At 36.2% G+C, this 283,623-nt stretch overlaps 10 protein-coding genes and 2 long non-coding RNA genes across 13 annotated transcripts; 4 read left to right on the plus strand and 8 right to left on the minus strand.

Annotated features, from left to right (window-relative positions):
* The first annotated feature begins 12,074 nt into the window (after positions 1–12,074).
* Positions 12,075–104,489, plus strand: LOC132551992 (transient receptor potential cation channel subfamily M member 3-like). Its single transcript, XM_060216138.1, is given in 25 exon segments — positions 12,075–12,080; positions 12,517–12,596; positions 13,084–13,249; positions 17,862–18,078; positions 21,821–21,949; positions 23,974–24,141; positions 45,717–45,900; positions 52,872–52,995; positions 55,164–55,233; positions 56,330–56,430; positions 70,937–71,071; positions 80,155–80,205; positions 80,511–80,642; positions 83,540–83,716; positions 84,344–84,441; positions 84,910–85,138; positions 85,676–85,874; positions 85,940–86,217; positions 86,943–87,071; positions 98,569–98,817; positions 99,065–99,239; positions 100,171–100,297; positions 101,344–101,534; positions 102,177–102,309; positions 103,067–104,489. Coding segments are annotated over 25 exon segments (4,971 nt in total).
* Positions 91,906–93,012, minus strand: LOC132551972 (thyrotropin-releasing hormone receptor-like). The gene has a single exon (XM_060216118.1). It carries the CDS (start codon positions 93,010–93,012, stop codon positions 91,906–91,908), a length of 1,107 nt encoding a protein of 368 aa, XP_060072101.1.
* Positions 104,490–106,150: 1,661 nt separating the features above from the next.
* On the plus strand, positions 106,151–113,343 carry LOC132552030 (uncharacterized). Its single transcript, XR_009554315.1, has 2 exons — positions 106,151–110,914; positions 111,002–113,343. It is a non-coding gene; the product is annotated as an uncharacterized LOC132552030 (long non-coding RNA).
* A 178-nt stretch (positions 113,344–113,521) lies between these two features.
* On the minus strand, positions 113,522–169,952 carry LOC132551981 (anoctamin-8-like). Of its 2 annotated transcripts, XM_060216126.1 has the most exons (14): positions 169,792–169,952; positions 144,530–144,779; positions 142,840–143,075; positions 130,568–130,684; positions 129,932–130,059; positions 128,819–128,980; positions 128,255–128,543; positions 122,744–122,799; positions 122,079–122,153; positions 121,355–121,660; positions 119,536–119,865; positions 119,194–119,304; positions 118,119–118,149; positions 116,271–116,350 (listed from the first exon to the last, which is right to left on the minus strand). In XM_060216126.1, exons 1-13 carry the CDS (start codon positions 169,865–169,867, stop codon positions 118,135–118,137), a joined length of 2,151 nt encoding a protein of 716 aa, XP_060072109.1. In that variant the 5' UTR covers positions 169,868–169,952; the 3' UTR covers positions 116,271–116,350; positions 118,119–118,134. The 2 variants fall into 2 exon arrangements, with proteins under 2 accessions (XP_060072108.1, XP_060072109.1); XM_060216125.1 differs by lacking the exon at positions 118,119–118,149 and having other exon boundaries at positions 113,522–116,350.
* A 5,873-nt stretch (positions 169,953–175,825) lies between these two features.
* Positions 175,826–180,915, plus strand: LOC132552018 (nucleoside diphosphate-linked moiety X motif 17-like). The gene is made up of 7 exons (XM_060216163.1): positions 175,826–175,906; positions 177,736–177,864; positions 178,190–178,373; positions 178,784–178,809; positions 179,092–179,193; positions 179,492–179,736; positions 180,678–180,915. The coding sequence occupies exons 1-7, from the start codon at positions 175,826–175,828 to the stop codon at positions 180,829–180,831; spliced, it is 921 nt and encodes a 306-aa protein (XP_060072146.1). The 3' UTR covers positions 180,832–180,915.
* Positions 180,916–184,399: 3,484 nt separating this feature from the next.
* Positions 184,400–195,870, minus strand: LOC132551993 (myosin-11-like). Its single transcript, XM_060216139.1, has 11 exons — positions 195,804–195,870; positions 194,319–194,409; positions 193,769–193,874; positions 193,370–193,471; positions 191,471–191,535; positions 189,651–189,755; positions 189,318–189,514; positions 187,895–188,084; positions 186,983–187,125; positions 186,367–186,535; positions 184,400–184,503 (listed from the first exon to the last, which is right to left on the minus strand). Exons 1-11 carry the CDS (start codon positions 195,827–195,829, stop codon positions 184,435–184,437), a joined length of 1,263 nt encoding a protein of 420 aa, XP_060072122.1. The 5' UTR covers positions 195,830–195,870; the 3' UTR covers positions 184,400–184,434.
* Positions 195,871–196,179: 309 nt separating this feature from the next.
* LOC132551994 (probable ATP-dependent RNA helicase DHX34) lies at positions 196,180–225,726 on the plus strand. The gene is made up of 28 exons (XM_060216140.1): positions 196,180–196,802; positions 197,873–197,949; positions 198,692–198,826; positions 199,315–199,406; positions 200,030–200,167; positions 200,678–200,812; positions 201,141–201,195; positions 202,215–202,432; positions 202,691–202,816; positions 203,766–203,921; positions 204,609–204,716; positions 205,299–205,395; positions 205,758–205,905; positions 206,378–206,444; positions 206,767–206,874; positions 207,407–207,493; positions 208,918–208,992; positions 209,607–209,717; positions 210,151–210,306; positions 210,594–210,686; positions 211,069–211,215; positions 214,481–214,629; positions 215,394–215,504; positions 217,131–217,252; positions 219,661–219,828; positions 221,087–221,204; positions 224,297–224,448; positions 225,456–225,726. The coding sequence occupies exons 1-28, from the start codon at positions 196,180–196,182 to the stop codon at positions 225,608–225,610; spliced, it is 3,927 nt and encodes a 1,308-aa protein (XP_060072123.1). The 3' UTR covers positions 225,611–225,726.
* Positions 225,727–230,396: 4,670 nt separating this feature from the next.
* Positions 230,397–234,711, minus strand: LOC132551973 (uncharacterized). The gene is made up of 3 exons (XR_009554312.1): positions 234,637–234,711; positions 230,688–230,780; positions 230,397–230,467 (listed from the first exon to the last, which is right to left on the minus strand). It is a non-coding gene; the product is annotated as an uncharacterized LOC132551973 (long non-coding RNA).
* A 12,467-nt stretch (positions 234,712–247,178) lies between these two features.
* LOC132551995 (monocarboxylate transporter 4-like) lies at positions 247,179–255,063 on the minus strand. Its single transcript, XM_060216141.1, has 7 exons — positions 255,001–255,063; positions 254,218–254,460; positions 252,479–252,731; positions 249,358–249,729; positions 248,911–249,180; positions 248,618–248,743; positions 247,179–247,453 (listed from the first exon to the last, which is right to left on the minus strand). The coding sequence occupies exons 1-7, from the start codon at positions 255,061–255,063 to the stop codon at positions 247,179–247,181; spliced, it is 1,602 nt and encodes a 533-aa protein (XP_060072124.1).
* A 4,584-nt stretch (positions 255,064–259,647) lies between these two features.
* Positions 259,648–260,691, minus strand: LOC132551996 (microtubule-associated protein RP/EB family member 1-like). The gene has a single exon (XM_060216142.1). The coding sequence runs from the start codon at positions 260,689–260,691 to the stop codon at positions 259,648–259,650; it is 1,044 nt and encodes a 347-aa protein (XP_060072125.1).
* Positions 260,692–262,175: 1,484 nt separating this feature from the next.
* On the minus strand, positions 262,176–262,943 carry LOC132551997 (tigger transposable element-derived protein 4-like). Its single transcript, XM_060216143.1, has one exon. The coding sequence runs from the start codon at positions 262,941–262,943 to the stop codon at positions 262,176–262,178; it is 768 nt and encodes a 255-aa protein (XP_060072126.1).
* Positions 262,944–263,074: 131 nt separating this feature from the next.
* On the minus strand, positions 263,075–263,833 carry LOC132552000 (tigger transposable element-derived protein 6-like). Its single transcript, XM_060216144.1, has one exon. The coding sequence runs from the start codon at positions 263,831–263,833 to the stop codon at positions 263,075–263,077; it is 759 nt and encodes a 252-aa protein (XP_060072127.1).
* Between the last annotated feature and the right edge of the window lie 19,790 nt (positions 263,834–283,623).

The raw sequence follows: 283,623 nt of genomic DNA on the forward strand, positions 1-283,623 counted from the left end.
TACAATAATTAACACAGGTAGAATGATACAGGTAATACAATAATTAACACAGGTAGTATATTACAGGTAATACAATAATTAACACAGGTAGAATGATACAGGTAATACAATAATTAACACAGGTAGAATGATACAGGTAATACAATAATTAACACAGGTAGAATGATACAGGTAATACAATAATTAACACAGGTAGAATGATACAGGTAATACAATAATTAACACAGGTAGAATGATACAGGTAATACAATAATTAACACAGGTAGAATGATACAGGTAATACAATAATTAACACAGGTAGTATATTACAGGTATTACAATAATTAACACAGGTAGTATGTAATACAATAATTACAGGTAATACAATAATTAACACAGGTAGAATGATACAGGTAATACAATAATTAACACAGGTAGAATGATACAGGTAATACAATAATTAACACAGGTAGTATATTACAGGTAATACAATAATTAACACAGGTAGTATATTACAGGTAATACAATAATTAACACAGGTAGAATGATACAGGTAATACAATAATTAACACAGACATGATACAGGTAATACAATAATTAACACAGGTAGTATATTACAGGTAATACAATAATTAACACAGGTAGTATATTACAGGTAATACAATAATTAAACACAGGTAATACAATAATTAACACAGGTAGTAATACAATAATTAACACATAGATTACAGGTAATACAATAATTAACACAGGTAGTATATTACAGGTAATACAATAATTAACACAGGTAGTATATTACAGGTAATACAATAATTAACACAGGTAGTATATTACAGGTAATACAATAATTAACACAGGTAGAATGATACAGGTAATACAATAATTAACACAGGTAGTATATTACAGGTAATACAATAATTAACACAGGTATAATGATACAATATATTACAGGTAATACAATAATTAACACAGGTAGAATGATACCGGTAATACAATAATTAACACAGGTAGAATGATACAGGTAATACAATAATTAACACAGGTAGAATGATACAGGATACAGGTATTACAATAATTAACACAGGTAGAATGATACAGGTAATACAATAATTAACACAGGTACAGGTAATACAATAATTAACACAGGTAGAATGATACAGGTATTACAATAATTAACACAGGTAGAATGATACAGGTAATACAATAATTAACACAGGTAGAATGATACAGGTAATACAATAATTAACACAGGTAGAATGATACAGGTAATACAATAATTAACACAGGTAGTATATTACAGGTAATACAATAATTAACACAGGTAGAATGATACAGGTAATACAATAATTAACACAGGTAGAATGATACAGGTATTACAATAATTAACACAGGTAGAATGATACAGGTAATACAATAATTAACACAGGTAGAATGATACCGGTAATACAATAATTAACACAGGTAGATACAGGTAATACAATAATTAACACAGGTAGTAATACAATAATTAACACAATGATACAGGTATTACAATAATTAACACAGGTAGAATGATACAGGTAATACAATAATTAACACAGGTAGAATGATACAGGTAGTATGCAAATATGGTACCTACACCCATCTTTGTATCCCAAAAACAAAAGATTCAAAAATCCCGCCCTCCCTACGACCATGAGCCTTCACGTCATGAACATAGAGTTATTTCCCTTCCTCTTAGCCTTTATGTAGCACCCGTAGAGGGGCAGTCAGGCAGATAGGAAGAGGGGAGGAAAGGGTGGGACTCCATAAAGTTATGGTAAGTATTACCTCATGAAAATTGGTTTTACATTAAAAAACCTCAATTTCATTTCAGTAATAATTACCATAACTTTAGTATGCGAATTCGTCTTACCGTAGTGGTGACTAGCAGCCAGGCAGCCCATCTAGCACACTAAACTTAGTAGGGAGGGGGGACAGAGTGCATAGAATAAGAAGGGGCAACCTCCCCGTGACCGAGCAGGTAAACCACGTGCCGCCGAACGGAAAAGACGAGCCCCGGGGCTAACGGGGGGGCACAGCCACAGACTGCGCAACCACCAGAGGTCCCAAAGAATACAAACCTTCTGAGTGGGAAGCCAGGGATCTCAGATAAAAATCTGTAAATGTATCCCTGCCCCGCCAGAAGGCAGCAGACATGACCTCCTGAAAGGAGGACCCATTAAGAAGGGCCCAGGATGCAGCGAGGGCCCTTACCTCATGAGCCCGCACTCTCACCCTCGCCCGAGCCTGGTCATCAGAATGCTCATAAGCATACTTAATGACCTGGCATACCCACCTAGACACCGACTGGGAGGAGATGTCTCGCTGTCCCTGTTTGATAGGCAAAAATAGACGGGATCTGGAGCCCCGCCCCCCCCTGGTTTTATCGAGATAAAACCTAAGAGCCCTACAGGGACAAAGCAATCTATCCCTCTCCTCCGAGCTAGTCAAAGCCGGAATCTTGATGGGATCGGGCGAGAACCCCGGGACTTGATTCTTCGCAAGGAAGGAAGGATCAGTTAAAAGAGTAACGGCAGCGTAGCCTCTGGACCAACGAAGGCAGGAAGGAAGTGACGACAGGGCGTGCACTTCACTCCTCCTACGTCCAGAGGCCAGAGCCAAAAGGAAGACTGTCTTAAAAGTTAGAAACTTTAAAGAGGCAGACTCCATAGGCTCGTAAGGTGACCTCGTCAGGGAATCTAGCACCAAGGCTAAATTCCACTGCGGGGCCAGCTGCCGAACTCTGGGTCTATCCAAAGCGAAGCCTCTGATTAGGGCAGAAAGAGATGAGGAAGAACCTATCTCCTTCCTGCCGTAAAAAGCCAAGACACTGGCAATTGCTGTCCTATAGCCAGCAATAGTGCCAGGTGCCAGATTGCGGTCCCTAAACAGAGAGAGTAGGAAATCCGCAATCAGCTGAACAGAGGCTTCGAATGGATCAACCTCCCTGCCGACACACCAATCACAGAAGATCTTCCATCTGGACTGGTAGACGGCAGAAGAGGAAGCCCTGATAGATCGCGCGATGCGATCTGACACCTCTCGAGAAAAGCCTGCCTTGGCGAGGCTTCCAGAGATAGCCTCCACGCGTGAAGGTGGAGGATCTCTGGTCGAGAGTGTGTCGTCCTGGACCGAGGCTGACGCAGGAGATTCGGTCTGGTGGGGAGAGCCAGTGGCTCCTCCACCAGAAACGACAAGAGCTCCGGAAACCAAGGCTGCCTCGGCCACAGGGGGGCTATCAGAAGTAAGGAGCAGTGATGCTCCCTGAACTTCTGAAGCACCCTGCCCACCAGGTTGAAGGGAGGGAATGCATAAGCATGCATCCCGTCCCAGTCCAGAGAAAGGGCGTCCACAGCCCAAGCCTTCGGATCTGGGACCGGAGAGACGAAGGTTGGCAGCTGATTGTTCAGAGAAGTGGCAAACAGATCTATCAAAGGTCTGTCCCACACCTGACAAATTCCCCGGAAGACCGAGGGACACAGCTGCCATTCCGTCAACACCGGTTGGCGGCGCCTGGAGAGGGTATCCGCCAACACATTCAACCTGCCCGGAAGATGTTTGACCGTAATGGACAATTGCATCTCCTGACAGAGAAGAAGGATGCGGATGGAGAGGGCACACAGGATGTGAGACCTGGTGCCCCCTTGTCTCTCCAGATACGCGACAACTGTAGAGTTGTCGGTAGCCACACAAATCGCCTTGGACTGCAGGAATCCCCGAAAGGATTGCAGTGCCAAAAGAACTGCCCTCATCTCGAGCACGTTGATGTGCTCCGAGAGCTGATCCCCAGACCACTCCCCCGAGCGACAATGGCCGTCGAGGTAAGCTCCCCATCCTGTCATGGAAGCATCCGTGAACAGGGTCATAGAGGGGACAGGCTTGGTCAGAGGAACCCCGCGGAGAACATTCTCCCGAATGGTCCACCAGCGAGCGAACTCCCTGACCGACTGAGTGAGAGTTATCCAGGCCTCCCACTTCCTGGATGACGGAACCCAGTTGGACAGGAGGAACATCTGGAGAGGTCTGATGTGAAGTCTCCCTAGGGGGACCACATCTGCCAGGGCGTTGAGATACCCCAGAAAACTGAGGAACCAACGTACCTGGACCTGCGACCGTTCGATGAAGGACAGAGCTAGAGCCCTGGCCTTCTCGAACTTCTCCACCGGTGGTAGGGCTATGCCCAGAACCTTATCGAAACGATTCCCCAGGAAGACAAAGTCCTGAGATGGGGAAACCTCTGACTTCTCTCTGGAAGGAATGAAGCCGACTTTGAGTAAGACTTTCAGGACCAGCCTGGTATCCTTCACTAACGATTCCCTCACCCTGTGAAGCATGAGGGAGTCGTCGAAATAGATGTGGACGTCTATTCCGCGAGAGTGAAGGAATCCCACGACTACCTGCAGCAGCTTGGTGAACACCAAGGGAGCTGTCGTCAGCCCGAAGGGCATGGCCCGGAATTGGAAGACCTTGCCGTTGCACGTGAAACGGAGGAACTTCCGTGCCGACTTCTTGATGGGGATATGGAAATAGGCGTCCTTCAGATCTACTGAAGTTGCCCACATCCCTTCCCTCACGGAGGCCATGATGCCCCGTGGGGTCTCCATCTTGAAGTGAGGAGAATCTACGTGCCTGTTGAAGGCACTGAGATCTATGATCGGGCGCCACTCTCCGGACTTCTTCCGAACGAGAAACATTCGGGAGTAGAAGCCGGGAGTGATTTCCGACATAGGAATCTCCTCTACCGCGCCCTTGGCAAGCAAGGTCCTTACTTCCTCCTGGATCGCCCGAGCCTTCTCCAAATCCCCCGGAGGAGGAAAGAAGATCGGCTGGGCGGTAAGAGGCGGATCCTGAAGAAGGGGAATACCTAGACCCTCCTTGACCACCGACAACGTCCACACGTCCTCCGTAATTTCCTGCCACTGGGATAGGAAAGCGGAGAGACGCCCGCCCACAGGAAGCTCTGGCTGGGGCAGATCGAGTCCCTGCCAAAACAGAGAATCGTCCGCCCATCCGGAGCCTGAGCCTGCGGGAGAAGGACAAGAGACCTGAACGGGAGGACCGCCGTCCACCCCGCCAGACCCCTGTTCTGTCTCGGTCAAGGAGAAGAAAGAGTCAGGAACCCTTCTTCTTGCCCCCAGGAGGTTTCTTACCTTTCTTACCTTTCCCCTTATTGCCCTTGAAGTGTGGCTGCGATTTGGGTTGGGCAGACGCCTGCCCAGCCGAAAACTTAGCCCTCTTCTTGGGAGGCGCTGACCCCTGCGAGGTGCTGGCCTTCTCGGAACGAAACCTCTTCACCAAGAGTGCTGAGGCGACCGAGTCCTCCTTCATATCCTTCTGGACAGAAGGAAGAGCTCCCCCGAACAGGGTAGAGCCAGTGAAGGGGGCAGTCAATAGACGGGAAAGATAAGGTTCTTCGACTGGGCGATTCTTTAAAATAGAAAATCGCCTAGCCAACACGACATTGGCGAGCAGGGAGACCTGTAAGGCCGCCGATGCCCTCAACGCCGCGTTCAGGGCAGCTGTAAGCCTGTCCTGAATGTCGGCCTGTTCCGTCTCTGGTACCCGACCCTCAGGCAAGTCGGATACCTTGTATAGACTCACAGTCAGGAAGTCTATGTAAGACAGAACTTGGATGGAAAGGCGCAACATCCTCTCCATCCTGTGGTGTTCTCTAGCATCGAACACCACCTGGTCCACTGATTTGCCGGGCCAGGCAGCCAGCTCCCTCGACTCCAGCTTTGCTGGTTGAGGGGCCAGTTGCCCGTCATGTGTAGCGTAGTCAGCGGTAGAAGCCTCTGACAAATCGCCAACACCGAGCTGCAGACCGGCAAACCCGGGGGTGCGGGTAGATGAAGAATTCTTCTCCAGAACCCGTGCCCGGGCAGTGGCCAGAGCCGAAGACACAATGGTGCCTTCTGGCAGAGTCCGGTCAGTACGAACGGAAGCCCGAGGGGCCACCAAAGAACCTAGAAGGGTGGTGGACTCGGGCACCGACGATGCAGAAGGGGGTGGGCATACCTCCGCTCCGAGAATCCGAGAAATGTCGGCCCGTAGGGCCCTCATCCCCGAAAGAACATGCTGAGCCTCGGTTTCAGCAATCTCGGAGCCCCCTACCTCCTGGGAACCCTCCTGGTCAGAAGGGTCATCTGCCGATGACTCGGACGGATCAATCGCCGAGCACCCAGGAGACAGATGGATAACATCGTCATCCTCTGCCAAGCCCACGCCCTCAGCGTCCATCTCCTCCTCGCTAACGACCGAAGTCGCCCTGGGAGGAACAGGGGCCGCCAGAGGAGACCTCTCCGGAGAGGGGGACTCCTCTATACGGCGTTTAGACGTAGAACGTCTAACAGCCGAAGCTGTAGGCTTAGAAGCCAACCCCTGAGGACAGGAGACCGACGAGTCCGCGCGGGAGGCGGAAGTCCTAAAGGTCCGGCGAACCTTTTTAGGACCGGCCAAAACGGCCCCCGAAGTAGCAGAGCGTTGGGGGGATTCAGCACTGCTAAAACGTCTCCTAGAGGGAGAGACCATACCCCAAGGGTTCCATGAAGGAAGACCCATGGGGTTGAACCCAAACCCCTGAGGGAATGGGAACAGTCCCGCGGGCTGGGAGTGACCCCAGAACTGACCAAATTGGCCTGCCTGAGCCTGGGGCTGGACACCCTGTCCAAAGGACCAGGATGAACCTCCACTCCCACCAGGTGGAAACCCAGCCATGTACGGGCCGAGCCCGTAACAGCTGGGTAACTGTTGGTACCCATGACCATCCGCAGGTTGGTCTGGGCGGCCCGGGATTGAGTGCCCGCAGGCACCCCTACACCCCGAGCCCGGGGGAAAAGGCGACCGGAAACCGGAAGCCTGACCTGGGGCCCCAAATCCCTGGGGGAAACCCCCTGGGAAACCTTGCACCGGAAAATCTGGACTAGAGCGAAAAGCCCCAGATCCAGAGACCTGTGAGGGTAGGAACCCAGGCCCCGCACTGACACTAGGATTAGTGAACTCAGTGTCACTAATCCCCGTAGCCACTGACAACCCTGACAAAAAATCAGTGACCCCTGACCCCATACCCGAGGGTACCGGTCCGGCGTCAGGGCGGCCCCCACCAACGACGCCACCTGGCGTGCCGAGGTCCCTGAAAGACTCAGAGACCTGTGACCGGAAGTCCCTTTCCGACGGTAGCACCGCCGGCTGTCGAGAGCTACCGGCCGATTCGACCCTAGACTTCGCCGAGTCAGGGTCGGGTTGCTCCCCCCCTATACCAGGACGCGCCTGGACAGGGGGAGCCACCCCCTGCTCGAGGGCGGAGCTCAGTGTGAGAACACCCCCAGCAGTGACAACCTCACCCCTCGGCTCAGGGCCGGGGGTAGAAAACCTGGATGGCTTACCTCTCTTACCGGAAGATGAGGACGAATCCCTCTTCCGGCGAGAAGTTCGCCGACTGGGTAGGGGAGCCTTTACAGCGGACCCGGCGTGCAAACAAAGTTCGCACGGCGAGGCCTCGCTGCAAGGTCGGCATAAGGGACAGGCATCATGGGGGTCCTGCTCTCCGTAGAAGTGAGAACACCCATGTGCTGAACCACGACGCATCCCTGAATCCATAATTGTTACGAAATAAATAATCAAATAACAACAGTTATTAATACAAATAAACGTAACAAAAATAAATGGAGTGAAAAAACACAACTCCAACAAACAAATACGAACGAAAGCAAAAGCTAACGAAACGTAAAAAAGCAAAGCAAAATATACGGTCGAATAAATAATACGACCGATAAAAAGCGAAAAAACTTCACGAAAAAACCGAACAGCGCAAAACACGTAGATACGCGCTCGGTGCGTGGAGTATAGCAAAATGGCCGAACAAAGGCCGAACAAAGGCCGGCCGATTAAGGCCTAAAAGCAGGATATATTAACTAAATAAACGTCTGCAAAGACTGTTATAGTTAAGGATGGGTTTAAAGCAATAAACCGATATATAAATAATCGGCTATAAGGTAGACTTAAGCTAAAAGGAAAAGGAAGGCACTCAGCTGAATATAGCACGTCCGCCCGCTCCGGTAGCCATAAAGATAAGAGGAAGGGAAATAACTCTATGTTCATGACGTGAAGGCTCATGGTCGTAGGGAGGGCGGGATTTTTGAATCTTTTGTTTTTGGGATACAAAGATGGGTGTAGGTACCATATTTGCATACTTGATTTACATGTGGTTTTTTTGTTACAGTCGTCAAAATGAAGTGATGTTAACCACTACCCACATGAAAATAAGTGAGATTATGAGATGTTTTATTACATAGAAGATATAGAGAAAAAAAATCAGTGTTTCAAGAAAATGTGATATTAACCAGAAAGTGACATTAACCAGTATGACATTAAGTGGTTTCTACAATATCATGTGACTTATCAGCTGCATTCATTATATCTTAAGATTTGGCAAGTTATCGCTGCATAAATGAATAATTAAATTAAAAACACTTGGAACAAAAAAATAGTTTATTAGAAAGATTTTTGGAATATATATATATATATATATATAAAACCACTCAATGTAAACGGGTGTATTACATGTCTGCTTTTAGGATAACTCGGCATATAGATGTATTACATTTGTCATATGATAACTCATTGTATAGATGCATTACATTTCTCTCAGGATAATTCACTGTATTTTCTGTAGTACACACACTGCTGTTAGAATAACTCACAGTAGATGTATTACACTGCTCTAAGGATAACATGGCTTCCTTAAAGAAAATTTCCCAAACAATGAGGATAAAGACACAAGATTTTTAGAACTACTCACAGGATTGCTGTATTATTAGGTTATGGAGATGGAGATAGAAATAAAATTCTATTTAAATGTCTTTATGTGAGGATATGCTAAAATTTGTGTGTTTACATTTCCCATGATGTTTCCTGTAAAAGGGGACCCGCATATGTATCAGATATATTGGTGCCCTAGTGCAAGCAGGATGTCTGTTTGTCTATCTGTAGATCCTTCTTACCATCTGATCATTCCTTTTTTCTACTTGGTTTTTAATATGAGACTGACTCTACGAATTTTGATTTTGTGTCCTGACTTTATAAGTCCCCTGACGGCAATAATTGGTGTGCTTTAGTTTTCATTTTTCTCTGTCTGTCTGTCTATAACAAAGATTGTCAATGCTCTAGCAGCATCATTCCTTGAGGGATTCTCATCAAACTCTGCTTTCTTTTTAAGCATCAAAATATCTTGCAGTGATCAAAGGGTTTTTTGGTCAATGTCACTGTAAATAATTTTAGAAAATCGTCAGCACTCTAGCAACTACATCCCTTGAGTGGTTCTCATCAACCTTCACACACTGAGCAGCAAAATGAAATGTCCAGATTCAGGGTTGTTGGGTCATGGTCAGGGTCATTGTAACTGTCTTCAGAATATCATTGTTAATACTCAAGCAGCTTCACTTCTTGAGGAATTTTCATCATGCAATTTTTGAAAACTTCCAAAACACTTCAATATCTTGAACAAGTTAGAGTTTCAGAGTTGTTGGATCAAGATCAAGGTTATTAAATATTTTCAGGAAAGCATTATCAGCATTCTGTTGGTTTCATATCTTATTTAATGTTAATCAGACTCACAAATGTACAAATTATCACACATTGGTGATGAAATTGTATCGTGCAATTGTCATATTTATTGCCTTATTCCATTAAAAACAATTGTCAACTAGTTGCATACTTTTTGTTTTTTCCAAATTAATACCAAACAGTACTATCCTTATAAATCATTGCTGTATAATAGTTTATAATGGCCAATAGAAGAATTAGGAATACACAGTATCCTTGTTAGTATATTATGAATGGACTAAGCTTTGGTATCTTGGTGTTGTACCGTGTTTTCCTTGTTATAAGCTGCACTGGTATATAAGCAGCAGACCTAATTTTTAACTATTTTTTTTATTTGATCCACACATTAGCTGCACCAAAATATAAGTAGCACCTTTTCTTACAATGTGGTAACTGTTATGTTGACCAAAGTTTGTTGATATACGACAGAAGGCAATTTACCAAGATTGTCAGTGTAACAATCGATGTAAGTTTTCAAATGAATTATACACAGTAATCCTTTATTTTATTGATGTGTTTCAAAGAAGTAAAATAGCAATTATAAAACTCATTTGGCTTGGGAGCCTCCAAAGATTATCTCTGCACAAATGTAAGGCCTGACATTATATACGATTTACTTAATATCTCCATTCTTATGGTAAACATGCATGGCGGTCATTTAAGAATTTGACCTATATCCTGATGACCTATCAATCCCAGGATGCAACAGGCTATTGTAAACTTCCGCTATGGCTTCAGAAGCAACCAGAAAGTTCAGAAGATTTGTTGTAATTCATTTTAAAAGGTATGATTAATTAGATCCAGAAATCAGAATTTTTATTTTATTTCAATAATAAAATTATCCTGTATACAGTTGTAAATGACGGTTCTAGACGATCTGTTTTTGTCACAAACATTTTGTGGACAGATACTCGTAAAAAACTCTGTACCATCTCATACTGATGTACTGGTACGATTTTTTTGTTTTTGTCTTTCTCATTCTGGTTATTTTTTTATCCCCCACATGTAAGCCCCACTGGTATATAAAGTGCACGCTCGACCACCAAGGAAAAAAGCTGCAGCTTATAATCTGGAAAATACCCTATATCATGACTGGTCTAAACTTTGGTATCTTGGCTTTATTTACATATCATAACTTGTCTAAGCTTACGTGTTTTGGCTTCATTTGTATATTATGAATAGTCTAAGCTTTTACTTGGTGATATTCTTCACTTTTCTTGTTTGTTGTGATTAATTTTCTATAGCTTATAATTTTTTCCTGATGATGTTTGTATTTTGTTACAGGGTTACTTTGTATTTGTACTTTAAGTTTAATGGAATTTGTTTGATCTGGACTCATAATGATGCTGCTTCCTGTTGGTGTTTGTATATTGCTACAAAGCTCTGTCTCCAGTACTGTTAGTGTAATGAGATTGGTTTGGTCTTTGTCCTGTCTGTTGTGAAATGGTTTATCTTAGTTCTGTACTTTGTGTTTTTTCATGAATGGTTGGAGCCTGAATAGATAAGGTAAAATAATATGAACACTGTTTTTTTCTGTTATACCATAATTGCTTTTGGTTGAATATTCCTTTATTTCTTTATTTGAGACTAAAAAAAAGCAGGGTTGGAATGTACATTTATTTGTATATGAAGAACAATGGACAACTATTCCTGATTGGAATGATGTGTTTGGATGTTCATGAGGTAGTTTTGACCTAGTTAGAATCCTCTAGGGCACCATTCTAGCTAGATCTGTTGTGAAAAATATGCCCACAGTTCTGAAAGACTTACACCATTGTCAACCCATGATTTTTTTAAAGCATTGCCATCATAATTAAATAGAAACATATATAGATGTGTGCTGTAAGAATGATTTAAAGTTTTCCCCCTCGTAGTTGAGATAGCGTTTATTGAATTAGGACTGACAACACCTCAGAGCACCATGCGTTTGTTTATGTACAGCTGCCACTGAAGGTTAGAATAGCTATAAGTCACCTTTAGATCCAGGAGACCTCCAGTAGGTCACAAGTAGTGGTCTTCAACAAATCTATTTTATCTTCTTTTGGAGCTCAAACATTTCTCAGTTAAGTGTTTGTTCTTGCATTTACCGCTATCTCCTACCAGATTCAGAGTGACAAGTTCTTTGTGGAACTTAACAAGTTAATGTTTTACTGTTCTATGGGCTGTGTAAACTGTTCAATTTGAAATGGTAACCTTATACACTACAGCAATTGAGAGCTATGTAGACTTGTTATATTAATTTATTTTTATTTTGTAGTATCTATCATAAATAATTCTGAATTTCTAATTGCCAATAATCCACGTGTTTCCTTTATAAGGCATTTTAATGAAATTCATTCCATTCATAGATATCTCACAATTAAAGTGAGTAATGTTTGTTGCTCTCTACAGAGAGAAGCTCAAATTCAATGTATAATATTTTATCTTACTACAAGATTGGTTTACCAGACGTTTCACATAATTCATAGTACATGAGGGTATACTTGTGAACTTGACAAAAATGTATTAGCAATACATAACATCAGTGCATGTTATATAACAGACTAATAAAATGTCTTTCATACCTTTGTGTATAGTCGATTTTTAAAGGACTGTTTATGTATTGGTACAATAAATATTGGTGCCCGTGTAACAGTAAAACAGCACTGAGATGACATCAAGACATCGGCAATACATGAAGGTCTTGAGGTCAAACATTCATCTCATGATTGAAGTCTAATGTTGTGTAATCAGAATAATCAAAGTGAGGAAATTTCTATCATTATCGAAAAAATTTGATTAAAGAACCTTATTAAAGTTTTACCACATTTTGTGATCCCTCAGGAGGACGTGACCTTTGGAGGAGATCACCTTTCTTTTATATCCATATAGAATGAGATTTAAAAGTGGTTTCAATATTTTTTGTGTTGGCAGAGTCAGAGGTCATGGGTTGAGAAGACCTTTTACAAGCGAGAGTGCTGCAAATTCATCGCCAGTCTGCGTGATCCTGGCAAGTAAGTAAAGTCATGTTTGTAACTTTTGGTACTTGATCTTTACCATGTTAATATATCAATTTCCTGTTTACTTTAAGATATTACCCAAAGGTATACAGACTTACAGACCTGATAATAATTACTTCCCCTTACAGAAGCTGCATTATGTCACTAAATTGAATGAAGATACTTATCACAAGCTCACTGGGGTCAAATGTTTAAGTATTTGTATTCATTTTCAATGGAATTACGAAACAGGTTGGAATTTAGTTGTCATGTACGTTCAGTGTTTTGAAAACTTCACTGCAAGGCCTAAAAGTTGTTCAAATTTATGCAATGTCCTTCAAATCCACTCTTGCTACAAGCAATACCCTGCAGGCTTTAAGCTGTATGCTAGATATTGGATAAGGGAGTTTGCTTAGTTTGTGCTTGTCATTTGTTAAAAACAAAAATTTAGCCCAGGTGACCATTAAGGCTTATGGGCCTCATGTTCTTTTTTTGTTCACAGGTGCTGCTGTGGTCGTAACAAAGACTGGCATGACACACTTTCAAACCTCTACAGTCCCTCCCCTGTAAACGAGAAATGGCATCCCTATGGTCACACAGAGTCATATCCTACAAATGCATATGGTACTATAGAGTTCCAGGGTGCACCACATCCCAGCAAAGCACAGGTAAAATTCTAGAGGACTTGGTATGATCAGAACATTTCTGGTCTGATCATTTGGGCCATTTATAAAGCAGGTAGAACAGCCAGGACAAACCAAACAATGCTGTTTCATTGCCCTGTAATATGTCTTTTTCTGCTTCAGTATGGTTTTGTCCAGTTGTGGAAAATCAGATGTTATGTTCTACATTAAAGAAAGGCAGGTTTAGGTTTAAAATTGAAATAATGTATAAGGCTACATGTTTAAAGTTTGAGAGTAGCACATATTTGATGAATGTACTTGATTTGGCACGATCACATTTTAGATTAGTGTATTATCTTAGGGCAAGGTGTTAAAAAGCAAAAAATAAGATTATCACTAGAATATGTACATTGATTAGTTAGCCGAGGGAGGAGTGGCTATAGTTTTCCTCTCTGTCCCAGTGTGATAGCACTCAGGTGACTTCATTCCTGGAGGGATTCTCATCAAACTTCACACACTTATAAAGCATCAAAATATCTTGGAAAAGTTTGTGTTATAGAGTTGTTTGGCCAAGGTCAATGTCATTGTTACTATTTTTAGAAAACCATTGTCATTGCTTTAGCAGCTTCATGCCTAGAGGGATTTCCATCAATCTTCACACACTTATTAAGGATCAAAACATCTTTGACAACATTGAGTTTCTGGGTTGTTGGGTCAAGGTCATTTACTATAGTTAGAAAATCAATGTCAGTGCTCTAGTGGCTTCACTACTTGAGAGATTTTTCTTTTTTTGTTTAAAGTTTACACATTTAAAGCAATTTTCATGCTTTGGGCCATGGTCAACATCACCATTATGTGTTCTTTTGTTTTTGTTGTTGTTTTTTTTTTTTTTTATTTAAGAAAATTGTTAACATCACTTTAGCAGCTTCATTCCTGACTGGATTCTAATAAAACATTTCACACAAATAAATAAATATAAAACACATTGGTGATGAAATTGCATTGTCATATTGTCATACTTATTCACAGCATTGTTTCAACAATAGCAGTTATAAACCAATTGTATACTCTTTTTCCAAATTATCACCAAACAGCACCATCTTTACAAATCATTACAGTGTATATGTAATCGCTTGTGGGGACCAGAAAGGACATGCATTGCTTCAGCAATACTCAGAAGGTTGATTTTAATTAGTATACAGTTCTTGTTTCTTTCTGGTTAAGGGACAGGTGTTACTATATAAGCTGGTATAGGATTACCCTACATCAGACAGAATCATTATTACCTAGCTTACAACTGTATTGATAGGTAGCATTCTGATTTAGGAAATCGATCTTAGTGGTGGAAGTGAAGCTATGTTAAGGAGAAAGGAGTCTAACTCACATGGAGTCCTTAATTAGGAAACCATTGCATTTGTTGGGTGTTAGTTGATATTGATATAATCGCAGCCAGTGAGAAAATTTTCTAAATGAAAATTAATTCGACATTTGTCTTAGAGACAGCTTTTTCTTGTCTCATTTCTGTGTGTTTGGTCATTTTGAATAAAACACTTTGCTTTACAAGATTTCGAGGATATTTTGGTACCAATAATTTATTAGCTCATAGTGCATCGGTTATATTGTAAAAATGCTATTTGCAACACTTTTTTGGTTATGGGTGTTAAAAGAGTTATTTATCCACTTAGCTATTAGTGTTGTTGATGTTGAGTGTAATAGAGTTAGGGCACTTGTTATAAGCCTTTCCAATCAGACAGACGAGCTTAATGTCTGTGTGTTTTGATAATAGGTAGGCCGATCAGCTTAGCCAGTATGTTAGCCATCAGTCAGGATGTGTGCTATCATGTTGTACTATTGACACTTGCAATTGAGGATGACAGTTGTATGACATTGATATCAATTTATACTGCTCCAATACACACAGCTTCCCGACCGACATTCTCTCTAAAGCTTATCACTTTATTGACTAAACTGATAGTTGAGCAATATCACTCTTACTTACTGCTAGCTGTTAATGTAAATAAGTCTGCAGAGGCCAAAGTTGTTTTAAACACGTTATTCACGTAGTAGATGGGAGGAAGCCATTTCTCTACACTTATAGCCACCTACTGCCGAATTTTATGTTATGAAAAGACATCACTTGTGTGAAAGGAAATCTATGAAATCAGTTTTTCAGACCTCATCAAGTTTCCATAGACAAGTTATATCATGGGTCTTCATTCTTGCATTATAAGGTTTCTGATGAAGATTTAAAACAATGATTTCAAAGACAAACTATTATATCTCTCGGAGCTTATGTGGCATATTCAATATTCTATTAACTTTTACAACTTGTACCAAAATTTGATGGCTTTTCTGCTTTAATTAAATGGCAAACATTTATTCATGTATGTCAGAGTTCAAATAGTTTTGATATGATTGGAATTGCTGATCGGTGACTGAGTTATAGTTCCTTTAAAAAGATTTTAAAAACTCTCTGTATTTGAAGTTGATAATAACATTGCATTGACATATTGAACCTATCATACTGACATTTTACAAAAGTGATCTATTAAATATAAGCTCATCTGAAGAGCAAGTAAGGCCATGTCATGATGTGGCTTCCATCAGCTTAGCATAATTATTTTGGTTACAACACTGCCCCAATAACAGAGGAGGTACCAAAAACCAGGACTCTGGGCCAGTAGTATGCTGGTATGAAAAGGCTTTCATTGTTTTTATTTTCTTCAAATGAATGACCTTGAGTTCTACAGAACAGGGGAGTAATAAAGGCCCAATGAGCCTTTTGCTTTTCCAATCTAACACATTTCAAGGTTGTTGTCTCCAACAACATAGCTCAGTCAACTCGTCTCTGTTTTTGTTTGTTTTTGATATGTAGTTGCTCCTGTAACGAGCTACGTCAATGTTTTACATAGAATAGCATATTGTATTTGAACTCTTTTTAGCTTTGATGTCTTTTTTAATGGTTTTGAACTGCAAATGTATTTTCCTGGATGTCGAGATGGGTTCTAGATGTCCTGTGGCTGAGACACTTGTTATCCTGCATGTCCTGATGGGTTCTACTTGTGCCCTAGGTGAAACAAGTGTTCACCTGGGTGTCTAGATGGGCTCTAGATATCCCTAGGCTGAGATGCTTGTTATCCTACATGTCCTGATGGGTTCTACTTGTGCCCTAGGTGAAGCAAGTGTTCACCTGGGTGTCTAGATGGGCTCTAGATATCCCTAGGCTGAGATGCTTGTTATCCTGCATGTCCTGATGGGTTCTACTTGTGCCCTAGGTGAAGCAAGTGTTCACCTGGGTGTCTAGATGGGCTCTAGATATCCGTAGGCTGAGACGCATGTTATCGTGCATGTCCTGATGGGTTCTACTTGTGCCCTAGGTGAAGCAAGTGTTCACCTGGGTGTCTAGATGGGCTCTAGATATCCGTAGGCTGAGACGCATGTTATCGTGCATGTCCTGATGGGTTCTACTTGTGCCCTAGGTGAAGCAAGTGTTCACCTGGGTGTCTAGATGGGCTCTAGATATCCGTAGGCTGAGACGCATGTTATCCTGCATGTCCTGATGGGTTCTACTTGTGCCCTAGGTGAAGCAAGTGTTCACCTGGGTGTCTAGATTAGGCTGAGACGCATGTTATCCTGCATGTCCTGATGGGTTCTACTTGTGCCCTAGGTGAAGCAAGTGTTCACCTGGGTGTCTAGATGGGCTCTAGATATCCGTAGGCTGAGACGCATGTTATCCTGCATGTCCTGATGGGTTCTACTTGTGCCCTAGGTGAAGCAAGTGTTCACCTGGGTGTCTAGATGGGCTCTAGATATCCCTAGGCTGAGACGCATGTTATCGTGCATGTCCTGATGGGTTCTACTTGTGCCCTAGGTGAAGCAAGTGTTCACCTGGGTATCTAGATGGGCTCTAGCTGTGGTAGCACTATAAAGTTGACTATCTGAAGCAGATTTTTACATGAACATATTACAGTCTTGCACAAACATACACACTGCATAGATACTTCCTTACATATGGAGGCCTGGCATCCTGAAATGATCATAGGTATTGATAGGACATTGAACATAACAAACCGTTGATACTGCAATTGGCTTTTTGGCTTCAAAATTTCAGCATCTTTCAGCTTGTCGGTACAATTGTTCTTATCTACTTAAATGATTGTAATTATATCTTTACTTTATATAGTCACAACAAATGTATTTTAAAATGATCTTTTCAAGGTTGATTACCACAATTTGATTAATATAATTCACTTCCTACGCGTTACAGCTTTACCTGTACTAGAAATATCAGCACTGTTTTATGGTATAACCTTACAACTTTATCAGTACTTTAAATCACTTAAATTTCACGAATTTACATCTTCAGACATACTCATGAATACATGATTTCGCAAGAAATTATCTAGAAATGGCTCGAAATTCACAAATGATGAGCTGTAAGAGACATGGACTAATCAAAACACCAATATCAGTAATCAAATCAATATGGATGCCATCCAGAGTTATTTTTTTTACAAATAATGTTGGAAAATTTGAATTTTTTATTGATTTTGATCTCTTTACTGAAAAGAAATCTCACATGAGATATAATTGAGTGATTTACAGTATGCGCAGTTGAACATCTTTGATTTACCGACATCTTACACTATGTTTTCAGTATGTACGATTAAGCAGCTTCGACACCAAACCAGAGCAGGTCTTACAGCTACTGCAGAAACACTGGGCTCTCGATTTTCCAAAACTTCTTATCACTGTTCATGGCGGCATTCTCAACTTTGACCTCCAGCCAAAACTGAAGCGAGTGTTTAGGAAGGGACTTCTGAAGGCAGCTAAAACAACAGGGGCGTGGATAATTACTGGGGGAACCAATACAGGTAGCAGTCTAAAGTATTCTGATGTTCTATTGACTTTTTTATATCATGCTAGAGTTAACGAATGTCAGAACTCTGGACCTATGTAAAGTGGGGCAGATAAGTGACCCGCTCCTGGCTCGGCATTTTTGTCAAATATAGTCACAAAATAATTGTCAAAACAGATAGTGTAGAACCGTCGCTTGTTATTATATACAGGATGATTTGAAAATTGCAATAAAAATAACATTCTCGTTGATTTAATTAATCCTACCTTTTAACATGAATTACCATATTATCTTCTTGACTTTACGGGAAGACATGAGGAAAGTTTATAATTGCCTATTGAACCCTGGGATTGATATGTTATAGGGTGATAGGTATAAAGTCAGGCTCTATATATGTTAGTAGACAATCTTTGAAGCCTTCCAAGCTGAACGAGTTCAATATTTGCTATATATGTATTTTTAATGATTTCAAGTATATCAATCAATAATATAAAAGGATTATTTGTGCATAATTCATTTGCAAACTTTATTTAATGTTTAACCGTCAGTCTTGTCTGTTATATCAAGAAAATTTGGTCAACATAATAACTACATAGTGAGATAGGATGTAGCTTATATTCTGGTGCAAGTAATATGTGAATCAAATTGAAATAAAAATGATAACAGTAGACTCTCTGGCCAATATACCCATGCCACTTCTAACCCGGAAAATACAGCATATATGCCTAGTTTCTGTTCACATAGTTTTAGAAATAATGAGCCATGGTACTTTGTGATAAAAAAGGATACATAAGGTAGGGATTTATAATTCCTTAGTCTGGGTGAAAATTTGTAGACTCCCTCTCAATCAGTTGAATTCTGAAGTGAAGATTTGCAGAATTAATTCTAGAAGCAAATAAATTGCTTCTGATAAAAGAATTTTCTTCAAGGATTATATTGAAAATATCTGTAATTTAATGAAAATACCACAAGTGTAATGGAAACGCCATCATAGTGATGAAAAAACCACCATAGTGATGAAAGTGCAATTAATGTGTTAGAAACACCACCATAGTGATGAAAAAACCACCATAGTGATAGATACACCACCATAGTGATGAAAAAACCACCATAGTGATGAAAGTGCAATTAATGTGTTAGAAACACCACCATAGTGATGAAAAAACCACCATAGTGATAGAAACACCACCATAGTGATGAAAAAACCACCATAGTGATAGAAACACCACCATAGTGATAAAAACACCACCATAGTGATGAAAATGCAATTAATGTGTTAGAAACACCACCATAGTGATGAAAAAACCACCATAGTGATAGAAACACCACCATAGTGATGAAAAAACCACCATAGTGATAGAAACACCACCATAGTGATAAAAACACCACCATAGTGATGAAAATGCAATTAATGTGTTAGAAACACCACCATAGTGATGAAAAAACCACCATAGTGATAAAAACACCACCATAGTGATAAAAAAACCACCATAGTGATGAAAATGCAATTAATGTGTTAGAAACACCACCATAGTGATGAAAAAACCACCATAGTGATAGAAACACCACCATAGTGATGAAAAAACCACCATAGTGATAGAAACACCACCATAGTGATAAAAACACCACCATAGTGATGAAAATGCAATTAATGTGTTAGAAACACCACCATAGTGATGAAAAAACCACCATAGTGATAGATACACCACCATAGTGATGAAAAAACCACCATAGTGATGAAAGTGCAATTAATGTGTTAGAAACACCACCATAGTGATGAAAAAACCACCATAGTGATAGAAACACCACCATAGTGATGAAAAAACCACCATAGTGATAGAAACACCACCATAGTGATAGAAGCATCATCATTGTGATGGAAATACCACCATAGTAAAGGAAATATCACTAGTTTGATGGAACACTACTATTGTGATGAAAGTTTTTTTTTATTGCTATTTCTTGAGAAGCACTCGAAGGACCTTTCTCTAACTGCATCTATAGATACTCCTGGTTAAAGGTTGTTACCCTTTTAATTTTGCAACTGATAAAAAAAAATGGCTAATATACAACCATCTTGGATTTGGCATTTAAGATAATTATCTTATTATCATTATTGTTTAAATTTTGTAAAATTAAGAGCAAAAACAAAGGAGAGAAGAAGAAAGAGAAGATGAAACTTCTAAAGAACATATAAACATCAAACAATAGTGACATCAAGGTCCTTGTGGGATCTCTCTGTTTTTGCATTTTTGCTTCAATTTAGGATGAAAACTGTTAAATTGGGAAGGGAACTTCATGAGTAAATCGTGTATTTTGGGAAATTAGCTTAATTATAAGTTTCGTATATATTCAAAAGGTGTTGATAGAAGCATGGTTAATAAGATCAAAACACTCTCCTGTTTAGCATGTGTTGTGTTTTTAATAACCAACTTGGTTTAAAATAAACCAAGATCTCTCCTACACGTAGGTGCAATGCATAATAACCACCATTTTCCTTTGCATAATTAAGGAGTTATTGCCCTTTGTTATTTTACATACTTAAATTTTGTCTGGAACATTACATTAAAAGTGTAAGAAGCTTGATAGGAGGTATTCATGTCTTGCAGACATTTTCTACCTTATTGTAATTTTGTCCATTAATTTCCTCTTTCAGTATTGAACTGATCAACATGGTAGGTTGTATTATCATAACGTTGTCTATTTCTTCATGGCATTTAAAAAAAAATATCACTAGTGAAATGAAAATTGGGGTAGGAAAGGGAGTTGAGGCTGTGAAACTGACAAATATGGTTGTTGTATTAAATTATGTATTATATAAGAAAAAATATTAATGTGAAAGTTGTTAAATGAATTGATAATTAATGAACTGATCACATATTCTCTGCTGATGTAATCAGGTTTTACAGAATGTTTATGAGCATATAAAATAAATTCTTGTGAGTTAAAGTACTCTTTAATGATGAGATATGGAAAGCCATAATTAGTGTGTAACATATTGCTATACGTTCCTTTAATGGTGATGTATGAAAAGCCTTGACCAGGGTGTATTATATATACATGTATATATATATATATATATATATAATGTAGCTATGCGTAATGCAAACACAGTTTCCATGCATCATTTTTCAGTCTGCCAACCAAACAAGTGTTACATTTGATGTTGCAATATCAGGTTTTAATTTTTTTCTGAGGATGAATTCTTTTCTGTTTGTATAACTCCCAGTCATCCACTTACGAATCAAATATCAATGTTTCTATCATGTTTAACAGTAAAAGAAGATCGTTTGCTTGAAGGCTTCTATCAGGTCTTCAGAATTGGCTTGAGGTTTTCTCTAAGCCCTGGGGTCTGACAAATTGTTAGGTGGAGATAGGAAATTATTAGACAGTAAGGTCATGTCTGGTAGAAAGCCCACCCAATTTATTACCATTCAATAAAAAATTCTATTGAAAGTGATTTCATTGTCGATAAAATTTATTAACGAACATTGTAGACAGTGTGATTCATTGGTTGTAAACATACATGTTAACCTTGCGATGTAAGCATGGTGATTTCACTGTTTGTTTTGAATGTCAATGATTCTTATGTTAGTGTATTTATAAAACACATTGAATACCAGATGAGTTATACATGTCCATTGGGACTCTTGTTCCTCATCACTTTGATTGTAATGAGACATGTTGGATATAAAGTATAATAATGTCATTTTTTTTTTATGAGTTTACAAATATGTAGTTTTTCACCTGTGCCTTAGGTGTAACAAGACATGTTGGAGACACAATTAGTGACAGGACGACCAAGTTAAAAAATAAAGTGGTGGCCATCGGGATAGCACCCTGGGGCATTGTAGAAAACAAAGAGGACCTCATTGGCAAAGATGTAAGTTTATGTCTGTCTGGTGTTCTGCTGATCTTGCACTCCAACTTTCATACCCAAAGGGATTGTATTGCTCCTTCAGTTTGCTAATAAACATGCTTTCTGGTATGTCACCCGTCTGAAAATTTGTCCAATGTGACTCGATGTAAGTTGACAATTTTGTTCTGTAGCTGAACTATTTGTAATAGAATATTTTGTTCCCATCACAGAAAACCAGAGTTGGTGCTAGGGTTTACTCTGTACCTTCATTAATAGGTAAAGCTCTATATCTCATTGCTACATCTTTTCTCTTTGATATCATGGAACAGATGCTTAATCTAAATGACTGATGTAATGGCTGATCAAACAAATTTTTGACAAGTTGTTAGGATAAAACACTATAAAGTCGAATCTACAGTATGATACCTTATATAGCTGTATAAGCTTGCATTACTTTATCATGGTCATAAATTTGTCTTTTATATATCTACGTTATTTTATTTGATGGGCATATAGTTTTACAATTGTCCATTTGTCACTTCCTATCTTGTTCCATTCAGAGCCATGTAGTATTGTATCTTGCTAACCTTCCTACAGATTTGGTTCATACTTCATAGTAAATTGATCATAAGATCAAGTCCTACATCTTATTATATCAAGATGATCATCAGGCAGATTGTATTACCATGACATATTGTCTATTTCTTTGTGGCATTTGAGCCTTAATTATTGCCCTTATAGTCTTTTATTAAGCTCCCCAAAGGGAGAGCATATATTCGCTGTTTTGTCCATCTGCCTTAATTTTATCTGGATCATAGCAGAAAAACCATAAGAGGTATTAGCATAAAACTTCAAAGGTAGATAGATCTCGTCAAAGAGAACTGCATTGCACAATAATCATCACTATCATTTGCATAGTGTAGGAGTTATTGCCCTTTGTTATTTTTAAATTAAGAAAAGATAATTACATAATTTGAAATAATTCAATAGAGTAAATAGAGCAATGGCTCAATGGATAAAATAAAGGTACAAAAACAACTTATTGGTTTGCCAATTGAAGATTTTGAAGTCTCAGGTATGCTGTACTTTTATCCTCAAACAAAAGGACTATTCTGTTTTTTCTTGTCATTTTCCTATCTAATTTTCTGTCCCTCTCTTACAAAGTTTATCAATCATCCATGCATTTTTTTTTATTCCAGTTATACTCTATGGAAAACTTTTTACATCTTTAAAGCCTTGTTGATTTCTGAATCTTCCAGTGACTGGCAGCTCCATCTTTGTTAAACTATCCAAAGTGGCACAAGCCATTTCTTCCCATTTTTGCCATCAGGAATCTTCCTTTAACTGAAGTGTTCTATTTAGGAGACATTTATAAATAGCCCTGTCTGTTCAGCAGTTAAAATGTCACATGTGTAATATCCTTCCAAGGAAAGTTGTGTCATTTTTCCATTTATCCATCCAATTCTGGTCTAAAACAGCGCTTTCAACACTGATTAATCTGCAAACAATTCCTTTGCATTCTTTTTAATCTATTAAGCTATGGAGAGTTTGCTTGAAAATTTTCAGCTTGAAGTTTTGTAGCGAAAATCATTTGCTTTCTTTATCAACATTGGTCCATTTAATGGAATGTTTCTGGTTCTAATTGTAATTCACCACTCAAAAAGTGCATCCTCAACATTTTGATGATAACAGGTATGGATTTTTTTGCTGGTAAATGCTACATGGTCTGAACATGTGTGAAATACTTTCTGTTTTTGTAAATGGTGATGAAGAAACTAGCAGGGATTCCAAATCAGGCATCAATGTTTTATTTTTAATGATAAAGGTTTTCTTTTAACTGGTGCAGACATTTTATTCAGAAATTACTTTGTCTTGAAATTTTGTTTTGTTAGATCCAAATTCATAAGAAGAAACAAAACTGCAGATTTACTTTGTAATAATCAGAGATTTGTATCAAGCCTTTTCCAATTAAGAAAGTTTTAATTGTATATACAATATTAGCACCAGGAATTTGTAGTTTGTTAAAGTTGGTGTTGTTTCTGTTTCAGAAAGTGGTGCCATACCACTGTGTGTCATCACCTAAAACTAATTATGCAGTCCTTAACAGTAATCACTCCTACTTCCTCCTCGTTGACAATGGTACTGTGGGCAAATATGGTGGGGAGATCATCTTCAGGAAGAGGCTTGAAAAATACATAGCTCAACAAAAAATATCCATAGGTATGTACAAAATTAATCTTATTGACATTTAAGGAATGAAAGTGTGCTGAGTGTCATGATACTACAAGATTTTTGTCAAGGTTTAGAAATGGATATATTAAAGAGAAGTCTATTTTGTCTCTCAGTTGGTCATTTAATATTGTTTTATCCGTATATTTGTACTTCTGGCACACAACCTACAATTGCATCTTTAAGTTAGTAAAAAAACTTCTTCTCCAAAACTAGAAATCCTACAATCAATACTGTTCATTGATGTAAAGGCCCTTTGCTGTTTTTACAAATCAGGAAACCCATAACGCTGTCTGGTAGTCAGCCCATCCAAATCTGATTGTCGAGTCTGGGTTAATGTGTCAGCATTTCCACAGAGAAACAACTTCAAATAGATTAACAAATTTTTTAGGTGACCTGAAAGGTTAGATAGCCATAAACCATACGTAGGTGTGCTGAATCATTAGAATGGACATGACTTAGCACGGTTCATAACATAAATAAGTTTTGAATTGTGGCCTTTTTTGAGATCAAGAAAGCTAATTTAGATTGCATTTGGTTCAGTTATGTGTTTTTTGAAAGCATTGAATCTATTAAAAAGTGTTCATCAGCACAAGGCCACGTACAGTTTTGTTTTATTCTATTAATATCTGTGAAAAACAAATCCAATAAACATCATTTTGTACATTTTGTATTCTAAAGATAGAGTGATTTGAACTTGATGGCTTAGTTAAATTTACAATCTAATCAATTTCTGCAGGTAAAGGTAGTTCAAAGGTAACATAGAATTGATCATATCTCACAGTGTCTATATCTCAATAGCAGTAACCAGTGCAATCGGAGCAGAACTTAAATTAATTACACAAAAATATTGTCCAAAATATTGTAAAGATTGTTGTTTTATCTTCTTGTGTACACCGTTGTCTATCAGAAATAGTTTACCCTGGACATGTGCATGATTTTCTATTTGAAATTATTTACACTTAATGTGTCATGTTGTACAATATGAAAATTATAAATCTTACATCAAGACTAATATTTAAACAATGTCTCTTTTGTGAAATTATGGATTAAAAAATGACTTAACAAGTACAGAAGGCGAGGCTAATTTGATAATTTACAGTTATTAACACGTTACATGTTGAGTATGAGGAGATTGATTACATCTGGCTTTGGCTGAACGCATGCTATTGGTCAGAAAACAATGTTGTTTTAACAGTCTGAAAATTTCCAATCCTATCTTGTCCCCATAAAAGCAGGTGATATGTGCAGTGCTGATATGATCTTTCATGGTATCTGTACCCACCGCAGTGTCCGAAGGTACTTAATGTTAGGTTGCTTGCATTGACATTGACATGAGGAAACGGAGAACATTATTTACAGCCAAAGAGAAACTGGATGTTTGCTGGCAGCCACTTTGACATCCCAGCATCCAATATCGGGGCATGGAAGAAAAAAGAAGAATGCCTGAAGTCCCAACCCCTGACCAGAAAGGCCGAAAGAGGTGCAACACGGAGCATCCAGAGAAGGAGAGAGCTGTACAATTTTGTATGTGATTGCCGAGATGCCGGCATTGCTGTCAGTATTATAAAACTGCACCTGCAGGCAATCAATGGGATGGGCTGTCAGATTTATGAACAGACACAAGTTGAATATCTAGAGGAAAATGGCAATTGCCCAAAAACTTTCGGACGACTTTGAAGATAAACTTTTACAATTCCAAAGATCATCGAAATGAGGCAGAAATACAACAAAACTCGTCTTGAATTGGGAATACCGACAAAACACCTCTTCCTTTTGATCTACCTTCAGACACTACTATAGCCCCGACCAATAGTATAACCATGTCAATTGGAATGATGGGAGAAATGATGGGAGAAGAGAAGAATAGTTTCGCGGTGATGCTGGTGTGTATGGCTGATGGGACTAAACTTCCGCCTTACATCGTTTTCAAATGAAAGACCCTGCCCCCTGGAAACTTCCCAAAGGGTGTGATCGCACGCATCCAGGAAAAAGGATGGATGAGTGAATAAAGTATGAAAGAATAGCTGCAAACCGTATAGGGGAAGAGACCCAATACTCGCCAGAAGAACCTACTAATACTAGACTTATTCTGGTGTTGGAGAGCCCACTAGTACCACAGAACTGTGCCTGCAGGCCATGCAGATCCAGAGAGGTCATAACTTCCTACTTAGTGCTCTATGGATTTATCAGTCTACTGTTTCATTTATGCAAGTCGTAAGTACCACGGCACCTGTTAAAATTTGTAGTGCTATTGTAAACTTGTGCTTTTGTTCCTTTATGTCACTTAGATTTCCATTTTACGTTTACGTTGGTGTGTGTGTGTAATCATGCTATACAAGTTGTTTTGTGAGCGTGGTGAAGACAGAAGTTTTTTTTTATATATATATAAATGAATTGCAATAAAACATTCAAAATTTAATTTATTCTTTGTGTTTTTATCTTCATTCTATCATATATGACCGACGACTCTAAATATAACTATGTCAAGGGAGGTAATCCAATATGGCGTACAGAGAACCTCGAGAATGATAACCCCCAAGAATGGCATGTTCCTGTGAATAATATGCATCCCCTTTTTGACATGACAGTATTTGCCTAAAAAAGTATGAACTATACCTGCAAATATTCGATAAACCATCAATATATAGGTTAGATTCTTGTAGATATATCAGATACAAGCTGAATAGTTATATATCCTATTTAATTTTAAGTGTTTTGTTTACAAAGAGCCACATGTGACCAGCCTTAGTGTACGGATACACATTATATATACATTATATATGTAAACATTAAATGGAAGCCTCATTATGTCACAGCAATGAATCATTTTAAATCTCATACCGTCAGAAAGGAAATTTTATTTTCACTCTTATTTTTCATTCATTTTGTAAACAAAAAATATATGCTCAGATAAATGTGAAGTGTTGTGTTTGTTACATGGGTGACCCAGCTAGTATGGATCTGGACCTCTTATGTATGTACCCGTATACAGGTCAACTTTAGTTGCCCGAGGCACCAATAATTAGTAATAACTTCACAAATTGTATGTTTAATTCAATCCGTAATATTAGCGAACCTTTTTTTACCAAACACCACAAAATGTGAGATCCTTTTGCAAAATTGTGTGCATGATAAGTATCGTATCACACGATGTGCACATGATGTGCGTACAGTTTTTGGTGCATTTTGCGATACCACAACTGTATTAGCCTATGATAATTTCAGCTCTATTCCCAGTGATAAAGTGTTATGAATAGTTCTATTACACAAACACATTGCTTATTTATGAGACAGTTACTGGTATTAAAAACTTATTAATAAATAAAACATATGTTTTAAAAAATTGCAAAATTTTAGTCATTAATCAAATTAAACTTTAAACAGACATTATTAAAATGTTTCAAAATTTAATAATGAAAATTTACACAACATAGTTTTTAATGAAATGTTCCTGATTATCTCATTCATCACCGCAACTTAAAGGTATATGAACATTCATTTAGAGTGTCATACTTTACATCAAGTCTGATTTAAACTGTCATCTAATTCAAGTATGGAAACTACAATTTGAAGAGATGTGACAATGGTCTAGAGTATGAAAACCACAAGGGTAAAGGTCTTATGTGCTTAAACGAGAAAAACACATTTGAGTAATGTGCTTTGGTTTTACTTTTATTTGAATTTTCCTAAGAAATACTGATTTCAATTTTAAACAAGTGACACATCATGTCTAGTATGTTTTTATGAGATAAATGTTTGTTAGGTGCATTTACGTCTGGTATAACTTAAGTTTGATTTTAATATCTTGTTTCTTGGGAGGAGAAAAGGGAACACAGTGTTTTCCCTACTGAAGCTAACATGTCCAGTAGCTGATCAGCTGTTTAGGAGGGGTGCCTAGGCCAAACTGAAGCCTCTGGGCCAAAATGAATGATAGGAAAGTATACCTGGTTAAAATGCCCCATTCATGCACTTCTTTGATTATATATTTAAAAAAAAAAACAACTTTGAAGCAAAAAAACCATTTAATATTGTAGAGAAATGTTTTGTTTCCTTCTTCTGGATTGCTTTCAAATAAATACTGTAAACTTTATTTCATTTTAACTGACCACTGTGCTTATATCAGGGCACAGTTGTAAAAATGATGCTGGTCAAATTCCGGATATAACTAATGTACACAGTAGGGTTGGTTAAATTCCTTGATTTCTATTTTGTATTTGGTTATTAGAATTCTGAATCACCAAGACGCAGGCTGTACACAATAATGAATGGTGTGTTAGAGATAACGTAGTGGATGAAGACAATGGACCATATTTACAACTTTGGAGTAAATTCGTCGCTTCAATAAAATAAAACGGTGTGATTTCTGAAACAAGTGGGTCAACTGAACTGAACTCAGGTGTAGGTATCCCGGTGTCCATAGCTGTGACCTTTTAATTTTGAATTGATTCAAAAAACAAAATGGTTTTGACTATTCTTCTTCTATATATGTATTCCCCCGTAGCCCCTAGTTATGTCCTATTGATTTTGTGACTGATCAGAAGAACAAAATGGTGACAGACATCCATACTGGGTTTTTACTATTGCTTGAAAAGTACTAGAGGGATCTTTCTAAAAGTTCACATGAAAGTTCCCCTTGGTCCCTTGTTGTGTCCTTCTGATTTTAGGACAGATCAGAGAACCAAACTGGACCATAGGCTGCAGCTTTGGATTTTCACAAAAAGGTTTGCTCTTACTATTTGTTGAGAATTGAAGTACCCGATGGATCTTTTTCAAATTCCATACATATGTTACCCTTACTCTCTAGTTATGTTTTTTTTATGTTTAAATTGATAAGAAAAACAAAATGGCCAACAGGTTACCATCCTGGACTTAGTAATTAAAGATTTTTATCATTTTTTTAAAAAGAGAGATTTTTTAAAAAGAGAGATTTTCAAATTTCATATAATTAAGAGCAAAAATTGAGGAAAGAAGAGAACAAAAATATTGATTTGAAGTACAAATACAGATCAGTTTGATTACAATGGAAATCCCTCTTAGATGTCTTGTCTGTTTGAAACATCTGTTCAAATTAATGGTAGATTTTAGAAACAAAATATGAACAGTGATTACTTCATTATTGAAAATAATGCATGTAAAGTACAATTTACCCCACTTCCATAGTTCTTTGTGGCTGTTTCATCACAGCTGCATGTAACATCGAGGCCTTCACAGCAGCATTTATATCTACCACCACTAAAAGTCTATGAATACCATCATCCAACCTACTCTTTACACACGTAGAATAGTTCATGTTGTGTCTTATTGCTTTATCAATGATTCAGTATACAAGGGACTAAAAGATTTCATTTAGTTGACCTCACTTTAATGATTATGTTCTAAAAATATGATGGCAGATTCTATAGACACTACTCCCTTTGTAGACACTGTTAAACATTTTTTATTGGACTGCATTGACCTTATGTCTACTCAAGAAATTTTTTATCGTATTATTACAAGTCTAAAGACCCTTTTTGAAACCATTGAGATTAATAAAATTCTACATTATCTGAAAGATGTTGGTCTGTTTTATAGACTCTGACTTAAAATTTTAATCTTTTGTGATAATATAACCATTCAAAATTTTTAGCATTTGTCTTTTACCTTATAGTTTGTTTGATGTTATTTCCTTTTTGGATTGCTGTGTGTTTCACTGGTTGATGGCCCTAATGACCTTTTATGAGTTGACGCGCCGTTAATACTTTAATAATAATAACTCTTTGTAGACAATTCTCTTTTTCTCCTATGCTGCAGAATCTGTATTCACTATTCAGTTATCTCCCTTTCAGGATTTAGCAGTGGGTAAGTACAGTGTACCTACAATCTGCAAAAATAAAATGTATACATTTGTCCACTTATCCTACTCAAGCTTTGTGGATTTTTGTCCAATTTAAGAGGCTTCATATTATTCTGAATCCAGACTGATAAATTGCTTTCTTATCAAACAGAATGGTTGAATAGTAGTGAAAAGTACAGAAGCTAGTCGTATTGTACATTCGCATTGCTTGTTAGTAAAGCAGTGAATGCTATAAATTAAGGTTGTATGTGTATGGTGCTTCAATTTCCAAATCAAGGTCCACAATTTTACCTGTGTTTACACTATAATTCCTAACTGCATAGTGCATACTGCACAGTGAAGTACTTACTGGCAGTCATGCTGATGTCTATAGCAATACAGTATTCTTCAAGAGTTGTGATCACTAGAATGCTTTAAAAGGTAACAACTGAATCAAAAAACATTGGCATTTCAATGAGAAGGCATATGCTTAAGATTGTCTTTCAGTGTTCAAAGGCAGGATCACATTTACTCTTTATAGAAAAAAATATTCTCCCAAAATGTAGTTTGTGAAGGATTTATATCACGATACTATAGTTTACAAAATTCATGTTTGAGAACTTGGATGACTTTGTGTCCAATTCTAATGTCAAGGTCAGTATTTCTATTTATAGAAAATTATCAATCATTTCAGTGGCATCACTATAGCAACACCATTTCTAATTATTCTACAGTTTTTAAGGGATTTTGATCAAACCTTTATCATTCCAAGTTATCCTGAAATAAGTTGGTAGGTCAGCTAGGGTTTGAGGGTCACATTCACTCTTACTATTTATAGGAGTTGTAGGTTACTACTACCATTGGGGAAGAAGTGTTTGTTGGATAAATTTTGTCATGTTCCCTATCATATTATTACTATGTAGCTGGTGATATTCACAAGGAATTAAATCTTTTGATATTTGTGTTAATTAATAATGATTTCACAGTGAATCAGGATATGTGGAAATGTGTGTTAAATGCCTTCATGCATGGACACCAATTTAAAGACATGTGTACAATTGGATCCTCGTGAACAAAATACCAACCTTACAAAATAAATCAATTATTACACAGTACTGCAGGTGACACTTTGAAGTCGTATTTCATCCGACACGTTTATCAAGTAGAGAAAATATTCCATCATAAAAAAATATTGCCTGAGCTATTGATATATAAGGATCTACAGTATAATTCTCAGTATCATGACATGACCAGGATATTACCAGCACTTTTTAGAAAGAGATAAATCTAATCCAGAGATAATTTTATTACCAAATGGCAATGCATTTTCACACTGTGTGTTTATTGTAGCTTAACGTTTTGACATACATCAAATTTGTATGATAAATTTATGCATCACGTATTTTTTGCAGTGATAATAGTATAACACTAGATCAACAAGATGTTTTGTTCAGATAGTGTATTGCACTGAGACTTTGATACATTGGCTGTGGTTCTGTCACATAGATCAGCTAATATAATTATGGAGATGTGTGCTAATACCTAATAATGCCGATCTTACAAATCAAATGTGAAAATTTTCTTGGATGATGGATGGAGGCGTAGCAGATATAGGTCTGATTCAGTTCTGTCTATAAAATTATGTATGGATGTGCTTAAATGTTAATGGGCAAAGAAGATGGATTGCTACATCGGTGACAGCTAGCATTACTTGTCTCAATTGGCCATTATAACTACTGCATGCTTCAATTTGAACTTTTTTTTTTTGTAGTAAAGAAAATTTAACTGAAATTTTTTGGACATAAAATGTAGGATTGGAGCCTTAAATGTGGGGAGATTATTCCAACAACCTAAGGATGTTATGTAAGATGTTTTATGGATTCTGTATTCTTTGAGAAATGGCTTAATGTCATGTTCCATTTGTCAGCGTAAGATTTGAAAATAAGTGAAATGTGACATTAGCAGTTGACAGGGTTTTTTTTTGCTGACTTCTAAATCATGAAGTTAACTTTCTTATGTGCCAAACTGATTTGTTTCTGACAGAAATTGACGGAAAAAAATTGTGATTTGCTTTGTCTTTGAGATATCTAACCTGCTATCATGAATTATCATGAAAGATCATGTCATACTAAGTTTACAGGTGGTCAAATTCAGGCATGACACTACAGTGTCATCAGCTGATATTTTGCTGCATAATTCATTTATCCATTATTGTGTAGGCTTCATCGTAGTGCATCATCACAGTTTCTATCTCTGCAACTTAAATGTTTTCTGAAGAGCACTTTCATCAAGTGTTGCTGACAGAAATAGGTGACTGAGTAATTATAACTGTTCACCTTTGGTAATATCAGCAAAGTCATAGTGACCCCTGAAGCTTTTTGGGGCACATGCAATAATTACTATTCAATTACCTGGAAATTTGTAATATTTTGTGAAACTTTAAGTTCATATCAGTCACTTTAGCATGTAAATTTGATGATGGCGACATTCGTAATGATGACATTGACATCCGCAGTTAGGTGCCCCATGGGTCATTGTAAAAAGAAACACAATGTATTGTATAATATGTTGATTTTTTTTCTCATCATGTCTTTTGAAAAACAATCTTTTCTGCTTTGAAATGGATCCCAATATATATATGTATACCAAAGACTTGTTTTCAGGAAGTTTTGGTAGAATCTAGGAAAACTTAGTGGTATGGCACCCATATATGCCTGACAACCATTGTGATATGGTCCTATTGACAAAGAGTTGTTATTAAAAGCAATTTTAAAACTTGGATTGTGCAAGCCAATTGAAAAAAACCCAAACATATTAGACTTCCCTGGACCTATCTGGATGTTGCAGGTAAGTAAGTTGATCCTTTGTTCAGGACTTCCAAGATTTGAAACATTGGCCAGTGAGGCAGTGACAATGTTTACATACATCAAGAAAATGTGATATTAACTGGAAAGTGACATTAACAGAACAGTTAGTGGTTTCCACTCTGTCTTCTTCTGCAGTGGAAACTTCTCAGCCTCTCATTTGTTTACCATATTTATTCCAATAAACACTCCTGTCTCATAAACACCCCCACCCCACAAAACTGATCTTGTGCCAAATATCCACACATGTACCATATGAATATGAAACAGGAAAATCCAAAAACCAAAAGAACAATTAAATCTGAAAAGTGAAAAGCACGGGTCTAATTATATTTCTACACAATTAACGACAAGATTAATGTCCAGGACTGCCTTATGAACTACTTGTCCTCACTGTCATCACTTTCACTTTCACTTTCACTCTCTGTTAGCTCGATTGGATCAGGTGCATGGGCACCACCCACCAAATTTTCCAAAATATCATTTGCAGTCTGGACATCATTTTCAGTAAAGCCTTCAAATTCCTTGTATTCAGAGTATTGCTGGAAAATACCATCTTCGCTACTGTCTAATGAATTTGTAATACTGCCATTTTTGAAGGATTTCCTGATAGAGGTGGGAATAATACTGTCCCATGCTCCCTTAACCCATGGTGACATCACTGCCTTAGGATTCGCCCCTTTGTTTTTCTCCACAGGAACATTAAAACGCCATTCGAAATACAGTTCTCCAAGCTTGTCTTTGAAAGGTTTGTTCCAGGAAACGTCAGCTGGCTGGGGCTTACATGTACAACCTTCCGGAATAACACAGAGGTGGCTGTTGTACTTTTAGCTTTTTAACTTCTTCTGTTAAATTGCCCCGGAATGAGTTCCACACCAGCAGCTTGTCAGTGTTATTAACACCCCAAATTTTCTTCATGACTTTGCTCCCCCCCACCCCCACATGTATACTACAATACTGCTCGGGATGTTGCATTTGGGTAGAGGATGAGTTCCAGGCAAGTGTACTTGTGGGGCCATTTTTATGCCATCAGCATAAGCTGCTAGTGTCACGGTAATTTTTTGTTTGACATGCCCTGTACTGTAAACACAGACTTTTTTGTCCCCTTTTAATGCTAATATTGATTGACCTGGCATGTGGAACCACACAGGTGTTTTATCCATATTCACAATTAACCTATTGGATACTCCTAGAGCAGCCACATCTAGAGTACAAAATTAAAAAAAACTGTTAAAGCAACAGTCAGTCGGGGAAATGATATGTTGTGTGACATGGGTAGATCACCTAAATGATATGTTGTGTGACATGGGTAGATCACCTGAATGATATGTTGTGTGACATGGGTAGATCACCTAAATGATATTTTGTTTGACATGGGTAGATCACCTAAATGATATGTTGTGTGACATGGGTAGATCCCCTAAATGATATGTTATGTGACATGGGTAGATCCCCAAATTGATATGTTGTGTGACATGGGTAGATCACCTAAATGATATGTTGTGTCCTTTTTGGACTTTGTAAATCACTCATAGGAAGCTTTGAATGACTGGCTTCCATTTGCCTTATGCATACGTAGGGCCTCGAAGTGCAAAACTTTCGCTCTCACCTGGTTACCATTTTGTCATCTGTCGTTCAGCCATTTTATCAAGTTTTTATCAATATCTTCATATCGAACAGGTCTTCCACCTCTTTTACAAGGCTTAGATGTTTTAACAAGATTTTAAAATCTTAATTTTTTTTGACATTAGATATTTTAATGTTATATAATGACTAACAAGAGATGAGAGAAGACAAGGTCATGACGTAATTACTACATCTCTTGACAGAAGTTGACATGCTCTATCTAATTGTCATGTCATATACAAGCACAGGTCACTATGAGTACAAATGACAACAATATATATGCTAGTGCAGTTTCTTAAATCAATGCCAAAACATTTATTAATTTGTTTAACAATATTTGAAGCATTACTCAGACATGATGGCTATAGACTTTATTTTTTGTGAATTCTTTGGGCACTTTTCACCCTCTCTTTGTCCTGCCCTGAAGTTTTGACTGTCAAGAATATACCAAGTCATTGCTTTAGAAACTTCCTAACCTATCTTTGGCCTTGTAGTTTATGGCTGTCAAAATCACAGGTGATCTCAATGGGCATTTTCCAGCCTCTCTTTGGTCTGGCCTGCAATTTTTGATTTTCTAGAATGTACAAAGCAACTTCTATGGGAATGTCCTACCTTTCTTTAACCCTAGGATTTGTGGCTCATAAGAATGCACCAAGTAAATAACTGCTATTTGTACTTCACAGTCTCTATGGCTGTGTAATTTTGACTCAGAATTGATATAGTTATTTATGTGTGAAATGGCCAGTTTCTCCATAGCTTCTTGATTAGTAGCAGCAGGAAAATGACTCCAGTAGTCTAACATTGATGGGGATTTTTTTAGGTCTTGTCTTTGACTGTTTGTAGCAGACAGAAGTATACCAAACCTCTCTGGGAACTTTCAAACCTATCTTTGGTTCTGCTATTTGTGGCTGTTAAGGTCCTCACCTCTGTAGATGAATCTCATTGGCTATGTCATATGTGTCTGTGAATTACAGACCAAGCATCCACTTCAGAAACTCTAGAGAGTGTCCCTTTTATATCAAGACTGTATAGCAGGTACCCTCCAAGGAAGTGGCAGCTATACATCATTAGCTACCAGATTGAATGTTAAATGGTTCTTCTTTTGTCTGTGAAGACTAGCGATTCAGGTAAAATTCCCATGTAGAAAAGTGGGTAATATAAAAACCAAGACAGGACACCTCCAATACATGTGATGTTGGTGCTTGGCAAGTTTATAACGACTAGTCACACCACCATTATATATTGGGACGGTAAGAGATGTCTACATTGTGGTTGCAGTGAATATCTGTGACATGACCACACAGTCTATTGGTGTTACTCCTGGAGACAGACTGGTAATTGAAACTCTTGACAGCTAAATAATGAGATGCTCTAAAGTTTTGGATTAAATAGATAATGTCTTCAGTTATCTGCACGTTCTATATTGGAATGAGAGATTTGACAGAGAGATGTCCCTCTGATAGATTATGTTTACATATGAATACAATGGCATAAGTTTTTTGTATTTTTCTTCAAAGTCACTAAAGAATTAGTTTTCCTATCTCATATTCACTGTCTGGATTTCCAGAATAAGGAACTGAAGAGGGCCGTGGGATTTCTCCATCTGTCATTAATGCGTGTAGTTTTCAGAGCCAGGTTTGACATTATCCAAGAACTCTTTCCCAATTAAGGAGAGCTCTTGAAAACAATTATACTGAAGAATTCTAAATTTCATTATCTGTAAAAAATGTTAACATAATTTTTTTAGGATGTTGCATTTTGAAAACCTGTTAATATTTTTAAGTGCTTCTTAAATAGTTAACTATAAAATTGCTGAAGATGGGTTTGTGTGTTTTGCACAACTTCTCTTACCTGGTAAAGGTAAGTTGGTAATAAAATAACAAACTTTCATCTTGGAATCATTTTTTACTCAAATAAGATGTTCCTTTTCTGCATGCTATTGTGTCAAGAATTTGCAAGTGCATAGTTTTGTAAACATAAAAAGCATGGACCACCCAATTATTTACTAGTACCTATATCAAAGTGAAAACAGTCAAGCATTTGCTTTCCTAAGAAAACATGCTTACCTTTACTGAACGTAATACATCTTGCTGAAGCGAGAATATAATGTAATAAAGTTACTGTGATAGATCAGTAGAGTTTCAGACTTCGAATCTAAGGTGAATTAATTAAAAGGATGTGGTTCCGTATTCTCTACTTGGGTTGATTTGCATTTATGAGAAAGTTTGAGATCACAGGTCATATAGTGCTGTCATGGTTGTGTCTTTGACAGAGATGCTTTATCTTGTTTACTTTTGATATGCAGTGGATCTCTGGCATGCTGTTCATGGAGGTAGTCTCTTGCTACTACAAGGGGATCCCTACTACAAATTTCCCTGCCTGTTGATACAGTTATAGACCCTGGAACTAAGAATCGCAATAGTGATAAATACATAGGAAATTCTTTCTGAAGACTTAAACATGATCCTTGACATTGTAGGCTCAATTTCCATCATTGAAAGCTGACTAGAATGTAACAACCTATTGTGTTCAACTTTCGGCTGCAAAGTTAGCATGGTTACAAGTGAAGCAATCTTTCATATAAGGAGCATAGGTAGAACACAGACTTGTTAATTAATAGGTGACCAATCCAAAGCAAAATTCAACACAACAGGTCAATCAGTTACCATTCCCAATTTGCATACATATACAGAGCACCATAAGACCCACTACAACATGTTGATAACCTGGACATATTTTTCATGTGTATTCTTCCTTCTTTATTTAAGACATCAAGATTTATTTTGGTCAATCATGAAAATTATTCAAAGAATGGGAGATGCAATGTCTACTTTAAGCGTGCGGTAAGGTTTTGTGATATGCCAAAGCTAATGTATTCCACAGGGAATTCAAGAGTCTAGCTGTAAAATAGAGAGTTATCAATAGGTAAATATCAGCATGACAATGTCTTGGCGAGGTTGATGGGCTTTAATCAAAGATGTTGACTAGTTTCTGCACTTAGGCATGTTATCATCAAAACAAATTTGAAATATAAACATTACAGTATAATGTGGTGCCTAAGTAGACAACTGTGGCTAAGCTAGGCACCCCTAGACGCCTTAATATCAAAACTAGTCAACATCCCTGATTAAAGGCTATAAGCCCAGCCAGACGTTGTCATGGTCATCTTTATCATGATAAATATCATAGTCTTTTTGACACAAAAATCTTATGATACACAGGAACGCATCTCCAACTCTGAGGAAGGCTCATATTTCATTTCGTTTGTAAACTTTTTGCATTCTTCATCATCACAGTAGGATCTTCAGTATAAAACTTCCAACTTTATATCTAATGGCCGTCAATACTCAGATTGTACTTGATGAATTCTTCAGTACACTTAAATGATAGTGGCTGTATCGGGAAAAAATTTATGGTAGTAACATTATAAAAGAAGAATGATTTTCTGTATCTAAATGTGTGCATGTCCCCCGATGGATTTCCCTGTCCAGGTTTTCTACCAGTCTATGTGTTCAACGTGTTTATTTTATAATTACTGTTTTTATCCAAAGATAAAATTCTCGTGCCACTTTGAGTAGTTACATCTGTAGATACAATGTACAATCTAATTTTTCATACAATATGTATACTTTCCATATTAAATATACATATTAGGTACATAAGCTTTGATCAAGGAATAGTTGATATGTTTAGTGCAGTCATCAGGTTCAGTAAGTGTTTGACTGAGGATAACTAATCTTTGTTTAACACACCAGTAGTCAGTTATATAATGGTTAATCTATGTTTTGTATGTTAGGTGGGAATCTTTTATGTAAGACTAGGGAATATTCTTCCTGATAATTGGTTTTACATACGATGCATATCCAGAGAATTGTAAGTCTCTTTATATGGAGATTGCTTGTACTTTTCATGTATAATATTGCTGCTTTTATGGTAAAATGTACCTTATATCTAGGATATGTAAAGATATATCTGTTGATTTCTTTCTTCTGGCTCTGTATGAAACAAATTTAGAACTCTTTGGGTTGGCTTTGCGTCCTGTCCTGTCAGTATGTCAGCATGGCAACAGCTGAGAGTCCCCGTCCACCATTTGACCATGTAGAAAGAAAAAAAATCATGTGATCAGGGTTAAATTTGGGTTGTGGCTTTAATGCTATGTACCTGCGAGTTAAAATTCATCTCATAGAGAAGTCATGGTTGATTTATCTTGTTGTATACATAGGTGAAGATCGTATAAGTTAATCTGGAAAAAACTTAACAATTGTGACAAAGAAGAGAAAAATGTTTCTTTTGGTATTGTAAAAGCTTAATCAATATTGTGTGGACGACTGTGATAATCATACAAGTCGTTTGAACCTCTTGCTTTCTTCTTTCTATCTATAGTGCTCAACAATAAGTTACTGTCAATTGATAACATTTTCTTGTCACTTGATAAAGAAAAATGTCTTTTTCAGTGATGAACGAAAATGTCATTGGCAGTCGAAAAGAAAAGGTCAATATTCATGAAAAAACATTGGGATCAGCCTATTTTGAGAAAAAAGTCAATGTGTTGAGTCACACACCTTAATATAAGGCTCAAAGTTTTCTGTGGAATTGACCTCTAATGAGTTAGAGCTGCCTAATGCTAGGATGGAGATGATTCAGCTGTTCCCAATACCAATTTTCAGTTCAGTAGTCCTATTCTGTCAGCTGTCTGTCTGAAATGGATCACCTCTCCAGACAAACACAACACCATGGATTACAGAGATATCTGGAGCTTTCCTACTCCACATGGATGCTTATCCGCTATATACTTAACGTTTAATTAAACTTCTCTCCGTCATATAGCTTTATTGCTTTTGTGGCTCCTGGTCTTAGAAGTTTTAAACAATCATGTTTAAGTGATGAGAACTTGATTTGAATCTATCTAAGCTTGGAGCATCACGTTACAAACGCTGGGTTAGCTGTACTGTAAAATCAAACCACTCTTCAAGTCATGTGTAGTCGTTGTCATGGTAAAAATGTTATTGTAAATCTGTTTTTGATAAAATATTGTTAATTAGCATACCTGCAATTTCCAACAGTCATTAAGTATCAATTTCCTGGGCAAATAAAAAAGATTGGTGTAACATGCTGATATGATCAGTGTCCTAATGAAGCTTGCAAAGGTAGGCATTTATCTGTATGACAGCATAAGGTTTGTTGCAGAACAATATTTCTGTACCAAAGCACGCAACTATTGACAATATTTTAGAATTTGTTACTTTATAGACACACTGTAGAACAGAGAGCTACAAAGATTTTATGTGTCAGATGATGCAGCATTCATTACCTGTTTACAACTATTCTATACATTAACTTCTTTTGCAGACCCATAAAACTTTGGATCGCAATATATGTTTTCTTGTATGTTGTGACAAAAAATAATATCAAAGTTTGTTCAAGTTACTGACCATGATATACTTTCAAGATATCGCATGTTCATGTCAAAGACAGAATGATATAAAAACTGTATTGATGAAAAATCGATGACATTGGCTCTGACCGATATCCTTTGCCCTGATTTCTCTCAGAATTGTAGCTTAATATGTTTGTGATTCAGATGGAACATAGCGTTCTTTTACCTGTCCTGAAGGACAAGGGCTATAAATAGTAAATCGCAAAAATGTAGCATGTAAATCGGGGAAAGTAGCTTTGCACTTTGAACTCTTATTTGGCACACCAAAAAATTGCAGTAATAATGAAAAAATATTTTTGCATATTTCTTCATTTTTCGTCCATTTGCTAATTCAGTTACAGAGGGAAAATACCACTTTACATGTTTGATTACATTTCACCAATTGAACGTAGAGAAATCCAATTTATTTTGCAATCTGACGGTTTGAAATGCTTTTCAGTTAATATTTTCTGAAAATTTTCACCTAGAAATTTGCTACTAAATGGTGAGGTCAGGAGCCTGAAATAAATGTCAGGTTACAGATATTTTGCCAATTTTTCTCCTTGGACATCTTACTACAAAGGACCTTTAAACACCTGATACAGATCAAAATGGTTTCATACATTTTTATCTGTAAGTGAAATTTCCAGTGAAACACACATCCTGTTATGGAAGCTGGAGGTAGGGATTATTAGACTTTCTCTATAATTTGTACAGTTGATATAATGCTATTACCTTTGTATTTCATTGTGATTAAGGACCTAGGTCATGTGTTGTATTTATAAAGTGATTGTTTTGATGTCACCACTATTCTATAGGGAATTTTTTTATTTTTTAGTTTTTTCCTGCTCCGGCAATATTTCAATGGAAGAAGTTTTCATCATCAGATCAGATCACATCTGTAAACTGATATCACCAAAATTTGTATTTCTGATCCAAAGTAATGTAGATGCACCACTGGAAATAAAATACTATTAGGCATTTGCCTGTTCTTGATCAAATTGCAGATTGCAGAAATAAGCATTTTGTCCAATTTTGACAATAATTAACACCAAATCAGCACTATTTTACCATTTGTTATGTGAATATACCAGCAGTAATTTATGAAAATTTGATAAGCTGTCATATATTCAAAATCTTCTAGATTTGAAAAGACAGCATACACCTACATCATCTAATAGATGTGTTGTTCAGCTATACTAATAGTGGCAATAAATCTTGTAAAGTTGTCTTTAAAATGTGCACTATTTAAGTGTGTCTCCTTATATTGATAATTTCCAATTTCCAGTTTTACATAAAAGGTAGATATCACATTTCAGATTTGATGAAATATGTGATATTCCTTATTTTATTTTAAGGCAGATAAAGCACTTTCCCTGCTGTTTGATATTTGGAAAGTTTCTGTAATGATATAGATAGTCACCACTCTGAAAATGAATTCCAGTGCAATTGTGCCAAGGTTTGAGCTATTTTTTGAGTAAATTTATTGGATTGGGTTACCTACTTCTATCCGTTGTATCTCATTGTGTTGCTTCCCGTCATAATGCATCCCATTCAGAAACAATGCCATATCTTAAGAACATCTTGTCAAATTTGGTTAACTATAGTTTTCCTCTCTCTCCATACAAAATGTAGCACCAAAGTTTGTCAGTGACAAGCAGCTTCATTCCTTGTGGGATTTCCCTCTCTCTCCATACAAAATGTAACACCAAGGTTTGTCAGTGACTAGAAGCTTCATTCCTTGTGGGATTTCCCTCTCTCTCCATACAAAATGTAACACCAAAGTTTGTCAGTGACAAGCAGCTTCATTCCTTGTGGGATTTCCCTCTCTCTCCATACAAAATGTAACACCAAGGTTTGTCAGTGACTAGCAGCTTCATTCCTTGTGGGATTTCCCTCTCTCTCCATACAAAATGTAGCACCAAAGTTTGTCAGTGACTAGCAGCTTCATTCATTCCTTGTGGGTACAAAATGTACAAACACCAAAGTTTGTCAGTGACTAGCAGCTTCATTCATTCCTTGTGGGATTTCCCTCTCTCTCCATACAAAATGTAGCACCAAAGTTTGTCAGTGACTAGCAGCTTCATTCCTTGTGGGATTTCCCTCTCTCTCCATACAAAATGTAGCACCAAAGTTTGTCAGTGACTAGCAGCTTCATTCCTTGTGGGATTTCCCTCTCTCTCCATACAAAATGTAGCACCAAAGTTTGTCAGTGACTAGCAGCTTCATTCCTTGTGGGATTTCCCTCTCTCTCCATACAAAATGTAGCACCAAAGTTTGTCAGTGACTAGCAGCTTCATTCCTTGTGGGATTTCCCTCTCTCTCCATACAAAATGTAGCACCAAAGTTTGTCAGTGACTAGCAGCTTCATTCATTCCTTGTGGGATTTCCCTCTCTCTCCATACAAAATGTAGCACCAAAGTTTGTCAGTGACTAGCAGCTTCATTCATTCCTTGTGGGATTTCCCTCTCTCTCCATACAAAATGTAGCACCAAAGTTTGTCAGTGACTAGCAGCTTCATTCCTTGTGGGATTTCCCTCTCTCTCCATACAAAATGTAGCACCAAAGTTTGTCAGTGACTAGCAGCTTCATTCATTCCTTGTGGGATTTCCCTCTCTCTCCATACAAAATGTAGCACCAAAGTTTGTCAGTGACTAGCAGCTTCATTCATTCCTTGTGGGATTTCCCTCTCCCTCAATACAAAATGTAGCACCAAAGTTTGTCAGTGACTAGCAGCTTCATTCATTCCTTGTGGGATTTCCCTCTCTCTCTATACAAAATGTAACACCAAAGTTTGTCAGTGACTAGCAGCTTCATTCCTTGTGGGATTTCCCTCTCTCTACATACAAAATGTAGCACCAAAGTTTGTCAGTGACTAGCAGCTTCATTCATTCCTTGTGGGATTTCCCTCTCCCTCAATACAAAATGTAGCACCAAAGTTTGTCAGTGACTAGCAGCTTCATTCATTCCTTGTGGGATTTCCCTCTCTCTCCATACAAAATGTAACACCAAAGTTTGTCAGTGACTAGCAGCTTCATTCATTCCTTGTGGGATTTCCCTCTCCCTCAATACAAAATGTAGCACCAAAGTTTGTCAGTGACTAGCAGCTTCATTCATTCCTTGTGGGGTTTCCCTCTCTCTCCATACAAAATGTAGCACCAAAGTTTGTCAGTGACTAGCAGCTTCATTCATTCCTTGTGGGATTTCCCTCTCTCTCCATACAAAATGTAACACCAAAGTTTGTCAGTGACTAGCAGCTTCATTCATTCCTTGTGGGATTTCCCTCTCTCTCCATACAAAATGTAACACCAAAGTTTGTCAGTGACTAGCAGCTTCATTCATTCCTTGTGGGATTTCCCTCTCTCTCTATACAAAATGTAACACCACAGTTTGTCAGTGACTAGCAGCTTCATTCCTTGTGGGATTTCCCTCTCTCTCTCCATACAAAATGTAACACCAAGGTTTGTCAGTGACTAGCAGCTTCATTCCTTGTGGGATTTCCCTCTCTCTACATACAAAATGTAGCACCAAAGTTTGTCAGTGACTAGCAGCTTCATTCCTTGTGGGATTTCCCTCTCTCTCTCCATACAAAATGTAACACCAAAGTTTGTCAGTGACTAGCAGCTTCATTCCTTGTGGGATTTCCCTCTCTCTCCATACAAAATGTAGCACCAAAGTTTGTCAGTGACTAGCAGCTTCATTCCTTGTGGGATTTTGATAAAACTTCACCAAATTTCACATACTGATAAAAAATAAACGACCATCATGTAGGGCAAGTTTGAACTTTGAACTTTGGAATTTGTATCATGGTCATCATGGCTGTTGATGATTTTTCTTTAGCAATACTCAGTATGCTTGCACATAAACATTCTGGGGAAGCCAGTTTAAAACGATAAGATAATGATTGCGGTTATAGAACTGTTAAGTTGGCATTGTCTTTAAAATATTACATAATAGCAAGATACAGGAACAGGTCTAGTCTTTGAGTGTGTACACTACAATATGTGGGACAGGTCTAGTCTTTGAGTGTGTACACTACAATATGTGGGACAGGTCTAGTCTTTGAGTGTGTACACTACAATATGTGGGACAGGTCTAGTCTTTGAGTGTGTACACTATTTCCCTCTCTCAATATGTGGGACAGGTCTAGATTTCCCTCTCTCTCTTTGAGTGTGTACACTACAATATGTGGGACAGGTCTAGTCTTTGAGTGTGTACACTACAATAAGTGGAATAGGTCTAGTCTTTGAGTGTGTACGCTACAATATGTGGGGCAGGTCTAGTCTTTGAGTGTGTACACTACAATATGTGGGACAGGTCTAGTCTTTGAGTGTGTACACTACAATATGTGGGACAGGTCTAGTCTTTGAGTGTGTACATGTGGAACAGGTCTAGTCTTTGACTGTGTACATGTGGAACAGGTCTAGTTTTTGAGTGTGTACACTACAATATGTGGAACAGGTCTAGTTTTTGAGTGTGTACACTACAATATGTGGAATAGGTCTAGTCTTTGAGTGTGTACACTACAATATGTGGGGCAGGTCTAGTCTTTGAGTGTGTACAGTACACTGTATGTGGAACAAGTCTAGTCATTGAGTGTTAACTGGTGCATACATGTTTTTCCTGTCTGTAGCTATGGAGGGACTTGATGATCACATGTGTTCGTCTCTGTTGCTGTGTATGACACATCTTATGAGTGTCTTATGAATTGATATGCGTATTAAAATGTGAAATTCAGAAGTTGTTGAATGACTAGATTGATTTTGAACAGATACAAAGAGTTGCTGTTTATACTTAAAGAGAGATACAAGTTTTGGCTGTTTTCACAGAAAGAAAATTGTTTGACATTTACAATGTGTCAAATCCACAATAACTTTTTATATAATTGAAAGCTGCTGTAAGTATTATCATGCATTTGTACTATTCAGCGTCTGGATGACTTCCTAGCAGTAGTTGATGTGGTAGATATTGAATGTGTGTACTGCATGTGTATCATACTCTGGTGCATTGGCACCATCCATATTACCACTGCGTGGGGATGTGTAGGTACATGAATCAGGTGTTTGTCATCCCTCTCAGGGCCATTTTTTATGCTGTAAACTGTCTAGCTCCTGTATTTGTCATTTCTGAATAAAACACAGAAACCAATGATTCCTGAACAGTGGGTTGAGAGAGAAACAGTTGATTTCAATAGGCTTGCAATGCCACCTGGTGTCAAATGTGCAGCACCACCTGGTGTTTAGACATGGAAGCTCCACCTGGTGTCAGAAAAATTCTACCGCCACAATTTTGTCAGATTTTCTTAATGCTTCATACAATCTCATGGAACTTTGATTTTCTGAATATTTTAAAGTGAACTATAGAAGAAAGACATTTGCATCCATTCTGCTTTTGGCAGTTGATCATTGGAACCATTGTGTGATTGTCATAATGACATTTAAGTGGTTGGATGGCTTAATTTTCTTGATTGACTTTAATCCTGTGAATTCAAATGGAAACGTGGTGTGACATCTAACAAAAGTGTTTCCTAACTTTTCTTAACTGTACATTGTGAATTGACAATGAAAAATGAAATTAATGTGCCAGGATGAAATGCAGAACAAAGTGTCTTAGACATTCTTGACAGCAAATTCATACTGAGATATTGAACGCTGCTGAAAAAACTGATTTCATATTCATTTAAAGTTTTTATGTACTGTGTGTGTCAGTGATATGCCTTGAGATGAATGATTGGGCAGGCATTGTTTTCTATAGAATAAGATAAGTTGTGAGTACACAGTCCTGATGAGAATAGCAGCACCAAGATCAGGCTGTAAACTTTTATCAAAATCTTATGTATTTTCAGCAAGTGGTGTCAAGGGACGAGGTGTGCCTGTGATATGTGTCGTACTGGAGGGAGGGGCCAATACTATACGGTCTGTGCTGGAGTATGTCACTGACTCTCCCCCTGTTCCTGTTGTTGTCTGTGATGGTAGTGGACGTGCTGCAGACCTCCTGGCCTTTACACACAAATACACACTGGAGGATGGGTAAGTGTCATTTCCAACTCTTCTCTACCTGTCAAATGCAAATACAAACATGAGGATGAGTAAATGTCAACTCCACCCCTCTCTAACCTGACAAACACTATTACACACCAGGGGATAGGTAAGTATCAAATCCATATCTCCCTTACCTGACAAACACTATCACACACCAGGGGAAAGGTAAGTTTCAACTCCAACCCTCCTTTACCTGTCAAACACTATTACACACCAGGAGATAGGTAAGTTTCAAATCAATTTCTCCCTTACCTGACAAACACTGTTACACACCAGGGGATAGGTAAGTGTCAAATCCATCTCTCCCTTACCTGACAAACACTATTACACACCAGGGGATAGGTAAGTTTCAACTCCAACCCTCTCTTACCTGTCAAACACTATTACACACCAGGGGATAGGTAAGTTTCAACTTCACCCCTCCCTTTCCTGACAAACACTATTACACACCAGGAGATAGGTAAGTTTCAAATCAATTTCTCCCTTACCTGACAAACACTGTTACACACCAGGGGATAGGTAAGTGTCAAATCCATCTCTCCCTTACCTGACAAACACTATTACACACCAGGGGATAGGTAAGTTTCAACTTCACCCCTCCCTTTCCTGACAAACACTATTACACACCAGGGGATAGGTAAGTATCAAATCCATCTCTCCCTTACCTGTCAAACACTATTACACACCAGGGGATAGGTAAGTTTTAACTCCGACCCTCCTTTACCTGTCAAACACTATTACATATCAGGGGATAGGTAAGTTTCAACTTCACCCCTCCCTTACCTGACAAACACTGTTACACACCAGGGGATAGGTAAGTGTCAAATCCATCTCTCCCTTACCTGACAAACACTATTACACACCAGGGGATAGGTAAGTTTCAACTTCACCCCTCCCTTTCCTGACAAACACTATTACACACCAGGTGATAGGTAAGTATCAAATCCATCTCTCCCTTACCTGACAAACACTATTACACACCAGGGGATAGGTAAGTTTCAACTCCGACCCTCCTTTACCTGTCAAACACTATTACACACCAGGGGATAGGTAAGTTTCAACTTCACCCCTCCCTTTCCTGACAAACACTATTACACACCAGGGGATAGGTAAGTATCAAATCCATCTCTCCCTTACCTGACAAACACTGTTACACACCAGGGGATAGGTAAGTTTCATCTTCACTCCTCCCTTACCTGTCAAACACTATTACACACCAGGGGATAGGTAAGTGTCAAATCCATCTCTCCCTTACCTGACAAACACTATTACACACCAGGGGATAGGTAAGTTTCAACTTCACCCCTCCCTTTCCTGACAAACACTATTACACACCAGGGGATAGGTAAGTATCAAATCCATCTCTCCCTTACCTGTCAAACACTATTACACACCAGGGGATAGGTAAGTTTTAACTCCGACCCTCCTTTACCTGTCAAACACTATTACATATCAGGGGATAGGTAAGTTTCAACTTCACCCCTCCCTTACCTGACAAACACTGTTACACACCAGGGGATAGGTAAGTGTCATATCCATCTCTCCCTTACCTGACAAACACTATTACACACCAGGGGATAGGTAAGTTTCAACTTCACCCCTCCCTTTCCTGACAAACACTATTACACACCAGGGGATAGGTAAGTATCAAATCCATCTCTCCCTTACCTGACAAACACTATTACACACCAGGGGATAGGTAAGTTTCAACTCCGACCCTCCTTTACCTGTCAAACACTATTACACACCAGGGGATAGGTAAGTTTCAACTTCACCCCTCCCTTTCCTGACAAACACTATTACACACCAGGGGATAGGTAAGTATCAAATCCATCTCTCCCTTACCTGACAAACACTGTTACACACCAGGGGATAGGTAAGTTTCATCTTCACTCCTCCCTTACCTGTCAAACACTATTACACACCAGGGGATAGGTAAGTTTTAACTTCACTCCTCCCTTACCTGTCAAACACATTTACACATCGTAGGAAAGATAAGTGTCAAATCTACACCTCCCTACCTGTCAAACACAAATATATACTGGAGGATAGTTAAGTGTCAATTCAGCCTGTCTACTACAAAAACATACTTGTTGATAGGTAAGTGTCATCTACATACCTTCCATACCTGTCAAATACAAATACAGACTTTAAGACATGACTTCTTTTACCTTCCAAATACAATACACCCTGTAGGAAAGGTAGGTGTCAGTTCAACCTGTCAACCACAAATACATACTGGAGGATAGGTAGGTGTCAATTCAACTTGTCAAACATAGATACACAATGGAGGATAGGTAGGTGTCAGTTCAACTTGTCAAACATAGATACACAATGGAGGATAGGTAGGTGTCAGTTCAACTTGTCAAACATAGAAACATATTGGAGGATAGGTAGGTGTCAATTCAACTTGTCAAACACAAATACATACAGGAGGATAGGTTGGTGTCAATTCAACTTGTCAAACACAAATACATTCTGGAGGATAGGTAGGTGTCAATTCAACTTGTCAAACACAAATACATACTGGAGGATAGGTAGGTGTCAGTTCAACTTGTCAAACACAAATACATACTTGAGGATAGGTAGGTGTCAATTCAACTTGTCAACCACAAATACACCCTGTAGGAAAGGTAGGTGTCAGTTCAACCTGTCAACCACAAATACATACTGGAGGATAGGTAGGTGTCAATTCAACCTGTCAACCACAAATACATACTGGAGGATAGGTAGGTGTCAGTTCAACTTGTCAAACACAAATACATACTGGAGGATAGGTAGGTGTCAGTTCAACTTGTCAAACACAAATACATACTTGAGGATAGGTAGGTGTCAATTCAACTTGTCAACCACAAATACACCCTGTAGGAAAGGTAGGTGTCAGTCCAACCTGTCAACCACAAATACATACTGGAGGATAGGTAGGTGTCAATTCAACTTGTCAAACACAAATACATTCTGGAGGATAGGTAGGTGTCAATTCAACTTGTCAAACACAAATACATATTGGAGGATTGGTAGATGTCAATTCAACTTATCAATCACAAATACATACTGGAGGATAGGTAGGTGTCAATTCAACTTGTCAAACACAAATACATACAGGAGGATAGGTTGGTGTCAATTCAACTTGTCAAACACAAATACATTCTGGAGGATAGGTAGGTGTCAATTCAACTTGTCAAACACAAATACATACTGGAGGATAGGTAGATGTCAGTTCAACTTGTCAAACACAAATACATACTGGAAGATAGGTAGGTGTCAATTCAACTTGTCAAACACAAATACATTCTGGAGGATAGGTAGGTGTCAATTCAACTTGTCAAACACAAATACATATTGGAGGATAGGTAGGTGTCAATTCAACTTGTCAAACACAAATACATACTGGAGGATAGGTAGGTGTCAACTCCTCCCCTCCTTTACCTATCAAATGCAAATAACCACTGCAGGACAAGTAAATGCCATGATTAAGAAAATATCTTTTAAGTAAAAACAAGTGGTGATTTTATGTTATGTAGAGTGTCATATTTCAATTAGCTTGTGTTAAGTTAATAGTTTATTACTATGATTAATCACAATTATTGACTTAGTAAGAGAAGATGAATTATCCTTGTGTCTTGATTTCTGAATGTCCTACATAATCCACTTATACTAAAAATTATCTCTTTACTGAGCAAAACAACCCAGAAAATTATATTTTTGTGAGAAGTGACTTTTGATTTACTGTACGATTGGTAATTAAAGTGACCTTTCGGAATACAAATGTTTTATGTCACATATATCCTGTTTGTCTGCCTTGTTGGTGCCAGTTTGTCTCTGACCATGGAATAAAAGTTTGGGAAGGTGAGAATGTGTTGCTTTAGTATTACCTATGTCTGTCTTGTTGGTAAAATGTGTCAGAATTTGTCCCTAACCATTGTATAGAAGTTTGAGAAGGTGAGGATGTGCTGAGGTAGAATTACCTATCTCTGTCTGTCTTGTTGGTAAAATGTGTCAGAATTTGTCCCTAACCATTGTATAGCAGCTTGAGAAGGTGAGGATGTGCTGAGTTAGAATTACCTATCTCTGTCTGTCTTGTTGGTAAAATGTGTCAGAATTTGTCCCTAACCATTGTATAGAAGTTTGAGAAGGTGAGGATGTGCTGAGTTAGAATTACCTATGTCTGTCTTGTTGGTAAAATGTATCAGAATTTGTCTCTAACCATTGTATAGCAGCTTGAGAAGGTGAGTGTGTGCTGAGGTAGAATTACCTATGTCTGTCTTGTTGGTAAAATGTGTCAGAATTTGTCTCTAACCATTGTATAGCAGCTTGAGAAAGTGTGTGCTGAGTAGAATTACCTATGTCTGTCTTGTTGGTAAAATGTGTCAGAATTTGTCTCTAACCATTGTATAGCAGCTTGAGAAGGCGAGGATGTGCTGAGTTAGAATTACCTATCTCTGTCTGTCTTGTTGGTAAAATGTGTCAGAATTTGTCCCTAACCATTGTATAGAAGTTTGAGAAGGTGAGTGTGTGCTGAGTTAGAATTACCTATCTCTGTCTGTCTTGTTTGTAAAATGTGTCAGAATTTGTCTCTAACCATTGTATAGCAGCTTGAGAAGGTGAGGATGTGCTGAGGTAGAATTACCTATGTCTGTCTTGTTGGTAAAATGTGTCAGAATTTGTCTCTAACCATTGTGTAGAAGTTTGAGAAGGGGAGAATGTGCTGAGGTAGAATTACCTATGACTGTCTTGTTGGTAAAATGTGTCAGAATTTGTCTCTAACCATTGTATAGCAGCTTGAGAAGGTGAGGATGTGCTGAGTTAGAATTACCTATCTCTGTCTGTCTTGTTGGTAAAATGTGTCAGAATTTGTCCCTAACCATTGTATAGAAGTTTGAGAAGGTGAGGATGTGCTGAGGTAGAATTACCTATGTCTGTCTTGTTGGTAAAATGTGTCAGAATTTGTCTCTAACCATTGTATAGCAGCTTGAGAAGGCGAGGATGTGCTGAGGTAGAATTACCTATGTCTGTCTTGTTGGTAAAATGTGTCAGAATTTGTCTCTAACCATTGTATAGCAGCTTGAGAAGGCGAGGATGTGCTGAGGTAGAATTACCTATCTCTGTCTGTCTTGTTGGTAAAATGTGTCAGAATTTGTCTCTAACCATTGTATAGCAGCTTGAGAAGGTGAGGATGTGCTGAGGTAGAATTACCTATGTCTGTCTGGTTCCATCCCTATTCATTGTGATGGTATTTTTAAGTAAAATTATTTGCATCTTTAATTTCTCATGCCAAAGGCAAAGATGCTATCACAATTCCTGTCTTTTGAAAATTGTCAGTGTATTGGTGTCCTTCCTTCTTGTTGCCTTTGGTAATCTCAGCTAACTTAATTGGCAGTAGGGGCTTTCTTGTTTTTAAAAAATGATAGCTTACACTTGTAAGGGAATGTAATTTTCATGCTCTTGATAATTCAGGGAAAGATCACTAGTGATTTAGAAGTCATACAAATAAGACTTTCCTTTGGGAATCAAAAATTTGATTTCAATCATAGGACTGTTTTCTTGAGCTCGAGGGCATTTCACAGTAACCAAATCACTTCATGTTAACGAGAATAGAGTGATGTGTTGGTGCTAGGGAAAAGCCTTAAAGGGATTAAAGAGGATGATTGACATGTACATTCCTAGGATAGACAAAAGTTTAAGCAGATCTTTCTGAAACACAAGAGGCTAGGGCTGGGGTAATGAGAAAAGGATTTCAAATAATGGCCTTGAGATTTCACAAGGAATCTTTAATCCACACCTGAAAGTGCTTGGTTTACAGTGTTTAAAAACCTACTTTTCTTTCTTATGTTCATTTTACGATTGGCACAGTGTTCAATTTCCCAACTCAACACTTGTATCGATAAATTGGGTCCTGAAAATGGGACACTTAGGAACATTCATTGGCAGTTGCATTTTCAGAAACATAAGCAAGAAATCCATAAATATCAGTTTAAAATGCTTGACAGATCTTTTTATTGCCTCTGAATAAATGGGAAAAATGAAGTGCGGGCTTCCCCTAGGGACAGTGGAAGCAGAAACTGACTACCACACTTACATGGTGACAACACAAAGAGGGTTATCAAGTACTGCTTTTGCTTTGCTCTGTTTATTGCTGTGTCTTGTGAAAAATGTTCTCAATGGCATGATAGTTCACAAGTTCAGGACACGAGTTATAAATTGAAATAAAACCATTAGTAACGTTTTTTCAATTTATTGTATTACTAACTATAAATGAAACAAAGTCCCTGTTTCAAAGTATGAAGATCATGATATTTGACCAGTACTGTGCACTGAGGGAGAAGGGATTGCATTTCAGGTATGTTGGGACTTGTTCCGATGTATTATAAATGAATGATGATTACTTTGCTTTTTGTTAATTTGGAATTAACATTTAGGAGGATTGTTTGCATTTTGCCTGTTTTAACAAACAAATAGATTTTAATGTTTTAATGAAAAGAGCTACGGGAGAGATTTTGGAATTGCTGCCGATGCAATATATTAGTTTCAGTAATTCCTTGTATGACATGTTAATGGCACTTAAGCGGCATTTTAATCTGGTTGCTTTTTTTAATGTTTTCTGATGTATATTCATTGAAAGCAATATTCATACATCAAAATTATTTAGGAAATGCTGCACTGCCTGATGATGGCATGCTGTGATTTTGCAGGTTAATTTGACCAATACTTCAAGGTAATAATGTTATACGAAAGAGTTGTGTAGTTGTATTGCTTATTTCCATGTTATGATCACATATTCTAAAAACTGACAGAGATGGTTATAAGAAGTAATAATTGGTTATAACAACAACTGTTTTGTAAATTTGGAATTGTTTTGGATTACACATCCTGCATCAGCTAAGGTTGTAGTGTAATCTGTATAAACTGAAGCTTTAATGTTTTAGAGGAATAAAATCTTGTGTTTTATATCATTACAGCACAATGCCAGAGAGTTTACGAGACCAGCTCATTCTAACCATTCAGAAGACATTCCAGTATTCCCAGGAACAAGCCGAGAAGCTTTTCATTGAGCTGATGCTTTGTATAAAGAAAAAGGAGCTGGTAAGTGTCAATGGTGAATCTGTTGTTGCTTTCTGTTGAATACATCACATTGGTCTTTTCTATTGAAGTCACTACAGTTGTCTTTAAGTGTCTGAGACAGAAGTCAGTGTGCGACATTAGTGTCACAGGCAGAAGACATCAATGTTTGAGACAGAAGTGAGTGTGAGACATTAGTGTCCCAGGCAGAAGACATTGATGTTTGAGACAGAAGTGAGTGATGAGTGTCTGAGACAGAAGTGAGTGTAAGACATTAGTGTCACAAGCAGAAGACATCAATGTTTGAGACAGAAGTGAGTGTGAGACATTAGTGTCCCAGGCAGAAAACATTGATGTTTGAGACAGAAGTGAGAGTTGAATGATGAGTGTCTGAGACAGAAGCAAGTGTGAGACATTAGTGTCCCAGGCAGAAGACATTGATGTTTGAGACAGAAATGAGTATGGGACATTAGTATTTGAGACAGAAGTGAGTATGGGACATTAGTGTCTGAGACAGAAGTGAGTGTGGGACATTAGTGTCTGAGACAGAAGTGAGTATGGGACATTAGTGTCTGAGGCAGAAGTGAGTGTGGAGTGATGAATCTCAGACAGACGTGAACCATGAAAGTCCAAGTCAGAAGTACATGTTGGCTGATAAATGTTTAAGAAGTGAGTGTGAGACATGAATGTCTGAGACAGAAAAGAATGTTGAGTGATAAGTGTCTGAGATAGAAGTGAGTGATGAGTGTCCAAGGCAGAATTGAGTGACAAGTGATAAGTGTCCAAGGCAGAAGTGAGTATCCTTGACCCAAGTTTCAATGTCAAGTGTCCAAGGCAGAAGTGATACTTCATAAATATTAGACTTGTATTGCACTCTATAACAAAAGAGAGTTGTAAATTTAGGATAAATGATGTATTTTGTCATTGTATGATGACACTTCAGTTAGAATGATACAGGAGTTTTAAACTAATACCATTGTTGCTGTAATGCTTATAAGTGTAGGTATGAAACTCATAATTCTTGGATCATTTTCATTTCCTCCCCTTGACTTAGATAACTAATGTTATTACTCCAAGTAGGCTGTTCTCTCACTGAAATGATGATACAGCTGCCTTAGGGACCTCAGATGTGACTTTTCTGACAAGGTCATATATAAGAACACCTTAGATAGAATCCAGCTGACAACGTCACATATAAGAACACCTTAGATAGAATCCAGCTGACAAGGTCACATATAAGAACACCTCTTATAGAATCCAGCTGACAAGGTCACATATAAGAACACCTCTTATAGAATCCAGATGACAAGGTCAAATATAAGAACACCTTAGATAGAATCCAGATGACAATGTCACATATAAGAACACCTTAGATAGAATCCAGCTGACAATGTCACATATAAGAACACCTTAGATAGAATTCAGGTGACAAGATCAAAGTTTCCAATCGTTATATGCAGAATTACTACTGAGTAGAAACGAATCAGGTTTGCACCTTAAACATGGAAGTGTGGAAGTTTTCATGTTCCTTATAGTTTTATTAAAGTTCATTAAAAAAGTAGTCTGTATTTAGATTATGAAATAGGTGCTTAGTGATTGCAAAAAGGTATTTTAGAATGCTCCGTGAATCTCACATTTTTTCTTTGATGAAAATGTAATATATATTTATATATATTTATCAATAATACTACTGGAAATGTTGTACTGACTACATGATATTATGTCCATATTCCTTTTAACAATTGTAAAAGAATTTAGTTATTTTGCCTTTGTCCTCTATTAGAAAACTTACGAAAAGAGACTGCAAAGAAATAAATTGCAGTACTTTGATATACCTGATGTAGTCTCCTCTCTGCCAAGATGTGATCTGAATCTTTATGAGAGATAATGTAAAGAAACAATATTATGTAGGATGTTTGACAGTCGAGAAAGGTCAAGAATTAGTTGATATTAAGCAGTGAAATAAGCCATAGAATCTTGCTGTCTGCAATAAAGTGAATTTGAAAATGGATGAATGGACACATTGATTGTTAAGTGATGGAGGTGCTAAGATGTTCTAGACGTTCCAGTTTCATTTATATTCCACTAATAGAAAAAGGGGCTTAGATTCCTTGGTGATAGAAATAGATTTGCTGATGATATAAATAACGCCTAGGTTCCAGTGATGAGGACTCTTGTTTTCTGCGTTGCAGATAACTGTGTTTCGTATGGGAGAGGGAGCACAGGATATAGACCTCGCCATTCTCACTGCACTACTTAAAGGTGAGTTCTCTAGTCAGGAAGCTTTGTTGAAGGATTTAAAAACCTTTTCAGTATATAGATGTACAAAGTGAAAGAGTATGTAACTAATAAGTTATATTAATTTACTTATATTTGAAAGTCTGAATAAGATGTTTTCTGTTTTCACTCATTCACTCCTTGTTTTGTATGATGATATTTAACTGAATTCTAATATTTTGTTCTATAAGGAAAAGATGCAGTTCAATTTCTTATTTGGTTTTGGTCAGTTTTTCAAGAGTTATGGCCCTTTCATATAAAACATCTATGAACAGTTCTTCCTCATTTTACTCAGTGCTGGATGGGGCTATTGAACTGAGATTTGATTTTTGTTTGAATTTTTTGCACCTGGTTAGCTATTGATCAACTTAACCTGTTTGCCACAAACATACATTACCTAACAAATTTCGAAAGTAATTAGTCCACCTCTTAAAAACCCAGTTATACTTAAAAACTTGATACAGATGTATGTACTTATCAGTTATTGTCAAGGTCATTCATGTTCCAATAACACATCTTGTTCTTTTAATTTGCCAAATATTTCAGTTATATATCAAGATATTTTGTAATTGTCTGTGACACTTAATCGAGTTAAAATTATTTACTTTGTTTTTTAGCCCACAACCTACACATGGTGGGCAGTTTGAATTGCCTTATACCCGTGGTCCATCGTCATTGCACAATTTTTGTTTTCAATTTTTTTTGAAAAGGAATGGATGAATCTATCTCTGATCTCATAGGTAGCTTCCCCTTAGTCCCTAGTTGTGACCTTTTTATTTTAGGACTGATCAGAAAAACAAGATGGGTGACATGTGGCCATCTTGAAATAAAAAGTGAAAAAAGTGTTATTGTTGTTTCTTCAGAGGAATTTTCACATTTTACACAATTAAGAGGAAAGACAGAAGGAGGAAAAGAAGATAAAATATCCAACCTTTGAAGAACAAATAAAGATCAGTAGTGGGTGCAAAGTTTCCTTTGTAATCTCTTGATTTTATTTCCACCTATTTTACACTAGAAAGATTTCTTTCATCTGTGTTGTACCAGAAATGTTCTTGTTTGAATGTTTGTATTTTTGTTGTAGGAACAAATGCTAGCGCACCTGACCAACTGAGTCTAGCCTTAACGTGGGACAGAGTGGACATTGCCAGAAGTCACATCTTTGTTTATGGTCAGGAATGGCCTGTAAGTCTAAACAATTCATGAGATAATTTTATTGGGATAAAAAATTTTTGACTGGGTTGAACATAGTGCCAATCCAGGTTATAGTATGGTAAATGGCAGGCGGACGGGCAGGTGGGCGGGGAAAAGGGGTACCAGTTTTGTAGAATCAACTCCTCCTAGAGTTTTTGATGTAGAAGATTGAAACTTTGTAGGATGTTTATATATATGTTGAAGATCTGCACCTCCTATTATGGATTCATTCTGGACATTTTCTGGATTTTCTGGGCTGTGGAACTTAGTCATTTTCTGAAACTTTTCTAATTATCACAGTTTCTTAGAAACTACTTAAAGAATCTTTCTGAAACTCCACATTTGAATCACCTTGGGGCCCTAGATGTCCATTGTCTATGTTTTTGAACATCACCAAATCAAAAATGGCTGCAACTTCTTTCTTCAACTGCCCATCTTCTGCACCAATTCATAAAATACCACCAAACTTTCTTTCTTATAACAAATATTCAACATACTCAACAAATGAAAAACCTTTAACTGTCTTATAAATACTATATAACATTGCACTCATACCACAACCCGGCCAATTGTGGCTTTGCTTTTATTGTTAATTGCTTTTTTGAAGACATTTGATTTCAGGGGATAAAGTGTGCTCAATAAAGCTACTGAAAGTAACTGTAACCATTTGTAGACAGTGAATCAACTAGAATAAATCCCTCAGGAAAATTAATACTTTTATAGTACTCTCTATATCCTTTCTCTGCTTGACCACAATAGCTGAGTCAGTCAGTACAGCGTTGGATACCTCAGCAGGAGATTTAAAGAGTGCTCTACATTTGTTTCTTAATAATTAGACATTCAGACCATTTAGTACAGTATATTGAGACACTTAACCTCAAATTACCTTAAAAGACATATGATGGGCCATCTGTCCACTTGGACTATCATATTGAGACACTGAACCTCAAATTACCTTTTAAGACAATGACAGGCCACTGTCTACTTGGACAATCATATTGAGACACTTAACCTCAAATTACCTTTTAAGACAATGACAGGCCACTGTCCACTTGGACAATCATATTGAGACACTTAACCTCAAATTACCTTTTAAGACATATGATTGGCCACTGTCCACTTGGACAATCATATTGAGACACTGAACCTCAAATTACCTTTTAAGACATATGATGGGCCACTGTCCACTTGGACAATCATATTGAGACACTGAACCTCAAATTACCTTTTAAGACAATGACAGGCCACTGTCTACTTGGACAATCATATTGAGACACTTAACCTCAAATTACCTTTTAAGACAATGACAGGCCACTGTCCACTTGGACAATCATATTGAGACACTTAACCTCAAATTACCTTTTAAGACAATGACAGGCCACTGTCCACTTGGACAATCATATTGAGACACTTAACCTCAAATTACCTTTTAAGACATATGATCGGCCACTGTCCACTTGGACAATCATATTGAGACACTGAACCTCAAATTACCTTTTAAGACAAGTACAGGCCACTGTCCACTTGGACAATCATATTGAGACACTTAACCTCAAATTACCTTTTAAGACATATGATCGGCCACTGTCCACTTGGACTATCATATTGAGACACTGAACCTCAAATTACCTTTTAAGACAAGTACAGGCCACTGTCCACTTGGACAATCATATTGAGACACTGAACCTCAAATTACCTTTTAAGACATATGATGGGCCACCTGTCCACTTGGACAATCATATTGAGACACTTAACCTCAAATTACCTTTTAAGACATATGATCGGCCATTGTCCACTTGGACAATCATATTGAGACACTTAACCTCAAATTACCTTTTAAGACAATGACAGGCCACTGTCCACTTGGACAATCATATTGAGACACTTAACCTCAAATTACCTTTTAAGACAATGACAGGCCACTGTCTACTTGGACAATCATATTGAGACACTTAACCTCAAATTACCTTTTAAGACAATGACAGGCCACTGTCCACTTGGACAATTATATTGAGACACTTTACCTCAAATTACCTTTTAAGACAATGACAGGCCACTGTCCACTTGGACAATCATATTGAGACACTTAACCTCAAATTACCTTTTAAGACATATCATTGGCCACTGTCCACTTGGACAATCATATTGAGACACTGAACCTCAAATTACCTTTTAAGACATATGATGGGCCACCTGTCCACTTGGACAATCATATTGAGACACTTTACCTCAAATTACCTTTTAAGACAATGACAGGCCACTGTCCACTTGGACAATCATATTGAGACACTTAACCTCAAATTACCTTTTAAGACAATGACAGGCCACTGTCGACTTGGACAATCATATTGAGACACTTAACCTCAAATTACCTTTTAAGACAATGACAGGCCACTGTCCACTTGGACAATCATATTGAGACACTTAACCTCAAATTACCTTTTAAGACAATGACAGGCCACTGTCCACTTGGACAATCATATTGAGACACTTAACCTCAAATTACCTTTTAAGACAAGTACAGGCCACTGTCCACTTGGACAATCATATTGAGACACTGAACCTCAAATTACCTTTTAAGACAATGACAGGCCACTGTCCACTTGGACAATCATATTGAGACAATTAACCTCAAATTACCTTTTAAGACAATGACAGGCCACTGTCTACTTGGACAATCATATTGAGACACTGAACCTCAAATTACCTTTTAAGACAATGACAGGCCACTGTCCACTTGGACAATCATATTGAGACACTGAACCTCAAATTACCTTTTAAGACATATGATCGGCCACTGTCCACTTGGACTATCATATTGAGACACTGAACCTCAAATTACCTTTTAAGACAAGTACAGGCCACTGTCCACTTGGACAATCATATTGAGACACTGAACCTCAAATTACCTTTTAAGACATATGATGGGCCACCTGTCCACTTGGACAATCATATTGAGACACTTAACCTCAAATTACCTTTTAAGACATATGATCGGCCATTGTCCACTTGGACAATCATATTGAGACACTTAACCTCAAATTACCTTTTAAGACATATGATGGGCCACCTGTCCACTTGGACAATCATATTGAGACACTGAACCTCAAATTACCTTTTAAGACAATGACAGGCCACTGTCCACTTGGACAATCATATTGAGACACTGAACCTCAAATTACCTTTTAAGACATATGATCGGCCACTGTCCACTTGGACTATCATATTGAGACACTGAACCTCAAATTACCTTTTAAGACAAGTACAGGCCACTGTCCACTTGGACAATCATATTGAGACACTGAACCTCAAATTACCTTTTAAGACATATGATGGGCCACCTGTCCACTTGGACAATCATATTGAGACACTTAACCTCAAATTACCTTTTAAGACATATGATCGGCCATTGTCCACTTGGACAATCATATTGAGACACTTAACCTCAAATTACCTTTTAAGACATATGATGGGCCACCTGTCCACTTGGACAATCATATTGAGACACTGAACCTCAAATTACCTTTTAAGACATATGATGGCCACCTGTATATTGTTCAGTGAGGCAGTCACTAGCCACTTCAAAGAGACCCGACCTCAGAATTACCCTGACAGTGTATGGGGGCAATACACCCAGCAAATTAACCACACTTTTAAAATCCTAAAACATTTTACATGTATAATTTTAGAGAGAGAAAAAGTGAAATTTCAGATATTTTTCCAAATCCAAATTTTGAAATCAGCAAATAAGGTTGTGAACACTTGCTCCACTGAAGTCCTAGCTGCACATTACCTATAGAACCTTTTTTTCTGTATGGAATCTAGTATGGTATTGATCTTGCAGACCTGGAGGGCAGAATGATATTTGACTGTCATATTTAGCCTTTGGTCACAGATCTGACTACAAAACTGGTGACAGACTGACCACTGATTGTTGACAAGCTAAGTATCTAGATTTATGTCCTAATTAATATATCACAATTTGACAGGAAAAACAAGTTGCTGGAACAGATATAGATCCATGTACACTTAATGTGTTTCATAGGCAAAATTAAACTCTTTTCTATTAAGTAGTTTATGTTTTATTTTCCCAAATTAAAAGAGTAAAAAGTATGAATATCTTTCTATACTTCACAAAAAATAGTATCCTCCAACATGTGCCGGTAATTACATCTGTAAATTATAGGTAAAAAGAACTGACCTCAGATTTTGAAGGGACAGCCAGCTTGTATACATGTATGTATGGATGAGAATTTGTCTAGTGTCTAATTTTTTGTTTAAATATGACAATATAAAGGTTTTCATCAGCAGATGACACAAGACTGTAATAATTTCATTATTGAATTAAATATCAGAGTAATTTTGAAATGCATTCTACCCTGTAAGTTGGATTACTGTCAGCTACAATCAATATCCCTGACTTTTTGAAGAAAAAAAGACGGATACTAATTTAGATGTGTTCACATGTGTATGTCCATTCATCTGTCTGTCTTTCTGTCTGTCTGTCTGTCTGTCTGTCCTTCTGTCTGTCCATCCAGCTTTTAGTCTCACTGCAATAATAATGCTGAATTTGAATGGATTTTTGATGAAAATATTGTTTATCTTACTCTCCTGCAATCTTAGCTCAACTATACCAAATTCATTCATTGATGTTTATACCTGATTAAGTAGGTATTAAATTTCTGAATGGCCAGTTGATTTCTGGGCAATACCTTGCTAAATACGAATTTGGTTTGAAGGTGCATTTTTACTATTCTTCAGTCTGAGTTAAACAACCAGTGTTACTCTTTGATTTTATGCATTTTTGATTATGTACTTCATTTCTGATTGGCTATTTGATTTTGGTGTGATAACATTGCTAAATGTCAATGAATTTTGATCAAATTTGGTTTGAAGATGTAGGTATCTTACTATCCTTCAAGCCTTAGATATAAACTAATGAAAGTAAGGAGGTGGGGGGTGGGGGGGATATAAATTCTACAAATTTGCTTGTTAAGATTGAAATATATTAGGTAATTTACATTTGTAAATAATGATAATTGACAATAGTCATTAATCATTTGAAAACAAACTTGGCATTAATTTTTTTGTAGGAGAGAGATGAATTGGTTCTTTGATGAAAGGTTGAATAGGTAGAATGATTTCTCTGTGTATTTACTTTTACTTATTCGACTTTTTCTCAGCGATGTCGCTGTATGATTGACATTGATGTCTGGTAAGTTCAGTAACCCTGTATAGGTTGTAGACATATTACACTGTTCCCACATACATCAGTAAAACGATCCTTGACACCTCTGTCTCATATACACTCAAATAGTACATTCTGGCCATAACTGTCAATTTACATAGTGCATGCATATACTTAGAGGTGAGATCTTGGTTCAGTAGGTAGAAGTGATCTTAAGTATCAGCACTGTTGTTAAATATCCTCACTCTCACATTGAAGACAATCTAACGAGACATTTTTATATCAATATTTTGGTCTTCTGGTCATCCATCTGTGTTTGTTTCCACTCAAATAATTACACTGATGCTATCTGAGTTTACAAGTCTATTGTCTACATGGTGTAAGCTATATGTCCAGTTTGTAATAGTTTTAGGTATATTAAATAAGTGATGATATGAGCAGCCTTGAAGTATGATATCATTTGTATTCTGATATGAGTGATGTTTAGTTGTCAGCAGTGGGACAGCTTGAGACGATACACTGTCCCACAGTGCAATAATATTGTACTTAATATGTATTCGTTAGCCTGCAGCACTTCACCTCCTTTCATTACTTTTATAAGGAACAAACTCTATCTTACTATTCAGAGATGCTTCATAAAACCTTTTTTTATCTTTAATGTTAAAAAAAAAATGCTATAAAGCTTCACCATTTTTGTGATGCTGTTGGCATTATTTTCAAACTTTAAAAGATTTTTCATTATGTTTCGAGACAAGTTAAACATGACTTTAACATTTTGGTTGACCAATTTATTGAAAGATTCTATCATTATCAATCATTTTAATTTGACTGTTTTAGGAGAATATTTGATTTTGGCTAATTTCAATGATTGCAGTAGGAATTTTATCAGGTTTTAAAAGGAGGAAAATAGAATAGACTACCATATAGCAGGTTATTTTTGCAGGGGTAATATTTTTGCTATTTCACAAAATATTATTGTGATATCCTAAATTTAATCTTACAAACAAAGAGATACATAAGACAAAATCATTAAAATACAATTGAATCATGTTTAAAGACAGCTAAGAAAAAATGTTGACCTACTACCAGCTATATAATGGAATTAATTAGATTTGGTTTTAAATCAAGATCAAAATTTGAAAACTCTGCAAGTTCCAAAGGCACAAACAGAATGTTAAAATTTCATGTCTTTTCTTCTAAATTAGGATTTCTTGTCATGTGTTTCATCGTTATATTTTCATTTCAAGTTTAATTTGTTTAACAAAATCATTATGAAAATAGAAATAAAGGATATATTTTATTTTCATGTTACTTCTGCATTTTCTATTGGCCAGAAACATATGACCATTTATTACAACAACATTGCAAACCTGTTGTTTCCAGAAATGAATTCATTTGAAACATCTCACTTTCAATTTTCCTAACACCTCTTGATTTATTGGCTACAAGGTTTGTTTCTTCATCTATAAATGGAATTAAAAACTAATACAAAGGGTTACATTTGCCGATACAAAAGAAAGTGATAGCAGTTTACAGTATTTAACATATAAAAAGGATTGATGGGCAGATTTTGAAAATTTCCTCAGGATGAAATTTAGAAGTGGAGCTGGGAAATTTCTACCTTTAGGTGATGAACCATTTCCACTTTGAAATCTTTGTTTCCCTACTTTTTCTTACTTCACTAACTTCTGCTGGAAGAATCATAAATATTTTTTGTGGTTGTTGATAATATTTGAAATATAAAGTTACCATTGGAATTTTTGTTTCCATTCAGTAATTTTTTTTTTGTTTTGTGTTCTTTTGTGTAAATTTTGGTAAAATAATAAAGCAGTTGTAACATGTTGATATCTGTCAATTAATGATTTTATTGCACCTACCAAGAATAATATCAACTTGGGACTTGGTCCTGAATCAATAATGTTCTTGGTGTGATAAAGTTATGGACTGACCTCATCAAGATAGATTAACCTTATCAACATGCAATGGTGGTGTATTGCATGGCATTATGTAAATTGAAATAAATTTTGAAAGTGTGTATTCTTAAAGATTATTGTTATTGTGTAATGATTATAGAAATATGAAATATATACTCAGTATCATACTATATTAACTTCAATACATTTAATAAACAACTTTTTCTTCCTGTCCCATACACCCCAAAACATACATGTTAAAAAACAGGTGCTATGAGTTGAATATATTTGGTGCAATATTAAACTTTGTTTATAAACAGTAATTTAGGAAAGGAAGGTGTATATTGTTAAGATTATGCTGAAAGTCAGTGAAGAAGATCTTGTGTTGGATCATACTTTTCTGACGTACAAAACATACAAGATAATGATACAGTCATTTTACCAGTATGTCAGCACCATTTGTTATGTTTGACAGTCAAGGGTCAGACTAAACACTCTATTGTATCATAAAAGGGACAAGACACCTGGATAGTGGCCCTGCAGGGCATTACATGAATAACAGAGGAGCCAGAATTAGACATTACACACACAACTACATATATACACTACCAGTACAGATTTGCAGAAACATTCACTCCACAGGATCTGTACTACCAGCGCTGTTCTACTGAAGCATTCACTCAAAGGGTTCTAAGAGAAATATAAAGTAGGCAATGTCGTCGCAGCGTGACCTCAAGAGGGCAGTTTCCTTTCAGTGTGACTTTGAAGAAGAAGTTACTTCTCAGTGTGACCTTGAAGGGGAGGTAACATCCAAGTGTGACCTCGAAGGGTTAATAACCTCACAGTGTGACCTTGAAGGGAAAATAATGTCCCAGTGTGACCTTGAAGGGAAAATAATGTCCCAGTGTGATCTGGAAAGGACATTACAGTCTCAGTATGACTTTGAAGGACCATTACAGTCCCATTGTAACCTTGGAAGGACTGTTTCATTCTATTGTGACTCTGAAGGTTCATCTCAGTCCAAATGTGACCTTGAAGGGACATCAGAGACTAAATATGACCTTCATGATATATTTGAGCTCAAATATGACCTGTACAGTTTGATGGAATCTAAGTGTGACCCTGATGGAACTATCACCTCTACGCAGCCTATCAGGGACTTGTGCCTGAGGGAAGACCTGAAAGTCTGTTATTGTGATTTTTTGTGGAAAATTTGTCATTGCTTGTATGTGAATTATTGAATCTTGATTGATCTTAATCACTGTGAACATGTTGGAAAAGGTTTCCCCCTTTCCCACTTCCCTCGAATCACCTCTTTCAGCTTTCAACTTTTTTTTCCAAACTTCACTCCTTTACAGAACAAATCTGTCCTTCACCCAACTTCTAATTAAGTCCTTACTTCTATTCACAGGATCATAGAACATTCTTTTACACTACTATCAGAATTTTATTAACTGAAAGTATAGTTTGAGACGCTTGTAACATCTTGACTTTTATATTGTATTGTGCTGAGTCCTATTCCAAATTAATGTCTTATCTTGATGTACTGATCAAGTTCTACATATTGTTATATCAAGGTGGTGATTGGTTAAGGTTTAAGGATAAAAGGTCACATTTGATAACTTTTACAAGTTCTTTAAACAATGATACTTGTATCTGGGGAGTGGTAGCATTCTTGCCTTTCACACATTTTCTAGTTTTAACTATGTTTATTTATCTGACACCTATACTTCTAGATACAAGCCATTGAAATTGGTTTGTCCTGAATTGGTTAATATTGAATTTCATTAGCTTATTTGAACCAGTTAACCACCTGTCCAGCAATTGTGTTTTATAACTCATAGGTGGCCTGAAGAGTCATTTGATCTTGTTTGCTTATACTTATTTATCACACTGATTTTTTTTTTCATACACGTACACACACGTACACGCGCGCACAAACATGCATGCACGCACACACACACCATTTGTAAAACATGAAAAGTTTCTGTTGTGTCACCTTTTCCTCAAATCACTCTGGTTGTTCCAGAATGTGTAATTAAATTTGTTGACAACAAAGAATTACAACAGCCTCATTGTCAGTTAACAGTTTATAAAGAACTCTAGGAATTAGACTATTGATCTAACGAAGGAGTCTCTGGGCTATTTCTTTAATAAATGCAACTGAGTTCACATGTTCTCTAAATCATGATAACATTGTCTTTAGCATTTATATTTGGTACATAGAATTATGACAAATCTTGTCCAGATGATTGACCTCGAGTTCCCCCATTGCCACAAATTAGGTAAAAAAAAAGAATCTTGTTGTCTAAAGAATTGTTGCTTTCCTCTAAGGCAGATTGCTGTAGAAATGGCTGTATTTTATATAAATAACCTTGACTTAACATGAAGGTCATTAGTATCATGAGTTATAGAATATTGTAATCTAATAATATGCGTGGGAGAGAGATGTCTAGTTATGTAAAGTTAGTAATAAGCATAACAGATATTGAAATGTGTAAAAACATTAAGAATAAGGATACCTAAGATAGCTCAAGTAAACAACATTAAAGGTGTGGAAACTACTCTCAAATGCTTCCTTCTTATCTTAACCATAAAATCTAGTTTTAGATTTGAATTAAATGCTAAGGTTCAAGTAATGTACTTGTAACTGATGCAACTTGATAGCATTTCAATTTCTTAAGGATGCTACCTACCTGATCATGTGAGCGATATAAGGCCTAGGAAGTAATTAGAAGGAGTGTCTCCTAGTGCTGTTGTCATTACTAGTGACACAATGGTATTCATTGCTAAGCTGACTTGTTGTCATCTCCAAGGATGTGTATATTTAGAATTTTACAGTTTGATGAAAGCATAAAGAACTAGTATGTCTGCATGATTCTCGCTGGAGCTGTCATGGAGTTGTGTTTTGGGGACATGGTTGTTTCAGTGCTGTTAGTGTGATTAATATTTTGCATCTACATGAGGTGATGGATGTGATTTCCAAGACTGATTACATGTTTGGGGAAAGTTCCTGTGAGTGTTATACGTTTACCTTGGAAGAGCCTTTTCTTGACCGACTGCTGTTGCGTGGGGTACTGATTTTAGTCAGCATTAATTAGAATATCTCTACATATCTTTGAAACTAGAAGAATCAGTGTTGATAAGTATACTAATTCATAGGAGTGGTTATTTCTATTGTACTTATCTCATGTTTGTATGAATATGCAAAATACATTATTTCTAAGCAATTAGTTCATAAATTATATTTGATGACAAGTTTTAATATGGAAATGAAAGAACAAAAACAAAAAAAAGTATTTTCAACTTTTACAGTTCATTGAAGTTAAATACATGAAACTCTACAGGAGATATTTTATTGAACACTTAGCTATGAAAATGTTTCCTACTGGGATATTTATTTGTCATTTATTTTTGTCCTTCAGAATAGATGTATAAGACTTATTGCCAGCATAGGATTGTTAATCTGCTAGGTTTTCCCTATCAAAGAAGTGAACATTTATCACAACTGACGAGTTCTCTGTTTTTATTTCTCATCATTAACTAATTTTTCTTTCATGCAACTTAATATAATGCTATACAGTGGGACATGTGAAGTGCACGTGGAGACACAGTGACAACCTGTAGGATGATTAGCTTAGGTCTGCAGTGTTTAATTTTTCTAGAATATTCATTTTCTACTTAACATTACACCTAGTGTAGTTTTATGTAATATGAATATAATTATAGTTGGCAGTATCTCACAAATATGACACTGATGGTAGTTAAGGTAGGCATGGTAATTTGCAATAACTGTTATATATTTATCTTGTTTAAGGTAAATACATCATACAGAGTCATTATGTTGAGGAATGTTTACTGTATCAAAAGGTTGGTCTGAGTGACTCTGTCAGGTGTTTACTCTAATATTACTGTAGCTTTTTAATTAGTCCTTCCTACTGTAAAATAACACTTTATGTCTTTCACATGTTAATTGTGACATCAGGTCACTCCAACTTAATCTTTGTCTCAGTCATGCATATCATAACATGAGGCTATATAACCAGAGAGTTTTTGACGACCATTTTTGTTTTGTCTGAAAATAGGTCATATAAAGATATCTTTTTGAGTATTGATCCCATCTTTGTGCTATTTTAGAATTGGAGTTATTTAGGTAAGAAGGTCAAAGTTTAAGGCCAATGTTTCTAAGGATAAAAGACTTGTTTAATTATTTTCCAATTTGAGTTCACTTAAGCCAGTTCAAATAAAGCTCAATACAGTGCTTTCTCATGATTATCAAAACTCATTGTTTATCATGTCATGTATCTCTTTTTTCAATTGTTAGAAAAGTATTCTTGCGTTGTACTAAGAAGAAAAAGAATTTAATGAATTTCTCTGAAAATTCATTGATTCTGCTTTAATTCTTCGGATATCAGCTTATCATTTCGGAAATTAACACATCAGTAAAGTTGCAAGTTCAGAAATATTTGTTAACTTACGTCCATGCATGCAAATTATATTCATAAGGATGAGAATATTAGTAAAAGTTGACTGACAATGTTACATCATATTAATGTGTCGATCATGTTTGGAAAACTGTTCCTGCATATTTTTGATGAAATTAAAAAATGTCAACAATTTCTTGTTGCTATTTAGGTTTTGGAAATTAGATGCATCATGATTATTGACAGGTACAGAAAACCCATAGTTCTAAAAAATTAATGCTGCCTCCTTATCATCAGAATGTTTAGTTGAAATCATATTATAGCTGTATATGATGACAAGTAGGATTAAATTGAAATTCAAAACAGATATTTTTTAAATTTCTTTAAAGTGAACATTTGTACAATGGACACATGAAATTAATTTCAATTCAACACTCAATGTAAACAAGAGAGACAACATTAGACAAAATGGCAGCCGTACCTTGACACTTACATTATTGTCATTAACTATAATTGTCTTTCTGTATATCAAACCGATTCATTTTGATCTCGAAAAGTTGTATGATAAAAGTGACATATTGTGATCATTGATGTCAATGCCCATGGTGCAAATGTACATCTTATCAACACTCAGTTACCAAACCATGCTTGTTTAGGGTTGTCTCTCGGTCAAAGTCACTGTTACTGTAAATGAATTGTTTTATATAATGACTTGTGTGGGGTTTTTTGGGGTTTTTTTTGCCCATAGAACTGAAATTCATTCAGTATTTTCAGACAGTATTTCTTTGTCTTATAATTTGCTTTTCACATCTGATACTCAGCTATAAATGAGCCAAAGGTCAAGGTGACTTACTATGATTAGAAAATTATCATCTTCGGTATAGAGATAGTACATTTTTTAGCTCACCGTCTTCTCTTTAAATACCCATCGGTTTGTTGTCCAACCATTCTTAAGCTTTTCTTATTTCTATTTCTTGAAAAGTGCCAGATTGATCATTCACAAAGCTATTACATTACTTCCCCTTGGTTCTTAGCTGTGTATTGTTTATTATAGGCGTGATCAGAGAAACAGAATGACCATTGATCCATTGAATTTTGACATCACTTTTTCTTGAAAAGAACTTGATTGCTCTTTCTTTGATTCCTTCTGTTTACCTTAATTGCTACTTATGGAATATCCATTTTGAGGCTGATTGGAAAAACAAAATGGCCAACCAGTAACCATCATAGATTTTGATGATAAAAGGCTGTTATTGCTGGGTCCTAGATATACTGGATGAGTTATTTTTAAATTGCATATGTAGGTTTCCCTCGATTCCTAGTAGAAAGATCCAACTTATAAAGAACTAATAAAGATCATATGATGCTAGATATAGGCACCAAGATCCTAGGATCTTATTGTTTCTAGCAAAACAGTTTTTGAAAAAATTTGTGGTTAAATTTTGTGGCCAAATTTGCCTTCTCCCCTTGCTATCGTTATCAAATTTACTCAATTTTGTCTGCTTAAAGCCATTTTTCCTTTTACTATTTAAACATTTTCAAACAACTTGACAGGATGTGTTAAGGTAGACTTTACAAGTTTTATTAAGATTTGAAACTACTATAAATCACTTAGGCTTCACAAATACTTTATTTCATGAACCTACCTCTTAAGACATATTTGTGAATACATGGTTAAATTAACTCAGATCTAGAATTAATTGATTTGTGACTGATAAGCTGAGACCTGAACTCTACAAGACTCCCATATTGGTAACCAAATCAACATGAATGCAAACCAGAGTTATTTTCATACAAACAATCATGAGAGATAAGAATTCATAATTGACTCTTCCATCGTATTAATGAGAAAAATAAAACCCATGCAAAGTATTACTTCATTAAGTGGCATTTTGTTTTGATAATTACTATTACATTTCTGTGTTTTAATTCATTTAATGTACTCTTATATTCTGTGGGTGGTGATAGTGCAGTCAGTAGAGCATTAGACTTACCAACCTCAGTTTAAGATCCAAGATGTATGGTTTGATACCTGCCTGATTGGTGTGTGATTCTCAGGCAATGAGATCATCGACAGTCCTGTGCTTTGTGATGCAGTTTATACATTATGATTTCTGGTGGCTATTGGTCAAGTCTAAAGGGTCAAAGATAACACTAGACAAGTTTTGAAATAAAAAAAGTTGTTAACATGATGTCTTATGTACTTAAGACACATTTCCTCAATATTCATATCATGTTTTCATATTGTGTACACACATGATTAAAGCTTGTTGGTTATCAGTCAAGGTCATTGGATGGAAGGCCACACTGACCACTTCTGAAATAGATATATGAGAGGTTATCTAGAGGATGATTTTAGAATCTGTGCTTATTTATATTGAATCTCTTTTGTTATGTTTAGTGTGTGACAAAAAACCCCTTAAACTGAGATTCTTTAATGTCTAACTGACAGGAAATATGGATGTTTTTCCTTCATGTAACTTGCATATTGGGACGTCACTTATTTCCTGTTCAAAAAATTGGTGCAGACAAGCTGTCATACTCATGAGGTGTACAAAAGGAAAGTGGTGATGTTTATTTCAGCATGGTTAACATTTTATTTCATTTGTCTTGTCAATCTGTCAACGAAGTAAAAGCTAAAATCTAGCAATCAAAATGATAAATATCATGATTGTAATTTGCCAACAACTTCTTCAAAGCTTCAATTCTCTGGTTTGTTAAGATATTGAAGAATTACGAAAATAAGAACTTTTTTATGCTTTGAATCTAATATTTAAGGTTATTGGACAGGATGGACTGAAACCTTACTAGCACAGATCTCCCATGTTTGTAATATCACAGAAATACCCCAGAAGGGATCAGTAATTTGGGAGAAAAAATTAAGCTAATTACTAATTTCATTTCAAGAAGATTAGAATTGTAATTGATAGCTTGTTAAAGTCACATCTAAGATGCTGTGTTTATGTTTGTAGGAGGGATCACTAGAGCAAGCCATGATGGACGCCCTCATCAACGATCGTGTAGACTTTGTAAAGTTGCTATTGGAGAATGGTGTAAGCATGCAGACTTTCCTCACCATACAGAGGCTAGAGGAACTCTACAATACGGTAAGTCACACAAATGTTCCCCACTTTACAGAGGCCAGAGTAGCTCTACAATACGATAAGTCACACAAATGTTCCCCGCTTTACAGAGGCCAGAGGAACCCAATTGTATGTCACACAAATGTTCCCCGCTTTACAGAGACCAGAGGAACTCTACTGTACGTCACACAATTGTTCCTCACCTTACAGAGGCTGAAGGAACTCAACTGTAAGTCACACAGATGTTCCTCACACTACAGAGGCCAGAGGAACTCTGCTGTACGTCACACAAATGTTCCTCACCTTACAGAGACCAGAGGAACTCTACTGTATGTCACACAAATGTTCCTCACACTACAGAGGCCAGAGGAACTCTACTGTAAGTCACACAAATGTTCCTCACCTTACAGAGGCTGAAGGAACTCAACTGTAAGTCACACAGATGTTACCAACCCTGCAGAGGAAAGAGGAACTCTGCTGTACGTCACACAGATGTTACCCACCTTACAGAGATTCAGGAGGAACTCTATTGTATGTTACACAGATGTTCCCTACCTTCGGAGACTCAGGAGGAACTCTGCTGTTTGTCACACAGATGTTACCCACCTTACAGAGACTCAGGAGGAACTCTGCTGTAAGTCACACAGATGTTACCCACCTTACAGAGACTCAGGTGGAACTGCTGTTTGTCACACATGTTACCCACCTTACAGAGACTCAGGAGGAACTCTGCTGTAAGTCACACAGATGTTACCCACCTTACAGAGACTCAGGTGGAACTGCTGTTTGTCACACAGATGTTACCCACTTTACAGAGACTGGGGAAAGTCCACAGTAACTCGCACAGATTTTCTCTATTGATATCTAGACAAGTCCATGAGTGTCATCAACAATGTGGCATTGGCAGGGACTATAGTATCATCTTGATATCTTCTCAGAATATTTACAAAATCAGGGAATTAGCAGAACCCTTATGTTTTAGAGGTGTATTTCAGTGACTGGTTTATAGCATGGTAAGTTTGTCATGCCATCATGCATCACTGTTAAAAGACCAAGGGAATGCACTTGTACATTTATAAGACAGAACTGTGTATGTAAGTTGATTTATCTTGTCTTTGTGTGACCAATAACTTTGAATTTGGTCCTCATACCAGTCTCAGACACTGCTCCTGTGGAACAATCACATAAAAGTGTTGAGAATGAAATATTGCATTTGTAATGGTAATTTGATTCCAATGTTTATGTTCCTACCTGAAAGCTGCCAAGTTCTTCAGACATGAAATCAGATCTTGTATATCAATATAGTCTAATCATTTGAATACATAGATCTAAACCCCTCATCCTGTTAACTAAAGTGCATAGTTCTATTCTCTCTCACCCGCACTACATTTAGCATTACTAGCTGAATAAGCTTGGTTTGTCAGGTGCAAAATTAAACCTTAAATTCAACTACAGCAAACTGTTGTTTTGGCTGAACAGGAAGAAGACTTGAATTATTGGGATATTTATTGAAGTTACACATGCATTTGCATTGATTGAGATTCATGGCTAGTTATTTCTACATGATGATGGTTAGGCTGTGTGTGGCATCACCCTGTATAGCCCTTTACATTCTGATATACATGATGATGGTTAGGCTGTGTGTGGCATCACCCTGTATAACCCTTCACATTCTGATAACCATAATGATTATAAGGCTGTGTGTGGCATCATCCTGTATAGCCCTGAACATTCTGATATACATGATGATGGTTAGGCTGTGTGAGGCATCATCCTGTATAGCCCTGAACATTCTCATATACGTGATGATGATTAGGCTGTGTGTGGCATCATCCTGTATAGCCCTGCACATTCTGATATACATGATGATGGTTAGGCTGTGTGAGGCATCATCCTGTATAGCCCTGCACATTCTGATATACATGATGATGATTAGGCTGTGTGTGGCATCATCCTGTATAGCCCTGCACATTCTGATATACATGATGATGGTTTGGCTGTGTGTGGCATCATCCTGTATAGCCCTGCACATTCTGATATACATGATGATGATTAGGCTGTGTGTGGCATCATCCTGTATAGCCCTGATCATTCTGATTTACATAATGATGATTAGGCTGTGTGTGGCATCATCCTGTATAGCCCTGCACATTCTGATATACATGATGATGATTAGGCTGTGTGAGGCATCATCCTGTATAGCCCTGCACATTCTGATATACATGATGATGGTTAGGCTGTGTGAGGCATCATCCTGTATAGCCCTGATCATTCTGATTTACATAATGATGATTAGGCTGTGTGTGGCATCATCCTGTATAGCCCTGCACATTCTGATATACATGATGATGATTAGGCTGTGTGTGGCATTATCCTGTATAGCCCTGCACATTCTGATATACATGATGATGATTAGGCTGTGTGTGGCATTATCCTGTATAGCCCTGCACATTCTGATATACATGATGATGATTAGACTGTGTGTGGCATCATCCTCTATAGCCCTGCACATTCTGATATACATGATGATGATTAGGCTGTGTATGGCATCATCCTGTATAGCCCTTCACATTCTGATATACATCATGATGATTAGGCTGTGTGTGGCATCATCCTGTATAGCCCTTCTTATTCTGATATACATGTACATGCACATTCTGATATACATGATGATGATGATTAGGCTGTGTGTGGCATCATCCTGTATAGCCCTGCACATTCTGATATACATGATGATGATTAGGCTGTGTGAGGCATCATCCTGTATAGCCTTTCACATTCTGATATACATGATGATGGTTTGGCTGTGTGTGGCATTATCCTGTATAGCCCTGCACATTCTGATTTACATAATGATGATTAGGCTGTGTGTGGCATCATCCTGTATAGCCCTACACATTCTGATATACATGATGATGATTAGGCTGTGTGTGGCATCATCCTGTATAGCCCTGCACATTCTGATTTACATGATGATGATTAGGCTGTGTGTGGCATCATCCTGTATAGCCCTGCACATTCTGATATACATGATGATGATTAGACTGTGTGTGGCATCATCCTGTATAACCCTTCACATTCTGATATACATGATGATTATTAGGCTGTGTGTGGCATCATCCTGTATAGCCCTGCACATTCTGATATACATGATGATGGTTTGGCTGTGTGTGGCATTATCCTGTATAGCCCTGCACATTCTGATTTACATAATGATGATTAGGCTGTGTGTGTGTCCTGTATAGCCCTTCTTATTCTGATATACATGATGATGATTAGACTGTGTGTGGCATCATCCTGTATAGCCCTACACATTCTGATATACATGATGATGATTAGGCTGTGTGTGGCATCATCCTGTATAGCCCTGCACATTCTGATTTACATGATGATGATTAGGCTGTGTGTGGCATCATCCTGTATAGCCCTGCACATTCTGATATACATGATGATGATTAGGCTGTGTGTGGCATCATCCTGTATAGCCCTTCACATTCTGATATACATGATGATGATTAGACTGTGTGTGGCATCATCCTGTATAGCCCTTCACATTCTGATATACATGATGATGATTAGACTGTGTGTGGCATCATCCTGTATAGCCCAGAACATTCTGATATAAATGATGCTGATTAGGCAGTGCCGCATCATACAATAAAACCCTGCGCATTTGATTTTGGAACTGATAAAAAAAAAACCAAAATGGCCTACAGGCAGCTATCTTTGAATTTTTCAATGAAGTTTGTTATCACTTTTTCTTGAAAAGCATGAGATGGATCTCACTTGAATTTCCCCTTGGTCTCTAGTCATGGCCATGCTTTTTTGGGACTGATCAGAAAAACAAGATGGATGACAAGTGGCCATCTTTGATTTTGACTTTGAAAGTTTGTTATCACTATTCTTGAAAACTACAGCATTGTTCTTTCTCAGTGATCAGGAAGTTTGTAAGGGCTATTTCTTTGGAAGTACTGGATGGATCTTTCTTAGTGTATTTGATTTTGGATCTGATCAGAAAAAACAAAATGGCGGAAAGGTGGCCATCTTGTATTTTAACTTTGAAAGTTTGGTGGAAAAAGTTAGGTGTCTAAAACATACACACAATTTTCCTTGTTATTGATTAATAGGATTTTTCTCTAATATGAAGGTAGGCTGGAGAAATCTCTACATTAGGACGAGATTCACAACTGTCTAACTGTAGGTTTTGTTGAAGGTTAGACTGTTGGGAGGAGATTCATGACTGTCTAAGTGGAGGCTTTGCTGAGGGTTAGACTATTGGGAGGTGCTCTGCTGAGGATAACACTGCTGAGGGTCTTTGCTGAGGCTTAGACTGTTGGAAGGCTTTGCCAAGGGTTAGATTATTGGAAGGCTTTGTCGAGGGTTAGACTGTGTTTGGAGGCTTTGCTAAGGATTAGACTGTTCTGAGGAGATTCACAACTGTCTATTTACAAGAGCTTTGCATACATACGCTAAACCTTAATATTGAAAAATTTCATGGTAAGGCGTCTAAAGATTTTAATGCAATGATTGCAACATTTAGAACTTCAGGAGAAATTGAATGTCATGAAATTAACTAAAAAATTGGTTTGAACTGTTGTATTGAGATTACTAAGTCTCATTCATCAAGTCATGTTTTCTTGTACTTGTCAGAAGAAAGTACACAAAGAATACCAGGTAGGTGTCTTGCAATTATTTCTGAACAGAATTTTTTCAGATGTAATAGAAGACAACAATTTGATTAAATCACTAAAAAAAATCTTGAAGCGAAATTAAAAGAATCAATAACAGGGCTGAAAAGTTCATGCCTGTTTTGATTAAGATGGATGTAAATTTTTCTACAATTGATTTTTACATTCTGTAGATAAGCATTTAGCACTTTAGACAGAATGGTGAGAGTGTGATAAATCATAGACCTAAACTTCAAAGAAAGGAGAGATCTAAGGAAGTCACTCCGTGAAAGGATTGATAAGCTGCTCCTTTGTCTGCTGAAAAAAGTTTTCATGATGCATATGCGGAGTTTAATGGGGAAAAAAACAACAAATATATCAAAAATAGACACAATAAGCTCAGAATTTCTGTGTGGATTTCACGATTCCGCCATCTCCACATTGTAGATGTACATTAATCTATATACAATCATGGGGGAAAAACAATTAAGCCCATAAACCCCTCAAAGAATTCGTCAACACACTTTCTTGTCCTCATCACAATAGACGTAACAAAAACATAAAAGGTGATATCATATTTCATTTATCACTGATGAATTGATACAAATATATTGCTGCATAAACACTGTCCGTTAAATCACCAAAACAAATCATTATATCCATTCAGCAACACAGAATCTGTTTATCTAATAATATTTCAATCCATTGACACAGTCCAGCACAGTTTCCTGAAACAGTAATCTTTCCTTTATATCCTTAAGAAAAAATATAAGGAAAGTCTCCACAGACGCCCAATTACTTTTTTCTAGAATTTTTCATGTCCTAGCCCTGAAAGCTGCAGACATAGCTGCACCACAAACTGGATGTGCTTTGAACACAGGATCAATACCTGCATCCTTCATCACATTCTTAATCCACCTTGCTAACATAAATATAGAAACTGGGAATCCCTGTCTGAAAGAGACTAAAAGTTTTCATTTTCAAAAAGTTCAAGCTACTTATTAACAATTCGTGTGCATATTTACATAATTTTACATTGTGAAAAAGGCCTTTACGGCTTAGCTGTTTTCATCAACTCTGGAACAATAAAACTATGAATTCCAAAATTCTACATACTAGAAATTTCTAGACTCGCTTATGTCTGAGCTCTCTGGATCGTAGTTAAAGCCAGCCCAACTTCCTTGTTAATTAGAGAGATCCTATCTCTCTAAAGAAAACATCTATCCAATATGATTGAAGATGCTTGAAACATCCCAAGTTGATTTTGTAACGAGACTAGGATAAAATTGCATTAAATACACTCTCTATAAATCAAGACAACGCCACACTGTCTGTTTCAATTTTGCAGTCTAACAAAGGGGTCAACATGCATTTATAAGTATTAATGACACTATATAACTTCCCAGTATTGAAGTGATGGTGAGACAGTAAGTTACATTCTGGATAAAGGGACAATTGGAAGAAATTTTCCTTTCACTATACCAAATAATCTAGCTGTTCTATGCCAAATCATACTGTTTGGCAGATGACTGTTTCAATGACGAGAAAGCAAGCATGGCAGACTGTCACGATAAGCCCTGCTTCTGCAAGGATCTCATGATGTGCAACATGCAATGATTCTCGGGCTGTTCTTGAGAAGGTGAAAATCTCCTTAATCTGGCAGGAGCAGATCACGTTACCTCGGTAGACAAACAGGTACACCCACACCAATATCTAGCAAAGTAGGTAGCCATGCTGGATTTCTCCACAAGGGCACTACCGCTATATCCATGCTTACCATGTCCTCCCTTCTTTAGTACTGTGGCAATCAGACTGAATGGAGGATATATATACCAAGGCAAGTATTCAGTCGATAACATAGCAACGGCCAAAAACAGCATCTGGTACTAAGATACATATTCGGGGATCTTAAATTTGATCCTGCACAAAAAGATGAACATTTGGTCGAAAGAAATGATGACAAACCGGTTAAAAAATCTTGTAGTTTAACGACCACTCTCCTGAAGATTGATGATCATGATAAGTAATCAGCATCTGCATTGGAGACTCTAGGAATGTAAGAAACTGAAATGTAAATATTTCTCACAGAGCATTTAAGCCAAAGATCCTGAGCTTATTCAACTCCTTGTTACTTCCCCCTGGTAATCTTGCTGTTCACAAAAAAAATCTCATTGCCAACCAAACATCCTTTAACTCTTAAATGTTTATTTGGTGTGGCCTTTCTGACTCTGACCAGAGAGCTTTAATGATTGAAGATCTACATTTGGCACCCCATCTAGAAGTATCTGTCTCGATGAAAATGTGGTCTCCTCATGTCTGATAGGTTGACCATTCATGATCTCATCATTATCAATCCACCATTAAATTTCGACAGTAGCTTTTTCAGACTGAAAATATTGCCGTCCTAGGCCATTCTTAAGACCAAGAGTTGTCTGATTGTCCGTTAAACATTATAACCTCACTGCTGTAAAGGGATGAAGTAAACAAACTGATGAGACTTGCCAAATCTCTGATAGAAACGGAAGTCTGCCTTAGAATTCCTTGCCTTACATGCATATAGCAACCTCGAAAACTTTTCATCAGCAAGTAAAACCGTAAAAGAGTTGATATTAAATTTGTATCCGAGGTGAATGATTATATGACTTGCCTCAAAATATGATTTATCAATATTAGTTTTGAAACCGAGAGACTTAAAATTCTTTGCTAAAACCCTACATAATTATGTTTACATGCCTCCTGCTTAGTATCCTTTACTTAAGAACCATTAATATATAGTAGAAGTTGTGAATACCAAGACTTCTAACTTTGGCTGAAAATGGTTTCGGAACCTTAGTGAACACTGTAGGCACACTAGTAAATCCAAGAGACATGGCTTGAAATTCGTAAAGAAATCCTCTTCATTCAAAACTCATTGGGCTTCTTTAAATTGATGACGGGCTTAAATTTCTAATTCTTCTTTCACACAAGGAATAAGTTTGAAATAAATTCTCCATTCTAATCAAGTGTCTGAACTATTGCCGTTTTTGTCAGGGTTTCCTTCACCTCCACATCTATCCCTTCCACCTCTGCCTGACATAATGAACTAGCACCAGGAAGTTTCCACTGAACAGGGAAGCATGAAAACTCCAACCTAAGACTCTACATGGTTTCCAATAGCCATACATCATTAACGTTCTAAAAAATTCTACATGATTTTTCAATCTGTGAGACAGAAAACTTACTGTATAGGATTCTGTTCTTTTTTCTGGCCCTGGCTTGTCTGAGATTGAATGTTGATGCTGGGCTTCTGATGGCCACTTTGAATCTGTGATAAAAAAAAACACTTTGTGGATAAGCCCCTGGATGCATAGCCCCTCCCTCGTCCTCTATGACCATCAGTCCAATCTCATGCCAATTAAAGGTTTCATAATGCTCAATTTAGCTAATGTTCAAGCTGAAAATATTATTTACAATTTTTTATACAATCAAGTATATTGCATTGTGATATTTGTTACACTCTCTTCTATTTTCATATTATGCATTTATACATAAACATGCTGTTCTGTGATATTTGTTGTGAATCTCATTTGCAGCTAGACTCAAGACTGTACAATATTATTTTCATATGAGCCTTAGTTTAACAGCAGTATAATTTGCTCTTCATTTTAAACTTGTTTCATGTTTCAAATTTGTTATTAATTAATTCAACAATGATGTTATTATTTGGAAGTTTTACACACTTATTGCACCATTAACAGAGTCAGGTTGTAAAAAAGCGATATATATATATATATACATATGAGCCTAGTAAAGGGAAAATAATATAACTATTTACCAAGTCAAGATGCCTGTACTTTCACAAGCGGGAGTTTAATTTAGATAAGCTTTGAGACACTTTGAGGTCATAATCACCTCATGTGAACTTTTGACCTTTGCTAATTAGTGTAAGGTTTCCAGTTTATAGATATTTAAGCCATTGTTTTATGTATGAACATCAACTTTTGTCATAGAATTCATTCATTGACCAAAATTTATGTTCCATTGGTTATTTTGACCTCATTTGACTTTTGACCTCAGATGCTATCAGCTGATATTTCTTTTTGTGTTCTGATCAGAATTTCATGTCTAGACATGGCTACAATACTTTTACTGCAGTTTTAGTAGGATACAAAAGTATGGATGCTTCATTCTGGTCCATTTAAACCTGACATAATATTTAAAAAAAATTGTCACAAGTACAAACAGTTCAACCAAATTCTTATATAAGATTTTGGTAATAGTTTTACATTCAAGAACTGAATGTTAAATTCATTAAGTAAAATGCAAATTTGGTTTTATAATAACCTTGACATGATCTTGTCTGTTGTGAGTAGGGATGTTACAGAGGTAACCGGTGCTAAAGTGAAAGTGGAATTATCTGTTAAACTGAGCTTTGTTCCAAGTCTTTTCCTGTGATTTCAGAGACATGGTCCAAGTAACACCCTTAGGTACCTGGTGAGAGACATCAAAAAGGTAAATATCATTGGTTTTTAATTTCTTTAATTAATTTTTTTAATTTTCTTATTGTTTTCCTTTAAATATTAAAATGTCTGTTCCTGTAAATACATGGATTATTAAGTTATCTAAATTTCAATCTTTGATTACAAGTTATTTTCTTTCTTGGTTCAGAGTAATTCATTGCTAACAAAAATTTACTCTTCATTTGATATATTTGACTTGATTCTAACTTTTGAAGACCAAATGAACAAATCTGCAATTAATGTTAAGTTTATATAAAAGTTTACACAATTTGACATAAGGACTGGTTTACATTGCAGCATGTGCCCTCCAACTACCGGTACAATCTTATTGACATTGGTGCCGTCATTGAACATTTGATGGATGGGGCCTTTCGTGCATCTTACTGTCGAAAGCGGTTCCGGCAGAAATACAATGCCATCAAGCGTAATGTATGTCAAAAGAGATCAGTGTAATCACTTGTCATCATCATATCTAACATAATTACTTATCGTCATCATTTCTAACACTGTCAAAGCTAATACAAATGACTGTATATTCTTCTAAAATATATAGCAAATATTAACTGGGTGGGTATGCTTAGAAAGGGGCTAACTCTCCAAAAGGGGCTAACGGTCATGACATGTGGAGTTACAATAACCAACTTCTCATGAAAGATTTTCACAAATGGTATGAATCAACAAGATGGTGATAATAGCTTGTTGCTAGTTATCTCTTCTAAGAATAAGCTCCTCACTCCTAAGAAAGTTGAAGGGCGTGCCCGTATGTTTTTACTGATTTCAACATACATTTTAGACTTTTAAAACAGTAGTAATAAGTAGATAAATCTTTGAAGCTTTCCCCTCAGTAATAATGCTGCTTCTTTTGTAGCATCCCATTTCTTCCAAACCTGAGGACATCAATATGTTGTGTCTTAGACACTTAAAACTACAGAACGTGACTTGCCTGAGAAGTTTCTATTACATGTCACTTGTGTGGCTGTCGTTCCTGAAGTGACTGTTATGGCCTATTTGACTTTTTCTGTTTCTTTAATTCCCCAAATGTTTTAAATCAGATTAAAGAAATTAACTTAAACAACTTTTTCATCGTCCTTTCCTTAATTTCAGAATGCCTTCAAATAACAAGCCACACATGTAGACTTATAAGTATAGAGACGTTCACTCTCTGTTTGACATTGACTTGTCATAACATTGCATTAAATTAAACTCTTACGCTGTTACATCTGCCATCAACTTTGAAAGATGATGCCTGGACAGAGGCGGTCAACTGCACTTAACTCTGTGTCTACACTGGTCTAATCCTTTGACTAGAGCATTTTCTCCTGTCTCATATACCACAGGATGTGTAATAATTCACAGTCATACATCTGTCATTAGCCAGCATTAGTGTGTGTACAGTGTGCATGTGGAAATTAGCTGGAGCTGGAAATAGCTTCAAGTTTCTGAATCTCTCACTAAGAGCTCTGAAAGAAATATTCCATGCCTGATAGCCCCAAGGCTTGCTAAAATTGTTCTATATCCAGGCTAGCAAAAATTGCTGGTCATTAACCGACGAGGCTCATGGCTGATGTTTTTATTAATAATGCCATTTTGATATTTTATGAAGTTTTTTGTTTCTTAAACAGATATCTCTTTTAAAAATGCTTTTTCTTCACTTGCACTTTGAAAAACGATTAAAAGACTATTTTAACAGGGAGATGCCTAGCCATTGCTGTAGTGATAAATCTCTGCTATATCTCTGCATGCAAATGTTTGAAAAAAGAATCTGTATTCAGAAATTCTGAGTATATCATGATCATAGGAAGTAAAAAATATGAGACAATTGAGTAGAGTGCTGTAAAACTATATGCTGGAATGAATCCATCTACTGCTTTTTTAGATTTGAGATTTTTCATGCTTAGATCAAATAAAAGCTGAATGAAGTTATGTAACATCAAAACTTAATCATAACATTTATTCTGATATGAAAGACATTGAATTCTGGTAGTCTTGGAAAAGTATTTGGAAGACTAGATAGGATGAAAAATAATGTAAACATCTCTTCACACAAATCCACTTCATTGATACTTTTAATGTAATTGTTAAGATCTGTACTTCATACATTTCAGAATACTTCATTTCTTAAATTAATTTATTTTTGAATATTCTGTGGATTTTGGAACTGAAAAAAATCCTGATATAATTTCTAGGGCTTAAAAATTTACAAAAGCTTTATGTAATGAATTTAAAGGAAATGGTTTGGGGAGTGGAATGTGTGTTATAGCTCCCATTAAGAATGAAACGATTTGGAACCCAAGGGATCTTTTTTCTTTATTTACATAAATATCTTCAATTTAGACTTTCTCATGTCATAATGAAAGGCTCCTAATAGGATGTTTACAGTGGTTAACATTAAAGAAAAATAACGTTGTAAGACTGATAGACAGATGTAACTCACTTAGTATTTTGAAGACTTCACATAGGTTTTCTTAGAATAGAGTTTGTTAATTTGATGGTTACACTTCCCTGCTTGTCTTTTATACAAAGATTTATCCAGTATAAGAGAATAAAGGTTTCTATAATAGTTCATAATGAATGCTACTGGTATCTTTGTAGCCAATAACTTGACTCTTTTAGGTAAAAATCATATTTAAGATTTCAACTGTGGAGTAAATTTCTGTTATTATCACTTATTTATTTCAAAATATTTGACCAATAAGTCCATCCTACAATATACCTTATAGTAGAACCTAGTTCTCTCCGAGTCTAATCAACTGTTATAACTCTCAGAAATGTCTGAGCTTGGGTCATAAAGACTATATATAGAATTATTGTGCTATATCAAATTTTATACTGTTGCAGATTCAGTGTCATTATCAAATAGTGGAATTTGAAATTCTCCTGGGTACTGTTACATATTGTCATAAAAATGAAATACACTGGTATGGATACAATTCTAATCAAGTAACTGTAGAAAATTACCAATGATTGTGAATTACTATAACATATAATCCACTTTACAAGGAATGTATTAAATTATTGTGGTAAATCACTCGTAAATTGATCGGGGATTTTGATGAGGGCACAGCTGATACTTCGGTGACATTGTCATTTTCCTGGAATGTCTTCACGAAAGATTGCTGTCACTCACAATTTCAAGTTTCAGTATAGACCTTCTTTATACAAACTAATAGCAAGACGTCTTTTGTTGCTATTTCTGGTGGACATTTACCTTGTGTGGAAAATTGAGGCCAAACATTAGGATGCAAGACTGACACTCAGTCTACCTCCTAAGGGAGGGCTGTCAGTTTTGCCTGTATGTATGGTATAATTGTTGCTTTGTATTGCAGGGTGTAGCTGGTAACATGGGTAATCTGGTGACCACGCTGCCTATGTTCCTGGATACTAAGGAGGCTCAGGAGCTCTTTCCTTACCCCTTCCATGACCTCATGATCTGGGCTGTCCTAATGAAGCGACAGAAGATGGCACTGTTCATGTGGCAGCATGGTGAAGAGGCCATGGCCAAGGTAGTTTACTAACACAGTGCAAGGGAAATTACTGTCATACCAGTTAAGGCTTAAGGCAGAATTACACAACACAAGGGAGATAACTGTGTTTCACTGACAAAGGTTTTGAGACTGATATTGCATAACACAAGGGAGATTACTGTGTCATACTGCCAAATTAAGGTTTTAGGTACAAGATATTTGTAGTTATATAACAATTTCTAGGTGTTGCAGATTTCTTCTTAGGATTTCCTTTTTTCATCAATATTTTGTTTTATGTAGTGAATTACTGAGACATTTTATCCACCTTGCCTTGACATGTCTGATACAAATTTCATAATATTAGTAAAAGAAAAGATTAGATAATTCAACTATTAAACCCATATAATATGAACACAAAAACTGCATTACGTACTTGAGAATAAAATAATGGCAAGTCATTAAAGTTAGATCTCTTTTAACATTTTTTATGGAGTTATCCAATATAGTACGTTCTTTAAGTTTGAGTTCACAGTTAATCAGTTTAAGTGTATATGTATATATAAATAGCCGTTGACAGAAAAAGAAAATAATTGGTTTACTTATGGAATTTGATTTATACTCAACGATCACAGGTGCCCTCTTTTGACATCATGTTGTTTCGTTTAGGCTCTGATGGCCTGTAAACTATATAAAGCCATGTCACATGAGGCTGACTCTGATGATCTCGAGGTGGACATTTCCGACGAACTCAGGTCTTATGCAAAGTAAGAAGCTACAATATATTGTTTCATTTCAACCCAGCTGGTTTGCATTTCTGTGGATACCACAGAACTCAACCCATAATTATTTTATATGAAGTCTTACTTGTTCCCTTTAAGTTCCGAGCTTTGTTTGTAGCCACAATAATAGCAAAAGTTTACATACAACAAACATGTTATGTTATGTGGTATATGGAGTTTTTATCAGCCTGCAGGAAAGGTTTCTGGGTACATCTAGGAAGGAAACTAACTAGTTATCTGTAATGGTGCTAAGAAAAGTGACAATAATGATAATAATAATCGTCTTTATTTATTCTTGATTACATATTGAGCATAGAGCTCATCTTCCATATGGTCAAGACATATTAAAATGTACAGTATTTACAACCAACTATAGTGTAAACCTGCTTGAAATTTTTTCCTATTATAAGTATTAGTATTATCAGTCTTTCAAATTATTTTGACCCCTTTTAGGGAATTCCAAGTGCTTGCACTGGAGCTGCTGGAACACTGTTACAAGATCGACGACGATTACACACAGCAGCTGCTAACCTACGAACTGAAGAACTTTAGTGACCAGACATGTCTGAGCCTAGCAGTCGCAGCTAACCATCGCGAGTTTGTAGCTCACACTTGTTGTCAGATTCTGCTCAATGATATGTGGATGGGTGGACTACAGATGAGGAAGAACAGCAGCCTCAAGGTCAGTCCTTGTCCTCCAGATCAGAATTGTAATAAACATCTTTATCTTACCCAACACACCTGTATGTTTGCATATATTCTTATGTGGAACAGGTTTCTCTGATCACTTCATCATCATAGTTACATCACTCATCAAAACTGCAGAAATGGCTAGGCAAAATTTTACTGCTTCCAATTTTACAGTGTTTTTCTACTATAAATTATGATTTTTTATCTTTAAAAAGGTCAGAAAATAATAGACATTTATAGCCAGCAAATGATGTAAAGGCCTGGTCTTGATGTAAAGATGAAGTGAATCCAACATGTCAGAAGAAATATACATGTAGGAGAAAACCCTTCATTTCTTCTGAAGGGTTTGAATCAACATAATGTAGAGCTGTGTTTTAACTAAGTTAAATGAGGTCTTTATAAAACCCAACACTGGGTGAAGATGTTTAAAATTGTTTGCATTGCTCAAGGGAAATAACTCTTTTCTATGGCCCTTTGTACAGCTTGTTTGAGATTTGATAGTAATGTTAATATAATTGTAATATTACAGGTGATACTAGGTATACTGATCCCCCCTTACATCCTGGCCCTGGAATTCAAGAGTAAGGAGGAGCTACAGTTGATGCCCCAGACAATGGAGGAGCATTTGGACGAACTTGAGAACCAGGCCAGTGAGGAGGAGGGAGAACTCTCCTTCAGTGAGGACATCAACGAGGACCATGTCAATGAGGTAAGCCTAGGTTTGACCTGTCCTTCATTAAGAAGAACAACAAGGACCATGCCCCTTGTAAGAATTGAAGAAAAATGATAATAGTAGAGGATAAGTCGATGGTAAATGTTGAATGTAGATGAAAATACTTTTATGATATATAATTGGTTTATTTTCAGAATTTGTACATAGATGATGTAAATATAGAAACCAGCTTCCATTCATCCAGCCAGGGCTTCCCTCGTGAGAATGGATCCCTCCACAACGAAAGTAACCAAGAATACTCTCAATTCACAATAAAAAAGAAGAAAAGCCCATTACGACTCGGCAAGAGGATATATGAGTTTTACAATGCACCCATTACCAAATTCTGGTTTTATACTGTAAGTATTACACCCATTACCAAATTCTGGTTTTATACTGTAAGTATTACACCCATTACCAAATTCTGGTTTTATACTGTAAGTATTACACCCATTACCAAATTCTGGTTTTATACTGTGTTACAACCATTACCAAATTCTGGTTTTATACTGTAAGTATTACTGCCATTACCAAATTCTGGTTTTATACTGTAAGTATTACGCCCATTACCAAATTCTGGTTTTATACTGTAAGTATGACGCCCATTACCAAATTCTGGTTTTATACTGTAAGTATGACGCCCATTACCAAATTCTGGTTTTATACTGTAAGTATTACGCCCATTACCAAATTCTGGTTTTATACTGTAAGTATGACGCCCATTACCAAATTCTGGTTTTATACTGTAAGTATTACGCCCATTACCAAATTCTGGTTTTATACTGTAAGTATTACGCCCATTACCAAATTCTGGTTTTATACTGTAAGTATTACGCCCATTACCAAATTCTGGTTTTATACTGTAAGTATTACATGCCTTCCACAGCATTTTAAGTTCAGTGGTCAGTTTGTATATGACACATTATATGGTAATGAAAAAATCTAGGATTACTCCTCATTCAAGTTATGTCCTTGGCGTACCTCTGTACATGTTGGCATAGTAGATTCATTTATTTGAAGTTGGCTACTATAATTTATATGTCTGCAAATAGCCTGTGTTGACTTGCTATATATATATTTACAGATGGCTTATCTTGGATTCCTTATATGTTATACATATGTTGTGCTAGTGAAGACTTCGCCATATCCCCGGTGGCAGGAATATCTCGTCATGTCATATATGTTTACACTGGCCATAGAGAAAATCAGACAGGTAAGGATACAGGTCTAAGACAGTAGAGAAAATCAGACAGGTAAGGGTTCCTCTATCACACAGTAAGGAAAATCAGACTGGTAAGGTATATGTATCTTTGTTTGTGGAGATTGGGTTGGGGTTAAATCTTAACAAATTGCAAAGGTGATATGTTAAGCGATTTTTGGAGAAAGATGGGATTGGCCAATGTTATTGTTATTTTTATAGTGTCATCATGCTGAAATATCAAAATCTGAGCTTGGTTAAGGATGACACCACACCCATTCTCATCATGCTGAGAAGTGATAATTATTATATTGATGCTTCAAACCCTAATTTAGTTTTCTCCTGCAATCAATCATAAGGGTAATTAGGTGCAATTCTGTGTTCTACTTTCAGGACAGGCCTCTGGCTGCAGAGGAAATCAAATAACTCACTAGATTTTGTTTATAAAGGAATGGCATCTACCTGAAGCAGGGTTCTTATCATAACAGCTATGCATTTGCATTATGTTATTGACACCAAAAATCAATGTGTACATAAACCTTTATAAAAGTTTTAGTACAATACATGTGTGTTAGTTAAGGCCATGTTATACCAGTATCATTGTTGTGTTCATCCCTAACACTCACTCCTCACACAGGACGTGCTACTTTACCATGTAAATGTAATTGTTTATCTGTTAATGGTTTGAAATTTTATCATTTCAATCTCATGTTGATATAATGTATTATGTTATATTGATATATAGTCATACCCCTTTCATAAGCAAAAGCATTGTGTTTCCTTTCCCTGATACTTTATGTGATGTTGTTTGAATTGTGCCGACAAACAATTAAAAATGTCTTAATGTTTTATTGTATAGAGTGCAGATTCTGGGTATATGTATATAGAGATGTGGTTGTCATTTTTGCCTAACGACTACAATTGTAATGTTATCTCTCTAATTTTGAAAGAAAAACAATCTTAATGATTTCCTATTGTTTTATTTCTAAGTCACCTGAGCTGAACTTTCTGGCTGACATATTACCTTTTATTTGATATTGTCAGTTGTGTATCTTCTGTTACCTTTACACAGCTGAGCCAATTCAGCCCAAATATGGTTACAAGTATCAGTATCAGTACCTAACATAATATTTGTCAAATTTGTGGTTTCTACTCATCTGAGGCCCGCGAGGAAGGGTAGATTAGTGAAAGAAAAGGTTATTAAGTCTCCTTCTCTACTGTAAGACATATTTACTGAAAAAGGGTTGGAGCTATTATTGGGTGAGGCCAAAATAATACTATAGCAAGAAAGTTTCTGTTCATTAATAAACCATCAACTTTTTAAATAATCTATGCATTTTGAAAGTGATGAGAAATAATGCAGAGATTTTGTTTGTAAAGTTTTTGGTCAAAGTTTCTTTGATGTCCTTAACGGACACTTTTAGTACCACATGCATGTCATGGTCACCAAAGTGAGTGTGAAGACTCAGTGGGCCTGTTGCTTATAGTGCTGCCATTGTCTGATCTATGTCTATACTGACTAAAGTGTCAGTGTCTGTTTACAGAAGGGTCAGAATAGAGAGGTTTGATACAAGATTGTGTCATTGATTAGGTATACAAACTATTGTATTAATGTCTGTTTACAGAAGGGTCAGAATAGAGAGGTTTGATGTATTAGGTATACAGACTGTTGTGACTGTCTGTTTACACAAGGGTCAGAATAGAGAGGTTTGATACTAGTTTGTGACAATGATTAGGTATACAGACTATTGTGACAGTGTCTGTTTACACAAGGGTCAGAATAGAGAAGTTTGATGTATTAGGTATACAGACTATTGTATCAGAATCTGTTTACACAAGGGTCAGAATAGAGAGGTTTGATACAAGTTTGTGACATTAATTAGGTATACAAACTATTGTATTAATGTTTGTTTACACAAGGGTCAGAATAGAGAGGTTTGATGTATTAGGTATACAGACTATTGTATCAGAATCTGTTTACACAAGGGTCAGAAAAGAGAGGTTTGATGTATTAGGTATACAAACTATTGTGACAGTGTCTGTTTACACAAGGGTCAGAATAGAGAGGTTTGATGTATTAGGTATACAGACTATTGTATTAATGTCTGTTTACACAAGGGTCAGAATAGAGAGGTTTGATGTTGGTTTGTAATATTGATTAGGTATACAAACTATTGTATCAGAATCTGTTTACACAAGGGTCAGAATAGAGAGGTTTGATGTATTAGGTATACAAACTATTGTATCAATGTCTGTTTACACAAGGGTCAGAATAGAGAGGTTTGATGTATTAGGTATACAGACTTTTGTATTAATGTCTGTTTACACAAGGGTCAGAATAGAGAGGTTTGATGTATTAGGTATACAGACTATTGTATTAATGTCTGTTTACACAAGGGTCAGAATAGAGAGGTTTGATGTATTAGGTATACAAACTATTGTATCAATGTCTGTTTACACAAGGGTCAGAATAGAGAGGTTTGATGTATTAGGTATACAGACTATTGTATCAGAATCTGTTTACACAAGGGTCAGAATAGAGAGGTTTGATGTATTAGGTATACAGACTATTGTATCAGAATCTGTTTACACAAGGGTCAGAATAGAGAGGTTTGATACAAGTTTGTGACATTGATTAGGTATACAAACTATTGTATCAGAATCTGTTTACACAAGGGTCAGAATAGAGAGGTTTGATGTAGGTTTGTGACATTGATTAGGTATACAGACTATTGTGACAGTGTCTGTTTACACAAGGGTCAGAATAGAGAGGTTTGATGTATTAGGTATACAGACTGTTGTATCAATGTCTGTTTACACAAGGGTCAGAATAGAGAAGTTTGGTGTAGGTTTGTAATATTGACTAGGTATACAAACTGTTGTGTCAGTGTCTGTTTACACAAGGGTCAGAATAGAGAGGTTTGATGTATTAGGTATACAGACTATTGTGTCAGTGTCTGTTTACACAAGGGTCAGAATAGAGAGGTTTGGTGTAGGTTTGTAATATTGACTAGGTATACAAACTGTTGTGTCAGTGTCTGTTTACACAAGGGTCAGAATAGAAAGGTTTGATGTATTAGGTATACAGACTATTGTGTCAGTGTCTGTTTACACAAGGGTCAGAATAGAGAGGTTTGATGTAGGTTTATAATATTGACTAGGTATACAAACTATTGTGTCAGTGTCTTTTTACACAAGGGTCAGAATAGAGAGGTTTGATGTATTAGGTATACAAACTATTGTATCAGAATCTGTTTACACCAGGGTCAGAATAGAGAGGTTTAATGTATTAGGTATACAAACTATTGTGACAGTGTCTGTTTACACAAGGGTCAGAATAGAGAGGTTTGATGTATTAGGTATACAGACTATTGTGACAGTGTCTGTTTACACAAGGGTCAGAATAGAGAGGTTTGATGTATTAGGTATACAGACTATTGTATCAGAATCTGTTTACACAAGGGTCAGAATAGAGAGGTTTGATACAAGTTTGTGACATTGATTAGGTATACAAACTATTGTATCAGAATCTGTTTACACAAGGGTCAGAATAGAGAGGTTTGATGTAGGTTTGTGACATTGATTAGGTATACAGACTATTGTGACAGTGTCTGTTCACACAAGGGTCAGAATAGAGAGGTTTGATGTATTAGGTATACAGACTATTGTGACAGTGTCTGTTTACACAAGGGTCAGAATAGAGAGGTTTGATGTAGGTTTGTAATATTGATTAGGTATAGTGAATATCGTAGGCGTTATTTGTCAATTACACCACATTTCTATCCCATTGTTTACCTTCATCATTTTCTGCCTTTGTGTTAGTTTAATTGTCACTACACAAATCTTTATCAACAAGTTTGAGTGATGAGCGTGATATTGCTGCTATTGTACCCTTCATGAGCCATATAATCTCCTGTATGGTAATTGTGCTATAATTATCAATGACTGTTACTGATCTACTGAGGATGGGCTGATATTCTCAAGTGGTCAGCTGCAATCTATAAAACAAACCTAATGGACAAGCACCCAGATGTATCATGAGATAAGCTGAATGATTTTCAACAAGATATTCTTTATCAGTTTTATTTTTATAGAATGAAGTAATATGTCATAAAACATGGAGATGAAGACTGTTATTTCTTTATAAAAATTTTCTGGAGTATCTTTTTGAAAAATGAGTAAACTTAAATGTATAGGTATGAATAGGAAAAAATGATGGGATTACAAGAACATTACATCATACCTTCCAACTTTCCCGATTTCCCAATTCAATCAGGAGTTTCACGATTTTCACTTCCCAGCCCCATCTCCTGATTGATCAGCTAATTTTACTAAAGTAAATAGATAGCAACATTCTGATTGCACATGAATAAATTTTTACAAGCACAGGTCCTAAATACAGTGAGACACATTTTACAAAATGCAACTGCAAGTTTTGATTGTATTATTATGAACTAGGATAAAAACAAACACATATGTAAGATATTCATGTCTTTCAAGGCATACTTTTAAAATCCTTATTAATTTTGGAATAGTTTTGTTGAATATTGAATGTTAATAGGTTGATAACCATTTTGTTGAACAAAACCCTATCTATTCTTGAGGTAGAAAATTCAGCATTCAAAGTTGCATTTCTGTGTGCAGAATGGAACAATCTTGCACATATTGTGTTGAGTTACCATGCATCACCAGAGGTTGCTGCTAAGGTTTATCAAATTTTACTGGTGTCCTCTTAGGGCTAGTGTGTTGCATATTTAAAGTGATGCTTTAAGGACACAAATGAAAGTACACTGATAATGAATTGCAAATTTATTCACATACCAAAAAAAAAAGAAAGAAAAATTAAATTTCAATCAAAGGGTCCAGTTTCACGAGAGGGTGTGATCATGAGGGGCAAGGAACTTGTTGTTTCCTGACCTGACCCTACACTCACACTCGACTTGAAGGTCAGCCTTGCCTTTGGAGGGCTCTTGCCCTGTTTCCAACGACACATAAACTTGACAAATTCCATGCGGAACCGTTGGCCAGTCAGACAGTACAAAAAGAAATTAATAGAATGATTTATGTACATGAAGATGAAGCAGATCACTTTGCCGAGAACTTGGTTTCCTACCTCATCCATGTTCCCTGCTTTGCCCTTGAAGAGTCCATACATAGAGCGCGGAAGAGTGGTGACTATCCACACAAAGGATATTGCCAGTAAAGTAATGGCTAAACGGCGATGCCGATAGCGAGTGATACGGTCCTCTTTGGTCATGTTGCTGAAGATGCCTTTATTACGCACCAGTGACACGACAATGAGTGAGTTGAACACTAGTAAGATCCCAAACGGTAGGAATGAATAGAGGAGAAGATTGACCCAAGGAAACACATTACACACAAAGTTCTCATAGGCATAGGCAGCACATATAGCTTGAGATCCTTGTGGTCGTGATGGATCAAGTAGAAGTTCTGCGGTCCAAAACAGATAGACATTCACCAGTACGAATGCCAGAGCTATCATAAATGTGACAAACTTAGCACGTGAGAGGCTGCACATTCTATTGGCCCGTAGTGGAAACCAGACTGCAAGAAACCTTTCAATAGTCACGGCCACAATGAGCCATGCTGAAAAATGCAAAGAAAATTGGATTGTGAATATGAATGTCTTACATGCGGCATTGCTTATGTGGAGCAATTCAAACCCTGTGATGATTCTAATCCAGGTCTTCAGGGCACTTAGGTACAACACTACAGTGTCAGCCACAGCAAGGGCAGCCAAATAAAAAAACGTTGGGGTCTGTCGCATCTCCCGACGCATCATGATGATGAAACTGAGCACATTGCCAATAGTACCAACACAGATGATGACTGGGAAACCCCAGGTGATGAGCTGCATAGCCAGGATGTAACCCACGGTGTCCTCCACACGCCCGAATCTGAGCACGACCGACATGTTACTTCCATTCCCTTCCATTTCTGCTCAGTCTTGATGTTTTTTTGTTTTTTTTTGATAAATGTTTTCTAGAAGATTTGTCACCAAGAGTACACGTTCTTTTCCAGTTTGTGGTTTTCACGGTTTAAATGTCTACAAAGTTGATGAAAAATGATATCGGTTGAAATTTCATAAATCCTCATTTTAATAGAAACATAGCTATACTATTCCATTATCCAAGTGTCAGTGTAAATTTGAACTCTGGAATCCATTCCTGTATCTGAAAGAATGTTTGCTTTTGAAATCAATTGCACACGATTGTCATTGTAACAAAGCACTAATGGCTATATAAAAGCAGTATTGTTTGCAGGTCCATCGTCACAAACTCTTGGTTGATGCGGGGATTGTGGGGACACACCAACAGGAACCACTCATTTGATCTGAAACCAAACACAAATTGAAAGTACAGTTAAAAACCTATTGATTTTCTCCTTTGCATCTAGCACGTAATCTGGTACCTGTAAATAAAGGGATGGGTTCTCAGCAGTTACCTAGAGACATCCAGGAGAACCTTCATGGCTTAGGTGGTCACCGGAAACTGACCACTCTCACCAGATGGATGGGGCTTTCCTATACAAACATTGTACTGTTGGTAACAAGGGGCGCAAGAGAGATGGGACAAAAATGTTTCAATACCTCAGTGAGCGAGGTATTGTCACAAGGGTGCCTGTTATTCTATTGTGTAATGCATAGGGTACATAAAGGATGATTTATACTTCGAGAAATAATTAATTTCAATGTGGAACTAAATGCAAAACTTTAACATGGCACAATAAATTATGAAAAATTAAAAGTTAATTGTGTTAAAATCTTCATTGAAAACATGTACAAGATGCTTTTGCCTATATACAATCGTTAAGTAAGTTTGATGATGATATCACTTGTAGTTTAATTAAACAATTTGGAGTTTGACATCACCACCAGAGAAGTAATGCCTATCTCATCCTGGACACTAGACAAAAATCTCGATCAAGTTTGTCCTTGACTGATATTTAATTTCACATGAGTCAATGTGTTTAATTGGGCCAAGTGTCATAATATTGGGCCAGTAATATGCCAATTATTTTCACCAGCTTTCAATTCATCTGGGTGAATTGTACTATAAACCTTCAAACAAGACCTTGAACAAGGTCCAAAGTCATGACACTTGGCCCTTATCATGATGGGACAAGGAGCTATCAGGCTAAACACAGTGTCACAGGATTGTGTCGTTTCACCTGCAACATATTTCGAGAAAGGGAATATTACATCTGGTATGAACGTGAAAATACTCCGATAAACTCTTTCTACCAAGTCTTATACTTATAAGCAGCAGGACAGATCAGTAATACAGGTCCATTGGACCTCTTGCTTTTATGTCAGAATGCAGTAAAAAGCCATGAGGTACCCTTAAGTCTTGATTTCAGTACGGAATTTAAACATCAGGAACACCAGCAAATAGCAGTTACAGCTCCTATTCATAATATTAAACATACACAATGTTTACAGGAGACAGTTTATGTCATGGCTAAATGTTAATTTGCTGGAGGATATGATACCACTAATAAACACATCAATACATTTAGTAAAATCATGTTTGCTCTGTAAAATTATGTTTAAGAGATAAGAAAAAAATATATTTGTATGTCAACCTTTAAAAACTTAATTATTGCATAGTGAATTACATTTCAATTAAATTTAGCTTTCTCATTTTCTGCATTTTCAAATCAGAAGTATGATTAGATTGTAAAACTAAAAAGAATGAATACTTACATAACCCTTTTGTTTGTAGTTCAACCCAGTAGTTTCCCTGTTACACAGGTTTACTTTCTATTGGTGTATCCAAATTGTTAGTGCAGAGATTCATGTTCCATGGATATCCTGGAAGGTTGTTAGTTTTCCAGTAGGATCTACTGCTAAAATTTCCATATATGACAGAGATCTTCAGTGGTATGTAACTCTTATTAGTAAGTTCTCCACTAATATGAAATTAATTGGTAAGTTTTCCAAGAATATTTGACACTTACTGGTGTATGGAAAGTTTATCTAGTTACACATATTTAAATGATTGGCTGTTGTTATGGTAACCCTCTATGTTAATTAGTAGTTGTAATTAGTTTTCAAATAAGCAATCTGCATCAGATTTGTTATGCATACATAATGTCCACTTCCCTTTCCAACATCAGTGATATGAATATGGTATAAATAGAGTTGAGACAGTGCTCTAATCACAGACAAGCCAATACTGATCTGTATGCTTGTAGAGAAAGTGTGTGGGTTATTTGACAGTAATGTTTTCTATAGAAGAGTATTGGTTTAGGATATCATGAAGGGACTTGAAGAGCTTGGACACAGGGTTGTAATAGAGGTTTAAGGGAATCTCAGGCTCTGTAAGTTGTGGGGAGTTAGGGAGATAGAGGAAGAGTTTGAAGGGACATCATTTTCTTGAAGTTTTTGGGTTGTAGACAGGGAGGTATAGGAGGGATTTGAGGGGGTGTCAGGTTCTGTAAGTTGTAGGGTTGTAGACAGGGAGATATAGGAGGGATTTGAGGGGGTGTCAGGTTCTGTAAGTTGTAGGGTTGTAGACAGGGAGGTATAGGAGGGTAAGTTGTAGGGTTGTAGACAGGGAGGTATAGGAGGGATTTGAGGGGGTGTCAGGTTCTGTAAGTTGTAGGGTTGTAGACAGGGAGATATAGGAGGGATTTGAGGGGGTGTCAGGTTCTGTAAGTTGTAGGGTTGTAGACAGGGAGGGATTTGAGGGGGTGTCAGGTTCTGTAAGTTGTAGGGTTGTAGACAGGGAGGTATAGGAGGGTAAGTTGTAGGGTTGTAGACAGGGAGGTATAGGAGGGATTTGAGGGGGTGTCAGGTTCTGTAAGTTGTAGGATTGTAGACAGGGAGATATAGGAGGGATTTGAGGGGGTGTCAGGTTCTGTAAGTTGTAGGGTTGTAGACAGGGAGATATAGGAGGGATTTGAGGGGGTGTCAGGTTCTGTAAGTTGTAGGGTTGTAGACAGGGAGGTATAGGAGGGATTTGAGGGGGTGTCAGGTTCTGTAAGTTGTAGGGTTGTAGACAGGGAGGTATAGGAGGGATTTGAGGGGGTGTCAGGTTCTGTAAGTTGTAGGGTTGTAGACAGGGAGATATAGGAGGGATTTGAGGGGGTGTCAGGTTCTGTAAGTTGTAGGGTTGTAGACAGGGAGATATAGGAGGGATTTGAGGGGGTGTCAGGTTCTGTAAGTTGTAGGGTTGTAGACAGGGAGATAGAGGGATTTGATTTGGGGGTGTCAGGTTCTGTAAGGGGGTGTCAGGTTCTGTAAGTTGTAGGGTTGTAGACAGGGAGGTATAGGAGGGATTTGAGGGGGTGTCAGGTTCTGTAAGTTGTAGGGTTGTAGACAGGGAGGTATAGGAGGGATGTGATAGGATGTCAGGTTCTGTAAGTTGTAGGGTTGTAGACAGGGAGATATAGGAGGGATTTGAGGGGGTGTCAGGTTCTTTAAATTGTAGGGTTGTAGATAGAGAGGTATAGGAGGGATTTGAGGGGGTGTCAGGTTCTGTAAGTTGTAGGGTTGTAGACAAGGAAGTAAGTATATAGTAGTGGTTTTGAGTGAATTGTATATTCTATTATATGTTAGCTTGTAGTATTTCAGGCTTTTGAAGGATTTTGATTTTGTTCGGTTAAATTCTGGAATATTCAATATCATGTCAATACCAGTATAATGGAAAGTGGAGGGTGTTAATGACTACACAAATGTTATAGAAGAATCAATAGACTTTGTCACCATTTGGTCTTTATCTGTTAAAGTTCTCATTTTATCTAGCCTTCTATAAAGCACTTGGCAACAGGGATCTTTAAGTGACTTTTGCCATCCTCTACATTTGAGTTGTTTGAACAAACTCTTTTCCAGAGTTGTGCTCCTGGAAATTGTGTATAAAGCATGAACTGTTTCTGTATCAGTAACAGCTTAAATGTGATTGGTCTAATGTTGTAATCTATATACTGGAAATCTGTTACATTAATTTTGCTCCTGTCACTGTCATGTATACTGACTGTTGTTTAACCATTTTTTGGTTACTGTTAGTTATAAATCATGTGATTCAAAGCCTGACAGTGTCATCATAACAAATATTGATTTACACAACAAAATCCTTACTGTTCATCATAGCTTGTATAATATGTAAGAACCATCAACACATTAACCGTTCATAGAATCATCAATATGATAGCCATACATAACTTGTTCAGAACCATCAACACTATACTTGTACATGACTTGTTCAGAACCGTCAACACTATACTTGTACATGACTTGTTCAGAACCGTCAACACTATACTTGTACATGACTTGTTCAGAACCATCAACACTATACTTATACATGACTTGTTCAGAACCGTCAACACTATACTTGTACATGACTTGTTCAGAACCATCAACACTATACTTGTACATGACTTGTTCAGAACCATCAACACTATACTTGTACATGACTTGTTCAGAACCATCAACACTATACTTGTACATGACTTGTTCAGAACCATCAACACTCTACTTGTACATGACTTGTTCAGAACCATCATATACATGACTTGTTCAGAACCATCAACACTATACTTGTACATGACTTGTTCAGAACCATCAACACTATACTTGTACATGACTTGTTCAGAACCATCAACACTATACTTGTACATGACTTGTTTGTTCAGAACTATCAATACTATAACTCAGTCCATAACTTGTTCATAACCATCAATGGCATAAGAGCATGTGACTTATTCAGAACCATGAAGAAGATATCAGTACAAAATGTGTCCAGAACAAATCAACAAGATATCAGCACATTACATGTACGGAAACACCGAATCTTTATAGACATTAGAAAGCTGAGAGATTGGAAAGTAGAATAAGTATGTTTTTGAGACCCCCTACCCAATGCCAATCAAAGTTTGTCTACCTTACCAACTCATATAACAACATAATTAAATTCATTATTGGCTCTGTAAGAAGATATAGTAGATAGAGAACAAGGATATTTGCTCTGGTTAGAACCATTTCAAAATCAACCTATTGAACACAAGTTAATATAAAACAAACACCATAATGAGAAATCCAGAAACATTTTAAAATGAAGGACATTCCAATATGAGGTCCAGATGGTGATGTTTGGCAGACAATATCTTAGGAACTGTTAACTTGTATACTTGGGTCGTAAAGTGGCTGATTAAATAGCACACTCATCTTTCACCACGGCAGTTGGGTTATGAATTCCTAACCATGCAAGGTTTGTTAAGTACTGTAGTCTCCTTCCACATCAAGGTCCTATGCTCACTATGTTTGGGCTAAATGATTTTTGGAGTTGATCATGTGTTACAGGTTCATATCATATATTTGCCATTTAATAGCAAGTTTTCTAGAATGAAAATTTGCCATCCAATCATATGGTGAAAATTAGACACTTGAAGGGCTTTAACTTATTTGGTTAATGTTTGAGAGTAAAAGTTTATTTTAAATTTTCTATTGATAAAAGATTAGGAACTTAATTCATCTTTCCCCGTTGCACAGGTGATAGCCTCAGAGCCAGTGAAGATTCGTGTGAAATTACGTGTACACTTTAGTCAATTATGGAATGTGTGGGATTCTATTGGAGTAATGCTGTTTACTGTGGCCGTCCTGATGCGACACGTGCAGGATACCACCAACAACGTGCGTGTCCTGTATACTATCAACATCGTCTTCTGGTACATCCGTATTTTGGAGATCCTTTCTGTCAATAAATATCTCGGCCCCTATGTCAAGATCATTGGAAAGCTGGTAAGTCCTTCATATCTCATTGTAGGAATAGTCTTGATAAGTAGTACAACATCTGTCAAGGTCATTTGTTAGTCACATGTTATATCAGGATCATGGATATCTAAATCACTGTCCCTAGTACCAATATGCCGTCAGATTGATGGGGTATCACGGTCACGATGTCCTCTCTTCTTTCTTCTTTCATTTGACTGGTTTTGGTGTTTGATCAACCAGATGACATTGACCTTTCACACTTTGTTTGTTGTAGCTGAGGGACATGTCTTATTTCATCATCATTCTCCTGATTGTGTTGATGAGCTTTGGGATTGTGAGACAGGCCATCCACTTCCAAGATGAGGAACCGTCCTTTAAATTGGTCCGCAATATGTTCTTTTATCCCTACTGGATGATTTATGGGGAACTGTTTGCTGATGAGATTGACAGTAAGTAGAAGCTACACTAGAGGGAATAACGGGGAATACTTAGGTTGGTAATGGTAGGTAAGTAAGTCATGCCTGTTTGTACACTGAAAGTAGCAGTTTTTATTGCACAGGAATAAAAGATAAATCAATGATGTTTTAATGATGTTTTAATTCATTGCAAAGCAGACAATAATTGTTTGTTTATTACTTGAGCATGAATAGGCAAATATTATCTCTCTGAAAGCTAAACATAATGTATTTGTAGAACGGAAGGGCTACACAATGAGTGCCACACTAAACACTGTCCTACTCTAACTTACATTAATTTTTTGTGGTAGTATATAGTTGCCACTTTCATACTTTTGTGTCAGGAGCATAAGTTAAGCAAGGATCATGAAACTTGGTGTTTACATTGGTCATACCAAGACAATTTGCAGTGCATCAAAAACAAGGCCTGCAACTCCTTGATAATAGAATTATTGTCCTTTGGTAGGTAAGATAATGAAATTTGGTGGATACATTGGTCAGACTAAGACCATGCACAGTGTACAAATGTCAGAGCCCACAAACTTAATTACAGAGTTATTACCTTTTGCTAAAAGATTTGTGTCCAGATTATAATGTTGCCCATAGTTAAGCAAGAATTGTGAAACTTGGTGTATATACATTGGTCATACTAGGATGATGTGCAATGTACCAAATTTAGGCCCACTACCCTTTAATTACAGAGTTATTGCCCTTTGTAAAAGTATTCATGTCTAGAGTACAACTATGCTCAACAAACGAAATGGTGTATACATTGGTTATATGAGGATTATTTGCATTGTACAAAATTAAGGGCCCACAACTCCTTGAAAACAGAATTATTGCCCTTTGTTAAAATGTTGTGTCCAATAAAATTGCTTTTGGGGAGCATTCATTTGATGCTCTTATGTATTTTTTTTTTTTTTAGCTTGTACAGACATTGAGCGCCATCCAGAAGGCTGTACATACGGGTCATGGGTAGCACCTGCTCTGATGTGTGTCTACCTCTTGGTGGCCAATATTTTACTGGTCAATCTCCTCATTGCACGCTTCAAGTGAGTACTTCTTATTCAAGGGATGAAGTGAAAAATCATTCGTTACATGATGTGATTCTTGATCGGGATGGCCTCCTACCTAAAGCTTGGTCAGGGGTCATTTTGATTCACATTGATTCTGCAGTGTCTGTGACAGAAAAAGTCTTTGTGTATCCCTGATATGTGATCAAAAGAAGTTGATAATATTTAGATTGCACTCCTACATTGTAGAGGATTTTCTGTTGTGTTTTTCTCTAAAAGTACATTCTTTTTGATGTCTGAACCAGGTTATAGGGAGATGGGGCATAGCATATAGTGCTAATCTTGTAACCCTTAAATTGAAACCCTTCCAAGACATCATAATCCTTATTATATGTGTGACGTTTGTTTGAAGAAATGGAGTTTCTATTCTGAACTTTAAAGGATTTTCTAAAATTAGAAATAGTGATGTTGACCTTTCAACCATGAAAGTCATATTTGTTCTAGATATTATCATCTTTTATAAATGTGTGAAGTTTGATTGCAATCACTCAAGGAGTGAAGCTGCCAGAGTGCTGACAAATTTGGATGTTTCTTAAGTATGATATACTGATGGGTGGGGTCAAAAATTTTAAGATCTTCTTACCCAAATATGGTAAAATCATAATACAATGAATGACCTGGCTGACCTCCAGGGGTTAATGGGTATGGCCAAAAAGGATTACATTGACTGAAATTTCAAAAATCTTCTCATTAAAAAACTATGTTAGAATCAAATACTCATTATGGATGAAAGGGTCTCTTCTGTCCCTGTACAAATAGCATTGGTCATTTTCTCTTCTCTGTACTTCACATTCATTCCAATTTTTTCCATTTATGAGTTCACTTAGGTGAATGTTCAGGCCCCTGGATGTGTTGTTTTTATTCTGAAAATATTTCCAAATCTTTTACCTGGACACTTAAATCTGCACGCAGCGAGTAAGAATCAGAACCAATTCTATTATATGTTTTCGTGAGGTATATATAAAAACAATATGTGCTGTCAATATCTTATCTAACAACTAACTGATATAAACTTCCTTTTTCAGTGCGACTTTCATAAAAAACAATGCAAATTCAAGAGAGATCTGGAAATTCCAGCGATATCAGCTTATCATAAACTACGAACTTCGTCCAATACTTCCACCTCCATTGCTATTCTTTAGTCACATCTTTCTGGCTTTCAAGTTCATGATTCGGCGCTGCAAAGGCAAACGAGATCTGTTTGACAATGGACTAAGTAAGTCATTATGGAGGCACTTAAAGAATTTAAAGAGATAGTTTGCTTATCTCTCCTGCAATTACTCAGGGGCCTACTCATTACCTCTTGTTCAAATGGTTCAAAGTCAGGTGTTGTATATGACAATAAGCCCAATGGGGCATCTTATTATAATATTACCTCTGATTTGAAGTCATAGGTGGTAATTCATAAGACAACAAGCCCAAGAGACCACCTCATTATCTGTGGTGCAAAGTCAGGTTTTGTATAGGACAATAAGTCCAAGGGGGCCAACTCATTTCCTCTAGCTCAAATTAAGAGGTTGGGCTTTTTACAGGACAATGAAATAGCATTTATTTCTAACTCTATTGTACAGTTATATGGGTATATTACTAGATAATGAATTATTGCCTGATTAATACAATACATATAGTATCCATAGTATCATTTTCTGGATGTTTTACAAAACTTTTCAAGTCTTTAGAATATTGGACTTCTTGTATAACAGTTACTTCACATAAAAAGTTTGTTGTCTGAAGGATAATGTGATGCTTTGTTGTTTGACAGATTTATATTGAAAGTTTAGCCTTGCTATGATATTGAAGAGAGTTTGATTCAGTGTTAACATTTAAACTATGATGGACTTGTACTTTCCATTCTCAGAACTGTTCTTGTCGCTGGATGATACAGAGAAGCTACACGACTTTGAGGAGGAGTGTATAGAAGACTATTTCCGAGAAAAGGAACATCAGTTTCAGTCCTCGAATGAAGAAAGAATCCGGGTCATCAATGAAAGGTCTCTATTTTAACTTTGAATATAAGTTGGATCTCTACAGCAATTCAGGGTCACATCATCTTCAAAAATCTTTAAGTAGATCAATGTTTATAATTAGGCATCTACTCACTTCTAGACATAAAATCTTACCAACAATGAAGACTAATAAAGCACTACTCTGGGATAAATCAGGCATGTCCTTAGTATTGTTTGTAAGGCATGCAATTAACTTCTTTATAAAAGCATTTCTATAAGATTACAGGCCTGCAGGATTCTGTTGATAGAGTCTACATGTATCATTTGCAAGATGAGTAAAGAGGAACTTAATTCTGCTGTGAGAAAAAAAAGATTTCCTGTCAAAACGAAATGTTTGACTGACCTTCATATTGATTACAAGCTAGTGGATATTGATATTAATGCCACAGTTAGAATGATAAGGATATTATAGAAGATTCACGATCGATACGAAATCCATGTAGAGGTTAATTAGGCAGGTTAATTTAGTTTGCCTGTACAAATTCCCGAATTTTCTAACATGTGTTGTCACCAGAAATTGATAACTTACTGATCTGATGTAGTTGATTGTTACTTGATGTTTTATATGTAGAAAAATTATCAATGTTGTATTATCACTATATGGTTGTGGGATGGTAGCAGTACACAAATCTCACATCTATGTATGGTGTCATCAACAACATAGGTTTCCTTATGGTACTTTGGTTTGCTCTCAAAATAGCATTGTTCAAGAATTATTTACTCGAATCTTCTTCTGTTACAGGGTTGAGAACATGACACTGCGGATGGATGATGTGAACCAAAAGGAGAATTCCATCAAGCTTTCGTTACAAACAGTTGAGTACCGTCTGTCAAAACTGGAGGAGATTTCTGTCCAGTCAGCTGATACACTTAGTTCCATGCGAAACCTTATGGCCCGAGGAGTACGTCACATCAGTGCATCAAGTGGCACATCAAGTCATGGTCGTCTGGGCAGCCAGGACTCCATTGTGGAAGTGGCTGATTTACACCTGTATGATACACCAACAAAGACAGAGCAAGAATCTGCTCCTAGCCAGGGAGGAGGGGCAGAAAGATCATCGGAGTCCTCTGTAGTGTCACCAGATGCCAATGCTACTATGCGCAGTATACCGTCACCTCTGTTGATACATTCCAAGAAACCAGTGAAGGAGGAGCATGTGCACCGCTACACAGACTTCACCAAACCAACATGTCAGCGGTCACAGCTCGACCGTTCTCAAAGTCTCAAGTCACGCATTGCCCTTCCTTGTGTTACAGAAGCAAGTCCTGAGGTCAAAAAACCAGACCAAGGTATTCTGAAGGAAAAATCTCTACAACAGCGCAGGAAAGGTGGGCCTGGTGGGCCCAAACTAATGGTTGATATAGACAAAGCTAACTTATCATCTTCTGAGGATCTCACAAAACTTGCCATCAAGCCACGAGGTGTACTGGTACGTGAACACAATGTGTTAGATAACAACCAATCAGCTGCTGTGTACACCACAGCCAAACTTGTCGTGGACACCAGGATGTCAACGGGTCACAAGACAACTGGTGATATGATTGAAGACATGTCAGATGAGGAACAGCAAGAGATTACCAATAAAGATCCACCTATCATCACCACTTCCCTTTCCTCATCCCCGGTACGGTCAACTGGGCATCCTGCCACCTCTATGTACACTGTACCCAGTTCCATGGTGGCCCAGCTCACACCCATTCTTACATCACTGAGGTCCGAGTACACAACCATCACTGACGAGATCGACACCTCTTGTATGATTGATAAGAGTCCCCCTGGCAGTCCCTCTACTGCAGGGGCCTTCTTTGACGGAAAATTTGATTGTAATAAGAAAAACTCAATTAAAATGCTTAATGAGAATGCCTTATTGAAGCAGGCAGAGGAGGTTGGACACAAACGCATGGAGAAAGTGATCAGACACCGGTTACGACAGATCTCCCTTGATGAAAATGACAGTATCAGCGACATTGCCAAGCTGGTGGTGAGTGAAATGAAACTGACAGAGGAAGAGGAGCATTCAGGCCAGGAAGAAGAATCAGAGGAGAATCGTCCAGATCACCATGGGTCGGCAGATAGTGTCATCATGGGGCACCTCACCACTGATATGGTTGAGATACGCATACGTAGGGCATCTACTGAAGACAAACCTGACCAAATAGTTTGACTGGGTCAAATCTAGGTCATCAATTAAGTGCATTGACTTCATGTATATTTAATGAGTTTGATGGTGTCAAACAAGTAGCTGTTACTATAGTTACAGTCTATATAGAATGATGAACAAGAATACCTTACCAAAGGTAGACATTGTTATTCATTGTTCACTGTGAATGGTGTTAGTGAAATTTGTTTCAATCAGTCTAGCATGTGTCTGGCTCATATAGTTGAGTGCTGACTCATTGTGCATGAAATCTGTGATACTCAAGAATATGTTGACAGGTGTCAACTCTGCTACATAAAGATATACCATACATTGACAACAGTGACTCATTTTGTCATATGAAGAACAAAATGTTGATGGTTATCACCTCATTGTAGTATGTTGTATGTTGACAGTTAGGTGTCACCACCTCACATTATGATGTAACAGTTGGTTGTCATTTTTGTCCCATGACAATGTAGCATATGTTTAAAGATAGGTGTCACCTTGTCACAGGAAAATGTACAATATGTTTACAGCTAGGTGTCACATCCTCACATGATGATGTACAATATGTTTACAGCTAAGTGTCACATCCTCACATGATAATCTACAATATGTTTACAGCTAGGTGTCACATCCTCACATGATGATGTACAATATGTTTACAGCTAGGTGTCACATCCTCACATGATAATGTACAATATGTTTACAGCTAGGTGTCACATCCTCACATAAGATTATACAATTGAAGATTAACGAAAAAAAATAACACTAAGATCAGTTCAAAGTGAGTTGGTTGATAAATGGATACCAAAAGGTATGCAGGGCGATGAAGTAAAATGTCAAAATAAATCACGTTAATGACCAATAAATGTCCTACTTACTTGTGGTGCAAGATGTGGGTTGTGATTGAAACCTACTACAATTAATGTACAATATGTCAACAGCTAGGTGTCACCATGTCATATAGTAGTGTACAATATGTCAACAGCTAGGTGTCACCATGTCATATGGTAATGTACAATATGTCAACAGCTAGGTGTCACCATGTCATATAGTAGTGTACAATATGTCAACAGCTAGTTGTCACCATGTCATATAGTAATGTACAATATGTCAACAGCTAGGTGTCACCATGTCATATAGTAGTGTACAATATGTCAACAGCTAGTTGTCACCATGTCATATAGTAATGTACAATTTGTCAACAGCTAGGTGTCACCATGTCATATAGTAGTGTACAATATGTCAACAGCTAGGTGTCACCATGTCATATGGTAATGTACAATATGTCAACAGCTAGGTGTCACCATGTCATATGGTAGTATACAATATGTCAACAGCTAGGTGTCACCATGTCATATAGTAGTGTACAATATGTCAACAGCTAGGTGTCACCATGTCATATGGGTGTCATATAATGATGTATATATTGGCAGTCACATGTTAATGAAGGGTATAAATTTGTATCAAACTTCATCAATCAGCTTATGGACAGAGTCACTAACTAATTTGAATTTTGGAATATTGACAACTCTGATAAATTGTTATTAGAATGAAATCCTTCCCCCCTCCCACATTATTTATGAGCAGGATATACTTTTGATGTCTAATTTAAGTGTTTTATCTATTTGAAGGGCTGGTCAACTGAGAATCTTGCTCTTGACCCTGACATATTCTGGATTTAGCCCAAATGATTTTGTCTGGTTTTTCAGTTACATTTCATATATTTTCATAACTTTTTTAGATTTTTTTCTTTAATCCAATTTTTAAAGAAACACAAATTTTTCAAAGAATATGTCATTAACTTGTTATAACCAGACTTTAATTCATAATCTGACTCAAAAATGTGGAACCAGTTCGGAAAAGAATATTGTCTTAATTTGGATGACAATTCAAAATGTTTTCTGTTGACAATAAGTTGTATCAAGAGTTATAATACCAATTTGACTATATGGTTTTTGACCCTGAAGTTCCTCTCAGGTTACTTTCTTGTGTTCACCTTTTCAATATTACCATGTATGACACTTTACATATTTCAGACACCAGAAGCCACAGGGTGTTTTAGTAATTTTTGAATTAACCACTTTGACTTTGTTGCAGTATCCATGTATTGTTTTTAATTATATCTATATTATGTTGTTAGGAGAATTAATTCTAAATACTTAACTGTAAAGCAAATATTTGCATTAGAACTTACCTACATTGTAGGTAAAAATGTGTTTCAATACAAGCTCTCCAAATAAAATGAGACTTGTTCAAAATTTGAAACTTTGTAATTCCATTGATACAGTTGAATATTAAATGTAAGCCTCATTGTTTTGAAAAACAGAAAATTCTGTTAATGTATAGATACTGGAAAGTATTATACATATACAAAGCATATGATTTTATGAACTTGTGTTAAAAACCATTCACATTACAGCAAATATGTCCTGCACTGGTTTTTAAGTTTTAAGTTTTATGTACATTGCGAAATAGTCAGGCATAATTTTTTTAAAGTTATTTTGTTATCTCAGACTGAACTTGTGATGAAATATACTTATTTAATAACAATTAGACTGCTATTTTTATAATGTGTTTACCTGTGTACGCCAGTGAGGGTGAGATAGTGCTGTCTTTTGAGACTTTTATGGCGGAACACTCATGAATTCGAGGTTAAAAAGAGACATAGTCATGCAGACCTAAGATTGTTCTTAATTGAAGTTACCAAAGGATTTGTGTATGGTTTGTTACCAAGAGATACAAGGGAGCTAATTCAATATCATTAACCTGCATGAAACATATCATAAATTTGTCTTTAAATTTGTCCACTATTTTGATTTGCCAATATTTATTTAATGCATGTTTAACAAGAATAATAATGAAGTACTGGTCATATCCTTTTTACATGGTTTATATTAATTAATTATGGACATATTAATTTCTATTTGTTTATTATTCTTCCAATATTAGTACTATCTACAAGAATATACTAATAACATGTTGCTTGCATAGTTGGTATATTAGGTTGGAGATTTTTTTTAACCAGGTACCTATGAAATTTAACTGTAACAGGTGTGTTATAAGACTTAGTTTTAGTGTGGGTGATTGTATGTTTTTACCTTTTTCCATTGCATAATTACCTAGAGTATTATGGAATCTTCCTGTAGTTCGTTAAGATGCTTCAGGATACGAACCTTTATGAAGAGTGATAAGATTGATACAGGCCAAGATAATCCTGGATTTTTTCATATTGATTTTTTTGTTTATTGATCTTCTACTTGACTTCTGTTGTTGTTGTTAATTCTTTGTAATTTCATTCCTGTATCTGAACAGGAATATAATTTTTTGATACTTCTAATCATGTGGTCAGGTTTTTTGTTGCTTGCCACGGCATATTAATGTTTTCAATTCTTCATTCTATTGATATTCATTATTTCAGTATCGTAGTTGATCCTTTACCTCGAGTCACGATCAAACTTGTGTACCGTGGTTTATCATTTACCACGAGTCATGATCAAACTTGAGTACCGTGGTTCATCTTTTACCTCGAGTCACGATCAAACTTGTGTACCGTGGTTTATCCTTTACCTTGAGTCATGATCAAACTTGAGTACGATGGTTTATCCTTTACCTTGAGTCATGATCAAACTTGAGTACTGTGGTTTATCCTTTACCTTGAGTCATGATCAAACTTGAGGACGGTGGTTTATCCTTTCCTCGAGTCATGATCAAACTTTAGTACGGTGGTTTATCCATTTATCGAGACTGATCAAACTTGAGTACTGTAGTTTTTCCATTTATCGAGTCAAAATCAAACTTTAGTATTGTGGTTTCTTTATCCTTTCCTCGATTCATAATCAAACTTGAGTATCATTGCTTATCCTTGCCTGGAGAGGGCATTAATGGCCTCTTATTTCATTTCTTGATCTGATTATTTGTTGTCACTACTTGTTCCTTTCTTTTTTGGTTTGTTTTTTTTCCCCAAGTACAGTCGTGATATATTTTTCATACTTTTTATAAAATATTCTGCCCAGTTATGTGGTACTGTCACATTTATTAGTATAAGTGCAGTTACCTGTTACTGTCACATGTATCAGTACAGTTATGTAGTACTGTCACATGTATCAGTGCAGTTATGTAGTACTGTCACATGTATCAGTGCAGTTATGTAGTACTGTCACATGTATCAGCACAGTTTCCTGGTACTGTCACATGTATCGGCGCAGTTTCCTGGTACTATCACATGTATCAGTGCAGTCACCTGGTACTATCACATGTATCGGTGCAGTTACGTGGAACTGTCACATTAGTGCAGTTACCTGTTACTGTCACATGTATCAGTGCAGTTTCCTCGTACTGTCACATGTATCAGTGCAGTTACGTGGAACTGTCACATTAGTGCAGTTACCTGTTACTGTCACATGTATCAGTACAGTTACGTAGTACAGTCACATGTATCAGTGCAGTCACCTGGTACTGTCACATGTATCAGTGCAGTTACCTGTTACTGTCACATGTATCAGTGCAGTCACCTGGTACTGTCACATGTATCAGTGCAGTTACCTGGTACTGTCACATGGATCAGTACAGTTATGTAGTACTGTCACATGTATCAGTACAGTTATGTAGTACTGTCACATGTATCAGTGCAGTCACCTGGTACTGTCACATGTATCAGTACAGTTATGTAGTACTGTCACATGTATCAGTGCAGTTACCTGATACTGTCACATGTATCAGTGCAGTTATGTAGTACTGTCACATGTATCAGTGCAGTTACCTGGTACTGTCACATATATCAGTACAGTTATGTAGTACTGTCACATGTATCAGCACAGTTATGTAGTACTGTCACATGTATCAGTGCAGTTACCTGGTACTGTCACATATATCAGTACAGTTATGTAGTACTGTCACATGTATCAGCACAGTTATGTAGTACTGTCACATGTATCAGTGCAGTTACCTGGTACTGTCACATGTATCAGTACAGTTATGTAGTACTGTCACATGTATCAGTGCAGTTACCTGGTACTGTCACATATATCAGTACAGTTATGTAGTACTGTCACATGTATCAGTACAGTTATGTAGTACTGTCACATGTATCAGTGCAGTTACCTGGTACTGTCACATGTATCAGTACAGTTATGTAGTACTGTCATAATTATTTCAGTCTTGATAGAGCACTTGTTTTGTCAATTCATTGTTTTTTATGAACAGCATTTCCTTTCAGTTACATTTTAGATTATTTAAGTGGATTCTAAATAATCTCTAACTATTGATGAATTATTGAAAGTTATATTAAATATTGATTACTTTGGACTAAGTCATGGGCCTGACTGAATGTTCTGTCTGGGAATCTTGTGGTATCTTACACTGTTTAATGGTGTTTTGTATTGACGTATTTTTAATGGGGCATAAGGTCGTGTACAAGACTAATGGTATGTCAGGAACTGTTGTGTATGTCACTGCATTAATGGATGTTGTTATAATTATTACAAAATGAAATATTGGTAATCCAAATTCCATGTGATCATTATTGAGAATCAATATTTGATTCAATATTTTGTTACATTGATATGTAATTACTAAATTAGAAGATTTGTTCTGATGAAAAGATACTTCTGTGTGCTTGTGAGCAATGGCGACTGATGCAGGGATAAAACATTTAAAAACAAATGAAATGTAATAATGTACAAATATTTATTAAGTTTTGATTTCGATTGTTAGTTCTTGTTCAAGTTTTATTATGACATTATGCAGTCACTTTATAACAGCCTGTCCAGTTATCACATTCCTATGCAGGGCTACAATTTTTGAAAAGTCAGACAAAGAATACAATTGCTGAATAATGAAACTTTGGAGGTTGTATGTACTAAAAAGATAATCTATTTTATCCTACAATAAAATAAAGGAACAAGTTGACTTGATAGGTCAATACAGACACTGGGGACTAAAACAGACACAGAAGGACGAGGTGGACTAATACACACACAGCAGGACGAGGTGGACTAATACAGATACAGTAGGACAAGGTGGACTAATACAGATACAGTAGGACAAGGTGGACTAATACAGACACAGGACAAGGTGGACTAATACAGATACAGTAGGACAAGGTGGACTAATACAGACACAGGACAAGGTGGACTAATACAGATACAGTAGGACAAGATGGAATAATACAGACACAGTAGGACAAGGTGGACTAACACCGACACAGTAGGACAAGGTAGACTTATACAGACACAGTAGGACAAGATGGACTAATACAGACACAGTAGGACAAGGTGGACTAATACAGACACAGTAGGACAAGGTGGACTAATACAGACACAGTAGGACAAGGTGGACTAATACAGATACAGTAGGACAAGGTGGACTAATACAGACACAGTAGGACAAGGTGGACTAATACAGATACTGGACAAGGTGAACTAAAACAGACACAGTAGGACAAGGTGGACTAATACAGATAAAGTAGGACAAGGTGGACTAATACAGACACAGTAGGACAAGGTGGACTTATACAGATACAGTAGGACAAGGTGGACTAATACAGACACAGGACAAGGTGGACTAATACAGACACAGTAGGACAAGGTGGACTAATACCGACACAGTAGGACAAGGTGGACTTATACAGATACAGTAGGACAAGGTGGACTTATACAGATACAGTAGGACAAGATGGAATAATACAGATACAGTAGGACAAGGTGGACTAATACAGACACAGTAGGACAAGATGGAATAATACACACACTGTAGGACAAGGTGGACTTAAACAGACACAGGACAAGGTGGACTAATAATACAGACACAGGACAAGGTGGACTAATACAGACACAGTAGGACAAGGTGGACTAATACAAACACAAGACAAGGTGGACTAATAATACAGACACAGGACAAGGTGGACTAAAACAGACACAGTAGGACAAGGTGGACTAATACAGATACAGTAGGACAAGGTGGACTAATACAGACACAGTAGGACAAGGTGGACTAAAACAGACACAGTAGGACAAGGTGGACTTAAACACAGGACAAGGTGGACTAATACAGACACAGGACAAGGTGGACTAATACAGATACAGTAGAACAAGGTGGACTAATACAGACACAGTAGGACAAGGTGGACTAATACAGACACAAGACAAGGTGGACTTTCACAAACACTAAAAGGTCTAGATTGAGTGGCCAGAACAGGCAGTGTAGGCATCAAACGAATTATCAACGAAAAACATGATAGTGCTGAACAGTAATTTTACATACAAAAGCAATTACTTTGGATAGATCTTTAACAAACTGATAGCTTTGTGTGAGGTGGATCAACAACAACCAATCAATCGTACTACATCCTATCATCAGGATGGTCTCCGTGTGTAGAGTTTCTTTTTTGACAGCTGCTGTCAATTAAAATTCAAATTTAATCACAACTACATGGACACGATTTAATGTTGGTTTACCAGGGCAGTTGAAAAAGGGTTGAAGGAATGCTCCTGATTTCTTATAACAGACTGAAGTTATCAAGTAATTTTTTGTGGGCTACACAGTGCTAGTACAACATTTGGTAGATTCCAACAATAGGGTGAACATGTATTAACTGGTATTTCACCCTTGATAATTAGAGTAAATGTAATGTTCAAGCTGGTACACACAACTTTTGCTTTTTTAGAGCAGCGTTATGAACATGTTTTGATTGTAATGTTCAATATCAACAGAAAACTACAGCTCTGCCTGCCATTGTATCTCAGCACAAGACTAGCTTAGTCAAAAAGTGGTTAGCCAAATATGTTGGTCATTGTACTGGTGAAAAGTAGTGAGTCATTTTACAGTGTGGTCTAAGGATGATCATTGTGCTGATTGAGTGTTGGCCTGTGGTCTGACTAAGTTGGGTATGTGGTAGGCCAGTCTGGCAAAGTATGGAGAGTGTTTTCTGGTCAGCCAGTGTTCTTGCAGTATTTTCTACAGCCGGCAACGTTGCTTTTGGAGTGAGGTTTATGGTTGGCTAGTTTGCAAACTAGAGTGTGGTCTGTGGTTGGCCAGTGTGCTGTCAGAATGTGGTCTGTAGTTGGCCAGTGTGCTGGCTGAATGTGGTCTGTAGTTGGCCAGTGTGCTGGCTGAGTGTGGTCTGTAGTTGGCCAGTGTGCTGGCTGAGTGTGGTCTGTAGTTGGCCAGTGTGCTGGGTGAGTGTGGTCTGCGGTTGGCCAGTGTGCTGGCCGAGTGTGGTCTGTGGTTGGCCATTGTCCTGGCTGAGTGTGGTCTGTGGTTGGCCAGTGTGCTGGCCGAGTGTGGTCTGTGGTTGGCCATTGTCCTGGCTGAGTGTGGTCTGTGGTTGGCCATTGTCCTGGCTGAGTGTGGTCTGTGGTTGGCCAGTGTGCTGGCCGAGTGTGGTCTGTGGTTGGCCATTGTCCTGGCTGAGTGTGGTCTGTGGTTGGCCATTGTCCTGGCTGAGTGTGGTCTGTGGTTGGCCATTGTCCTGGCTGAGTGTGGTCTGTGGTTGGCCAGTGTGCTGGCTGAATGTGATCTGTGATTGCCTGGTATGCTGATTGAGAGTGTAGCTGGAGGTTCACCAGTTTAGGGAGGAGTTATCACTTTTTTCCGAGTGTGCTGTGATTAGTCTGGCAGTACTTTTGCTGATTATGAACGGTTACTGGTCAGAGTTTTGTCTGTGTAGAGCTGGGAGCTAGATCAAGCCTTGGGTATTATAGTGGTTTTGCCTCAGGTTTTTTTTGTGAGTATTCTTTGATGTGTAATACCAGTGACACATATCTCAAGTATTATTTTACCTACAAAGATCTGAACTTTGTACTCGAATATTGATGTGATCTATAACTTCTATATATTGTCAAACGAACAACTATTAAAGCCATGACTATGAGAATTGTTTTGTTCCTGGTGTTATTTCAACAACTGTGTGTGGTGACACTGATTCTTTTAAGAAGTGTTGTAGGAACTTGATGTTACTTATCTTTCATGAAACATCAGTTATTTAATACACATGTATATAGTTATATGACAAAACATATAGATAACAGAAGAATAAACCTTGATTTGTTAAGATTTATTTGGAAACAAATATGACATAAAACATGAAAAGTAACCAGACACCTTAATAACGTTTGGAAAATTAACAAATATTATATTGGTGCAAAATTTATACATAGAATCAATATGACTTGGACTACCCAAGGGATCCACTGTACAGAACAGAGATATTACAGTGACAGAAATGTTCATAGAATGTTCAAGACAATGAAGCTGGGCAATAGAAAAAGTCAGTCTTAATCTCTAAGACAATGAAGCCAGCCATTAGAAATCTCGATGATTGTGCACTAGTGCAAGTTTAGGTTCTGTACGATTTAAAAGCTTTACAATTAGTAACTAAATTTCAATACATTTAATGTCAAAAAGAATAAGATTTTATGAATTGCATCAAAATGCAACAATTTTGCAATCTTCTTCTTTTGAAAAAATAATGATAAATAAGTTTTGTTTATTTTCTGGCCATTGAGGCATCTATCTTCCTCTACCCAGGTGAGAATCGCCATCTGTCATTTCTTAACTTGAAAAATGCATTCCTTTGTTTTTATTCTGAACTACCTGGTACCAGGAAGTAGAAATCTGCTGTAACATAATAAGTTATCTATCTTAAAACACTTCCAGCAAGTTTGAAGAATCACTACTGAAGCTGTAATATTAGTCTGGTCATATCAATAAGGAATTCTCAATTATTATTCAATTAAAATATGGACAAACAAAATGCTGTTTTATGTAACTGATGCATGTATAATGGAAGATATGTATCATAAATGAAAAGGGCTTTAAACAATGACTCTAATACTCAAAAATCTCAACAAAACACTAAAATTAAAGTAATAACAAATAAACAGAAGATATGAACAATACTGGACCATATATATTACACTTAGTTTGTATAAGATGATTCAGAGGAGTATTAAAGAGCAATGTCTGATTTTATTGCACACACTTTGGAGTAAAAATACAATTAGCACCAACAGAATGGGGAAACAATGATATCGTAATCTGAATCAGCTCTCTCCACTCGCCAACAACTGACCAACATAAAAATATCTATTGTCAATTTGCATACCAAAGGCCAATAGACAAGTACAGGTATCAATTTTCATCTCGCATACACAACCTAAAATACACATGTCAAATTGTAAACAGGAACCTATAGTTAAACAAAAGTGTCACTGCAGACATAGGGGTAACCTACTTATAAAATCTTACTGGGAAAATAAAATAGCACAATACCAAACACAAATATGACTAGCCAATTACCAAACATCACCTACCCTGTGATAGTAAATAATGAGATACAAATCTCACATACTAGTTCTGATAATTAAAATATGTCTGTAACAAAATTGTACCAAAACTTAAAATAGTGAATAAGTATTACATACTTATTCATACATACAACACCATTTAAAACAGCCTAGTAATAACTAAACATACAGTATTAAAACAAGAGATAATATGTAAAAATGATGATGGAACTCTCCAAAATGTTAACACCATCCACAGCTGTATCACAGCATGTATATGGAATAGCAATAAACGAAATGTGGCATATAAACGTCCCTCATCATCGAAACTAAAATTGAGAGACAAGTTAGGAAAAGTCAAACTTGAAATTCAGGATTCTGTGCATTTGAAATGATCAATCAGTTTCAGATTAAGCAGCATGATTCAGCAATTTGTGTTTACAAAGCTGACTTAAATGTTAACAAAATATTCTCACCCTTAAGCAAAAGCTAGTACAATCATACTAAACCCTCAACTAGATTGCTGATAGTGTAAAATATTGACAAACTGGGACATAAAACATTTGGAAGATTACCACCAGGGGTCAACACAGTGCAAAGCTACTACTTGGAGTCAACAATTCGGGAAGGTTACCACCAGAAATGGAGATATAAAATGAGAACTGCCAAAGCCTTTTCCATTGACATCCTGAATAACTAGTATGATCTTGATTCCCTGGGAAAAATATCTTTCAGTGAATACATAGTGCATTAAAAATATTGCACATAGTGTGGTAGCACCATCAAACCCATTAACACTACACCATACAATTATCTAATGTAGATACATACTCTGCCCATAGCTGTATCAAACAGTGATAAGCACAAAGGTTTTATGAATTAGAATATCAACGTATGTACATCAAATGAAAATGATCAACAACTCCTTCCTGTTCACCCAGAATTCCCTGCATCAGAAATCCGAACAGGAATTTTCGAATCAATACACATTTTTGGGGACATTGGTCGCTGAGGAGATGATGTTCGTTTTGGTTTAAAGTCCCCATCAGGGCTATTGGCCCTGTGTGACGGACTTGTTGACAAGCTTCTGTATGGTTGGGGTGGTATATAGGAAGGAAGTAAGTCCCGGGCTGGGGACTGTCTACTACTCTCCCCTGGAGAAGCTTGTAATATCTCTGGCGTGTTGGATGATGCGCTCCGTTTTGGTGCGATGATCACTTTGGACACATATGTGGATGTTGGTTTACCCAGTGGTGTCTTTATAGTACAGATATTTTGACCTGTCTTTAGGGAAGCTGTGCCAAGCTTTAGGTCTGGTATGTTTGTCAAAGCAGAACCGATGATATTTGGGGAGTGTCCTGCTTGTGAGGCTTCAGTGGTTGGTCCCTCTGGGAATGAGGAGAGATGCACTTCCCCCAGATTCTTCTTGAAAGGAGGTGATGCATTTACAGTCACTGTTTGGTAATAATTCCGGTTGAATCCCTCAGGCTGACCAATCTGTCTGGTATGTCCATTGCTTTCTGACCGTGATTTCTGTCGACAAACCTTGTCAGTGGGACTCTGTGACACAGAATTTGAAAGTTGGGACTCGAGTTTCTGTGGAATATAAGATGTATATTTTAGTGTTTTCATTGATTAACTCTTGGGACAGTTATCACAATAGTAGTTAAAAGTAATTTTGTCTCTGAATGTCAACGTCAACAGCTGTTGGCAGGGATTGCTAAAGCTAACCTTGTGTCAGCATGTAACATATGGATATTCCACCTGAGAGTATAAAATCTGGGTCAGAATCACGGCTTTGTCAAGATTCTGAACCCAAATGATATATACAGGGGTAGAATATCTATCATCCCATATGGATGCACTATGTGACCTTTACTATTTTAATGTCGTATGACAATGTCACATTATGATGTCACAATCAAAAACCTGTCAAAATATTTCTTTCCTGATGAAGACATTATCTTGTTGATGGCAAATGACTTCATCTCATGAATGAGAGAAAGTATCAGTTTGAAGAGATTACCATGTTTTGGTGTTTTTTTTGTAAGGTACACCATACAAATATCATACCCATTATTTCTGATCTTTCCATACATAGTTGCTTTAGTTTTAGTACGTATTTGCCCTTGAAGATATTGTACTATGTTCAGCCACGGACTTATATACACATGTGTATATAAGTCCGTGGTTCAGCTTTGCATTTATGTAACTGCATTGTGTTTACCAGCCATTTCAGGGATGGGAAAAAATAATCAGCCATACTTTGGTACTTAGGAATGTGGGAGACTGGGTAACCTACCCTTGGGTGTAGAACCTTGGTTAAGAACCTTGGCAAAACCTCAGTTCTGACCCATATTCTACACCCTCAGAAGATATATAAACCTACAAAAAATGTACCCACACATGGTTGACTAAATTAATCTCATTTGTCAGGACAGTAAGATCTGCTGCCTGTACGTATGTGTTCAACATCAACTGACATCTGTTGAGAGCTGGCATATCATTACAAAATAAAATCTGGAGGTAAACATGAGATGTCAGTACCAGACTTAATTCAACAGGTTACTGACTCTTCTTCTCCTTTTTAAATAGGTCAAAATACTTAACGACTGTGAGTGTTCTTTCTCAATTGTTTTGAGGGAGGTAAATTCTTTGCTAGTTTGGATCAGAGAGATAATGAATAAGACATAAATTTGTACCAAATGCTACTTAAAGGTACCAGCCAGACTTGGCTTGGTATCAGATAGACTTGAAAATGGCAGTACTGCATGGGTAGCCTGCAATATTTCTCTGATGTCTAAGTCCTGGTTCCAGAAATCACTTTGTAAAAGACCATGTACCATCATTTTTGAGAGCAGACATAAAGTATAGTCTGCCAGGACCTGACACACACTAAGAAGACTCTGTTTACACCTCTTAGAGGTAAGGGAATTCACCAAGTGGACTGTGACAAATACCAAAGTCTGATTTGCTGGTGAAACATCTACATGCATCACACTCTGAACACAATCCTTTTGAAGGAGACAACAAACACTGATAGTAAGATTTGAAATCTCACACATTGCTGGTGCCACCTATCAATTAACACATCATCTGATGCTAATTATGGTGAAGCGTTTTAACATCCATCATCATATCACCAAGCAAATCCCACACTGATGTACTTGTTTTTCCTGTTGTAATACTTGGGTGGCTCTTAACTCAAATTAACATGGATCAATACTGGAAGTGACATCATGCAGATGAAATAATTTTCAAAATGGTAGCAATTCCACTTCAATCAGGCAGTTAGTACACTACAATTTCTATGTCTCCTTTTGGTTAATATTTCAGTAGTTAACATTGAGCATGCTTCTCTTGCCTTTATATCCACTCTGTCAGGACTCAAACTTCTGAAATATTACAATGACGAGATATACAACAACAACTAAGGACCTTTACTGTTTGTGTTATACCAACAGTCCCCAGTTATAACAATGTTTTAGAGTTCACACAGCATAAAGTTTGAAACCTACCCCTTTTAATCTTTACTCTACGTCCTTAAAAAAGATTTTGCTAATAACCTTGCAACACACAATGAATGTGATCTTTGAACTTGCTTAAATTTTCTCCATATAACCTTGAAAGTAGGTCAAGGTCATTTTATGGCCAGACACTTAATAAAAAGCAATCCAAAGTACCTAAAATTTAAACTTTGGTCCTTAAATAAATTAAGAAAGGATTTATAAAACCCTTCACTTACCTGTGATCCAGTAAATGTTCATCTTAAAACAATATATGTAGTGTATTGGGTTACAAATTCTCTGTGTTTAAATAACCTTGCATTATCTTACTGGACCTAAAGGTTTTAAAGAAGGGAACTTTCTTTGAAATTTTCAATATGCTTTGTTAATGTGAGCTTGAAAGGTTTTACTGCTTCTGGCCAAATATCTTGACCCTAATGCCATTTCCTAAAAAGTGCTTTACAGAAAAAATGATCTCTTTGGTTGACATCATATTCCACTACATAAAAAGAAGATTACAAACACTTTGTGCTATGTGAGGAGAGAAATTAATCGAGCAAATGTTGTATCCATCGTGGAATAAACCCTGAGGACAATACAAAAAGTTTGACTCAGAGGATGATGTGGGCTTACTGAAGGACAGTAAAATAGCATCACAGCATTATCACTGAAATGCAATGGGCTTATTGTCAGGCAACAGATATATCATACAAGGGCTGAATCTGTCATCGGTGTGGGTGCATGGACTTATAACGAACCAGACATAAGCTTAGTACTGGATAAATATGATTTAGTAACACCAATAAAACTAAATATACTGATATGTAGAAAAACATGTTGGAGAGTTAATGTTTAGATGTAGACATTTTGTGTTAATATAAATTGAACTGAAAAATCAACAAAAACAAAAATTCATGCTGTTATCTTTGTTACCTTTAATGCTTGTCGTCGTAAAAATTCAAGTTTGGCTTTTTTCGTTGCTATGGCTTCTGGTATATCAGGAATGGCATATGCTATGAGGAACTTGAGGGCAAGAATGATATGCTGAAAGTAAAAGGTTACAGAGTGACAAGAAAAGAATAATTTTCAGCTGAAAAGTGAAGTTTACTTGGTGAACAGAGAGCAAGAATGAGAGGCACAAAAGTAAAGGTTACTCAGAAAGAGAACACCAACCAAAAGAAATGTGCCCGTTAACTAGTCACTAGAATTACTGATATTATCAAACCTGTTCACTGTAAGACATCATTAAAGCACTAAAGAAGTCAATGTTCTTACCTCTAATGTCACAATGATGATGATTATCGACACTACACTGGAGCTGGGCACCATTCTAGTCACCTGACCTGATATACCAATGAGAGCACAGTTTACAATGACTGCGATGAAACCCATGAGTTCCAGAGCATCTTGCCATGTTCCTATGTTCTCTACTTGCTGTCCAAATGGCCTCTGATGGTTCATACACAACTTGAAGGCATCACTTCTGATCTCCATGATGTTATTCATGAGAGCACAGAGAGCAGCAAGAGGGAATGCCGACGAAAACAGCGTTACATAGCCAAACTGTATAAACATCTCAAGGAAATCTTCAAATGTATCCTCATACTGCAATCAACAGGCAAAAACATTCAAAACATAGCATAATAACAAGTAGACTGTATGGGGTGTCACTACAAAGCTTTGTCATTTACATCAACATAAATGCCATATGAATAAAAAAAGAGCTAATTATCATATGGATTTTGATGTTATATCAACTGAAATAATTGATGTCTCAGTGACAAAAACAATGGCATTTATATAGTAATGAATATCAATGGGCATCAATAAACATGAACATGCATGTTTAGCTTTTTATTAGAGGTCCAAATGAAAGTATTGCCAATATTTATGATGTCAAAATAGCAAAATATATATATATGTCTAATATTCCCTGATTTTTAAGACTTCAGAACATCACTCAAGTATCCCATGCCGCTCTACCAAGAAGTTTCAAACTCCAGAAATCCCACTGTTGTATACAAACACCCCAGTGTCCCACTCCAGTATTCCTAGACCCCAGTATCCCACTCGACTACCCTCGCACCCTAGTATCAAACTCCATTAACACTTTACTCCAGTGTCCCACTCCAGTATTCCTACACCTCAGTATCCCACTCCACTACCCTCACACCCTAGTATCAAACTCCATTAACACTTTACTCCAGTCTTGTTGCACAGAAGTAATGCACTCGCCTTTCACATAGCCGTCAAGCCCCAGTATCCTACTCCATTATCCTAACACACAAATGTCCCATTCCAGTATCACACTCCAGTATCCTCAGATACAAATATCCCACTCCACTACCCTCACACCCTAGTATCAAACTCCATTAACACTTTACTCCAGTCTTGTTGCACAGAAGTAATGCACTCGCCTTTCACATAGCCGTCAAGCCCCAGTATCCTACTCCATTATCCTAACACACAAATGTCCCATTCCAGTATCACACTCCAGTATCCTCAGATACAAATATCCCACTCCACTACCCTCACACCCTAGTATCAAACTCCATTAACACTTTACTCCAGTCTTGTTGCACAGAAGTAATGCACTCGCCTTTCACATAGCCGTCAAGCCCCAGTATCCTACTCCATTATCCTAACACACAAATGTCCCATTCCAGTATCACACTCCAGTATCCTCAGATACAAATATCCCACTCCACTACCCTCACACCCTAGTATCAAACTCCATTAACACTTTACTCCAGTCTTGTTGCACAGAAGTAATGCATTCGCCTTTCACATAGCCATCAAGCCCCAGTATCCTACTCCATTATCCTAACACACAAATGTCCCATTCCAGTATCCCACTCCAGTATCCTCAGATACAAATATCCCACTTCAGAACCCTTACATCCCAGTATCCGTCTATCATATCCTCAAACACCAGCATCCAACTCACATCACCTCAGATCTCAGTATCCATAGACCCTTCTATTCCACTCCAGTATCCTCAGACCCCAGCATTCTTAAGAAAAAACCTCCCACTTCAGTACTCCTAATTCTTCTCTATCATTCTAGCATCTCTAGACATTCTTGAATATGTAACCTTGTTCATGGTACTTTCCACCTCTGCTTGCGTCAATGATGGTTTCCGGTGTTGTCCTGTTACTTCACTTTTTCCAGAATTGTTTAATTCCTTTTTATCCTCAGTTGTTCTCCTTTCTCTGAGTTCTCCCTCACTGCCTCCTACTGACTCGATATGGTGTGTGATGTCTGTTGGGGCTGAAGCTGTTGTATCATAGATCATTTCATACCCGACCTTGTAAAGTTTGACTTTCCACAAGAGATAAGGCAACAATGCTTCTTTGATGTTTCCAATCACCTGACGGGTTATCAAGATGGCTGCAAGTTGCTGAAAATTTAAAGTATAACATTTAAAATCTACACACAGAACATTTCCTATTTGTATGAATCCTGTATGACAGACTCAGATTACAGGGTTGTCAGAGTTATGCCCCTTTAGTAAAAATATTTAGCATGGCAATTCCTCAAAGAAGTGTTCCCTTCATCAGTGTTACCCCTGCAAGTTTACTCATATTTCTAAAGTAATTAATCTTCCTCTTGGGTGAAAAGTCATTTTGACTGTAAAAATTACTGCATTGGTAAACAAAAGTGTTGAATCCTAGATACTTCGAAGCATTATAAAACCTCAGAAACTTGCCTGTCATGTTTTTCATCAATTTTCAAGTAGAATATTCAAAGGAAAATTTCTTTTCACACACCAGGATCATAACAAAGACTAGTGTACAGGAAAACAATGAGACACTCACATCTCTTAGGCGGTCCATGTCCTGTAGGTAGAATGCTATATAAAACAGCGACAGGAAGGAGTTCACAAACTGAAACTGGAAAATCACAGTCCACTAATAAGAATTTTGTGAATGAAATTGACAATCGATCAAAGATGAGTTGAGGGTGGTAAAAAATTTACTCTTGTAAAGTGCAAAGTTATTCTTAGATATCTGATTTTAACAAAAGTCAAAGAAGTTCTTTACAAGACAAGGTAAATAATTCTGTCTCAGTCTAACATGGTCCACATTTTTACAAACTTTACATAATACATTAGTGAATGTGCTCTCTCAAATTGGTACATCAAATTCAAGAAGGTGGCCATATCAGGTAAACTGAAGATAGCAGTTGTGTAGTTTCAGCTAAAACAATCTGACAACCATACAAAAACCTACCCTATGATCATTATCTTGGAAGTCAACATGGGTCTGAATTTTAGTTTGACATGACTATGCACAGTGCTCATAACCTACTCCTCAGTGAGATCATGTGGTCATACCTTCCACTGAAGTCACTACAAACATTGTTTACAAACACATGGATGATGGCCATAGAACTATTTCACATTATTATGATATCTGTATATCATGTTCGTACATGTGTATGCATATGTCAGTGTGTGTAAGTCAATGATTATTACACTCACCAACACTAATTTTATTATCAGGTGATTTTCATAGGTTTCAGCCATCCGGTAATTTTCTGAAAATAAAAAATAAAACACATATTAAATCTTAAGTTGTCTGTCCTCTTTTACAGGTTTGTAACCCCTTCATATCAAAATCATAAGCATGCCAATCACTAAAGTTAACCTGGAACTTTACACACTGTTGGAAATAAACTAGTTGATGAAATGATGTACCAACAAAGATGCTACAAAGAAGGTCATCCCCTCACAATATCTAACTAATTAGACCAACAAAGATACTACAAAGTAGGTCATCCCCTCACAATATCTATCTAATTAGACCAATAAAGATACTACAAAGTAGGTCATCCCCTCACAATATCTAATTAGACCAACAAAGATACTACAAAGTAGGTCATCCTCTCACAATATCTAATTAGACCAACAAAGATACTACAAAGTAGACCATCCCCTCACAATATCTAATTAGACCAACAAAGATACTACAAAGTAGGTCATCCTCTCACAATATCTATCTAATCAGACCAACAAAGATACTACAAAGTAGGTCATCCCCTCACAATATCTAATTAGACCAACAAAGATACTACAAAGTAGACCATCCCCTCACAATATCTATCTAATTAGACCAATAAAGATACTACAAAGTAGACCATCCCCTCACAATATCTAATTAGACCAACAAAGATACTACAAAGTAGGTCATCCCCTCACAATATCTAACTAATTAGACCAATAAAGATACTACAAAGTAGGTCATCCCCTCACAATATCTAACTAATTAGACCAACAAAGATACTACAAAGTATACTACCATCACAATATCTCACAATATCTAATTAGACCAATAAAGATACTACAAAGTAGGTCATCCCCTCACAATATCTAATTAGACCAACAAAGATACTACAAAGTAGGTCATCCCCTCACAATATCTATCTAATTAGACCAACAAAGATACTACAAAGTAGGTCATCCCCTCACAATATCTATCTAATTAGACCAACAAAGATACTACAAAGTAGTCATCCCCTCACAATATCTAACTAATTAGACCAATAAAGATAATACAATGTAGGTCATCCCCTCACAATATCTAATTAGACCAACAAAGATACTACAAAGTAGGTCATCCCCTCACAATATCTAACTAATTAGACCAATAAAGATACTACAAAGTAGGTCATCCCCTCACAATATCTATCTAATTAGACCAATAAAGATACTACAAAGTAGGTCATCCCCTCACAATATCTAATTAGACCAACAAAGATACTACAAAGTAGGTCATCCCCTCACAATATCTAATTAACCAAAGATACTACAAAGTAGGTCATCCCCTCACAATATCTATCTAATTAGACCAATAAAAAGATACTACAAAGTAGGTCATCCCCTCACAATATCTAACTAATTAGACCAATAAAGATACTATAAAGTAGGTCATCCCCTCACAATATCTATCTAATTAGACCAATAAAGATATTACAAAGTAGGTCATCCCCTCACAATATCTAATTAGACCAATAAAGATATTACAAAGTAGACCATCCCCTCACAATATCTATCTAATTAGACCAATAAAGATACTACAAAGTAGGTCATCCCCTCACAATATATCTAATTAGACCCAAAGATACTACAAAGTAGGTCATCCCCTCACAATATCTAATTAGACCAACAAAGATACTACAAAGTAGGTCATCCCCTCACAATATCTATCTAATTAGACCAACAAAGATACTACAAAGTAGGTCATCCCCTCACAATATCTATCTAATTAGACCAATAAAGATACTACAAAGTAGGTCATCCCCTCACAATATCTAATTAGACCAACAAAGATACTACAAAGTAGGTCATCCCCTCACAATATCTATCTAATTAGACCAATAAAGATACTACAAAGTAGGTCATCCCCTCACAATATCTAATTAGACCAACAAAGATATTATCCCCTCACAATATCTAACAATTAAAGATACTACAAAGTAGGTCATCCCCTCACATATATCTAATTAGACCAATAAAGATACTAATTAGACCAATATCTAACTAAAGACCAATAAAGATACTACAAAGTAGGTCATCCCCTCACAATATCTAACTAATTAGACCAATAAAGATACTACAAAGTAGGTCATCCCCTCACAATATCTAACTAATTAGACCAATAAAGATACTACAAAGTAGGTCATCCCCTCACAATATCTAGATACTACAAAGTTCATCCCCTCACCAATAAAGATACTACAAAGTAGGTCATCCCCTCACAATATCTATCTAATTAGACCAATAAAGATACTACAAAGTAGGTCATCCCCTCACAATATCTCTAATTAGACCAACAAAGATACTACAAAGTATGTCAAAGTAGGTCATCCCCTCACAATATCTATCTAATTAGACCAATAAAGATACTACAAAGTAGGTCATCCCCTCACAATATCTATCTAATTAGACCAATAAAGATACTACAAAGTAGGTCATCCCCTCACAATATCTAATTAGACCAACAAAGATACTACAAAGTAGGTCATCCCCTCACAATATCTAATTAGACCAACAAAGATACTACAAAATAGGTCATCCCCTCACAATATCTAATTAGACCAATAAAGATACTACAAAGTAGGTCATCCCCTCACAATATCTATCTAATTAGACCAACAAAGATACCATAAAGTAGGTCATCCCCTCACAATATCTATCTAATTAGACCAATAAAGATACTACAAAGTAGGTCATCCCCTCACAAGATCTAATTAGACCAACAAAGATACCATAAAGTAGGTCATCCCCTCACAATATCTATCTAATTAGACCAATAAAGATACTACAAAGTAGGTCATCCCCTCACAATAGATCTAATTAGACCAACAAAGATACTACAAAGTAGGTCATCCCCTCACAATATCTAACTAATTAGACCAATAAAGATACTACAAAGTAGGTCATCCCCTCACAATATCTATCTAATTAGACCAATAAAGATACTACAAAGTAGGTCATCCCCTCACAAGATCTAATTAGACCAACAAAGATACTACAAAGTAGGTCATCCCCTCACAATATCTAACTAATTAGACCAATAAAGATACTACAAAGTAGGTCATCCCCTCACAATATCTAACTAATTAGACCAATAAAGATACTACAAAGTAGGTCATCCCCTCACAATATCTAACTAATTAGACCAATAAAGATACTACAAAGTAGGTCATCCCCTCACAATATCTATCTAATTAGACCAATAAAGATACTACAAAGTAGGTCATCCCCTCACAATATCTATCTAATTAGACCAATAAAGATACTACAAAGTAGGTCATCCCCTCACAATATCTAACTAATTAGACCAATAAAGATACTACAAAGTAGGTCATCCCCTCACAATATCTACCTAATTAGACTAATAAAGATACTACAAAGACATAATTAGACCAATAAAGATACTACAAAGTAGGTCATCCCCTCACAATATCTATCTAATTAGACCAATAAAGATACTACAAAGTAGGTCATCCCCTCACAATATCTATCTAATTAGACCAATAAAGATACTACAAAGAAGGTCATCCCCTCACAATATCTAACTAATTAGACCAACAAAGATACTACAAAGTAGGTCATCCCCTCACAATATCTATCTAATTAGACCAACAAAGATACTACAAAGTAGGTCATCCCCTCACAATATCTAATTAGACCAACAAAGATACTACAAAGTAGGTCATCCCCTCACAATATCTAATTAGACCAACAAAGATACTACAAAGTAGGTCATCCCCTCACAATATCTAATTAGACCAACAGATACTACAAAGTAGGCCATCCTCTCACAATATCTATCTAATTAGACCAACAAAGATACTACAAAGTAGGTCATCCCCTCACAAGATCTAATTAGACCAACAAAGATACTACAAAGTAGGTTCACCTCTCACAATATCTAACTAATTAGACCAATAAAGATACTACAAAGTAGGTCATCCCCTCACAATATCTATCTAATTAGACCAATAAAGATACTACAAAGTAGGTCATCCCCTCACAATATCTATCTTATTAGACCAATAAAGATACTACAAAGTAGATCATCCCCTCACAATATCTAATTAGACCAACAAAGATACTACAAAGTAGGTCATCCCCTCACAATATCTAATTAGACCAACAAAGATACTACAAAGTAGGTCATCCTCTCACAATATCTATCTAATTAGACCAACAAAGATACTACAAAGTAGGTCATCCCCTCACAATATCTAATTAGACCAACAAAGATACTACAAAGTAGGTCATCCCCTCACAATATCTAACTAATTAGACCAATAAAGATACTACAAAGTAGGTCATCCCCTCACAATATCTAATTAGACCAACAAAGATACTACAAAGTAGGTTCACCTCTCACAATATCTAACTAATTAGACCAATAAAGATACTACAAAGAAGGTCATCCCCTCACAATATCTAACTAATTAGACCAATAAAGATACTACAAAGTAGGTCATACCCTCACAATATCTAACTAATTAGACCAATAAAGATACTACAAAGTAGGTCATCCCCTCACAATATCTAACTAATTAGACCAATAAAGATACTACAAAGTAGGTCATCCCCTCACAATATCTAACTAATTAGACCAATAAAGATACTACAAAGTAGGTCATCCCCTCACAATATCTAACTAATTAGACCAATAAAGATACTACAAAGTAGGTCATCCCCTCACAATATCTAACTAATTAGACCAACAAAGATACTACAAAGTAGGTCATCCCCTCACAATATCTAATTAGACCAACAAAGATACTACAAAGTAGACCATCCCCTCACAATATCTAACTAATTAGACCAACAAAGATACTACAAAGTAGGTCATCCCCTCACAATATCTATCTAATTAGACCAACAAAGATACTACAAAGTAGACCATCCCCTCACAATATCTAATTAGACCAACAAAGATACTACAAAGTAGGTCATCCCCTCACAATATCTAATTAGACCAACAAAGATACTACAACACATATGTCAACTGCAATCATACTCTAAATCATACTGTTGTTTAATTTATGAAGATGACTGGAGTTTTTATGACTAAAATGACCTTGACCTCTGACCTATGGGACTAGAAATCCACAAGGATTTTCTCTTACGAAGGGGTACAAATATACAAAGTTTGATAAAATCCCTTCAATCACACAACTTCCACATAAAAAGGAAGTGACCTTCACCTCAAACACTTGACCCTAAAGACCTACAAAGATCATCATCTCATTACCTGTAGCAAGTATGACCGAGTTTATTTTCTTCAATGGTATGATTTTATCAGAGTCACATTGATATTGTCTACTCGAATGGGAAAACAATCAGACACACACAGATGCACAAAATGATGGCATAAACATGATTTTCCTGCCACCATTCATTTCCGTGGGAAAAAAAGAAATCAGGAATCCTAATGGTGTCTTATCTGCAGTCCTACATAATGTATACCTATGTGGTTGAGCCAGTAAGCAATTTTCTTGTAGACCTCATCCAGGATACCAATGGAAACAGCCAGCAGGATCTTTGGCAGGAATGTACAGAAGCCAGGGATATCAGCCTTGGCTACCAGGCTGTTAATCCACTCCTGTAGCTGGAAGATTAGCAGCATAACAACAAAAACCACACATAAACACAGAAAGATAATTGGCCAGCTAATGAAGTAGCGGAACAAGTTACGCTTCCATGGTGCATAGTATGGTTCCTGTCTCCCAGTCACAGGACTCTCTCGTAAACTTCCCTGAAAAAGGTTAAAGACTCTATCACAATAACATACATAATGATCTACATACAAAGTTACTTTTTAATTTCTATCTACACAATCAGAAGTATCTTTGTGCCATCAACATCATAGTTACTCATTTGAAATGTTGACAACAGTTTACGTAAGTTATGGAAGACTGACTTCAAATAAATGTCTTTATGTACTTTATACCATGTATGTGAGGTGGAAAAGGGAGGGAGAAGAGAGGTGAACATTTTCCTTTTACTCCACAACGCGAAAATAAATCTTACTGAGAAAAGTGGACGAGGATCATCTAAAAGTTCATCTTTCTTGTCCAGGGTACCCCATTCATATGCCAGCTCAGAACTACGCCGCTTCCAGTGCTCCAGGTACAGTGTGGCCCAGAATGCATTGAACAGAGCAAATGCAACAAACCACTGATCATCCACAGTCTAAAACAGGTCAAAGGTCAAAGTAAGGTTAAACACTGTTTATATACAACAGGTCAAAGGTTAGTATAGGGTCAATCACTATTGATCAAGTCAACAACAGGTCAAATGTTGATCACTGTTCATCAGTTCAGTGTAAAGTCAATCATGTTTATCTATTCTATAATAGGTTAAGGTCAAGTTAGGGGCCATGGGGCCTACATCACTCACTAAGTATGATTAAATGCTTTTCTAACACGTGTGATCATTGCAACTTTTGAGGAGGATCAAACTAAAAAATCTTTCCACAATGTTTGATAGTTAAAATAACACTTTAGACTAAATCATATTTCTCTACATTGGTCCTATTAAAAGATTTTTAGCTTGCTTTAAATACTAGAATACGAACAAAATTACATTCACCTTAAGCAGTAATTGTTACCTCAGTGACCATAAATAGACATCACTATCATTTCCTAAACTTCATTTTTAGAAGGGAGAACAATGCACAGGAAAAACATTATTTTAAACAATTTAGTTAATTAAAATTCGTTATCGAGTATTTCAAAAATTGTATTTCACTTAAAGACCAGGGTCTACTCACAATCTTTGCAAAACTCAGTGTCAGCAAGTTACTACAGCCAATTTATCAGGATTTTAGAATTGTACATGATGATAGTGCTTTTGGTTTATAAGAAGAAGTTTTAGCATTTAAACACAATCTAACCACTTAACTTTTAATATCAATGCCAAGGAGCCTTCTAGTACTTTGCAGTACTTTGCATGCAAGTTACAAGCAAAAAATAAAATGATTTGCGACCTTGTTAACGAGAAGACCATATGATCATATGGAATTTTACCTATAAATCTGGTTCAAGACCATTTGTTTTAGCAAACTTCATTACATTAACTGTCATGAAGCTAAAAGCTAAAAATTATGATTCAGAAATACTTCACAATTTCAATTTAGCTCACCTCATCCTGTCCTTGAAACAGCCATATGAATGCCCCCAGGAATGCTGGGATACATAGAGCAAGTGTGTAATGACCGAGATAGGCAAAATACATAGCAATCTTCACACCAAAGTAGTCCCGAATCTTATCTGCAGTAAATAAAAAAACATTCAACCTGATCAAACCGTATTCTGAAGATAATACCTACTAAATTAAACTGATCAGTATATATCATTGTATTAGTCCTTACATTACTGCTGTGTCTGCTGTGTCCAATGGCTGGTTCATCAGTTCTGTATCGTGTAACACACAAGTGTCAACTCCTGATGTCTATCTTCTTTTCCTTTTTTATGATAAGTTACTAGGCAGGTTAGTTTTAACTTCTACAAAAGATGGAGGCCTAGTTACGACCAGAAATACCTATATTTCCTAGTCAAGAACATTTAGAGAATTTTGTCTATTTGATATCCAACCACACAGCAGTAAAATCTCAATTACAACACAATTACAAATCAACTGATAATCAAATGATGTCCCAGGGGTTTCAATAACAGTTTCAATAACAGTCATGGATACAAGTATTTAATAATGACCCACTATCAGGCCATGTACCAGCATCATGAAATTTCAGCTGCACTCTGATACTGAAGGACATACCAAGTGGTTGTCTCCTGAGGAATCCCTGTACCCAGCATTTCCTCATTTCCAGCAGTGTATCCTGGTTATGGAGTGGAAACACCTGAGACACGATACCTTTGGACTGTAGAAGTGGAACTACAACAAACATACACAATATATCAAATTACCGTAGTATGTACAGAATATCAAATTTGCATACATAGAATATCAAATTAGCATACATAGAATATCAAATTAGCATTACAGAATATCAAATTAGCATACACAGAATAACAAATTAGCATACACAGTATATCAAATTAGCATACACAGTATATCAAATTAGCATACTTAGAATATCAAATTAGCATACATAGAATATCAAATTAGCTTACACAGAATATCAAATTAGCATACACAGTATATCAAATTAGCATACACAGTATATCAAATTAGCATACTTAGAATATCAAATTAGCTTACACAGAATATCAAATTAGCTTACACAGAATATCAAATTAGCAAACACAGTATATCAAATTAGCATACACAGAATATCAAATTACCGTAGTATGTACAGAATATCAAATTTGCATACATAGAATATCAAATTAGCATTACAGAATATCAAATTAGCATACACAGAATAACAAATTAGCATACACAGTATATCAAATTAGCATACACAGAATAACAAATTAGCATACACAGTATATCAAATTAGCATACACAGTATATCAAATTAGCATACTTAGAATATCAAATTAGCCTGCACAGAATATCAAATTAGCATACTTAGAATATCAAATTAGCTTACACAGAATATCAAATTAGCATACACAGTATATCAAATTAGCATACACAGTATACACAGAATATCAAATTAGCATACACAAAATATCAAATTAGCAAACACAGTATATCAAATTAGCAAACACAGTATATCAAATTAGCATACACAGTATATCAAATTAGCATACACAGTATACACAGAATATCAAATTAGCATACACAAAATATCAAATTAGCATACACAGAATATCAAATTAGCAAACACAGTATATCAAATTAGCATACACAGTATATCAAATTACCGTAGTATGTACAGAATATCAAATTTGCATACACAGAATATCAAATTAGCATACACAGAATATCAAATTAGCAAACACAGTATATCAAATGAGCTTACACAGAATATCAAATTAGCAAACACAGCATATCAAATTAGCATACTTAGAATATCAAATTAGCATACTTAGAATATCAAATTAGCATACACAGTATATCAAATTAGCATACACAAAATATCAAATTAGCATACATATATATAGTGACTTAATAGATCTATATACCAAATCCAAATAAACAAGTTATTCTTAAACTACAGTGCTTTAATAATCATAATTAAATTGCAGGTGAAGTATCTATGGGTGATTAAGTATTATCTTGAATTACCTTTAGTCTGTGTAATCTAGTATCTAGTATAAGCTATAACTTTTATCCTGGTATTGTATTATATAAATCTTAACCTGATATTCTACAACTTTAAACTTTGCATTGTATACTATAACTTTCAATCTTTTATTCTATGTAATAACTTTCAGTTAAATATTGTGATGTAACTTTTAACCTTGTTTTTTACAATATAAACTTCAACCTTGTAAATGTACTTGATGCTTTAACTTTTAACCTTTTCTTGTGTTCTATAATCATGAATTTTGTATGGTACACTATAACCTTATATAATGTACACTGAAACCTTTAGCTTTGTATAATTATGTGCTATAACATTTAACCTCGTATTTTTTTGTTATAACTTTTATCCTTGCATGTCTAATGTAACCTTACAATTGGTAGTGTATGTTATAACCTTTGACCTCCTATTTTGTTTTATAACCTTTAACCTTTTATTGAATTTTATAATTTTAACTAGATATTGTTCATTATAAATTTCAACCTTGTATTGCATCCTTCAATATGCAATATTGTATTTAATTTTGTAATCAACAATTATATAATCTGCTTATCTATTTAGTATTATAAAACCATTGGTTCTAAAGAGAAGCCATAACCTGGTTATGTAATTTATAATCTTCTGCTATCTCTGGTATAACCTCTAACTTTTTGGTATAAATATTCCAGCTATCTCTGGTATAACCTCTAACTTTTTGGTATAAATATTCCTGCTATCTGTGGTATAACCTCTAACTTTTTGGTATAAATATTCCAGTTATCTGTGGTATAACCTCTAACTTTTTGGTATAAATATTCCTGCTATCTGTGGTATAACCTCTAACTTTTTGGTATAAATGTATCTGCTATCTGTGGTATAACCTCTAACTTTTTGGTATAAATGTATCTTCTATCTGTGGTATAACCTCTAACTTTTTGGTATAAATATTCCAGCTATCTGTGGTATAACCTCTGTGGTATAACCTCTTTTTGGTATAAATATTCCTGCTATCTGTGGTATAACCTCTAACTTTTTGGTATAAATGTATCTGCTATCTGTGGTATAACCTCTAACTTTTTAGTATAAATATTCCAGCTATCTGTGGTATAACCTCTAACTTTTTGGTATAAATATTCCAGCTATCTGTGGTATAACCTCTAACTTTTTGGTATAAATATTCCAGCTATCTGTGGTATAACCTCTAACTTTTTGGTATAAATATTCCAGCTATCTGTGGTATAACCTCTAACTTTTTGGTATAAATATTCCAGCTATCTGTGGTATAACCTCTAACTTTTTGGTATAAATATTCCAGCTATCTGTGGTATAACCGCTAACTTTTTGGTACTGTGGTATAACCTCTAACTTTTAGGTATAAATGTATCCACTATCTGTGGTATAACCTCTAACTTTTTGGTATAAATATTCCAGCTATCTGTGGTATAACCTCTAACTTTTTGGTATAAATATTCCAGCTATCTGTGGTATAACCTCTAACTTTTTGGTATAAATATTCCAGCTATCTGTGGTATAACCTCTAACTTTTTGGTATAAATATTCCAGCTATCTGTGGTATAACCTCTAACGTTTTGGTATAAATGTATCTGCTATCTGTGGTATAACCTCTAACTTTTTGGTATAAATGTATCTGCTATCTGTGGTATAACCTCTAACTTTTTGGTATAAATATTCCTGCTATCTGTGGTATAACCTCTAACTTTTTGGTATAAATGTATCTGCTATCTGTGGTATAACCTCGAACTTTTTGGTATAAATGTATCTGCTATCTGTGGTATAACCTCTAACTTTTTGGTATAAATGTATCCACTATCTGTGGTATAACCTCTAACTTTTTGGTATAAATATTCCTGCTATCTGTGGTATAACCTCTAACTTTTTGGTATAAATGTATCTGCTATCTGTGGTATAACCTCTAACTTTTTAGTATAAATATTCCAGCTATCTGTGGTATAACCTCTAACTTTTTGGTATAAATATTCCAGCTATCTGTGGTATAACCTCTAACTTTTTGGTATAAATATTCCAGCTATCTGTGGTATAACCTCTAACTTTTTGGTATAAATATTCCAGCTATCTGTGGTATAACCTCTAACTTTTTGGTATAAATATTCCAGCTATCTGTGGTATAACCGCTAACTTTTTGGTACTGTGGTATAACTTCTAACTTTTAGGTATAAATGTATCCACTATCTGTGGTATAACCTCTAACTTTTTGGTATAAATATTCCAGCTATCTGTGGTATAACCTCTAACTTTTTGGTATAAATATTCCAGCTATCTGTGGTATAACCTCTAACTTTTTGGTATAAATATTCCAGCTATCTGTGGTATAACCTCGAACTTTTTGGTATAAATATTCCAGCTATTGGTATAACCTCTAACGTTTTGGTATAAATGTATCTGCTATCTGTGGTATAACCTCTAACTTTTTGGTATAAATGTATCTGCTATCTGTGGTATAACCTCTAACTTTTTGGTATAAATATTCCTGCTATCTGTGGTATAACCTCTAACTTTTTGGTATAAATGTATCTGCTATCTGTGGTATAACCTCGAACTTTTTGGTATAAATGTATCTGCTATCTGTGGTATAACCTCTAACTTTTTGGTATAAATGTATCTGCTATCTGTGGTATAACCTCTAACTTTTTGGTATAAATATTCCTGCTATCTGTGGTATAACCTCTAACTTTTCGGTATAAATGTATCTGCTATCTGTGGTATAACCTCTAACTTTTTGGTATAAATATTCCTGCTATCTGTGGTATAACCTCTAACTTTTTGGTATAAATATTCCTGCTATCTGTGGTATAACCTCTAACTTTTTGGTATAAATGTATCTGCTATCTGTGGTATAACCTCTAACTATTTGGTATAAATATTCCAGCTATCTGTGGTATAACCTCTAACTTTTTGGTATATATATATATATATATATAACCTCTAACTTTTTATATAAATTCCTGCTATCTGTGGTATAACCTCTAACTTTTTGGTATAAATATTCCTGCTATCTGTGGTATAACCTCTAACTTTTTGGTATAAATGTATCTGCTATCTGTGGTATAACCTCAAACTTTTTGGTATAAATATTCCAGCTATCTGTGGTATAACCTCTAACTTTTAGGTATAAATATTCCAGCTATCTGTGGTATAACCTCTAACTTTTTGGTATAAATATTCCAGCTATCTGTGGTATAACCTCGAACTTTTTGGTATAAATATTCCAGCTATCTGTGGTATAACCTCTAACTTTTTGGTATAAATGTATCTGCTATCTGTGGTATAACCTCTAACTTTTTGGTATAAATGTATCTGCTATCTGTGGTATAACCTCAAACTTTTTGGTATAAATATTCCAGCTATCTGTGGTATAACCTCTAACTTTTAGGTATAAATATTCCAGCTATCTGTGGTATAACCTCTAACTTTTTGGTATAAATGTATCTGCTATCTGTGGTATAACCTCTAACTTTTTGGTATAAATATTCCAGCTATCTGTGGTATAACCTCTAACTTTTTGGTATAAATGTATCTGCTATCTGTGGTATTATCACTAACTATTTGGTATAAATGTATCTGCTATCTGTGGTATAACCTCTAACTTTTTGGTATAAATGTATCTGCTATCTGTGGTATAACCTCTAACTTTTTGGTGTGTCACGATTTGTTTATAAGACATTGATGAAGAAGCTGTACCAGACAGGTATTGGTGTGTACTGAAACAAAATATGGAGGTGCTTGACAATTACCGTTCTGTCATTAACAAAACACAGTGAAATAACGGACAAGGTCTGTAACCACTTATTCTCAAGCAACTTGGGGTTCTTCCAAATCCATCTATGTCATGATGAATAGGTACACCAGCCGCCTAGACAATTACAGAGAGCATGTAAACAGTCTCAAGGGAGGGCCTGGTCCAGCCTTAACTGATTGGGGTTATCACTAGTTCTATCTACAGGGGAAAGTTGTCCGCCTCTGACTGTACCAGTATTTCAGGTAATGGTTATTGTCAGTGAATATCACAATGAAATATGTTTGTTTGTGTATTACCACATGTAACTTGTATCATCAGGATTAGATAATGAGATATACATTGTGACGTCACAATGGAGACCACAGATAGAGAACCCACAGGATTTTATGTTTGACATGAAAATTAAGAATGTCTTCAGCAGTATTTGCAAAAATTTCTATTTCAGATGTCATTTATGAGACTTGTTACATAAATATCATATGAAATGGAAACTCATTTATATATATATATATATATACATATATATAAACGCAAAGATTTTCAAAGATGAAGATTTACATTTTCTCTGATTTATGGTACAAAATGGTCGCCCTTCCTGCACCTTTATCAAAAGCATGGTCTCTGATCAAATTGAAATGTTTTGGTCTGTATCTCTTAACACTATCTGTTCTGACAGGCTATCTCCTTACCTACTTCATTCCATAATACATTTGATCAACCACATCCGTACTCTATTTCAACATGGTAAAATGTTATAGGATGTGTCATGTCCACACATGATTGGGAAAGTATAAAGCTCTTTACCTCTGGTTTAAGACAATCCTATCTTATAGGTATTCAAATAAGTCTTTGACTTTGTAACTCAACCTTGATGTCCATAACTAAATCCTTGGCATATTATCTTACTCTATCCCTAGTTATGTATCAAGCCAATCTGTAATTAGAGTATAAACAATGTCTCTCACCAGGTGAAGTTTACACGTTCATTAAAGACAGCTGTCTAACTACAATACACTCAATTAGGGTGACCTGCTGATAAAATAAAGCACACTAGTAACCTGACTGGATATTTCACAAACATAATATGTATACTGTACAATAGAAACAACAGCCACACTTATACATCTATCATGTCAAAATCATCAACACCTGTGGTAGAGATGGTAGGTGATCTACAGCATACACTCCACTCTCACACTGTAATACCCAAACGCCCAGTAACTCATCACATAGTAGGGAGGAGTTTAACAGATTGGTATTGAATAATTCCTTTCAAAAAACATTTGGGAACAAACAGGTCAGAAAACAAGGAATGATATCAAATTAAGGAAATTGTGAAGGTTAATTTCCACATGAATTTGACTATTTGCCGGGTGTATTGCTCTGTCCATGAACACCAAGCACCATTTAGGGGTGGGGTCTCTTTGCAGTAGCTGACAGCTACCCCAGTGAACAGTATACAGGAGGTATGTCTCAAACTCTTCAAAAGCAAGACTTCTTGCCCAAGAACACAACCATATCAGAAAAAACTGACCCATTTGTAAGCTTCCTGAGAAAAACAAATCACCATGGGTAGGGAATGTCAAACCACATACCTCCAATCTCTATCTGAAGTAACAAAGGCCAATGCTGAAACTAACTGAGCTATTGCAGCCCAATATACACAGGTTCCCCACATACACAAGTAAAGTGGAAGGTAACCTATGCTTCACACTCACATAGGCATATAAATGTAAAGGTCACTTGGGCTGTACAAAAACATAGGTATATAAAGGTGAAGGTCACTTCGGCTGCACAAAAACATAGGTATACGAATGTAAAGGTCACTTTGGCTACAAAAAAACATAGGTATATAAAGGTGAAGGTCACTTGGGCTACACAAAAACATAGGTATATAAAGTTGAAGGACATTTAGGTCCCACACATACATAGGTATTTAAAGGTGAAGGACATTTAGGTCCCACACATACATAGGTATATAAAGGTGGACATTTAGGTCCCACACATACATAGGTATTTAAAGGTGAAGGACATTTAGGTCCCACACATACATAGGTATATAAAGGTGAAGGACATTTAGGTCCCACACATACATAGGTGTATAAAGGTGAAGGACATTTAGGTCCCACACATACATAGGTATATAAAGGTGAAGGACATTTAGGTCCCACACATACATAGGTATTTAAAGGTGAAGGACATTTAGGTCCCACACATACATAGGTGTATAAAGGTGAAGGACATTTAGGTCCCACACATACATAGGTATATAAAGGTGAAGGACATTTAGGTCCCACACATACATAGGTATATAAAGGTGAAGGACATTTAGGTCCCACACATACATAGGTGTATAAAGGTGAAGGACATTTAGGTCCCACACATACATAGGTGTATAAAGGTGAAGGACATTTAGGTCCCACACATACATAGGTATATAAAGGTGAAGGACATTTAGGTCCCACATATACATAGGTGTATAAAGAAGAAGGACATTTAGGTCCCACATATACATAGGTATAACAAGAGGCTCATGGACCTAAATGGTCATCTGACACAAAAACTTAGAGCAGGAATATGGCTTATTTTTCAACATTGAATAAAATCTTACTGAGAAGCTGTTTTCCATAATGCAGATGATAGTTTTGGTGAGGAGTAAGTAACTGTTACAAATGTTACCTATTTTTTGACAGTAAAGTTTAAACTCAATCACATCAGTGAAACAGTTTGAAATACATTTTTAGTTTTGCATAGGGAAATCATGATTGCGCAATCATGTTACAAAATGACCTCCCTGGCTTCCGTATTGAAGTTTTGACAAGGTTGAAAAATAACAAAACTTTGTTGGCTACCTTTCCTTAACATTCCCACCAATTATTAGCTCAATGGCACCAGTGAAACTGTAAAAGAAGTTCAAAATATGTTTTTCAAGATGGCAGCTATCTTGGATTTCAGACATACCTCAAGAAATAAGAACACTTGGTCATGACCATAAGTTAGACATTAAATTTGAACTCAATCCCACCAGTGAAACTTACGAAGTTTGGAATATGTGTTGCACAGGAAAATTATGACTGTGCAATAATGTTACAAAATGGCCTTCCTGGCTCCTGTATCAAAGTTTTGACGAGGTTGAAAAATGGTAACACTTTGTTGGCTACCTTTCCTTCACATTCCCACCAATTTTTAGTTCAATGGCACTAGTAGAACTTGAGAAGAAGTTTACAATATATTTTTCAAGATGGTGGCCATCTTGGATTTCAGACATACCCAAAAAATAAAAACATGTCAGGGCTATCTCTGGATCATTTCATGCAAGTTTAAACTCAATCCCATTGGTGGAACTTGAGAAGAAATGTGAAATGTCAAAAGTTCATGCATGGCCGACGGTGGATGCACACGGCAGACAATGCAAGCGAAGCATGAGGAATAAAGGTCATCATGACCTAAATAGGTACAGGTCATTTATATAATTAGGTCCCAAACATACATAGGTACCTAAAGGTAAAGGTCATTAGCAGATAACAGAAGACAAATATACTTGTGGTTGTAAATGTATTTGTAACATAACTTAACTACATGTAGTCCAAGGATATATTACTCATTCAAGTAAATTTTTAACACAGATTTCTTCGGTCTTTTTTTAATTTTTATTTGAAGTTCACTCATTTGTCTGAAATACTATTATTACATTCCACTTGTACTTCAGACTCCCAAAAAATGTTGATATTCTGTAAACTCACAAAATATCTTTGATATGAACAGGAAACCATCAACCTGTATGTCTGTCATTATAAGATACGTTATATATAAACGGACCACAATGAAAATAATCTGAGCATCATCACAAGTTTTCAGTTTTATTATTCATAGGTTTACCCTTTTAGAGGATTCAAAATATCACTAGTCTGATTTGTTATTCAACTAAACTGATATCAGTACCAGTCAATAATTCATGTCACAAAATGATGCAACTCAGGCACTAACATTTAATAGTTTAGAAGAAAGCTTGCAGTGGAAGATGTTGAAAATGTCAACAGTCTACAGACAGAATACAACAACATATCAGCTAAAATGGAGAAAAAAAAACAATGAAAAGGATGAAAACAGGAAAAAAAAAGCATTTTTTGCTTGATAAGATCTTGCATTATCATTACAGCTAGGGCCACACAGACATGAAAAGGTGAGATCCATTATTGATAAGGCATGCTGGAGGATCTTTACAAAGTGTCACCAAGACATCATAACCTGGACATGGTCGTTCTGAAAGCATGCAGCTTGAACGATAAAATGATGACTGACACTTTCGCTGGAGTTTTATCGAGTTTTCACTTGACAAAGAAACATGACAATATTTCTGTTAATATTGATTTCCTATCAAAGCACCTGTCACCAGATCAATAACTATACACATATTGTGGACTATGAAGACATTACAATAAGCCAGGAAGGGATATAAGATGAGGGAGTACAAAGCTTCCCAGCTGTCAAACAACACTTGTGAGAGCTCATGTGTTTTGTTTCTGGTTGTGATGTAGACTTGAGAAAAACACATATCTCTGTGTACCAATCTTTTAATATCACTATACTATTGTTATGTTTTTTTAAATCACAGTCTATCAGCTAAAACAAATTCTAAAATAATTGTTAAGTAACTCTTCTTTTATTGGATAATTTAATGATCTAATCCTCAATATACTCAAGAATTCTGACCCTAACCCAAAGATGGCGACAATCTTTCCCTTTGTGACAGATGATTGACTTGAAATTGACACTGGAGAAATTCAATGTAACGACATGCTAAAATAAGTGACAAAATATGAATTGGAGAGTATGATGATGAGAATCTTTGTGGCATAATCTGATTGACGTTTCTCCACTTCAACTCAGTTTGTCGGAACGGTTGATAAAGACAACACACTGTGCCTGTGATATTCTCAATCCAGGGATCAACTTCAGTTATAATATCACAATGAAATAAAATCATGTTACATGGTATTGTCTCCAACCTTCAAAACATAAATCCCAATCTCTATTTGAGAGAAAGACACTGACAACTTCAGGTGAGTCTGCCGTTATGATCTCTTGTCAATGTCTCTCCAAGATATCGGTTTGTTTATTGATCTACTTTCGTGAACAAATACCTTTACCATTTAGAAATAGAAATGACAAATTTCAGGTATGTACACCAGGAATCAATATATAAGCAACATGGTAGACAGATACTTCAAGCAGAGAAACATATTAAGTCTTTTCATATGCCTCGACCTACCTCTGACCCGAATCTATCAACAACTTTACTGGAGAGTGGGCAGAGCTTCTACATCATCAATAATTGAAAGGAGAGTTTTGATTGGCTTAGAGGGACTGTTGTGAAAAAATGTACAGGTCTTGGTTTTTGTTTAATTTCGCTGCAAATCATAGCATTATCCCACATACCCAGCTGTTGGTGTAGAACTGGCATAACAATTTGTGACATCACTCAATTATGTACAGCAATTATCACCTGAAAGCACTAGTGCAAAATGTAACACCTTTTGTCAATTTTCAATTAAATTTCCTTGCATCTCCTCAACTTTAACATTCACTATATAATGTGTGTGGCACCCTGTGGTACAAGTGATTGTTTGTGTTTATTATATTTGTGTTCATTTGTGTCTCTTACTTTCAATATGTCTGGCGTACATTTCTAGTAGGCCCGGAATAGGCATATTAATGTTGGTTACATATTGTACATGTTCTGGACAATGACTGACCACTTGACCTGTAACATGTACTGTCTAATTCTTTCTTCCTTTTCTTGCCTAACCTTTCTTTCCTTTCTCACTTCTGATTTTGGGCTTGAACCGACAAGATGTTTTTTTGATAATCCGTATTACTTTGATGTCCATCTTGCCATACACAGGGTAAGTCTTTGATTTATATTGCAAATTGTTTATGTCTATACAAATTATTGATAAAGATAATTTATTTATCTATTTCAAAGCAGCAATATGATCATTTTAGATTTATTTTCTATTTTCACCTGATCGATCTGCATGAGAGAAATATCTTTAATAGTACATTATGTTATCGTCTATTTCTGTTTAGGTCTAAGTCATTTATGTCCCATGTAAGTATGATTAATGTGTAGTATATTTGTAATAAGCTATATAGTGGAGTTAATATTTATTTTTGTATCTGTACTACAGAGTAAATATGTATTGTCAGTAACGTGAGTATGAATGTCACTTTGTGTTGTTTTACCATGTATTGTACTTATGTTATTGTTTTAGGGATCTCTATGTTTCGTCTTTGTAAATACATGTAGATGTATGGAAAGACATTGTACTTCGTGTGGTTGGTTGTTCAGATGGAGATAACCCTTAACCCCCCGACTCTGCTACATACATACATATATATTTATGTATATACATCAACTTAATAGTAAGAGTTCACATCTTGATGTAGATCATGTATGTTTGACTGCTGATATTTGAATAGAGCTTGGTATTGTCCATGAACAAAATCATGCAACATTCTATAAGCTCTTAGTTAACACAAGAAGTCACCAGAAATCGAACAATTTGGATCTGAATAATGAAAATGTCCTCAATAACAAAAGGCACAACTAGGGCACTAACCTGATATATACAGAAAGCTTTGTGGAATTGAGAGAAATAGTTTCAAAGTTAAAGCACAAAAAGGAAAGTTAACACTAATTTTGTGTTTCTGGATTATGTTTCCATAGTAATACAAAAAATATTTTTAAAAAATGAAATGTCACAAGCAAAAGGCACAACTATGGCACTAACTTAATATATAGAGCAAGTTTTGTGAAGTTGAGTTGAAGAGTTTAGTTATAGCCAGAAATCCCTCAGTTGGATGCATGGATGGTCAGAGCCTGAATTAATGTTCAACACTTTTACATTTGTTAAATTTTAGAAAGGGGATAGCACCCTTATTCTTATGCATATACTTGAGATTAGATCATGAATTTTGCCATTTTAACACTACGCAAACCAAAATTTCAGAACATGCATCAAAATCAGCATACTATCCCCTAATTATTGATAAATCACTAAAAATAATCATTACCTATTGGTTGGCCCTCCAGGAACTTCACCTTGCCCAGTTGTTCCCCTTTGACAGCCCGGAGGTTGTTGAGCATGTAGTGGATGATACTTTGGCGTTCCTGAGTTGTAAAGAACTCTTCTTCATTCTCTACACCAGCAAAGCAGTCTTGGTCCTCAAAAGTGAATTCTTTCATACCCCCTCCATAGTCCTCTTTAAGTGGCTTACACACACTCACATCCTCAGCTCCCCGCAGTAAGCTACAACATGACAGCCCAGCTGATGACCAGTGATTTATTTTCCACCATATAGAATCACATGCAGTAAATATAGGTAACATTTTCTGTATATAACATTCAATATTATCCATTATAATATTTCTGTAAGCTTGTTCCCTATATCAAATTCAGCTCAACCTAAAAGGCATTCTTGGGGTTTATGCATTTCATGGGTACTGACTAAATCTATAAACACATATGTCCACAAAATCATACAAAATATCCCAGAGACATCTTTGTGCCCACCATTGTTTGATCATTATTTGTTCTTTGAAAGTTGGATCTTTTCCCTTCTTTCCTCTTCTTTTTTGTCTGTTTTTGCTCTTGATTATAAGAAATTCCTTTGCAGAAATAGAAATGATAACTTTTACCTGCCAAATCCAAGATGGTCGTCTGGAAGCCATTTTGATTTTTCTGATCAGTCCCAAAATTAAACCAAAAAGACTAAAGGGATCATACTTATTAAATTTCAGAGAGATCCATTCAGTAGTTCTTAAGAAATAGGGATAACAATCGTTACTAGGTGAAATCCAAGATCATTGCCTGTCAGTCATTGTATTTTTTTTCAATCAGGCCCAAAATCAGACAGGCACAAAAAAGGACCAAGAGGAATCTATACATGAAATTTGAGAAAGATTTAAGCAGTATTTCTCAAGAAATAGTGATACAAACTTACAAAGTCAAAATCCAAGATGGCTGCTTATTGGCCATTTTCTTTTTCTGATCAGTACCAAAAGCAAACAGTCACAATTAGGGATCAAGGGAAACATACTAACAAAATTTGAGAAAGATGCACACTGTAGCAATAACAAACTATCGAAGTCAAAATTCAAGATGGCCACCTGTAAAGACAGTTAGTTAGCCAGGTCACACACGAAGACAGTTAGTCAGCCAGGTCACACACGAAGACAGTAAGTTAGCCAGGTCACAAAGACAGAAAGAGAGGAAGTTAGCCATGTCACAAAGACAGAAAGACAGGAAGTTAACCTTGTCACACAGACAGAAAGACAGGAAGTTAACCTTGTCACACAGACAAATGGACATAAATATGAAATTATCCAGGTCACAGAGACAGAAAGTCAGAAATATGAATCTAGCCAAGTCACACACAGAGAAGAACAGACATACAAAGTTAGCGAGGTCAAACAGGCAGAATTGAAATATGAAGTTAGCTAGGTTACACAGACAGAAAATCAGAAACCATTTGAAATATAATATATGAAATATAACGTCAGAGTTAAGGTTAATCAGATCAAAAAGACAAATAAAGGACACACATAAGTATTTAGCTAGATAACATGACATAAGGACAGAAATGTGAGGTCAGCCAGATCATAAAGACAGGACAGACACATATTAGCCAGATCATAAAGACACTTAAATGTGAGATTGCCTGGTTAACAATTAGTTGAATACAGTTATAAGATGTGAATTACCTTTCATATGTAGCAGTAAGATGGAACACAGCTTCTTTTGTGTTGCTGTGGTGGCGTACATGAACTATGACCTCTGGTGACCTTGACCGGAGTCTGTCAAGGAGCCACATGAGTGTGGCAGTGTCAGTGTCACGTGGGAAGGACAGGATAATGTCGCAGTCCTGGGTTGGCACTGGATTCTGAAGAAGCTGGGTCGAAGCAACAAGGCGACCACTTGTCTTGAAAATCTTCTTCCCGAAAAGTTTGTATGCTATGATAAATAAGAAGAAAGATGTGTATAATATTGAGGATGTTTTATATTATCTAAAAATATATTTCATGAGTATGTCAGAATATCTATATTATTCCTGAGTGCAAACCACAACTGAAAAATATAGATATATTCTGTCACAAGAGTGAATTATATGATATTTAACAGCAAACCATCAGGTTTTTCATTACACTGTAAAAATACACATTCCAAACATGACTAGAGCAACGTTTAAAAAGTTTTACATCTACTTTGACATCAGATAGTCTGAGGTTACGATTGACAAAAAGATGATGCCACTCTGAATAGACTACTTTATATTGTATTCTACAATTTTATGCTGTTATCTGGTAGCAATTGCTTACAGAACTTTTCTATGTATAAAATTAGAGAAAACCAGCAATGTACACAGGAACTATTTACAGAAAATCAACTTATTCAACATATGCTTCATTTGCCTTTGCACAGGAAAATTGGCAACTTTCAATGCAGTGAATAGAAAGCATCCCTCTGGTTGGTAGCATCAGTGGAAAAGTTATATCATCATTCCTGATGATATAAGATTTCTTATATCATCGCTGCAGTGGTGATAGACAGTTTTTATCAAATTGATAAATTCCAATATTTCTCTGGCAAAAATGTAATAAATAGTGTTACATGTGCTACATCAAACACATTTTAGTACAAGATTGTGAGATACATATCTAGGGATACTGGCTTGAGTATTCTCACTTCTGTACTTCCTTAAACCTAAAGCAAATCATATATCTTAAAACACATCATATAACTTAAAATACATCATATCTCTTGATTTTTTCAATATATCTGGTCACAAACTCAATACAACTTTAAAACTCACCAACGCAGTCATCGTCTTCAAAAATTCCAGATTCCATTTTTAGAATTACTTGAATTACAGTGTTACAGAGCTGTAATCCTGCCACTACCAATCATCTGACTTCTTCAACACTACAGTAACCACTAACACCACAGTCAAACTACTATTGTCTACACCACACACGTCATCTCTCATAATGTCACTGTGACAGGTCTGTAGCAGCACCACCACTTCTGTTGGACCAGTAAAAACCATCTGTAACACTGTATCTGTGGTGACAAAAGATCTGCTGTTGTCAGACCACAAGTTGGAGTAGATGACAGTGAATAAATTTATTCATGTGCTGGACATGTACAGTCAATAACAGCAACACACAGGAACCACAGTGCCTCCAAATCCATCACCATCAAACAAAAAATTGTCCTTTACCTTGAAGCATTGCCATTAATGAGATAAAGTGTTAACACAGTAAATGTCGCTAATTCCCTTTAATAGCCCTGATAGGGAAGTTAACCTCCGACCAAATGTTACAATGCCTGAAACACTTGAAAGTAGTCACAAAATATCATAACGAGGACAGACAGGCAGCACATCATGTCAGCAGTGTCAATGTGTCACAGTACTTGTATTGATTTCATTGTTGTATAAATATGCCATCCTGTCATAACTTCTCACACAAATTTTTCAAGAAGTACATTGATATAATTTCAAAATGAGAGACTTCATTTGGGCTTTAATTCTGACACACAGATATCACATTACCTTGACTAACAACTTTTTGCATAGGATGACCTTGTCCATTGTCTAATTGTTCTGGTCTGATTTCTGGTGGCACTGACCACTAGAGAATGACCTCTGATGTAGTTTCTGAGAAAGCAATTGAATTCACCAGCATTTGTCTGATCCAGTAATAAAATGACATTGTATAATTTCTAAAAAATCACTTCCAACAAATAATCTTATAGAACCTCCAGTCAATAAAGGACAGTAATGTGTAATTTTAGCATCCTATTTTATAACTAGATTGAATCACAAGTGAAGATACAACTTTTTCTTCTCTACGTGTCACCATGGCAAAACATCCTCTTCCGACTAGCTTGCCTTCAGACTTACAAGCCAGGTGTAAATACAAGTCAGAAACATTGAAAATTCTATCTAGGCGTATTTTTTTCCTCTTCCAACTGAAACTGATCATGGTAATGTTGCTGACAATAACCACGCTGACTGTTGGCCTCATCAGAGTAAATTGCTAAAATCCAGCCCTTTGACCAATTTCCAGAGTGTCCTTACAACTACTGCCTACACAAGCAATAAGTGCATGTCTGGTAATAAGCACACCCAAAAAATATGCTTCTGTTCAGTTAAACATCAACCAACACCTTTTTTGTTATCCTTTTATGATAAACCCACCCCTGACTTAGTGTAAGATATTAAGGCTGTTTGCCCACAGGGGGCAAAGTTTAAAAGACATACTGCAGCATATGGAGAGGAAACTAATCATGACCTGTGGCCAATTAACATTACTGCAATAAGTTCAACTGAAATTCTAAACAAGAGGCTTAGCGGCCTTGACAGTCACCTGAAATAAGCAACATTGCATATAAAGGTTAAAGGATAGTTATCAAGTGCCATGAAACAGAAATTGTGACACTAAATATAGGCAGTGTTAATACATGCATTCCATAAAAACTGTCATCCTATACTGATGATTCTTATAAAGTTATTTCCAGTGGGAAATAACCAACATTACCATTTTTCTATGAAAATTAGAGTAAAGACTAAAAATTATTCTTCCCCAGGAAGATATGAGAAACTCATTTTGATAAATAAAGCACCTTAAGATGCTTCCATTCATAAAGAGTATTTAATTCTACCATATCTGGGTGCAGAGAAGAAGATTTTTGAATTAAATCAATCTGACCCCCTTTTGGCCCCACCCATCAGCCCCTGGGGGTTAGTCAGGATCAAAATGGGCAAGCTGTCATCCTTCATCATCATTCTAACCAATGGAAATTAAACAAATTATGTTTGAAAAAACTAGTTTTCCTATATAAATTATTGTTAACTTTACCCTCTGCCCACAGGGAAATGTGAGACCCTTAAGCCATGAAATTCATAATTTTGGTTAAGCACTTTAAGATACTTCCATTCATCAAGAGTATTTGATTATACCATATCTGGGTGTTGAGAAGAAGATTTTTGAAATCTGGGTCAATTTTACTATTTTTGGCCCCACTCCTCAGGCCCCTGGGAGAGGTGGGGACTGCATAATTCATAATTTTGGTTCATCTTTCAGGACAGGGAAGGTTTCTGCAAAATTTCATTAAAATCAGATCTGGGTTTTTTTTAGAAGAAGTCGAAAGTGTTAAATTGTTTATGGATGCATAACACCGAATGAAGGGTATTAGAATATAAAAATCCATCAACTAAAATTATAAAGGCATGGGGACTTCCAAACTAAACAACGGATTTAACTTATAGTTCTAACAACAACAAAATAGAGCAAGCTGATTTTTTACCAACTGTATGTTAATAATTAAAAACAGGTTTCTGTAATGCATTCAAAGGAAAATGAATTACACAATATATACAACAACCTTGGTTCATTATAAGACAAACAGATCCCATCAAAAGGTACAATGAGCTGGCATCCACTGGCATTGATGGCACAAACAGAGGATGAAGCAACTTTCATCTTGAAAATTATATAAATATTTAGGTGTTGTAATTATTCTGGTAGGAAAACCCTATTATGCTGAATCTACCTAGGTATTTATAGAACTGTACCTGTCTACTATAGTTTTAGTACCAGAAAAAGGAATCAGAATTCCTGGACTCTATTGTATCCTGTATAACTTTCTGTCTGTATTCAGGAATACTGCTATCACAGAGAGGAGCTTCATTTACTATTGTCTAATCCAAATATTTTTATCTTAAGTCTATTTCATTCAGAAAGTTTGTGACAATCAGTGTGGCATGTTTACAGTCAGTGAAACTTCAGAGACACACTTTTTCAAGTTTCAGTTTATATTCAGCCTTTACACAAATGATCATTCCCTCCCTTGTCAACCCTCTTCACTATCTACAGACAAATGACCATTCCCTCGTCAATCCTCTTCACTATCTACAGACAAAATGACCATTCCCTCCCTGTCAACCCTAGTTCACACAAATTCATCATTAAAATGCTTGATAATGTTTCATAAATATGTTACTTCTTTTAAACATTTTGTTAGACACTTCATTACTAGACTTAAACATCAAAACCTCTGACATACAAACCTAGAGACATACCAACCTAGAGACATACAAACCTACAGACATACCAACCTACAGACATACAAACCAACAAACCTACAAACCAACAGACATACAAACTTTGGACATGCAATTCTAGACACACAAATTTAAAGACACACATACCATCCTATCGCCAAGCTATAGCTAAAGACACTCCAACCTGTAGACATACAAATCTACAGTGTAATACAAACCTACAGACCTACTGATATAACCTAGACACAAACCTACAATACTCTCCTTCCCACAGTCTATAAACCTGTACAATAATTTCCACAATAGTTTACACCAGGGACAGAATTGCCATCAGCACTAAAACATGTTGATCACAAGGATTATAATACAATGAGGTATAATGAGTCATGGTCTAAAACATATTACATAGTCACACTTGTATTATCAAACTCATCAACTAAAGCATTTGTTTCAGATACCTGGTAATGTATTACTTCAATTATGTATAACTTGATGCCATTGTACACTGGTCTTGTTACATCAAAGATGTCCCCTCAATCCTGGTCTCAATTCTATACTCTATACCTACAAACCTTATTCCATTACACGACATACAGCCTCCTAACCCTCAGGAATACTACCTTTTTTTGTTCGTCAAATTTGTCTAGATTAATGCCTAGCTCAATGTTAACAACATTGCGTCAACAATTTGCATGTCGCATCAGACAACACACACTATAGCTATATGTCAATCATTAAAATGATCCTAATTTTCAGGAAACTCTTCCAGTAAACAGACATACAAGGAAACATATTTCTATTGAATGATGGTCAGATTGTCTCTGTATTTATTCTTAGGAACATCATTCTATCTATGTTGCCCGTTCATATTTACAATAAATACAATCTGGAAATCATTTAATAATTAAAATTCCTTCAGTAAGCACTTTGTTGTAGAAAATATGATCAAATTTAATAATAGCCTTGAAAATAATAAAACTGTTTTCCATCAGCTTGCCTTCAGTACACATATAACCCTGGTATACTGGTTGTTTTGTCAACAAGTTCTCTTTCCCCTATTTCTTTCAATCATAAAAAAAGCAGAAAAAAATCCTTCAAAAATAAAATGCAATGTCGATTGTTTTATTCTTGTTTTTTGTTCAAGCTTTCAGTAAAAACCATTAAAATTTGATGCCACAAAAAAATGTGATACTAGAAATTTACACCTATTATTGCATAAAACACCTCTGAAGTATAGTGCAGGTTAAACACTTCACTCCACCTCTGCCAAATATCAACATTAGATATCATCACTCACAACCGACCCACTACATCTACATTCATCATATCAGCCATATCTCTCCTCTTGGCTTCAAACACTGCTCCTCTCATAAACCATCATATGCATCTGTTTAATCTGAAAACCCCAGACCATAATGGCTATCTGACTTCTATCTGAATTCAACGATTTGGGCAAAATCAGAAGAACAATTGCATACTGTTTTGCTCAAATCTAAGGGATCATGAATTATCTCAGACAATCAGAGAATAGCTAATAGTCAATCTTGATTCCTTGGAAAATAAATAGAGCTTTGTAAGGAAAATATTTAACTGTCTGAATTTAAAATTTATCCAAAAACATGAAGCACCTGTTCAAGACAATGAACTGAGATGATTCTGATAAATTAATGGTAAAACACAGGGATCAGCGAGACACATAAAAAAAGTATGTGTGACTAATTGGACACTTATGATCCTGAGAGATGGTTTGCATGACATATGAATCATTCACATGATTAATGAAACACTAGTTTTGTTTGGCCAAGTGAGATGTCAGTTATTGTGTGAGTGATGAGACACCAGTATAGTTCAGATCTGTGAGATGTCATGGATTGATGTGAGTCAAGAGATGCTAGTGTTGTTTGGCCCTGTAGGACATCAGTAACTGATGTGAGTCAAGAAATGCCAGTGTTGTTTGGCCCAGTGAGACATCAGTAACTGATGTGAGTCAAGAGATGCTAGTGTTGTTTGGCCCAGAGAGACATCAGTAACTGAGTCAAGAGATGCTAGTGTTGTTTGGCCCTGTGAGACATCAGTACCTGATGTGAGTCAAGAGATGCTAGTGTTGTTTGGCCCAGAGAGACATCAATAACTGATGTGAGTCAAGAGATGCCAGTGTTGTTTGGCCCAGTGAGACATCAGTAACTGATGTGAGTCAAGAGATGCCAGTGTTGTTTGGCCCAGTGAGGCATCAGTAACTGATGTGAGTCAAGAGATGCCAGTGTTGTTTGGCCCAGTGAGACATCAGTACCTGATGTGAGTCAAGAGATGCTAGTGTTGTTTGGCCCAGAGAGACATCAGTAACTGATGTGAGTCAAGAGATGCCAGTGTTGTTTGGCCCAGTGAGACATCAGTACCTGATGTGAGTCAAGAGATGCTAGTGTTGTTTGGCCCAGAGAGACATCAGTAACTGAGTCAAGAGATGCTAGTGATGTTTGGCCCAGTGAGACATCAGTACCTGATGTGAGTCAAGAGATGCCTGTGTTGTTTGGCCCAGTGAGATGTCAGTGATTGGTGCGTGTCAAGAGATGCCCATGTTATTATGCCCTGTGAAACATCAGTGATTTGCGTTACTGATATATCATATTTTTTACAGAGAGTGACCATTAGAGTTGATAACCACCTTATAGATAGTTACAATCAGCTTATATGTATGCAATCATTTCATATACAAGTTTCCATGACTTCACACTAATTCTACAAAATCAATCGGTATCATCAGTCACTACGAAGCAGTACAAATTTCATACACCTTAATTCTCAACACTAATTCCCAAAGCCTTTATAATCAATAACTCCATAAACAGTTTTGGCAGAAATGGCATTCTCTCTTGAAATATCTCCTTCAATAAATAATGCCTATAAAGATCTGTACAGGTTATCAGGTGATAAATTATAGAGTAGTGTTTACCTCAGTGCAGATAGGTATTCCTTGTTGTTGCATGTGTTTTGTGTTCAGTGCAGATAGGTATTCCTTGTTGTGGTGTGTGTTTTGTGTTCAGTGTAGATAGGTAATCCTTGTTGTTGCATGTGTTTTGTGTTCAGTGTAGATGGGTATTCCTTGTTGTTGCATGTGTTTTGTGTTCAGTGTAGATAGGTAATCCTTGTTGTGGTGTGTGTTTTGTGTTCAGTGTAGATGGGTATTCCTTGTTGTTGCATGTGTTTTGTGTTCAGTGTAGATAGGTAATCCTTGTTGTTGCATGTGTTTTGTGTTCAGTGTAGATGGGTATTCCTTGTTGTTGCATGTGTTTTGTGTTCAGTGTAGATAGGTAATCCTTGTTGTTGCATGTGTTTTGTGTTCAGTGTAGATGGGTATTCCTTGTTGTTGCATGTGTTTTGTGTTCAGTGCAGATAGGTATTCCTTGTTGTGGTGTGTGTTTTGTGTTCAGTGTAGATGGGTATTCCTTGTTGTTGCATGTGTTTTGTGTTCAGTGTAGATAGGTAATCCTTGTTGTTGCATGTGTTTTGTGTTCAGTGTAGATGGGTATTCCTTGTTGTTGCATGTGTTTTGTGTTCAGTGTAGATGGGTATTCCTTGTTGTTGCATGTGTTTTGTGTTCAGTGTAGATGGGTATTCCTTGTTGTTGCATGTGTTTTGTGTTCAGTGTAGATGGGTATTCCTTGTTGTTGCATGTGTTTTGTGTTCAGTGTAGATAGGTAATCCTTGTTGTTGCATGTGTTTTGTGTTCAGTGTAGATGGGTATTCCTTGTTGTTGCATGTGTTTTGTGTTCAGTGTAGATGGGTATTCCTTGTTGTTGCATGTGTTTTGTGTTCAGTGTAGATGGGTATTCCTTGTTGTTGCATGTGTTTTGTGTTCAGTGTAGATAGGTAATCCTTGTTGTTGCATGTGTTTTGTGTTCAGTGTAGATGGGTAATCCTTGTTGTTGCATGTGTTTTGTGTTCAGTGTAGATGGGTATTCCTTGTTGTTGCATGTGTTTTGTGTTCAGTGTAGATGGGTATTCCTTGTTGTTGCATGTGTTTTGTGTTCAGTGTAGATAGGTAATCCTTGTTGTTGCATGTGTTTTGTGTTCAGTGTAGATGGGTATTCCTTGTTGTTGCAGGTATAGGTAATCCTTGTTGTTGCATGTGTTTTGTGTTCAGTGTAGATGGGTATTCCTTGTTGTTGCATGTGTTTTGTGTTCAGTGTAGATAGGTAATCCTTGTTGTTGCATGTGTTTTGTGTTCAGTGTAGATGGGTAATCCTTGTTGTTGCATGTGTTTTGTGTTCAGTGTAGATGGGTAATCCTTGTTGTTGCATGTGTTTTGTGTTCAGTGTAGTGTGTTGTTGCATGTGTTTTGTGTTCAGTGTAGATGGGTATTCCTTGTTGTTGCATGTGTTTTGTGTTCAGTGTAGATAGGTATTCCTTGTTGTTGCATGTGTTTTGTGTTCAGTGTAGATAGGTATTCCTTGTTGTGGTGTGTGTTTTGTGTTCAGTGTAGATGGGTATTCCTGTGTGTGTGTGTGTGTGTTTTGTGTTGTGTTGTAGATAGGTATTCCTTGTTGTGGTGTGTGTTTTGTGTTCAGTGTAGATGGGTATTCCTTGTTGTTGCATGTGTTTTGTGTTCAGTGTAGATGGGTATTCCTTGTTGTGGTGTGTGTTTTGTGTTCAGTGCAGATAGGTATTCCTTGTTGTTGCAGTGTAGATGGGTATTCCTTGTTGTTGCATGTGTTTTGTGTTCAGTGTAGATAGGTATTCCTTGTTGTGGTGTGTGTTTTGTGTTCAGGTCCTTGTTGTGGTGTGTGTTTTGTGTTCAGTGTAGATAGGTATTCCTTGTTGTGGTGTGTGTCTTGTGTTCATTGCATAGATAGGTAATCCTTGTTGTGGTGTGTGTCTTGTGTTCATTGCATAGATAGGTAATCCTTGTTGTGGTGTGTGTCTTGTGTTCATTGCATAGATAGGTAATCCTTGTTGTGGTGTGTGTCTTGTATTCATTGCATAGATAGGTAATCCTTGTTGTGGTGTGTGTCTTGTATTCATTGCATAGATAGGTAATCCTTGTTGTGGTGTGTGTCTTGTGTTCATGGCATAGATAGGTAATCCTTGTTGTGGTGTGTGTCTTGTGTTCATTGCATAGATAGGTAATCCTTGTTGTGGTGTGTGTCTTGTGTTCATTGCATAGATAGGTAATCCTTGTTGTGGTGTGTGTCTTGTGTTCATTGCATAGATAGGTAATCCTTGTTGTGGTGTGTGTCTTGTGTTCATTGCATAGATAGGTAATCCTTGTTGTGGTGTGTGTCTTGTATTCATTGCATAGATAGGTAATCCTTGTTGTGGCACATGTCTTGTGTTCATTGCATAGATAGGTAATCCTTGTTGTGGTGTGTGTCTTGTATTCATTGCATAATAGGTAATCCTTGTTGTGGCATGTGTCTTGTTTTCATTGCATAGATAGGTAATCCTTGTTGTGGTGTGTGTCTTGTGTTCATTGCATAGATAGGTAATCCTTGTTGTGGCACATGTCTTGTGTTCATTGCATAGATAGGTAATCCTTGTTGTGGTGTGTGTCTTGTGTTCATTGCATAGATAGGTAATCCTTGTTGTGGCATGTGTCTTGTTTTCATTGCATAGATAGGTAATCCTTGTTGTGGTGTGTGTCTTGTGTTCATTGCATAGATAGGTAATCCTTGTTGTGGCATGTGTCTTGTTTTCATTGCATAGATAGGTAATCCTTGTTGTGGTGTGTGTCTTGTGTTCATTGCATAGATAGGTAATCCTTGTTGTGGCACATGTCTTGTGTTCATTGCATAGATAGGTAATCCTTGTTGTGGTGTGTGTCTTGTGTTCATTGCATAGATAGGTAATCCTTGTTGTGGCATGTGTCTTGTTTTCATTGCATAGATAGGTAATCCTTGTTGTGGTGTGTGTCTTGTGTTCATTGCATAGATAGGTAATCCTTGTTGTGGCATGTGTCTTGTTTTCATTGCATAGATAATATAATATAAACTTTATTTGTTTTACAACAATTGCGAAACAAGTTATTTAAACTTATACTAATCACTCTTGTTGGCCCGGATGTAAGCGCGCGAGGGGCCTTATTGTGGGAGGAAACCGGAGTACCCGGGGAAAACCCACGCGGTCGGACAGGTGACCCCTTTCCTTTTCACGTCCGTTCCGGGAATCGAACCCCGGTCGGCTAGGTGAAAGGCGAGTGCGTTAACACTGCGCCACCCGACCACATAGATAGGTAATCCTTGTTGTGGCACATGTCTTGTGTTCATTGCATAGATAGGTAATCCTTGTTGTGGCATGTGTCTTGTTTTCATTGCATAGATAGGTAATCCTTGTTGTGGCATGTGTCTTGTTTTCATCGCATAGATAGGTAATCCTTGTTGTGGCATGTGTCCTGTGTTCATTGCATAGATAGGTAATCCTTGTTGTGTTATGTGCCTTGTATTCACAGCATAGATAGGTAATCCTTATTGTGGCCTATGTCTTGTGCTGTGTATACGGGCACTCATGCCTATGTCTTGTGTTCACCAGGTAGATATAAAATATAGGTATTCCTTGTTGTGGCCCGTGTCTTGTCTATTGTTCCCTGGTTAGATACTCCTTGTTGTGGCCTGTGTCTTGTCTATTGTCCCTGGTTAGATACTCCTTGTTGTGGTGTGTGACTTGTGTTCACTGTGTAAACAGGTATTTCTTGTCATGGTTTCAAAACTCAAAAAGATCTAAAACATGGAAAAATGGAACATGATATTAAGCAGTTTCCACTGCATTCAGGATGTGTAGTTTGAGGGGTCCAGATGCACCTGTTTAAATCTAACTGACTGAAAAACATTAGTTTTCAGAATTTTGGTATTAAATAGGGTCAGCACACTGTGCATATACATATTTCTCTGGATATGTCATGATATTCAGTACAGGATAAAACAGAACATATCTTACTATAGGTTCATGGTTTTATGTTTGATAAGAAGTAATCAAACTGAGCATCCAGTACAGGTAGGTTCACAAATAATTCTTGGATGCCTGGAACCTTCCAGTCAGGTTATATAAAAGTGTCCAATCTGTAATGTGCATCCCCTATTATGACCACATTTCTCTGTGTACACAGACAACATTATATAAGGAGGGTTTCCCCTGATGTGACCACTCTTCTCTGTGTACACAGACAACACTATATAAGGAGGGTTTCCCCTGATGTAACCACTCTTCTCTGTGTACACAGACAACACTATATAAGGAGGGTTTCCCCTGATGTGACCACTCTTCTCTGTATACACAGACAACACTATATAAGGAGAGTTTCCCCTGATATGACCACAACATTCTTATCTGGGGAATATATTCCATAGTATGACCACTTTTCTCTGTGTACACAGAGACAACATTATCTGAGGGGTGAATATCCCCTGGTGTGATCACTCTATGCTGCTGTAGACAGAGACAACATTATCTAAGGTGTACATCCTCTGGTGTGATCACTCTATGCTGTAGACAGAGACAACATTATCTGAGGTGTACATCCCCTGTTGTGATCACTCTATGCTGCTGTAGACAGAGACAACATTATCTGAGGTGTACATCCCCTGTTGTGATCACTCTATGCTGCTGTAGACAGAGACAGCATTATCTGAGGTGTACATCTCCTGTTGTGATCACTCTATGCTGCTGTAGACAGAGACAACATTATCTGAGGTGTACATCCCCTGTTGTGATCACTCTATGCTGCTGTAGACAGAGACAACATTATCTGAGGTGTACATCCCCTGGTGTGATCACTCTATGCTGTAGACAGAGACAACATTATCTGAGGTGTACATCCCCTGGTGTGATCACTCTATGCTGCTGTAGACAGGGACAACATTATCTGAGGTGTACATCCCCTGTTGTGATCACTCTATGCTGCTGTAGACAGGGACAACATTATCTGAGGGGTGAATATCCCCTGGTGTGATCACTCTATGCTGTAGACAGAGACAACATTATCTGAGGTGAATATCCCTTGGTGTGATCACTCTATGCTGCTGTAGACAGAGACAACATTATCTGAGGTGTACATCCCCTGGTGTGATCACTTTACACTGCTGTAGACAGGGACAACATTATCTGAGGGGTGAATATCCCCTGGTGTGATCACTCTATGCTGCTGTAGACAGGGACAACATTATCTGAGGTGTACATCCCCTGTTGTGATCACTCTATGCTGCTGTAGACAGGGACAACATTATCTGAGGTGTACATCCCCTGGTGTGATCACTCTATGCTGTAGACAGTGACAACATTATTTGAGGTGTACATCTCCTGGTGTGACTTATATCTTGTATTTTGACATTTATAATGCTACGACTAGCCTCAGAGGAATAGTCTTGGAATTTAAAGGAAAATAAAAACATAAATTAACAAGCTACCGAGAGAAAAAAAAAGGAATCGCAGGGATTCCAAGTATTCATAAATCCTATATCAGACTTAAAATATTGGTAGTTTTCCAAGAAATCTGTATTTGCACAAATGATTCAAAGAATATCACAACTTTTACATGTATTAGATTGTTTTGTTATACATATCTCAAACACTCAAACTTCCTATCTCGTGCTAATGCATTTAAGTGTATGTTTATCATCATATGTGTTCCTGCCAAGCTGACAATGCTGAAGAAGTATTGGTGTGCTTACTGTTCACTAGTCAGTATTTACAGATCATATCTGTATTGAATGCAACCATGTGACCTGTGTTATCCTGTCCTTTGTTGTGATTGGTCCTCAGTTTTTGCATCCTTCAACATTGAATGATAAGTTGAGGTGCTAGTTGTGATTCAGTAGTAGACTAATGAATAAGTTTTGTGAATTTGTATGAAATTATACATTTAGTGTAGTAGGTGGTATTAGAAGTATGGGAGTCTTTGAGTTTTGTGTCACTCTCTCGATGTTTTATAAGTAATAAATTGTTCAAATGTAAATCAGTATTTGTTTTCCCTCTTAAGAATAGTTTAAGCACCTATCAAACCCGGATTACTGTTTTCCTATACATATACTAGGGATGTCAAATTAACACAAGTTACTATTTAAACATTTGTCTGATTCAGTATTTGAATAATCGTTTATATAGTACATAATTTTCAAAAGATAGCTGTTACACAGCAACTTGATTTTTTTCAATGTAATGAACACAACACTTATTCGTAGTTCAACTGAAAATGTTAGTTGTAATAAATAAGATCAATTTCTAGGCTTATTTGCCTGGTTTATGAAATCAGTTTTTAAAATGTGAAAAAACAAAGTGAAAATGTCTAGGGAAATGGTAAGATGTGGAGACACAAATATATCCTCTCACATTTCAAAACTCAGAAAAAAGGATTTGTTAAAACATCTAAGTGAATTTTTCAATAAAGCACATCATAACATAAATTGTTTATCCAAGTATGTACAAAAATGCCACCTCCACCTCCAGTACAATAGTGGCCTGTACTGCTACCTTTATTACGCCCAGAACAACATGAAATCAAAGTAAATCTGAAAACTAGACTTGCCTGACCAAAGCTCAAACACAAAATCAGTTATTTGCTGAATATATTGTACTTGTCTATGACATCAATTACTATTAAGTAAACATAGAAGCTACATGCCATTAATATTTTCAGCTGTTACAAACAAAGTCACATACAACTGAGGTTAAGTAATCGACAATTCATTCAACAACACTAGTGTTAATGGTGGGTATTGACAGAAGTCTGAACCAATGCTCGATGTTTTTATGTTGTTTTTTGTAATGATTTTCAAACCTCTTCTACACTTAAAACACAAAAGTTTATTTCTTGGTCAATATTGAGGTAGAAATGAACCAGATGAATTAATTCAAGTAATTTTTTTACATTAATGTGTGCCCAAAATCATGGACCAGCCTGTGTTTCTATGGAGGGCAATGTGGACCAATACTTAAGTTTGTACTGTATTTTGTAAAATATGTCAAATCCAGTTTTGATGCCATACTTTTACTTCTCAATAAGGTATTTTAAGTACCAAAAAAAAAAATATCAGTATTTGAACATTGTCCCTATTTGAGCACTGGTCAGGTTAGTCTGGTATTGAAATGACTTATCAACACTATTCCACAACAAAGAACAGATGAAATTCAGCGATCTTCCAAATGTCGATATCTATTTTGGCTAAATACAAATATTTTAATATCATATCTTCCTATTTAAATACCGTCTTACTAAATGAATATTTGAATATTAATTGAAATCCCTATGTATACATGCACTATATCCATCTCACTCCTGTTCTGCAAGATGTCAAATTGGTAGACAGTCTGTCAACATAGTACATTTACTATTCTCCCATATATTTACCTTTTCCCTGGGTATTTTGGTTTAAGATTTACCTGTCTTTTCCCTATACAATATGTGCTATAATATTACTCACAATAGGGTTGTGTCCTCACTTAATGTAGTGTAACCATGTCACTAATTGATAATGCTACTGTGACAGTGTATTTTGATAAGACAGAACCTCACAAACTGTGTAAAACAGAGGCACTAAGTGGATATTTGTGATATTATATAACACCACAAATTTCAAAACACTGCAGAGGTATCTCTACTCTCATTAATATAGATTTTAAAAGCAAAAAACCATGATCGTTTACTGCCGTGCAGAAACCAAGGTGAATTTGTTCAGGTAATTCCTGATGTCAGTAAATTAAAAATCAGAGGGCATATCTATTTCTGACATCATTTTCATTTGTCCGAGTTAATTGGGGTCATTGACATCATTCACAATCGTCATCTAACCTAGATATGCAAATGAGAAACTTTGTGGATAGTATATTGTGGTTATACTGACATAAATGAATTTCATTGACCTATCAAATTTTGTTTTATATCTCTGATAAAGTAATAAGAAAAACATTAAAGCTACATTGCAAAAATTAAACTCTATAATAAACCAACACTGTATATGTTTGCCTACCAATCTATACCATTAACATCAATTTGCCATATCTAAAGATTTTAAACCACATGTACATTATATAATATTTTATACATATATTTGAGGGTGATTGATTTGATATGTCACATGTACCTACCACTTACCTAGCAATAAACCCACGTTTAGTCATGTCATCCACACCTTTAATTGCAGATTCTGTACTAAATGCTGTAACATTTTCCATTAATTAATTATCTCACTAATTAAGCAAATATTTTACATGAATGTTGGATTCTCGGCTTATTGCAATTAAATACTTTGGTACAATTATGTCTCAAAAGTCCATGGAACATCATTGTATCACAGTTCTAAAAGAGTTTGGTCTAGACTGTTGAGTAGTTTGTAAATTGTCACTGTGAAGATGCTTCTCAATGGCCAGACCTCCTTTATATCAAAATTTCCAATCGGACTAGCAGCTCATATTCTGAATATATTCTACACTGTCTATGCATAGTTTCATATGGATAGATATAGACTTTGCAGTTGATGCGAACAGCTGGTAAACATGTAGCATGCTTTACACTGTAAATTCCATCCACTGCTCTAAACATTATACTATCTCAAAATTTCCATGAGTGAATTTACAAATCTTTCCCAGCCTAGTCATTTCTAACCAGAGAGCATAGAGTATCACAGGATCATCAAAGCTTCCAAAGAATGAAACGTGAAAGAAATTTCAAGCTTATCTGATTGTATGAACACATGGCAGTTTGAAACAATTGACAGTAACATGGTGAATTTGATATCTATATACAATTTCCATACAGCAAAACAGTTTGCAATTACAGACACCTGTGAGATCACTTCTGTAAACAATTTCAGTGATGAAAAGTCAGAACCATCAAGACACCTGCTAATACCTCTGTTTGTCTTTATACTTGGTTGTAACAGACACTTAGACGCAAAATGGAATGTACATATACATACAGAGCAATATCCAGCATGTGAGGAAGTCTCAATGTATTAAATATATTGTGATATCTGTGAACAATTTAAACACATCCATGCCTACTTACTGATTGATTTCTGACTTTCTGATAGGTGAGATTTTTGGTATAACCTCATCAAATGCATGCCCTATAGCAGCTATAGTAGTAGTGATTCTTACATTACATACTGACATGCTGCTCTGCCAGGTAAGAATCGTACCTGCTACCTCCACTGTCTGATTATAGAGGTGACTAAGCATGGCATCTTTCTGTTGTCTCACTTTACTACAGATCCATTATTCTTACCTAATGTCTCCCTTTACAGTTCATACTATTTTGCTTCTGGCCTTAAGTTGAGCATTTCGAGGAAGGCTTTGGGTTAATTCTATCTAATGGTCCAAACATACCAGTGTCTTTAAAAATGGTAGATATTACCCTGTGTTTAACATTCAGTATTTTGTAAGTGTAATGACTGATGTTGATTGAAAGTGCTGTTCATGAAAACATAATCTCATATTAAGGTTTTACAAGTTTCAAAGAAACTGGTTATAAACTATGGGAGGACTGATATCGAAAAAAGTATCAAATGCTGTAAAAAAAACCATAGAAATAGGCAATATCCCTTCCAAATATTGTTGAATCACAATGCAATTCATGAAAATACTATTTCATGTAACAGTTAAAACCATATGAAGTTTCAAAGAAATTGCTTTGAAACTGAAGAGATGTTTGAAAACCTATACAAAGGGCAATAATTCTTTCAAAAATTATTGAACTGCCATTTAGAAAAAACACAATTTCATAACATCCAAGAAAGCCTTCAAATTGGTCGAAAACTGAGAGTAGATTGCTATACAAAAGTTTGATTATGAAAATAAAATGGGGTATTAGCTTTTCTAAATACAGATGAATCAAGCCGCAATTCAGGAATACACGATTTCATTAAGATCAGTTGAATAATGTGGGAGATCTCCAGACAACACTTTATGGTGGACAGACGGACAATACCGTTATCCTAATATGTCCTGTCAAATTTTTAGCAATCATATATAGCCAATCACATGACACTGAAAAAGTGATTTTTCTTTATTCTACTGAAAGGCAATAGTAAGTGTGATATTACTATTACTGGGGGTTTAATACATTCAATTTTAATTTGTATTCATGAAGACAGCCCCAATAATAACACATGAAAATTTCTCATGTTTTCTCATAATATTTATTGCACTGTAGTGTCTATAGTAAGTTTTCTAACAATTCATCATATTAGAGCTTTGAGTAGGTAAGATGCCATGTCAGCTTGATCAACATCTGAAACCACAAGGCAGAAATAATTACTACATTTAATTATAGCTGGAGCTCTTTAAAATCCCACACTTTCTCATAAGAAGGATCATCTGACCAGTTTACTCAGCAGGATTAGTTTGCTTGGTGTGCGTCCCCTCAGGACAACAGTTAACGACATTGATCCATGTGCAACATGTGTATATGATATCATTATTGATGTATCATGTACCTCCTGCATCCAACACTTCAGAACAACCCAACCTTCAATTTGATTTGTTTTCTTGTCACATTTTGTAAGATATCACAGTTATTAAAGCTTGAGTATAAGTCATGATCAGAATCAACTTATATATTCATAAGATTAATCTTTCAAACTGTGGCCTCATCTAACAAGAGGCTGACAGGGCCTGTATTTCTTCCCTGGTTTGGCTTTATCAAAGTTTTTACCCTTTGGGCCTACCCCAGGTAGTCCCTGTCAAATATAGAAACACACTAACTTAACAGTGTGTGGTATTTAGAGAAATTGCTATATATTCTTTATTGGATTCCCAAGGGACTGACAACAAACATTTATACAAAATTGATTCTTCTCACCAAAGGACACCCAAGACAAAATTTCAGACAGAATCCAGTTATGGTATTCCTGGAAAAGAAAAGAAAAAGATTGCTCTCTTTCCCACATTAGGTCTGCCCCTACACCCTAAAGGGGCAAGACTCATCCTTCATACAAAATTTATTAACCTTAATCCAAGGATGCTTCAGACCAATTTGGGCCACAATCTTGGCATACCTTCAGAAGATGGATTTTCAAGAATTTGCATCCCTCCTGCTTCAGAGGCTTTCCCTCCCTCCCCCCCACCCCCCCCCCCCCCCCTTTATTCATACAGAGTTGATTTCCCTTCACCCAAGGATGCTACAGACCAAATGAGGACATACTCCTAGCATTCCTATAACAGGAGAAGATTATGAAAGAATTTGCACTATTTCTTGATGGGGCCCTACCCCTCCAAACCCTGGGGGTTCAGACCGACTGTTTATACAAAATTGATTCCCTTTCATCCAAGAATGCTCCACACCAAATAAGAACAGAATCCTGGCATTCATACAATAGAAAAATGATTTTAAAGAATTTGCTCTTTTCCCATATTGGATTGTCCCTCCCATCCAAGGTCCCCTGAAACCCATCATTTATACAAAATAGATTCCTCTTCCCCCAAGGATGCTTCAGTCAAAATAAGTATAACAGAGGTCAATTTTATCTCAATGCCTCTGCTAGGATTCAAACCCAAGACTTCTGGTTTACTAGTCTGACTCTCAACCGATCAAGCTAAAGTGAAGCTTTCTCTAGCCAAGTAGTATATTGCAGCTAATATTTAGCAGGTTTAAAAATTCCCCCTCCAGGAGAGAACTCATCCTCAAGTTTCAAGGGATTACAGCGATGCTTGTTGGGAATGGCTAAGTAGTAATTCAGAGACCCTGCATGGGTACCAATGTAACAGAGGTTTTTTTATTTCAATGCCTGAGCTTCAATTTGAACCTGGTACCTCTGGTTTATTAGTCTTGACGCGCAACCAATCAAGCTAAAGAAAAGTTTTCTCTAGCTGAGCAGGATATTGCAGCTAGTAATGACCTGGGTAAAAAACGTAAGGACAAAATCCAATTATTCTTATAGAAGAAGAAGGATTTTAAATAGCTTGCAAAATATCCACTTTTAGACCTCACCCCTCAGGCCCCTGGGGGGTGAGATCAGTATTTATACAAACTTGGTTCCCTTTCTTTCAAGGCTGCTTCTGAGGAACTTTGGTCAAAATCTGTCAAGTCACTCTTGACTTGTACAGACTTTAAGTAAATAGCTGCTGGACAATGGGCAATGGACACCAGTCTTTGGACCAGGCGATCCAAAAATTGATAATAATTTTAAATTGGATAATGATCATTTCAACTATTCTAAATGAACTAAAAGATTTTTTTATTGATAATATGCAATAATTTAGATGGGTACATACTACAACAAAGTAGCAGGTGCCATTTTATTAATCATCACACAATTTTTCTTATCATGTGGGAGGCTATCCATGACTTTTAAAAGACAAAAGAAGTCACTCAGTATTGCATATATATATCTTACTTAAAATCATTCAATATTTAATGCTGAATATATACTATTTTGGTTGCTAAGAAAATGTTAACTGAGCCCAGATACAAACTGTATACCCTTCAAAATGCTATATAATATATTGTACTTAGAAATAATCATAACTCATTGACATATATAAACAAACTCTAGTTCATTTAAGGGTCCTGTTTTAGTGTGGTTTTCCAAAACAAACAAATATTCTGCAATCTGATTGAAATAGGATCCTCATTTAGATTTATGACGAGTTTAAGTATGTTTGCCAATGATCCTAGGAAACTGCTCATAACTACAGGTCCATCTGTAAATCATCAGTACCACACATCTAAACAAGCTGTCAACAGTTATATAATACTGGTACAGTAAAACCCCACTTACTCCTGGAATACACCTCTTCATTACACTGGCCTCTTGGTCCTAACTGTGCCTCTATATATTTCTAGTTATTTAACCTCAGATTCCTTCAACCTTTATTCCTATAATACCAAGCATTCCTCTAACTCATTTTTATCTCTTCATGTTCAAAGTATGTCACCCAGTCTTCATCGAACAGGTGTCATGCTTGTCCAACTTCAGGGTAACAGCTCCCATCACTCCCATGTGTTTATACTGGTGTCTGCCAGGACAGCAGATAATTAAAGAATTAATGGTGAAATGATTACATACTTGTACTGCCATCTGTTACATAATCAGATTGTGTTATCGGGACATTTCTGTTTTGTTTTTATTTGACATATAAATCAACCTTGTTCAAATGGAAAGTTTGTAAACAAATTTACAGGATGCTGCATAGAGAAGGCATGTCTGAATAAGGATAATTCTCTGAGTTCCATCTAATAGTTTATCAATTGTTTAATTGGCAGAAGTTAATAACACATTAATCGTATGTACATTTTATACATGCACTCAAGTATGTTTAACTTACCATAGATGAATGCATGGCAGATACATTACATTCTGTCTCATAGTTTCTAAGTTTCTCCATGTGATTTGATGACTGAATGTATTGATTATTCAACAATTTATATTAAGTGCCATAAATCTTTCCACCTCTTATTTTCTACAGACACTGCCAAATATAGGCTGGTGCTGTGTTTTATCATCTTGATACATTTCCCTGCATTAAAATTTTATACAAATTGAAGAACAAAGTCAATCAGAACCTGACAATGAAAATCTTAAAGTGGACTGGTCAAAGAGTTATGTACTGAATACATCATTCATGGACATGGACGGTCAGTACTTGATGATCAATGACCAACCATTACTTGAAAACCCTGTATTCCTCAAACTACTGACACAGTCCCAAGGAGTTCAACTTATCGAGGTTGTACTGTATGTATAGTCATATAAAGGAGATCAACAGTGAGTTGATCATGACTGGACTGCCCAAATCAGTAAGCTTGGACTTGGGACCTATAAACATTCAAGTAAAAGCTGGTCTTAACACCCTAGAATACCATAGGACCACAACATCCTAGAACACCACAGTACCATAACACTCAAGGACAATTTGGGACCACAATACTTCATACCATAACGGGACAAGAACTCTCCAGAACACCATGGCACCACACCACTAAAGGACACTATGGGACCACTCTAGACCATTAAGGGACCTCAACACCCCAAGACACCATGAGACTGCAACACACCAGAATCCATCGTCTTCAATGCTCCAGTACATAGTAGGACCTCAACATCCCAATACACAATTGGACCTCAAAATCTGATTTCACAATGATACTTCATTACCCGGTAAACAATGGGATCTCAGCATCCCTGAACACATTGGGATCCAAGTGTCCGGTACACAACAGGAAACCAGTGTCTTGGTACACTATGGGATCTCAGTGTCCCAGTACACCATGGGATCTCAGTGTCCCAGTACACCATGGGATCTCAGTGTCCCAGTACACTATGGGATCTCAGTGTCCCTGTGCACCATGCATGGAATCTCTGTGTCCTGGTACACAAAAGAATCTCCGCATCTTGGTACACAATGGGACATCAGTATCACAGAACACAATGGGACCTCAACATTCCAAAACACAATGATACTTCAATACCCAGTACTGAAGGAGATCTCAGCATCCCTGTTCACCATTGGATCTCTGCATCTTAGTATACAATGGGATCTCATGATCAGAGTCCCAATACACAATGGGATCTCAGAATCCAGGTACACAATGGGATTTCGGCGTCTTGTTACAGAATATGGGATCTCTGTATCTCAGCACACAATGTCTACCTTATGACTTCTATTGAAGAGTGCACCATATCTTACCAGGAAAGAAGTTCATTGTTAAAAAGAAAGTAATGTATGGTCTTCTCTAGGGAAATGCATACAGATCAAACATCAATTCAGTGTGGAGCTTCTGCGTTAAATCCCATACCTCACCTTGACGACTGTACGGACTATCAGTTGTAATTTATAGGGTTAAGTGCTATGTCTGGAAAGTTCCTTTGTTTAAATATAAAAAAGAAATGGCAGCAAACGATTGTCACTTATTTCATTCCAATATTTTTAGGCTATTTACACTTTTAAATTTTATGATTTTTATGTAAGTAAGTTAAAATTTTCCTTTTAGCATATTTCTACATTATTTCATACATGAAAGAACCACAAATATTTACACATAAATTATTATATAATTATGTTACCAAGCACAGGTTTTAATTGAACATTTTAATATGAGTGTCAAGTGACATTTTTAAAACATATTGAAAATTGGAGGAATCCATAAAATGCAATGACTTAATGTTCAAGAATTACTGTATTGGATGCTTTCCAATGACAACATTATTCATATGCATTGTGTTATTATCATATACATTATATCCTTCAGAATTTCACAAGTGAATGTTTCAAATTAGTTAGCTTATCATAAGAAGAATAAGAATGTAAGAAAAATGGTTATTATAATTAACAAAATAACCATGTGGTGTATCCCCAATTGATAAAGGAAATCAATGAAAAATTTAAACACATTATGTAAAGTGAACAAAAATTAAAATTCAATTGTTCTGAAATTACTGACAGGCTAAATATGTTAATAACATATATTTGTAACTTTATATGTGAGGTATAATCCATCACATGAAAAACAATCAAACTCTTTAATACTGACTCAAATTTTTCTAAGAAATGACAGGATTCATTGTATTTTCTTTCATGCTGGATATCACAATGAAGAAGTCATGTGCACCTGTCTGCTTTTGTATTGGTGGAAGTCAGTCTTGACATGTTAATATGCGGAGTCTGCATTGGATCTTATGATTACAGATTTAATATTTATCAAAGGCAGTCTTATTTTCATGCATTTACGAAGCATATATCTGTGTGTCTTATGATTGTATAATTACTTATTCATCATAATAAGGATAGTCTTCACACAATTATCCTATCAAAATGTGTGGTAAAAGATTGTTACTCTTTAACAAAGTACATTCTGATCCCTTGCAATACAGATTTGGGGCCTCAGTTTGTGTCAGCTGGCACATGCACAATGTTACAATGGAACTTAAACAAGAAAACTTCACTCACACAGATTGTAATAACCTGGTTTGTGCATAATATTTTGTGAAGCTTATATGTTGTGCATAATATTTTGTGAAGCTTATATGTTATATATACAGTCATAAAATTATCATTGGAGTAATTCTTTCTTTTAATTGATTTTATTCCTAATCAAATCAGTATATGACATGATGACACCATTCTCAAGTGTGATACACATAGTTACAGACGTGTACTGTCGGCAATAGAGGAAAATTTCTCTCAACAACTCAACTAATTTTATGAACATTCACATGAAAGGGTGTATTATAATCACATTAATAATTCATCTGTTGGTGTTGCTTACTTCTTGGAGTATTATGGGCAATAGCCACTGAAAACATACCATGATTACCCGTGGTTTTTGTACAAAACATACACACACATACAAAGCCTTCATTATACAGAGAGTAAAATCCTCATGTATGAAACTAAAACTTCATGTATTAATGTATTATTATCATATAAAGTAAATATCTTTTGATTTCACTTACTTTATTTAGTATTTTAACTTCTATAATTGAAGATGCTTCCCTCGAGTGTGATCAAGGAAAATTAAACTCTTCATTACTCAATCAATTTTACAAACATCAACATAAAACTTCGTGAAAAGGTGCAATGTGATCATATCTATGATGTCGCTAACTATCTTGATTATGTTAAATATATTTTCTATGGAGTCATTACAAATCTTACTGCCGTTGATTATCAGTTATAGCCTACTTTTAGATAGACCGCTAAGAATACATCTGTTAATGACCCCATAATTCTGTGCATTCCGTCATATTGTCCTGTCTGATTGACGGAAATCTCACTCTAATTATTTCCATTTACACCTAGTCTGTCAATTTTGGTAAGTTCAGTTTAATACTTGATTGTCCCATAGCCAGAATATAAATACATGACACTGTTTTAAAAATAGCAGCATTGTCAATAGCATACAACTGCCACTAGAGGTCACTGATTATCTATTGGAATATTCCCACCCATCAGAAAGCTAAGTTTAGTAGTAAGTGCTAGTTCCAAAGGCTACAACAGCAGGCTGAACCATAGCTGCGTTATTTTAGCCTAAAAATAATCAAAATTAATGAAAAATTTGTAAGGAGAATGACACAATATTAATGAAACATTTTCTTTTTTTCTTTTCTGATATATCACTGTATTTATCAGACAATATGTCCATGGCTGGTCAAAGTCCATCTGCATCCATTGCAGATCCAGAAGCACTGACTATGAATGCTGTGATATCCTACTTCAAATTGAAACTAAAGTGTAAACCTTTGGTCCCCTTTATCTTATTGCAGGACAATTGTAGTGATCCAAACAATTTTCAGTATTGTGCTGTTTGGTGGGACAAGAAGAACCAGTAGGAACCCAGTATGACCTATGTAAATATGAGAATATACAGACATGACATGTAGTTTTCGATGAAGGCAGATAAACAGCAGGCCTAAAACATACAGTAAGGATTGTGCTTTTTCCATCCATGAAGTTTTTCGTAAAAGCTAAATTTTGTTTTATTTGCAATTTGATATGAAGATTGGGCATAGCTCTACAGAATAAGAATAATGTGACGGGTCTAAAGTATGTGAGGTGAATTACAGTAGCACTGAATTACAGGCAACCCACAGGTGTTTGAAATTAGAGTGTAACTTGAGAAATATAGTGTTATACCATTTATAAAATATGTAGATTTTCTTATCTTCATAAGATATATATATATTTACTCCGTTAACAGTCAGATTTTTAAACACCTGTGCGTAATCCAGCAGTTAACGTTCACTAATCTAATACAGTAAGAGGTCAGTCTGAACAGAACATCTGTCTGTCCAGTAACTAGTTTCTATATTACTTATCATCACTGGTCAGTCGTGCATCATATCCTACCTCGGCCAAGTAAGGACATATTATGACTATAAATTGTAAAATTACAATGCAATACACAGCGAGTCGTCCAGCTGCAGTGGAGCTTCGCTCATAATGTCAACAAACAGAAAACATGGATGTACAACTTACGGATTTTTTCCGGAGAACCGGATTGTTTCTCCTTGTTTTCTGCAGCATTCTCATTTGTATCGTTGGTAGACTCCATTTATACTTGTTATCCGTTATCTACGGTTTCCATGGATGCTATGCTTACGAAAGTGTTGCTAACCTCAAGCAGACAACGGTCCGAACACACACTGCAGCATCATCTGCTCTCCATGTTTTTGTTGTTATAGGTCACATGATCAAGTCCTCTAGCGGCAAGATTTGAGTTTACAGCTGAGGTGTGTTCGATAAGGAACAATGACGGCGACAGCTTGGATAAATAACAATATGATAAAAATTCCTTACACATGAATCATGAAAAGTATAGCTCATGCAGTCTGACACGAGAAAAAAACCTTTCGATATCACACAAACTGAGATTACAAGATCAATTTTGGAATATCGAGTGCTTACGTCATTTACACAAATGACGTCATAATGCCAGCACGTGAAATAGGTTAGGCCTATCTCGTTAGTTTGGTTGGCTCAAGATGAGGATTCTTTTTAATTTTATTATCCACCGCTTTCACCGAACCGGTGGATATCAATTTGGGTTCTTCCGTCCGGACGTCCGTCTGTCTGTCACACTTTCGTTTCCGTGTTCTAACTTCCCCAAATATCATCCAAAACTTGGTCAGCAGATGCATCTTGGGTCATTAAGACTGAGATTGACTATTAGTGTCATCTGTTAGTAGTTATGCAAACGAATGAGGTATCCTTTGATTTCATTGGTCGGTTCATTTCCGTGCTCTAACTTCCCTAAATATAATCCGATTTAGATGAAACTTGGTCAGCAGATGCATATTAGGGCACATGAAACTGAGTTCAGCAATCAGCATCATCTGTTAATATATATGCATACTAATTAGGTATCCTTTCATTTCATTGGTCGGTCAGTTTTTGTGCTCTAACTTTCCTTAATATAATCTGATTCAGATGTAACTTGAAGTCCCACAAATACTATCAGTTTATCATCAAACTTAGCACCAGAGTTATGATCCATATATTTATAAAGAAAAACAATATTTTTACTGGTTAATTTCTTTCCATCTTTCTTTGGCTTTAAAACAATATACGTCATAGTTCAAAAGAATATATCATTCTACATAGCACTATGACATGTTTACTCCTAACGTAAGTAAAACTAAGAAAAACTGATTTTGAAAATATTTTGCAATATTTAAAAATCAAACATTTTAAACACGAGAGAGAAAACTGAGGAGAACTATGATTAATGCAGTGACTTATAATCCCGGGTCAATGGTAGAAAGAGCGGGACAAGAATGTATAGTCATGGGTAGGTACAGGTAAAGGTTATATCTTATTTTCCGTAGGTTGAGTGCTACACACACGTATATTTATTATGTAGAAGTTGAGAGTACGCCCAACTAGCCTTGGATAGTGGGAAATTCCCTTTAATAGAGGGGTGGAGTATCCGGCTAGGAAGCTAGCGATGACGGTGTTTTACATCACTCCTTCCTTTTACAGTTGTGTCTGGTTCTAATATATAAGTATAGGTGCACATATAGTATGTGTGATAAATTTGTAGCTATCTCCTCACATTGTCTTATCCAATGATTTAACACAACCAAAAGACACAACCCTAGCGATATCACGTGGTTTTTGTCTGACTCTGGTAATATTACGCTCAACTTTCTTAAATATTTCTTCTAAATTGGCCTTTTTTTTTTTAAAGAATTGGTCGAGTTTAATTAAGGCATAGAAATTTATATTCAGTATGAACTTCCACAGGTTACAGTTTCATCTAACCAATTATATTTTATGTATAGAATAAGAAAAAAATCACCATTGCAATACAAAATATTCCTCCTCTAAAGATACACTGAATGCATCTATATCCGTATTACTGTAACCCTGCCCTTCTTTCTGAAGAAGATGACTACATCTTCATCAAACTGATACACTCACAACAGTTATCAATATTACCTCATTATACACCAGTGGGAGTACTTATTACAGTGCATTTATAAATCAAGACATATCCAAAAACTTCGGCAAATAGAGATATACATGTAAACAATATACGCTTGTTGGAATGGAAGTGGGGTGACAGGCGACACCGTTACGTTCACAGGCGGGACTTCAGCTTCGTGTTATTCTCTCGACTCTTCCCCACGATCAGATTCATTAACTGACCGTTCTTCAAGCAAAGAACTCTGTTCCGGTAGGGATGGCCTCAAGACACAGGTAACTATGTCTTCTCCATCACACCAGATTCGTCGTCGCTATGACTTGAAGGACAGTGATCTACAGCTGCCTCCTATGTAACTGGTTCACGCCTCCGATTCGGCGTTGTCCTTGACGAAGGTGCTGGCCATGGACGAATCACACCCACAATCTTTCCAATCGGTAGCGACTCCATATGAAGCAAGAAGTTCCTCTGTAGTGTCCTAATCTTGCCGCTTCCTTCTTTCTTCCTCACTTTGTACACAGGGATTTACGGGCTGGCCTGTCCTTTGACGACATATACCCCCGCCTCCCATCCGTTCGATGATATCTTAGGTCGTCCCTAAAATGACAAGATCTTTACCAAAACTCGATTACCAAATTCTATGTATGCGTGTCAAGCCTTTACAACTGGTCCTCTGTCGCCTTCCAACTCAAAGGACTAGTGCATTCTCTTCCTTAGATATTTCACTACTCCGACACTTTGGCTGGAGCCTCAATCTCCTCAAATCCAAAAATCAGATCGGCAAGCAACCGCGACTCTCGTCCAACATCAGATGGAATTGCAAGTAGCCTGTCGAATCGTGAAGAGTGGAGTTGTACGACAAAGGTCAGTGGTCCCAGGTATCATTTCAAACCCCTCTTCTAGTCAGAGTCCAGTGTCCCTAGCATATTTGTAACGTTGAACCGCTCAATGGTTCCATTTCCAATGGAATGATATAGTGACGTTCTTGACTTACTAATATAAAATAGTTGAAATAGGTGCCAAATAACATCCCCACAGAAGTTAGTTCCTTGATCAGAGGGAAGGCGGCAAGGTATCCCACAGTGCTGGAAAAAGCCGAGTAACGCGTATGGTGCTGTCCTAGCTGACATATTGCCCATCGGTATGGCTTGGGCGTACCGCATGAATCGGTTAGTCACTACTAACACGTAGGAATATCCTCCTGTACAAGTCTCCAGGGTGACGTAGTCCTTGCATACTTACTCAATGAGATGTGTTGTTATGATGTTAACTTACGGCACACGCTGTGTTGTTGAGTCTTTCGTAATAAACACCTTGAACACTTAATCCAGCTGTCCACATCTTTAGTCCACAGACCAGAAGCGGTCACGTGATCACTTTGTCTCTAGTACATGCTGGAATCACACGTTGATTCGCCAAATAATCTTGTTGCTATACACAGCGATAAAGCACTCCGCGTTTCAGCGTCTAGCTATCGCAGATCTCTGTAAGTATGACATTCTCCACGTTCTTTGAAAATATATTCTTGCTTGGGTGAATGAAGGGAAGAATCTGGCTAATGAATGGATCCTGAGACTGCAGTTTTCCCTAAATATGAGACGTCGTAGCTTGAATGTCTTGCACGTCATCATCCAACATATTCGCAGCATCTGCTGACCTATAGAAACTATCAACTAAGGACTCCTCAGGTAGTGCAATGCATCACGCAGATTGTCTAGGGTATTCTTCTTTAAGTGTTGGCAGACATTCCTGGAAATCTTGACAATGCATCTGCGTTTGAGTTACTTCTACCCGGACGGTACTTGATGTCGTACTTGTATGTTGACAGAACAAAAAACCATCTATGACTTGTCACATCAAGCTTTGCTTTCGTTTTAATGTATGTCAGTGGGTTGTCTACGGTAAAGGTCCTCTCGTAAAGGTAGTCGTAAAACGAATCCATAATGGTCCACCAAAGTGTCAGAAATTCCAATGGATGGGCCAGATAATTCCGCTCATACTTCCTAATGTTGACAGAATACGGTTCCTAGTCCGTTCCTTGAAGCATCAACGTGGAATCCGAAGGGCAATGAGTAGGCTGGATAACCGAATACCACTGGAGTGCACAATATTTCCTTAAACTTCAGGAATGATCAAATATGTTCTTCTGTCAACATCCACAAGACTGCATTGAGGTATGTTGCTTTCCATGACTTCTTACTTCGGGTAGGAGGGAATATGTCACTGAACAACCGTGCGATCCGGCTGAAATTGCGGACAAGCTTAAGATAATACCCCACAAATCCCAAGAAATGGTATTATTCGGTGCAGGCCTTTCATGAACCTTCACAACCTTTGAGGGGCTAGACTTGATACCACCTGCTGAAACGACATGTCCGACATATGTCACCATGTCCCGAAAGAAGTCATACTTCTATGAGGACTACTTCAAGTCACTCTCCCTAAGACGCTGCAATGTCTTGCGTAGTCTCTCCGGGTGGACATCATATGCGTTAGCAAAAAATACAAGATCATCAATAGCTATATACAAGGCAAACGGTTAAACTTAGATCGACTATACTTTGCTCTGTCGGTCGTTGAAAATTGGTTGTGGCGTTTGTCAGTCCAAACTACATATGGGTTAATTCAAAGATGAGGATCTAATAATATTCGGACTTCAAATCAAGCTTCGTGGAAAAACCTGACCCAGATAAACACTCAAGAATCTCATCTATTCAGGCCACAGCGTAGGAGTGTCTGATGGTTCCACGATTCAACTGCCTAAGTTCAGTACACATCCGCGGAGAACCATCCTTCTTTCTCACTTACACTATTGCTGGCATGGGACCATGACTTGGCCGAATCACATCTGTGGATAATGGCTGCTGTACATGAGTCCTAACTTCTTTGTACGTAGACTGTAGGATATTTTTATGACGTTGTTTGAAATATCGATAGTCTGTCAATGTATTATTGTGTTCCACATGATCCTTATCCCCACGTGAAAAGATGTACTCCAAATCTCGGGAAAAGGTTTATGTCTTTCCACAATTCTTCACCACCTCTGTCCAGGAAGCTGAGCGTATCCCTCTCAGTGATATCCTGCATCTCTGGCCGAACTTCACACAAAGTACCTCGAGGTGGAATTACAAGTGTCTTTATGGTGATATTGGATAGATGAACGTCATTAAGATCTCTGCTACTGGTGTTGAAACAATATAGCTGGTGTTAATTTCAACAATGGGGCTTGTGTCACAAGGGTTCAAAAAATGCAGGTTGATAAAAATTTATGGGAAAATTGGCTGGTGTTGTCAATAATACAGAAGACGCTTACTCTTTCGGAACACCTAGTCTTCTTCTCCTTGTACTTTTTCAGAACTCTCCATATAAATCTTTCTTCTATTCATATCTTACCCTAGTGCTTTGGAGTTTGAATTATTATTACGTTGCAATATCGATATTTTTATGACGGGAGTACAGTCTAAAATGGAAAGGATTGGCGTAAAGGAAAAGGTCTTATTCATGTGAAAAAGTGGTATAATGAAAGAAACTAAAGACTAGGGGCGTATTAAAACATCAAATCATATATCCAGAATGTATTCATAGTAAATCGTTTCTCTCTTCCATCATCAAATATCAGTGCGTTTCGGATCTCCGCGAAGTACAGTTTATTATAGTTTAAATTTACGTTCCGAAATGTCCCAGGGTGGTACTTAGATAACACATGTATTGCAGAAAATGTGATTGACGTCGTTCATGTGTGGAATTTGAAAGTTAAAAAAATGCTTTGTTCTGGTGTAAAATTTTATACTGTACAAATAAAGGTAAAAAAAAATTCTCTCTTTTTTTACTTGTCTTAGAAGTAATGTTGCATTTGTTTTTTCAGTCCTCGAGGTTTAAAAATAACCCTAGTTGTATGCCAAGTCTTCAAATTTCAATCTTTTACTCAATTCCAGTGCAGTCTTTCAGGAATTAATTAGCGGTCTACTTAACACATCTTTTCTTCTTTAATAACATAACATGCATGCTTTTCAGCAACGAAGGGACATAACTCTATCGGAATATCGATAGAAAGGGATATAACTCATTTCTTGTTTATTAGGTGAAATGGCAGCTAGTGGTAGAATTTTGGTTTACCTGAAGCGAAAGGGTCATGACAAGACACCCACGATTGCCAAGTTCACGCAAGTAGGTACCGCACAAACTCTAAAACAAATAATTTAGTGTTATTCTTTATTCGGTTAAGCAGGTTGTGTTTTCTTGAACATGTTCTCGCTGGATAGGATTATGGACAACATAAATGTAACTAATGACACACACACACACACACATAATTAAGTTTAGATAACGTTGTTATAGTTAAATATTTTAATTTAGAGGCCTAGCTAATCGATCTATACGCAAAATAAGTGAGCAGTCAGCAGGTGAATGATTTTTTAAAACTAGATTATATAGCGGCATTTCGGAAAAATACTGATATATCGTTTTGTAAATAAAAAATTCAAAATGTATGCCCGATCAGTAAATTCAACATTTCTTCGTTACAAATATTTTTTTTAGATGAAAATAGGTTGTGTCAATTTTTAGTTGAAACTTACCAAATTTTTAACAAAACGATTATTTTGATAACTTCATTGTGAGAGAAAAGCAGTATGTATAAATCTCCAAATGTATGCCTCTGGCTATCAAGTATAGTAACTGTCCTACACATTGATGTAACTTTGACAAACTTGAATTAAGAATTAGTTTGGTAATTTTTTAGGTGAAAATGGTACATAATTTCAGTTCACAGAATTTTTCTATGGAGGCCCATTGCTGTACAGATAAATAAATCATAAAGACAGACTGCTTTTTATACATCTGTTCAAAGTGCATTTGATAAATTCAAAATTAAGGATTTCTTATGTGATTAAAAAAATGAAAAATAAAATATAAACAACATAACGAGAAGTGTACGATGCATCCATGATTATAACAGACATTCATTCTTGATTTCTTTTTAATTGGGTTCAGAATACTTTCAGATAATTTCAGGAATTTGAAAGAGATAGGATGAGACGTCCATATAATACAGTAATAGATTATAAGAGATATTCATTTAGATTTTCAGAAGAAGAAAAAAAACGGTGTACAGAAGTGATTACACTCAAGTCATGGCTAATTGCTTTGTTGTCTGTTTGCTTTGTTTGTTTTTCGATTATTTCTCAGTCAATATCCACATTTTCTATAAATAATTTGTGTTAACAGATTCGTGTCAATAACTATTGGATGAAGTGATCATTAGGTAATGGCCAAAATGGCAGTAGTTTTACTGTGTGAGGTTATATAGAATATCTCATTCAAAATCTATTTCATATCTCACTTTAACGAACATACAGTCAAGTGAACACACATTTGTACATATAACTATTTACATATATAGATATGTTATGATATACTGAGTAACTCAAGTAAGATCTTCTAAATAGACAATTCATAGACTGGCTCCATTATACCTGTGCGCTCTTGTGCCTTCCACTTGATAAGCACTAAGGAAATGTAAAACATGGTATCCCTTAGAAATCGTTGGATATGTGTATAACTGGATAGACTAGTTCAAGTCACTGTGTTTGAAGGCAGTGTATTTATTCTTATCATTCCAGTTACAGATGTGAAAATTAGTTCAAATTAATGAACATGGCAGGGCACATATTAGACAGAAGATTTCTGTATCTAAAATGATGATTTAATTATCTTATATTCACATTTATTATTCTGTTATTGATAGTCACATTTTTTATTGACTATGCTTATTTTAGAATTTAAGGGTCAATATTTTTTGTAATACCTTGGGAAACTTAACTGTACATTAATTAACCTAAATAAAAAGAATGAATGATTTTTAAAGACCATAATGTTTCATTTGCTGTCTTCTCTAATACCATGGCATTGTGCCTAACTTTCCTTCCAATGGATCTTTTATGATTGTATAATGATAGTATAATCTTTTCACATGATTTTTCTTTTTTTATTTTAAGAGTGTATTGGACTACTTGGTTGAAGACAAGAGTATCAACCAGTCTGAGGTGTATGCAGAATTAATTGACAACCATCTCGTTGTAACAGATGACGAATCAGAATCAAAACACAACTCCATCAAACTCAGAGTAAGAACTAATCAAAGACAAGAGTTAAAATCACTGGATTAGTAAATACACTGTACATGTAAATTATCAGTCTCTAGTTTATGCATTGCCAGTGAAATATCATGCACAACATTTTGGTAACTATTACATTGCATATTGATTACGTTTTAAAAAATTCAGAAAAACATGGAAAATTTTTCTAATTTTTTTTCTAAAATTTTCAAAATTTACATGGGAATTGATGTGTTTAAGATTTCTGAAAATTGTTATTTTAACAGTAGAGGTACTTTTAGTCCATGTTTGTGAGCTGTTCTTGTTAAACATATAAATATGTTTGATATTCCAGAGACCACATTTTTGTCCTATACACAATCTCCAGAAAAGTCATTTGGAAGCCATACCAGAGGACATTTTAAATAGAGGTATAGATGTCGGTGCAGGTGTGATTCTTGAATCAGCTGACAACAAAATCCTCTTAACTCGCCGCTCAAAGAGACTCCGTACATTTCCTGGAATATGGGTTCCACCTGGTTAGTAGACAGTGCTATTTTTCATGATTAATTTGCTCAGCTACACGTAAGTTTTAGGTCTTGGGTACTCACATTTTACTTGTGTAGTTCAGTCAGTAGGAATTTCTCACCAGACAAACATCTACATCCAATGTGCTCTTATCTCAAGAAGTGGTTGATTCACAGAGCTACAATAGTAGCTTTTACTACCTTCCTGAACTACAACATGATTGTATAACATGTAACCAAAAATGGACTGATTGCTGGGTGAATGGGTACTGCTTAAAAAGGGAGATAATTGATAACTAGACCTTTGATTGGTTATCACTGTATCACAGATGCTATGTAAATACGTATACACATGTAACATATATGATAAAAGATTTGAAATGTTATAAATAAATATAAGATTTTGTTTTGTTTTTCGACAGGTGGACATTTAGAAAAAGATGAAACTGTGAGTTTCGTGGCTCTTATAAATTACAACAGATATCTAACATGTTGAGTCAATTATTTTATTATATTTTTTTGATGTTTCCAATGTATTAAAGAATATTGAAAAGTCATACAGGCACTTGCTTCTAAGATAATTAAAAAATAAAACCACACATTTCATTTCATGGATATATAATATATATCAAATCTATATAAAAACATATGGAGTGATTTTTTTTCACTTATCGAAACACAAATAAGACGTTTAATAAATTTCTGTGAAGTGTATATGTACTTTTTGCAGTTAATTGAAGCAGGGTTGCGAGAACTGCATGAAGAGACTGGGTTGAAAATATTGCCTGACCAATGTGTAGGTGGCAATGTACAGATGTTGACCTTATGGGAGGTAGGTACAGTCATGAACTTCGACATATCTTTAGTTCAATGAAACATTGAATTGCTGTGCTTCATAGTATTTGATGGCTATTGAAATGTTTAGTTTGATCAAATTCAAATTGATAAAGCAGTTCAAGGTTCGGGTTTACATTTCTTTACAGGTTTTGCTGTGTTTGGCAGATTTTCATTCAATTTATACTTACAGTGTAAAGTGTACTGTCATGGTCAAGGAGGCTTCAATTATGATGTCATGAATGACACAGAATTGGTTTCATTTATGTTTATATTTAATGCTGGTTGCCTTTCAGTCTGTTTTCCCGCCAAAACTGACCCTTGGACTGCCAAAACGACACCATGTTGTGGTTTATCTGTATGGGAAACTGAACTCAGACCTCACTTCCGATGTTCTTTCAGAGAGGATAAGACTACAGCCAGAGGAAGCTGAAGCATGTGTATGGCTCGACCGGAAAATCATACAGGGTATTGTGGCATGCAAGGAAGAAGAAAAGTCTCAACTTCACTTCAAGGACTTAAATTTACCAGAAGTGGTTAAGTAAGTTGATGATGAACTTCTTTTACATTTACATCTTAATATGAGACTTTCAATTTTTTGAAAGAATGTTTAGTGCTTGTATTTGCCATTGTGTTCAGTGTACATGTTTTTGCTTGCTTCTGTTAAGTAATAAAAATAAATTGTGTTCAAGATACTAGTATCTCATGTACCCTCAAGATACATTTCATATTTATGCTATAGTATATAGCCACTGGAAATGAGATTTGTATAACAAAGTAAATTCTATACGAGTATATACCCTCACCCCCTCGGTATCCTAAATCTGGTTAAAATTTTGTGATACCTCTACCTTCCATCTAGTAAGGGTTTTATGTAGTTGAGGATTGAAGATCTATAAAACTTGTGTACGAGATATCATGAATTCCCTCAAAAGATTTAGTTTATATTCACACCCTAACATTACACAACCAAGTTCTATGTTGGTGGCCATTAGTCATTGTTAAAGATTACCCATGACCACTTATGAAATTAAAGTTTTATGGAAAAGTTGTCTCAGGAAACCCCTCTTCAGAATTAGTTCATATTCTCACCATATCATGACACTATCTACACCCAATTAGACATAAAGAATATCAAAATTGAAAATGTCAAAATCTAAATCTGTAGATGCATTAGCCCAGTAATTCAATAAGTTTCGTAATTATCAAATGTCTGGAAACTTCCAGAACATGTATATAGTGAACTGTTCAATCTTGAAGATTGTGCTAAAGACATGCAAGTAAATTCTATATGAGTATATACTCTCACCCTCTCCGTATCCTAAATCACCTTCAATACAATTTTATATTTAGATACAGTGGATCCAAAAAATAAAGTTGAAAGGCAACAAAATATCATACAAACCCCTTAGGGAATCCTTCCTAGCAGTTTCTCCCTGAATTTGAATTTAATAATGAAATATTTTTCATGATTGATTTTAGGGGTATTACCATAAGAGATGAAGATAAAAAACAGTTGATCAGTGACATTCCACTCCAGCCTTTATTCAACACATCCAGTGATACAACTGATGGAGAACGTGTCAGCACAGGAACCAAATTTGCCCTGGGGGAGTGGCTAATTAAAACCTCATGACAATCACTTATGTGATGTTTGTTACATGCAATTTCATTGGTTTAGATATTAAAATTATTTGTCAATAAAGATCAGAAATTTGAATGTCAGATTTGATGATTTTTACAGTATAAACCTGGAACTACATATACAGTACTTTCACCGTGTAAACAAGAGGATGGCATTATTCATGAGCACCCATTTGGGAAGTTTAGCCTTCAAATTCAAAATATGATATCGCAGTTGATAATTGAAACTTAATCTAGAAACCATTGCACTAATGACATTGATGTATATTACACATCATATTAACCACTCATCACTGTTCATTGTCACATTGGTTTTCAGTTATAAATGCCCATCTTAGGCACTCCCATCACAAATCATTGAGGATCAGATATAAGTAGAATCCACCTTTACGTATTTGCTGAGGAAGTGTTCATCAACATACACATTGAAACTTAAAATTCTTTGTATTTATTTATAAATTCAAAAGCATTGATACACATTTTTGGTAATATGTCCCAGGGAAGCAAGGTATGTTGGTCCTTAATGTTTTGACCTCATAATTATTCAATATTGACTTGTTAAGCTAAGCATATAGTGTAGCTCACAAAGTTATTTTACCAGTGTAGTTATAAATCTATGTTATCCATAGATCAGGTATTCAAAATAAATAGCACTTCAAATATATATATAATATACAGATAGTCCAAATTATTCTGACATTCTTTCAACCTTTATATTAATTGGTCTGGAGAGACTGATATTGTATCTAAAAGTTGATAGAACATCTATTATTGATAGAGCATGACTCCGACAAATACGGATTGCAGTAAAAGAAACAAATTGTAATTGAGTTATGGACTTAACCATTCTCTATTGATGTTAGCGAGTCAATTTTTTTTTTCTTTTTAGTTTATGAAGTACATATACTGTTCTAACCTGCAACACCTATAAAGCAACTCCTATCCACTGATTGACAGGGATATCTTGTTTTGGCCCTTTATAAGTGTAATTTCATATAAATTATTACTTATGTTAATCAATATTTTTTTAAAATATACTTTTGGATAAACCATTTCTAGTAAGGAGTGTGGGTGTAGCAGGAATTACTGGCCAAACCCCGAAGTATTATCACAATGATAATGAATGAAGCTGATGAGTTACATGATATTACTAGTGATGTTGAAGAAAGGAGCAACGCCAGATAGATTCGAAGAACAATGATGCAAAGACCATGTGGCAGTTTAGGACAATATCTCTGCTGAACGTTGCGAGGAAGATCTTTCCTTTGGTCATCACTATATGTCTCTCCGATAGCTGACATGGTAGATTACATTACCTAATCAATCCCTCCCATACTCAATCTTTTCTTAAATCACAGAAAACATCAAGACCTTTTCATACATTCATGTGTTGCCTGATATGGATAAAAGCATTACCAAGGAGGCTACTTCACTTTGGAATTTGTCCATTATGTCATGTTAAAGTTGTAATATGAGATGTATTTCATAGATATTTATGAAATGCCCCAAAAACGTCAAGTTTGTTTGCTTATTTGTGTGGTATTTTAATGTTATCAAGTTTCAGTACATAAATATGTCAATTAGCTGTACATTGCTGTCAGATTGTTTTAGAATATTCACCATGATAAATGAGCTCACAATGACTTTTATACCTACGTATTGATATATGATATAGTAATTACAGACTACATGTATAATATTTAAAAGGAAGATTAAATGTGTGTAGTATTATTTCAGGGGCCTGGTAGCTCTGCATTGTACATGCTCACTGGTACTAGACATTACATTTGTGTTCTTCATATGAATGTCTCAAAATCTTGATGTTTCCTGTGGTTTAAACAAAAGTTTTGTGAGGGTTTGATCTGAAAAACCCCAATGATATTAGAATCTTGAAAGGAAAATCTTGAAAAACTCATGGTACAATGTATAAAATCTACAGTAAATTACCCTTTCTCTGGTACCAATATCTGTCGTCATGAACACCATGTTGATATGGAAATTGACAGCAGAAAAGAAGAACCAATTGATAATAACTGGGCTAACGCTTATGGAAAAAATCCTCAGAGGTATTAATGGACCTGTGCCATGTATCGGAGATCATCCTGATAGTCAAATTACTCCAGTTTACAATGGATGATGTGACAACATTTTGACAATGCCGTGAGGAGAAGTTGAGAAACCTTTTCTAAGAACATGTAGTTCCGGCAAAACAGGTGTGATTGTTTATTATTATTATTATTTATGAGGTTCTTGTCCTAAGCATCAAGAAATCAGTCAGCGTTTACTCCAGATCGTTGGTAGTCCCTCCACGCTTTACTTCAGTTGGATTGTATGATTATGGACCTTGAGAAGAAGATTTTTTAAATGCAAATCAATTTGACCCCACCCATCAGCCCCTGGGGGTCGATCAGGATCAAAATGGGCTTACCATCATGTTGTCATCCTTCACTTATAATTCTAGCCAAGTTTGAAATATTTCCAATGGAAATTAAACAAATTGTGCTCAAAAATCAAGTTTTCCTATATAAACTATAGTAAACTTTACCCCCTCCCGATAGGAAAATGTGAGACCCTGGGGCCATTAAATTCAAAATTTTGGTAAAGCACCTTAAGATGCTTCCATTCATGAAGAGTATTGATTCTACCCTATCTAGGTCTTGAGAAGATTTTTGAAATCTGAGTCAATTTAACCCCTTTTGGCCCTGCCTTCTCAGGCCTCTGGAGGATGTAGATTGTATAATTCACAATGTTGGTTCATCTTCAGCCAGGAAAGGTTTCTGCAAAATTTCATTGAAATTAGATCAGGAGTTTTTGAGAAGTCGAAAGTGTTAAAGAGGATGAACGTGTTCTAAATTCAGACACAGTGATTCTTCGTGCTTATTGAACTGTCATCATGAGTCATGTACATGTATTTTTAGAATGACAAAGGTGATGAATTAAAATAGGAGCTCCATATTGTACTTAATGCCACATCACCTTGCAAATACGAAAATGAAAATCAAGAGAACCAACTGAGGTATAATGGCACCCTAGTTGTATCTTTTCCATTCATCCTTCTTACAAAATAAATTTTCTCTTAATTAATTTATATAAGATTTGAAAATGATCCATCCAATGCATGTAAGAAAAGAGATAATAATATTTCACTGTCAAATCCAAGATGGTTTTCGTCCGAAAAAGGACATTGAACAACTAGGCTAGGGAACAAGGGAAACCTACAAATAAATATTTGAGAAAGATCTATGTAATACATTTCAAGAATAACTAATAAAATAATTCACTGTCAAAATCCAAGATGGCAACCTGCTAACAATGTTTTTACTATTCTAGAAATAAACAATGCACTACGAAAGGCCAAGGAGAACCTTTGAAATGATTTTTTAAATGATCCGTTGACAGCCAATAAAGGTGGATATAAACATGTAACCAACCAATCAAGCCCTATTTTAAAGACCAAAAAGTCAATAGTGAATCATTGATAAAGGTATTTTATTACATACGTGTAATACAAATGATAAAGTCAATTTATAGATGGTACATAATAGGAAGAAAACGATGAAATTTCGCAATGTTCACACTGTATATAAATACATAATCATGGTTTTCCAAATGTTTCTTCTAAGTAATCGACCCATCCTTGTAAACTTCTGCACTCAGATGGAGGCTGAAATAAAAATTAATAGAAATCTTCAATACGCTCCTGAACATAACACATACTTCAACAATTTTGTACAAAAATAATGATGTGTACAATAATATGGATAACCTGCCTTTATGCCAAGTGATTACTTTTTTTAATGTAAAATCTGACTGGAATAAATTCTGAGCAGAATTCAGAAAGATCCAAGCTCTCTTTATTATGTAACCTATTCACTAGAGATGCTATCGTGATGGGAAATCTGCATCGCAATATCGTCAAATTTGCTGATATCATTGCGATATATCACGATACTTATCAAATAAAATCTGAATGTTATGACTATCAGCAAATAAATGAAAACTTACCACCAAGTTTGTGTGTAATTTTTATTTGATTTGAACATATATAAGTGACAGAAATGTAAGTTTTAATTGCACAGGTTTTATGTACATTTGAACCCGTGTCACTCTCAATTTGAGTCCGCCAGATTCTTTTAATTCTAAGTCATTGCAAGCTTTTATTGAGAAAAATTAACTTATCCACATTGTCATCTGATAATGTTTCACATTTGTTTGTAAGAGTGTTTCCAGCACAACTAAAAATCCTTTTGCATGATACACTCGTCGGAACACATAAATAAACTTTGGCAAAGTGCGATAGATTTGGGCACACAACGGCCCAGTCTTTCCACCACTGTAATGGGTCAACATTTGTGTCGGCTGGTGTTCTAGTACACTCTATTAAGTATCAATCCATTCCTTGTGTAATATTTGCTCCTGTGTCCAAGTAATTTCTCACATGTTTAACAAAAAAAACATCACCGAGAAAGTCTCCTAAACTGTCGTCTTTCTAAGCCTGTTTTTGATCAGGTTCTGAACAACGGCCGTCAATTTGATTGACAGTGTCAATCAGCTGTACAGAAGACAGTTCTGGTAGTGTGGGTTTGTCTTCAACTGTCAAGGCTGCAACTGATTGGTTACTGTGGCAATCAGGTTCAGTTTTCACTTTCATGACGGGTGAACAGGTGTCTTTTCAACAGAATTCATGAATAATTAACTCCAGAGTCTCACTGTCAATGGACATGTCGTGAGAATCGAGGGTCCACCAAGGTACAAGTTTTGATAAATAACTGCACAGTCTCAGACTGATAAGGACTGTTAAAATTGGCCAACATCTAAGACTTCATTTCCGTAATGATGGGGGGATCACTTTCATTCGGTTGTAAGATAGTTGCGATTTTTTCGAGCATTAGGACCATAATCGATGATGTTGGATTTTTTTCAGCAGAAACATGTTTAGTGACACTATCAAACAGTTTTAGAATTTTGATACTTTAATCGTGCATGTATTCACCTGAAAATTAAACTGTTCCCTCTTACTTTTTGCCGGCGGCAATATTGCCGATCTTAAAATTTTCCGCAATATCGTCGTCCTGCTTTTCTAATCATGATACATCGCGATGCAGATATATGATAACAGCTCTACTATTCACTGTAATTTGCAGCTTTGTTTCATATCATATCTTGGGAATTCTGTTGGAATTTCCTACTTCTGAAATAATACTAAATGCAGTGTCAGGTTTTAAATGGACCCACTTAGACTAACCCTGTTTCAATATTCTACCCAAAACAGAAAAATGAGAATGCTGTAGAAACATATGTGACATGTTTTCTTCCTAAGGACAAAAATGTTATCGAAACCATACAGAAGACATGCCTCAGAAACAGATGAGAAACTGGGTTTAAAACAAAGTTGAAAGATCAAAATATAGGACACACTGACCTACTTTTGGTAAATGACACATTATATGAACCAAGAATCAATTCTTGTGTCTGAACTCAGTCATAATTAGAAGTCAAAGTAACCAAGTGATGGTATGGAACATACCAAGATGTCTTCTTCCTTCACATCTGATGGCAAATTGGATGTCTTTTGTAAAGTTATCTCCCCTGAGAATGGATACGATTCGGGAACATGAAGTGTACACATGATGGAGCCACCTCTGCCTACCAGTATCCGTAGTAGGTTTTGGTCCTGTATCCAGTCTATGGCATGTCTAAAGACAGTAAAACATGTAAAAGTAATTCATCAAGTGCTCTTTTAAAATATCTGTTGTACTAGTAAACTTTTAGAATTCAGGTTGTTCAGCTGACAGTGAACTGAGTATAAGAACATGCACACTGCAATACTGCTTCTGCTACATTATAACTACACAATGCATAACCTCATTATAGTTGTAACCTTGAACGCATGCCAAAAAGATTTAATAGAAACCTATTTCACAGTCATCCATCGTAGCAAGCCGTATATCTTCCATTGAAATGGCATAGTGACTTTTCGCTCGCCACAAAATCTCCAGAACTTAAGTTTGTTATTAACTTTGTACAAGATGTTGGGCAACAATTATGTTAACATAAAAGTGGATCACAGCTCAAGATAATACATATTAATATATGTTAAACATGATTGTATTTAAAAACAAATTCACATAAGAGTTGTCTACCTGTCTGAGACATTCTTCATTTCCTGGACCAAAGGAAACAGAGTATTCCAGCGGTCCTGCATTTTGGTGACAAGCTGTCGCAGGTCGTTAGTGGACAGGGCCTCTGATATGATGTCCTCTGTGTGTAGACTACAGTCACCTGACTACACAAATGCCCCACCATTATGATGATATAAACAGACCACACAAGGTCACAATACAGGCTTATCTCATCTGATGTTTTCCCATTCCAGGAAAGAAAGTAGAAATTATCTAATATAAGAACTACCCTTCACGACATCCATTTGTTCAAAGTGACTAGACAAAGCAATCTGGAAAATATCTAGTAAAATATGGATATGATGAGGTGTCCACTATGTGATCAGACGATAAACCAAGTTCTGTCCAATTTGGACTTTCTGAGCAATGGATCTACAGGCAAAACTTTAAAAGTGAAATGTTGATGATATTGTCACCATCACCACAATTATTGAAAAAATAATACCTGCACAGGCAAAATGAAACTATGACTATACAAGATTCAGAAGGATGTAGAAAAGTTGTATGGAAATACATCTAACACATCAAAGAGAAAAATCAGTGCAAGGTTCATTATTGATAAGTCATGTTGATGTTACATGGTTCAATCAATAATAAACGAACCAATCAAACATAAAACATCACAGACCAATATACTTGAGCTGAAAACATAACTTGATTCATTTCATTTCACAATAACTTAGTTTCCACAAGTGCTTTTGTTCATGAAAAAGAGGGATTTATAACAATTTTAATAACTACTGAAAACAGGTAACATGAATCTTTATATGGATTTAAAGTAAGAAATAGCGGAGTATAGACAGGGAAAATAAAATTAAAGGAAATCTTTTACACAAGATATATTTTAACATTTATCTTTAAACTGCGTGTTACCTCTGTTTCAACACTGGCTAAGTGTTGTAGGCCCAGATTGTCTTGTTGCACCTTGGTAGTAAGAAACATTCTAGGAATATTTTCTTTATCCTCATCACTCAGTAGCTCCAGCACCAACTGTCCAAACTCTGATCTCTGTTTTATATCTACTTTACTCTGCTGCTTCATAAATGTTAGTAATTGTTTCTGTCTGAAAATTGAAAATTTGTATTGAAAGACATCCTATCAATTTTACATTACAAATTAGAATAAAGAAACTAAAAATCACTTTATCTTTACGAGAGATCAATTTTGCAACAGATTTTTAAGAAGTAACCTTCATAAATTCCAACTTTACTTAAATACTTTCATAAATGAAAATAATATTGAAATAGCATCTTCTTCATTGGAAATTCAACATATAATCTTTTCTCAATAAAACATTGTACACACAAAAGGTAATGAACTACAATGACAAAAGTTAAAGTTCCCCTTTAGAAGACTTTGTGTTATGTGTACTGAAAAAAAATAACATTTTCAACAAGATAAAAAATGAAAACCAAGTGATTTTCAATTTTATATACAATGAATTACACCAGATACATATATCAATAGTTGTATGAGGCAAGTGTTGATGGAAAACCCATATTGAATGAGGACACATTGTTGATAAATTAAATAAACCCAGCACACTACAATTTGATCTCTCAGATAAAAGATACTTTCATGAAGTGAACTGCATACTATCGGTACATCAATTAATTTATTGACCTTGATCTACAATCACTAATATGTTGAATTTTGTGACACTAACCTACAGTCCCTGACCTGTTGAGTTTGTCCTCTACCACCATCAATTAAAGTCACTGACCTACTTAATGAGTTTGTCCTCTACGACAATGACATACAGTCCCTGACCTGTTGAGTTTGTCCTCTACCACCATCAATTAAAGTCACTGACCTACTTAATGAGTTTGTCCTCTACGACAATGACATACAGTCCCTGACCTGTTGAGTTTGTCCTCTACCACCATCAATTAAAGTCAGTAACCTTCTTAATGAGTTTGTCCTCTACGACAATGACATACAGTCCCTGACCTGTTGAGTTTGTCCTCTACCACCATCAATTAAAGTCACTTACCTACTTGATGAGTTTGTCCTCTACGACAATGACATACAGTCCCTGACCTGTTGAGTTTGTCCTCTACGACAATGACATACAGTTACTGACCTGTTGAGTTTGTCCTCTACGACAATGACATACAGTCCCTGACCTGTTGAGTTTGTCCTCTACGACAATGACATACAGTTACTGACCTGTTGAGTTTGTCCTCTACGACAATGACATACAGTCCCTGACCTGTTGAGTTTGTCCTCTACGACAATGACATACAGTTACTGCCCTGTTGAGTTTGTCCTCTATGACAATGACATAGTTACTGACCTGTTCAGTTTGTCCTCTATGACCTTGACCTGTGACTGTATGCTGTGGTTGTTCTGAAGCTGTTGCTGCTGCTTGGCCTCCAAACTGATGCGTAGTCGGTGACATGTTTCCTCCAGACTGCGTTTCTCCTCTCCTATCCTGCTGATAGATGTTTGACATAATTCTATGGCTGATGTCAATTGTGCAATTTTCTCCTCCTGTTAAAACACACAAAACTTCATATCTGAAAGAGTTCAATTACGACATCATTTTTTTGTTGTTATTTCTCTGCTTAGTCCATTTAATCATCTTGATTATTAAACCATGTTCTGCTGAATAGTCATGTCAGGTTACCTGTTGCTTCTTGTGGAGATAGAATTCTGCAGGACAAGTGATTCTCTCACCCAAATTAGCCAGAACTTCTCTTTGTTTGGCTTTCAAATTTTCAAGTTTTGATTTCTGCAAGAAAATAAATGACACATATATTATTTTTGTAAGTTTAGAAAGAGCAAGAGTACTGCAGAGGGAAACAATATATGCCTGTCCCATGCCCAAGAAATATTCAGAATACTGAAATGGTGATAAGACTTAAATTATCCAAAAAGTTGCATGTTTTAATAATAAATCAAAGCATACCAAATTTTACAGAGGTGTGTGGAAAACTGAAAAAAAAAAGGAGGGAGGAGGCTATCTCTGGAAAAGATAAAAAAAAAATACCCCCCCCCCCAAAAAAAAAAAAAACGACAAAAACTATTTCCAAAATTGTAAAATCACAAGCCATTGATGTATACACAATTTCATGTGATGCTGATAAAGCCTACCAAGTTGTGGAGAAATTGGTGAGAAACTGAGGGAAGAGATCTCTGTACAAAATCAAAATACTGAAAAAAACAAGAGGCCCAGAGGACCTATATTGCTCATCTGGCTTTGGTTGAAATTGATTCATCAAAATTAAAGGAAAATGAATTCTAAATATCCAAGCACATAACACACTGTTTATACAAAACTGATTTCCCTTCACTCAAAAGTGCTTCTGACTAAATTTGGGCTTATTCCAATCATCACTACAGGAGAAGAAGGATTTTAAATTATTTACTCTATTGGGCACACCCCTCTGACCCCAGTGAACTGAGACCCATGGTTTATACAAAATTTGCTCCCCTTCCCCCTAGTATGTTTGACCAGTCGTTCATGTCTAGAAGTGATTTGTAGACAAAGTTGATAGACAGACAGATGACTGCAGTATGGCATAAGCTCACTGGTAAAAGACAATTTCTCCTTAAAACAAATCAGTTGAATCAAATTGCTGTTCAGAAAAACACCACTTAATGTCATAGTAATTAAGGCTACCAAGTTTGAAAGAAATTGATTGAAAACTAAGAGAAGAGATCTCTGGACATATTTAACATTACAAAATCATTACGGGACAGCAACTCTTCCATACATGGATCAACTTGCAACATTATTTCATGTCAGGGTGATTCCATGTAAGCCTAGCATTCTGAAACAGATCACAGGAACTGTGGGAGGAGATTTTTTGACAAATAAAAGTTTTTTAAAAGGCTTATCAAAATAAAAAAGAGAACAACAAGGAAAATAAGAAATCTGGTAACGATTCACATATAACAAAGTAAGTACTCATTAACACATATCCTGTGATGTCTGTTACTAGATCCATTTCTCATTTGACAGGTAGGAGGTAAACAATGGTGGACGTACTAGGAGAGTTTACCCTAACACTAGGCACATTATACTGTAAAAATTTCATGTGGTTTCTATTTTCATTGATTTAGTTTGTACTATTGATGAACAAATTCATATGCCCATGAAATAATTAACAGTTAAGAATACATTATCCTAGCACCAGTGGATTTCATGGAAAAGCATGAAATTTGAGTCCAACATTAATATACTATTGTTAATTATGCCTAAAGTTATAAAGCATATAGACTAGAAATTCATGTTATAAAACATAATAGAATATAGAATATATTTTCAAAAGTTGTACGTGTAACCAATTTATGGTTTATTTAAAAAAACATATACAATCTGTAGAAATTTCTTCTATAAAAAACACAACACTTAAATATGTGATACAACACATGCACCACGTTATAATGTACTTAAGTACTACTTTGGCTTTTGTTGCTACCAAATCACCAATTATGGTTTACCTTTTCTTCAACAACCTGTAATTTTTCTCCAATTAGCTTTAGGTTATTTTGTAGAGCTTCATAATCTGAAAGTAAAACCATGTGTGCACTTAATTAATCTTAACTTACTGGTAACAGCTTTTAGTAGGCAACTAATTCAAAATTATGTGGATCAGTAACTGATTGAGCTGTTGTGTAATATTTAGAAAAAAAGGAATATATAAGTTTATCTAAGGGAGAAAGATGAAATTTCATAAAGTAATGATCATGTAATATAGGAGTATGAGGTAAAAGGTAATATACAATTAATATTATAAAATATCACATAGAGCAGTCAGTGTAATATATTAGTAAGTTCATGTAATGTGATTTAATCATAATCATATGGTAAAAAGTATCACTTTGAGGTGGGATCTCCCTTTAGTACTGTAGCTGGTGGCCATACTATTGAACAACATACAGGAGGCCTGTTTCATGCCATCCAAAGCAACTAGGGTGAAGTGTCTTGCCCAAGGAAAAAACTAAGACAACACACACTAAACTGTTCTGAGAAATGGTAACTGTCACAGATAAGGAGTGTCAAACCACTTGAGGTTGCAAAGGAAGCATCCATACAGAATGAGCTACAATTATTGCTGTTCCCAAGTCAGAGTAGGTATTATGTAAATAAATATTTTGTATGTTAATGAGCTAGGGATAGACATATGTGGAATAAGAATGATCTTTTATCGGATGTAGAACTTGTGTTGGTTTCACAACTCAGTATACCCCAACCCCACAGCCCTTGTGTTGGTTTCACAAATCAGTACACCCCCAACCCCACAGCCCTTGTGTTGGTGTCACAAATCAGTACACCCCCAACCCCACAAACCTTGTGTTGGTATCACAAATCAGTACACCCCCAACCCCACAGCCCTTGTGTTGGTGTCACAAATCAGTACATCCCCAACCCCACAGCCCTTGTGTTGGTGTCACAAATCAGTACACCCCCAACCCCACAACCCTTGTGTTGGTGTCACAAATCAGTACACCCCCAACCCCACAACCCTTGTGTTGGTGTCACAAATCAGTACACCCCCAACCCCACAGCCCTTGTGTTGGTGTCACAAATCAGTACATCCCCAACCCCACAGCCCTTGTGTTGGTGTCACAAATCAGTACATCCCCAACCCCACAGCCCTTGTGTTGGTGTCACAAATCAGTACATCCCCAACCCCACAGCCCTTGTGTTGGTGTCACAAATCAGTACATCCCCAACCCCACAGCCCTTGTGTTGGTGTCACAAATCAGTACATCCCCAACCCCACAGCCCCACACAGTACATCCCCAACCCCACCCTTGTGTTGGTGTCACAAATCAGTACATCCCCAACCCCACAGCCCTTGTGTTGGTGTCACAAATCAGTACATCCCCAACCCCACAGCCCTTGTGTTGGTGTCACAAATCAGTACATCCCCAACCCCACAGCCCTTGTGTTGGTGTCACAAATCAGTACATCCCCGACCCCACAGCCCTTTTCTGATTTACTAGTCAAGCAGGAAACTAGTTTTGTATCTATATTGTCATATTAAACCTACCATACCCACCAAGATATATATTACTAGCTCCAAAAACTGGGGTTGCATGCAGTTTTGGATAGCTCATTTTTTCCTGAAACAATTAATACCAACAACATGGCATGAGGGCTTGCCACAAAATGATAGCATAACCTGAAATTTTTGACAATGTTTTTAGCTACCATTCATTTTGGAAGTCTTTATCATTACATGTACTTGTAGATCAGAAAAATAACCTATTTTTGACATTTGGAAATGGGCCCATAGATATATATTTGGACAAAAATCTAGACGAAAGAAAAAAAAAACCTGATTTCATCACACCTACCTGTATACTACACTGCTGGTGACATGTGTCACTTACCTGCAACTGTTTTTTCTATAAGTTGTTCTATTTTTTCCTTCTCCACATCCACTAATTTCTTTTCTTCGGAAAGTTTTTCTGATGCGGTCTTCAAAGCCAGATCTGACAATATAGGCAAGAGTACAAGTATTGTTCAAAATCATCCTGTCCTAGACCTCTGAACATACCATGTCTTGAACTCAAGTACCTTTATTGCTTTTTTTTCTCTCTTCTTTCTCACATTTTTTATTTAGCTTTTAAACATATATACATTTTTACGGATCTGCATATACTATGTATCAATAAACATGCATGATAAAAGTTATCATAAATGTAAAAGTCTGTTTTTTTCTGTATTTACAGAGTACCTTCCTTATACTGATATAGACATTCCCACTTCCTGTTCATGTACAAATGTACCTGCTTCTTCTTTTGTTGTCCAAGTTTCTGGATCCTGACCCATGAACTTGTGAAAACACAGCCGACTTTCCATATTGGGTACATAGACTTTACTGTTTGTTTTTTTCTAAAAAATATTAAGAAGAAATATAGGGTGTTATAATATGTAAGAAAATGTTAAAGTACGTTGATATCAAATATTCAGCATCACAATCACATATTCAAAATACATGTACTATTTCAATTTTTGTTTCATTATAATTATCATAGTCATGTGATGAGAATATATAGACGCATTTCAAGTACATAATGAGTATTATCAGAGCTATCTATTACCCTGGTAAAACATCATTAATACCAGTATCTTTATTCATATATGATTAATATGTTTTTGAACTTGTATATTTATAATATGGTTAATTGTACTGAACATTTAATAAACACAGATCAGCCATTCTTTCTATACATGAAACCAAAAAGAGAAAAGAAAAAAAACTTAAATGTGAATGAGCTGCTATATATTTTTAGAACTACAAAATTATATATAATGAAGTATGACAAATATCAATACCGTTTGAAATTCTGACATATCCGTTAAAAAGTCTTTACTGTTGTACTCCTTTTTCATAGGCAGGAATTCTTTGCTTCGGATCTCTTCATATCTGAATAAAAAATAACAAAAATTACTCACTAAATAGAACAAATATAATTTTCTGACTTAATCCTTGTTTGCTCTGACTTCATTCAACATTAACATAAGAACTGAGACATTTGGAAAAACAGATGTCTAAAATAATGGTGTTTACTGCCAGACAATATTCACAACTATAGGGTATACACATGTAAATAGAAAGAAGTAATGAAAATCTTTTGCCCCACTACCCGGGTATATGTCAAAAGGATTCTCTAAATATTTTAGTGAATACCTCACTTCACTAGTGGGCAAAAGGGAAGTTCCAACCAGCCAAGACTTTAGTGAAGTGAGGGTCAGTTCCACAATGGTACTTATCAGCTTTTATACTATTCCCTCCTTCATGATGTCTTCATCATTGAAGCAACCAAAACCATGTTTTCAAGTTTCGTAAAGTAATCTCCTTAATTTTTAGCAAACTCTTACCTGTATATCCATTTATAATGTAAAACAGTTGTGTAAAAAATGCAAAGTGATGTCAGTGGTGTGACTTTATGGTCACTATTTGAAACTGTACTGGATAGTATTCACCATGCAAGTTTTTGATTTGCTAGGCTTTTATTTCTTTGATGGCATAAAAAAATATGACCCTTAGAGTGAAGGTACACCACCTTACTCCCTAGAATATCATTGTTATTGTATTTATAACTATGCATAGCCTAACCACTGACTAATGATGTGTTGGAAATGTGTGTTAAAAGAACAGGTCGGTATGGCTTGTACATAAGGTAAAAAATGTAGGGTACAGACTGACAGATGGATATACCAGAATTGTTTTGTATAGCGACAAATATACCATGGGAATGAGGACCATGAAGTGTGTAATATAGCTATAGCAGTGCTTAATATGAGGGATATCTATAAATTATTCACTTCTTGTGTAAAAATAGACGATGTTTACTGGCTAACATAAAAAATATGACACTATTTTTTATTGCAAACTTAATGTGTTTCTCTTTCAAAATAACGCAGCATTTCAGTAGATTACTCAAAGCAGTAACTGTCCCTTACATGCAGGATTACATTACATGTACTATCCATATGCGGGCTTGTGCCCAACCTGTTAAACACTGTTTTGCGTTTCTGTCATTGAACTGACGGAGCATGCTTGGTTGGCTCAGTTGGTAGATAGGAGAGTTATCAGGCTTGAAACGCAATATCAGAAATCACATTGTTGTTTTGAGCGACAATTTTGCAACTATAACTTTGAGGTGTCAACGGTATACAACTTTTATCGAAATTTTCAAGGCGCGCGGGAGTTTTTTTTATCATGCATTTAAGTTACAGCTCGATGGCGGTACAGGAAATCAATTTTTTACAGAAACATTTCACACATTATTGGTCTTAAATTTCGTGCATACATACTGAGAACGACATTGGGCAAGATCCATTTTCCAGTGTGAGTGAATGTGAAATGTTCATAAAAGCCGCCCTCCTGCTAACCGACCGGAAGTAAATAGAGACAGCAGTAAAATATAGTCGATAAAATGATATTAGTTTAAATTTAATCAGGTATTTTTCTGAGTTAGGTATCATGGATAAAACAGATCAAGTTTCATACATATATTTATATTGAGAAAGATGAATAATTTTACAGTGATAATAACTTTTTAATTTATATTATAATAATTGTTTTATCGACTATACATTTTTGAACTTCCGGTCAAAACAAAAGTAAGCTTAAACGTTTTGTTGATGAATTATGGCATGTGCTTAAGAAGACGAGCTGTTTATTTTAGATATGGAACACGAACTGATAAAGAAGCATAAAAAGAAGAAAAAGAAGAACAGAAGTAATGAATATGATGGGAGTGACAGTACCGATATTGAAAGACATTACAAACTTAAAAAAGGCAAGAAACGAAAGCACCGACACAAATCTACTGGTCACGATGGTTCAGAATTATTGGATAATAAAAGACGTACTCAGGTAGATACTGAAAGTGATGATGACAAATATAGTGATAAAATGCCACATACATCGAAGAATTTTAGAGAAACACACACACATAAACAGAGTCGCAACGAAAAAAAATCTGGCCGAGATCAACAGAGGAAGGGTAATCAAAGTGAATACTATGTACATGTAAGGAGATCATCTTCTGACTCGGAAGGATCACGAATACGCCACAGAAATGCAACTACAACACATAGACATGACTATGACACTTCCAGGGGTTGTAAACGTAGAAATCTATCGCATTCCTCTTCGGATTCTGACCAAGAAGGTTCATCACGACGTCAACATGGTACTGCTTTTAACAGTGACACTGAAAGTGATGATCCCCAGGAACAGTTTGATTTCAGAAAATACAGATATTCTCTCAATAAAATATTTTTCAAGGAAGACGATTTTATTCAAAGGTATGATATATGTTTAATTTTTCTTTAGTTTGAAGGATTCTGACTATTCATTGAATAAAATGGCAGATATTTTTATACATATACAGATGTCATAACTTTGAGAAAAGACTTTGTTATGGATTTGTTTTATATGTGTGTGTGTGTGTGTGTGTGTGTGGGTGTGTGTGTGTGTGTGTGTGTGTGTGTGTGTGTGTGTGTGTGTGTGCCAAGGTGCCTTTCTAATGATAATAGATTATCAATTATTACTCAAACTTTGAGACTAACCCTGGTAAAATACTAACTGCAATATACCACTTGGCTACAGATAACCTTCTCTTTAGCTTGATTAATTGGCTGAGCATCAGACAAATAAAACAGAGCTCCCAGATTCTAATCCTAGCGGAGGCATTGAAATAAATAATGAGCTCTGCTACATGAGCATTATGTTTGTAGTTTCAATGCTGAATACTGTAAAACTGCAGTTTACACATTTAATTATCTCATTCTAGTACCTGTTCAGATTTATTTTTAATCACCATAGTTGGAGGTCATGTGATGACATGATCAGTCAATATGTCAAAGGTCAAGCTAGGCCATTGTTACTATGAAACAAAGAAAAATCATCATTTGGATTACATGAATTATATTCAGAATTCTTTACAGATTATGAATACCCCTACAAAACAGATATTTGTTTAATACCTCCTGACTATGTTGCAATCAAACACTGTCATGGTAATCTTGAGGCATGGTCACTGTTATGTAATATTGACTGATCACTACTTACACAGTTGTAATTGCCTTTCTTCTAGTATTCATCACCTGATTTCCACTTATCAGATCATATACTGATGATAATCAGTGACATTTAACTGTTTTGTTCTGCTTATATGTCTTATCTTCTGAGACCTATAATGAAGATTATGGATTATTCTAAGTGATTTTTACTACAGATATAGATTAGAGACTGGCATGCAATGCCTTTATGGACAATTTCACATACTTTTAAGTGTGAAAGCCAATTTGAATGCTACATAGCCAAAACTTATGTGTACAAACTGTTTCTGATTATATTTTTCTTTCTTTTCCAGAGGAAAAAAAGAGTATGATGATTTTTGGGCCTTCTTTGAGAAATATCAAGCTTTTCAACTGAAAAAAGGCCAACAGAGTAAATGAAACATGTTTTGCTTTTAACATAGTCTCTGCCATAGCTGTCTTTTTTGCTTAAATGTCAAAAGGCCCAGAAAAACATGTAACGTTCAGTTAATATCATCAAAATTAATATGATACGAAATGGTAAAAAGTTATCAATATTTTCAGCTCCTCCACCCTAATATCCAATGAGCTGATGCTGTTGTCATCATCCATCTATCTGTCTCATGGGTGTCTGCTTTTTCATTTAAATATTTTCATTTAAATGACCATTAGACCCTAGAGTCATGATATTTTGCATACAGGAGTAAAACAAGTTCAAAGGAAATATCTTACCCCACTGTCAAGATTACATGAGTTAGATGTGTTAAAGACTTCTCAATGTAATCAAAATGATATTTGATCAGTAACATACTTAATTGATGGGCTTATATCAAGTTCATTCAAATGAAGGTTGTTAGCAAACTTTGAAAGTAGAATTGGTCAAAGGTATTGTAATTTTTAAACAATTTCTTCTCAATGACTCAGTTAAAGCCTAAGGTCGAGCTAGTGTCAAGATATTATGATGTTTTTGACTTGTAGAATGTTTGAATGAAGAATCTTTATATGTTCAATGAAAGCCAGGTTTTACTACATGTAAACTAAAAAACGTTCAAGATGATGCACCCTGCAGCAATACAACAATTTAACTTATATATACCTAATCATTTTAAAGTTAGATGTGTATAATTGATAATATAACACTACATGTATTTCAGAAAAAAAGCAACAGGTGGATATTTCAAAGGAGAGCAAGTTTGGATTGCCCAGAAATTATGACAAACAGCACAGGATAAATGTTGCACTGACGAGTAAAGTTGTGGAAGATTTTCTCAATAAAGGGCGACTAGTTGGTATGTATGTGATGCTTCATTTACCGTATTTTCCCCATTATATGCCGCTGATTTTTTTCTCGGCAGTTGGGCGTGTGGCTTATACATCAGCATTAGTTTGGATAATATAACATATGACATAGTTTACTGCTTACCGATACTTATTAAGTAAGTTAAAATTGTACATTCAAAATAAAGAAAATATGACAAAGTAGCAATAAAATGAATGTATTCTTGTATTTGGGAAATATTGACAACAAATGTATGTATTTTTAATGTCATCTGTTTAATTGCGAAAAGTTTGTCTTGTTCAATTTAAAAATCATACAAAATGAAACAAAAGTTTTACCTATGGTTGATATCTACATGTTACCATTTTTTTTGTCCTGCTGATTATAACTTATAAAAGAAGTTTGATGTATAATGTCTAAAATTAGAAATTTCATTTGGGATACTCCCTTGATGTAATTTCCTGTAGATTGATGTGTGTTGATATTTGATATTCACAGATGCAGACACACCAAAAGAGCTGACAGTGGCAAGAGTTCGTGAATTCAGAAGTATTCTACTACACTACATAGACTTTGTACAGAAACAAAAGGTGTGGAAAGCTTTGTGATAGTTTTGATATTGTATTTTTCTAACAGATCAGGACATACTTTTCTACCCCATCAGACAGAAATATCTACACTTTTGGTGAGGGTAAGATATCTCTATCATACCTCAGCAAGACAGCCTGCACACACAGGAAGTGACATTTCAGGATCGTGTAATTGTTAATGATGTCATTTTTATGACGTGTTGGGGTCAGTTGGAGTTGTTGATGTCATTAACAGGACCTCAGATTCAAATGACTATAATAGTGGTTATGATGTCACATGTATACCGGGTATTTATTTGCTTATTTATTTCTAAGGGAAATAAGGGGTAGGAAAAAAGGATAGTTCCCTAACAAGAGAGTAGGACAGAGAAATCTCTACCCTCGGAGGAGATACCTGACAGTCTAACCCTTAGCAAAGCGTCAGTTTAGACAATCAAGAATTTCCTCCTTGGGTAGAGATTTCTCTGTCCTACCCTCCAGCTAGGGAAGTAAAGATTCATCTTTATTGTTGATGGTAGCTTTATCAAGGAATAATAGAAGATACAGGGGGATATCTCTGGCAATATTGATCCCAAGTACCCTTACTGCAATGATGATATACTTGACTATTTTCTTCGCTGTAGTTCAACAAACTGAAGAAAATAAAAAAAGACCAGGAAAATCTGCCCATATTTCAGTACAGACAAAGAATCCTGGATACAGTCAACCAACATCAAGTTGTTGTGGTGGCAGGAGACACTGGATGTGGCAAGTCAACACAGGTAAACAGTGAATTATCAATACAGATAGTGTTAAAACCTGTGTAATTTTTTGTAACGTTTTGTGACCAAAATTACTGAAAACATTTTACCCTTGCTTCAAATATAAAAAAAATATGTCAAAAACAACATCCGGGAGGTCTCATAAATGAATCTTCAACTGCCACAGTCATCCTTCCTGAAGTATCACTTTAAGTCATAGCATGCTTTATGCATTGGTTATTTGTGTTTGCCATGATTTAAATGTACAGAAGTAAACAATTAATCAGAAAACAATAATTGTCATCATCACATGTGGTCATCAATGTTTTTGAAACTGTGCATATTTGTCTTTTTCATGTGAAATTTTATGTGTCTTCTTAAATTTTATGTAAATTACTTGAAACTTGGATTAAGAACTTTCCTGTAATAATTAACCATTTCCTTAGTGACTGTCTGATAAAACAAATTTGACAGCAGTATGATAGAGATGTTTGACAATTTTTTTAACATTTACAATGATTCCTGTTGTAGGTGCCTCAGTACCTAATGGCTGCAGGCTTCACCAACATAGCATGTACACAGCCACGGAGGATAGCTTGTATCTCTCTCTCCAAACGTGTGGGCTATGAAACCCTCAATGAGTATGGCTCTGAAGTGGCTTACCAGGTACATAGAACTGGTCAAGTGTCGTATAAGATTGATGTGGAATAGCTTACAAAATACATTATATGGTTAATTGACCATTTAAATTGTCTTATCCGATATCAAGTAAGCATATAGTTCTGTTATCTTACTTTATTTTTCAAATGAATGATCAAATGCCTGACCTACTAGGTGCTGGAAAGTTAAGATTGTCATATTTGGAAGGCTCTTATTTGGCTCTAAGGTTAAACTTAATGCAACTTTTTCATGTTTTGACAGATCCAGGAAGTTTAAGGTTAAAAAGGTCAGTTTATGATATGATCTAATGACATGACAATGACATTTTCCATAGGTCCGCTTTGAAAAGACAAAGACAAGGTTCACAAGGATTCTGTTCCTTACTGAAGGTAAGGAGTAAGCTTTCTTTCTAGAGCAAATATAACTTAGCTTTCTATATATGCCCTGTGTTGAGAATGATTACCGCTGACCATTGTTGTGTCTGTAGGTCTGTTTGTGAGAATGATTACCACTGACCATTGTTGTCTGTGTAGGTCTGTTTGTGAGAATGATTACCACTGACCATTGTTGTCTCTGTAGGTCTGTTTGTGAGAATGATTACCACTGACCATTGTTGTCTGTGTAGGTCTGTTTGTGAGAATGATTACCACTGACCATTGTTGTCTGTGTAGGTCTGTTTGTGAGAATGTTTACCACTGACCATTGGTGTCTCTGTAGGTCTGTTTGTGAGAATGATTACCACTGACCATTGTTGTCTCTGTAGGTCTGTTTGTGAGAATGTTTACCACTGACCATTGTTGTGTCTGTAGGTCTGTTTGTGAGAATGTTTACCACTGACCATTGGTGTGTCTGTAGGTCTGTTTGTGAGAATGTTTACCACTGACCATTGGTGTCTCTGTAGGTCTGTTTGTGAGAATGATTACCACTGACCATTGTTGTCTGTGTAGGTCTGTTTGTGAGAATGTTTACCACTGACCATTGTTGTCTGTGTAGGTCTGTTTGTGAGAATGTTTACCACTGACCATTGTTGTCTGTGTAGGTCTGTTTGTGAGAATGTTTACCACTGACCATTGTTGTCTGTCTGTTTGTAGGTTTCTGTTTGTGTAGAAGAATGTTTACCACTGACCATTGTTGTCTGTGTAGGTCTGTTTGTGAGAATGTTTACCACTGACCATTGTTGTGTTTGTGAGAATGTTTACCACTGACCATTGTTGTCTGTGTAGGTCTGTTTGTGAGAATGTTTACCACTGACCATTGTTGTCTCTGTAGGTCTGTTTGTGAGAATGATTACCACTGACCATTGTTGTCTCTGTAGGTTTGGTTGTGAGACTGAGGACTTCTCTGTCTTTGTTGTTTATTTATGCCTCTTGTAGAGACAGATGAGATCTGATATTTGTCATGTCTATAGGCCTGTTGCTGAGACAGATGACGTCTGATCCCCACCTGAAGCAATACAGTGTGATTGTGATTGATGAGGTTCATGAGCGCCACATACACACTGACTTCCTGCTGGGCATTCTCAAATGTTTGCTGCGTCATCGTGAAGACATCAAACTTATCCTGATGTCAGCCACGATCAACATTCACCTTTTTAGTGAATACTTTGAAGATGCTCCAGTGGTTAAGGTAATATTTTTTTAATTCTCAATAATTAAAAACTTTAAAAACAATATCTTCGGGGAGTTCAATGTTTCAGGAACCCAAGGTCAAGGCCACTGCTACTATAATGTTTTCCTAGTATGCTAGATTGATGAATTTTTACTGTTTATTGAATAAAAGATCCTGAATTATTATGTCATGAAAATAAAAACTTTAGTCACAAAGTCTCTAAGTTGAAAACAAGGTCATGTGACCCAGACATTGTGATACTGATGCCTGTTATAGGTCCCAGGGAGACTGTATCCTATCCAGCTGGAATACTGCCCCATCAGGAGAGATGAGATGAACTCTCGTGCAGAGAGACTCGATCCCAGTCCTTACCTACGCATAATGCAAAAGATTGACCATAAGGTGATTACGAATCTATAATGGACATTGTTCATCCCCTAATACATTTTTCTGATTGGTTACCTGAGATGATGAATGGTTACCTGGTGATGAATGTTCAGTGTTATAAATGTCTCCAGGATTATCATATGTCAGTAGAGATCTTTCTTACCACATGAAGCTTTTTAAAAATCATTTTTAAATCATTACCAAACCAAATATTACTGGTGTTACGTTATTGGCAAAATTCTCAGAAAGATTTTTGTGGTGTGATTTATCTTTGGAGTTTATGGCCTCTAGTTTCAGTGTCCTATAGCCTTTGTATTGTGTGACTTTTGTAAGATGTACTATTAATGCCTTATCATCCTTTAAACCTTTACTGTAAATACTTTGTGGTAAAGTTCTAGTGTTCTATGATTATAGTAATCTCACCTCTGTGTTTTGTAGTTTTAACATTTGAGTATTTTCCCATAGATTGTGTATGCCATTGTTATTGTTACAAATTAAACAATGAGATTGAATATAGATTTCATGCTAAGAGGCATATCTCACTGCCCTGTCCATATCACAGTGGTGCTTTATTTAGGTTGTAATATAAATGAGTAACAAATACACTTATCCAAACAAGATTTTGAAACCAGGCAGAGGGATCATTTAAAAATCTGGAGCCTAAGTTTTTGTTTAGCCAATTACATATAAAGTCTCTTTTAATGACAGTATCTGTGATTTGTTAAGTCGAAACTTAACACAGTTTTAAACATATGATCATCTGATGATCCTGGGCCCAGTTTCTTTATAAAACTTCATTTAATCAACCTTTCCATCACAAATTAGCTTTGATTATTTCAACATTTTAATGACTATGTATTTGTTGATATTTGTAGTTTGTCTACTACCAGTTGTATACATATAATAACATGAATACAACATAGTAATATTATGTTGTACTAGTAAAAAATACATTAATTTACAGTACCCAGAGAATGAGCGTGGTGATCTGCTAATTTTCCTGAGTGGTATGACTGAAATTATGACGGTGGCTGAAGCTGCTAGAATCTATGCTGAGAATACCAAGAAATGGATCATACTGCCCCTTCATAGTGCCTTGTCAATATCAGAACAGGACAAAGTTAGTATACTCTGTGACATCATAGACTTTTTTTGGCTCTTCTTTATATCATCAATTGTGAAATAAGCTATCAGCTGAAATTAATCACTCTTCTTGACCCATATGGCAGTGCAAAGGAGGTCTTACACCATGGAAGGAACCAGAGTACATAGGGGGAAAGCAAGGTGGTTAGGCAGGTGATCCCAATACCTTTCCATGTTTGTTCCGAAAATCCAACTCCAGGCAAATAGTTGAAACATACCATTGCGCCACCCAACCACCCTCTTTTAGAAGGAAATGCATGCAGGCTTTGACACTTCCATACTTATGGCAGCTAAGTTTTTTTAAAAAAGCTGAGAAGGAGGCCAGTCTGTGCTGACATGGTTGTATCCTTGGACAAGACACTTGACCCTACTTGCTCTGGATGGCCTTCAGTTGTCATAATTGAAATGACATGTTTGGATTTCACCTGTGAACAAGGGATTTCACTGTTCACATACTAAAAGACTCATACATAGATCTTAACTCTGTCCTGATTTGGTAATTATTTTTAGAAAGCAATATTTTAAAAAATTATTACAATAGACAAAGAAAGCTTGAAAAAGAAATATGCTTATGATATTGGAAGTAGAGGTAAATGGCTTTCGCACCTTTCTAAATGATTTAAGAGATAATTATTTTCACCTGATATATGTATCTGTTATACAGGTATTTGATATTGCTCCGGATGGTGTGAGGAAGTGTATTATATCTACCAACATAGCTGAGACCTCGGTTACCATTGATGGCGTCCGATTCATTGCTGACTCAGGAAAGGTCATTATTACAATGAACTTATATGGCCGTTATTATAGTGGCTTTGGTTCATGTGCCAGGAAGAGCTTATAGATATAGATAATGGATGTTTTTATATCTATTAGTAGTGGCTGTATGATAGCGGACTCTTTACACATGAACATGAGTGCTGTTCCTCCAGGGAACATCAAATTTACCTCTGTGACCTCGTGACATTTATCGTGTACTCCTAGAAATCGACAGAATTTGTAAAAGATACATTTCTTTCTCATATTATTATTGGATTATTATTGCTGTTCCAGCAAAACATTCACTTGACCTCAAAACTCCAAAATAAAGAAAAAAATATTCATCATCCTTTTTTTTACATATTATCACTTGGCAAATTATCAAATAAATTCTTTGGGTGGTACCCTCAAAAAACAGACGTGCTGAAATATCCTTCAGAAGTGGAATAAAACTAGAAACTTAAAATCCATTTAAATCAAAACTTGGTGATAAAATGTCAGATGAGTTGAGTCGCGGTTCTTTGTATTATGTACATGTATCATAAATGTTGTGTTTAATATCCATTAATTGTTAATTATTCTTTATGGTGTTTAGGTGAAGGAAATGAACTTTGACCCCAAATACAAGATGCAGAAGTTACAAGAGTTTTGGATTAGCAGAGCCAGTGCAGAACAAAGAAAGGGTCGAGCAGGTGTGTTATTTATAATTACTGGATATTAATGGTCATTGTCTACCTGTAACAACACAACAGAAATACATCACTGGTTATTGGATCATATATCTCATAAGCTATATGTAAAGCTTCTGAAAGAGAAAATATAAAAAAATATAATCACAGGTATATACAACCTGGATTTACATTAAACAGATTTTTATCAATCCTTAGATAACAACACAAACTAGCAGAAGACTCTCTGATTGGACAAGTGGTTATCAAGTGTCCTTTCACCCTGATGAATAAGAAACACTACAGATTTGTTCATTAGCAATTGATGTCATTTGAACTCTTTTCCATACGAATATTGAAATATTTTCTTTGTCTTGACTTCTCAGGTAGAACTGGTCCTGGCGTTTGTTTCCGTCTGTATGAAGACAAGGATTATGATGAGTTCCAAGAGTTTGCGACCCCAGAGATACAGAGAGTTCCCCTGGACTCCCTAGTACTACAGATGATCTCTATGGGACTACCTGATGCCAGGAAGTAAGAGACATGAGTATTTAAGACATAGTGTTAATTGTTACATTATGAAAGGTGTCTAACAGTAAATGTTTACAATTAAGATACACAAGAGGATATCACAGGAATGTTTGAAGGGAAGTATCGTACTTATCCTCAAAAAAAAGCCCCTCCCCTAGCGCCCCTCCCCTAGCATAAAAATTAGTATCAAAGTTTTGTGAAGGCTTATCTGTTAACCATCTTTATTTTACTGTTTCGAAATTGAACATTCTGCAAAAAAAGGAGAAGGGGGTCTTATTTGTGGACAGGGGCATATTTGTGGATGAATACGGATTGTAGGTGATTGATATACAATGTGTATCACTGTGTGGTTCCTTGTAGAGCAAGATAGGGATAGTAGCAGATAGAAAAAGTCAAGATAAATAATATTGAAAAGCTGTCATTCCTAGAGATTTCGGAGAAATATGTAGTTTTAGAAACTTTTTTCTTGTTTCAGGTTTCCTTTCTTGGAAGCTCCAGAGATGAGTAGTATTGAGAATGCTATCATTTTCTTGAAGGAGCAGGTTAGTTTGATATACAATTGTGTTTTTGAATATTGTGTCGTACAATATTGTCACAGTAAAGTTAGTCTAGCATAAACCTCACAACCAATTTTTTTATTTAGTCTCAACTTATTCATTTTAATTTTAAAGATATATTTGGACATTAAAATGTTCGGTTCATGTAAGAATTTGAAAACGTGTTTTCTTAATTGTTATTTTTTGTAAATAAAACTTTTGTATGTCACCACATAGTCTTTGAACTCAAGTTGGAAATCTATATAATTATTATGTAGTACACCTGTGGTGTTTTGTTGTTTTGTAATTATACTGACCTCTGTTTTAGGGTGCTCTAAGAGAAGATGAAACTCTCACACCGATTGGTCAGATGCTGTCACGGTTACCTGTTGATGTTGTGATTGGTAAAATGCTCATCATGGGATCTATATTTCATGTAGGTGACTTGAGATTACTGTTGGTTCAATATATTGGTCAGTACTTCAGAAAGTTAAAAAATCCTGTACATGGTCAGTATAATGCCATTTATTCATTAACCAGGCACTGAACCTGATGGTCTGTTAAATGGTTAGTTAGCATGTACTTTGTACTGATCTTGTTGGTTACAACAATGGTCATTTATCGGTGTCCATGATTGCTAATGTGCTGACTGTTTGACTGTCCTGGTGTTCCTAGCAGGACAAACGTCAGATGACTCTCCCCTGGAACATTAGTATATATGAGCAGTGGTATAGGATTTCTTCTTAGCTGTGTTATTTGTGTAACTTAAATACAACATAGAAATGTTCTTTTTGATTTTCAGCGTTGTTGGTGTATTTAATGGTCAGTATTCTATATAGGCAACAATTCTGTAAGCAATTAAAATTTCAATATGTAAGTAAAAATCTACTTATCATTTTGAATGTTTATATTTCCTATTGCTTTTCAAAATCAGGAGAGTGGATTTGTTTTTGTTTTGCCTCCCACAGATCACTGACCCAGTACTGTCAATAGCTGCAGCCATGAGTGTGCAGTCTCCATTTACTAGTAAAGCTCACACTGACCATGATGCAATAGTGAGTATAATTTCAAATTAAAAACTCATTGTAACTTAATGTAAATCCTTGATTGTGCATGCAGTTTGAAAGTTATGTAAAGGAATTTGGATACGACAAAATAAACATATCTATATCATCAACAGGCAAAACACAACTAAATGAGCTGTATATATACCCAAATATATTTATAGAATGTTTTGTGATTAAGTTGTCATTGTACTGAGATTGTCACTAGTCTAATTGTCTCACTGTCCAGTCACCACTAATCCACCTGTCTCACTGTCCAGTCACCACTAATCCACCTGTCTCACTGTCCAGTCACCACTAATCCACCTGTCTCACTGTCCGGTCACCACTAATCCACCTGTCTCACTGTCCAGTCACCACTAATCCACCTGTCTCACTGTCCAGTCACCACTAATGTAGTTACCACTAATCTACCTGTCTAACTATTTAGCCACCCCTAATCCAGTTGTCTAACTATTTAGCTGCCCCTAATCCAGTTTTCTAACTATTTAGCCATCCCTCATCTACCTGTCTCACTATTTAGCCACCCCTAATCCAGTTTTCTAACTATTTAGCCATCCCTAATCCAGTTGTCTAACTATTTAGCTGCAACTAATCCAGTTTTCTAACTATTTAGTCATCCCTAATCTACCTGTCTCACTATTTAGCCACCCCTAATCCAGTTGTCTAACTGTTTAGCTGCCACTAATCCAGTTTTCTGGTCTAGTGTATAGCCACCACCGCTAATCCAGTTCCTATTGTATCAATCTCTAGCCAGCTCTTATCCAGTTATCCCTCTATCTTGCCAGCTCTTATTTATTTGTCTCTTTCAAGCCACTACAAATCCTGTTGTCTCTTTCTAGCCACTACAAATCCTGTTATCTCTATCTAGCCACTACAAATCAAGTTGTCCCTCTATCTAGCCACTACAAATCCAGTTGTCTCTTTCAAGCCACTACAAATCCAGTTGTCTCTTTCAAGCCACTACAAATCCAGTTGTCTCTTTCAAGCCACTACAAATCCAGTTGTCTCTTTCAAGCCACTACAAATCCAGTTGTCTCTTTCAAGCCACTACAAATCCAGTTGTCTCTTTCAAGCCACTACAAATCCAGTTGTCTCTTTCAAGCCACTACAAATCCAGTTGTCTCTTTCAAGCCACTACAAATCCAGTTGTCACTTTCAAGCCACTACAAATCCAGTTGTCTCTTTTTAGCCACTACAAATCCAGTTGTATTTCTATCTAGCCACTACAAATTCTGTTGTCTCTTTCTAGCCACTACAAACCCTATTGTCTCTATCTATCCACTACAAATCCAGGTGCCTCAATATCTAAGCACTATTGAGTTGGTTGTCTCACTATATATTTGATATGATAGAAAGTATTGTTGAAACTGATGTTTCTATAGACTAAGTCGTCTACTTCATTCTGCCTTCAGTCAGCACGGAAACCTCTAGAGTCGGAGCATGGTGACCCTTTTACTCTACTGAATGCTTTTGATGAATGGATACAGGTAAACATATTTTTTACTCTGACAATATTTCTAAAATTATTGTAGGATTTTCATTATTGTGCAAAGGCTTTTTGATTTTAATCCTTGAATTCATGAAGATTTATATGAATTCATGTCATTGCATTCACTCTCAAAAAATATCTTATTCTGATTTCATTAATATAAAAAGGGTTCACTTTTGAAAAGAAAAATACCTGGGAACTATTTTCTTTTACTTGCACTTACATCTAAGACAACAGCTTTAGCAACACATAAGACAGCTGTCTTATCATTGATATCGTTATTGAGAAAACTTGAAACAACAACAGAACGTCTGTGAATTTATGTGAAAATATTTCATGTTATTTCATACCACAAAAGACTCATTGCCAAGTCAGAAAAATTACCTCGTCAAAAACATTGACACATGATGACTTAGGGTTGAGGGACAGCCCAAATGAATACAACATGCTTTTTCTGTTGTTTTAGGTGATGGCTAATGGTTACAGAACAGCCTATACCTAAACATATATATGTGGGACAGTCTATATATAAATATTGTTTTTCTGCTGTTTTAGGTGAAGGCTTAGTTTAAGAGACAGCCTGTATATAAATACTGTTTTGTGCTTTTGTAGGTGAAAGCTGAGGGTCGAGGTACCAGGAAGTGGTGTAGGAGGAGAGCCCTGGAAGAACAGAGGTTTTATGAGATGACCAAGCTTAAAGACCAGTTCAAACAGCTACTTCAGGTAAACTTCTACGTCATTAACAATTCAAATCAGGTCTTCTGATGAGGTTTACTCTTCATATTCTTCAACCTCTGAGAGCAGAATAGAATCCTTTGTACAGCTGCCATCACAGTTGAAATACACTTAGCTAAGTGGGGTTAGGGGTTGGAATATAATGTTTTTGTTAGTTCATCTTTTTGTTGCTCTCTCTGTCCATCCTTCTGTCACACTTTCTTGTCATCACTCTAGAAATCATATTTATTAGTAAATTTTGTCCACAATTCACACACGGTGATGTTTTAGGTATCTTAAATGAGTTTGAACATGTTGAAGATGAAGGTCATAGGCCTGCAAAGATCTTAAAGGTCATCAAATTTGTAAACCATTATTTTTAAATTACAAATTTTCATTCTACTGGACCGCTTTGTATTTTATGGTTTAATTTTCTTCGCAGGATCACAACTTGTTAGACAACACACCTGTAGGTGAACGTTTCTTTACCAGTGATGAGAGGCGTAGACAACATGCTGACAGGAAGCGATTAGGTCAACTAAAACGAGAAAAAGCCAATGAGTCAAAGAGGAGGAAAGTGTTGAAGCTTGAAGATGGGGTGAGATTTTTATCTTCTTTTCATATAGAAATGTTATGTTATCAATGTTGCCTTGACCTAAATCTTTTATGGAACCACACTATCAGTTTAACTTAGTGACCTTGGCCTTTAACAACACAACACCACAGTTTAACCTTGACTTGAACCTTTAACAGAATTACAACATCAGCTTAACCAAGTGACCTTGACTGTCAACATGTATAAATTATTACGGCACCAGTTTATCTTAGTGACCTTGACCATCAAAAAGATTAAAAAAAGATAACCTTGACCTTAAACATTAACAGGATTACACTATCAGTGATGGAGAGGAGGATGACAAGGGCGAGGATATCAAAGATCTTGAGTTTCGTCTGTCACATGACATAGACAAGCTGCATGTAAGTTCACCACATAAGATCATATATATCACAAATAGATTTAGAGGATAGAGGTTGAGGGGAATCTTTCCCCATTTCATTTTTTTTTCATAAAAAACAGAAGAGAAGGTAATTATTGAATATATATACAAGAGAAAAACAAACAATTGAATTATGAGAGAAATGGTTTAGTCTGAAACATTTATCATTAAAATGAGGGTGATATTGACATATCAGTATTGATTTAGTTTAAGTGAAATAAGACAATATGGAAATGAGAACTCCTCTCCCTGTAAAGCCTACTCCCTGCTTCTGTATATTATTTTTAGATGATTTATGAATGGTTTATAGAGAAACGATTCTTGGTGGTGCGTTATAATGTAGATTGTACTCTTTCAATAAGGAAACCTCCAACAAGAATCGTAACTTTAATCGTCGAGATGTGAATCTTCTGAAGATTATCCTCTGTAGTGGTTTGTATCCACAAGTGGCTATATCTGATGACTGTAACAGCTACAAGTCTGACTCAGAGCAGTCCTTCCACACCAAGGTAATCACTATATTTTACTTTTTGTGAATTTAACATTTCTCTGCTTTTAATAAAGTCTCTAAACACTTTTCTATACCCCAATAAGATTCATGTCAGTATTCTTGTTGCGTATGAATTATCACATTGTATGATGTAATCTAGAAGTATGAATTATCACATTGTATGATGTAATCTAGAAGTATGAATTATCACATTGTATGATGTAATCTAGAAGTATGAATTATCACATTGTGTGATGTAATCTAGAAGTATGAATTATCACATTGTATGATGTAATCTAGAAGTATCACATTGTATGATGTAATCTAGAAGTATGAATTATCACATTGTATGATGTAATCTAGAAGTATGAATTATCACATTGTATGATGTAATCTAGAAGTATCACATTGTATGATGTAATCTTATCACATTGTATGATGTAATCTAGAAGCATGAATTATCACATTGTATGATGTAATCTAGAAGTATGAATTATCACATTGTATGATGTAATCTAGAAGCATGAATTATCACATTGTATGATGTAATCTAGAAGTATGAATTATCACATTGTATGATGTAATCTAGAAGTATCACATTGTATGATGTAATCTTGTATGATGTAATCTAGAAGTATGAATTATCACATTGTATGATGTAATCTAGAAGCATGAATTATCACATTGTATGATGTAATCTAGAAGTATGAATTATCACATTGTATGATGTAATCTAAGCATGAATTATCACATTGTATGATGTAATCTAGAAGTATGAATTATCACATTGTATGATGTAATCTAGAAGTATATTGTATGATGTAATCTAGAAGCATGAATTATCACATTGTATGATGTAATCTAGAAGTATGAATTATCACATTGTATGATGTAATCTAGAAGTATGAATTATCACATTGTATGATGTAATCTAGAAGTATGAATTATCACATTGTATGATGTAATCTAGAAGTATCACATTGTATGATGTAATCTAGAAGTATCACATTGTATGATGTAATCTATGAATTATCACATTGTATGATGTAATCTAGAAGTATGAATTATCACATTGTATGATGTAATCTAGAAGCATGAATTATCATTGTATGATGTAATCATTGTATGATGTAATCTAGAAGTATGAATTATCACATTGTATGATGTAATCTAGAAGTATGAATTATCACATTGTATGATGTAATCTAGAAGTATGAATTATCACATTGTATGATGTAATCTAGAAGTATGAATTATCACATTGTATGATGTAATCTAGAAGTATGAATTATCACATTGTATGATGTAATCTAGAAGTATGAATTATCACATTGTATGATGTAATCTAGAAGCATGAATTATCACATTGTATGATGTAATCTAGAAGTGAATTATCACATTGTATGATGTAGTATCACATTGTATGATGTAATCTAGAAGCATGAATTATCACATTGTATGATGTAATCTAGAAGTATGAATTATCACATTGTATGATGTAATCTATTGTATGATGTAATCTAGAAGTATGAATTATCACATTGTATGATGATGTAATCTAGAAGCATGAATTATCACATTGTATGATGTAATCTAGAAGTATGAATTATCACATTGTATGATGTAATCTAGAAGTATCACATTGTATGATGTAATCTAGAAGCATGAATTATCACATTGTATGATGTAATCTAGAAGTATGAATTATCACATTGTATGATGTAATCTAGAAGCATGAATTATCACATTGTATGATGTAATCTAGAAGTATGAATTATCACATTGTATGATGTAATCTAGAAGTATGAATTATCACATTGTATGATGTAATCTAGAAGTATCACATTGTATGATGTAAGAAGCATGAATTATCACATTGTATGATGCAATCTAGAAGTATGAATTATCACATTGTATGATGTAATCTAGAAGCATGAATTATCACATTGTATGATGTAATCTAGAAGCATGAATTATCACATTGTATGATGTAACCTAGAAGTCGTTAAAGGGACATTAACCTATATGTTCAAACTTTTGTCACTCGTCTGACCTGTTCTTTGTCTTAGAAGGACAATACACTGATCACTGTAAAACTATGGCCGCTGTCGGGTAACCAGGATGAAATGGTTCCACTAGCATGGAATTATTTCATGATAAACAAAATGTACCTGTATGGAATTTCCAAAATGTCACATGTAAAGCTCAAAATTCAGTTTTTGTTTCCAATTTTCTATGATATATTTAACATTGAACCAACAATTAAATATGTTCTATTTTAACATGTACTGACCACAGGAACACAAGGGCCTGTGACAATGTTTCTGTGGGATTAGGTGTAGGTATAGTATACAATACAAAATACATGACTTTATCCCCCAGAAGCATTTTATTAAGAAAGAAGTAGTCACAATGTTTGCTCCTAGAATGGGAAAATTATAGGATTCACAACCAAAGCATAAAATTATAGATTTTTTAGTGGGTATTGTGTCAACAAATCAGAAACGAAAAGAATTCAACTTTAGAACACTCTGCTTGAAAAGTAAACAATGGTTAATAGAATAAAAAGGGAAAAAAATAGAGACAGGACAAGTGTTATAATTACAAATATTTGTGACAGTTTACTGAAAGTCTGGTATTAAAGAATAAGGTCCTCACCATGATGAGTGACAGACTACATCAACACACTTCCCTGCTGTCTTAAGCCATTGCAAGTCACTCCATTATTAGATTACAAAGCTACTTTACCATAGCTAAGTGAACTGATAAAACTACAATATCACACATGGATGAATGTCATTGCAAGTGTTGCTGTTGTGAACTTCAAAGTGGGTCGTCATGTTTTAAAAAGACTGGTTTTTATGTTTTAATGATCAGATAGACTTCTTAAAAAGCAAAGTTGATTGTTTAAGTCTACCTTTGTATGTAGATGAACTTGACAACCTGTCTAATGAAAATTTGAGCAACGATAGTCCAGTTGGTAGAGGGTAGTGGTTTGTAATTCTCAGGAACCATGAGAGACAGGTTAGTCTGTGCTGTCATGTTTATGACTTCGGAAAAGACAGCCTAGCTTGTCAGGATGGCAAGTAATGGTCCTCCAGTATGTTGTTCAGTATGGTAGTCAACAGCTACTACAAGGAGACTCAGCCTCAAAATGACCCTGGTTGTTGATGGAGAGCAAACTGTTTCTAATTTGTCACTGTATTGTAAGTAAGTATATAATTTTGAAAAATAGATATAGACTCTATATACCTGGCATTCATATTTAATCATCTATTGTCCAGAGTAAGCCATTCCTCCTGCTCCATCCAACAAGTGTATTTGCCTGCCATCCAGATCTGCTACAGATGGAGCAGCCTAAAAACCTGGACACGAATACACCCAAGGACCTTCAAGGCAAACTCAACCACAAACACCAGCTCCTTACATTTGTGTATGTATTAAATGTATATACAATCATTATAGCACTCATGTCAGAATATTGGTCTGTTCATAAAATTATCTCATCTCTCACATTACCGTATAATCATTTGTTTCATGGGTCTAAAATTAATTTTTTTTTTCATTGACACATGATTTCGTACATTGTAGATAAATTTTGCTCCAAAATCTGTTAATCCTATCTGAATATTTACTGTTTATCATTAATAGACATATAACATTTGTGGATTAAGAATGATGAATCTCCCACAAAAATGAATAATTTTACTGTACATCATATAGAATGTAGGATCTTTGAGATTTAATGGCATGGTGTGTATAGCACCTGTATCTTCCAACTTTTATCTTCATAACACAAATCTTTTTGAGGGGGTGATTTTAACTGTATTTCTCATAAAGGATTGTCTCTTTATATAAACATGATTATCAAGATCAATGTGTGAATTTTCCTGAACAGACAATATACACATTTTAGACATTTCCCTAACTGTTTCATGGGAGATGTTATTGTGTTTGGTGTATTGCTCTATGTTAAGAAAATGGAGTCACACATACCAGAGTTAGGTCACTGCAACTGATGTCTAATCTCCGACTTTTATAATGCAAAAGTAGTTTCCCAAGAAAATATATATGATGCACAAATTTACACGTACTAAGGACCTTCCAGATTTGTGTGCGGGCACATCCTGGGTCCTGTACCGGATGTAGATAGTCCTACTTACCTGTAGTTGACCGATGACCTTTTTCATTCCTCAGATCTTTACTTGAGACCACAAAACCTTACCTGATGAACACAATGAGGGTGCCTGCTCTACAAACCACCACACTCTTCTCTAACTTCATAGACACTAACTCAGACTGTACCAGGTATGTTTATATACATAATTATGTCAGTGCAAAATGTTAACAAGACAAAATGGGATATAATATGTTTCCATTTTGAGATTTTTGAGATTTATGAAACAGAGCAGAAAAAAAAGGTTTTAGTAAGCTTCTGGCAGGCTAAATTGAAAAAAATTCTGACAACTTTCATCAACTACATATGAAATGGAAACAAATTTAAGATTCTTTTAATCACATGATCAGTCATTTTAGCAAATATTGCAGAAAACCTACTTTTCCTTGTTAATCTAGCTCCTATTCAATAAAACAAAAGTTCTTATAACACGATCAATAGAAAATTAGAGTGTGACGTTTTGATAACTACACAGTCTCCTTCATTAGTCAAATGACCATTATGAAGCATACTATCACTGATGTATGTAGTGTATAAGATGGTAAGGAATCAATCAACTTTTTCGGTTGTACTATAATCTTATGTACACTATGGTAAAAAAAAGAGTGAAGAGACGGTAAACAGATTATAGACCATACATCTATGCTCTGTTTAACACTTGGTGAAAGATGTGTGAGAGTATGTGGCCCCCCTCCTCTCTGTTTAGTACTTGACCTGCTGCGGTATATCCAGATGGCTTCCTTAACTATCTGCCCGAAAAGGTTGTTTTCCTTGTTATGAGATTTTCCCAGTCAATGATATTATCTTGCCGTGTAACATGTGAGTGCAGTTTTATTGATCAGGGACTGAGAACTTTTTTTACTCTGATTTAGTGATTTTTTTTCCTTCCTGGTGTTAAAAGAACTTCTATTCTATTTGTATTACCAACCTGAAGAAAATGTTCCAAAATATTTCCTCTTCATTGGTCTCCAATGTGACATCACAATGTAATTGTTGAGTGTGTGTCGCTATCTAATTCTGATCTCACACATCAGTATACATTCACTGAATAACACAGCAGTCATATGATAGGACAATCTATGTGTAATGGCCATGCTTAGATATAACATCTTTATCATAATTTCACAGAATTTTTCTTGTTTGAGAACATGTAATGAAGTTAACACATGTACTGTAATAAGTATGTCAGACCCACTGTTTACCAGTCCCTCTTAGAACAATTTTTTTCTGTATAACTTCTTCAACAATTTTTATCTGAATTTAACAAAATTGATGAGAAGGTATTACAAAACACTTCAGTTATATATCTAGAGCCTGTTCCTTGATGTGGACAAATCAGTTTTCAGCACTTTACAAGTGACATTTCATGCATCAAATAGACAGACATGCAAATATTACTACAGAGCTCAATGGGATTAGTGGAGACAAAATAAGGTGTGTAGGTCCCTTCATCAACAAACAGCCCTGGTCAAACTAGTAAAACAAACGAAAATGGCCCTTGTGCTACTTATTATATAAACCAGTTAATTTATGGGAACTTAGTCCCCTCAATAAAATATCTTTTCTCTACTTTGATTTGTTTTATTTCAAGGAATGTAGATTTGGGGTGACGATTACTGTCAGGTAAACTGGAATTTGCAGCAAATTGCAGTTTAGAAGGGGGCATTAGTTGGAGTTTGTTTTAAAAAAGTGGTCTCTATATCAACAAATATCCTTTTGTGGGGTTAAAAAATCAAATTTGACCAACATCGTTTCAGACTTGTGTGCGATAGTTGGTTGGAGATCCGTTTCTCTGACGAGGAATCTGCCCAGCACATCATGTCTAGTGTGATACAGCTACGGGCCACATGGCAGAACCTGCTCACCCTCAGACTCCAGGGTAAGTCTATAGCTACAGGCCACGAGGCAGAACCTGCTCACCCTAAGAATCCAGGGTAGGTATAGAGCTACAGACCACATGGCAGAACCTGCTCACCCTCAGAATCCAGGGTAGGTATAGAGCTACAGGCCACAAGGCAGAACTTGTTCATCCTCAGACTCCAGGGTAAGTCTATAGCTACAGGCCACAAGGCAGAATCTATTCACCCTCAGACTCCAGGGTAAGTTTATAGCTACAGGCCACGAGGCAGAATCTACTCACTCTCAGACTTTAGGGTATGTCTATAGCTACAGGCCACGAGGCAGAATCTGCTCACCCTTAGACTCCAGGGTAAGTCTACAGCTACAGGCCACAAGGCAGAATCTACTCACCCTCAGACTCCAGGGTAAGTTTATAGCTACAGGCCACGAGGCAAAATCTGCTCACCTTTAGACTCCAGGGTAAGTTTATAGCTACAGGCCACAAGGCAGAATCTGCTCACCTTTAGACTCCAGGGTAAGTTTATAGCTACAGGCCACGAGGCAGAATCTGCTCACCCTTAGACTCCAGGGTAAGTTTATAGCTACAGGCCACGAGGCAGAATCTGCTCACCTTTAGACTCCAGGGTAAGTTTATAGCTACAGGCCACAAGGCAGAATCTGCTCACCCTCAGACTCCAGGGTAAGTTTATAGCTACAGGCCACAAGGCAGAATCTACTCACCCTTAGACTCCAGGGTAAGTCTTTAGCTACAGGCCACAAGGCAGAATCTGCTCACCCTTAGACTCCAGGGTAAGTTTATAGCTACAGGCCACGAGGCAGAATCTGCTCACCCTTAGACTCCAGGGTAAGTCTACAGCTACAGGCCACGAGGCAGAATCTGCTCACCCTTAGACTCCAGGGTAAGTTTATAGCTACAGGCCACGAGGCAGAATCTGCTCACCCTCAGACTCCAGGGTAAGTTTATAGCTACAGGCCACAAGGCAGAATCTACTCACCCTTAGACTCCAGGGTAAGTTTATAGCTACAGGCCACAAGGCAGAATCTGCTCACCCTTAGACTCCAGGGTAAGTTTATAGCTACAGGCCACGAGGCAGAATCTGCTCACCCTTAGACTCCAGGGTAAGTCTTTAGCTACAGGCCGCGAGGCAGAATCTGCTCACCCTCAGACTCCAGGGTAAGTTTATAGCTACAGGCCACAAGGCAGAATCTACTCACTCTCAGACTTTAGGGTATGTCTATATCTACAGGCTACATGGAAGAATCCGCTCACCCTCAGACTCCAGGGTAAGTTTATAGCTACAGGCCACGAGGCACAATCTACTCACTCTCAGACTTTAGGGTATGTCTATATCTACAGGCTACATGGAAGAATCCGCTCACCCTCAGACTCCAGGGTAAGTTTATAGCTACAGGCCACAAGGCAGAATCTACTCACTCTTAGACTCCAGGGTAAGTTTATAGCTACAGGCCACATGGTAGAATCTGCTCACCCTTAGACTCCAGGGTAAGTTTATAGCTACAGGCCACATGGCAGAATCTGCTCACCCTTAGACTCCAGGGTAAGTTTATAGCTACAGGCCACATGGCAGAATCTGCTCACCCTTAGACTCCAGGGTAAGTTTATAGCTACAGGCCACATGGCAGAATCTGCTCACCCTTAGACTCCAGGGTAAGTTTATAGCTACAGGCCACATGGCAGAATCTGCTCACCCTTAGACTCCAGGGTAAGTCTTTAGCTACAGGCCACGAGGCAGAATCTGCTCACCCTTAGACTCCAGGGTAAATCTATAGCTACAGGTCACAAGGCAGAATCTGCTCACCCTCAGACTCCAGGGTAAGTCTTTAGCTACAGGCCACGAGGCAGAATCTGCTCACCCTCAGAAGCCAGGGTAAGTTTATAGCTACAGGCCACATGGTAGAACCTATGCACAGTCAGATTTCATGGTACAGAGATTTTTTTCCCGAAGCTGACGATGAGAATACTTCCTACAACATTATATTTCAGAGTTCAGAGTCATTTTGCAGAGTTCAAGGTCAAGGTCACCATTACTATTTATCATCAACTATTATCTCTCTAGGATCTTCATTTTCTATGGAAGATAAGTCAACAAGGTTGTGAGAATACCTCTGATGAGCTTATGCTTTGAGGTCACCATTGCTTACCGTCTTTTTGTAGAAATTTGTCAAACAATGAGAAATGAATGCCTGAGAATCAAAATATTAATATCTTAGAGATATTTTAGCTCACCTGACATGTGTAGTTTTCTGTAGAATTATATCTAAATGCATAGATGATACAGCTAGGTTAACTGATCAGACAGTGGTATATCATGTTGATACACATTTAATCTATCTATTAAGAGAGATGCTGATTAGTTTTGTATAGGAAATGTTTGATGTTTTTCTGATTTACCTTCTATGGTTTAGATACCTTTAAAAGCTTGGACTCTGAAAAAAGGATCAACCCAAGAGCAAGAAAACTGGAAAAACTCCTAGCTAGAAAGTTGACAGAATATTTGGACAGTGAAGTTCCTTATGCTGTGCGGCGCATATTGTCTGCAGAGCTGAAGAACATGTACAAAGGTCCAGGACAGGGTAGGTATTTGTATGTTTCTGGTACCATCTTATTTTTCAATTTTATTTTGCTATCTGGAAAAAAGTCATTGGGAAAATAATTTTGATGTTTTAGGTTGCTTGCATCTTTCAAAGAAAGGTTTCTTTACTATCACTTGAGTCCCGTAGGGGAGCAATTCAGTATGTTGTTTCCTAATCAAATGGGATTGATTTTCAGTTTAAGTTCTCTTTTGGTTATCAATACAGTCCACATACTCGTGCTTGATAACAGGTGGAGTTATCTTTCTCTACACAAAATATACTTAATATTATCTCTTCTGAAAAGTTAATACATTCTACCTGTACAAAGTCACCACAGATGTTTAGGAAACATTGATGCAGTTAAAGAAAATTTATAGATGTTAATACCTCATTAATGATATAAGATATTTATGGGTTGTTCTTTTTTAATTCCAAATGTTCTAAGTTTCCTAGTAGTGGTAGTGTCTAATGTAGTTCCTTCTTGAGCTTTCTTAGCTTGCAGTAGGTTGGTTGTCGCATTGATTCCTTAGTTGTGTACCTAGTCAAGCTGGACCACTAATCTGTTGGTTGTGGACTTTCTCTAATTGGACTGGACTCATGGTTGTGGATCATTATTCCTCAGCCTTATTGTCTCCTTGGCAGTCTTTCTTTCTTTAATCCCCATGATTCTACCATTCTTTTTTTAATGCAGAAAATATTGAAACAAAATGCATTAAAATATACTTATAAAGTTGTGGGATTGCACAACATTAACCGATGTGCACAAAATATGCACACAATGTATGCATGATAGGAAAACTTAACAAAATAAGCTATCACACATTTGTGCACAAGTTGTGCAGTTCTATTACATAGATCTTTATCAAATATAAAGCAGTTCTTCACACTTTTCTAAAAGATTGGTGTGCTTCTGGCTCTTATGTGTCTGAATGATAAGTTTGCATAAAGTTTTTAAAGTATGGTTCAACTGTAGCTGTAAGGTTGACACAAACCAAGGTAACTTTTTATCTTGTTCTCTTCTTCTCAGAGTTTGTCGAAATTTCTTTTGTTAGTTTTGGTATGTGGTCTAGTAACAGACTCAGTCCTCCCTTCTGTGGATCCCTAAAATGAAGGGGTTCTAGATCAACAACACCGAAGAATTTAGACAGATGGAGTTGGCTCTAATACCTGAATTCTTTAGTTATGTAATTATGTGTATTGTAATACTGTTTTGAATATTTGTGATATTTTAACAATCCATGTTTCTGATTTGTTATAGAGCCCAACAGTAAACAGGATAGTGCTGTAGTAACAGGGTTGATGGGTGGTAACCATGGTGACAAGGAACATCCAATTAAGGGTGGAACTCAGATCAATGAATATATCACATATGACTGGTAAGTGTTTCCTAGACAATGAAATGTGACATTTGTTGAGCAATTATCATGAGATCCTATGTGGGAAGTAAACAGACCATATATCTATGAAAATATACAAGGTCATTCATAACACTTTGTCATGTTAAATAATAACAATTGATATATTTGGGAAAGGAGGACTTTGATGATTTTCAGGTGATGAGAAAAAGGTCAAAGAAAAGCTTGTTGACTGATCAATGGTTTGTTCAATTTAAATATATCTACAGTTTGAATGGATCACTTAGTACTTGGGTGCCATGAAGTCCTTTGTACAGTTTCTCTGGAAAAAAACCCATTACTGCAGCACCATTTCATATATCATTTCTTAAGGGAATGTATAAAAGATATGACCTATTGAATAGAATAGACAGACATTGGAATAAGGTGAAGATGACCGTCAATTCATGATTCAGAATTAACTAGAGGTTTTAGGGAGAAGACAACAATTCCTTTTAGAAGGACATACATGTACCCAATGTGTTATCATTGTTGACAGATCTTTGCTGGAGATCTGGTATGTGATGTCTACATTTGTACATATGATATACACAATATACCTGTCCTACCTTGCAGCATCCCAGCTCAGGTGAACACAGACTCCAAAGCAGAGTCAGCCAATAAATTACAGTTTACAAGTCTGTATAATTACACCACAAGTGAGGTCTATATGGTCCACAAATGGTCCTTACTGAAATTCTGACCTCTGACCCATTCAAGATTGAATTTTGCTCTCACTACTTCTCTTGAATGGAAAATGATATCACTACAGGACTTTCATTCAGATGAGAGCAAACAAAACAATGCTCTAGTAAGGCTTTGTGATTGGACAGACTATTGAAGCCGTTTACTGGAATTCCCATTTACTGTGTCTAGCACAGGTTCCTAGACTCAATGCTGAATTGACAAGCAGGTTTTCTTTAATTTTTTGTCAACATTGCAGTTAACAAAACTTGTCAGAGAGCTAGATCTTGTGCAGTCAGATAAAGGTAACAGTTTAAAAACTTTGACACCAGCAGAGCACCAGTTCCCTCAGGAAAATCTCAGGATTTCATGTTTAGTGATAGATGGAATCTTACAACAATGTCAGAATTTTATCAAATTGATTAATCCTGTTTTATAATTTGATATATCAGTCACCTTGCCAAAGGCTTATGACATTGTAGAATATCTTGGTCATTTTCTTAATTCTATATTTCATAGCTTAGGTAGATTTACTGTATTAAGGGCCATACTGTTTTTAACATTACATTCGTGGACATCTTTAAGGGACTGCTTTTTACCTCGTTATCCTCGTACTAATGTAATGCACCAGTTTCGTAGATGTTTGGTGTCACTTAGTTGATGATCTGTAGACTTGATGACAATGAGTAGATGTTTTCCTTTGTTCTGTGGGATTTTGCCAAGACTAACGGACGTCATTCTATTTATCTGTCACCCAGATTGCATTCATATTGACAATAAATGCAATCTGACAGACGTTCAATGGTTAAGTAATTCTCGGGTATTCACAAAAATCAATGCAGAAATAACTGTTTATGGAACAATTTCAGGACTGTGTTTTACATCGCAAATTTAATGAAATAATGGAAACTTGCCTGAAGGGACTGGAGTTTAAAAAAATTCATGACAAATTTAGAAATTTTTGTCATGGTAAAGAGTCTTCACTCAGAAGTAGGTTATCACTATTCCCCTGCAACTGTTAGATTTCAGTAGTGCTCCTATCAATCTGTGATTTACTGATGTAAACAATGATGATATAAACCATACTTCACAATTCTTGTTCACTGATATAAACCATACTTCACAATTCTTGTTCACTGATATAAACCATACTCCACAATTCTTGTTCACTTATATAAACCATACTTCACAATTCTTGTTCACTGATATAAACCATACTTCACAATTCTTGTTCACTGATATAAACCATACTTCACAATTCTTGTTCACTGATATAAACAATGATGATATAAACCATACTTCACAATTCTTGTTCACTGTTATAAACTATGATGATATAAACCATACTTCACAATTCTTGTTCACTGTTATAAACTATGATGATATAAACCATTCTTCACAATTCTTGTTCACTGATATAAACCATACTTCACAATTCTTGTTCACTGATGTAAACCATACTTCACAATTCTTGTTCACTGATATAAACCATACTTCACAATTCTTGTTCACTGGTGTAAAGATGATGATATAAACCATTCTTCACAATTCTTGTTCACTGATATAAACTATGATGATATAAACCATACTTCACAATTCTTGTTCACTGATATAAACAATGATGATATAAACCATGCATCACAATTCTTGTTCACTGATATAAACCATGCTTCACAATTCTTGTTCACTATAGTTTATATTGGAGAAAAATTTGTTTAATTTCTATTGGAAATATTTCAAACTTGGTTAGAACTGTGAGTGAAGGATGATGGTATGCTCATATTGATCCTGACTGACCTCCAGGCACTGATGGGTGGGCCCAAAAGGGGTTGAGCACGTTGGTTAATTCCCACTGGAAATAACTTGGTAAAAATGATTAGTATAGGATGACAGTTTTGATGGAATGCAGGTATTAACACTGTCAATATTCAGTGTCACAATTTCTGTTTCATGACACTTGATAACTACCCTTCAACCTATATATTTAATATTATTTATCTCAGGTGATCGTCAAGGCTGCTAGGCATCATATTTATGATGTTTCCCATATTTATTGGATTTTGAAGTTGGGTTAGGATCTGTTGTGTATTATCAATGATCCATAACTATACAAACACCATTCCAATGGGAGTATTCTCTTGTGTATAGATGGATTCAGAGTAAATCAGACACCACTGCATTGAGAGTATTCTAATGTCTTTAGGTGGATTCAGAGTAATTTAGACACCATTCCAATATGAGTATTCTCTTGTGTATATGTGGATTCAGTGTAAATCAGACACCATTCCATTGAGAATATTTTCTTGTGTTTTAAGTGTATTCAGAGTAATTCAGTAAACACTGTAAATACAAAACAACACATTTAGTAATACAATATTGTTATTCAACAGTTTATTAGACGAGGGTTCAGCCACCGTATGGGGGGAGTATACCAGCCACATGGTGAAGCACTGGATATGTCCACGCTGTAACGCCAATCTACTTGTCAACGTTTTGGAGAGGCTCCGACATGAAGCAGAGTGTCACAGTCAGAATATAGAAGGTAATCAACATTGTCAACATTTACAGAAAAATTTTCTGTGTTTGGAGGGGAGGTATCAAAGTTTTATTTACGTCAGTATCATATGAAGTTTGCAAGTTTGGGAAAGCAATTATGAAGTTTATTCAGAGTTAACTTAGCAGTCAATGTCATGTATTGGACGGATGCTATGGCTGAAGGGAAAACAGAGAGCAGATTAAGTGTTGTGATATATAGTGAGTATTTTTTTTGTTCAGTGTTCTCACTAAAGGTACACTGTAATAAGACAGTTGGATAGGGAGACGTGACAGGAAGATTAAGTAGGAGAGGAAGGAGAAGACGGAGGCATCAGGTTTTGCATTGATGACAGAAAATCAATTTTGGTTGCACAAAAAAAACCCTCATAGAATGTCCAGCAACCTTATGTTTTACCTGATATATACATGCACAAAAAACATGTCTGGTTTTTAGTGAGATTCCAAATCAAATTTGCAAAGATAAGGTCATAGAAAAAAATGTTAGATCAGATTGAAGTTACTGTAAATTCAAGTGTCAATTCAGCATCTCTGGAAGTAAGTTTCAGAGAGTTAAAGGGTCAATCAGTCAACACTGGAGAGATGGTTTCACTACCTTCAATGATAGTATAGGAATTTGTATCATCATGGTCATCTGCTAAAAGTATGTTTCTGGGACCAGATGGTATTAGCAATCATACACCACGATGTTCACGGATAAAATAACTCAATTTATTGACTGTTTGATTTAGTTTTATACATGTGTCGCTTAACATCTTTGGTCCTATAGGGACGCTTTCCTATGTATATGAGGTCAGTGCATGTGATGGGTGTGTAGGTATGTGAGAGGCTGCAATGTGTATATATCTTTGTGACTCTGTGAGACTGATAGACTTATTAGTGCTACCACCACTGGAGGCCCTGAGCAGGACACTCCATCAGATCACATTATCTTACATCTAAATTTTTATTAAGACAATCTTGAAATAATCAATGAATATAAAATACTATTTTCAGCAACAAAAGACGAGGAAGAAAAAGACAGAAAGGAGGAGAACGAGAACCAGTTGAACACCCTGAGGAAGTTGTACCACTGTACCATCTGTGAGAAGGATTATAATTTTACCACCACAGAAATTCTCAAACACAAACGCTCTCATATAAACAGCTGACATGAGCACATTGTTATCTAAACGCAATAGAGTTTATCATTACAAGCAGATTGTGAAACACGCATGTTTCTGATTGAATCAAATCTTTGAAGTTAATTGTATTGTGTAGCTGAAATAACTTTGTAAAAAAGAAATTAATTGTATTGTGTAGCCAAAATCATAGTTTCAGACTGATAGATAATTTATTTTTGTACAATACTCATTGTGTTAAATTCTACTTCTAAGCATTTGTATACCATTCTTCACTATAACTTAAAAATGATGTGGAAAGTTCTATGAACCAGTGAACAGTTACTGTATTAAAATACTGTCAAAGAACACTTTGTTGACTAGTTTTGATAAGCTCTGTGATAACCTCAAGCCTCAATGAAACCAGAAACAAGTCAGTCAAGAGATGAGCAGTGTGTTCCTATAGGAACGCCAATAGTCTGTTGGAATATCTTACCACCAAACTCGTAAAATTAAAAGATATTGTCGACCAGAAATTCTGTCATTTTTTTTAGATTTCATTCTCCCTATATTTATTATTTGATTTCAATGGGTTTATTTTATCACACAATATATATGTATTCATTCTGCTGTTCACCTTTGGAATGGAGTTGGGAAGTGTATCATGTAGAAAAATCAAAGGTTCTTAAAGTTAATAATTTTTTGGAAAGTATATTGAAGTTTCGAGAAAAGTTCTTTTGGAGTTCTTTAAAATCCACAAACCATTAATTTTACTTCTGGAGTAAGCAGTACATTTTATCACAATAAGACTGTTACCCAGATTTGATAGTATTAATGATGGTAGTAAGAGGCTTTGATAGAGGTTTTGCTGAACTAGATGAGGCAGCAATAAAAGCTGTGTTTGTGGATTGTTATGGTGTTTAGGAATTCAATATAAAGGAGGGAGGTATGTATCTCTATCATTAATAGTCAATTTGAATGGTGTAATGTACTGAAGTATGATTAGCCAGCATTTCTCCTTTGGAAAAGATTTGATAATTGATAGTCAGGATTTCATTTGTTCTCAAGCATGTCAAGTTCTTTTTGTATACAGGAAATGTGATTTCTACAAACAAGGATCACGTCAATGTAAGCTTCATCAGCAGGCACAATAATACACCTGTCATGTAAATCATGAGGTGTAGATTTAACATGATGATCAAAGAATACATGTTTTGATTTTATTTTGGATTTCAAGCTGCTAATACTGTACTTTCACGAATAATAGACCAATTTTATTTAATGAAAACCAATCCAAGCCAGTATGTTCTCATTTAGCTTGCTCTCTCTCTTGTAAAGTTTACCATGTAAAACAGAGTTTGGAAAGGTTTCACTCAACCGTAGGCATGTTTTAAATGGCAGTCTTAACAAGAGATAAACTATATATAATGTTTTTGTTGCACCCATAGGAGTATAAATTTTTGTGATAAATCGAGGTAGTTTCAATCACAACATACCCAAGCATCACCTGTTAAGTTTAGTAATTTATTGGCTGTAAGCGAGACATTATCAGGACAATGTTTCGACAATTTTTCAAAAAATGGAGCTCGCTTTTATATTATGATGTAAGATGTACATTGTATAAAGGGCAGATAAGCCTTACTGTTAGGTTATTAGTTAAGTTATCTCAAGGGCAGATAAACCCTTACGTACCGGTTAATAGTCTGTGACATGCATGTAATATTAACTGAATAAAATAATCAAAATAATTAAATTAACACAGTCACATTTCTCATCCAAGCACAGAATGCTGGTGGATGCTGACATGTAGTCTAGAGTTCTGTAGTTAACATCAGATAACTTGCTTTTGGTGGAATTAGTTTCTGAAGAGTCACTTAGCATTAGGTCTTGCCTCAGGATCTCCAAGGTATCCTCGCTTGTGACTTTGGTGGTGGTAGTTTCTGTTTCCTGTGCTGTGGTGGAGGGGGCCAGTTTAACCCTGAGTTCAATGTTCTCTGGTTGTTGCCAGGTCAGTACTTCTGTCGGTTTGTTCCATTTTTTAGGCACATAGGATTCCTTTCGGTAATTATCCTCCCGTATTTCAGGTTCGATTTTGTAATACAAGTGTTCGATGGTTAAGTGGCCATTGAAGTGCTCTCTTCTTCTGTAAGATCTTTTACATATGTATCTTATATTTCCGTGCACATGGTTGACGTGTCTTCTCAGAATTCCAATAGTTTAATATGTTTTTCCACATAGGATGCATGATATCTTGGTTCCTGTCGTTGGTTTGATTATTGCTTTCGTAGTTTTGGTGTTTGCCATTTTCAGCTGATAATGTAGAGTCCCCACGGATGTTGTGTGCTGAGAATATGAATCCAGCTTTCCTATACGCGTAAGCGATTGTTGACGTCTTGTATACTGGACACAATCCTGGTAACCATGACGTCGTTAACATGTGGTTTGGCATATTAAAATGTGCCGTGACTGGCTTCCTCTCATCTTTGTGGGCGATATCGTACAGGTGATTTCTTATTCTTGTGTTTAGGGCGTTGGATGTTGGGCCTATGTACTGTTTGCCGCATCTTTTACAATTAATTAAGTAGATTGCATGTTTACTTTGACAGTTCAGTGGTCCTCTTACGCGGCGTTTCTTTGGTAATATTACTGGTGAACGAGTCGCTAATGTTCATGTGTTTGCATATGGTCTACTGCCTGTGGTACTGGATGTATGTTTGATATCGCTATGTACCAAGTAGTTCCTGAGTGATTTTGGAGTAGTATATGCTACTAGTATTCTAGCGGTTTGTATCTTCTCTGTTTCAGGATTATATCTCAATATGTATTCAAAGTTTCGTATTATTTTCCCTATTTCCGGGTTGTGAGGATTGAAAGGGACGGTGAAAGGTATGATTTGCTTTCCCCGTAGTGATGTGATGCTCCTATCAAAGGGTTGTAGATACAATGTGATTATTTTGTAATCTTTACTTTTTATGCTGCCTGAAAATTGTCTGTTTGTCTTTCCGTCAATCCTTTCCTTTCCAGAGCATAACTTTGCTCACAGTTAAGCAAGGATCATGGAAGTTGGTGCATACATATAGGAATGTGCATAAGAAGATGTGACCAGTTCATGAAGTACTTCATCACACAACTGCTGTCACAACAATCTCTGTTGACGTACAGCAGACGTGGTGGAGATACTTTGGCATCAAGGTAACGGTGGTATAGTCCCGAAATCATTGCGGCAAGGCCCTGTCCTTCATTGGCCATCAGGAGAGACAGGATTACTTAACCATACTTGTTACCAACATTGGTTGCCCACATAGCCATCTTTGCACTCTTACCTGTAATTCAGAAACACATGGACTTGTAAACCAGGGAAAGCAGCTAGAGAAAAGAGTGACGTCAAACACACAATTTCCAAATTTTCTAATTATTTGCAATGGATACAAAATTTAAGCTACATATTAAACAAAAAATAAAGGAACCTTAGGATGCAAAGCTAAATTTCCTTCCATTACATACCTGCCAACCTTTTGGTGAATTTCTTGGTATAATCAACTTTAATGATACTGCCAAACAGAGATGTGATGGAAGTCTAGATGAAATCTAGATGCTGGAGGACATCTAGCTGAAGACCTTCATCAGCCATCATTGTTGTGGAACTGGAGATTGCAGTGGAGGATCTTCAATGACACCAAAAGACACCAGCCTTGAGGAACTGGCAGCCATGAAAGTTTTACATGCTGACAGGTAGTGATGGACCTTTTGTCACCATATAATTCCTCCAGCTGTCTTTGCACAATACTGCTGCTGTTTCCTAGCCCTCTCTGACGTACCAAAGTAACCATCTTTTTATTGCAGGAAAACCTTGCAGTCAGGATTGCAGGAAACAACAACTGCCAGGCTCTATCCAGCTGAGCAATAAGGTTGTGTGCCCAGGCAACCATCTGTAACAAAACACAAATATTCTGAAATGTATCTTAAAAGGTTCAAATTTCAAACCAAAATGTTATGGAGATGGATGCAAGCATAAATCTTTGTTGTTTTTGTTTTATGGTCCTCAACACCCTCACAACAGCACGAGTGATCAGTACATGTGTTAAAGGTGCTTGACCATAATACATAAAATCTATGAAACTTTAAAATCCTTTATGTACAGACACAAGTAATTTAACTTTTCAGACATGTCTGAATTTTGTAACAAATCTACACTTACCTTCTTGCCACATTTATTCAGAAGCCAGTAGAAACAAAATCAACAACAAGCTGCTTTTCTGATGTATCCCAGCTCTTGTTAGGATACCATTGCAGGTGTTGTCTGCATCTACACGAGGGCAACTACTGGACACCCCAGATGTTGACTGGCATCCACAAGAAAAGTCTGTGGGCAAAGTACCTATCAGCTCGGTTCCTCGTGTTCCCAGACAGGCTTGGCTGTGGAGGATGATTGTTGTTGGCATTCAACCAAAAAATGTCTTTGATACCCAATGGTGATCAACTTTGGGTAAATTAAACGGCCATTTTTCATATAACACAGGCTCTGAAAATGAAAGTATTTCCTTTAAAACAAAATAACAAATATCCCTTTATTACTTCAATAGAATATTTATATACCAATCCAAATCTTGCATCAATAACATGAATATGTAAAAGTACATGTGTATAATCATAATTTATCAAAATGATGCAGAGTCCAGGTATAAAATTAGATAAAATATCTATTATCTTACCTGGTTGGTATTATACTATATTGTTATATTGTTTTCATGTTATGAAGACAATGTATATTTTCATTAAGCAATCTATCAACTTATTTGCAATTAGGTGTTTTTAATTTGTATACCATTTAGCATACCTGGTGTGGATGTAATTGATGTTTGCCGAGATGTGCTTGGCATCGAACAGAGGACTCAGAAAGCTCGTCAGCTGGAAAATTGAAGTCTTTTGATACTTATATTACATAAATTAAGAAATGTAAGATATTTTCTTCATTGCTGTAAGATGACAATTGAAGTGATTCCTTTCTTCATACTCAAGTCTAAAATTACAAATTTTTTTTGTAGGGGCTGCAGAAATCCTTTTAATTTTTTATGTTTATTACTAAAATTCTGCCAAAAGTAATGACATGATATTTAATACCACATACTGAGGATGAGTGTAACAGGTGGTGACTCCAGACGAGGCTCGGACTGTCCATTTGGGGCAGGAAATGACTCCTCTGGAGGTACGACTGTATTAGCTACAAAATAAACAATAAAACGGTTAATTACTTTTTTCAAAGAACATGAATGAAAGAAACAGCAAGCAAATTATCTGGTGTCTTTTAAAACTGAAACTGCAAATTTGTTTACGATAGATTTAGTTTTTTCACAAAAACCATAATACTAATTTGCACTTTATACCAAACTAATTCTTCAAAACTTATTTGGGAAATAAGTATTCTTCGACCTGTCACAGATACAGCAGTAATTGAACATCTTAAAATAACACACAGAAGAGACTGCAAAAGATATATCTCTATAGATATATACTTAGACCAGAAGTACCCAGCAAGGCTAGAGAAAAACATATATAAAACACAGATACATGGAGATTCTAAATAGCACACGAGGCACAGGTAGTTGAAAAAAGCAGGATTCTTCTGATAAGGATTTCAGAAAGATGTTTAAGACCTGTATGGCTCTCTTTCTGAGACATTTTGACTAAGTGGGCAAGGATAAGGATATCAAGGATAAGTACAGGTGTTAATCACTTACCAATAAGTGAAACGCTCCTAAAATTTGGCAAATGTATCTTTTTCAACACAAACACTTACACAAAAAGAAATTCTTTAAGATACTTCTTCCTAGTATTATCAATGACATGCACATTACTTTTGCATATGTACAGTACAGTTAAGTTAGAAATACTGTTTTCTTCATGAAATGAACATATTTGGTGTATTGAGGGAAACATCCATCCAAAATGAATTCCAAACATCATCATCACCATCAAAGAATGATTAAAGTAATTTGGAATGTTTACCTGGTTGCACAAGAGGTGGAGCTGTGGGTGTAGGAGGAGGAGCAAGAGTGGTGTCTTTTTCTTGGAAAACTGTGAAAATGGAACAGTCTTAAGATACAGGGAAAGGCTCAAAGAAATAGTATCATAATAACTAAGAGAGTGCAGAGAGATCTTAGCGTCCACCATTGTTTGAACTTTATATGCTCTTCAAAAGTTGGATCTTTTCCCTTCTTTTCTCTTCTCTGTTTTCACTCTTAATGATAAGACATTTGAACATTCCCTTGCAGAAATAGCGATGATAATCTTAACCTGCCAAATCCCAAGACAGACGTACGGACCACAGGCTCAGAGCGATTTGAGTAGCCCACCATCATCACCGTCGGCTAATTAATTGACTTGTTTCCATTGACAAACTTTATGAACACCAATAATTTTTTTCCCATCCAAAAAAAAAAAAACATAAAAAAGAAAGAAATAAATCAGTTAATCATCAAAGAATACAAACACAGGTTATTATTCAAAAAGCATATACAGATATCTTACGAGGTCTTAGAATAAGTTGGAGTGGGTTCCACTGTAACTGGAAAAGGAAGTTTGGTACCTGAATTTACTAGCAGGTTTTACTCATTTATACAATTTTTGGAAATTGCTTGATTCAATATACAAACAGCAAAACATTTTTTATCACATTTAACGATAGCCAATTCTCGTGTGGCGGAAATTGTACACATATACACACATATATCTAAAGTTCTATGTGCATTATGCCACTGATTACCAAAAAAGGGTGTTGTAATTAATTGAAAAACATGCTTAGCGACATTATTTAGATTATATAATTTTCAATCATACACACACAGCATATTCGAGAAATACATCATCTCTTTCACAGAAGCAGCCGAAAGGTCCGGATTTCGCATAAAACCTGTCCGGTCTCCTAACTACATTCAAACTGCAAGATGTGGATATTCTTTCGATAACTGTTTGAAATTAATTATTAGAAGTATTTGAATGTTAAGAAATTTTCAAGCAAACACTTTTAGGGCACAATGATAAGATAACTATTAGTGATGAGGTTTTTTTTTCCAGAAAAAAAGGAGTTTATGTAATATTGTGACTTTAATGAGAATTTCATTTAAATATATATATTTATATTGATTTTCTGAATAACAATGCATAATAGAATAGTCTCAGTAGTGCTTCAAACTTTACCCTCTTTTTTCTATCAAGACAAGTCAACATTGCTTAAAAAACTGAAGGTTCTAAAGCAAAACATTCTGATTTTAATAATGAAAACTGGTTTAACATATAAGCACTGCCTTTACCAATCCAACTAAAACTATATTGTCTTTCACCATATTTTGACTCTAAACTTGTTTCTTTTTTAAAGCAATTATTATAGATAGTCCTCTCTCCAATCTCTGTAATTCTGAAAGGGAAACTCTTGTACATTTATTATGAAGATTTCTAGATATGTTGAAAAAGACTTTATTCATACATTTTCTGTTACCATGAAACCAGATAACCGTCATCACAATTTTCAGTTTTTCTATGCCAATACTCTGAAACCATTCAAGACAATTGCTCAAAACTTTTTACACCTATAAAGCTAGTCGTATCTTTTGCTATGGGGAAGTTCACCATTTAAATTCTTTTTCTGTTAACATGGAAACAGATAGGCCAAATCACAAAGTTCATTTTTTTTTCAGACCAGTTTTTTTTAAACCGTTCAAGGTAATTACTCGTTACTCAAGACTGTGTACAGGCATCAAGCTAGTGTTCTAGCAGAAGTTCTCAATTTCAATACATTTGTACTTTGTATGAAACAATTAAAGATAACAAATAGAAATTAAATTTGTTGTAATATTAATATATATGATTGTGTGTCTTTCTTTTAAACAGCAGGGCGCTGGGATAATGTCACGCTTTGCGTTATCCTGTCGTCATTTTTGTTCTCCTTTGTCTGTTTTCATGTTGTATGTTGTACATATGGTAACTTTATCATTTCAACTTATAAAAATCACACTTGTTTTAAGTATACAAGGGGTCTGTGGGAGGAAACCTATATACCTTCAAGAAATGAAACTGTGGACAGCTAATTAAAAGACAAGCGTGTTACACCTGTGTCACCAAACCAGGAGAATCATAATAATAATAATAAGATGATGATGATACATCAGTACATGTAAATGTGCCGATGTTTTGTTCAAATCATGCAAAATGTAAAACAAATTTTAAAAACATGCTTCAGTGCAGACGTGGATTAGACAGTTCAAAATGTGCACCTTGTTGACTTAGTTGTGCTCACTTTTAGGCAGTGCCTACTTCATATTATATATGTTCAAATCTTATTTAATACATTTGTTTGTGATTTATATACATCACTGTGTCACAAATTATTCTATTCTTTTTTTATATATCCAGAGGGCACTGATGTGAAAACAATTTCATAACTAGTTTAAATATGGAATTCTCACATACTAATCAGTATTAATACCCGGACGGGTGCAGTGTCTCAAACTCACGTATTAAATATTTAAAACTTTGATAGCATGCGAGTCATGATCCATATATGTGAAACTACTATACCTTGTAGTACATATTTGAAATAAAGACTGGATGTGTGGGATATAATTATTAGCATATATAATCGTTGTGATTAATTATGTACATATTTAACTATTTAAACACATACTGATTAGATGAAGGCTTGTTATGATTTAGCACATAATAAATAGAGTATTTATTAAAAATATATCCGTAATATTTATCATTACCTACCTCTTATTTGGTAGCAGGTCAAGTTTTATTACGAGCTATGTATAAAACATAAGGCCCAGGGTGCATTACAGGTATAGATAAAAGTTTAGCGGGTGTGACAAAGATGATAAATATGACAGCATAAAGAGGAATCACCATACATGCTAAGCGTACAAATGTATCAATTGAAATTTATGTCAGGTCTCTGCGGTCTGATGAAACGTAGGGGATGTAAACATGGCCTACTTTCGGCGTTGGTCTCTTTATAAATGACACATCGATAATGTACAACAACCTCACAAAATCATTGCATAATCATCAAGACTAACTACCTGGTTACTTTAATAATTGATCAATTTGATCAAAACAAGTTTCTCAACAGTCGGGTGATGCGTCAACACCAAAAAGTGGCGGATATTGTGTGAAGCTGGCTACTCAGACGTTGACGTTCTGGTGCTGTGGTTTTAATTGGCTGACCAACTTCTGGTTCTGTGGTTTTAATTGGCTGACCAACTTCTGTTTTTGTGGTTTTGATTGGCTGACCAACTTCTGGTTCTGCAGTTGCTATTAAATATTTCACCGTGAATAGTTCACTGGTCGTAAGTATTACAGCGAACAGTTCACTGGTCGTAAGTGTAACAATAACAGTTCACTTGCCGTATGTATAACAGTAAATAGTTCACTGGTCGTATGTATAACAGTTATTAAGTTTGTGTCGTAGGGAGCCAAGTAGAGTGTATAACAGTAGTTAGTTTACTAGTCATATTTCTAACAGTGAACTGTACATTGTATAACAGTGAATACCTCGTGGCGTTTCATGGGAATGACGCCTACAAATAATTAGTTCAGTAATAAATATTTACAGTTATGTGTACTATTTAGTTGTTATTTGATCCTAAGGAGTGTATCGTGACTGGTATACAGGAGGTATATTGTTGTTTGCTTTGTGTGTGTAGTACCCAAAATTCCTTACTTATATGATAGTGCATATGCAGAATGAATGACCTTCCCAAGAGAAAAAACAATTACTTCTCACAAAAACAATTTGGTTTCATATCAGGGAGATCCACGGGTCTACAAGTTTTGGAGGTGTTGGATAAGTGGACAGAAGCTCTTGATAACGGTAAAGTGGTAGACTGCATATACATGGACTATCAAAAAGCCTTCGACACGGTTCCACACAACAGACTCATCAACAAATTTCGCGCTTGTAATTTCTCAACACAGATCGTCGATTGAATATGTACTTTTCTGAAAGGAAGAAAACAGAAAGTAACAGTGAACGGTGAGGATTCTGAATGGACCAAGGTTACATCTGGGATTCCCCAAGGATCCGTCTTAGGACCACTGATGTTCGTTATATTTGTTAATGATTTACCGGATACTGTTCAGTCTGATATGTACTTGTTTGCCGACGATACTAAAATATGTAGAATTATGGAAACAGCCGAGGACAGTACAATATTACAAGATGATCTAAATACAATGTGTGTGTGGAGCGACACCTGGCTTCTAAGAATGCATCCGGAGAAATGCAAACAAATGAGAATCGGCAAAAACTCGTGTCAAGGGCAAGGGATCACAGAAACAAAATACCATCTAAAAGGAAAATTTCTAGAACCAACAGAAAAAGAAAGAGATATTGGAGTAGTAATAGATTCCGAATTAGCCTTTGATGAACACATATCTGAGAAAGTTAAGAAAGCAAACTCTATGTTTGGATTAATACGAAGAACATTCCAGTTTATGGATTTTAAATTATTTATTCCACTATACAAAAGTCTTGTTCGTTCCCATTTGGATTATGCTAGTGCTGTGTGGTCGCCACATTTACAGCAACATATAGACAAGATCGAGGCTGTACAAAGACGAGCTACCAAAAGTCTCTAGGGGATGCAAAATTTAAGCTATATTGACAGATTAAAAAAGTTAAAATTACCAACTTTGGCCTTTAGAAGAATCAGAAGTGATATGATTGAATTATATAAAATATTGAATGTTTATGATAAAGATTGTTGCACGTCTGTACCACTATGGAGAGATGTGGCAGATCGCCACAGCAGTCGAGGAAATTCAAAAAAAATATTCCCCAAACGGAGCAACAACATGTTACGGAAAAACTTTTTTTCAATACGAACAGTATCAATATGGAATAGTCTACCTGAAGAAGTAGTATCGGTACCCAATATAAACTCTTTTAAAAACAAACTGGACAACCACTGGAAGAATCAAGAACTTTATTATAACTATAGGGCAACAATCAAACTTTAACTATAGCTATATTTATGTACATGTGTATTTTCTATACCTGTATATTATGTATTTACATATATGAGTCTGGTGTAGAGGACTTGTCTTAGTCCTGAACCGGAAATAAACTTAACTTAACTTAACTTTACTTAACTTAACTTATTACACCAGTGTCACCCTAATACCACTCCAACATACATATCCTTATTAAACATTGTTATTTACATTACACACCCTATAAATACTTTATAGTGATACCTTTAATTCAGAAACTCTATAATACACTGTTATGTTCAATAAATATACTAAACTACTTCATACAGGTACCAGCATGGCAATACCGTAGTGTTCAATATAAAACCCCATATAAGATACAATATCACCTACATACACTATCCCACTTATACAGTGTAAAACTCCAAACATACATTCTAATACTCCAAATATATTGTAATAACACGTTCATCAACTAGTGTATACACTTTAATGTCCAATAATAAACAATCATACGCTAAAATACATGTTCAATGTAAAATCAGAGATTCAATGTTTGACGTACAGTAAATACCTCCGTACCGATAAAATGGTTAGTTATATTCAGAAGACGAAGAAGCGAAACCAGATGCATCTGATGCACCTTTCGGTGATGACTGCAATACCGTCTTTTTCCATTGTTTTGTGTGTCTGGTTTGGCAGGTAATTAGAATAACTTTCAGCTGCTAAATTACAAATACCTTCTTTAAATTGTCGCATCCCACTGGTATTGTGTTTGGAAAACAATGAACACAAGAGATATTTTTATTTCCTACCTTTAAAGTGTTTTCACCAAGTATTTGGATCATGTTCAATGAATGTATATAACGTCATTCTTTATACTGTTGTACGATAACATGTAGATATAGCCTTAACAGTAATTGTCGAGATAAACTCTAAGTTACTTTGTTGAGATAGGCCTACACTTTAAGTGACCTTATTGAGATACATCTAAGTGACCTTATCAAGCTACATTTCAAGTGACCTTGTCAAGATAGATTTTAAGTGACCTTGTCGAGACCTTTTAGGAAAGGCTTCAAAACAGCACCCCAACAAGGGAGCTTGACATGGCCTTCATTTTCGATTTTAGATATATTGATGGCGTATTTTCTTTAAATAACAAGAAATTTATTGACCATGAACATCATATATACCAGAGACATATATACCTATTGAAATTCGAAATCAATGACACAACATAATCTTCTACATCAGTAACTTATCGCGACCTTTTCCTATAAGGGAACCAAACTGACCGGATTTCCACACACAGTGTGATAAATGTGGTGACTTCAATGCTAGACATAACTCCCCTGTTTCCCCGATCTGTGAGGTTCACATATTGTAGTCGATTCAATATCCGAGGGCGTTTTCCCAGTAATATCATTTTAAATCGATGTCATCAGCTAACAGCTGACCAGGTTTCCATCATGATATCACTGGGAAATATTATGTTACAATGGCTGATATCTATCTACATGTTTTCGATGCCTATTAGTAAGATAGGAAGATGAAGAAGTAATGAAAAACATCCTCCCACTGCTGGGATTCGAACAAGCAACCATTCGGTCTCTAGCCGGATACTTCACTGCTTGACTAAAAGGAAATTTCCACTAGGTGGGGCTAATAAGGCTACATGTACTCTCAACTTCTACAGGTATACTTGGATCGACCATAATTTGCATGGCGGGTGTCGTCACTGATTCAGATTTCTTTTCTTAGGTTTTCGTGTTATGACTTGTTTATTGTATTTAAGCAGGTTTCGTCAATTAAGATTTTGGATTATGCGTTTGTTAACTTATGTTATTTCCCGGTTGTCTCCGTGAATACGGTCTCAGAATGATGAATTAGGGCATTTATTGGTAGGTACGAAATCCGAGACAATCAAATGGGTATCAACGTTTATCAATTTTGAACTTTTCCAAATCCAAATAATGTATTCAATCTGATTTTTTTTTTAAATGTCTTCGAATTCTACAACCGAAACTCACTATAGTATGGAATGTCATCGGGACCAGATTATGAAAAAACAATCCAGAAAGCAAGGAAAGATATTCACATCCCAACTTTTTAGGTGGCCACCGATTAAGAAACTGAACATGAATGTTAGGACGTTTATAATGTATGGTAGTGCCAATAATTTTACCTACATAAGTGTAGTTCCTGATATTGTCTTCAAAGATAGACATACGCCGGGTTACCGGATTACGATCGGAGTAAGGGACACAACACCCATTACACATTACTCGAGGCTTTCAAAGCTACAGCGAGACAAATCATTTAAAACGATACATGCAGTATATGGTTATTTGCTAATGACAGCAGCAATCAGCAGGTTAGTGAAAAACTCGGTTGTTGTCAATCTAAACACTGGCCTCTTACAGATGTCAAAATATACCCCCTTTCAATTCAGAAACACCCCAAAAACAGTGTATAACATGGCTATTGGAGTTACCTCCCTAATTACCCAATTGTTTGCGAGATGAGTTTGTCTACTGGAGTTATCTCTCTTCTTAAACCAATCGCTACTATGCTGACAAGTTTCATGTCAACCTTTTTTTATGAATCCCATGTAATAAGTCTTCTATTGCCGAACACACTATCAAGTAATTTTATAATAGTTATATTTTATATATGATTTAAAAACAATAGTTTGTATTTATCTTATCATATACACCACGATAAATAATACGTTTAATTGTAATTGAATTAATTGATATAAATAACACTACTGTGACGTCAGAAACTAGTCACATCGTAATGACGTCATATGAACGTCTCGGTAGACAACGACGTACCGTCTGAGTCAAAAGATGTCCGTTTTTTGGGAAATTTATTTGAGAGTTTGGACTTATTTTTTTCTTCAGAAATACGGGTTATGTGAGAAATAGAATCTATCACTTATATACATATTACATATATATTATACAAAAACATATTACGTATTGAGTAGCATATGAAAACTTATCTTTACATCTCCTGATAAATATTTTTTTCGTTGGCAGTAAACGTCATTGCATTATAAGCTAGGGCTTAATAAGAACGCACGGAACAATGCAGCCTACAAGGAGAGAAACAGAGGTTCATGTGACAGCGAAAAACCACTTACATGTGTGACGCTATCAGTCTGGATCACATTCGCTATCTGTACCCCTGGATCATGTCATGGCAAAACTGAAGGCACAAGCGATGTAATCTGATTGAGTGGAGGTGGGGGGATCAATCAATCAATCAATCAATCAAATCTTTTATTCCTCTTAATAAGAGATACAATATTATACAAAGTTATATATCTAATTGTCCGTTGTTATAATGCATGTTACAATAAAGCTGATAATATCAACAGTCCTTTTGTTTTTAAATGTAACACACAATTATCTAATGTACACAATTCTATGCGATGGCCTTAAGATTATTTCTGGTTTTGTCAAAGTAAAGTGTGGCGGCATTTGCTATATATTTTGTGCTTTCCAGATAAAATGTTCTTGTGTCTATTAAATGTTTGAAAGCTTTGGAATCTTTACCTAAAAGATGCCTTAAGAATTCTTCATGTGGTAAATTATTTAGATAATCACCAAACTCGTTGCCACATCTTTCTATGATCGATATCATATACTCAATTCTGTGGAAATTGTGTGACGTCACAAGTCGTCACAATATGTAGTATGATGTCAATGTATGAAGATCCACATAGTTGACATCGACCTTCTATCCAGTTTGGAATAGTCGCCAAGATTTTGTTTGAATATCGTACCACGGAACTATCACGTTGAGATTTAACCGGAAAGCCATTACAATATACCGTTATGCGACCTCGAGATTCGTCTGATGTAAACCAAAAGACCAAAGCGGTCTTTTCGTCTTGTCCACAAGGTGTCACTTATGGAACCTTCAATTTCCAGGGGTGCAGAAAATAAAAAATTATCATAAGCCCTGGAGTATCGAGGATGGACTCCTTATGGGATAGCTCAATTGTGGAATCAGGATTAATCCATATTAAACCCAAGACAAAGTTATATTGGAAATAAAGCAAGCATGCCCCATGGCGGATATAAATACACGTTATATATAAAGTATCTACAGCAGTCTATCTGTATGTCTTACCATTAAAACATTGCTGACAGGATGTGTCTTAAACGTGGAATATCTAATCTTTACTATAAAGTCATTTGTGAATGGTTAAAAGAATTTTGTTTTTGAATTTGCATTTACCATTTCATCACTACCTATCTAATCTCCATCTTGGAGAGTTCAACAAACATAACACTACAGAGTGATGAGTTTGACTTTGATGATCAGAAGTGGAAATATATATTAATAATTCCGTTTACTATTACAAAAAGTTCTAAGCTACAGTGGTTTCAAGTAAGGATTATACATCACATTCTGGTTACGAACTCCTTTCTTTTCAATATTAATATAATACCTAGCCCTTTATGTACACTATGTAATATGGAAAGCGAAACTATCGTTCACTGTCTATGGGAGTGTATAGAGGTACAGACTCTATTGGAGAAATTTGAATCTCTTCTTGATATTCTTCTGATTCCTTTTTGGATAAACAAAGAAACATATTTATTTGGAATTATCCATCCTAATGCTAACACTGTAAATAACGAAATTTTAATTCTCATTAAACACTATGTTTATATGTCAAGATGTCTACAAAAATCTCTTAATTTAAATACTCTTATAAATAAGATTAAGGATCATTTCCATGTTTAAAAGTACAACATTTCCAGCAAAAACACTATTATGAAAACAAATTTTGAGAATAATTGGAAAAAATGGATGCCCATTTTGGAACAATAGTTTGTATGCTAACAAGTCTGTTCCCAATGGCCATAGCCTTGACTTTACCAAACTGACTTTAAATTTATTGAATTTCCACAAAATTAGTGCTATTTTTACTTAATAATGATTATAACCCTCCCATTTCTCTCTCTCTCTCTCTCTCTCTCTCTCTCTCTCTCTCTCTCCGCTCTCCCTCTCTCTTTTTTGTTTAGGATGTATAATGTATATATATATATATATATATATATGTATTCATGAGTGAGTATGTGTGTGTGAGAAAATATCTTTGATAAGTAAGTGATATGATATAGTATGTGTGTGCGTGTGAGTATTTTGTTAAGTACATGTAAGTTTGCTATGTGAGTGTAAGTGGGTGTGAATGTTGATGAGTGAGTTTGTGTGCAGTAAGTAGTAGATATATGTGCATGATGATAAAGATGATGATGATGATGATGATGATGATGATGATGCATGTATATGTGTAAGACATATTCAAGTAAGAGCACACAAGTGTGAGAGTGTGGGTGTATGTTTTTGTGTGGTTTCTCTTGTATATTGTGTATTGTGTAATATGTAAAAACTTGTCAAAAAATAAAAGAATTACAAAAAAAGAAAGAGTTAACGTCCTTGCACTGTTACTGACACATTTGTATGGTTCTCATTAGGCTTTCAGATATCAACATTTATGGACCTTCAAAGTTGGCCTGTTGGTATGGTTGTGAGTTACTTAATTTTATATTCTAATTAACGATATTCCAATTTATGCTACATTCATTGTAAAAGTCCATGCAAATCTTTTCTGTACATAAAATATCATTTTGTACAACATGTCTAAAGATAATGATGGAGCCGAGTGGCTGAAATTCCCACATGATACAAATGTGACTGATCCTGTGAAATAGTCAAAGGCCATCATTTGGAACAACAAAAAAAGTTGATATTTTGTTGTGATTTATCGTCAGTGTTTTGGCAGGAACTGCCCTAATGAAATTGTCCTTATGATTAAGAAGAACAGCGTTTATCGTGTACTTAGAATTTATTTCATGTAAATATCGATACGATGATGGCTTTTTCAGCAAAAACGCCAATTATGTATCAATTATGTCCCGGTTTGGGCTCTTTCCGACTTAATTGACAGGACTATGAGGTCCATAGAGCATTTTGAGTCTTGTCAATGCACCTTTGGTAGACGACAAAAACAACGCTCTTGAATTTGCAGTGAAAGCCGTTGTGATACTTTTATGAAGGAAAAATAGTTATTCACAATGAAGGATCATGCCCTTGCTCAAAAGAAACACAGACCGATATGTCAACAGAACTAAACGTCAAAATTGATTGAACAAATGGGGACAACAGATTTACACGTAGGTCCATGTAAAAGAATCGTGTGTTCCGGAAAAGTAAGCGTGTTCTACTTTGTCGACGATACCTGCTACGTAAATCTAGATCAATCCAAATAGTATCACGTTCCCAAATGGGAAGAAGGTAAACAACAACAGGATCACCAGATATGCTTACAACCATGAAACACATCCAAACTTCATATCGTAAAAGGAAATAGAATGTTTCCCTATGAGAACATTTTGACGACAATAACACTTTCAAAACAATGACACCCGCATGTATCTGTTGATACCCTGTGTTGTGAGTTTGTCTGTCTGATGGCAGAACGAACCCTTGAATATTGAAACAAAAGCGATGTGTAAACACCAAAGGATAAGGAAGCAGGGGGTTTTATCCAAAAATGTATCATACGTCTTATCCTTGGTATCGAAATCGGGTATGTATTCTTGGCGCATTAGTTTCGGACCCTTTATTACTCGTATCTCGGTAGAAATGCTACGTCGATAATTTGTAACCAAACAAATACGTAAACGTATCGAAATATGTTCATACTATGAAATGTATTCAATAAAGTGGTCAGCAAAATACCAGTAACATGTTTTTGAAAGATATCCGCCAAATTCGACCTCGAATTCCCTCGCATGAAATGACAGACATGTGGTTTGGAAACGTGTCTACACTAGTGACACACAAGTGCACAAATTTAATATAAAATCATCACTTAGAATGGGAATGACATTTCGATGAAATAAAAATGAAATCACACGAAGAAAAATATGGATGTCTGTCTCAGTGTTCTAAAGGGTAGGATTGCAGATTTTGCATTGTTTTATCTTTTTTTTTCTCAAATGAGCCACATATCTTATTTAATATTTTATTATGAATGGATTTAATCACAGATTTTGTTTCTTTTGGAAAAGGCAAATGTTACAGTAACCAAAATCACGCGGATTCCATTTCATGTTGGTCAATAGGTAACGTAATACGGTTCAACAAAATGGCCGAACCGAAATATATAACGGATCGGAACCGATGTCTAGACGATATAAACAATGAATATAGTCAATAAATGTCTGTTTATGTAACGACAAGGAATGACCTAAAGCAAACAGTCCCTGTAGCTGTGGCCTTCATCTAGAAGATCAAACCATATACTTAACGGATGTAGAAGCTGTCCCGACATGTCTTCACACGATTGGTTACATTATCACAATTCTTTAACAGTAGACTAAGTCTGGACTGCAGTCGGTGTATATAAACACTATAGGGAGCCATACACAACTGAAGCAGAAAAGTAGTTTGAGACGTATTTTATTAAATATGTAATACATAAAAAGCATGCATGTGTTAAGTGGATCTAATAAACAGATACACAAAATAAAATTAGCTCACATTAAATCGTAAATGATATAGAGGAAACCTACGAATTATGTCAGTGATTCACACCGACAAAGGAAGGTCATCACAAGTGAGTATTAATCATATCACAGAGCATATACTTATTATCTAATATTTTCTGTTTTTCGTATCAAAAGACAATATTATTTTTGTAATTAGTTTGCAATAACGTAATATTTTTTTTTATATTTCTTTCTAAAAAAAAAAAAAAAAAACGTTTTAGGAGATTGTGTGGTTATTAAAAATTATGATGGCAAGAGATTTAGTTTGCTTTCAATTTCGCCTCCTTCTTTTCGCGTTTTTGTCCTTGTCATCTCACTAACAGGGATAGATGTTATAAAGTAAACTGTAAACGAGTATCTTATATAATCACATTAGCCATTAAAATAATACTACGACTTTATATATCACCGAATAGATAATTAGTTAATTTGTCATGCATTGTCTAAATGTATTTTGATTATAGTCAATTTTTAGAAATAATTTGATTTAAATAAAATCAAACTGTTTTTTCCGCATTGTCTAAATGTATTTTGATTATAGTCAATTTTTAGAAATCATTTGATTTAAATAAAATCAAACTGTTTTTTCCGAATACTCATGTTTAATTTATAAGACTTGTTTGTTAACGAAGAAAAAACAACTGTGTCGAATGTCTACTTCCGGCGATTAGCTTTTATCACAATAAAACAATACCCACGTAACACCACCATCTTTGTTCCGATTTTTTTAAGGGTCGTGATATTGTTAATAGTCTCCAATGATTTACTTGCAACATCTTGTCCAGCCACTGATGGCTTGTCTCATTTTCTTTTCTTCTTGGTGGTTTTGGCAAATGTAATGATTGTCAGTGTTTTTAAAAATATTTTTTTTTTACAAATTACACAACCGTTATTAGCATGAAACTGCAAATCGTTGACTCAACATACACATACTTAACTTGCATTATTTCTCGTCGTAGTGTGAACGTTTCATTTTACTTCATCGTCATGAAAAAAGGGAAACTATGTTACAGTACAGTCAACGTGAAATATTTTGTCGTTCTTTTGAACGACACGTTTCAATCCTACAAAAACAATAATGATTTAAAAATATTTTCAATGTATCAAATAAATACACAAAAAATACATGTCCAGTGTCTTAGGATATAAACAGTATATTTGGCGAGGGAGATGAAAGGCAAAAGTGGCCAGCCTCTGTGGGATCGGAAACAAGTTTTCCAATTTGTATCAAATCCCCTTCAAAAATAATACACAACATTTAAATATTTACACAAGATCACATAAATCTAGATTCCATTGTAAATGGAATATACATGTAGAATATATTGTAAGTAATGTACATAGCAACCTTACGCAAAATTATATCTGCCTTATATCTGAGCTCTACACGAATATACATGTGAAGTATGGGACAACTGCGGTGTAATCAATTCTTTAATACTGGAAAATATACAGTTAGAAGCTGCAAGGATAGTCACAGGGATGCCCACGTACACAAAAACAGAAGTTTTGTATCGTGAAACCGGTTGGCTTCCACTTTCTAAAAGACGAGAAGCTCGCAAACGTATAAATGTTTATAGCATACAATTTTGTACCTAATAACCTCTCGGATTTATTACCAGCGGATATTGGAAATCTAGCTCTTACGGAGACCACAACATTTCTGTCTTTAATTGTCGCAAAATTCATTCTTTCCTTCTACAACAAAACCGGAATTATTAGGATAACAACATTAGAGACTCTCCTTTAATAAAGTCTTTACAGGCTAATGTAACAAAATCAATATGCACTAATTGCAATCTAAGCAAACAATTAACAAACTATGGAGCTAGAAAACATATTATTCTTCATTGTCGCATGAGAAATCGAGCGAGCACTCTTAATTATGATCTTTGCAGAGCAAATCTTATAGAGCCTGCCGAGTGTCAATGTGGACACATCCCTGTGAAGATTTATATAATTTTCTTTGTCCTTTACAAAATCTTACTGAACCGAGAATTACCATGGTACGACGGGGATATAATGTTGACATACTCTGTAAAGGTGATCTCAATATCTCACTACATGACAGTATAAAGATGGTGAAAGATGCACAGCATTTCCTGGGACGGTCGGGTAGATTCGATTTATCTCTCTCTATCCTCCCCCCTCTATCTCTCTCGTAAATTTATAATCTTTAGTTAGTTAAACCCTATGTAGTACTAATCATGTACATTTTCACATATAATGATTTTGCATCAATGGTTACAAGGTATTTAGTACAAATGATGATCATAACGCAATGATCATGTACATCTAGTTATTATCATATTTATTTTGATATATCAAAGGTTAATCATTGTTCATTATGGTAGTAAGACAATTACCTTATACATCTCTGATTATCATGTGTTAATTAATGTTCACAAGTTAACTAATATTACCAGAGAGTAATGGTTTTGCATGTATTGATATTGGTAATCTGGGCACAACACCTGTATTGATAGCCTGTATATCTGATTTCAGTGAAGAAGTTTAACAGAATATTTAAAACATTTACAAAGTTGTGATTACCTTTCTAACAAGAGGCTACAGTGATAAGCTTAAGGAAATCAAACGTATTTATACATATTTAAATCTAAATGTTCAATGTTAATAATCATATGGAAGAACTAGTTTCTCATACTACTGTTAAAGGCAGACGGGTTTGAAGGTCAATTAGAGGTTTGATGAAAATTTGGTTGGAAGTTGCATGAAGTTTCAGAAAAAGCCTGCCATCGTTTGTCTAAAATGATTCGGGTTTGCCCTGGGGTTTTACTAGGGACAGTTTCTTCATGATACGTTGACGGACTATCATGGGATCTTCAGTGATAGTTTGTGACGTGACAAAGGAAACAGTCTATCAAAAGTCCGCTAGCTTACAAATGTAATCAAATGGATGTTATTGCATTGATAACAGGGTAGTTATGTGATAAAATGACATTGCTTGTTTGATGTAGCGAACATGTCACCAGAACTATAAACTGGCGTTTTCACGATCAATGATATGAAACATAAACAGGATACTATGATTACTAATAAACATATTCCATATCGGTTATATCAATATCTTCATTTTTATTGTTCTTAGGGTTATCCCCCTTGTGTGTTTTACATCCTGTACTACTGCTCGCATCATTTCCGTCTCTGTCATCGTCGTTTTCGTTTGCTGAAGCAACCGCTTTACTCATTTTCCGGATAAGTAAAAACCTGGACGAAAGTGCACACACTCCAGCTGCGAGTATTGTGCTGGCGGCCAAATAGAAGGCTGCAGAGTATTCATCTTTCTTGTATCTGTTGTTAGCGTCCTCTGGAAGGATAATGGACACAGTCAATGTGCATTTATTGTATGCAGACTTCCAAAAGTAAGTCATACACTTTATTTATTTGTTTTACAGATTGACATACAATATTGCAGATTTTACATGTTATAACAACATCATGTCGAACTGATAAGAGGTTTTGGTTAATATTGTTCTCTGGAGAAGAAGTGGAAAATGTGTCAGGAAATCAGATGAAGGCGCATGATAGCATTCATGAAACTTTGGATCAATAAGGAAGAGAACATCAGATCAGATTTGCAAAGAACATTTTTTATCGAAATAGGAGTCATTTGTAATCGCAACAATTTGTCATCAGGTTACAAAATTGTCTCGGATACAAAGGAGGTCACAGGGGTTTAGGGAACAAAATGATTTAAAATAAGTAAAATTTCCTTTGAAGACATATATGAATTGATCATATAAGACATATGTTATATCAAATCAACAAGACAGTACCAACATTTAAGAATACTCAATCATAATCCAAACTGAAATTCAATGAAATTATTTACATGCAAATTTCTGAAAATTACAAGGAAAATAAAACCAGTCCTTACGAAAGATTTAGCGTGTTCTCCTTCATCAATGACAACGCCATGTAAATCCTGGTCATGTTATGTTCTCAAAGGATACAAAAATATACGACAGCGGAACCAGCGTAAAAATTAAAGAGCATGTCCAGAAGAGATAGAACATTTGTCAATGAGATCACTATGATATCCTTTTTGTCAAACTGATGATTACAATACATACACTCACGCTCTTGAGTGATTTGTGCGCGTATGAGCAGTATAATAGTTTTTAATAATTTTTAATCTCTCTCCACGTCACTTCATCATGTGTATGTCTTCTTTTTATAAACTGTTCATATATGTATAAATTAGGAGATTTAATGAAATACGTGGCAAGTGAACCCCCTATAGATAGATTTTGACTTTTCTTTCGTTCACTTTTGCTTTTGCTCACTAATTTCCTAGGCCTTAGCAACACTGACGGGACCTAGACCTAGAAATATGGAATATCTATATGATGCAGTTTAATCCATTGTTCGACTCTACTGTATCTAAGTCTTAATTTGCACTAAAAGGTGTTATCCAACGTAAATGTGCATGGTTGTTTCAAAGTTATCTTAAAGTAGGTGATAATAGTACCTGCTGCCATGGAGGCGACAAGCTCACCGAGTCCTGCTGAAAATCCAAAGAATCCTGCAACAATTCGAGTATTTCTATCTCCAAATGTGTCGGGTATGGTGTTCTCGATGAGAGAGATGATGATCACTGAAGAAGAATATCGCTTTTTTCAATAAAGAATATTTTAATGGTTTTTACTGAATATGATAATAAATTTATCGGTTTTATGAGGAGATAAATACTGTTGTTGATATGAAACACAGAAGGAAAAAAATAATTGCGGAATTTTTTAACATATATAGCAAGGATCTGACCTTTAGTGATCCCAAATGTGATAGAGTAGACGGCGACCCATCCATACTTGTCATAGGCAGGCATTTGTAGCGTTAGATACCCTACATACAGATCCATAAACCCAAAGACCAGTAAGCTGACGTTTAGTCCTTTAGACTTCCAGAAGAAAAGAGAAATCGCGCCCAGCAGCGTGCCGAAAGGGAGTAGGAGGATCTGAATGAGGTTCTCCATCAAGGTAAACGATTTATCTGTCATCAGAGCATTTATATAATCTGCTGGTATGCCTCGACCTGTGATACATAAAAGAAAACCGTTAAAGCTTTCTATTCAAGATGGAATGTGCGAATGGCGGGAATTATTTTGTACTTTATGTTTTATCATTTTGTTTAAATGAAATTATTATGTTACAAATTTTGTAATTATGCAAGAGTAATTCAGGGTAACTAAGACAATGGTTATCTTCTTACCAAACTGGTCGAAAAAGAAAGCCAACATGACTAAATAAAACGTAATGTCTTTGAACAGCTGAAAGGTGGAGATCCCTAGAGTCCTTTCCACAAAGGTCCGTCCGCCTTTGTCTTCTTTCATCTTCAGCTGCAAGGGCTGAAGGTATATAGACACGGACAGACCGACAGCTCCCGGTATCAACATGCACATAAAAGCGGTTCTCCAATTAATCATGTAACCTTTCATTAGCAGATCTATGTAGACGGCAAAAATGATTATGGAGACAACGATAGCACACAGTCTCGATATTGTTATAGCCCTGAGGCGTTTTCTCTCAAAGTACTCCAGTATCGGTATTAAGGAACAGAGGTACCAGCAAGCCAGACCGAGACCTGTTGTAGATAAAGTTGCACGTGATAAATGTAAATGTTATGATAGTTCGTACAGGTAACGACAATTGTGTTAATGCCACATTCAGTCGTTTTGCATAAAAAAAATCAAATTTATTTCACACTCTTTTAAAAATGATAATTTTAACCAATCATAATATGATATGATATCCTAGCGCGGTGTGCATTCTTGGTAGTTCGGTAGGACCCTTGTGCATCAGTTTAAGCTTTGCATTGATTCTCTTCTGATACCCAATGACGGATTTTAATTAATAATGGTCATAATTACAAGTTTCAGGGATACAACAGCCTGTTTTCAAACATTATGAAATCACTTTTCGGTAAGCATTTATGAAAAGGTCCTTCAGACAGAAATAGACATGACTAAAGAATTTCAACCAATGCACGTTTAGTTTATTGTCACATCTGAAAATGCGCTGAAATACGTTTCAGTGTAGTTTTGCTTAAATTATGGTATCTGTAAAATCAAATGCTATATTTTTAGACACCATACTTCGAGTTGAAGTCGTTGTTAGCTCACCTTGCCCTTCGGATTTCAACTTTTCCTATTAATCACAACTATTCGTGAACAACTCAATTTTAATCAAACTTGGTCTGAAGCATCTTTAGGGGGAAAGTGGGTCTGGGTCCCCCGAGGCACGAGAGTCGGGCGCCCAATAGGGGAAATCTATCATTTTTTTTTCAAAATATCTGTCTTGTTCTTTAGGAATTGCAGAATGTTGTCAAAATTTGGTCTGAAGCATGCTTGGGTAAAGAAAAATCAGTTCACCTAATCATGCATGCTTTCATGTGTACCGAGGCGAATTCATGCGCGCACGTGTGCATATGTTTGTGTGTATATATAAAGTTTGTATGTATGTACGTATGCATGTATATTTATGTGCGTGCATATGTATGTGTGTTTGCATGCATGTATATGAGGATGCTTGTATTCATCCATGAATCTATATATTCATGCAAATATGTATCTTTGCCTGTGTGAGTGTGTAAGGATGTTTCAATACATGTTTGTAATATGAAAAAAAATCAATGTTGTAAAAAAGGTGGATCTTAGCCCGGTAGGGCGGAAGGGGTTTGGCTGAATAGAGGAAATAGGTGAAAGCCTTTATAAAATAATTCTTCTTATTTAGGAATCACTGAATTCAGTCCCAAGTTGGTCCGAGACATGCTAGGATGAAAGGGATCAATTCTGGGGCGTGATTGTTGGGGCCAAATAGTGGAAATAGAGCGAATTCGTCAAATCCTTCTGATTTCGGGACTGAATATATCCTTAATGAAGAGGACAATCAGTGCATCTAACCTCCTTTTGGAGGAGGGTTGAGCCTATTACGGGGAAATAGATAAAAACGTTTTCCCCTTAATACAAATAAATCAATTTCAGCAAACTGAACAATGTGAGTGATACAGGTCATTTGGGCCTCTTACTTCATGTATCATAAACATGGACTTATGTTATCTAATGAGTGAAATCAAATGATCTTTTTCTGATAATTTTTTGAACGTTTTTGAACGTTAAGATTTTGGAAAGTAAATTAAAACACATTAAAACACATATATGTTTTGGCATTATTCATATAAGATAAAAGCGCCAGATTTAGTGTTACACTTACTCCCTTTTGTATATTTTTCTGATTTTTTTCTGAATAACAGACATTCTTTGTTTCATTAAAAGGTAATAGTATGATAATTGAGAAACTGATAATGAGAAAATACAAAGAAACCTACTCAGTCAGTTATGTAGTCCATGATCGAAATTTCTTCAAAACGTCTTATAAATTGCCCTTTTCAGTTCATGGGTACAACTGTATCACTAAGTATATAAAAACACACAAGTCCCAGATATTACGTTGAAATTAATTTCATATTGAATCTTGTTTTTCTTCCGGTCTTATATCAGAGGAGAACATCCTTTTGTTAAAACTTACCTGCTAATCCTCCAAGAAATACGCCCATTAGTCCTGACAAATCGGGGGTCAGGAAACCGGAACTGAAGAACCCCACTGCCACCATGACTGAACCGATGGCATTTACCATCCGGTAATCAAACTTAACTATAGCAACGGCTACGAAAGGCGCTGTAACAATGACAATCAACACATGTTTAACTGTAATCTATGTAGTTTCCGAAACCCAAACCTCCTCCTTATGCTAGAGAGTGAACCATAAAACCCACCTTTCTCGTTTGATAGACGTATTGTGATATCATCCAGGTACGGCAGGATAAACCAGCAGAAATGTATCTTCTTTTTAACGGTATTTTTATATAATATATCTGTATATATATATATATATATTGCGATTTATGAGTGCCACTCAGTCACATTAACACACAGGAGTTGGAAAAAGAATCAAAAGCTCTGGGACTTAGGGATCTAAAAATTGATTTTAACATCTGTTAATCAGCGTTTCATTTCACAAACCGAGTAATGGAGTTTCACTTATCTATATCATGTTATGTTTTTTTATTCTAATGACTTCAGCTGGAACTATCTGGTCTGGAGACAAGTTCCTGAGAGGGCATCTACAAGAGCGACCAAGAATACAAAGAAAGGCAAGGCTTTTATTAACAGATAAAAAAGAAAGCACAACTATCCAAATGCTTTAATTTGTCTAATGGTCTCAAAATGAAAGGAGTGATATGATTTACACGGAGACCTTTGAAAAAAGCATCATACATAATTTTTTTTTCTGTTTTTTACGGTACCTTCAGAACAGGAAAAGTAGTCGTTACCTGCTAGATGTTGAATTTTCAAGCATGCTGTGGTGATGTTGTCAATCACATCTTCGCCAAAGTCCTTTTTCAGACCCGAATTGCTTAATGATAGTATTAGTACACATGTGGTGCTGCATGCGTTGAGAATTCCACACGCGGCAACTATTTTCCAAGCAACAACACCGCCGTCTGGTGGTTTTTCGACGGTAGAACCAGCTGCTGGTAACTCAAGCGTAAGATTTCCATCTGCGACTTCAATTTCAGTTCCTTCCTGAACGTTTTGGAAGAAAAATTGTATAACAAATGTATATACAAGGGATAAAGAAAGGCTGGGTGACATTATTTGCAATATCTTGCGCATGTCTTGTTCAAAAACAATGAAAATCGGCCAAGCAACTCTCTAGGTTACAGTGCACGGGGTCTTTTATCGAATGTTGCATTATTGTACTGCGTGACGTGCACAGCAGTGTTGTGACATTGAGTTACACTGCTCGTCAGACCATTAGGTAGTCTTCAAAGAGACACATAATTTTCGATATTTTGATTAATTTCTGATAGCATTAAACAATGGCACGGCTGAAGGAAGTTCAGAAGGGTCAGGCAATTGCGATGATTATGCAAGGTCAAAGAAAATACAGGTTTCCAGATATTTCTGTTTCTATGTTTGCACTATAGAACGTCTTGTTCGACGTCTAAGGGAAACTTGGCGGGTCGCTTACAGACCTAGATCAAGGCGTCCGCGCGTGACGACACATCGTCAGGACAGGTTTATTCGTTTCGCACATTTGCGCAATCGGTAGCTTACTGCTACTGAATCTGCCCTTCATACCATAGGTAATCACAAGTCAGAAGTTGGTCTGCGGGCACGTCACCCGTTTGTAGGTCTACCACTTATCGCTGCTCGTCGCCATCGTCGTATGGCTTGGGTGGCGGTACATGCCCCCCGAATATTTCCATTGAGGGTCTTCTTTACTGCTTCACCCTGTTTCGAGCAGATGGTCGACGTCTTCTATACCGACGTCATGTTTAGCCAATTGCTGATTAGTAGAGAAGGATAGGTTTGGAGTGATCGGTTTTGGTATAGGGAGGAATCTCACATGGAGTTTAATCACCACTAGTCGATAACGGCCCCATTTTATCCCATTCTTGCAGGAAAACAACATTTCAGCAGGATAATGTTTGAACCCATATAGAGAGATTCTGCCGCAACTTTCTCTCTAACAACAATATCCACCCATACAGCCTCGACCATTTCCCTACTGAACACTTATGGGACCAGCTGGATAGACATGTTCGACAAAACCAGCCTCCCCTGTTACTCTGGTCCAACTTAGAGCAGCCTTTTTGGAGGAATGGGTCAACATCCCAATAAGGAGGATAAACTCAGTCATGAGCTTCATGCCTAGGAGAATCAGGGCTGTGGAGAGAGAGAATGGGGACATACCCGGTATTGACTAGCCAGTCCATTTCGATTTCAGATTACAGAGTTCTCTTTCAATTCCCTTCAATTACTCCTAAATTACTTACCAGATCTTCATGCTTACTTTAAAATATTGAACACTATATACTCGAGGTCTTGTCTAGAATCATCTTCAGAGTTCAGCATGCGTTTCTTTAGCCCTTGAGTATATAATTATTTCATTGATTTGATTTCTTAACACGAAAACTGACATTTCATACATATATTCTGATTACAGATATGAAATTATTACCAAGAAAGAACATATACAGAAACGACGAGGACAGAGCTGTATTACCTGTGTAGATTGTTCATTGGCTCTGTGAGGTGTATCAGTGGCCACGGCGGTCGGGTTAGGTTTGATATTTTTCTTCCCTTGCTGTTGTCGATCTCCTAGAAAGTATTTCGGAGGTGTTGGTGGGGCTGGGGCCACAGATTGTTGGTAAGAATCTGAATTTTGAGTGTTCACGTTCTTTGCAAGACTCATCTGTCCGGCACGTACTTGGGACGAATTGAAAGTATATGTTGGAACACTGGAGCTCTGTGTTAAATATAACACAAGGTTTATACCAACAGGAAGAACACTATAATAAGAATGATTATGTAACACATGTCATAAAATCAATGTGGTTCAGCATCAAATTTTATATAAGGGTGATTCAGAAACACACGTTACATCATCATATAGTAAGCGTGTGGTTCAATAAAACACATTATATAATCAGTGTGATTCAGAAACACACGTTACATCATCATATAGTAAGCGTGTGGTTCAATAAAACACATTATATAATCAGTGTGGTTCAGAAACTCACGTTTCATCATTCTTTTGGCTTAGAAAACACATGTAATATTATCAATGTGGTTCAGTAAGAAACGTTATAAAATCAGTGTAGCACACGTTATATAATGTGTGATTCAGTAAAGCACGTTATGTGATAAGAGTGGTTCCGTATCACATGTTATATTTAAGGATTGAATCTTGCTTATGATAAGTTGATCTTGAGACAAATTCAACATGAACTGCTTCAACTCAATTCATTATCCCATGAAATCGACATAAGCAAGATTCAATCCTTACATTCAATTCACGCTTCCTTTTTCTATAGCATGGGAACTGACGCAATTTATCTTCTACTTGCATTTTCGTTTCTTGTCATGATATCGTCTGACGTTATACTAGCAAATAGTCCGTCATTTGAAGACAGATTGTTGTGACAGGTTGAAATATGTTTCAGCGTGGTTATTTAAAATTCAATGAAACTGAAATAAGAACAAAATTTAACATATTTTTTCGACAACTTGAATGAAAATTTAAATAATAGTGTGCAACAAAGACAGTATGCATTTTCCTGCGCGAAGGAATAACGTCTAGCATGGTCGCCGGTTCGCAAACGAAGCGGTGTCGGCCTTTTTTCTTACAGACGCCGAAGCGGAGAGCAAGAAATATCAGGCTTCAGTCACTTCACATCTTTTGAAATGTAAAGTTACAGTTATTAAATGTTGAATTATATTTAGTAATTACAAAAATGACCATAGCACACATAATTTTTTTTTTTTTTTTTTTTTCAATTTCAATAGTTTATAAATTTTTATTTTGATGTTTTTAAATCTCATACTTGTGGAATATTGCCAGTCTAGTAGAAGTTGGGGAGTTTTCTCCCCTTACCTAATATTTGTATTCATACGCAAAGGCAATGTCAATCTGGTCAAATTCATAGGTAAATGAAGCAGATCACATTTAGTAGTTTCATTGATTCTGATTTGGGTAGAAATTGAAATATAATCAGTGTTGCCCAGTAAAACACATTATATAATCAGTGTGGTTCAGTAAAACACGTTATATTATCAGTGTGGTTTAGTAAATCACATTATATAATCAGTGTGGTTTAGTAAATCACATTATATAATCAGTGTGGTTTAGTAAATCACGTTATATTATCAGTGTGGTTTAGTAAATCACGTTATATAATCAGTGTGGTTTAGTAAATTACGTTATATAATCAGTGTGATTCAGTAAATCACGTTATATAATCAGTGTGGTTTAGTAAATCATGTTATATAATCAGTGTGATTCAGTAAATCACGTTATATAATCAGTGTGGTTTAGTAAATCATGTTATATAATCAGTGTGGTTCAGTAAATCACGTTATATAATCAGTGTGGTTTAGTAAATCACGTTATATCATCAGTATGGTTCTGTAAACGACATTATATCATCAATATGGTTCTATTAAAGACATTATATCATCAGTATGGTTCTATCAAAGACATTATATCATCAGTATGTCATCAGTATGGATCTGTTAAAGACATTATATCATCAGTATGTCATCAGTATGGTTCTGTTAAAGACATTATATCATCAGTATGGTTCAGTAAAAGACATTATATCATCAGTATGGTTCTGTAAAAGACATTATATCATCAGGGTTGTTCAGTAGCGAAAGACATTATATCATCAGGGTTGTTCAGTAGCGAAAGACATTATATCATCAGGGTTGTTCAGTAGCGAAAGACATTATATCATCAGGGTTGTTCAGTAGCACACGTAATACAATCAGTGTGGTTCAGTTATACAGGTAAGTTCATTAATAGCGGTTTTACAATCACTGCTTCCGTTGTTACATGCTAAACAATTAGTGTTACAAGTTATATTATCAGTGTTGTCCAGTGTTACACGTTATATCATTAGGGTTGTCCAGTGTTACACGTTATATTATCAGTGCTGTCCAGTGTTACACGTTATATTATCAATGCTGTCCAGTGTTACACGTTATATTATCAATGCTGTCCAGTGTTACACGTTATATCATTAGGGTTGTCCAGTGTAACACGTTATATTATCAGTGCTGTCAAGTGTTACACGTTATATTATCAGTGTTGTCCAGTGTTACACGTTATATCATTAGGGTTGTCCAGTGTTACACGTTATATTATCAGTGCTGTCCAGTGTTACACGTTATATTATCACTTTTGTCCAGTGTTACACGTTATATTATCAGTGTTGTCCAGTGTTATCTGTTATATTATAAGTGCTGTCCAGTGTTACACGTTATATTATCAATGCTGTCCAGTGTTACACGTTATATCATTAGGGTTGTCCAGTGTAACACGTTATATTATCAGTGCTGTCAAGTGTTACACGTTATATTATCAGTGTTGTCCAGTGTTACACGTTATATCATTAGTGATGTCCAGTGTTACACGTTATATATCAGTGCTGTCCAGTGTTACACGTTATATTATCAGTGCTGTCCAGTGTTACACGTTATATCATCAGTGCTGTCCAGTGTTACACGTTATATTATCAGTGCTGTCCAGTGTTACACGTTATATCATTAGGGTTGTCCAGTGTAACACGTTATATTATCAGTGCTGTCCAGTGTTACACGTTATATTATCAGTGCTGTTCAGTGTTACACGTTATATTATCAGTGCTGTCAAGTCTTACATGTTATATTATCAGTGCTGTCCAGTGTTACACGTTATATCATTAGGGTTGTCCATTGTTACACGTTATATTATCACTGTTGTCCAGTGTTACACGTTATATCATCAGTGCTGTCCAGTGTTACACGTTATATTATCAGTGCTGTCCAGTGTTACCCGTTATATCATCAGTGTTGTCCAGTGTTACATGTTATATCATTAGGGTTGTCCAGTGTTACACGTTATATCATTAGGGTTGTCCAGTGTTACACGTTATATTATCAGTGTTGCCATTGTTACACGTTATATCATCAGTGTTGTCCAGTGTTACACGTTATATCATCAGTGCTGTCCAGTGTTACACGTTATATCATTAGGGTTGTCCAGTGTTACACGTTATATTATCAATGCTGTCCAGTGTTACACGTTATATCATTAGGGTTGTCCAGTGTTACACGTTATATTATCAGTGCTGTCCAGTGTTACACGTTATATTATCAGTGTTGTCCATTGTTACACGTTATATTATCACTTTTGTCCAGTGTAACACGTTATATTATCAGTGCTGTCCAGTGTAACACGTTATATCATTAGGGTTGTCCAGTGTTACACGTTATATTATCAGTGTTGTCCATTGTTACACGTTATATTATCACTTTTGTCCAGTGTTACACGTTATATCATCAGTGCTGTCCAGTGTTACACGTTATATTATCACTTTTGTCCAGTGTTACACGTTATATTATCAGTGTTGTCCAGTGTTATCTGTTATATTATCAGTGCTGTCCAGTGTTACACGTTATATCATCAGTGCTGTCCAGTGTTACACGTTATATTATCAGTGTTGTCCAGTGTTACACGTTATATCATCAGTGCTGTCCAGTGTTACACGTTATATTATCAGTGTTGACCAGTGTTACACGTTATGTTATCAGTGTTGACCAGTGTTACACGTTATATTATCAGTGTTGACCAGTGTTACACGTTATATTATCAGTGCTGTCCAGTGTTACACGTTATATTATCAGTGTTGTCCAGTGTTACACGTTATATCATCAGTGCTGTCCAGTGTTACACGTTATATTATCAGTGTTGACCAGTGTTACACGTTATATTATCAGTGTTGTCCATTGTTACACGTTATATTATCACTTTTGTCCATTGTTACACGTTATATTATCACTTTTGTCCAGTGTTACACGTTATATTATCAGTGTTGTCCAGTGTTACACGTTATATCATCAGTGTTGTCCAGTGTTACACGTTATATTATCAATGATACCAGTATTACACGTTACATCATTTGTGTGTTTATTCGATCTGGAGACCTTTTCATTGATTTTTGTGATATGATATTCAAAGATAATGTTTGAGCCAATTTTTTGTTGTCGTTTTTTTTTTTTTTCATTTCGTTGTTTTATTCAATACAATGACAGGTACATAATATAGCAGTAGTATATACATGTGAAAAGCGCACCTTCACTAACATACATTTTCACGTCCATGGATGCTTGTATACATGACCACACACATACAGATGTACATCAAGAGAATACTTGCATGTATACACATTACATGTACAAGTAATACATACATGCAAATAGGCATACACCATACACCTAATAGAACAGTTACCCGTGTAAACAAGGACATGTATATGCATGTACATATACGCACTCACACTTAGTAGTTAATTAGACTTATTCATAGTTATAATGTTGTTATAGAGAGCTGTTGTTGTGAGGAGGAGGAAGTCTTACTTTACATTGTATTGCTTTGTTTGTTTTTTTAAGACGAAAGTGAAAGAATAGATTAGAATAAGAGAGAAAATGATATGTTGTTATTCTATATTCATTTTGAGATATTTATTTTAGCGAAGAGCTTTCGTGACACAGTGGACTAATCAAATACATATACAGCAAAGCAACTTAGATGCAATGGAAAAGATGGAAGAAAGTATGAATTAGAAGGGACAGGTGCAAGAACAGAAGACAAGAAGAAGAGATTGAGAAGATAGACAAAGGAAAAATGAGAATAAACATGATATGGAAGGAACATGACAGGATTACTTATCCAGAAAATCATTATTTAAGGACGAATGACTCGATTTGTATCAACATTCCTGTCACGGTTGATTTATCTGAAGACATGGAGAAGTTATAAACGTTGCGTTGGTCTTGTTAACCACTAGAGAATTTTAATTAGATTAAACACTCGTTTGCTAGTCACTACATCCTGTTGCCTCATGTGGGAAAACGTGCATATGCTTATGAAGATAATACTTTTCAGTTATGATCAATGTACACCTGTTCCGTAACCATTCGCCACATTATCCTTCTCTTCGGATAACTCAAAGCTATCTTCTGCATAAAGGATGGCCTCTAAACTCTCTAGTGGAACACTGTCATCTTGCTGTGAACACCAGGTCTCGATGTTCAACAGTTTATCATAATAAAAGTCTCTCTCTTTCTCCACAGCCCTAACTGTCATATATAACTCCTCCATTCGAAGACCAATCATTACAAGATCCTCCATTTCTGTTCTTCGTTTCTGCTCCATCGAAGAATACGACGCATGGCTTACTTTTGAGTCATCGTTAATCAAGCGACCGACGTCAGATATTCTTTCACTGATTGTAGCACTAGGAGGTTTGATAAATGAATTTGAGCGCGTGCTATCAGCTGGGATTTGGAGACTTATACTGCAGGAAGAGACTGCTGTTAATCGACCCTGTCTAGTTTTATTGTGAACGTTGACCATATTTGCGGAAGTCGGTACACTATCTGTCTCGGAGTTCAAACCATTAGGACTCTCGAAGTGTGGTACGATTCGCGAGGTTTCACTGGGGTCAGATTGCTTAATGTTCCAACATCGGTTTCGTGATTTGGTCTCTCTGACAGATCTGTCTGTACAAGGACGGCTGTAGTCCGAACCAAGTGAAAGCCCGAATCGTGCCTCAGATGCATTGTATATCCGGTTGCCATCGTTAGCATCAAAAAATTTCTTAAACCAAACAAGGAACTCGTAATTGTCCTGAAATTTACCTTTAACGAGACGCTCTACTGGAATGTCTTTGTTTATACCAAGACCCATAAAGGCAGTTTGCAGAAGCTTGTAATTCCGAATAAATTCGTGTTCCAGCTTGGTAGCAAAAAGCACACGCTTCAGGTTTACCACCCCAGGGTATAGAATGTCCATGAACTGACAGTAAGCCGCTCCCGTGCACAAATCCTCAATCCGATCGTACGTTCCATCCAGCTTGGTGTTTACCCAGTTCAACAACTCCTTCCGGCTAAAGTTGTCAGTGTGGTTTCCATTGTCGTACACATTCAGTGCCATTCTTAAATTGTTTAAATGTCAGCCAGAAGGTCAACCTTTTTATCAAACCACCATGGCACTAAACTAAAGCTGTCTGTTGAAAATAAATCAATACCTTACGAGGTATTTGTAAAGTCCCTGATCCTGCACAGCAGCAGCAGTAGGGATACCCGTTATCTCTACAGTTAATGTGATGTGTCTATGTAGCCAGTGCGGTCTTCGTCTGTTATATGAATAATTTAGGCATACGCGAGTATGCCTACTCTAGTGTAACTACACTACTAAGACTGCTTTCAGTATGGATATAAATGTAAATGTTCCTTAACCTAATAAATGAAAACTGTTGTCACCATATGAAAATGATTATGTATGAAAGCTTGGTACAATCTTTTTTATGTAACGAGTAATTTATGGAACGAAAATATTCAACACATCAAGATGAAAAACCTTCAGGCTGTATGTGCATGGTTTTGTGTACGTTTCCGTGTGGATGTCATAAAAATCGTTTCTGTCATCTATAAACATTAGTGTACTCTACCGAAGAAGAATGATATATTCTTTTTTATTTCCACTTGGATTGACGATGTTATGAAAATTTAATGATGATACTTTTTCTAAACCAAATCAAACAGAAAGATATATCAAGCGGCTAGACCGCATTAAACCATATCGTAAATACAGGAACCACAGCGGCTACACCACAGCGAAAACACCAATAACAAATGTAGGTTGAACCGTGTGGTAAGGCCACGAGAATAATCAAAGGCACTAACATTGACATAATAATTATGTCGTGTGGCAAGGTCACAGTGGATGATTAAAAATAAAGGTAACAAGTGAACAGGGCGGCGCGGCATAAGTGATAGCTTGTATTCATATTAGAAACATGCATATGTTCACTAACGGACAAATGTGGCTATGCCATAGGGATATTTATAGTTAAAACAGTTGATCAGGGAATAAAGTCATAAGTAAGAGTCCGTGATACAACGGGTATAAAAAACAAGATTAATATGGTGACGGTCATAATAAAGGAAACATGCCACACTTGTTATATAATAGTGCATATACCAGGCTAGGGAGTTTAATACAGTCAAACTTCGATAATTCGATATTCAAGGGACCGTCATAAAAATATCGATACATCGGGACTTCGATACAAAAATAGTTCAGTCAAATAGCTGGTCCACGTAATAGGGGTCCATATTTAAAAGTTTTTTCATTATGTTTTAGACAAAAGATAACAATTATGTGTGTATTAATGATTTAAATAAAGACTCAACAATCAAAAACAGTTAAATTGAATTTTATTACGACCAAACAACAATAAATAACATGAAACATTCGAAGTACATGGCAATGAAGTATCACACGCAAATGACGAAATGGGTAAATGTATTTTACGGAACAGAAAAATCACATGTCACGAAAAGCACGAAATTGGCACTGTCAGTTATTTAGTACTCATAAACACTCACCATTAGCACTAAAACACAAATAACACATTAATCAGTCACACTTAGAAACGTTCCAAAGAACTCACTCAGGGTACACTGTTTTCTCTCGAGGAGGAAATACTGTTGGATGGAATAACTGACGTCGGCAATCTGTGAGGCGGCTGAGTCTGTATTATTCCCGATGCCCGTCTGCTGGAGAAAATCTCGGACTGTATCTAGGGCGTTCATGGCGTCATGGATGGTTTGCTTGGTCGTTGGCAAGGAATCGTCGTCATCGTCATCTTCAGCTTTCGGTTGGCGTTGGGACACGATGCTTTCTAAGATGTCGCTGTCGGTCATCTCGGCACAGGTAAGGGCTTGGTCATCAACACGTGCGTAGTCAGTAAAAGATACACCAGTGGACAGCTTTCTCAAGACAGCTAGTGGAATGTCGTCGTCATCATCGTCGTCGACATCAGTAGGGGTGGCAATGGACTCACATGGCGGGGAGTCAGGCAGTACGAAACCGGCATGTCTGAAGCAGTTGGAGATTGTGGCTGGGGTAACTTGTCGCCAGGCATTCTTTAGCATGTAGAGGGCATCTAGGACTGTAATGGTTACGTCTGTCGAAGTGTCTATGGCCCGGAGCTTTCGTTGGATGACCAGCTTTCTGTAGTGGGTTTTCAGGTTACGGATCACGCCCTGGTCCATTGGTTGGGTGTGGGAGGTAGTGTTTGGTGGTAGAAATACTAGCTTGACGGATTTCGAACCCGTTAACTGTGGGTGGGCTGGACAGTTGTCTACAATGAGCATGATATTGCGTTTTTTAGTAGACATTTTTCTGTCTAATTGATTCACCCATGTAGTGAATAAATCACTAGTTACCCATGCAGTTTTATTCGATTCGTATTGAACCGGGATATGCTTAATGTTCTTAAAGCATCGGGGTTTTTTAGACTTGCCAATGACTAATAGTGGGAGTTTATCAGTGCCCCGTGACACTTTACATCTTTAAACTCAAGTGTCTTATCGGGTAGCAGCCGGAAAAAAATACCGGTTTCATCGGCATTGTAAATATCACAGGGCTGATATTCTTGAAGAATAGACTTCAATTTAGTCTGCCAATCAAGCATTTGATTGGATTGGGAGTCAACAGATTTTGATTCCCCACAGACTTTCTTAAATGAAAGATTATTTCTTTCTTTAAAGCGGTCTAACCAGCCTGTAGATGATTCAAAGTCAGATAGGCCTAATTTGGTAGCAAACTCTTTTGCTTTAAGTTTTACTACTTCCCCAGATAGTGGAATATTCTGAGATCGTACCTGGGCGAACCATTTAATGAGTGCGTTTTCTAATTCTGGAAATTTTGCTTTTTTATCTCTTTTTCTAGATGACCCGATATCAGCGGCAAGAAATTTTTCTTTTATTGAAACCTTATTCTTAACCCAGGTAGATAGTGTGTTTTGTGGTACCCCGTACTTGTTGGCAACAGCTTTATTTTTAATCCCATTCTCAATGTCAATAATGGCTTGGTACTTAATTTCGTAGGTCTGCAGATTCATTTTTCTCTTTTGGCCCCTGCCTGATCCAGCCGATCTAGTTATCCCCCCGTTAAAAACGGGTCCTTCACCAGATTGCTCAGCTGAGTTAAAATGGCTAGCTATCCCCCCCCCGGATTGGTTACCGGGTCCTTCACTAGACACTTTGTGATCAGTAGGAGATTCCATGATTAATGTTTTACCGGTTACACATGATAATTTATACGGAAATCAACTCAAACATTGAGTATGAGCAATGCAACCAAGCCATCTCTCTAGAGAGTAAGGTGCGTTCCGCATGTTTTTACAGTACGGTAATTAGTACAACCATAACATCTCAAAATGGCGTCATGTGATTTGACAATAATAACACTTGCCTCAATTCGGCGTGTGTATGTATCAATCTTTCTAACATAGCATATATTACTGTTCAAACTAATTATTGGTCATTGACTAATTGTATACAAGAGGTGGTAAAATGCCATTGTCCTGATCGACCGTAACGATAAACAAAAGATTAACCCTGGAGGGTCTCGCTACAGGTGTGAATTTGTTTCGGTCGACTGACCATCGAGCACAGTGACCACAGGTAAATTTTGATCGATTTCTTCATGGTGATTTTGAACGAATTTATATGACTTGTACTGTAGAAAATTATCGAAACACCGAGAATATCGAAACATAAATGATCGATTCATGAGTAGTGAGTTAAGTAGAAATATATAAGGAAAATAGTCGGGACCAAGTAAAAATATCGACACAGCGAGAATATCGAATCATCGAAGATCGATTCATCGAAGTTTGACTGTAATACAAAAGCTAGGAGTACTATAGAGAGAGAGAGTACTGTTGCTCTGCATAGACCTTATATACCTGGCACCACCTTAGACTACAGGGAAAGTACATTTTGAAATACGTACTCTGCCGTAGCTAAAAATATCAATGACGTCGTCAAAACCAACCCGTCAGTCGAATTACATACTCAACCAAACTCCACAACCTCAATGACGTCGTCAAAACCAACCCGTCAGTCGAATTACATACTCAACTAAACCCCAAAACCTCAATGACGTCGTCAAAACCAACCCGTCAGTCGAATTACATGCTCAACTGAACTCCACAACCTCAATGACGTCGTCAAAACCAACCCGTCAGTCGAATTACATACTCTACTAAACCCCACAACCTCAACGACGTCGTCAAAACCAACCCGTCAGTCGAATTACATACTCTACTAAACCCCACAACCTCAATGACGTCAGTCAAAATAAAAAAAGAAACCAAGACAGGAAAAGATAGAGAAATGGTAACTAAACAAAAATGATGACGTCACACACCCCTAATTGGCTGAATGGTTCATTCTCACTTAACCAACATCTTGAAATTTACCTGTACTACCTGGCCAACATCAATGTATTTACAAATGTTTTAATCAATATTTTTTTTCAAAACGACAGATTCAGAACTGAAAACGCAAAAAAATCTATTCCGTGCTACCAGTAATTCTAAGATATATAATATCCTATTAGATGTTTTTGTGTCTTTTGTTAATCACTTATATAATTGATATAATTGTTAAATATAATTAGATATTGTTAACATTAATTGCTTAAATGTTGTTTTATCATTTGATAGTCCGTTCGTGAAATAATAGTAATTGTGTACCTAAATGTTTACCTAATATACCAGTGTTGATGACAGAAGACATCAAAGCTTGGAGGTGTTACCAATTCTTCTTGGCTTCGGTGGGTTGGGATTAAAATAAAACATATCAAAGGTCTTGCGCTATTTTTCATATTTTCAAATCGTTCATATCCAATGATGGCTAATGCACAGGTTAACATCAACTTTATAGAAAATGGAAGGGGTGGATACTATCTTCTTCATGCAGGCTACAAGTTTCCCGTCAGGACCAGACCTAATGATAGAGTTTATTGGAGATGTGTACAGAGACCATGCCGGCCACTAGCTTTGTGGAACCACTATGACAACTATGGCCCATGGACAACAAATCATGTTGGGGGATGGCACAGCAAGGTCAACAAGCTCTGTCAGCATGCGCACCCGAACATCTTTGCGGTTGTTCAGCTTCTGAAGAAAATTCAGACTATCGATGAAGCAAAGATGATCCAACTTTCGACCGGAGGTAAACCAAGACCAAAGAAGAGGAAATACCGCCACAAAGACTCTCGCCTTAGTCAACAGAAGGACCAATACAGAAATGGACAAATTGATGTGCTCGGTTATGCTGATGCTGCTTCCCATCGACTGCATTTACAGTAAAATAGTGAAATAAACTGCATGTGTTGCATCAAAAAAGAAATATCAGTTATGAAAAATTCTGCTGTGAAAAAAACATTATAGTACCGAATTGAATTAATTCCTTTCCTTTTGTATGGGAACACCTTTTATAAGCTTTTACCATTGAATTACTAATAGGTGTTTTTAATTCATGATATAGAGGATGCACAGAAAATTATCATACTCCTATTCAAAAGGACGTTTGAAATCTGGCTACTTTATGTGTCTATATATGTGTATATACATAAACAATTAAAATAGCTGAAAAATAGTAGCTATATGTGTACTTTATGATATTCCGATGTTTTTCTATAATTTGAAATAGTAGCTATGTTTCTTATATATAGGGTATATAAGTAAGTGAATACTGTAAATGCATTCAATGTGAAATAAAAATACATGTAATTCTTAAATATCCAGAGTTATTTTTCTTTTGAAAGTAGGAAGTTTTATGAAACAGTCTATAGCCTTACCTGTAATTATCTCCTATTGTTCTACCTTGCACACCTAGTCTCACCTGGCCAACAAAATACCTACCTGTATACCCCAAAAATCGAAATGGTGGCTAAGTGAGAAGACACCGGCTGACTATAGGGCCTCGGTTGGGAGTTACTAGGTAATCGTCCGCCTTCTGCCATCCCCAAGTAATGCTATATTATCACCATGCTTTAGTTCACATGTATTAAATTACACGAGGCCGTTTATCTAGATTAAACACAAACACTTTATAAAATAATAAATAACATGATAAAACAAGGTGAATGACATGAACCGACTGAGAGGTAAAATATCTTCCCTTACCGTGTAACCCAGTGAGTCCATGGTTGATCTTCTCCGCTGCTGGTGCAATGCGCCAAGTTGTATATTCAACAATCACTCATTAAATGTCAAGGCCGTGCTACCCGTATTTGTGTTTTCTAGCAAATCGATCAATTCACATAGTGTAATGTTGATATGGTCCATTGCACTAACAAGTGTGGTTAAATTTAGACACGTGACACACAACAAAAAGAAAACCTTTTAAAGTATTTCTATTGCACAGGTTATGTGGAAGTTGGTCGAAAGGAATATAATTCTCTGAATTAACACCTACTTTGAGAAGTAAAAAACGATTTCGTTTGTTTTAGGTTACTGCTAGGATTCACTTATAAACAAGATTAAAATAGATTTCTCTTATATAAGATTTTGTTTTTGACATTTAATGCAGTTATTGACAATTCTATCAGTTTCAATATTGATTTTTAAGTGATATTGGAATTTACACAATTACCTTTAGATAAAAAAAACGGTCTTTCCTTCAGTCCACGTTGGCCGTGTCGCTTGCGCCACTCGTGACGGTTTACGCGCCGGTAACCATAAAAGAGACAAGCGTCCGTCTTAGTCCCGAAGGCCCTAAAGGCTCTCCAAGAGGTAACCAGCACTCAAGGCCACCTTATTTATCTCTTGATTGGAGATCTGTGTGTAAGACGAATAAAGGTAATACAAGTATAGATATAGGTGTATATGTTTGTTAATTTCATTTAAGATGTTGTCATCCAGCAGAGGAGAAACAATACCTTGTAGAGATTTAGTCTAATCCAAGTCATCCTGCTGCGTTTACACCCAGACAAGCTTCATCGAATTGTTAGGAAGGAAGGAAAAGATAGGACTACCAAGGATAAAGTAATATTTTTCGACAACGAAGCATACCCTCTTCAGAGAGAATTTTAAGAGAAATCACGTAGTAGCTTCAGGGATTGACATCCAGTTGGACGGTGATTTAAAGGACGTAAGGAATAGAGCCAAATACAACAAGGGAATATAGTACATCTTGGTTTATTTCCAGATTCGGTTTCATGGCACCGGTAAAACAGAATCTTCTGTGGTGGAAGAACTGAAGTCGCCCTAGGAAGGAAGCCGACTGTTATCAGATGTGACAAAGGATCTTAATCTAAAACAATTGGGGTTAAAGGATATTTACAAAGCGTGGAAGTGAAAAAAATCTTCATCAAAAATTAATTAAAATCGACTTTTGCCGAGAGAAGTATCCAGAACATAAAAAAAACCGAATGTAAAGGATGTTCATGACTCCTCCTCCTCCAGTGAATGAGGTAACGTAGCACCTTTGGACGCCAACAAAAATAACGAAGAAGTGCACTTGAACGCCTATTTGGTGTGAACCAAAACGAAAGTGAAACCAAAGGAACAAAAAATAAATACAACAAAAGTAAACAGGAAGAAACGTGAGAAACCATCGGTTTCAGCAATCTTCTCTGATGTAAATTGTTCGGTACACCGATGCATAATATGTTTTCAAATACAACTCCACCATCATCTCATGAATGCATCTCGTCTTCTGTGGAATCCTTTTGATGGCCAATGGAAATTTCTTTCACTGTAAACTCCTTAGATTACGGTTGTTCACTACGACTGTCTTCGCCTAAATGACCAACATCTTGCTATAAATAATTTTTATACTGACTGAACACATTGGTAGCAAAAGTGATGATTCAGGAGTGGATAGTTTTTAATCTACCGTAAGACAGTCATAAGAGTGAGCGACAGCGTGTTCAAATTGCCGTAGAAAATATTGTGGTTTCCTTGGATACATTTACTTGGCTAATGTTGAGTTTTGTAATTTATCAACAGAGTTATTGAACAGAACGAGGAAGTGGCATTTTTTTCTGTGGGTAGGATCTTTGCTCAAGTACAGATTCTGGTTGATAGCTATGGACTGATATATTTCTATGATGGTTTCCTTCAGTGAATAGAACATAAATATGAGGATCTTTTGAAGCTGTAGACAGGAGGTCATCTATCACGATCAGGTTTCTCATGCTAACGTCTATTCTTCGTTTATATCTATAGGGATTCCTTGTATGAACAATTGTCTTGATGACATCATGCAAAGGCTGCCATCTTTTTAAAAGCCATATAATTCTCTGTTGGGTAGGTGATATTCTATCTGTGCGATGTTGAAGGAGCATATTGACAGGAAAGTCTTCCCACAAGACGTCGGTCAGGAAATATTTGACGTTAACGTTGATGTTTGAAGACAAAATCTTGTATATCCCGTTGAAATTAATCAATTACACCTGTGCCACAATAGAACTGTTTAAACGGGGTACATTGGTGGATGAACGACCGGCTTTCTATCTAAAGATAATTGTGTACATTCAAATATCAATTAAAAATCAATATTGAAACTGATAGAATTGTCAATACCTGCATTAAATGTCAAAACAAAATTTTACTTAAGAAAAGTCTTCTGTACACTTATACCTACACCAGCACCCCTATACATACACCATTACACCAGTACATCTATACATACACCATTACACCAGTACATCTATACATACACCATTACACCAGTACATCTATACATACACCATTACACCAGTACATCTATACATACACCAGTACACCTATACATACACCAGTACACCACTACACCTATATCTACACCAGTACACCTATACATACACCAGTACCCCTATACATACACCATTACACCAGTATATCTATACATACACCATTACACCAGTATATCTATACATACACCATTACACCAGTACATCTATACATACACCAATACACCAGTACATCTATACATACACCAGTAGATACACCATTACACCAGTACATCTATACATACACCAGTAGATACACCATTACACCAGTACATCTATACATACACCGGTACCCCTATACATACACCAGTACCCCTATACATACAACATTACACCAGTACACCTATACTTACACCAATACATACACCAGTACACCTATACATACACCATTACACCAGTACACCTATACTTACACCAATACATACACCAGTACACCTATACATACACCATTACACCAGTACATCTATACATACACCAGTACACCTATACATACACCAGTACCCCTATACATACACCATTACACCAGTACACCTATACATACACCATTACACCTATACATACACCATTACACCTATACATACTCCAGTACACTTTTATATACACCAGTACACCTATACATACACCTGTATACCTATACCTACATCAGTATACCTATACATACACCAGTACACCAGTACACCTATATCTACACCAGTACACCTATACATACACCTGTATACCTATATCTACACCAGTACACCTATACATACACCAGTACACCACTACACCTATATCTACACCAGTACACCTATACATACACCAGTACCCCTATACATACACCAGTACACCTATATCTACACCAGTACACCTATACATACACCAGTACACCACTACACCTATACATACACCAGTACATCTATACATACACCAGTACACCTATACATACACCAGTACACCTATACATACACAATTACACCTATATATACACCAGTACACCAGTACCCCTATACATACACCAGTACACCTATACATACACCAGTACACCACTACACCTATACATACACCAGTACACCTATACATACACCAGTACACCTATATATACACCAGTACCCCTATACATACACCAGTACATCTATACATACACCAATACCCATATACATACACCAGTATTCCTATATCTACACCAGTACACCTATACATACACCAGTACACCTATACATACACAATTACACCGATATATACACCAGTAACCCTATATATACACCAATACATCTATACATCACCAGTACACCTATACATACACCAGTACATGCACCAGTGCACCTATTTATACACCAGTACATACACCAGTAAACCTATACATATACCAGTACATACACCAGTACATCTATACATACACCAGTACATCTATACATACACCAGTACATACACCAGTACACCTATACATACACCAGTACACCTATACATATACCAGTACATACACCAGTACATCTATACATACACTAGTACACCTATACATATACAAGTACATACACCAGTACACCTATACATACACCAGTACACCTATACATACACCACTACACCTATAATTACACCAGTACACCTATACATACACCACTACCCCTATACATACACCAGTACATACACCAGTACATCTATACATCACCAGTACACCTATACATACACCAGTACATCTATACATACACCAGTACATATATACATACACCAGTAGATACACCAGTACACCTATACATATACCAGTACATACACCAGTACATCTATACATACACCAGTACACCTATACATATACCAGTACATACACCAGTACACCTATACATACACCAGTACACCTATACATACACCACTACACCTATAATTACACCAGTACACCTATACATACACCACTACCCCTATACATACACCAGTACATACACCAGTACATCTATACATCACCAGTACACCTATACATACACCAGTACATACACCAGTACACCTATACATACACCAGTACCCCTATACATACACCAGTACATACACCAGTACACCTATACATACACCAGTACACCTATACATATACCAGTACATACACCAGTACACCTATACATACACCAGTACTCCTATACATATACCAGTACATACACCAGTACACCTATACATACACCAGTACATCTATACATACACCAGTACACCTATACATACACCAGTACATACACCAGTACACCTATACATACACCAGTACATACACCAGTACTCCTATACATACACCAGTACACTTATACATACACCAGTACACCTATACATACACCAGTACTCCTATACATACACCAGTACACCAGTATCACTATATATACACCAGTACACCTATACATACACCAGTACACCTATACATACTCCAGTACACTTTTATATACACCAGTACACCTATACATACACCTGTATACCTATATCTACATCAGTACACTTATACATACACCAGTACACCAGTACACCTATATCTACACCAGTACATCTATACATACACCTATATACCTATATCTACACCAGTACACCTATACATACACCAGTACACCACTACACCTATATCTTCACCAGTACACCTATACATACACCAGTACACCACTACACCTATACATACACCAGTACATCTATACATACACCAGTACACCTATACATACACCAGTATACCTATACATACACCAGTATTCCTATATCTACACCAGTACACCTATACATACACCAGTACACCTATACATACACAATTACACCGATATATACACCAGTAACCCTATATATACACCAGTACATCTATACATCACCAGTACACCTATACATACACCAGTACATGCACCAGTGCACCTATTTATACACCAGTACATACACCAGTAAACCTATACATATACCAGTACATACACCAGTACATCTATACATACACCAGTACACCTAAACATACACCAGTACACCTATACATACACCAGTACACTTATACATACACCAGTACACCTATACATACACCAGTACTCCTATACATACACCAGTACACCTATACATACACCAGTACACCAGTAACACTATATATACATCAGTACACCTATACATACACCAGTACACCTATACATACTCCAGTACACTTTAATATACACCAGTACACCTATACATACACCTGTATACCTATATCTACATCAGTACACCTATACATACACCAGTACACCAGTACACTTATATCTACACCAGTACACCTATACATACACCTGTATACCTATATCTACACCAGTACACCTATACATACACCAGTACACCACTACACCTATATCTACACCAGTACACCTATACATACACCAGTATCCCTATACATACACCAGTACACCTATATCTACACCAGTACACCTATACATACACCAGTACACCACTACACCTATACATACACCAGTACATCTATACATACACCAGTACACCTATACATACACCAGTACACCTATACATACACAATTACACCTATATATACACCAGTACACCAGTACCCCTATACATACACCAGTACACCTATACATACACCAGTACACCTATATATACACCAGTACCCCTATACATACACCAGTACATCTATACATACACCAATACCCATATACATACACCAGTATTCCTATATCTACACCAGTACACCTATACATACACCAGTACACCTATACATACACAATTACACCGATATATACACCAGTAACCCTATATATACACCAGTACATCTATACATCACCAGTACACCTCTACATACACCAGTACATGCACCAGTGCACCTATTTATACACCAGTACATACACCAGTAAACCTATACATATACCAGTACATACACCAGTACATCTATACATACACCAGTACACCTATACATATACCAGTACATACACCAGTACACCTATACATACACCAGTACATCTATACATATACCAGTACATACACCAGTACACCTATACATACACCAGTACACCTATACATATACCAGTACATACACCAGTACACCTATACATACACCAGTACATCTATACATATACCAGTACATACACCAGTACACCTATACATACACCAGTACACCTATACATATACCAGTACATACACCAGTACATCTATACTTACACCAATACATACACCAGTACACCTATACATACACCATTACACCAGTACATCTATACATACACCAGTACACCTATACATACACCAGTACACCTATACATACATACACCAGTACACCTATACATACACCATACCTATATATACACCAGTACACCTATACATACACCAGTACACCTATACCACCAGTACCCCTATACATACACCAGTACACCAGTATCACTATATATATACCAGTACACCTATACATACACCAGTACACCTAAACATACACCAGTACACCTATACATACACCAGTACACTTATACATACACCAGTACACCTAAAAAAACACCAGTACACCTATACCTACACCAGTACACCACTACACCTATACATACACCAGTACATCTATACATACACCAGTACACCTATACATACACCAGTATACCTATACATACACCAGTATTCCTATATCTACACCAGTACACCTATACATACACCAGTACACCTATACATACACAATTACACCGATATATACACCAGTAACCCTATATATACACCAGTACATCTATACATCACCAGTACACCTATACATACACCAGTACATGCACCAGTGCACCTATTTATACACCAGTACATACACCAGTAAACCTATACATATACCAGTACATACACCAGTACATCTATACATACACCAGTACACCTAAACATACACCAGTACACCTATACATACACCAGTACACTTATACATACACCAGTACACCTATACATATACCAGTACTCCTATACATACACCAGTACACCTATACATACACCAGTACACCAGTAACACTATATATACATCAGTACACCTATACATACACCAGTACACCTATACATACTCCAGTACACTTTAATATACACCAGTACACCTATACATACACCTGTATACCTATATCTACATCAGTACACCTATACATACACCAGTACACCAGTACACTTATATCTACACCAGTACACCTATACATACACCTGTATACCTATATCTACACCAGTACACCTATACATACACCAGTACACCACTACACCTATATCTACACCAGTACACATATACATACACCAGTATCCCTATACATACACCAGTACACCTATATCTACACCAGTACACCTATACATACACCAGTACACCACTACACCTATACATACACCAGTACATCTATACATACACCAGTACACCTATACATACACCAGTACACCTATACATACACAATTACACCTATATATACACCAGTACACCAGTACCCCTATACATACACCAGTACACCTATACATACACCAGTACACCTATATATACACCAGTACCCCTATACATACACCAGTACATCTATACATACACCAATACCCATATACATACACCAGTATTCCTATATCTACACCAGTACACCTATACATACACCAGTACACCTATACATACACAATTACACCGATATATACACCAGTAACCCTATATATACACCAGTAACCCTATATATACACCAGTACATCTATACATCACCAGTACACCTCTACATACACCAGTACATGCACCAGTAAACCTATACATATACCAGTACATACACAGTACCTATACATACACCAGTACACCTATACATATACCAGTACATACACCAGTACACCTATACATACACCAGTACACCTATACATATACCAGTACATACACCAGTACACCTATACATACACCAGTACATCTATACATACACCAGTACATCTATACATACACCAGTACACCTATACATACACCAGTACACCTATACATATACCAGTACATCTATACATACACCAGTGCACCTATACATATACCAGTACATACACCAGTACACCTATACATACACCAGTACACCTATACATATACCAGTACATACACCAGTACACCTATACATACACCAGTACATCTATACATATACCAGTACATACACCAGTACACCTATAGTACACCTATACATACACCAGTACACCTATACATACACCAGTACACCATATATATATACACCAGTATACCTATACATACACCAGTACACCTATACATACACCAGTACACCTATACCTATACATACACCAGTACACCTAAACTATATATACACCAGTACATCTATACACCTATACATACACCAGTACATCTATACATACACCATACACTATACATACACCAGTACACAGTACACCTATACATACACCAGTACATACACCAGTACACCTATACATATACCAGTTCTCCTATACATACACAAGTACACCTATACATACACCAGTACACCAGTACACCTATACATACACCAGTACACCTATACATACACCAGTACACCTATACATATACCAGTACATCTATACATACACCAGTACATCTATACATACACCAGTACACCTATACATATACCAGTACATACACCAGTACACCTATACATACACCAGTACATCTATACATATACCAGTACATACACCAGTACACCTATACATACACCAGTACTACATATACCTACATACATACACCAGTACACCATATATACATACACCAGTACACCTATACATACACCAGTACACCTATACATACACCAGTACACCTATACAGTATACCCAGTACACCTATACATACACCAGTACACCACTATACATATACATACATATACCAGTATATACACCAGTACACCTATACATACACCAGTACACCTATACATATACCAGTACATACACCAGTACACCTATACATACACCAGTACACCTATACATATACCAGTACATACACCAGTACACCTATACATACACCAGTACACCTATACATATACCAGTACATCTATACATACACCAGTACATCTATACATACACCAGTACACCTATACATACACCAGTACATCTATACATACACCAGTACACCTATACATACACCAGTACACCTATACATACACCAGTACACCTATACATATACCAGTACATACACCAGTACACCTATACATACACCAGTACACCTATACATATACCAGTACATACACCAGTACACCTATACATACACCAGTACACCTATACATATACCAGTACATACACCAGTACACCTATACATACACCAGTACATCTATACATATACCAGTACATACACCAGTACACCTATACATACACCAGTACATCTATACATATACCAGTACATACACCAGTACACCTATACATACACCAGTACACCTATACATCTATACATATACCAGTACATACACCAGTACACCTATACATACACCAGTACACCTATACATATACCAGTACATACACCAGTACACCTATACATACACCAGTACATCTATACATATACCAGTATATACACCAGTACACCTATACATACACCAGTACATCTATACATACACCAGTACACCTATACATACACCAGTACACCTATACATACACCAGTACACCTATACATACACCAGTACACATATACATACACCAGTACACCTATACATACACCAGTACATACACCAGTACACCTATACATACACCAGTACATACACCAGTACATCTATACATACACCAGTACACCTATACATATACCAGTACATACACCAGTACATCTATACATACACCAGTACACATCATATATACATACACCAGTACACCTATACATACACCAGTACTCCTATACATACACCAGTACACCTATACATACACCAGTACACCAGTATCACTATATATACACCAGTACACCTATACATACACCAGTACATCTATACATATACCAGTACATACACCAGTACACCTATACATACACCAGTACACCTATACATATACCAGTACATCTATACATACACCAGTGCACCTATACATATACCAGTACATACACCAGTACACCTATACATACACCAGTACATCTATACATATACCAGTACATATACCAGTACACCTATACATACACCAGTACATCTATACATACACCAGTACACCTATACATACACCAGTACACCTATACATATACCAGTACATACACCAGTACACCTATACATACACCAGTACATCTATACATATACCAGTACATACACCAGTACATCTATACATACACCAGTACACCTATACATATACCAGTACATACACCAGTACATCTATACATACACCAGTACATCTATATATACACCGGTACACCTATACATACACCAGTACCCCTATACATACACCAGTACACCAGTATCACTATATATACACCAGTACACCTATACATACACCAGTACACCTAAACATACACCAGTACACCTATACATACACCAGTACACTTATACATACACCAGTACACCTAAAAAAACACCAGTACACCTATACATACACCAGAACACCTATACATACACCAGTACACCAGTACACCTACATATACATCAGTACAACTATACATACACCAGTACACCTATACACACACCAGTACCCCTATACACACACCAGTACACCTACACATACACCAGTACCCCTATACATACACCAGTACACCTTTACATACACCAGTACACCAGTACACCAGTACCCATATACAAACACCAGTACCCCTATACATACACCAGTACACATATTCATACACCATTACACCTATTCATACACCAGTACATCTATAGCTGACTTAGCCAAGGATAACAAGAAGTTCGTGTACTGATTGTGGTGTTTATTCACAACCGTTTTCCTATTCGTGTTCATCCATTCGCGAACGGTTGTTTTCGCCGTCATGGTGATGGTATATCAACATGACTCAGCACATCGCTCCGTCAACAATGCATAATTGTAACGACCATTATCCCAATGTATAGAGTGGTGTTGTCTGGGAATTAAGGACAACAATATATATATATTGTGTTGTTGACAATCAAATACTCATGCAATGTAAATACAATAAGTTAAAGTTGTAATTTAGACCGTACTAATAAACTGGATTTCAAATGCTTTCCTAATTTACACATCTCATTCATGCCTTGTTTGAATAAAATTATTGTAACGGTTGTGTGCCTGCGGTCCGTTACAAAGTTCCATCACCTGTACCGCGTCACTCATATGACTTTACCCTTGACCTTCACACATGTGCACCGTCAGTTACCCGTTTACCAAAACGCATCTATTACATTGGCAACCCTTGTATTGGTACATCCTTGTGTCTCCTTCTGTTTGACAAAAAAATCGTTAAGAATGTTATTGATGCCGGGAGCTTTGGCACCTAGTAATACGTATATTACTTCAGTATTTGTAGTTGAATAATCCAATTCGTCATATACCATTAAATGGTCGTAGTCTGGATTTTTTCCCGGGGTATGACAAAATATCATAATCGTGGAGAAGTCACTATCATGTGGGACCGAACCTTCCGACAAAAAATATAATTTCGGAACCGGAAAAAACATCAATAAAATCCGGCTCAACCAATTAACGCTATAAACCGCTGTTTAGGGTATTGCAATCAATCTACCCTGCTTCACTATGCTGATCTATTGACGGCTCCGGTGTCGTCAATGGTCCTTGAACTTCAGCTTCAGTTCTGTTCAGTTCAGTTTACTGAAATCGAAAGTAAAAATTCTGAAACAAAGTTATCACTTTGTAGTCTGGTGTAAATTTTGATTATTGTATATCTATTTCAATGGCCAATCATTCTCGAAGCAGGACTGTCGATCTTACAGTAGTCAGCATGCATCATAGAAAAATAAGATCTTAAGGATGCGAACACAATTGGCGGCTTTGATCTGGCTCTGTATCCAATTATGATATTAATTCTTAAGGTTAACTTACATCAATCACATGAGATCGATGACTGTCGAATTTCATGAGATATATCGGTAATTTAGATTCATGTGTTTACTTATTGAATACATGTAACTAATTACACTATTACAAGGTGGTATAAGTTAAACGTTGTCTATGCTACTGTTAGGTGACCGCTGTAGGGACTATTCAATCCGATATCACTAAAATATACCCATTGGAATGTCATGTTGTAGCGGATAGGCTGTGGTAGACATCGATTGTTATACTTTTTATCCTCGACATCACGCGAACGGATGTCCTCTTCTTCGGGTCACTGTTTCCATGATATGACATCACAAAAAGAAAACGTTACCTACAATATTGTACTTCTAGACTTGTTTATATGTACTCCGTTTTCAGTGTTGGCGGTGATCATTTCTACTGGGAGATCTTTTACTGATGTTTTTGTATAATATCAGTATTCTGAAATAAAGTATCAACAAAGGATTTGTATCCTCATTTTTCACTGCACTAAGAATATATTTCCAGTATTAACTCGAATTTGAATTCTTCGTTTATTGCTGTAAAATGACTTCCGCCGTAGTTTTAAAACGATCAGTGACCGATAATTCCTGTAACCTATGTACAGGTAGAAAAACCTACCACTCTGACTCAATCTTCGTTGACCTCAACGGTATTGGTTTTCATTTTCTTGGTCATAAGTATGGTTGTCTTTGTAATTCATCATGTTCCTGTCTTCGTCTGCTTGAAGATTAAAGAAAAATTAAGCATATGAAAAAAGCACTATAAACGATTTTCGTTAATTATGATATTAAGGCACCTCGCACGCAATCACATGTTTTTGTCGCAAATTTATGGTTTTATTATGTTACATGTATATATCGCATTACAGGTTCATTACACTGTACCATATAGATAAGTGAATCTTAATGCCTTCCTGCCTGGGATATCATAATATTGGTGTCCATTCAAAAAATGACAAAAATAAAGTATATGTCATAACCCTGTATTCCCACTTAGCCCACATTCTATTTTTTCAGGTAAAAAAATTTGGGCTAGAAGGAACTGGTGTGTGTTTAAGAACAATGGATTTTAATTGCCCTAAAAGACTCTTTCATAAAATCAGTATAGTTTACATGATATATGTATATAAGGGTAAATTTCTGATATTTTCTTATATATTTTTTTTTAAATATTTCACCAAAATATAAATATTCTCACTTTTACAGCAATATTGAAATAAAAAGCACAGTAAAACAATATACAAGATGTTTATACTCATCATTTTTATTTCAATATCAAAATATATAAATTCATGATAAACAAAGAGTTTTTACTCATCTAATTTTAATTCAAATGTCATTCATTAAAAAAAACACAGCACTGAACATATCACACAAAAATTGAAACATATACAACATTTTTAGTCATTTTATTTTAAAAGTCATCACATATACAGAACTACAGAAATATTAATTTACTATAATTTAAACATAACTGTACAATATAAGCACTATTTTTGTTTATTTCATTTTATAGTTTTATATGAAGTACTAAAGCACATGAAAAAAGTAGACATACAGAAATAAGATACAGAACTAAAATATAACCACTGTCAAATACCCATTGACATTTGGTTAACCTCCTCCCGGCATCTTTTTTTCCACATCGGCAATAAATGCTGCAGCAGTTATTCCAACAATATCCGTCGAATGTGTATGGTCCCGCCCGAATGAAACTGGCACATTATCAATGGTCGTAATCCTGGAACCACACTGACGATCAACACACCTCCAATAACACCTCTGGCCATGATGAGATATCACAGAATATTTGTACCCCGCATACACAAGAAAAAATCCACCCCGGTAATTATCCAGAAAATCAACCTGTAGCTGAGCATTAGTCATGTTGAAACTGTTAAAGGATTTAGAAATCAACTGTCTTATATATTCTATCTACATGGCTTATATTGAACAATTTCTCTAATCAGCTTTGATTAATAATCAAATTATCTAATAAGCTTTGATTAATATTCATATTTTCACACTTCAGTACTTTGATAAATATTCACTAACATTTTAATTATTTTATAATTAACTTATAAGGAATAAATCTGTTCATGAAAACAAAGACAATTGTTTAATATACACAAGCTTGGATGCTTGAGTGCAAAGTTGGGGTTACTTCTAGGTGTGGTTAATTAATTGAAACAAACTACAACCCTCAGGTAAAGAGATGTGAAAACTACCTGTACCTGTGATATTTTCAAATGTGGGCTAGGTGGGAATAAACCGTCATAACCTATGGCCAATATTGACATAATGGAAGCCCATTGTCTAAACCCGTCTGTATTATCGGTGTTAAATTCTAGTCTGGCACATTTTGACGGAGTGGAAAGGCTCGGAATAAAAGAAAACCAACGTTGTTGGAACTTCGTAGAATTTGGCAATAATCCTATGGTTCTACATATGTTAACATCTGTACAAATAAAGTATAAATTCCAACATCAATTGTCAAGATTCAAGTAGTGTGTATGTTCATACCCCCAGCACTGATTACATACCCAGTCATTGCTTCCAGTCGACAATTTGATCAAATTAGCGCATTATCTCTGCTACGTTTGTCTTGCATATTGAACTATTCAATATTGTCACGGTACGGTTTGTTTTTGTTGAGTACTGTGTTGTATTCAGTTGATTTAATTATATGCTGTATTATATTTTTGTATATAAATAGTAACAGTTAGATCAGTCATACTTGTATGATAGATCTCTGTAATTCCGAGGCATTATGATTTTATTTTGTATTGCTTTAACTTTCTGTTTGCAGTGAAATGTTTCGAAATTAAAATTGTAACATAGTACTTCACAATGATAGTACAATTTAATTTTTTTTTTTGGTTTAAGTATGACGGAGAAAATGTAAATATTGTGCATTATTTTGAGCAAATCAACTGCAATCTTTTAAAATGTAACTTAGCACCAATACCTTACGCTCAGTTATATACATATCAATACTTGGCTTAATTAGCCCTCTCACAGCTGTATAAAGGTTTAGCTGAAACAAATTTTCACCAGTAATTCAATAGCAACATTCCAATACATTAAAAGTTCAACTATTTTGTTTGGGTTACAAGAACCAGTTTGATCAATAGTGGTAATATTACTTTCGGCTTTTTGGGTTGAAACGTAACATCTTCCATCTTATTTCAAGCTGTTGATTGAAAAAATAGGATCTCGGTGACCATTTCAGAGCAAAGTGAGGTGAGGGAAATAGAAAATTGTATTGGGAGGTTAGCGATGTTCCAAAATAAATAAAGTATACACAACAGTGTACCGTATACTTTTAAAAACTTATTTTATTCACGTATTATGTTCATTTATTAAAGCAAAAATGATTAACAAAATGCATGTAAATGGAAAATGCAGCATTAACTCAAATGTACCAACTGACAACATACCGTTCGATAAGAGAAACTTTGCTAATGTAGTTGAATCTTTCATTTCTCATTTGTAATGTCTTCTATTGCCACAGTTCATAGGGCATTCTACATATATCATGATACTTTGTCAATATAAGCTGCAAGAAGAAAATAGTAGAAAACGGGCTTAAGACGTTACTAAGATTGGATATATATATATTATATGACCACAACAAATGTAGGAATTACTATTACAATAAATTTTATAAAATAATCTTTGCTTCATTGAAAATACGTGGTTATCAGCTGATAGAATTTCATCAACCAAAAGTTGCACGTGCTTGCATTCATTGGAAAGATACTTTAGATCACCCGGCCCGAAGGGCCAAATGAGCAATTAGCATATTGCGGCGTCCGTCCGTCCGTCCGTCCGTAAACTTTTTCTTTAACTCACTACTAGTTATGAACAACTCAGTCGATTCAAACCAAATTTGGACTGAAGCATTGTTGGGTGAAGTTTTAAATAAACGTTGGATCTCGTCCCTTAGAGCGAGAGGGGCTGGCCATATAGGGGAAATAGAGCAAATTCTATTAAAAAATCCTTCTCTCCCTGTAGGAACAGTTACATTTTGCCCAAAATTGTCTAAAGTGTTCGGGGAAATGTTATCTATTTTGTATAAACGGTGGATCATTGCCCAACAGGGGAAATGGAATGAATTCTTTAATATCCTACTCCTTCCGTAAGAATGATAGAATGTTGTCCAAACTGATCTGAAGCATCCTTGGGTGAAGTGTAATCAGTTCTGTATAAAGAATGCATCCAGGCCCCATTGGGTGGGAGGGGTGGGCTCAATTGGAGAAAAGTTCGTTCTTAAAAATGTTCTTCTGTACAAGGATATAGTCCATGTTTGGTTCTGAAAGAAAGTTTATGTTTAATTAGAAAGCTGGGGCCCAATTCTAAAATAATCTCTTTTACCATAAACTATGAAGAAATAGAAACAAACAGACAAAGGAAGAATGCAGCTTAGATATTCGTGTTC

Source organism: Ylistrum balloti, unplaced genomic scaffold (assembly GCF_031769215.1).
Source record: "Ylistrum balloti isolate Yb309-2 unplaced genomic scaffold, AGI_CSIRO_Ybal_v1 Utg370230, whole genome shotgun sequence".
Classification (NCBI taxonomy): domain Eukaryota; kingdom Metazoa; phylum Mollusca; class Bivalvia; order Pectinida; family Pectinidae; genus Ylistrum; species Ylistrum balloti.

Coding starts and splice junctions, on each gene's coding strand:
- LOC132551972 (XM_060216118.1), bottom strand. CDS start 93,012: ATGGAAGGGAATGGAAGTAACATGTCGGTCGTGCTCAGATTCGGGCGT.
- LOC132551981 (XM_060216125.1), bottom strand. CDS start 169,867: ATGGAGTCTACCAACGATACAAATGAGAATGCTGCAGAAAACAAGGAG. Junction 130,060..130,567: donor CCTCAGGAGACAACCACTTG/GTATGTCCTTCA, acceptor TATTTACTGCAG/ATAAGATTCGGGACTACTTT. Junction 121,661..122,078: donor ACATGGACCGCCTAAGAGAT/GTGAGTGTCTCA, acceptor TTAAATTTTCAG/CAACTTGCAGCCATCTTGAT.
- LOC132552018 (XM_060216163.1), top strand. CDS start 175,826: ATGGCAGCTAGTGGTAGAATTTTGGTTTACCTGAAGCGAAAGGGTCAT. Junction 175,907..177,735: donor CGATTGCCAAGTTCACGCAA/GTAGGTACCGCA, acceptor TTTTATTTTAAG/AGTGTATTGGACTACTTGGT. Junction 179,194..179,491: donor AGATGTTGACCTTATGGGAG/GTAGGTACAGTC, acceptor GTTGCCTTTCAG/TCTGTTTTCCCGCCAAAACT.
- LOC132551993 (XM_060216139.1), bottom strand. CDS start 195,829: ATGGATCTTGCCCAATGTCGTTCTCA. Junction 193,472..193,768: donor GACAACAAAAGAAGAAGCAG/GTACATTTGTAC, acceptor CTATATTGTCAG/ATCTGGCTTTGAAGACCGCA. Junction 189,756..191,470: donor TACAGGTTGTTGAAGAAAAG/GTAAACCATAAT, acceptor ATTTTCTTGCAG/AAATCAAAACTTGAAAATTT.
- LOC132551994 (XM_060216140.1), top strand. CDS start 196,180: ATGGAACACGAACTGATAAAGAAGCATAAAAAGAAGAAAAAGAAGAAC. Junction 207,494..208,917: donor ACACTGACCATGATGCAATA/GTGAGTATAATT, acceptor TTCTGCCTTCAG/TCAGCACGGAAACCTCTAGA. Junction 219,829..221,086: donor GTACAAAGGTCCAGGACAGG/GTAGGTATTTGT, acceptor GATTTGTTATAG/AGCCCAACAGTAAACAGGAT.
- LOC132551995 (XM_060216141.1), bottom strand. CDS start 255,063: ATGCAAGTAGAAGATAAATTGCGTCAGTTCCCATGCTATAGAAAAAGG. Junction 254,461..255,000: donor AAAGGAAGCGTGAATTGAAT/GTAAGGATTGAA, acceptor TATTTAACACAG/AGCTCCAGTGTTCCAACATA. Junction 248,744..248,910: donor CACATTTGGGATCACTAAAG/GTCAGATCCTTG, acceptor ATTCTTCTTCAG/TGATCATCATCTCTCTCATC.
- LOC132551996 (XM_060216142.1), bottom strand. CDS start 260,691: ATGGCACTGAATGTGTACGACAATGGAAACCACACTGACAACTTTAGC.
- LOC132551997 (XM_060216143.1), bottom strand. CDS start 262,943: ATGTCTACTAAAAAACGCAATATCATGCTCATTGTAGACAACTGTCCA.
- LOC132552000 (XM_060216144.1), bottom strand. CDS start 263,833: ATGGAATCTCCTACTGATCACAAAGTGTCTAGTGAAGGACCCGGTAAC.